The 288,358-nt window shown below is 42.6% G+C and overlaps 5 protein-coding genes and 2 long non-coding RNA genes across 13 annotated transcripts; 5 read left to right on the top strand and 2 right to left on the bottom strand.

Annotated features, from left to right (window-relative positions):
- Positions 1–11,605: 11,605 nt before the first annotated feature.
- taf2 (TAF2 RNA polymerase II, TATA box binding protein (TBP)-associated factor) lies at positions 11,606–46,818 on the top strand. Of its 2 annotated transcripts, XR_002426775.2 has the most exons (28): positions 12,029–12,078; positions 12,238–12,292; positions 13,004–13,164; positions 14,759–14,877; positions 15,049–15,190; positions 15,336–15,567; positions 16,310–16,494; positions 16,584–16,697; positions 22,499–22,598; positions 23,768–23,853; positions 24,532–24,667; positions 24,762–24,916; positions 25,273–25,387; positions 26,179–26,288; positions 26,383–26,448; positions 26,536–26,662; positions 27,670–27,795; positions 32,435–32,575; positions 32,703–32,813; positions 34,525–34,718; positions 34,979–35,118; positions 36,941–37,010; positions 38,721–38,830; positions 44,155–44,384; positions 44,621–44,785; positions 45,909–46,011; positions 46,103–46,465; positions 46,528–46,818. XR_002426775.2 is itself a non-coding variant. In XM_021308277.2 (27 exons), the coding sequence occupies exons 1-27, from the start codon at positions 12,029–12,031 to the stop codon at positions 46,399–46,401; spliced, it is 3,642 nt and encodes a 1,213-aa protein (XP_021163952.2). In that variant the 5' UTR covers positions 11,606–12,028; the 3' UTR covers positions 46,402–46,818. The 2 variants fall into 2 exon arrangements, 1 of the variants encoding a protein (XP_021163952.2); XM_021308277.2 differs by having other exon boundaries at positions 11,606–12,078; positions 46,103–46,818.
- Positions 46,819–49,801: 2,983 nt separating this feature from the next.
- On the top strand, positions 49,802–89,866 carry enpp2 (ectonucleotide pyrophosphatase/phosphodiesterase 2). Of its 2 annotated transcripts, none has more exons than XM_036128913.1 (25): positions 49,802–49,895; positions 50,163–50,268; positions 60,290–60,445; positions 62,013–62,138; positions 64,466–64,526; positions 64,634–64,731; positions 66,000–66,079; positions 66,228–66,347; positions 66,872–66,927; positions 69,709–69,774; positions 71,610–71,682; positions 71,773–71,881; positions 73,138–73,263; positions 74,812–74,843; positions 74,983–75,110; positions 76,715–76,790; positions 77,041–77,128; positions 77,985–78,154; positions 80,003–80,048; positions 81,173–81,312; positions 81,532–81,667; positions 83,822–83,899; positions 84,008–84,140; positions 87,396–87,549; positions 88,651–89,866. In XM_036128913.1, the coding sequence occupies exons 1-25, from the start codon at positions 49,878–49,880 to the stop codon at positions 88,819–88,821; spliced, it is 2,547 nt and encodes an 848-aa protein (XP_035984806.1). In that variant the 5' UTR covers positions 49,802–49,877; the 3' UTR covers positions 88,822–89,866. The 2 variants fall into 2 exon arrangements, with proteins under 2 accessions (XP_035984806.1, XP_035984802.1); XM_036128909.1 differs by having other exon boundaries at positions 79,913–80,048.
- A 10,167-nt stretch (positions 89,867–100,033) lies between these two features.
- Positions 100,034–121,305, top strand: nod1 (nucleotide-binding oligomerization domain containing 1). 5 transcript variants are annotated; one of them, XM_021308282.2, is made up of 13 exons: positions 100,034–100,101; positions 100,327–100,450; positions 101,896–102,090; positions 102,182–102,356; positions 106,987–108,799; positions 111,770–111,853; positions 117,929–118,012; positions 118,112–118,195; positions 118,301–118,384; positions 118,471–118,554; positions 119,014–119,097; positions 119,230–119,313; positions 121,096–121,305. In XM_021308282.2, exons 3-13 carry the CDS (start codon positions 101,914–101,916, stop codon positions 121,166–121,168), a joined length of 2,826 nt encoding a protein of 941 aa, XP_021163957.2. In that variant the 5' UTR covers positions 100,034–100,101; positions 100,327–100,450; positions 101,896–101,913; the 3' UTR covers positions 121,169–121,305. The 5 variants fall into 5 exon arrangements, with proteins under 5 accessions (XP_021163957.2, XP_021163959.2, XP_012737335.2 ...); XM_012881881.3 differs by lacking the exon at positions 100,034–100,101 and having other exon boundaries at positions 100,254–100,450; XM_021308283.2 differs by lacking the exons at positions 100,034–100,101; positions 100,327–100,450 and having other exon boundaries at positions 101,967–102,090; positions 102,258–102,356.
- A 3,971-nt stretch (positions 121,306–125,276) lies between these two features.
- On the bottom strand, positions 125,277–161,934 carry znrf2b (zinc and ring finger 2b). Its single transcript, XM_012881880.3, has 5 exons — positions 161,030–161,934; positions 144,361–144,456; positions 134,042–134,147; positions 133,729–133,802; positions 125,277–132,393 (listed from the first exon to the last, which is right to left on the bottom strand). The coding sequence occupies exons 1-4, from the start codon at positions 161,448–161,450 to the stop codon at positions 133,745–133,747; spliced, it is 681 nt and encodes a 226-aa protein (XP_012737334.2). The 5' UTR covers positions 161,451–161,934; the 3' UTR covers positions 125,277–132,393; positions 133,729–133,744.
- An 8,236-nt stretch (positions 161,935–170,170) lies between these two features.
- LOC118557733 lies at positions 170,171–170,796 on the top strand. The gene is made up of 2 exons (XR_004927966.1): positions 170,171–170,628; positions 170,708–170,796. It is a non-coding gene; the product is annotated as an uncharacterized LOC118557733 (long non-coding RNA).
- Positions 170,797–252,898: 82,102 nt separating this feature from the next.
- On the bottom strand, positions 252,899–254,329 carry LOC118557438 (probable E3 ubiquitin-protein ligase IRF2BPL). Its single transcript, XM_036127460.1, has 5 exons — positions 253,925–254,329; positions 253,665–253,753; positions 253,465–253,574; positions 253,013–253,123; positions 252,899–252,918 (listed from the first exon to the last, which is right to left on the bottom strand). The coding sequence occupies exons 1-5, from the start codon at positions 254,327–254,329 to the stop codon at positions 252,899–252,901; spliced, it is 735 nt and encodes a 244-aa protein (XP_035983353.1).
- Positions 254,330–271,763: 17,434 nt separating this feature from the next.
- On the top strand, positions 271,764–272,441 carry LOC118557732. The gene is made up of 4 exons (XR_004927965.1): positions 271,764–271,842; positions 271,986–272,048; positions 272,129–272,212; positions 272,311–272,441. It is a non-coding gene; the product is annotated as an uncharacterized LOC118557732 (long non-coding RNA).
- Positions 272,442–288,358: the final 15,917 nt, after the last annotated feature.

Raw genomic sequence — 288,358 nt, 5'->3', positions numbered from 1 at the left:
AGCTGGGTTAGTGGATATTCAGAGTAATTTCTGGGGTAAATTCCAAGCAGAGTTTTTACTGTTAACTCTGAGTTTTTTCCTATATTTTTTTGTCAACTAAACAGAAACAAAACGCAAACAAAACTGACCTACAGACAAAGAACAGAGGCTAAATGGGAGGAATAACTTAAACTTTCCACATGAGGGAGACACAGCACAACAGAGGAACAACAAACCAAAAATATAAACACAAAAACTAACAAACAAATAAAGCAATATCATCCTTAATATTCACAAATAAGTGAATATTAAAATTAAATAACTAAAGTCAACTTCAACAAATAAAGTTCCTTCCCCTCAGTCTTTTGGAATAGCCTGCAGCTTATTTGTATTTGCAGAATCTTAAAAAAAGAACAAGTGTAAGTAAACCATTCAGACAGATATTAACTAAAGTGTGCACCCATTAGAAAATATATGTGTAAATAAAATAACTTGATCTTAATTTATGTAAAGTGTAATCTGGAACCAATAAATGTAAATTATGAAAACAATACTAACACTTTGTGGTGGTGGTGGGGGTGGTGGTAGAAGCATCCACCACACCCTCTTACCTGTGGCCTGGGCCTGACGCTCTCAGTTCTGAACAATTTATTTGTGCTGCTCTTTGTTTTTATGCCAACAGCAGCTTTTTAATGGTGTAGGAGACCCAGAAAAGCTTTCAGAAGCATAGTCAGAGACACACAAGATTAATGAAAGAACTGCACAGAATGAAAGCAATAGTTTATTCTACATCAAATTTGGAGAATTCCAGCTCCAATTTCCAATTCATATATTTTAGTTTCCATAAATATACCCCCCCCCTCACACACACACACACACACACACACACACACACACACACACACACACACACACACACACACACACACACACACACACACCAACACCGTTAGGGCTAAGGCACATTACTTCACTTAAATAACACCACCTTTACTGTAGCTTAAAATAGAAATATAGTCAATATGATTAATATAAAGTTAAGTTGGCACAAATTATACATCTACAAGAAAATCAATTTTAACTAATTTTTAGAAGGATGGATGAAGCTAAAATCTGGCAAAAAGATGAATGAACATATCAGTTATTTCAATAACTCACACCAACCCATCATTAATTGCAAATGTTGACATAGACATTAATGCTTTAGTTGAGTACGACTAAACATAAGAAAAACATATGACGTAACCTTACTTGAGTAAACAATTTTTTGCTAAAGCAAGAGCCTTGTTTCTTTTTGTTAGTTATGGTTTAATATTCTCCCTATGCCTTCATTAAAGATTTCTAATTCCACTCACGGAAAATGCGCACTTCGATGCATTTTATTTCCTGCCGTTGCCATGGTGAATCGTGTTATCTACATTCCGTCGATGAGGGCTTCTTTCGCACTTCACTCAGGGTGGATAGGAGGCTGAGTGATATCACCTGTTCTGAAACCGGAAACGCCGAGTATGACAGAGTGAGGTTGAACTACTGAGGGTAGCCGCTTTCCACTCAGAGTAGATGGCCGTTCTCTCTGAGACGGGCCCAGGTGTTGCTAATCAGATGGGTAGATGAGCAACAGCTGAGAGCAATGAAAGCAGAGAGCTGAGGGACAGGGAGGATGATTGACAGAGGCAGAATAGGGAGGAAATCCAGAAAGCTAACAGAAAATGATACAAAAATGATAATAGACTCAACTAGTAATACACAATCACTAATCTACAAAAGTGTAAATAAACAAACACTAAAGGATAATAAACTAAACAAAGCATGAGCCAGGAAACTAAACCAGTCCGAAATCAAAATATTTGGGGAATACGACATAAACATGCCATTTTCAACAAGTATTTGATTAAATGATTAAACACACTGTGTTGTTAGTATTAGGCAGGACAATTTTGAATTTGGTACATTGATGAATTTAAAAAGAAAAATCATACATACAAAGGTGTTATTAGCATTATCTTATAGTTATTATTGTTATCCAGGTGGGAAAAAGTGCTGCTGTTGTTTTTTTAAAATGTACATCAGTATTACTGAGCGCTAAAGTGCAAATAGTGTTACGTTTGCAATTATTTGGATGAGGGCTTCAGTTTGGTTACTCTCATTGGCTTAGACCTTGGAACCCTGTGGTGCGATGTCGGAGCCTTGCTCGGTGATGTCACGGTAGTCAGTGACGCTGTGATGTCAGCCACTGTGACATCATAACAAAGCATCTTTGTGACATCACAAGATTAGAACATGGAACTCACTATATAAGAGCAGATGCACAAAACTATATTTGTTTATGGGACTGTTTTGAATAGGTTAGACTTTTATTGCAACACAAGCGTCTCTGTGACATCTGAGCTCCACTCAGGACATTACTGAAGGAGAATCTGAGGATTGTATTCATCATAGCCTGTTACTTTGAGACAGGTAAGTTTTGTTTCTTTGTTAGCTTCCACTGACAGATCATGAGTTCTTCTGCCTGCTGGTTAAAAAGATGCTGGGCAAATTTGAAGCTTAAATGCTCCTTTTCATCTAAAAATCCTGAAGACACATCGAGTCCTATCAGAAACCAGGAGATGGCGGAGGCTAATTTGCCATGTCCAGATGTTGAGGTCCATCCAGAGAAGAGTGTTCCTATTTCCAGAGATGAGTTGATCCGGTTAAAAGATGGAATTTGTGATGCATTTTGTAATACCTTCATGTGTGAGAAAAACTATTCAGTCAGAAAATGCACTCAGAGGAAGGTTTCCTCTGACACGATGGTGTCTAAAATAAAGAACACAGATACTCGTTCTTTTTCACCTGAAATACTGGAGGAACTACTTGAGGAAATAATCGAACAATACTTCACGAACGTAAGATGGTATTACTTTGATGGTATGAGAACAATACCCACTACTCCTAGCACTGAAGAAGCAAGGCAGTCAAGACAGCAAGCATGTGGAGTGTGTCAGAGAGTGCATTATCCTCAGTGCGTTAAATATAACCTTTTACGAGCCATTCCTTGGAGCAGAACTCAGTTGTGTGAGTTTGGAAGAGAACTTGTGGACACAATGTACAACCAATTGATGTATTACAAGATCTATGAAATATCTGGAAATTTAAAAAGAAGATGTTTTTCGGACTCTAATGCCAATCAGATACAGGCAATTAAGCAGAAAGTTGAAGCCAGAGATCCACGCTTTTTTCCCAGCACTTTCTATCCGATGTCTGACAGAATGGCCACTGAATTCTTTGAGACGCAAAAGAAAAGGAAACACTGTTACAGAACGTTCAATTATTACATGGAGGTTGACATTTCAACAGACCTAACTTCTTCAAGCAGTGAATCAAGGATTTCAGAAGGCAACGGAGTTTATTGTTTCTCCGACAGAGCTACAGCTGACAAAGACTTCTTCCCAGGTTGCCCAAATATTCCATCATGTATTTGCCCTGGATGCTCCCACGGAAATGGGATTTCAAACACATCTAGCAACTTAAATAACAGACTCTTTGTTACTCTTGTATTTGTAAAACTAATACAGGCTATTAATGAAAACAATCCGACACCACTGGACTTCGAAGAATCTGTAGAGATCATCGAACATTTAAAAGAAAGGACACTGAAAGAAATCTGTGTCTGTAATTTATGCTCAAATAAGACTGTTGAACATTTGCATAAACATTTACTCGAAGACCTCTATAAGGAATTCGGGTCTGTGCAGTTATTAGTAGATGCAATTGTGTCAAAGCAACCAGCTTTTGAGCTGGCAGCTCTCCGGTTTCTAAAGAATCGCCTACGTAGGTTAAATTCCCAATCAAAAACACTACACACCATTAAACAGTTATTTTCATCTGTTGGTAAAGTTATTGCCAAGCCTTTTGCTGCGTGTGTTAAAAGTAGTTGCAAAACGTCAGAGTAAATCAAAAATGTGTAAAAATGTTATGTGTACAGCGACAATAGACATATAAAAATCACAAAGTAGTTTGCAATAAACTGATATAAAAACCCAAGGCACATCAGTATAGTAAAAAAGTAACATAAATGAATGAAACAGTCCAAATGGATAGTTCCAGGACCTCAGGGTCACTGAACAAAAGGCTCTGTCTCAGCCCAGTATAATCTACCATTAGTATTTTCTTATCTAGGATGGACCCTAGGACCACAGGGTCCATTCTAGATAAGTTTTGCTAACATATGTGTATAGATCATTACATTTATCTAGACTTGATGAAAGAAAAGCAAAAATAATTATTTACCCCTCAGGGTGTGACACAATGCACCTTAGTTTGCCAATGTTTAACAACAGTAGGAAAAGAACAGAGAATAATATGTGCATGACATGTTTCCTGCACATATTATTCTGGTGCTTCTTATCATTTACCTAAATAATACTGTAGAAAGTCCTCACACTACATGTGGCAGAGCAGTAGAGTGGGTGTTCCAATTATGGAGAACCTTTGGTCGCCTGACCTAGCTAACTTAATTTCTAGTCCGGATCCCTTTGCTTCACGTCTTCCCCTTATCTTCATGCATGTCTTCTGTCTTAATATTGATAATCAACGGCAGTAGTGTTGCCATATATATTTTAATGGGGATCATGGTCATTGCAGAAGTACAAGGTGTCAGGATCCCCAGGGGTGTGATTATTTATGTATGCTCCCTGCAATCTGTTCTTAATAATGATATTCTGAAATCTGCTGGATCCAGTTTATATAGCTTATGTTCTCATTATTTTACTAGTTTACTGTTAGATTTATTTAGCTTATATTCCTTTATTTTTGTAGTTTTGTTCCTTCTTAGTTTAGTTAGATTCTTCACATGCCTGGTCCATTATCTTATTCTCTGTTAGGTTCTGTTATTCTCTGCACCTGCCAGTTCATCGCCTGGATCATGTTTCTATGTCATTCCTGTAAGACTTGTTTTTTAAATAAAGTTCATCTACCCATCATGCTCCTCCCTTGCTAGTACACTGTAAAGTTGCTTTCACACTTTTTCCTATATTGCCATGTATGCTGCCATTTTGAAAAAAAAAACACATGGGCCTAGCAGGGAGTAAATTAGAAAGATTTTATAAAACTCAGGTCATCACACCTTGGGATTTACGAACTGTGTCACTTTGGATGTGCCCTTCTGGGCAAATCTTGTGTACATTGGAGCTCAGTGGTGTGGAATTCATAGAGTTCCGCCACATCATCACTGGGTAATTTTTTGTGATGTCACCATTTCATTCTGTTGCTTTTTTATAATAAAGTGACCATCTGGGAGTGAAATGCCCATGCTCTCTGAGAGTCCCAAAGTGGTCAGATAATTATTTAATAAATAAATTAAACAGCATTCTCTGCTTGTGAGTCAATTATCTGCGTAGCATGCTGTAAGTTTCAGTGATGTTTTTATTGTTATGTTGGCTAAAATTAGACATACGATTCATAGTTGCATTTTTTTCTGTAGCAGTGATGCCATTGTATGGTAGATACAATCTGTAACAGCTGTGGCACTGATGTGGTGGACGTTTGTGACACGTCAGAAACAACTCAGTTGTAAGCATCTCCTCGGTGCTTTCAAACCCTGGCATGCCCAGTGACACCTGCTGCACCTCCAGCACCACTTGCTACATTACACTGGACCTTCTAGTGGTGTCCAGCAGTGTGTGACCTGAAGCACTCATCAGATTGGGACACGCAATTAGGATGAGCTTAATGGAACAAGACAGCAGAGGACAATGAAAGAATCAAGCTACAGCAATAATTTATTTTTGATTACTTAGTTTAGATACAACTGATTTTGCCCAATTACATGAAAAGGACAAAAATCTTGGATTTTTTTAAAGAGCTGTATAGTATGTTTTATTTCAGAGTAGGGCTCCTGCTAAGGAAGAACTGAGAGACATGTACATCTTTTAAAAACGAAAGTAGAACAAGAAGGCTGGTCAGAAACCAGCAGTAGTCGTGTGCTTCTGTTGTTTTCTGACCAGTTCTCAGCTTCAACTGCAGCTGATAACGCCAGCGGAGCAACAGCGCTCCAGAAACAAACAGCAGGTGTGGCGTTTAAAAACCAACCAAATTTATGAAGTACAAATTGGTTGAAAAACTGCACTTAAGGCCTCAGATAAGCAGATCCCACACAGCCACACAAACAGCTGCTAGCTGAGATCTGCACAAGGAAGTGTTGAGAAAGGCGTGTCCTTTTCTGGAGGAGCCTGTTTGTTGGAGCGAAATTATCCACATAAATCTCTGTTGGGAGAGGCTGATCAGACCACAATTAAATGTCTGATCATTCCTGGATTAACACATTTTCAACCGTTACCGTTTATCCCCGCTGTCAGTTATTTATTTCAATATTCTTAGAACATCATATCTCTTTTCTAACATAACAAGGGGACGCTCTCAGTTCTGAACAATTTCTTTGTGCTGCGCTTCGTTTTTATGCCAACAGCAGCTTTGTAATAACGTAGGAGACGCAGAAAATCTTTCAGAGGCAACTGTATGTCGCGCTGTCAGGAATGTTACTGTTGCACTCAGCTATAGATGAGTTTAATGGCGTTCCATAGTCAGAGTCCCATAAGATTAATAAAAGAACCACACAGAATGAAAGCAATAATTATTCTGTATCAAATTTTGGCACTCCCAGCTCTAATTTTCCACTCATATATTTTAGTTATATGGGGCCCAAACTCACCCTGTATGCAGGAGGTGTGTCCTGCATACAGGGTGTGTGTGTGTGTGTGTGTGTGTGTGTGTGTATATATATATATATATATATATATATATATATATATATATATATATATATATATATATATATATATATATATATATATAGGACCTGTACATTTTCATTGAATCCTGCTGTCACCATAATCCTCACAAGTACCTTTCTGCTCATTGGTCATGCAGAAATAACCTCCATTGTGACAGATGCATCCGCAGTGGATAATCAATTAAAATAAAGTGTTTTTATAACAACAGTTGTTTAAGCTGATCTTTATTTTGTGCACTCCTTATTTAAAGGAGCAATAAGTAATAACGACATTTAGTGACAGGTACAACAGCCTGCCAGTGTCAACAATCTAAAATGCCGTTTCTAAATGGTTTGTTGTTGTTGTTGTGAAACCCCACTGATTGTTTTACTTACACAGGATAGGTATTTGCTCTTGTATTCTGTTCTATTTCTGGTCCACTTCTCTTACTGACTTTCAAGTTAGCAGGCTGCTGCTCTTTTGCCAACATAAAATACCAAATGCAGCGATCTGTTTTGGGAACCCTGGTAACTCTCATATGATTGGCTCAGGAACTACAAAGTAAACATGGGCTACACACTGAGCTGAAGTCGTTCCGGTGCCTCTAGGTTTGAATGGAGAAAAACTTGTCAAAGACATTGATAATGGAGAGGACCAATCGTTTATAGGGAATGTTACTTCAATCCTGGGTGACAAATGACAGTGATTTTGGTTAATTTTGCAGTAAATTATGTACTAATCATCATTCTAAATAGTAAACATGCTCAACTCTAAGGAATAAATTACAACATAATGAACAAAACAAAGGGCTGCTCACTGGTGCAGTTGGTAACAATGTCATTGGTTCTAATGGCAACCTGAGGTCTTTGTGCCTGGAGTTTGCACGTTCTCCCTACCACAGTTCAATAACATGGCAATTAACCTGGTTGGTTAAATTGCCCTTAGGTGTGTGTGTGTGTGTGTGTGTGTGTGTGTGTGTGTGTGTGTGTGTGTGTGTGTGTGTGTGTGTGTGTTGCCTGTGATGGAGTCACTGTCTAAAGTGTACTCCGCCTCTTTCACACTGACTGCTGCACCAGCTGTCATTGGAGATTTCTAAATAATTTTACAAGGTGTTTCTTCTTATCTTCCAGAAAAACCAGTAAGAGGATGTAAACTTCAAAAACTTTTTTAAAATTGGAGCAGATGCTGCTTATTACATGAACTACTAAGCAACATAAATTAAATACCGATTTGATTTAGAAAAAAATCATCCATTTTTAAAAACAACAAGTTAATTTGTTAACTTGGGTTCAGGAGCTAGACGACACCCACACCGCACCTCCAATTTCCCTAACAGCCTATTTATACCCTGTTCACCCATCCATCTCAGTCTGTTACGTTTCGTCAACTGTCAGACTCGTGACTTTCGCTTCATTTCGACTCACCATGGAAGGCATATTGTCTATTCTGCTCAACCCTTATGACTCCGTCTACTGTGGAAAATTATCCTCCTGTAACAAAACCAGCTCCAAGCCGTAAAGGCCTGCGCTCCATGATTTTTGACCTCAAACTCAGTCTCACAGCATATCGCCTTCAGTTCAATATACATCTGAGGTACATCCCTCTCCTCCAACTACAGTCCCATGGTTGTAGAATACTTAGAGGTGTTAGGTGACCGATTCGTTGTCCCGGGCCGCATCAAGGTCCAGGAGTCTCTTATCCAAGCAACATCAATAGATCCATGTCACAGCATGGTGTCCTTCCGCCTCCGGCTTCTAGACCTTCACTCAGACCCACAAGTCCCCCTAGAGGGAACCAGGTCGTATCACTCCCTGTGCCTGCATCCTCTGTTTGAACTTTCCCAGCTCAGATGTTTTTTTCATCCCCGTCTCGACAAGCTTCACAAAGTTCCCATACACATTCATCCCTTCATCCCTCCATCCCCTTCTCTACTCTACCTCCTTCTGGCTTTCAGTCTAGTTTGGTTCCTGATTCTTTTGAGAGTACAAATCACCATAAATTCAGCTCAGCCAAATGCTCCAGGACTTCCTACACCATTTCCTTCTGATCTTTTCTTCCCCTCTTCCCTCCCTCATTCTCAAATGTATGTTATTTTGGCAATAACAATCTCTCCATAACAGTTCCTACTGTCCAGCCCTCCTCATCAGTTCAATATCCTTCTCCCATTTCACCCACACTATACCAAAAAATTCTAAATGGTAATTGTGTAGATTTAGCCCTATTACTTCAGCCATTAGCCTTAGTCAGCCTGGGGAGTCACATACAAGTCTGGGATTTATGCAGTTAGCCAATCCATTAGGTCCTTGTACCAAAGACCTCACTTCCGCCGAATTTGCTCTGGCATTCTCACTGCTCATATGCTCAGTCTATCCAGATCACGGGTCCAAATCAGACGTTTATCTCTCCACTTTTCTTGACATGGCTCCCCAGTTCTGAGGCATCAGAGGCTTCTATCAGTATCACATTCGTTTCGCTAACCAGGCAGCAGGCTGCTTATAACAGTTCAATCAGGGGACATACTGGGGTTCACTTGATTCTGAATAGTACTTGCATTTTTGCAGCTTGCACATTTTATTTCTTACAGTCTCTGCGGTGTTCCATCCCATCCAGCCCCTGCATGTACATCTATCATCCCTCTCCGCTCTCGTTCTTCATCTTGCACTAATTCAGTCTCTGATCAACGGTCCCCCCACTGCCTCACTCCCTCCCATAATTCCCTCAGTTTATATCCCAATAAAGGTGTCGGAATAAAACAGGGCCGTTCCATGCTGTACCAAGGATGCAGGATGAATGATTTCAAAGATCTTGGCTGTTCAGTTTCCAGCTTCAGATTGCTGCACACCTGTTCCTCTGTGGCCCACGCCAGGAATTCCTGCCCCCACAATCCTACTTCCACAACAGATTGGCTAAGAAGCCATCTTTCCACTCCAGTAAAGGTGAACACTCTCATTTCCACACTTAAACATTAGCCTGATAAAGATTTATTTTTTCTTGGTAACAGGTTCACTCATGGTTTTCACCCGGGCATAGACATCCTTCCAGACTCCACCTATCACTGTCACAATTTTCAGTATGCTCTATCTGATCCTGACTCAGTTGACTCTCTCTCTCTTATACAAGTACATTATATTTAACTTTGTCTTGAAAAGTATACCAATACATTTTTTAAATATGTATACCACATGGAATTCAACACATTATTTTCTGCAAATATACACATTTTAGCGAAACCTCACTGTTTTTTCTTAGATTTTTTTACTTCTCTTCTGAAAACTACACTTGAAGCTCTTCACTGTGTGTGTGCCCTCTTGTGGCTTGATAGAGTAGTACATTATGACAAATGCAACCACCTGGAGGAAGCTTGAACTTTTAAGGACAAGTTTAACTCATGTTGAAAGAAGCATGTGGTGGAGGGAAGTAAAACATGTAGTCCTCCTCGCACATGCCAAGTCTCAGGAGTTTAAAAGTAAGAGTTACACTATACACAGATTTTTTTTACTGCACGCAAGAGTAGCTTGTCATGAAGCCACTTCATGTTGCTTGGAGTTGGAGAAGGAAGGTCCCGTGCCATGCAAAGGCCGACAACTTGGCCCTGCTCTTCATCTGGCAGTTCAGAATTCTCTGCCAACTTAACATAAGAGGGTAAGGAACGCAGAACAAAGGAAATATGGGGAGAAGGAAAAACAAGGTATTGCTGCTGCCCAGCTAAAAAGAAGCAAAGCAAAACAAAAAACACAGAATTGAACTAAACAAAGAGGAGAGCCTTCCATCGGATAATAACTTTTTATTATCCAATGGAAGGTTTTGAAACCAATCAATGTGATTGTTTCCCAAATATCCAAATTGGGACAGTCTTCAATCATGACTGTGGCAGTGTCTAGGGAACCTCCAAGCAGAACATGTGTGACGGATGGGCTCAGATGGTACAAAAGAAATACTTTGTTGTATGTTATTTAACAAAGAGACAAAAGGTATTACAATTTAATAAATGTATTGATTAATATATTTTATATTTTAATAAAGAAACGAGTTGGATTGTTCACTTAAATTTATTTCTCCCTCACATGTACAATTCTGAGCAATCACTGCACACCAACAATAATTTCTACATATTTTTGCGTGCTTTGCGTGCACATATATTTTTTTTAATTGTCTGGAAAAGTGTTCTTTAAAATTTCCAGGTCATTCCAGTGTCTTATAACTACCCTACCCTGCTTGTAAATAGGGCTGGAGCTTAAGAGCCTAGAAAAACTATTGTTTTGCACAGCTTCTTACACATGTTGGTACTCTGTAACTCCATGGTACTTAATTTGGCACTGTGATTCAGCCTTAATTTGCGAAATACAGCAATAACAAATCAATAAACATAAAACTATGGTCCATCTGTTGGGTTTCTGCAATGTTCTCACCAAGTTAAAAACTCATCTTCAGAGCCTATCTCAGCCCAAATTTGTGGTATGCACCGTGTGATCTACTTTCAGTAGTTATCGCGGGTTATTGCGTCCGTAAACTGCAGAAAATACAGGCAAAGTTGCTGTCTCTGCGTTTACTCCCGTCTGGCTCCTATGCCAGCCTTGATTAGGAGAGACCCATCCAATATGGCGTCGCCGCAAGATGTGCTCCAGCACGTAATGCGGCGTTTACGTAAACGTTGTCTATGCTCGATGTCTGTGTGTCTGTGCACTACGCTACTACTAGGGAGGCTCCGCCCACATATGACGTAGTTTTAAACGTTCCTGTTTTTATTCACATGTTTTTAAAAGTAGCAATATTAATAATGATGTGATAATCTTTATGCAAATCTATCCCATAGTTGACATGGCAATAAGTTCGACGGGTTGGTTAAAAAAAATATATGTTTGGTAGTGATTTTTATTTATTTATTTATTTTTTACGCGGCAGGTCAAAGGCTACAAACAAAATGGCGGAACACCGACGAGCTGCAGCTACAGCGCTGTGAGGCTCTACTTTAACGTCGCGGGGTCTCCTCGCTGCAGGAGCGGCTGAACGACTCTGTCGTCCTTTTGCCCCGGCACGGAGCTAAACGCGCCTCTCGGCTGTTTTCTGGAGAAGTACTTCCGCGGAGGACTTTACGCGCGTCTCCGGCGGAACACAGACCGAGGGGAGCCCACAGCCGGGCGGCAAGCAGCTGCAGACCTGGCCGGAGCAGATCCGTTGCTAGTTGGAGCTCTACCTAACCCAGAGGGTCTCCGTGAGGTCCAGAGGGTCTCCTGCTGCGCTCCGCGAGGAGGAACGTCCCGGATGCATGAGCCGAAACCTCCCAGCAACAAGCAGCAAAGATGAACAAGAAGAAGGATAAGGGCTTCGAGAGCCCCCGGCCTTTTAAATTATAAGTATTTCTCTGTCGTTTGTAAGAAAGCACTAGAACCTAATTTAACAGCTGGAGCAGAGATGGGTGTTTTGAAACAGACAGAGACGGTGGCATTTAGCGCGTGTTTACTCTGTTTGTAGCAACAGCCGCAGGTTAATTTCCCTCTGTTGCTTTTACGACCCACCAGGTGGTGTGCATCAACAACATCAATTTCCAGAGGAAGTCCGTCATCGTGAGTACTGCTGATCTATCTCTGTGGGACTTTACATCCTCCTGGGTCTGAAAAGGGATGGCAGGGTGGACACACACACACACACACACACACATGGATGATCTCCTCTAAAGGGAGATCATCCATAAACTCACAGTGAGCTGATGTGTTCTACCAATCTGGACGTTTAAGACTCAAAAATGTGCCATTTCTGGTTTAACCAGATGACGACACTTTGATGGAGATCTCTCTTCCAACGGTGACCTGGCTAGGAGGTCATCAGCACACATCAGGATAATTACATTACTGTTAGATTATACAAAGCACATTTCCAAACAGCCATCCATCCATTTTCTGACCCGCTTATTCCCTCATGGGGTCGCGGGGGTTGCTGGTGCGTATCTCCAGCGTTCCATTTCCAAACAATGCATTGAAATAGTCAGTAGTTGTGTTAATATAATCAAGAACCTGACCCAGTTTAGCAGTTCCAGAGAACAGAAGCGGACATCACCGTATCCGTGACGCAGACAGGCAGTGATTGATGGATTCTTGTTGTCGAGCTGTGAAGGTGGAAAGGAAGTCATCCAGCGGGAGCTCCCTCCTGATAATCGTTTCTCCTTAGAGCTCTCTGTGGGACGGGATCAGTGGACCTCGGGTCATTTGTCTGTCTCTGGTGGTCACAGTGACCGTGGGTCTGAGCTCTGCTTCCTCCTCCTGTGCTCTCTGCTGCAGGGCTACGTGGAGCTGACCATTTTCCCCACCGTGGTCAACCTGAACAGGATCAAGCTGAACAGCAAACAGTGCCGCATCTACAGGGTCCGCGTCAACGAGCTCGAAGCCCCTTTCATCTACAATGACCCCACCCTGGAGGTGTGCCACAACGAGTCCAAGCAGTAAGTACAGTTGGGGGAGGGGGGGTCACAGAAGGGGCGTACAGCCGCGACGGAAGTGAGAGCTGCCGAGTCCACGGGTGGAAATAACCACGGCAGCGCGGGAGGACGCACGCCTAGCTGCTGCTATCACGCCTAGCTGCCAGAATCCAGGAGCGCTTTGAAAGAAGAGCAGCAGGAAGTGCCTTGACTAGCGTAGCTTGTGGTTTCTCATGATGCTCATTTGATACCGCGATTGGCTAAAACCAACCTTTGGTAGGCGGGACCATGTCCAAGAATCGATCTACTTATAATGTTGTTTGCACTTAAGACTGTAGAGGCTAAGAAGCGCATCGCTACAACTATCATCACAGTATTAATAAGGACGTTAACTCACACCAATCAACTCTGAGGTCACATCTGAGCGATTGGCAGGTCAAGTTTAGGCTTCAGTGAACACCAACATTCATACTGTATTCCCAGCACTATTCCAGTTTTTTCCCTCTTGGAATCATATTCTTTGCGTTTATTTTTACTTGATCTTGGACCATTCTTCATCGTTTTCATTACTTTGCTGGGAGATGCTAATAGCCGTTAGCCACTTCCTTGTTTATCCCCTGCTGCACATGCGCAGCGACGTACTTCTATTATTATAAATATACACAAAGGGCTTTATTTACAAACAAATTGAACAAATTGAGTGTAAAACGGCAAAATAACAACTGATGCACCGGCAGGACGTGATAATCTTTCATTAAAACGTTGCATGCAACCAGAGTGAGTTATTGACGTATAAATGAAGGAAATGTCAAATAACGTGGCTATGCACCTTTAAAGTTATTTCCTACAAGGTTCTCCTAGTCGGTAAGAAAATTTGCCAGTTTGGCTTCAATAACTACTATTTATCTGCAGTTGCAGAGTTATTACGGTTCCATAGGGGTCATAACCCGTTACGTAATATATATAAAACTGTAGTTTCTGCTCGGAGCCTTTATTTTATATTTAATTTGTAGAAACGTGACTAACAGGGTGGCTGTCTGTTCTCTGGTTCTAAAGCAGAAATGAAGGCAGTGTCTGGTCTGTGGCCCAGGAACAGCTGCTGATCAGGGCCCAGAATAGATTTTTGGGCGGACTTCTTGGTGTGTTGTTTTGTTTTTGCTATTATTGAGACGGGGCATTTATCTAAGGATGGGGCTAAATGTTTGAAAAACGCAGTGAGGAGCTGTGAATGTGGCTTTCTGCGGCTAAAGCACGGTGGAGGAGCTGTAGTAATGCAGGAGTTCTTTACAGGGGAACACTCAGCTCCCACTATTTCAATCCTGTATGAATGAATTTACCCCTGTGTGGTTTAAGACCAAAATAAATTAAAACTTAAAAAGTTTTAATTTGTACCATGACTCCACCGTGTGAAAGGAGGGGTTGACATAAATAATTTAAAGCCTCCAAATAAGAAGCTTGATGCTCTTAATCAGGGATTCCAGCCTCTGCGTTCTGATCTGTAAAGGCCGTTTGTGTGTTTAGCGACGGGCTCCTGCAGACATCTGCCAGCGGATCTGAGCTGGAAATGTTTGGACGGCTTTCTAATGGCGGTGAAATGGTTGGATTTGTGTGTGAACAGGCGGAACCTGAACTATTTCTCCAGCGCCTACACAGCAGCTGTAAGCGCCGTGGACCCTGACGCCGGGAACGGAGAGCTGGTCATCAAAGTTCCCTCTGAGCTCTGGAAACAAGGAGACGGTGAGATGATGTTCAGCAGGACTCACTAGCTGAGCTTTAGTATGAAAATGTACATTTTTACACAGAAAAAGGATAAAAGTGACGCTCAGATCAAAGCAGTTGGCCTTCATCACATTGTTGCCAACATGATGCAGGTGGTTTTCATAAAAAGGTGTCTGTGTTTGTGTCCAGATCTGAAGGTGTTAAAGGTTTACATTGAGTTTTCCTTGGACCAGCCCAAAGGGGGTCTCCACTTTGTTGTTCCTGATGTGGAGGGCAGCATGGCAGAGAGGGGCGCCCACGTGTTCTCCTTCGGATACCAGAACTCCACAAGGTGAGACGTCAGTGCAACGTCCTGATGGTGTGGAACCGCTTCAGTGTTAACAGATTCTTCCCACGCCTTAGAAGCAGGAATCATGGGAAATATTCCATTTCGCAGCATCGTGTCATTTCATTCCCTGAGTGGCCTCCCTCCCCAGGTTCTGGTTCCCCTGTGTGGACTCCTATTCGGAGCTGTGTACCTGGAAGCTGGAGTTTACTGTGGACGCGTCGATGGTGGCCGTGTCCTGTGGGGACCTGGTGGAGACCATCTACACCCACGACATGAGGAAGAAGACCTTCCACTACGTGCTTCCCATCCCCACTGCCGCTCCCAACATCTCCCTGTCCGTGGGGCCCTTTGAGATCCTGGTAGACCCCTACATGCACGAGGTAACCAGAGAACCAATGCCCCCCGTTTCTCCCTGCACAGCTGGTTTAAAACCTCTGTCAACAATCTGAAACCTTCACACGATTTCTGTTTACCCGCTCACATAAACCTCTAGAGCCCTTTTTTTCTGGCTGTATTGGGCTGCATGTCTGAGCCCCAGAAAGCTCAAGGCCATTGCAGCTCCCCCTTCCCTCCAACTTTACCAAACCCAGGGCTGGGTCCGCCGTCATTGTTAAAGCTGAAATCCTGGATGCCTGCAGGCTTCTCTGTTAAACAGTTTAACAAACCATGAAGAATGATGTCGGCTATAATTATTAGAGATGCTTGTGTTGACCAGCCTCACCTGGCCCCTGTTCTCCTCATCAGTATAGCAATTATTAAAGTAAAACCTTTAAACATAAAATCTTTTCCTGGATTCATTCATCAAGTTCATGTCAGATGTCATTTTCTCCAGTAAAACTCTACAATACCACACAAATAAAAAGAACTAATGGTAACTGGCACTATGCAGGATGCTGCAGGGGTACCGCTGTCTGCCGGCCTGTTTCTCTTCCTCTGATACAGGGCCGGACCACTCTGCTCCTCACTGCTAGATCTGGATGAATAGTGTCTGTAATGTCCTCTAACGGCCACTAGATGTCTCTAGACAGCAGTGGTCAGTCTTTAACACAGAGCTGTGCAGGTTTAGCGCCGTTTAATGACGTCTCCTGTACTGACGCCCTCAGCTGTGCTCCTGTCCTGCAGGTGACCCATTTCTGCTTGCCGCAGCTGCTCCCTCTGCTCAAGCACTCCATGTCCTACCTCCACGAAATCTTCGAGTTCTACGAGGAGATCCTGACGTGCCGCTACCCGTACGCCTGTTTTAAGACCGTGTTCGTGGACGAGGCCTACGTTCAGGTGTCGTCCTACGCCTCCATGAGCATCTTCAGGTTGGCGTAGACACAGCAGCGTTGTTCGCAGGGACATGTCCACGTCTCGGACCCAGGGTGAAACGTCCCCCGTCTCCTTTCTGTTTCAGTACCAACCTGCTCCACAGCCCGATGATCATAGACCAGACCCCGCAGACCCGCCGCTGTCTGGCTCAGGCCCTGGCCCAGCAGTTCTTCGGCTGTTTTATCTCCAGAATGTCATGGTGAGACGTGCTTTTGTGTTTGCGTCGCGAAGACAAAACCTCAGACTAAACGGTCCCGATTCAGGAGCCATTACAGAATACCCTCACAGCCATTTGTCATGTTTGCGTTTCCCTTCTTCTCACACCAAGCCCACCACCGTGACTGGGCACCAGACCACCCCTCCAAAGGTTGTTGGTTGTGAGCCTTCAGGGCTTTAAAGGGAGAAGCTAGTTGGACTCTGTGATAAACCCTAGCCCACATGTCGGTGTAATGGAACAGAGCTGTCAGCATGTCCTAGCTGAGTCCTGCAGTGAGATGTAAACAGCTTTCAGCAGAGGTTGGCGGTCTTTTTGAACAGCGTGGTACCATTTAGCCCACAGCGCACTGAATGGCTGCTGATGAGAGATTAGCAGCAGTCCTCAGAACAAGCAATCAGAATGTGTCCCAGCCCCGTCGTTCATGGATGATGAATTGATGTTACTGTTGGGCAGCCGTCTAATTCACACGGGCTGGTTTGTTCAGCAACACACCCGGTGCTGTGAAGAATCCAAATGGCTGAATTACTTCATCATCATGTCACCTGAGCTCTGAGAAGCCTTCTCATTAGCTAATCATTTCAATTCACTTTATTTCTGTAGCTCCACTTCACCATACGAGTTGTCCCATGGTACCTTTTAAAAAAGGGAAATCAATCCAGTCATGCCGACTGATGCCAAGACGGTTACATGCCTTCCTGATGATATCAGTCAATGCAGTCAAGTTCAGCTTATGATTCTGGGTCCCCCCCCAGAAAACTGGCTGAGCTTTGTAGTAGCTGCAGTAATGGACCGGGTGTGGTGTGCGTGGAGCAGCAGTGGTTTGTGGTTCTGTTGCCCCCCCTGTAAGTAACTCAGTGGGGGAAATCCTGTACGTAGGGTACAAATTAAGACTAAAGGCTTTTTCACATGCAACACCGTTCCTACAATGGAAATCAGTCCTTTTATTTGACCAGATACCCTTATATGAGGTGAAAACATGGTCCACTAAAACCTTTGTTAAACAAATATGCTTCACCTGATTCAGTCCAGATTTGCTGCAGTTCTAGTCAAGGTGTGGATCCACAGACTGAGGGTTCTCCTATTCTTTCAAAATGTTTTTGTGGCGTTTTGCAATGTTTATTTTTGAAAAACATTAGTCGAGGCGCAAAGATTTTTATTAATTTTTTTTCTTTGTTGAATCACTTATAAATCAGACATAATGACCTTTGCAATAGTGCTTCCACTGAAAGAATATTCTTTTTAAAGCTTTACCTTCACACAGATGTTTTGAAGTTTTCATTTACACTTTATAGCTGTGGAGCTGTACTTGTCTTATATCAGGTATGTCATTTCAGGTAGAAATTGCTCCTAAACCCCTCTGGGCTTAAATATAATTCATCTTCTCCTTTAGATAATGCCAAGGAGGGATAGAAAAAATGGACTGAAAGTATAGATTATTGATCTGATAGAGAATAAAGGAGAATAAAGTAGTGAAATCAAAATATTTTTCACTGTTGTTATTTTCTTTTGCCGCTCTTAGCCAAGCTAGAAACTAGATTGCCACTCCGTACCGTTCCACATGTAGTAGGAGCGCCATCTTTTCCTCCTCATTCATCCTCCTGGATGCTGTCTGACCTCTAAACAAACGGCACATGTGGGGCCTTCTTTGTGGAAGAAGTGTGTTCAGCAGGCTGCTGTCATGCAGAGAAAGATCTCGCTAAGGCGTGAGGACTTTTAACAAAGCGTGGCACCGCTGTTAGCAATTTAGCAGAGCGGGGGGCTCAGTGGGGCCCATAACAGAAAACAGGCAGGACTCATTACCCTGTCAGACACAAAGAAAAGCAAAACAGCTCTTTACCACACCCGTCTGCATTAATTGACGAATGGAGGAGATGCTTGTTGGCTTGAAGGTCTTCACACGCTTCTCTGTGTCCATGAACAAACTCACACGCAGACGCTGGCTGTCAGTATTTTTGGCTCAGTTGACGCTTTGTTCCTCTTGGAGACATGCAGTGTTCACTAAAGCTTCAAAGGGGGCAATAACATGCTGTCACGTTTGTAACCTGTCCCCTCCAGTGGTCTCACACTCCAGTCCTCCAGGGTCGGTGTCCTGCAGCTTTTAGATGCATCTCTGGCCCTCCACGCCTGAATCAAATGGCTTAGCGGCCCCACAAGCGGGTAGTCAAGCTCCGCATAGCTCTGCTGATGTTGGAGTCGGGTCTGATGAAGCAGCGACGCAGCTAAACGTTGCGGGAAACCAACGCTGGAGTTCCAAGACTGGAGTTTAACACCACTGAGCTTCTCAAAACAAAAATGAAGTTGTTTCTCATCATCCAGCTGTTCCAAGAAAATGACAGTGTCAGCATTTTTGTTTTTGAAAACTCCATTTTCTGCATAAACTGTAAAAAAATTGTTAACAGAGCTAATGTTTCTAAGAGCTCACTTCACACTCTCGCTACGTGGAGCGGACCAGCCTCTGCCACAGAGGCAGATCCTGTAGCTATCAGGCTCCTCTACTGTGGAACCAACTCCCACTTCCACAGGACCTGGCACCTCAAGAACCACCAGCACACCTGCATTCGGGGACGAAGTGCTCTGTTAGGAACATACGGGGTAATCAGAGCTCTGATATATGATGGAGCTTGATTATTAAGGGCTTAGAAGAACAATTTTAGATTATATTCTTGATTTAACAGGAAACTAAAGAAGGGAAGCTAAAATTGGAGAAATATGATCCCTCTTGTTGATTTTCATCAGAACTGAATGCTTCAAACTGCATTTTGTGGACTTCCTGATGGTAAAGAATTACAATAGTCCAGCCTTGAAGTAACAAATGTATGGACTAGTTTTTCAGCGTCAGTCCTGGACAGAATGTTTCTAATTTTGGCAATATTCCGGAGGTGAAAAGGGAAAGGTCTCTGGCACTGTTATTTTTTGGAGATCGCAGGCTGAAAAGTTTGGGAACCCCTAAACTAGGAGAAATGTTTTTGTTTCTGCTTTGTCTCTCTGTAGAATAGTTTGTTTTCTAGTAATGTAGGTCTCCTAAACAGAAACTTCAGGGAGAAAAAACAAGTGAATTTTGTTTTTAAGTGTTTTGACTTTCCTAAACCTAAAACTAAAAATTTGAGGGCATGAGACTAAAATAAGGAAAGCATGACCCAGTTGTACTCTCAGCCAAGGAGGGTAAATCTTTTTTTTTTTTTTTTTTTTCATGTACTCATATGTGCGCAGACAGCATCGGCTCCACTACTAAAAGGCAGCCAAGGTTCAGCGCAGCATGAGGCCATGAAACCACCAAGGTTGAAGCAACCTATTGTGCCTCTTTTTAACAGGCTAGTAAATCTGTGATGATACAATTATTGGAGCAGTGTGTGTGTATTGTGCCAAGGATCACCCCCAAAACACCCAAGGGGTAAAACATCTGACCAAAATGATGAGGCAGCTCAAGTTTGACCTTCATTGGTTTTGAGGAGTTGTCTGACATTGGAAAGCTCTAAGCTGTGTGGGCTGAAAGGAGATGGAAATGACAAAGTAGGTCTTGTGGAAACCCAACGTTTTGAAGGTGTTCTTGTTCACATCATCACATCACAGCACATTGCCTCATAGACCCTGCTGGACTGCCAACGTGAGGTCATTTGTTGGCACTTAGCTTAAAGAGGAAGCCAATTAGCTTACAAAAATGACCAGATGTGTTCCAGGCGTGTCAGAGGATCCACTGACTGTGTGGTCATATGGTGATTTACAATCAGTGTTGGGCCAGTTGGTCTTTTAAAAGAACTAATTCAAAATTCAGTTTCGCCTGGTTAAAATGAATGAATTCATGCTTAAAGTTCACCATCTAAACGCTCTGAGCTCCAAGAGGAACTACTGGTTCCTTTATGTCATTTTGCCTGTAACACAGATAGCCATAGATAGATGGCTACAGACAGTGGTGATCACAGTCGTGCTAATCCGAAAAAGGATCATTGCGGAGCTAGCTTTTTGTTCCTTGAATTATCAATCACGTGATGTTTAGAAACTGTTTGCGGATCGGTTAGCATCCACTTTATTGGGTTTTGATACGCGTAAGTACGGTAACGTTCACGTTCTGTCCGTGCACATCCCCACAGACTTCTCCACAACAGTAGCAGTCACGGTTCCCCAACACATCCATAACAAACACAAACATGTTGCTACTCAGCAATGAAGAAACCAGATTTTATATGTGCTTTTTAATAAAAAATATATTGCACATTATTAGAATATTGATATTATTGACGTGTAATAAATCATGACTTTTTGGGTTACTTATTGTTGTAACGTTTGCAGGGTTTCCCCCAGAAAAGAGGGTAAACCTGTCGGTAGGTGTCGTGTTGAGGTGCAGGAGATGCTCGCAGAATTGTGTCATGTCTTGTGGGGGGGGGGGGGGGGGGTAGACTTGGAATGGGGAAGTGTGAGGAGCTTTGTGTGATGCAACTCGAAGGAGGGGCGCTGCCCATTAAGCAGAGACCGTAGTGTGCGCAGAGCTAATAACTGCTTGCGCTAGCTTATTTTGACTGGGAGGTATTCTCCTGGACGGGAACTTTAAAGACCTTTTTATGTTGCTCCGAAACACCGAGGCATTACATTTTTTTTTTTTAAATAGTCTGGCAGGAGGGGAGTAAAGTCTGGCGACCTGCCAGGCTTAAGATACGGTGGGGGAAACCCTGTGTTTGTTAAAGAGTCAGATAACTGAGGGGAAAAGGGACCTCCGGAAAGGCTCAGCACTGTGTTCCAGGCTTCCAGCAACTGTTGCCACATCTGCTTTTTCATTTATAATGTTTACAAGGTAGAAGTAATAGAGCTGCTTGTTTGTTTTCTCGCAAGAACTGGCAACACTGGCTTCCAACACACACTCGTTTTTCTTTTTATATAAAGCTGTCTGGGCACAGAGAGATAGAATATTCTTCTCAATGCTTCCACTACCGTGTAAAAGATCAAAATTAAACATAATTTTTCCTGAACAGGGTTCTCACCAGCAGATTTCAGCGTAACGGACCGTTTACGCTGTCAGCTGTCAAAATTCCGCTCATCTAATTAACAGCCCATTGGCTAACACCTGGAGTCCCTTTACACAGGGTTTCCCCCGCTGACCCATTCACTCACATTTGCCCAAATCGTTGCACTTCCACTGGCAGTAGCACACAGATACGTCTCCTCCCTGCAGCCGTACACCTGGTCCAAATAAAGAGCTGCTGTCGGAAGTTTTAAAGGCCGCTAAAATGTGGCGAACAGAAGAAAACATGCAACCATCCTCATCGAGAAGATAAACCCCAAACCCTTTACGGACAAACTTTCCCTGACAGACAAGAAAAAGGAAATGCTGAAAGGTGCTTCATGCTAAGCTAGCGGTATGACACAGATGCTTGAGATGCATCAGGCGATTTTACATGATCCTGTAAACCGACTGCTACCCGTCTGATTGGCTTGAACACCAAATAACTTGAATGGTCGTTTTTTCCTGCTGATGACTATTTGCACACCCTTTAACTTTAAGTGACTGCTATCTGTGTTTTTTGACTTGAACATTTAAATCTTTGCCGATGCTAAGGACTATATGCACTCTTTTAGCTTCTCAGAGTGTTGTTGGTGTATTCAACTTGAACATTATGTCTTTTTTTGTGCCTGTGTGTTATGTCTGAGCCGGTGTCTCAGCAAAATTTCATTATGGTTGCATAATGACAATACAGATTTGATTCTTTACTCTTGATGAAATGAACCTTGATGACATTCAGCTGTATTAGTGTCCCATGTGAGACTAATGTCCCGTGCTTCTACTCCTGCAGGGCTGATGAGTGGGTGCTGAAGGGCATCTCTGGCTACATCTATGGCCTCTACCTGAAGAAGACGTTTGGCGTAAATGAATACCGCCACTGGATTAAAGAGGTAGGTGTTGTGCTTTTAGCTGCTCCTGCTGAATTTTATTAAGAGCCACAGTCATAGGTAACAAACAACCCCTTTCTGATTCAATAGCATATAACCAGCTTTAACACCAGTAACTCTCATTTGGTTTCTCTATAGCTTTAAGTCTATGCGGAGGAATTGCAGCCCACTCTTCTTCACAGCTTTGCTTAATTTCTTTGAGGTTTGCAGTCTTTCATTTCTGCATGGCTCTCCTAAGGTCTGAAGTGCAGCTGAAGTCTGAACTTTGACTAGGTCATTCTGTCACTTGTTTTGTAGATTGGTTGCTAGTCATCTGTGAAAGCGTCTTCTTTTGTCTGTTAACTCCTCTCAGTCCTTAGATCAGTTTAAGTCCAGACTGAAAATGTATCTCCTTTTAACTGAAATGAAATTGCAATGGAGTATATCTTGGTTGTTACTTTTTTATACTTTTATTGATATTGTATTGCTAATTTTATTACTAATTTATTTTATTTTCTATTTTATACTTATTCTTATCTGTGATATCAATAACTATTTGTGAAGCACTTTGGTCTGTTAAGGTTGTTTTTAAATGTGCTATATAAATAATTTTTCTTTATTTTTATTAATCTTTCACCGCTGTGTGTGACAGTTGCTACGAGGTGTTTCTGCTCATATGCTATATTTGGATCCAGCCAGGCATTGTGTCGTTATGGCCAGACCTCTGTGCTTTTGTGTTGTCCGTCCAAAGGACATTTTTCCAGAAGTCTTCTAGTTTAACTTGCTGCCATAATCTGCTCAGCGTGAAGAAATGTATTCACTCTGATCTTTCTCAAAATGCTAACTGGGGCCTTTAGACAGCAAGGCTCCAAATGTCTCTAAACGTTGAAGACTTGATTTAATGTGATGTAATCGGGTATACATAAATGATGCTGCCGAACCTTTTGGACCTTTATGCTGACTGATATCTTTGTCTAGTGTGATCCTCCTGATCCTTTAGAACCTCTCTGCACCTTAGCTTTATGTGGAAACCTTAACGAATACAAAAACACATGCTACCTTGCTAAGTTCAAGTCTTTCTGATGGACTTGAAGAAATGTAAATAATGTAGAACAATGAAAGAAATATAGTCAAATTGTGATTATTCTATTTTATTATGTCATGTAAATGTACTTTCCTGTGTTGTTTGTCAGGAGCTGGACAGGATTGTGGAGTATGAACTGAAGATGGGAGGTGTTCTGTTGCACCCCACCTTCAGTGGAGGCAAAGAAAAGGACAAGTAAGGGCTTCATTTGCTCTGGTTGTATCAGTTACAACCAGAGCAAAGATAAATGTTCCTGAACATTTATCTCCAGAATTTAACTTCCTGGAACCTGTAATCCACCCAGTGTGTGCTGCTCCATTGCAGGGACCATAAGTCTGGCCACTTCTGATGCAGAGCGGCCGTAGTGCTGCTTGTTCTGGGGACACAGATCTCCACCCACCAAAACAGCATGGGATTTAAAAAGTCACATTTTTGCTGTTGAGTGGCTGATAAATTTGTCAGTAGTGCAGTCAGATTATTTTTCTGGTAAATTATTAACATGAATCTGGAACAACGTTGATCACTTTAATCTGTGTCTCAGAACATACAATCCAAGTCTGTAATGGGTGGTTCACTATGTTCAGCCTTTTAAAAGGCTGAAAATATGCAACATGCAGGAAGTGTTAGGTCAGTCTGCGCAAAGTTGTCAACCTTTTCTTGTGAAAAGGCTAAATATTGTGAAGGACCCCTAAAAGAAAGGGCTCTGGGTTTGTTGTTTGCAAACAAAGATCTAGAGCTTGTCGCTGTTTGATTTAAAGTTAACAGAAAATCTGACCTGCAAAGGAGTACAGGAGGTCCTGAAAAGGTTCCCACAGTGGAACCCCCTGTAATGTCACGGTTTCCTAAAGCGCTGACCCAGCTTTTCTCTTTCAGTCCCACCCCCCACCTTCACTTCTCCATCAAACACCCCCACACCCTGTCCTGGGAGTACTTCAAGATGTTCCAGTGTAAGGCTCACCTGGTTATGAGGCTGATTGAAAACAGAATCAGCATGGAGTTCATGCTACAGGTCTGGCACCATCAAGGCTTCCTTTTTTTGTCATAATTTACAAAGTAAACCTGTGTTTTCCCATCTTAAGTCTCAGTTTTTCTCCGTCCTCTAGGTTTTTAACAAACTCCTAAGCCTGGCCAGTACAGCTTCGTCACAAAAGTACCAGAGCCACATGTGGAGCCAGATGCTCCTGTCAACTCACGCCTTCCTCAAATCCATCTCCAATGTCTCTGGCAAGGACATCGGCCCTCTGATAAAGCAGTGGGTGTATCCTTGATCCTGCGCTGATTCAAGCGGGTTATAAACCTATTCCTTTTGTCATGGCAAATAACAATCAGGACATGTTGCAACTGAAAAACATACCTTCTTTGGTAGGTTCAAAGCAAAAGTCCTCCTGTTGCATTACTCCTCATAGAATCAAGAATCTGTTATTGTCACTCCTTATAGGCCCAAGCGTGCAAAATAGTCTTTAGGGTCTGTTAAAGTCTGATTTACTGTGTTGCATGAATTAATCACTTTGTAATAATACAACAAAGGGATTTCTTTCATTTCAGAAAACATTCCCCAGATTATGTGAGTTGGTGCCACTGCACATGTGTTGAGCCTTAACTCTTCATGTGCAGAGATCAGAGCGGGGTGGTGAAATTCTTTGGCAGCTTTGCTTTCAACAGGAAGAGAAATGTGCTGGAGCTGGAGATCCGCCAGGACTACACATCCTCTGGAACTCAGAAATATGTGGTGAGCTTTAGAAGGCAGCCGACCCGCGCAGTCTGCAGGACATGGACACGTTCTACACAGCCGCGTTAAAATCACTTTTGGTTTTGATGACCATGTGAATATGACAAACCCATCCAAGCGCTGAGTAAATGCTTAGAAGAAACTAATTCACGGATGTGCCAGAATTTTCTCCAATTGAATAAAAACAAAACTGAAGTAATAATTTTCAGACCGATTGACGAGCGACCGAATGTTAGCACACAGCTTCAGTCGCTTCAGCTAGGAACCACCGATCAGGCCCAGAATCTGGGTGTAGTGATGGACTCAGACCTAAACCTTCAAAAGCATCTAAAGACAGTTATTAAGCTGGCCTTCAATCATCTGAAGAACATTTCCAGGATTAAAGGAAAATGTCTCAGCAGGATCTGGAAAAACTAAGACATAAAAGTGCTGAAAAGCCTGAGTTCTTTTAAATTTAGGTTAGAAACTTATTAATTTAAAGTTACCTTTAAATGTTAATGTTGAAGTTTATAGTCCAACTTGTCTTATACTGTATCTGACCTGCTGCTACTATTTCACTGCAATGTGCTTTCCTCTGCAATGTTTTCCCTCTCCCTGTAATGCTTTATTCCTCTTTTTGTTTTTTGTACAGCACTTTGAATTGTCTTATTACTGAAAAGTGCTTTATAAATAAACTTGTCTTGATCTGTGTGCTGTAACGTGGGTTTACGTTGTTGAAATGCACTTGGCTCCTGCAAAGACACTGAAGTCAAAATCAGTTTAAATGTCAAGTCTTGTGTATTTTTGTGCAGGGACCCATCAAGGTGACGGTCCAGGAGCTGGATGGCTCCTTCAACCACACGCTGCAGATAGAGGAGAACAGTCTGAAACATGACATCCCCTGCCATTCAAAGAGCAGAAGGTAAGCTACGCTAAAGCTTACTACACTATTTCTTTTGGGAAACATGTGCGCGTTTGAGCTGTTTGCTGACGATTCTTAATTTTCTGCTTACCAGAAACAAGAAGAAGAAGATTCCTCTGATGAATGGAGAGGAGGTTGACATGGATTTGTCTGCTATGGAGTAAGAGCTTCAGCTTGTGTAAAATAGTTTCCTGTTAAAGGATTAGCCTGGCCTTACATTTTCCTCTTCACACGGAATGCTCTGCAGTGCCGACTCTCCTCTCCTGTGGATCCGGATCGACCCAGACATGTCCATTCTGAGGAAAGTGGAGTTTGAGCAGGCTGACTTCATGTGGCAGTATCAGCTGCGCTATGAGAGGGACGTGGTTGCACAGGTAGGCCCAGGAGTTGTCTGCTTCCAGAAGGATCTGCTTGACTTGGGCTACGTTCACACAGCAGGGAAATCCGGCCCAAATCTGATCTTTTGGCCCTTAAGCGACACATATCCGTCTTTTTCATGGCAATGTGAATGGCCCAAATCCCATCTTTTCTAAATTCTAAATCGGATAACTATCTGATATTTTTCAAAGTGTCCGCAGTCTGAACAGTCATGTTGCATTCATCTGCTTTTTACGTCGCTGTCCTGGCTCCCACTACACATCCACTCAGACCTCTACAGACAAATGGTCAATTTTAATAGATGTGCCTTTTTTCTTATCTTTCTTCATCTTATTATGTAGTCTAAATATTCTCAGCTGTCATTGCTCAACATCTTCATAATAACACAGAGATGCCGGTGTCCATTGTTACAGTTTTTTTAAACAAAGCTTTATTGAACACTTACAGTAACAATTACGTCCACCACTACACAGTGTGCTGCTGTGCGATGTCTACTTTCTCCTTTTGTTATCTGTGCATGATATCAACGCTAGATGACAACAAAAAAGTAGATTCCAGCTGAAGAAGTCACTAGTTAGGAGCCCCACTTCCTAACTGGTATTCTTTGGCTAAAATCAGTTTGAGGAGAGTTTGTCCCACTCCTCACTGTCACCCCACAGCAACTCTGAGACGTTCACACTTTCGGTCGCATTTAATAGTATTAACAGCCACCTCAAAAAACATCCAATTTCATCAAAAAAATCAGAAGTGCGCATCAAGACCTGCGGTGTGAACGTAGGCTAAGTCTCAAACATGGACCGTGTTTTAATGCAGATGTCAGGTTTTTTTTAGTCATTGTTTTGTAGCGTTAGGTCACCTTTTGTACGACAATGAACGATTGTTGGTTGGTTCTCTTAACTACAGAACGCTGTCAAACATCTGAGCAGTCCATACAGCTTTTTACAATCTTTGTTTCCTAAATGATGACTATTTAGATGGATACCTCCCCTTTTATGTTTTGTAGGAGGAAGCCATCACAGCACTGGAAAAATTTCCAACTCCTGCCTCCAGATTGGCTCTGACTGACATCCTGGAGCAAGAGCAATGTTTCTACAAAGTCCGCATGCAGGCCTGCTTCTGCTTAGCCAAGGTGTGTCTCTATTTACTTAAGAGAAGTTCAGAAAAACTTGCCGATTGTTGTATTGTAATGATACCAGTAAGGCATTGCCTTCAGCCTCTAATGTGGAATCCAATTACAATCGATTACATTTAATATCCTCTGACCTGAGCACATGTCCTTTCACCCGCCTGTGTGTGACGTACAGGAAACTTTTCCAGTAACATGTTCCAAATGCAGCAGGAGAAAGCGAGTGAAATAAAAGAATTGGGTCTCAACTAATCATAAACTAAATATAATAAACAAATTAGATAGCAGTAAAATGTATGTGTTCATGGTGTCTGCTGGGTGTGGTGGTGGTTGAAGTCAGCCATGGTGGAGAGTTGCCTCTCTGGTAAACCTCCATCATGCGCCACTAAACCGTAAGAGACCAGGATTGTTTGGTTCACCCAAGGAGATTACATACTTCTGAATATTAAAGGGGGGAAAACTGAAATAATGCAAGTAATCAAGCAGTAATAATTGCTACTCCCCGGTTTTCCTTTAAAATGACAGCATTTGGATAATCAGCTATTCCTCTCCACATTTGCTGTTCACTACATACAATTTAAAGCAATCCAAATCTGTCAGAGAATTAAAGTGTGCCATACTTCCGTTTGTGGTGAGCCCCGGTGACTCATGATGGATAAAGGAAAACATTAACATCCTAATGAGAGAAGGTTGAAGATTGAGAACAAGGAGGTTCAGTTTGTAGCTTCAGCATCCAGCACTCACTTCTTGCACATTCTCACTTTTAAATGTTTCTGTAAAGAAGATTTTAACTAAACATTTCTTTCCAGTAATATTATGGAAGAGGCTAGAATAGAAGAAAAACCTTATATTCTCCACCAGTGGGGGGGCCCCCCATAAGTTTAACTCTTTGTGCACTGAATAATCCCATTCTCTGGCTGCAGGAAGGTCTTTTTTTTCTCTGGTTTCTGTCTTGGATTTCCATCCTTCAGGTTCCACCTGAACCAATATTTTCACAGCATGATAAACTAACTGAGCGGAGGTTCAAATGGCTGAACTGGACGTCTTTCGCTAAACCCCAACAGGCTCCATCGTAATGGGCTTAAACTGGTGCACACACAAGTTTAACCTGCAAGCTCAACATACTCTGACATACACATAAACACATGTACTCTCAAGCCTTCACCCAGGCTCACCACAAAGTAAAGTATGGGCCTCTCTCATGAGCTTGGCTGCTCTCTGATTAGTTTGGATCACTGTGAGTTGTGTGTAATGAGCAGAAAATGTGGAGAGGAACAAACGATTAGCCAAAAGCTGACATATTAAAAAGCAACTACAACAAAAGACTGCATGATGAAAGAGCACAAGAAACACGGCCGTGTTCATGAATCCGATCACACAGGAAAGCGATCCGGTGCTGTCGCCTCTCTTTATTTTTCTAACAAAAAAAATACCATCCTGTGTCAGTGACCCTTGGCCCCATATTAGCACATTAACATAAATTCCCCAATATCCTGTTGGCGCAGCCACTGGGCTTCATACCCGTGCAAACCTCATGTACTGTTTACTTTGTGGGCCAGTTCTCACCAGAGAAATCATAACGCACAGAAAGCCCATTGTTGCACAAGCTACAGGATTCTTCATCTATGGTTTCTGTGGCACACTATAGCCCTGGGGCCGGACCGGGACAAAAAACGGCCCTGCCATTATGGACCAGAATGGCTCACCGCATTCAGTAAGGCACACCTGTTCGGTGTTTTCAGTCTCTTGAACGATACCAACTGTGCTACTCTTTCTAAGAGCATACCTTAAACCATGTCATGACTTGCCAGGAATCAGTGAGAGTGGACACATTAACTACTACCAAAAAATGGCATTTATTAACACTATGTACACCTCTTGTCATAGCCTATGGTTGTGACAGCAGCCCGGCCTATACTAGACTCCCATTCACTTTGGGTGCCACTGCCAAAACTCCCGTCACCACCACCACCGCCGTCATCATCCACGGGAGCTGATGAAGGAAACAAACATTTCTGGAATTTAGGCATATTTGGCAGCATTGGCTTAAAAAGCAAGTTTTGTTTTTTTTTCTCCGCATATAGGGCAGTACTTTACCTTTTCCCACAAGCTTAGCACCCCGAGTTCAACTGTTTCGCTTTCCTTAGTTTTAGCCAAAATGAGAAGCCAAGCATGTCTCTGAACACTAAGTTTTGAGAGCAATAAAAATTAATTATAAACTTGATAAGGAAAAATGCCCAATTTGTGAAATATACCCAGAACTCCAGAACTCCTTTAACAAAAAGGTCAATCTGGCTTTACTTAAATCCAGAACGTATATTTGCAAAAGCAATCTACAACAAAAGCAAAAATTGGACACTAACCAGTTTTCTTTTTTAAAGCGGCACCGTGTAAGTTTTGACCCAATTATTAGCTTACTGAGTTTTCAGATCATTATACAGCACTTGGTGAGTATGGATGCTCAGAGCAGGCTGCCCTTCTCAAAAACTCGCTTAAAGGTACGGATACAGCTCTGATTGGTCATGTGACCTAGAGCGCCGCATAGTGGCAGTCTGAGCTCCCCTTAAACACGAGCGCTAACCTCGCATGCTTCTACTTCTCTCATCCTCGAGTCAAAGTTTGTCATGGCCATGGTTAATTTTACAAAACAGTGAATATAGTTTACAAACCTACATGTCAGCTCTTATTCCTGTTGAAGTGAATGTGGCCTTGTCTTTACAAGTAACCCGATGGCTTCTCAATCTGCTGGTCCTAAGTGGTCTGCTATCAGATTCCAAAACATGGAGAGAGACTGTTTAATTTTGTGACAGGGCATTGTTGCCAGTGGCCTTCCGCCGCATTAAACCTAAAAGCTACAGGTCTAATACCCCCCTAGTGGCAAAAAGTTGCCTAGTACAGCTTTAAATACAACATTGTTTTTTACAGGACATGTGTAATAACCTGTGGATCCATTTTCACACTTACACTAGCCGGTGAATATAAATGATGACCCCAAACCAAAATCAGCACAGCTCACTGGTAAACACAAATTAGCATTTGCTTATTATTCCCCACGTTGCGAGCTTGGTCAGCGTTCTGGAGCGGTACAAAGTGTTACCTCTAGTTAGCTAAAATTAAACATTACTCACCTCTGCTCCGGAATAGTGCCTATATACTTTACTTGTGGAACACATTTTTACATAGTACCTTTTCAAAGAAGCTATACCGACAAAAAATTAGGAGCCCTCCTGGGCAGCCTTTAAACAGCAAAGGCAAACATGAGAAAAATCCTGCCTGATACCCTGCCTGTATTCATAAGGTCAATGAAAAGCTTTCACAAGTATAATACATTTCTCTCCATCTCATAATCCTTATGGGCAACATCACGTTTATCCTAAATCTTACTGCACACTGAGCCAAAGAGGAGGCGTTTTGTGATTTGTCATTTTTGATGAATGTGTAATTATTTTTGTATGTTTGTGGACTAAAAGAACTCAGACTTTAACTTAGGCCTGAAGTACTTTAGAAGTGTTCTTCTCTTACTACAATTTTGCTTTGTAATAAAAACAAAAATCCAGAATGTAATATGCAAATGAAATGAAATGCATTTTTTTGTTTATGACCATTTTCACTACAGAGACAGCTGCACGGTATTGGTAAGTCAACCAGAAAGGGCTGAGCTATCAACATTGTGATCTTAGAACATTTTAGCTGCAGATATGTCCTTGTTATTCAAAAAATAATTTCAGTCTTTGCTAATTTGCATTTTCTCCTTTATTTCTATTACTTATAAAATAAGCTTAAGTAATTATGTGAAAAATCAGCAGATTGTCAATTTTTTATCCAATTACTCGATTAGTCGTCAGAATAATCGGTTACTAAAATACTCGTTTATGACAGCCTGCTATAGACCCTTTTCCACCAAAAGGTCTGGGTATTTAAAGTTTTGGGTTACTTTTTTACCTTGGTGATGGGATTCGTGGGTATTTATTTTTTTCGCTTTCTGTTGGCTACAAAAAATTCATTTAAATCAGCCTCATAATTAACAAGGTGGTTTTGAAGAAAACTGCAGTACACCTCCACTCCAGCGGGTGGTGGTAATTAAAAACCATAGGCCATAGAAGCGAAGAAGAAGCTCAAATCCCACAATTTTTCACAAAACAAAATGGAGAATACACCATTGGTTTAAGTCCTCTTCCTTTGGTCAGTTATAAAAAATAAATATAAATCTTAAATATCAATATGGTGAGTGAGCAAGGGTCCACTAATCATCGTTGCTCAGCACATAACCCCACCCCTCAACAATCCTTGGGTAATCTGGAAGTCCTGCCTCAAGACCAGGATCTATTATTAAATGAAGTTTGGACCCTGGAAATTGACATAACTCAGGTAAAATTGTGTCGAATCCCACTGGAGGACTTTCAAAATCCCCTGTAATGGTGGAAAGTCCCTGCAATGGAAATGGAGTTAATATTCTTCAGAAATCAAAGTGTTTCAGCTTTGATTTATTCTGTTTCAGGTTTTTGTCCCTAGTTTTCTGCAGGAGCCAGGACATGTCTCCTCTCCCTGAGTCGCTGTGATCCAGCAGGTGGAGCACAGTGAACAGCCGAGCAGCATTCAACAACTGAATGAATCCAACTGACTAGTGTCTTTCTAACTGCAGATTGCCAATGCCATGGTGAGCACGTGGCAGGGTCCACCAGCCATGAAGTCGCTCTACACCAGAATGTTTTGCTGTAAGAGCTGCCCCAACATCGTCAGGACGAACAACTTCATCAACTTCCAGAGCTACTTCCTGCAGAAGGTACAAACTGTGCTCAAACTTTGCTGTTTTAGTTCTGACCCTGATTAATCCATCCTTTATTGATTCTGTTTCTCCATTTACTTCCAAGACTTCTAACAGTCTCTGTATTTTCTGTTGTTCGTGTCAGACGATGCCGGTTGCCATGGCTTTACTCAGAGATGTACAGAACCTCTGTCCCAAAGACGTCCTCAACTTTATACTTGACCTAATCAAGTATAACGACAACCGGAAAAACAAAGTAAGCAGACAGTACATGCTTTATGACAGAGGAAATATCTGTTTATAGTTGTTTTCTGTTCTTCAAAATTTCATTTGACCTACTTTTCACCTTTTACAAACTAAATACAAAGTTGCACACAACTTTGCAGTGGAAGCAAATTGATACATGGTTCTTAAAACAGTTTAAAGTCTAAAAAGTAAAAACAATCGACAGAGAGCCAGTAGGTAACCAGGGTCCATCAGTGTCATTTAATCAGATTAAAACTACAGCTCTGTTCTTAGTTCTGCTTCTGGCCTCAGAGGCTTGTTAGAGAACATTAGGCATCAGCCGACATCATGAAGACCAAAGAACCTAGCAGACGGGTAAGGGAGAAAGTTCTGATTTAATTTAAAGCAAACAAGAAACAATCTCTTAAACAGCGTTCAATCTACCCTTCCATCCATCAGTCGTCTGGCACTGTAGCAAACGTACCAAAGCACTTCTATTCGGCCAAAGAGCCGGGCAAAAAGAGCGTTCTTCTGAGTTACCATGGTTACTGTATTATAACTTTTTTCTCTTCACTATCGAACAGTGGCAAGAAAAATACATGGTATAAAAAGCCTTAACAATCCAATTCAGTTTATGTATAAATGGCCAGTTCACAAAAAATACAATTAAATACAAATACTATACAAGCCTATAGCAGCATAACTATAGAGGTAGCTCAGGGTAACAGGAGCCACTCTAAATATAAGCTTTGTCAAAGAGGAAAGTTTTAAGATTAGTTTTAAAAGTAGACGGGGTGTCTGCCTCACAGACCAAAACTGGGAGTTGGTTCCACAGGAGAGGAGCCTGATAGCTAAAGGATCTGCCTCCCATTCTACTTTTAGAGACTCTAGGAACCACCAGCAGACCTGTTGTTAACTGCAGTTAACAACATTTTGTAGTTTAATAGTAAAAAAGCCAGAAGTCCTTTTTGCATTTGGCCACATTGTATGTTGGGGACAAAGCAAATGCGTGGAAAACATGCAAAACATTATGTGGGGAGAAAAACTAACACTGCATACCAACCTGAGAACACAATGCCACCAAGAAAGAATGCCTCCCCAAAGCATAATGCTTCAGTATAAACAGGAGTGCATCATCTTTTCATCAGGGTAAGACAATCTTGCAAGAAAACCTATTAGAAGCTACAGAGACTTGAGACTGGAGTGAAGGGTTACATCCACAACTCAGGAAGGACGATCTGTCCACAGGTTGGCTATTAGCAATGCACGGCACTTACCTGTGTTTAATGAAGAGGGTCACGAACAAACCTGTTGTTGAAAGAAAACCAGAAGATTTCCTCCTTGGAGTTTTGCATCAGTCATAGCTGACATGGAGAAGAAAGTTGTCTGATCAAAAAAGGCTAAAACTAAATATTTTGTTCTACATGCAAGGCTCTGTAGAAACCCTCATCCTCTCCACATTTTTAAGTTAAAAACCGAAAAAGAAAATCCTTTTTTTGTTGGGAAACCTCCAGTGCCAGACCTCAGCCATACCGAAGCATTGCAGCAGGCTCTCTAACTCATGCATATCATACACTGGTTGGATTTAGTTTATTCAAAGTAATGCGGGAGCCAGTGTGAGGGAGCAACATCAGCTTTCATTTTACATAAACCACCACTATAAATTGTAGCCTGTTGAGTAAGGGAAAACAAAGCATTTCCTGATCCCCATTTCTTCGCCCACCTTCTTTTCCTGTCTCCAGTTTTCAGATAACTACTACCGTGCAGATCTGATCAAGGCCCTGACCAACTCCCTCACTCCGGCCATCAGCATCAACAACGAGGTGCGAACAGTGGACAACTTAAATCCTGATGTGCGTCTCATCCTGGAGGAGATCACGCGCTTCCTGAACATGGAGAAGCTGCTGCCGAGTTTCAGGAACACCATCACTGTTAGGTACAGAGTGGAGATAGTCTGTGTTAGCATTGTTCTCAGAAAGATTTGTGCTTTCTCCTGGCAACTATTCCTCTCAGTTTTACAGGACAGAGTGCAAATTGTTTTCTAGTAAAGTCTAGTGAAAGGGAGAAATTGGAAATGGCTTTATCTGATTACCAGAGAGGTGATTGGACTGTACCTGGCCTAAACCTCAGCGGTCGGTTTGAACAGAGCAATAAACCTGAAACTCTGGTGCAGTCATTGATCTGATGTCTCCCCAGTTGCCTGAGAGCTATTCGCCAGCTCCAGAAGAACGGACATATTCCCAGTGACCCGTCACTCTTCAGGGCCTATGCTGAGTACGGCCAGTTTGTAGACGTTCGTGTTTCTGCACTGGAAGCTCTGGTCGACTACACAAGAGGTATGGAGCCATGTCACCAGTTCTTAGCATTTTTCTGCAACTTGATACAGAGCTCCACAATCTAAAGCATATCACCAGCATCTTCATTAGCTACACCTTGGCACTACCGGTTGGACCCTGTTTGGCCTTGAGATCTAACCAAATTCTCCCGTAATGTGTGAGAAACATTTCTCCAAGAGATCCACTTTGACGTTATAGCATCACACAGCTTCACATCACATGATGTAACTCTCCCATTCCACTACATCCCTGATGTGTTGTTATGATTAGATCTGGAGACTGTGAATAATGCCCAGGCAGGATGCGACCTTTAAATGATGCTGAGCCGGTACTGAAACAAATCCCCACACCATGACACCACCACCAGTCTGACCTGTTGCTCTGAGGCAGGATGGAGCCATCCTTTCATGTTCTGTCTCCTGTTCTCAGCTAACATGACTAGGACCCTGTGTGGTCTTCTGCTGTAGCCCAGCTGTGTCAAGGTTCCTCATGTTGAGCATTCAGGGATGATCTTCTACATCACTGTTTGGAACAAGTGGTTCTTTAAGCTACTGTTGCCCTTTAATCACCTGGAACCAGTCTAATAATTATCCTCTAACATCAACCAGGCATTTCCTTCACACACCTGCCCCTTAATGGGTGTTTTCTGTTTTTCAGACATTCTCTGTAAACCTGAGAGATGATTCTGTGAAAAGCCCAGCAGATCAGCGGGTTCTAAAATTCTCAGACCAGCCAGTCTGGTACCAACAATTACCTGATGCTCATCTAGATGTCTGATGTGTAGTGGGCTGCATCTAGGTCACTGGCTGAATCGCTATATTTGTGTTAAAGGTATATAGCCACATGATTATAAAAAAGACCAAAAACCATTTGATCATGATAAAATAAGGTTATATACACCAAGCCTCCATCTTGATAGTGTTTTGATGGACCTTTTTGAGCCGAAAAATAATTTGCTCTCAGCCGTGATCAAACAAATATAAACAGATGTGGTGACATCTAGCGACAGTATTGCAGAACTATCATAATGCAGGTTTGCTTCATTTATAAATCACTTGTAAATAATGTTGGATCAAGCCTGACCCTCTGCAATGCCTTGCGGAAAAGCAGCAGCTCAGTGTGATTGAAGACCACCCGTTTTAATTAAATAATGCGATCTACAGCAACTTTAAGAGCCTCATATCAGAACATTTACTCTGAGCCTCGGCAGGTTTAGCGACCGTTTCAGTGAACACCGGCGGTCGTACTGTATTCCCAGCAACGTTCCAGTCTTTTCCCTCTTAGAATCATATATTTCTTTGCATTTTTTTCATTGGATCTTGGACCATTTTTCATTGTTTCGCTGGGAGATGCTAATAGCTGTTAGCTGCTTCCTTGTTTTAACCCCTGCTGCACATGTGGAGCGTTGAACTTCCTCTCTTATTAAAAACAAAAGGCTTTATTTACTAACAAATTGAGCGAAAACATCTTTAATGGGCAACTGAACAGGTGTACCTAATAAAGTGGCTGGTGAATGTCTGTCTGTATAAACTTGACACTCGTCAGTTATAAACAGCTTGGTAGATCAGGTAAATGTTCTAGACAAGCACTACTTCAGCAGATTTTGACTCAAGTCAAAGGAAAAATTACAGTGCAGTAAAATTACTCCTAGAAAAGTTACTCTAGTAAATGTAAGTAGTTTCTACCCATCTGGGCTCACAAATTAACACGTTGTCTTTTTTTGGAACAAGTTCAGTCTAACATGTCCCACCGTTTGTACTGTTCAGTTTTCTGTCTGTTGTGCCTAAATGGTTCTTTTTCTTTTTTTCTTGGGTTGCTGTAGTTGAAAAGAGCTCCACAGACCTGCAGTGGCTGCTTGACATGGTCCAGAGTGACCCGATTCACTACGTCAGGTCAGTACACAGCGCACACAGTTTCAGAGACCACACGATGCCACATGTGACCTTCATAAGAGTAAAAATTAGCGTTTTTTAAGGATCTATAGTGTCAATGTGATAAATACCCGTGTAGTGAATGAGATCACATGATGAATGGGAATTAAAAATCCTACTTTCACAAACCTTAATTTCTGGAGATTATTTTATTCAGGGAACACATTTTGCCTCAAAGAAACCAGAGGAATATAATATGAAAATATATACGTTCAAAGGATCACAATAAAACAACTTTCTTTGTAAATGTATATGATCTAGTCACTAAAATAATCAATAAAGTAATAGTGATCATGCTAATATAAAAAAAAACACTTAATCTAACAAGTTGTTAAGAGCATTCAGATTTTCTCTAGATGATAGAAATCTAACTTTAACTCAAATCTCAGTCTTGATTTGGATTTTTTAAGTACCTGACTTAACTTTGAGGGAAGGTTGGAAGAGTTGATGAGAGAAAACTCTTCCGGATGATGTCTAGCTGGCAGGAGTTAGCCGTACCACTGGATAGGTACCTCCAGGTAGGTCAAGCATTTTTTACTTTCTCAGGACCAGCTTGGGCTTCTGCCCCAAGTTCTGTCAGCTCTTGGCTGAAAATGCTCATCAGCCCTAGCTCACACAGGGTCTGTCTGCAGCAGCTACTGTGAGGTTCCCATGCTGTTGTATGGACGGCCTTCTCTAAAAAATCTGAAAAATGCTGAAATATTAAAGATTATGCCAAATGAAACCATGCAGCCACGTTGATCATGGCTTGCTTAGATTGATTTGGTGCAGCCTCTCGGTTCTGTGTGTTGGCTGGTCAGTCCATAACTGTCGTCCATCTCTGGATCTTTGCACGATCTCTTCCTCTGCCTAAGCTCTCTGATCGAGAGAAGTGAGACAGCTGTTACCATGTCTTCTCAGAGGTAGAGACGTTATCTGTTGGGTTGGGGCAGCATGCTGTGGGTCTGAGACCTGCAGCAACAACAGATACAGCTTCAAAGTTCACCATTAACTCTAAAAAGTATGAAAATGTTGGAAACATTTTATCATAACTTCAAAGTCAGATCCTTCAGATCATTTCAGGAACATCTACTGTGCAATTAAAAGATGATTTAGTTCAGTTGAATGTCACCTGAAGGCATTTTCAACTCTCTATGTCAGAATGAGAGCTGGGCGATATAGATAAAATAGAAATCCTATTGATATTTATCAACAAATTCAAAGCATATATTTTCAGTGTAGCCTTGGTAATTTTATGCTGTTGCTTAGCAACATATTTTTTTAAATACAGAACACAAACACTGAATTCAAACTCGACCCTTTATTTAGTTTTTAAAAAGGAAAAAAAAGGGATAGTGCTCTTTGTACTCTTTGAAGGGGGCGGAGCTTGGTGACGGAGCATTCCTGGGTTTGCGTTTGTGATTGGTTGGGTGGATGCAATGACTGTGATATATATATATATATATATATATATATATATATATATATATATATATAAAATCTCATGAATCATGACGTGTGAATGAATAAGTATGTTCAAAGTCAGGTTTCTTTGTGTTTTGTAAAGCTGCATCTGTCAGTTAACTATTATTCACAACTTAATGACCTTCCGTCACTTTGTCATCAATATCTCCAGATGCGAAGGACAGTTGACGGACTAACACACAGGCTCTTGTTTTCTTCTCCAACTAGACATAAGGTTCTGGGCATGCTCTGTAAGAACCCGCCATTCACCAAGACGGCAGACTCAGGTCTATGTAATGAAGCTCTGGTCGATCAGCTCTGGAAACTCATGAACTCAGGTGAGACAAACACACCTTCAGGATCAGAGACACACAGGAGAACTTTATTAAGGAAGATAGTAAAGAGTGAGTTACTACATGGGGCAAAAGCAAGACAAACCATAGTTGATCTTCGGGGACGAGGTTTAACCTTCAGTTAGCACGCATAGTTAACTTTGTTTTACCAGATTATTGTACCCTTTCAAAGTGGACCAGCCATAGCTTCTTGTCATCTTGGTGTGACCTGGGCAGCCCATCTGAGGCACTGAGCGACGTCGTCACACAGTTGGTGAATAGGTGTGACATAGTGTCAGCATCTCTTTACAGCACTTTGAATCGTCTTGTTGTGCTGCATAAATAAACTCACCTTGCTTTTAGGATAATCGGCACTGCTGCTATCATTGATGTCAGCACCTGTCTTCTATGGATGTGGACAATTTGTTGCCTTGTGAAAAAAACTGAGATGTCTTTGTGGCCGCATCACTGAAATGTTTGATGAAAAGACTTCAGACCACTTCATGCAAACTGTGATGCAGAAATAGACTCAGTTACTAGAGTCCATGTGTTCTTCAACCACAGCTATAAATGTTCTGCAGGCTGTCACTGCACTCTTTCTTGTGCCGTATTTTCAGAACCTGACTAAATGTGACACAATAAAAGCCTGCACAGCTACCTCCACATGTGTAATCTAATAGTAACGATAATGATCAGTTGGGTTTGGACCAGTGCTCTTTGGCTTCTCTTCCTCTAATAAAACAAATTAGAAACCAGCTTCTCCCTCCACTCTTTGGATAGAGAATGTGACCACAGCAGGCTGATTCAACCACACATAGAGTAAATAGCACTTGTAGGGATCAGTTACTGCATGCTCAGTTTCTTTACTAAAAGAATTGCTTAAACTCTGCATGTAGCAGAACTAAGAAACCATTTCATTCACATGCTGCCTGGGCCAGAATGTGTACGAAGCAGCCTTTCATCAGGAAAGACAAACTGCAAACAAATGTTTTGTGTTGTCTTTATATAGAAGAGGGTACGGTTAAGGAGTTTATGGTGATATTGTCTTTAATTTCAGAGCATAGTTCCCCTCCAGAAGGACACAGTCTAATCTTAACAGGCTCATTCACTCGTTAAGAAATCTTCTCACGGTCTCCTCTACATTGTTTTTTAAGATAGTATAGTACACTCAGGATCGTTTTCAGAAAGGGAACCTGCACAAATACGGCACTAAGAGTTGTTTTAAACATGCCAAACACACAGGGGGCAGTGTAGTGCGAAGCTAAAACCCGTCAGGCAGTCAGAATCCTTCAAAACAATGGTGACGTTAAACAACATTGAGTCTAAACAGGTGACCTCCAAGCGCTCTTTCTCTGTTGCACCTCACCGTATCGGAGCAGCTGGGCTTGGAAAAACAAACAATCAAAAAGCGTCTGGACCAGTTTTCCCAGATATCCGGCTTTTTTTGTCGGTTGTTTGACTCTTTATTTGTGAGAGAATAAATTGTCAAACATCTGCCTTTTTCTTTTCTCCCTCCCCTTCCCCCATGTTGTTGTAATCTTCCTTCAACAGATCCAAGGGCAGCGCCTTGTGAACAATATTGTCCTTGGCTGCATGGCATCAGTGAACCGTCTCCCCCCTGAAATGTTTGTGATGTTTATGTAATGGTGATGGTACTGAAACAGCAATTTCCCCTGGGATTAATAAAGTATGTTTAATAATCTACATTCTGATTCTGACATGCGGACTAGGCCTTAGATCTCCCAGTTTTTATGTTTGCACATTGCATTGCAGCTTTAGAACCTTTGAGGAACCCCATTGGAGTGGTAAAGCAGATTACACATCTTTCTCTAAGGGTTAGGTTTATATAATGTGAAACATCTCTAAAAAATGTTTCCCTAATTCTACAGAAATACAAAGCCTTCTCTTGGGGAAAAAAATTAAAAATAAAGAAGTAGAATAACCTGGCTACTTAAGTGTGCACGTCCTTAAACTGATACTTTGTTAAACCACATTTTAATCTTGTTACAGCATTAAAGGGGCCTAGTCACGTACTATGGCTTGTGTTCACCCTGACGTTGCTTACGTAGCGTTTTTGAGCCTGAAAATAACATTGCTCCTGACGCGATGAGCAGACGTAAACATTGTGTCATCTGCCAGCAGTACCGCGGATCTATCAGAAAGCTCACCTCCTTCAGCCATCGTAGAACCTTAGCTCCACGGGGGGAGGCGTTGTGATACTCTGGTTGCACACGACCTGAGGGATTTGATCTCCACTTTCTCTCTGACCAGACATTAAAAACCCCGCCTATACCACAGGAACGGTATGGCAAAGATTTTCAAACTGTGACTTTTTCATAATGCACTATGCCATGAAACCGGTAACCGGTCCTTGTCTAGTTGTACTCATGATTTGGTGATTTAAAAAATCCTCCACCTTAAAAGACCGATGCGTAGCAAAACCACCAGTGTCGTCCTGGTCACTCTTCATGTTTCAACGTGTCACTTTCCCTTGTCCTGACCACACCCCCACTTAACTCCCAACGCCATCCCGCACTTAGCACAGCCCTTCAGGGTCTCTTGGAAACACCCACTTTGGTTGTGTTTTTCAAAACGTGCCTGGGTCCGGGGTTATGCTTTTACAACGGGGGAGTAGCACTTTAAGCTAACTAGATGCATACTTGAAAGGTTTTCTTCAGAAACATGGACTGTTTTAAGTTGTGCTAATGAAGTACTGTATTTTTCGGGCTATAAGGAGCACTTAAAACCCTTAAATCTTCTCAAAAATTGATGGTGCACCTTATCTATGATTACCATTGTGCTTACTGACTGGTTTTATGTGGTACAATGCACTCAGAAATCTGTTAAAATGTGTAAGTATGACTTTTGTAGGCAACAAAGGGGCTCAGATCAATGGATATTTGGGGCATTACGGTACACTGTGTCACTACCTGATCGGCCCCCTGAGCTGTCTACAAGACTGCCTGACTGGAATGTCGAAACTAGAAGTGCATTTATGTAAGGCAGCCCGTGCCCGGAGTACATGCTAGCAGCAATAAACCTAGTAAGTTAATTCAATATAAAAGTTTTGTTTTATATTGTTTATTTTGGCCTTATTTGGCAGTGTCGTCCAACTACTCCTCCCGACAGAGACGGATAGCTCTCCCTTTCAGGAGAGAGCGGTGTACATGGAGAGGAATATTTAATGCGCTTTATATAATCCGGTGCGGTTTACGGTCCGAAAAATATGGTACATTGGTTGGGGGAATTAAAAGGTAAATTGTGAGTGATCTAAATAATTTTTTATCCCTGCTCACGGCTGGTGGAAAGTATGGCTGCAGTGTTAGCTACATCGTTACGCCGTGATCGTCGCTGATGTCGGGAGGGTTTAAATCGGGACGATGTGCGGGCGGTGTAACCCAAAGATTGATTTAAAGATGCTGATGAAACTTGGCGCACCCAGGAACCTGCAGAGATGCCGTGACACACACCAAACACTGCCACCCACTTAGAAAGTGGTGTAATTCTGTCAGACCTTCAGTAGTTCTGCACATCCTCCTGTTTGGTGTTTAGCGGTTTCATTAAGGACACATGATATAATGGGGCCTGCTGTTCCCTCTGGGTTCCCTTCACTTATAGCTGGGCTCTTGTCAGACATCTCTTGTTCTGCGTGGTTACAGCAGCCTCCAAATAACAGGGCTCACATTAAATAGGCTTCCTGCCTCCATGTGCCGTTACTGTATGCTGTGTTCTGTCACTCAGAGCTACAGCCTGCTCTCTGGTCCAGATCTTCACACACAAACTTCTTCCGCCTATTGTGTCCTCAGGTTTCATTATTTCTTTTCTTCCAGGGAGGCCTGTGTACCTTTCAGCTAGCTAACCAGCCTATCCAGTGGTAGCGTGCCAATCCAAACACCCACCACCTCAAAAGCTAAATACAAGTATATGTTCACAGTTTCAGTTTCCTTCCAACCCCTGACTTCTTGTTGCTGCATCTGATTTCATGCCCTGATTTACAAGCAGAGGAGGATGGACCGAGTTATTTATGATGATTACTTGCAGTGGACTGCTGCTCGGAGGCCAGCTTAGCGTGGGTAGCTGCACCGCTCTGCTGCCAGTTTAAATACGTAGTGACCATTGTGGTGAGTTTAAATAGTGTGTAATGAGAGCGTGCTGGTTGTTCTGCCCCCCCGGTGTATTAAACACACACCCACAGGATGATGTTTCCCCCGGCTGAAGGTCAGAACTGTGAGCACAGTTAGTTGGAAGCTGGTGATTTATTGCCACCATCGTCTGAAGCCTCAGTCTGTCCCTCGTCGTTCGCCGTCTGGCCGTTTGGGTCTTCAGCTTTTACTCCAACGCCGACTAATCCAATGACTCTGAACATGGTCCAGTTAGTTCTGCCGTCACAGAGGACCCATTTAGTTCTCCATTGTCTCGCTGGGACTGTTTAATAATTGTGTGGTCATCATTAAATACTGTACAAAAACACTGGTGTCTGTGGGCTGCCCTGTGATAGATTTTCCAGATGGATGCACAGCTAGCTGACCTGAAGTTGTAACCTGATGCAGGCTTCAGGGCTGTATTCAGAGGCGATATTTTGACATGTTTTTTATTTTATTCTTACGAACTGAGGATGCGCCGCAGCAAAGCGGCCCATTTAACCTGGATACTCAGAAACGTGAAGAAATTATGTCCAGTTTTTCAGCTTCAACGGCCAGGAATGTAAAAAAATCAATTTTTTTCTGATAAGTAAAGGCACCGTGTGTAAGCACTTTGTGCCAGCAACACTTTACCGTCTAGATGCTGTAATTGAGTAAAGAGGACCTAAAGCAACTTTCGGTATGAATATTTAAAATAGCATTTTCTAGGATTTGTCAGGACATCTGTGTTGTTGATCCGGGCTGCAGGAGAGCGAGGCTGTCAGCAGATAACAGGAAGGCTCCGCTGCAGCTTTCAGCCTCTGTGATGGACAAGTGTGGATTTGCAAACATGCATGTTTAGAAATCGGACTGTTGAGGAGGACGTCAGTGTTTTCCATCCAGAGACTGCTTGGTTTAATAATGCTAACCAACTAATCGTTAATATTAGTATTACAGCTGTTGCTCTCTGTTACACAGCGGGATGTTTCCTCTTGTCCTTTTATAAACAATGGCATCTGAGAGGCTAGAGAACAATACTATAAAGACTGTTCTTATAGCTTCTTATATTCAGTTTATTTAAAGAGCGATCAGAATCGGGTCAAAGTGTCACTAAATGAGTTATTTTACTGTCAGATAAAGCAGGGGTGCATTTCTGGACTCCCGCTCACACCCAGACCTCTCTGCCTCTCCACCCGCTCCTCCTCTCAGGTACCGCCCACGACTGGCGCCTGCGCTGCGACGCCGTCAACCTCTACTACACGCTGTTCGGCCTGACCAGGCCGTCATGCCTGCCGCTGCCCGAGCTGGGCCTGGTGCTCAACCTGAAGGAGAAGAAGGCTGTCCTCAACCCCACCATCAAGCCCGAGCTGGGCGTCAGCGTCGTCATGGACACGCCGGCCAGTATAGGCATCCACGGCGTCGGGATGAGCTACGCAGCTGTGAGTAGCCGCCCGGCAGAGAAAATCAGTTAAAAAGCAGCAAAGTTCTTTATGATGTCATAAATAATGTTATATAAAATCTCCCAGAAGTCAGTCTGGTGCTGTCTTTGCAGCGTGACTGACATTACATCTGTGTTGTGTCCTACGCACATACTGAAGTGAACACACGTCAATGAATACAATATAAAGGCTAATGAACTTGCTGGCGCTGAGGTTTGTGTGTTTATGTCTGTCAGGTGGATGAAGAACCGGACCCTGTCTCGTTGGGGGTGTGTGGTGTGGGCCAACCCCCTCAGGGCCTCAAGAGGAAGGCTGAGACCCCTTTGGGTTCCCCCCCGGAGCCAGGCCAGATCCTGCAGCACCAGGATGACGACGGGAGAGCGGGCCGCTACAAGATCAGGGTTAGACACCGCTCACATGTGTCAGGGCAGAGCTCCTGCCAGCTGCCAACCAAAACATCCCTGCACAACATCCACCGCGTTCTAGTTGGATAAGAAGATCGTCTGGCTGTTCTTCAGTTCCTCTTTGATCAGGATTTCCTTACAGAAACATGCTCCAAGGAAAGATAGAACCCACCTTTTAGTCCAGACAACATTTCTGGTCAGGTTTAAATCTGTTGATCTGTTTATTTAAGTCAAACACAGCTGGCATTAAATACGTACATCATTGTGGCTTGAAGGACACCTTCAAAGCACAAAAAGTGAATTATTTGCATTCATAACTAAACGGTAACTCCAGCACTCTAGCTGGATCACAGGGATGCAAAGACATGTTGGGGTTTTTTTTGCATGCAAATAAATCAATAGTTATAACTTTAACTTTGGCCAAAATGTTAGTAGTGGTAGTAGTAGCTGGGGTTTGGCCTTGTAAATCTTCTCCAGACACTTCTCTTTGCTTCACAATGTTTAATATTAGAATATTTATTATAATATTTCTGGATGCAGCAATCTGTAAACCGCCAGCTTCTCTAGCAATGAGCCTTGTGGCTTTCCTTCCTTGTCAAAGGTGTCAGTGACTGTGGGCAGGCAGACATTTCTGTTAAAATGATCTAATTTCATTTCTGAACAAATACACTTTGGGTTTTATTTGACTTTAAGCCGTGATGACCTAGATTAATAGAAATAAATAGATCACAGTGGATTTCTTGCCTCTGTAGAACGTTTGAGTTTAAAATGGATTTAATGAAGTGAATTTTGAATATCTTAAATTTAGATTTCCTTTCCACACTACTGCCTAGTTTTTATTGGTGTGGTGACAGCTAATCATTTTAATGGTGATCTTAGCTTAGAGCAGTAATGTGTGTAAGTTCATTTTAAGCTGCTGATGGATAAAAGCCGCCCTATGAAGCTAAAGGAAGAGGACCATAATTAAATTGGTGAAACACAGCTAAAGGCAGGGAGTGTGCTCCATCCTACCATCTCTCTGCTTCAGCACGTCCTGATGGCTTACTATCTAACAACGTGTTACATCCTCCATCCCACGATGGACACACGTGACGGCTGATGTTGTTCCTCTCTGTTGCAGTTCAACACCATGGAAGAAGAAGACATCGATATGGAGACTGTCCACGACAGTCAGGCCTTCATTCACCATCACCTCAACCTGCTGGACAGGCCGTCCACACCAGGTAGGGAGCGTTTGTCATCTTTAGCATCATGACCACAGCAGCGCTTCCTCTGCTGTGCTCTGATGACGCCTTTTACTCCTCGTCTGCTCAGGTAAAGAGCCGCCGCTGGTGGAGCAGCCCCTGCTGTCCATGCCCGCCACTCCTCTGCCCCCCTTCTCCAAGGAGACCGCCTCCCTGTCTTCCAAGCACGGAGGGGACCACGGCCACCACCACCACCATCACCACCACGAGCACAAGAAGAAGAAGAAAAAGCACAAGCACAAACACAAGCATAAGCACAAGCATGAAAGCAAGGACAAGGAGAAGGACCGAGACAGGGACAACTCGTACGCCTACAGCAACAGCCCGGCCAGCGGCAGGTCTCTGCGCTCGCCCTCGCTCTCCGACTGAACACCGGGAGGACGTTTGGCTTCCAGCCGCGGCTTGTTCACACATGCCGTCTGCAACATCTGCGGGACAGGCGCAGCCATCGGTCCCACGGAGGGCGGAGACCCGTCTGTGTCCACATGCGGCTCCGCCTGTTTTCTTCTTCAGTCCTCAGCAGTGTCATCTGACTCCACTGCATCCTTCAGCAGAACCCGATCAAACGGAACCCAACTGAGGCTGACGTGTCAAAAAGTGAACCCTTCAAACATCCCTGCACACACACACACACACACACACACACACACACACACACACACGCTGCAGCCTGCCAGCCTTAGCTGACCTCATAATCTCTTCCTCTCCAAACAAAGTGACCACTCTGGTGACCCTCAGCCCACACCTGAGTGAGCGGCTCCTGAGGTTAAGCAGAGCCATGAGTGTGGCGTGAGTGTGGCGTCCCTGGACCGGGCCTGTGGGGGTCTTGGTCCTCCTGCAGAGAACACACACTGACTGCACCGTGCAGCTGAAACACACGTGCTGCCACCGCCTTTGTTCACACGCCTCGGCTTTCCTGCTGTCGTCGCTGATTTAAGAGGCTCTTGTGTTTTACGCAGAACGAGGTCCAGATCCTCCGCGGGTCGGGCCTCCTCCGGTCCTGTTTCCCAGCTTTGATGATGTGCTTTTAACAGGCAGATCAATCAGCGCTTTTCTTTCTGGTATTTGCAGCGACGACAAAGGCTTTCTAAAAAGTCAAAGGCTCTCCCAGAGATGGGCACCAGCGGCCTTCTATAAAGCAAAGCCCCTTGATTGAGCTTCACTGTGGTCCTGGTGGTGTGTTGATGGTCAGCTGGTAGAAAACCATCATCTGCTGAAGGCAGGAGTTAGCATGAGGAACTGGAGCTGAAACACCAGACATGGGGCTGATGTCAAACTGTAAAACCCATGTTTGGAATTTATTTCTCAGATTTTGGCTTTGATTGTTCCTACTTACGGTTACGGTTCAAAACTGTTGTAATTGAAATAAAAAATCCTTTTTGTATTCTTAGAAGACTCGATGCAAAGATGTTCTACTTTTTTAATTGCTCTATGATGGACGTCAGAGAATCTTCCATTCATCGGCTCTGACTGATGAATGAAAAACAACTTTTTATTAAAAGCATCAGAGCAAACGAGTCCCTCTTTTTTCAGTCAGACACGTCACACATTCTTTGATTCACTGTTTTGAGTCAAGTAATCAGATCAAGGTTCAGGACACATGCTTTATGCAAAGATGGGGATCAATTCTAATTTCCTGTTGGATTTTCCATCTTTTGTGATGGAACGTGTTCCTACTCGGTACCAAGATCTGCTGTAAAATGGAACCAGCCTCGCCGTTCGCTTGTCATGGATAACAGACGTGTACGTAAAACAGCATACTGTGTATCGTTATCAGGATCCTTCCATTGGCTAAAATGTTTCAGCTCGTTAATAAGCCCAAACGTCCTTAAACAGCCATGTTGGAAGGCACAGAAAAGATGGGAATCCGTTTCACAACGGTCTAATTATTCCCGTAAAGAAAAATTTGAGGAGATGGCTGAAGCTACCACTACTACTATATGAACATTAATAAAAACTGGAAGGGAATAATGGTTCTTATCAATAATGAAAGTGAGACATCTGTTTAGCCATAAAACCACTGATCAGTGAGGGTAAACAGAGAAAAGGCTGCAGTTTGCTGCGGGAGCAGAAAGATTGGACTCTGAGTCCAGTTTGTCTACGTTCCAGAGTGATAAACAGCATCCTTATGAGAGATACTTTAGTCTCAACCTAATTATTTCACATCAAACTTATTACCAGACAACGGTAACCTGAGTCTTTAACAAAGCTCTCCAAACCAACCTAGCTCTGTGTGGAAATATAATTGTCCAACTTGTTAATTAACCACATTTGTGTTGTTTTATGTCACCACAGATTACTGTCGGTCCTGTAGTCAGTAAATCTCTTTACTAGAACCTGTGCGACAACATGAAGTAAGCTGAACGATCTCAGACTGCAACACATCATGTCTCGATCTAAAGACGTTGGAGAGCAAATTAGAAACAAAGCTTTTAACAACTCTGTCTGGAAAGGGTTACAAAGTCATTTCTAAGTCTATGGGACTCCAGAGAACCATTCTCCCCAACTGGAGAAAACATGGAACAATGTAATAGTCTAAACTGACGAGGCAGGATTTTAAATCTGGTGTTAAACTGACAGCTTTAAAAACGTCAGTGTGATGGCCCGGGGGTGCTTTGCCTCTGGTTCTCTGACCACTTGCTGTGAATGGTGGAACTACAGCTTCTTCTCTTTAGCCCAAAGACCTGAAGCAGAAGGTTGGACCATCACTGTAAGACCTCGCTTGGGTTCTGCAGGACGATGATCCAAATCAACCAGCAAGTCCACCTTTGAATGGTTTTAGAGTGGCCTAGTTAAAGTCATGATTTAAATCTGAAGCAGATGGTGTGAAATGACCTTGAAAAGGCCTTTTATGCTGGAAAATTTCTCCACATCCCTGGATTGAAACATGTCTGCACCCCAGAGCAGGCCAACATTCATCCACAGTGAGGAAACAGGCTCGTGGCCTAAACAACCAGTTATTGGGTGTGATTACTTTTTTCACACTATTGGTGGAACAGATTTTTCACACAATCATTTAAAATGGCATCTCATATTCACTCAGGTAGTCTTTGTGTAAATGTGAGGAAGTCTGAATCCAAGATGTTATTGCACATGGTGACTCTGGAGGAGGTGCACAGCTCAGGTGAGAGTCTGCTAACAGGACCGCCATTAGCCATGTGCTCCACACATCTGTTTTTTTTTTTTTTTTTTTTTTTTACCTAAGGGTGGCAGGAAAACAGCCACTGTTGAAAGCAGGCCAAGTCATTCCCCTCAGCAAACACGGAGGGAGGTTCTCTGCTCAGATGGAACCATAGCAGCACTGTTTGCTCTTACTGCAGAACACTTTCTGGAGGCAAAGTAACGCAGAGCACTTCGTCCCGACGCTGAAACACAGTGGTGGCTGCGTCATGCTGTCAGGGTGCCTTTCTCCAGCAGGGACGCAGGTCAGAGGAGATGAGGGGATGGATGGAGTTATCCTTGAAGAAAACCCAGTAAGGTTCGCCTTCCAGCAGAACAGCGACCCAACAGCCACAGCTCAACTGGACTGGGTTTGGCTCCGTTGTGTTGCTCTGCCTCATCAAACCCTAATAAAACATGAAGTCTGTGGCTTCTTGTGACGGAATGTGAAAACCTTCCAAGGATGTGTGCCTTTTTTTTTTCTGCGTGGCACGATACTATAATGGCTGTGGCCCGCTCGGAGCGGCCCCGGGCAGGGGGCCCCTCCTCCGCACCAATAGGATTCCGGTCCGCTCCTTTAGCCCCTCCCTCCCGTTCTGTTTAAGCGCCCTCCTCCCCGGTGGTCTTCAGCTCCTGAAGTCTGTCGGAGCCTCAGCCGCGGACTGCTGTCAGGCCGACGGGGAAGCATGCTGCTGCAGAAACTGGTAGGTAGGAGCAGTCTGCGCCTCTGGGTGTCCGGCGCGCCGCCTGCGCTCGCGCACGGCTCTGCGTCAGTCGCATGTAGCGGCTGCTTGCTGCTCGCAGCGGGTGGTCCGCACCGTGGGGACCGGAGCGCAGGAGCAGCAGTCAGCTCGCATGTTGCTTTGCAGTCAGGAGATACGCTGACCTCTTAGACGGCTCTGCCTACAATTGTTTCACGTGGATGAAGCGTGAGAAATGTTGTAACGCCGGCCTGGTTGCTGTCCCCTCAGTGTGTGTGGATGCTGTCCGTCCTGTGTAGCTCTGACCTGTGTTGGGGCTTTGTCTTCGGCCGGCCCAAACGCTCCGGAGAGGACGGGACTTCAGCCAGGACAGAGAGTGAGTACACGGTGACCTTTGCCTTGAAACGAACATCTGAAGCAGCACGGCTACAATGTGGCTCCTCTGCCTGGAGCACTCCATGCGTCTGTAAACACGGGAACCTCCTCTGGCACCGTGTCTGTCATTTCAGAGGTTTCCTGCCTGCTGGTAATGAGTTGCATGTGGCTGTGGGCTCCCATCCCCTCTCATCCACGTATTTTCATTTAGAGCCACAAGGCTTTGAAAAAGTAGCCTCATTTTTTATGTTCCAGATCATCAAACAGATGTTAATCTCAAAGTAAATACAAAGAGCTGTTTTCAAATGATTGAATTTCTAAAAGGAAAACATCAACCATGCTGCTGTGCTCGTTCAGGACCTGGACAACTCACCAGAACTAATCAAACAATGAAGCTTTTAGAGTGGCCTAGTCAAAGCCCAGTCTTTAATCGCATCCAGATGCTTTGCCATGACCTTTAACAAGCTGTTCATGCTCAAAAACCCTCCAGTGTAGCCACATTAAAAATGTTATCTAAATCAAAACATGATGTCAGTATGACCAACTAGGAAAAAGAAAAAAATCTTTAAAGGGCCAAATTGTTTTTTGTTACAGTTCTCTATGTAACTGAGCATCTTTAATAAAAAGCACTCAGAGATCATTGAAGAAATGGTCTAAATAGCGAGTGTGCAACTGGTTCAGCATCTAATAGGAGTGCATCTAGAACAGGCACCAGAGTGAAAGGGTGGTGACATCATGAGCAGAGTCACACTGCCATCAGGCAGTCGCCAAAGCCTCCAACAGTGAGACCAAAGATGGAGTGGAGGTCAGCAGACACAAAGGATGCTTCCTCATTCGTCACACAGCATAACCTGCCATGCCTCATGCTTCTGATTTACACGTCATACTGTGGTTGACCCCCCTCACATATGCAGCGGGAGCCCGCTGTGACAGCTGAACGCACATCGTGCCTGTTAATCCTGAGATACAACTGGTGCAAAGCCACAACTCGGCCCACATGGATGGATGTAATCATGCGGTTGTACCTTTGTATGTGTGGGTGTTGGTATATGTACAGTATATATGCTGGCATGTACACATGTATGGTCAGAAGAGGAGGCTCAGGTTGTCTGAAGTTAAAGGTGTCACTAAGGGGGAGGCACCCCACCAGTTCAGGAAGCAGCTACCAGAGTCTGCTTACACGTAGAGGTCCACAGCAGCGCAGGGTGAATAACGCCCCGAGACACTGCTGTGACCCTGGGGCCGAAACCCAAGGGGCAGCGGGACCTACCGTCCACTGCTGCCCCCAAACCCACAGGATCCAGACAATGCCACGCCCCCCAGCGGACCACCGTGGGAGGGCTGGTCATTCTGCCCTCTGCATCTATGAGGCGTCCTTTATCTCTGCTCCCTTTGACTGACGATGAGGCAGCACTGATGTCTCCTCCTTCCACTCATCCTCCCACCTCCAGCAACGCCCACTGGTCCATACACCAGGGGGCGCTGCAACGCAGGACAAATCCCAGTGTCCTGTCAGCCTTAAATCCATTTCTGTCATTATGATCAGCTCTTACCGTTAGTAATGTGTTCAAATGAGTAGGTCGTATCTTGAGTGTAGAGCGTTTCTTAAGTCCCCACAACAATAAGTGAGCAATTAGTTCTACAGTTTGACAGATTTTATTCAATTTTTACATGTTGTTTTTATTTTTGTCTAGAAATACATAAAAAAATCTGCCTTTAATCATATTTCTGCTGGTTTCAGCTAGAAGCTGATGACACAGAATGAAAATGTGGCTCTAGCTAGCTGGAGAGGCTCCCTGCTGTGTATCGCCTTATTGCAAAGTTTTTCTTGATAGCTATAAAAGATCCAAATGGGAGTCTATAATCATTCATGTGTGACAGAGTAATGTGAATGATACCAGGGGTGGAGGATTAGTCCTGCTCTTGCTTTATCTTAATGATAGAAATTAAGTTTCTGGTTTGAAACAACATCCTGAGCAGAGCACAGAGGCAGGGCAGGGCAGGCCGAGCAGGGCATGCTGGGATATGATGTTCTGAGGGCAGGCTGAGATTGGCCTGCTGGGATATAATGGGTCACATGTGAGATACATATGGTATCTGACATGTGTTCCTGAAGAGCTGAGCAGCAGAAATCCTGCACCAAGCGAAAACAACCTGCAGAAAGCTGCAGCTTCGTTCAGCTCTGTGGCTCGGCTCAATTTCAACATGAACCTGTGCTTCAAATGGAGATCTGCTCTTGTTTTCTCTGTGTTATTTTCTGTTAAGATGAGGAAGAAAAATGTTCTGTCGCATTGTCTACATGGGGCCAACATTGATTTTGGGATCTTTATTTAATAAATTCATGTGAGTAAAATCGAAGCTGGTTATGATCCCCGACATTAAAAAAAAGCGTTGTTTTCTGAATGTTGGATGGGTGAATGAAATAAGGATTGAAACATTTTAAATAACCATATTTTCTATTGTTCTGGAATATTTATTTGTTTAAAGAATGAATCCATATTGAAATCTTTATTACCTGCAGTGCTGGAGTGGTTGCATGCTGTGCTCTTGGTAATCTTTGAAATATCTCCTCTAAGATTACTCAGCTTGTTTTAATCTCCAGATCCATCTCTGCACGCATGCTCAGATTCCCTGCTGAGCACCTGCTGGTCCACATTCAGGACAATTATCTGCTCCTCCTGAACAGAACCATGTTCAGAACAAGTTTCCTGACACCCTGCTACACGCAGCCGCTCAGAGAACCAGACATCCCTGCACGTTCAGACGTTCTTCTCCGATCTGTAGTAGTCCAGTGGAGTAAAACAAAGACAACAGAAACTTCCAGGTACCATGAGGTCAGGCCAGATGATTGGACCTACAAGCACACCTTCTGGCCAATGGCTTTGCGGGGGAAAACAACACGACCAATGGGCCCCAAATGTGTCCTTAGAGAATGTTGCTGCCCGTCTGCAGGACCTAACGGGTCTACCTAAAGGAAGGTAACCCCAGATACAAGCAATATATCACCTCCTGAGAGGGAGTCCTGTCCCAGAGCTGAGTCAATCCATCCATCTTCCTCACAGACCTCAGCTACCATGACAACCATGGCTGTTTGTTAAGATCAGTTCTGAACGCTCCGTGCAACATGCGGTCAGAGCGGACCTGCCGCCTCGGAGAAATCTCTCCTACACACTTGGCTGGCTTTTGGATGTGAAGAGTGTGCCAGTGGAAATGAAGCGAGGGAGCGAAGCACGGTGGGGAGTTCCCAGCAGATCTCTGCAAACAAGGCCAAGCTGTGATTGGACGCCTCGCGTTGCCTTACAGAGAGAGTGTGTCTGATGCTGCTCTGCCTGCAGTCAGAATAAGGAGAGCATTGGCGCTCATTCTCCACCCCTTCTTCCTCAGACGCTGTCCTCTCTCATACCAGACAGACTTTAACCAAATACAGGAGCTCTTGTTTTGATCGCAGCTCCAGAAGGTCCAGGTTCGTATGGGGGAAAAACTGATTTGGTTCCTGCAGTTCCCAACTAAACACATCGTTCACCGTCATACTCAGCTCTAATTTCTATTTAAACACTCAATATACATTTCTATGCTTCAGTAGTGGTCTGCTGCACCAAACACGCATAACGCTGTGAAAAAGCATTGACCTGCACATGGATGTCTTTTTACATGTTTCAGATCATCAGATTGATTTTAATGTTATATACTAGTTAAGAAAATGTAAGATTGTTTTTACATGATGATTTTGTTTAATCGGGGGAACGCTATCTAGACCTACATGGAATTCTGGGAAAAGGGAATTGCACAATTGTTAAACCATTTCTAAATGTGATTAACTACGTTTTTTGGGAAGAAGAGCTCATTATCACTAACGCACACATAGGCCAACCCTGTAGAGTCAATACATTGTAATGATCAGAGGCAGGGGACCCAGAATTCAGCCAGACCAGCAGAGGTTTCTTTAAAACGAAGGATTTTAATAACAGAAATCAAAAAACAAAGACAAAATCCAAAAAAACCTGTTGTAACAAAAATGGCAGAAAAACAGTTGTGCAGGCAGGGCAGGGCAGGAACAGACAGAACAGGATGGCTCAGGTAACTGGAGACAAAGGGGGTCAAAAATCCAAACGCAACTCAAAAACAGAATCTTGCAGAAGGAGACTCACCCATACTCAACAAGACAACCTGGCACTGATGGCTGGTCTCAGCAGTTTATATGGAGGAGGAAGCAGGTGAAGCCGGTGAGAGGTGATTGCAGCAGGGGTGGAGTTAGGCAGGTGTGCAGAGTAAGTAATTAGACCAGACATCAGTGCTGAGGCTCAAAACAAGAACAGATCAAAAATTCAAAACCTAAACTAAGAAGCATCTGAAGACATAACTAAAACAGTAAGCACGAACCTAAACAAGAATCCAAACCAGACAGAACTCAAAACAGCCAGATAATAAAAGACAGGAAAGAGAAGGAAAACTAAAACTAACAAATCATAACAGAACTCAGAATATTACATACATCCCATAAATACAACCTGTCTGACAACATGAAGTAGGCTAGAAGATCCCAGGTAACAAAGAAAGTCACAAACAGATGAGACACAAAATCAGCAGCATGTCTGGAAAGGGTTACGCAGACATTTCTAAGGCTTTGGGACTCCAGAGAACCAAAGTGAGGACCATTGATCCACAGAGAGAACACATGGAACGATAGAGAACCTTCTGAGGAGTGGCCAACCTACAAGAAATACTCCAAGAGCTCATTGGCAACTGCTTCAGGTCACAGCAGAAGCCAGACCAACCTCTGAAGCTCCGCAGACCTCACTACCCGGCCTGCGGCAGCTATGCTGCTTCAAAGATGACATGTTGGAATTTATAGAACCACGAGTTCTGCTCTCCCACAGGAAAATCGCTTAGTGATCGCTTAGTGACCTTGTGTTCAGGCTCACTTGGGGTCTGCAGCAGGACGGTGACCCAAAGCAGCCAACAAGTCCACCTCATGGTTTGAGACCTGAAAAGAAGGTTTTAAAGTGACCTAGTCCAAGTCCTGTTTTAAATCCTTAGGAGATGCTGTAGGACAACCTTTATCAGGCTGTTCCTGCTCTAAAATCCTCCAATCTGACTGAGTTAAAACAATTCTGCAAAGCGGAGCGGGTCAGAACTCCACACAGGGATTCCAAAGACTCTTTGCCAGTTAGAATGAATGCTTCATAGCAGCTGTAGCTGCAAAGAGTGGAACAAATATCTTGACTGGTTGGTTTGGAAAGATTCTTTTCCCTTAATAATGGTAATCATTATTTGAAATATGCATTTTATATTTACTAAGGTTATCTTTGTCTGGTAATAACATTAGTTTGATATCCTGAAAGTTTTTAATGTGGCAAAAGCAGAAGAAATGTGTAAGGCTGTAAATACTAACACACAATGATGCTGTTTCCAGTCACATTGTTTTCTGTGTATGAATGATTGAGTTGTCCCAAGTTAGAGGGGAATGGTCTCTTCTGACATGGTTGCAGATGTTTAAATGCATGTTTTATTTCCAAAGATACTCTGCATTGCCTTTTAAAGCTCAAAATGTCAAACTTTCTTAAATGCTCTTTCATGACTTCCTCAGTGAAATGCTCCTGTTCCTAAGTTCAGAAGTCTGTGAGTAGCGAGTCCTGCTGCCGACAGAGCTTTGGTAGTTTCCTTTTATATCTTCATGTAGAAAAGTAAAAGTAAAAACTGAGTTGTGCAGCGTAAGCTCATCCATCACAAGAAGGTGTTCTAAATCCAGCTCCTACCATAAAACTAACCAATTAGTCCCACTATATACTAGTCCTGTCATTTCTTATTTTCTATCAGACACATTTTTCTACAGAAATGACATTTTTAAATGTTCCAGAATGACAACATCCTTATTTCCATAGAATCTCATCTCAGTGATCTTATTTACATCAGTTTGCTTCTCTGTATTCCAAAAAAAACCTGTTATCATAAAGCTGCTGTCAGCTGTTGTTGGCAGAGAGCAGAAATAATCAAATAAAGAAAATAAAACTTGGACAGAAATGCATGACATTAAAACTTTAGCTGCTGTCACATCCAGGTCCAGTAAGGTTAGGCTTTTACGTGACTGACGTGCTGCTTAGATTTCAGCTGATAAAACATCCAAACTTAACGCTGGATGATATCTGACTGGTTCCTGGTATTCAGACCCAGACATATGTTTTCCTCATTACTTTATTGCTGTTTTTGGGGAGCAGCTTTTGATAGATTTTTAGTTTGAATTTAAACTAAAATCCGGCTTAAAACTGTAGGTTTTTTAGCAGCTTTGCCCTCAAAACTCACCTTTAGGTCTTCATGTATAAACTGTGCTGCAGTGGTTCCATTGACAGTTTAGAGAGTGTGCTACAATGAATGCATAAAATGTTGATAGGTTTATTGTTAGGGGCTGGACTCCATCAGCCAAGGAACCTCCTTGTTTGCTTCAAAGGTGTCCTCTAGTCTCCTCTGACACCTTGGACCGTACGTCCACATGAGATCCGCTAATGCTGATCTGGGATCAGCCGCTCAGCTCTGGAGCTGCAGAGAGCTTGTCAGGGACCTGGGGCCTGTTTCAGAAAGGAGGTTAAGTGAAAACTCTGAGTATGTTAACTCTGAAATTAGGGAAACTCTTGGTTTTCTGTTTCAGAAAGGGAGGTAAGTTAAACCTGAGAAAACAGAGTAAGTCAAGCCCATTTCTGAAAGAAGGGTAACTTATACTCAGAGTCAGTTACCATGGCAGTTTACTCTGTGAACCTAACCTGGTGGGGAGCAGGGTTTCTTCAGAAAACCCAGAGTTTATTTTGGTCTTCTCCCCTTTTTTAAAGAGGAAGTGGTGTTTAAACACCTCATTGATTTTTTGGGGACATATTAATTGTGCACATTTCAGTCACGCAGAGCGCATCAAAGGGAATGAAATGGCATGTCCTTTTATGGATGATCCTGTTGACGAAGAGGCTGTATTACTTCGTAGGGAGTTGCATTTACGTCGGGAAAGGATTTTGAGGCCCAGAGTGGATTTTTTGTCATATCCCTATCCTGTCACAGCAATTTATATGGTGTTCTTCATTTGCTAAAAAAAAAGAAAACAGAAAAAAGATTTTAAAATAGTTTCAATACTTCCTAGAATTCACCTGTGACCACACACTTACCTCTAGCTTTAGTTTCAGAATGTCGATTTCCAGATCTGCCTTTTGGATCTGGCGGTCCAAGTATACAAGTTCTTTGCTGTTTTTTTTCTATCTTTTTAATAAGAAGAAGTCTATATAACTCCTTAACTGGTAACTGAAAATACATTAGATTAGAGTTACATCATGAATGTAGTCTAAAATTCAGAATGAAACTGTGACATTTACTGTAAATCACTGAACTGTGTCCATCTGTGCACCAGAAGTTGATGGACCTTCCTCCTGCTGTTCTTCCATAACTCTGGGGGGTAGAGATAAGAATGACCATTTATAGATAAAACTTGGATTCTATAGGCTACTCCACATATAAATGTGAATGTGTAGATTGTTTGATGTGTAGACATATAATATTAAATTTACCTCTGTAGGCCTGTCTGTGGCAGCAGAAACGGTTTCTTCATCCCCATCATCCTGTGAAGATGAGTATTTCATAGAGTACACTTTATAATACTATTTATCATAATTGATGGTGTATGGAGTAGGCTACTGACAACTGTATGGGGTACTGTTGGGACAGGAGGCTCCAAGAGGCAGATATTACCATCCAAATCTGTTGGGACCAACAAAAAACCCAACCCAAAGTAATATAAATGGAAATATCACATTTAGTCTATATAAAAAAATAACACTGTAGGTAGACCTCTTACATTTTATGAAGGCACCTAAATCTTCTGGAGTGACTGGCTCTGATAAAGTCCCTCCAGGAATTCCCTCAGCCATTGGCCTTCCAGCATTTAGGCTCAGGGCCATCTCTTCTGCATTTGTCAGGGGTGGTGGTGCAGGTCCTCCCCCTGTTTTATGAGCCTCTGCCTTCTTTCTGTTGGCTGAGTAGAAGTCAAATGAGAATGAACATTTAGACATATGTCAAAAATGCTGCTGCACTGCTAGACACTGAATGCCATTTAGTCATTTAATATGTCAAATGTTTGTAAAGCCAGGTAGCTACTCTACTCGTATGATGTGCTCAAGGCTTGCCTGCTTGAAATATGTTTTTATATTTCATTTTCAGCTGCTGCCATGTTCTTTTGATGCCTGCAGGATTGCACCTATCCATGAAAATTAAATTAGGTTTAATAAAATACTGTTCTTCCAGTTTCACCTCTGATATTATAACAGTTGGGTAAGTTACTCTAAAATAGTTCTTAATTACTAACTACAAATTTTATCTTCAACAAGTCTAATTAGATTAATGTAATAATTACTGTCTCTAGAAAGTATTGGTCTACTTACTAATTTGTTTTACTTACTTATTAATTACTTTCTAAATCCCAAATCAACCTCAACCACTTGAACAATACAAGAAACTGCACTTCTAATGCTTTCAAATAAACAATATTCAATTGCATGAATTAATCTTAAATTGACCAAAGTGTGTAACTAGAGGGAGAAAGTTAAATTAAAAATATACCTTTTAAAATTTGATATTAAATCCACTATTGTTTTATAGTCTTTAATTTAATTACAGTATTTAGATGACTTAGTAACTTAATTCATTACACCCAACACTGTATAAAAGTAAGTAAAATGTAAACTTACGCATTGACTTGAGCAGCTATTTTCACCCAAGCTAACTCTCTCTCCTTCGCCACTGCAGCCGTGTTGCTTTTTTTTTTTTTAAATACATGTTCAAATTCTGCATTTGCTTGCATTAGGACATCCAGTTCTGCTGGTGAGAAATATGCACACCTTTTTTTGTCTGATGCTGTTGCCATGGTGACTCGTAATATCTGCGCTCCATTGATAATGGCTTTTTATAGTTGTGGTGCATGCGCTTAACTCAGAGTCAGCCAACTCAGAGTTGATTGAACTAACTCATTTCAGCTGTTCTGAAACCCAAAACTCAAGAGTTTCCCATCTCAGGCTAAGTCAACTCAAAGTTCAAGTTTTAACTTAGAGTTGGTTGAACCTCCTTATTGAAACAGGCCCCTGATCTAGCTCCTGTGGCTTTTTATATATAACCTACAGGGAACCTGCAGAGCCTCAGGAAAAAATATGGGTTCTCTTTGAGGATTATTATTCAGCATTTTTATTACTGAGAAGAAAGATGTCAAATCTCAACTATGACGAGCAACATTTGCAGTGTTGTAACATTTAAAGCTATACAACCTCATGAATAAAAGCAATTGTGGCATTTTTAATAATAATAATAATAATAATAATAATAATAATAATAATAATAATAATAATAATAATAATAAAAAGATACATTTTGTCATGAGTCACAACTAGTCTGGGGCGGCTGCTTCAACCTCTATGGCAGCTTGAATATGCTGAGGTGTGTATTTTAAGAAGGATGTATTTCAGGTTTAATACACCATCAAATTATTACATATGCAGGTGCCCTGTATTACAGTGGCTGAGGAAGGACAGGAATGATTCTCAAAAGCAGCAGCCATGACCCAATGAAAGCAAGACTTTAGATAATTGTGCACTCTGCAGACTCTCTGTCTGCACTGATGAAGTTTCCCTGACCTCAGCATGGAGACTGGTTGGGGCAGCTCTAGCTGTTCCCTCTGATCTGATTCATTCTGACCATACACATTTGACCGTTCAGGTGTCATATAATTCGACTGTTGTTTAGAGAATTGAATCTTAATCTCTAGATCAGTCACCGTGGATAAAAAATGGGACAATGTCATCAGATCAAATGTTGCCAAACCCACCCTGAAACAGTAAAATACTGTAAAATGTACACGCTTCATCCTAACATAAACTACCATATGGAATAGAGGCATCAAAAGCATTGCAGTTCCTCTTGTTTACGTCCATGTAAGACATGGATGACCAAGACTGCTTGAGGTTAAAATAGTCTTCCTGAAGCCCTTTTTCTCCTGTCCTCAGCTCGCTCTGGGACCCAGTACGTGCCGACCTCTGGCTCCTGCAGGAACAGGTGTTTTGAGCTGGTGGAGCTGGAGCCCCCAAACTGCCGCTGTGACAACCTGTGTAAGACCTACAACAGCTGCTGCTCCGACTTTAACCAGCTCTGCCTCCGAACAGGTACTGCAGCACTAGCATGCCTTCACGCTAACCAGTCACATCCCCATGCAGTCTCAGCTGGGGCTTATGGAGTTCTTTGGTTCAGATTTGGGACCATACTAACCGCCTGATATTTAAAGTTACTAGCAAGTGGAGTTTTAGGCCAACTGTGGCTGAATAGCAAAAGGAGCTGCCTTCCAATCAGAAAGTGTTGGGTTTGATTCATGTCTCCTCCACTGCCACGTGTTGGTGTGCCATTGGGCAAGGCACACCTTATTCAAATCACCATTAAACTCAGTCAGTCCATTCCCTGCACGGCCTCCTCAGCATGTCATCATGTGATGCCGAAGCCTGTTCATCACCCGTTCATTTAGCTCTGGCGTAGGGGTGGAAAGTGATTCAATAGCAATATATATCAATTGATAAGCATGTGGTGTGGTAGAGAAAAAGGTCAATAAAAAGTTCAGTAGAAGAACACTTTTCCTTCCTTTTGTATTCTAGCCTATCATGTAGGTTAATATTACAGTCACTACGTCCTCCCAACCAATCAGAAATGCAGACCCAGGAACGCTCCGTCACCAAGCTCCGCCCCCTTCAAAGAGTTCAGCAAGCCAGAGAAAACATGCAAACTCTTAACAGAAGGATCCTGGCTGGGATTTGAACCCAGAACCTTCTGGCTGCCAGGTCACACTACTAACCAGGGCACTATGCAGCCCTCCATGCAGTGTATGTGGGAATAGTCTGTTGGCATCTCAGCATTCAGTGGAGCTGATCATTAAAGTCATTACCCGTTTTTTTACGACCGCCTTTCTTTGTTCAGCCGCGTTTCATCCTGACCTTTCAGTACGCCACAGTTTTATGACTTGCATAAAAACCGGAGGCCTTTTTGTTTCCTCAATGCTCCCTTTGATGTTGAATTCACAGCATTTCTGATCTGACCTTTGACCTGGCTTTCATATAGCAGGCCTTGATTACTGAGAGAGCGTCACTGATCTGATCTGGCAGGGCACACAGTTATAACAACAAATAAAACGCTTTAAGAGAGCAGCATTGGGTCAACAGAGATATAATCTACGGATACATTTTAACATGAAAGAATTATTCATTACAGAAATGACAGAACGCTATGGAGCCCATCGTCCAGCTTTCTAGCTGGGAGAGCGTGCTCCACTTAATGATGCTGAAACAGGTCTGCTGATTTTTCTCCCCCTCTCTCTGCTGTGTCAACACTCCCCCCCCCGCTACTTCCAGCGCTGGTGGTCTGATTTTATGCTCTCTCTCGCAACCTGGTGGTCTTTGGCTCACCGCTGGTTTGCCACTTTAATCCTGCATGTGCCTTAGAGCCATGATGTAATTTTCCCTGACTGTGTCACATCCCGAATGAAACCCCTGTTTACAGGGAAAACTCTTTAAAACACAGAAGCCAGAGTCACCGCAGACCTCAGGCTGCCTGCCGCCATCCCAGCCAGATGCTCAAAGTGATGCTGGGCTCTCCGCTCTAATCTCTAAGATTAGTTGTAACTGAGTTAGCAGTATTCTCTTCAGATGTGACGATGTTATTGTTTTTTTTCTTTCCTCGTCCCCACAGAGGGAGGCTATGAATGCAGCAAGGATCGATGTGGCGAGATGAGAAACGAACAGCACGCCTGCCACTGCTCCGATGACTGCCTGGCCAGAGGAGACTGCTGTACTAACTACAAGAAACTGTGTAGAGGTGTGCAACTTCCAAGATCTCTGGGAGGTTTTTGTTTTTGTTATTAATAATACCCTAAATACAGAAAGTGGGTCTCAGATGATGATTTAACTTTTTAAGAGAAAACTACCCAAAACAACCTGGTCCTTTGAGGAAGAGCAAAAGGCCGCACTACTGGTTGTTCCACCCTTGGATAATGAGTCTTTTATTTCATTAGGGGGGAATTTTCACCCACTCTGCCTTGCAGAATTGTTTTATTTCAGCTTGATGGGAGGACTTTGCAGCATTAACAGCCTGTTTAAAGTCATCTAACAGAATCTTCAATCCTTTGTTTTTACTATTCAGAAGTGGACTTGCTTGTTTCCTTTGGATCATTGCCCAGCTGCAAAGCCCAAATGTGTTTTGAACTTAATAATAATCATATTAATGTCTTATTTCAACTTTTGTACATTCCAATTAAATGTGTTCTCTGCATTTAACCCATCCTTTTAGCGAGCAGTGGGCTGCCACTCTGCAGCATCCAGGGAGCACTCTGGGGCGAAGGGTCTTGCTCAGGGTCAAGAAGTTTTTCTGTTCTTGCAATGTTTTCACAGAGGAGTGTAGCTGTGTAAAACTCAAAACATCTGCTCGGTTTCTCTAGATATCGCAAAACAGTGCTCAGACGTTTTTGGGGATGTCCATTCCCACTGCGCTTACAAACAGCTCTCCTCGCCAGCTGTCAGCTGACCGGGCTGTCCAGAAAAAGCATGACGCTGGCGCCCCGTTTTCAAACTCCCGCCGGCTTACACCGCTGAGTGGAAATTAAAGACAGATATGTTTCAGTCAGGAGAGATTTAATTGTTTCATTTGTCACTGAGCAAAGCAGTTTGCTGAGATAAAACTTAAGCTTCAAAACAGGACAGTTTGGCTTTACTTTAATATATATTGCAGGAGAGCTGGAGAGTAAATCTGAAAATGAATAATTAGCTGATAACGGTACAATTGCTGGAGCTCCTTAAGGATTAAATAAACAGAAATCAACACAAAGGAAAAGATTGGGCTGCATTTTATGGTTTCACAGCCCTGTGCTTCACACTATCATGGTTGGTAGGTCACAGAAGTTATATTGAGTAAGGGCAGGAAAGCTGGCGTTGCCTTATTACCACCACCCGCTGGACTGGAGGTGTAGTGCAGTTTCCTTCATAGCTTCACCATAAGTGATTTGACTGATTCAAATAATTTTTCTGCGACCTGCATAAAAATACCTGAGATTAATTTTATCAAGGTAAAAAGTATGCCAGGAATTTAAATCACGGGATCTTTGGTGGAAATTCTACATTTATTGATTCTACAGGATTGTCAGTGGTTAGGCCTGGGATTGGCTGCTGAAACTGAACTCAGCTTTGCAAAAATGCTGGTAATCACAATTAATTCAGCATTTAGCAACAGGGAATTTACTTTTAAGGACTGTATGTCCAGATTCAGATAACCTGTTCTCTTAAAGAAAGGGAAACAAGTTTTATTCTTTGAATTTCTGAACCAAAACAAATCTACCTATGGGTAGAAATAACGAGGCAACGCCTCTGGGTTCGTGTGGTGGGCTCTGGTTGGCTGGGCTCGTTCGGTTCATATTGGCCCCATCTCCGGGTGGATGGGTTTGTGGGTAATCTGGGTTGAGATCGGGGTGGGGGTTAGGGCCAGAGTATGGACCGGATAGGTCTCCCCCATCTCGATGAAGGGGTTCACCTCCCGGGTCTGCAGGCTGGATACCCTTCTGGTGCCAGTACCTGGATCTAGGAGTATAGGTTATGTGAAGTGAGTGAGAGTGTGTGTACAGCATTCTGGGTCTCTGGGCCCATTGCTGGATCTGCTCCAGGCTCATCCGCAGGCTCATTACCGCAGCTCCCGGGGGCTTTGGCACTGTGGCTGTTGGGTGGGGGGGGGGGGGGGGGGGGGGGGGTTCCTGGGGCTCCTCTCTGCTCTTCCCTTGGATGGGGAGGCAGCTCTCACTGTGTTGGTCCCTCTTGGGCCCCTTTGTTCTGGGGGTCCTTTCAGGTGTCTGGGGTCCTGGTTTCCCCAGTGTCTGCCTTGGTGCTCTGGGGGCTGGGTCTTTGGCTCCTCACAATCACTATTGAGCATTTTTCTTATGTATAAACCTTACATACACATATACAAGCACACGCTCACAAACACTTACAGGTGCTTGGATTCGCTTACAGATTCACTTCTATACTGAAAACCCCTATTATTAGCTTTAGCTGTCACTTTATACATCTCGTATTAAATAACTCTATGTATTCTTCAGCGGTGGTATCAAGGTGTTGGTTGTTTGTAGCAGCATTGTTCACCTCCTTATTGTATTCCTTCAGGAGACACTTCATGGTTGCAGGATGAATGTGAGGAAATCAAGACCCCAGAGTGTCCTGCTGGGTATGTTTTCATCGTTGAAACCCCTTGCACTATCGAAGAGGGAAACAACGTTAAAGTAGCCTGACAAAGTTTTGGTGTTCACGTTCCCTCTTTGGTTGCACATGCAGGTTCGTGCGTCCACCGCTCATCATACTGTCGGTGGATGGGTTCAGAGCTTCTTACGTGAAGAGAGGGAACACCGTCATACCCAACATCGAAAAGCTTCGTAAGCTGGCCTGCTCTTTATCAGCTTGATTTAGCATCTTCAAAATGAAATATACATCACAGAAACTAATACATGCCTCCATATTATAAAGTTAACACATTAATACCAGCACAACCCCATCCCTCTAAGCTAGGGTGACCAAACGTCCGTATTTCCCGGGACATGTCTGTATTTCACGTCCTGTCCCAGGCGTCCCGGTTTTTTTTTAGAAAGTGAGGAAATGTCCTGTTTTTTAAATTACCTTCATTGGACCATTAAATTGACAGGCACTAGGGCACTGCGCACGGCGCTGCGTGTGACGTAATCCCTGAGCCGCGTCAGTGCGGGCAGCCCTGTTCTTAATCAGAAGATAGATAGCGTGGCTGTCAGTACGCCAACAACATGCCGAAGCGCAAATGTATGTTTACCGACGATTTATAAAAGAGTTTCCCCGCTTTCAGACCGGGTCGAGACAAATGGGAGGCCTTTATTGTGCTATTCATTCATTACAGGAAATGTTAAGCATTTTTTAATAAATACATTTTGAATAAAATTATCATTTGTTATTGGAGTTATTGCTGTTGACTTTTACTGAAAAGCATTTTTAATAAACCAACTGTAAATATCATGCTATTGTAGGATTACGTAGGCCTATGTTAAGTGAGTGCATGCCACAGACATCTATATGCATGGGAACAGAGATTCCTCCACCCCCCCCCCCTCTTTCCAAGATGTCCTGGTTTTCCCAAATGAAAATATGGTCACCCTACTCTAAGCGGAGTTAATTTGGGTCTGCATGCAGTTTTAGAACCAGATCCATTTGTTCCAAATTCAATAAAACTGGTCCCTAAGAGTGTTAAACATAAATGTTCCCTTTTCCATTGTGAATACCTCCAGAATCTCTTGCATGACAGTCTTCAGTCGTAGACGATGTTGAATCAAACCATTTTCTCCTTCTTGCTCTCTTGCTTGCAGTTAGTAAGAACTTCATATCCCCCTTCTGTCTTTGATTCATACATTCCCAGAATAGGTGATAATGAGCAGCTTCTCTTAATCTGCAGATCCTGATAAGCACAGCACCAAAGCATCATTGTGTTGTTGGTGGTTAGTTAATGAAAGAGCTGCTGGCGGCAGCCTGAAGGCAGGCCACCTTTGAGAAGAAGGGCGTTTTGCCCTCTGAACGATCATTCTCCTGTAAACTTTATGTTTTGTACATTGTGTTAAATCAGTGGCTGATTGTTTATTTATCAAGGAATAAATTAGCGAATGAAATACATGTTGTTCTTTAGGGACATGTGGAACCCATGCTCCTTACATGAGGCCTGTTTACCCTTCTAAAACGTTCCCAAACCTCTACTCCATAGCAACAGTAAGTATAAATTCTGTGTGTCTCTATAAATGTTAACATCTGCAGGGTGTGCCAACACACTCATATTAATAGTTAGTTGTTGTTTTTATCCACAAACAAACAAAACAGAACTAAAATGACTCTAGGATGACCAATCTTTTCATTTTAGGGTCTCTATCCGGAGTCTCACGGCATTGTTGGAAACTCCATGTATGACCCAACGTTTGATGCAACATTTAACCTGAGAAGCAGAGAAAAACTGAACCATCGCTGGTGGGGAGGACAGCCAGTAAGTCCCTGCAGAGTTGGAACCCTTTTCTTTTGGGCCAGCTGAGTCAGCAGGGGTACTCGATACAGATACGGACAAATACGCTGGCACCGTGGGGGAAAATGTATGATAGTAGATGGCGCACATCAGTGCCGTTCTGTTCCTGGGACTGTCCTGCTCCCTGGCCCTGATGGTAACATCACCCAACAACAATCCAGGCCCCGTCCAGCCGAGGCCCAGTGGCTGAAAGAAATAAGCCTCATTGGTTGATAATTAGAAGCTACTGGTGAATCTAAAATTGTAAATTAGATTTATTTTAAAGGTATTGTCAGAGGTAATAATACTCGTGACAAACTGTTAAAGTGGATTTTTCAAAGCAAAACGATTGACACAGATTTAAAAGTGAAATGTGGATCTGAAAGAATTAATGATTTAAAGATCATGGTCTCTGGCCTCTGCTTAATACTCATATATATATAGTTGAAAGAACATAAGATGCACATTAAATACTTTAAAAATAATTAACCAAGTTTTCTTTTGTTCAGATCTGGATCACAGCCCTCAGACAGGGGCTGAAAGCTGCCAGCTTCTTCTGGCCCGTGTAAGTTTGTACTTAACACTTGGTGAAGAATTTTGAGCAACCCTCTGACCCGTTTGTGCTGTAACACTGGGTTCTGATTGATCCAGTGAATATACACAGGTTCTGGTCATACAATTAGAATATAATGAAAATGTAATTTTTTTTTCAGTAATTCCATTCAAAAAGTGAAACTTGTATTCATTTAATATACACATACCGATATGTGTTGTGCTTATTTCTGTTCATTTAAATAATTATAACCGACAACTAATGAAAACCACAAATTCAGTATCTCATAAAATCTGAATATTACTTAAGATCAATATCAATATGTGCTTCTGTGCTTTTTTGTCTCTCTTGTTGTGTCTCTGCTCTGTCGTCTCTAACCCGCAGTTGGTCGAGGCAGATGACCGTTCATACTGAGCCCGGTTTTGCTGGAGTGTTTCCTCCCTGTTAAAAGGGATTTTTTCTTCCCACTGTCGCTCCATGCTTGCTCAGTATGAAGGATTGCAGCAAAGCCATGGACAATGCAGACGACTCTCCCTGTAGCTCTACGCTTCTCCAGGAGTGAATGCTGCTTGTCGAGACTTGGGTTTCCTTAGATAGGGAACTTTTTGACCAATCTGTATAATCTGACTGAATTTGACTTTGGAAAATGCCTTGAGATGACATGTTTCATGAATTGGCACTATATAAATAACATTTAATTGAACTGAAATGCAAAAAGAATTTCCAGAAATATTGGCCAACTGAAAGTATGAGCGTGTTCAGCACTCAGTACTCAGTCAGGACTCTTTCTCCCTGGATTACTGCAGCAGTGCGGTGTGGCATGAAGTCCATCAGTGTGTGGTGCTGCTCAGGTCTGATGAGAGCTCAGGTTGCTCTGATGGTGGCCTTAGGCTCTTCAGCTTTACTGGATGGTTCTTCGCTTTGACCAATTGAATTGAATTCAATTGTATTTATATAGCTCCAGTTCATGAAACATGTCATCTCAAGGCACTTTCCAAAGTCAAAGACCAGGAGTGATCCAACAGATCTGTTTATTTATCAGATTCTGTCATTGAGAATTTTTACTGGAAGGTTTCTACACCCTGGTATAGATTTTATATTAAAATGACAAAATGACACCGACGTCTTACCTGTTGGTTCACATTTTAACAGTGGTAGAAATCCTTGGCTTTTGTTTATCATTGCTGGAAACACACAATAATTACTAATAAGCCACTCAGGTGTTCCAACAGTGCGATGACCCAAAACATTCATAAAAAAATTAAAGTATGCTGACATTGAGCCTCTGGAATAAGCCCAATCTCAACCCTACATCAAATGTGCTGGGCTAAAAAAACGTCTCCATACCAGGAAGCCAACCAGTTTATGAGAACTCTAACATTTCTGCTAAGAATAGTCTTCAAATATCCAGAAATCCAACCAGATATTTATCTTTTCTAATATTCAGCCAAAATAATGCCTTTTTGATGAATACAAAAAACATAAGGTCTGATGGTTGGCAGCTGGGGATTGAATGAGAGCCAGGAGCCTGGCTGGAGCCCCCGTCACTTCACAGAGGCAGCTTTGGCCTGAACTGCAGAATGCTCCAAGTTAGCGCTGTGTTAAAAACCTTCAGACTCTTTGGAAATTTAACAGGAAACAGTTTGGAATTTAAGGATTCAATAAGTAAGCCGAGCCTGGGAGCAAAACCCATAACCCTTTACGTTACACGGCAAGGATGCAGGCACAGCTGCTCATTCAAAGACTTAATGGTGATGATGTTAGTGAAAGACGTTTAATCAAATGGGTGTACAGGGTAAAAATCTAAAAATTCTGTATAATGAATTACAAATCAAATAATAAACCAGATAAATGTAAACGATCAGGGTAACAATAAGAATCAGAATTTTAAAAAAAGATTGAAGTTGAGATAAAAACAACACACCAAACAAGCAAAATGCAACATACTGAACACAGGCTGAAACACTGGACAGGCCTTAAGTGACTGGGTGTTTATTTTTTGGCTTGAAAACATCATGGGAGTGTGTGTGTCTAATGTCTGGGTAATGATTGTTCCATTATGTTGGTGCACAAGAGGAAAAATCCGCTCATCATTCTGAACCATCTGAAGACATTGCTGGCTCTTCCTTGGCAAATCTGAAAAAGGAACATCGCAATAATCTGGCTATGAAGAGATAAAGTCAAGAAAAGGATTTCAGCATCTTCAAAAGCTTAGATTTGTTGGATCTTAGCGATGTTCCTGAGGTAGAAGAAGATGTTTTCCAGTGAACTTTATGTATATGTCAAATGAAAGGCATTGGCTGAAAGTTACACTGCGAGTTTTGACCCTGTCACAGCTGTGAATCACACGGCTGTCGTGAGAGAGTGAAATTACCACACAGATTTTTAAGTTTTATTTTTATTTAGATATATCAAGAACCAACATTTCCAATTTGTCTGCATTAAGTATGCAGTTTCTGAAAGCCAACACCTTATAGCTATCACACCAACCTCAAGTTAAAATGTTTCAGACACATTCTGCAATATAATAGACATGTGCAACTGTCAACAATCCAATTAAAGCAAAAGTAACCCTAAATAATTGCTGAAGACGCATCATAGTAACTCTGGGCTGACCAAAATGTGCTGTTTTTATAAACTGAGATTATGTTTCCACTTTTTTCCTGCAAAGCTGAACATGATATAGAAAAAGTGTTGTGTTTGTCATGAATGTTACTCTCCTAGCTTCAGAATAATAGATGAATGTTGGGCTTTAAGCAGTGGAACCTCTTTCTGTTTGTCTGTGGGCTGTAGGGCCATTCCTTTGGAGAGGAGGATACTGACCTTGTTGCAGTGGCTCCATCTCCATGAATCAGAGAGGTGAACACACTTACATTTCTTGTCTCTGTCACATATGCTGCGTCTTCCTTTCTCTTACACAATCCGAGTATAATTAGTCCCAGATGTTTAGCAGAGGGCCGCTGGAACACAATGGAGTCTGATGTTCTCTGTAGTCTATCCCTCCAACCTTGAATAAAATGTTTGGCCCCTCAGACGGTGTCTCTGGGCATTGTTTTCCTGCTAGTCTGTGTCAGCAGGAACTTCCATCCTTATTGTTCGTACTGACACTTCCAAATATACACTGCTGTGAAAAAACATCACTCCCTAAAGCTAAAAGTGGCTTTAAGGAGTCAGTTCTAAATTAATTTCAGTCAGACAAATTCTAAAGTTCATTAGAAACTAGTTTACATTTGTTTCATTTATCATCGTTTTATCCTGCCTTATTTTATGGCTGAATGCCAATAACCGCTGCTCTCATTTACAGATTTAAATAAGGGAAAAGCATCTATTTAGGATATGCTTGTATCTGTGGTCACTTTCTATCCTCTTGTTACCATCAAGTCAGCTCTGAGTTTTTCCCTTTAAACTGTTACACAGGTCAGTAATCCCCATTGAAGAACAGCCAAGAATGAAAAGTGTTTAATTGGTCTAATGTAACATTCTTCTAAATATGTTTTAGTTGTAAGCAGAAAAACAACATAATCTGTCCTATGTCCCTCTGTGTGTATTTCATCTACATAATATTTCACTTTATAGTGAAATAAATGAACATGCCAATAATATTCTAATTATTGAAAAATGACTACAAATAATTTTGGTCACGAGGGAGATAAGCCACCATAAGCCATAGGGGTTGTGATTTATTTGAAGCACATTAGCTGACAGTCTCCATTCCTGTAAATGAATTACACCTCGGTTGTCCTCTCCCTTCCTCACCTACAGGATGGCTGGAGAGTGGAGCTCAGAGCTGCAGCTTCTCTGCACGTCTGCTCCACCTCCTGTACAAAAGCATGAAATCCCTCAGTAACCTGAAAGTTTTAAGAGTCGGGGTTTTTACCCATGAAGCGAAGCTGAAAGTGGCAGAGTCACGTTAAAGGGAGGCGAGACGCACAGACCTGAATGGCCAACAGGTCCTGATTAGGCTGGACTGGGTCTCTGCTGAAGAGCAGAACTCATGGTTCCTCTGGTTGTTTCTCACATGTTCTTGAATTTTTTTCCATCAGACCATGCCTTGTGGCTCTTTGAGATCTCCCAGCCTGCTTCATGTTGGTTCTATTTAAGTGTTTTATTGAATCTTTAGATTTGGCAGGAATCATGTCAGGGCTATGGTCAGTGAAATTGAACAACACGTGTGGTTAATCACAATCATTTCAGCATTTAATAATGTGGTCAATTGCTTCTTCACATAGGGCCAGGTTAAACTGGAGAACTTTTACATTCAAAATAAAGGAGATCATCATTTGAAAACAGCTTTTTGCATTTAATCCGTTCATCTTAGTCTAACACTAAAATTGGTTTGATGATCGGAAGCGCTCAATTGTGGAAAAAAAGGGCAAATCGTTTTTACAGCCATGTAAAGTCCTTTGTGTAAGAGCACAGTTAATATAGTCAGATTTTAGTTACAAGAAAAAAAGACAAGATACAGAATAGATCAAAATAAGCCATGTTTTAGAAAGTTAGACAGTTCAGCTAGTTTGTTTTTCAGACAGCTGAAGGAATGTTCTCCTGCAGCGGTTTAGCTGCTTTTTGTTTCTGGGCTGAAACACCTTCAGTGATTAGCTCAGGATTGGATGCACTCCTTAGCCAATGGTATTAAATGTGTTTAGGACACCTCAGATCCAGCTAACAGCCATCTAACCTGTATTCTGTTCCAGGCCCTACGTTTACGCCATGCACTCTGAGCAACCAGACACTTACGGGCACAAAGTGGGCCCAATGAGCACAGATGTGAGTACGCTGTTCCTGCGGGTGGAGATGTTTATCCCAACATATCCTGAGCCTATCTGGACACTCATGGCTCCCTTTGTGCGTTTCCAGCTTAATCATCCTCTGAGGGCGATCGATCGGATTGTGGGCCAGCTGATGGACGGGCTCAAGCAGATGAAACTGCACCGATGTGTCAACATCATCCTGGTGGGGGACCACGGTACAGACAGAAAGCATGCTGACAGCCTCAGCCCTCATGTCAGCGACAGATCACACACTCTGATTGTTCATCTCCGTATTTATGCCTCTATGATGAGCTGAAGAGCGTCTGATGGGATCAGCTGAGGAACTGCTAACTGTACAGTCAAGGCCAGAGTCCCAGCAGTGACTCAGATGTTGTTGGAGGTGTTTTTTGAACAACCGATAGTCCAATATACTCGGCATGGTTATGGTGGCCACATTCTGCTGATAAGAGTTTGCTATCAAGACACGGTTTATCAAATGAAGCAGAGTTTGTGAGGGGTTCCCCTCCTTGTTTGAGGTAGTCCCCAGAGTACCAGGAATAGGATCTAGTTCTTCATTTTAAGTAAACATGTCCTTATTTGTATTTCCTGAACCTCCACTTCTTCTCAGCACCACACATTTTCTCCTATATTCTGGCAGTTTCTCCACCTTCTTCTGGGCCTTCTCTACTGTGCTGTTCTGCCCCACTGCCAACTGCTGATTAGCTGGAAGATGTCATTGTTCTTGGACTGTGATGTACTTTGATCTGACCAGAAGTCCGTCAGAGCCTTTAACTCGTCCTTCCTCCCCATGAGACTGGGAGCGCTCTCCTCTGCCAGGCCTGCTACACATCCCCTTGTTTTGGGGGGGGGGGGGTGTACCCACAATGCTTTACGTGTTAGTCTGCTTCCTGCATGTGGTTCACTTGAAGTGGAACCTACAGACCTATATTTTAAGGCAGACCAGAGTTCGCTTCTTTGAGCTGCACCAGAATCCGACTGCACCTTCAAACATTCCAGACAAAGTGGACTATGTGGACAAACGAGCCAGAATTGGAATCAGCCGGGTTGCTCTAAAACCATCTTTACAAACTTTATTTTTGGAAATAAGGATTTCCCACATGAACTAAACATTTTGGCCTTTGAAACTCATCAGTTCCCCGTTGCATGAGACGAGAAAGATGTTGATTCCAGAAAAGAAAGTGTTGCCATCTTTAAACTCGGCCATGGCTGGGGGATGTTCGGGGTTGATGACAAGCTATGATTGGTGGAAGAATATTGGGTGTGCACCATTGGTCAGGCCATGGGAGAATCTGCCTGTCGGTGAATCAGCTGCATAGCATGAACTCCAGGCTGAGCGTTAGCCTGCAGAACTTTCCAGAAACGGACCACGACAACCCATTCCGATAAAAGTTTTATTTCTGTGTCCATCAGAGTTTCACACCAGCTTCCTCGTCCCTCTGTGCTGTTTCAGGTATGGAAGAAGCTCACTGTGATCGCACAGAGTTCCTCAGTAACTACTTGACCACTGTTGATGACATCATCCTCATTCCTGGGTCTCTTGGCAGAATCCGCTCCAGATATCCCAACAACCCCAAATGTGAGTAAAAAGACAACATGCTCTCTGTGTTTCCCTTCTCTCAGCTTTAAAGGCATAAAAGGCACAACCAAGAACTTCTGTAAATAATTGATAAATAATGGAGCTTTTCCACAGTTTTTTTATCATATTGACTTACAATCTATGTTAAATTCCCTAAAACTCTGCTGCTGCTTAAACCACTCTGTGGTAAAAAAAAAAAAAAAACATCTCGTGCCCTCTGAATTCTCCCTCAGATAAAATGCATCGCTGCAAGGAGCCGAGGAGACTAAAACACTGCGTTTACAAACAGGCTCACTTATTGGTGAATGGTTATAACGACTCCTACCCACATAGCCGTCACTCTGTCAGGAGGGTTGGATTTGTTACTGTATGTCAGATAATAAAATCCCCCAATAAACTCAAAGACTAGAGGAAATGGTCCTGATCTGATCCTGGACTTATATCCAGGCACCATTTGATTTGTCTCCTTCCATTTATCCCAGCAGTTTGGATCTTAGAAGAACATCAGGCTGCATTTAAACGGATAGTAGCAGTATTTTCAAACCCTTAGAAACCACCCGGAGGGGGAAGGCTAATAGCTGGTCAAATGAACCCCAATCAAGCCCAATATTGCCAGAAATAAAGAATGTGCAAACAAGGCAATGCAAAGACAAGGGGAATGACATAATGGAGGACCTGACAATTGGTGTGAGTGAACTGGCTGAATAAATAGGAAAGTCAGGTGAAGTAATTAGTGCAGATACAAGATATAAGGGCTGGTGGTAGGCTCTCTCTCCCTCAGGTAGGCTGAGGGAGAGAGAGCAACGAGGTGTCAGGAGACACGGAGGAAAACACAGAACCTAACAAGGATTAAGCTGGATATGGGAAATAAACTTACTAGCTAAACCAAAGGCAGGCTGGAAAATAAGGATCTAGCTGGAACAAAGGCAAGGCAAGTTTATTTGTATAGCACATTTCAGTAACAAGACAACTCAAAGGGGACCGACTAAATAATAAAGAGCAGAATATAAATGGCAGGAAGGGACTGAACCTCCCAACTAATGAATAATACTAAAGAGGTGAAAACCTAAACAAACTGCACCATCCCCAGGAACCTGAAGATAATCAAAGACCACGGGATCGTGACACTTGGTTTTGAAAGCTGTTCCTCTTAATGAAGGAAATCATCCTTTGAAAATTGCTTTCTGTATTTAATCCCTTTATATTTATCTTTGATATTAAATGAAATGACCCTGAAGTGTCATAAAAAAGAATAACAGAATAAATCTGTAAGGGTGTTGGTGTAAATACGTTTTCACAGCCCTGTAAGTTGACTCCATTTTCCACTGATTTTCCCACAGTATAGCATCTTTTTTTCTAGGGGGGGGGGAACAATTACTGATTTCAGTTAAGCTTCACTGAAATCCCAAATGCTCCTCTAAGGCCTTTTTACAACATGTTGGAGTTCAAGACGTTTAGGATGAGAGGATGTAAAAATGAAAGCAGCATTTGAAACAAGCTCTGCTCATCTCAACAATCTGTAATCACTGTTGTTTTTCTTTTTTTCAGACGACCCCAAAGCTGTCGTTGCAAATCTAACGGTGAGTAAAATGTTTGTTCAGATATTAGAGACTCAAATCAGAACATGTGAATTCATTAAGAATTTTTTTTCCCCTCCATTTTTTGCTTCCACATGCTGGAACATGATACCGCGTGCTGAATGATTTCTTCAATCCAAAGTGTAAGAAGGCCGAGCAGCACTTTAAGCCGTACCTGAAACAGCACCTGCCTAAGAGACTGCACTACGCCAACAATCGGCGCATTGAAGACATTCACCTGCTGGTGGAGAGGAAGTGGCATGTTGGCAGGTATGGTTGGCAGACCGCCTGCAGGTGCTCGGGGTTTTTACGTTCACTAGAACAACGGTCCTGAAGAAGCGTTCTACAGGACCTACTGGGAGGTTTTGACCTGGGAGAAAACCGCCAGATCAAAATGATCCTGAAACATAAATGTTTTGTAGGAAAGGGACGTGTAGATCATTGTAGATCCAAAACTTAAAAGGTTCTGCGTGTTTGCTTCACATTAAAGAGTTTTGCTAAGTGTTATTGGCTTGATCAAAAAGAGAAAAGAAATCACTGTAAAAGCTGTTGTCTGTTCCCAGCAATAAGAGCAGGATTTGGGTCACTCTTCCTGGGTGGAAGGGTGCTTGCTGTGTTCAGCCAAATGTAAGACATGGATTGAAAGCAGATTTGAGAGCAAGTTCTGCTTCTGAGTAAAAGTCACTGGAAAGATCTGGTCCTATTTGCTGTGGAACTAAATAGAAAGTTCAGAGTTATTAAAATACAAATAAATAGAAGATTTCAACTCACCGATAATAATGATAATTATCTTCACGGGCTGCAGAATATCATCACTTCCGGGCCGTAGTTTGGACAACCCTGACCAACTGGGTCTGTTGGCTGGTTTGTTTCTGTGAGGCAAAGAAGAATCACAAAATGTTCATCAGTTTTTCATTACACAACCTGCTACTTAAAGAAAACTACACTGTTATTGCTGCCTTCCACACATGAATACATGGAGTGATGGAAAGCTCCGTGATCTGCTGACTGAGTCAAACATGTAAAGGGATGCAGCTGTTGGGATGGCACATGTGATTTGGCTCCTGATAGTGGCCTGTGAAAGGGTACCACAGTGATTTAGTATACCTTACACAGCCAGCCCAGCAGCTAATTTTGTGTCTGTGTCAGAACCAGCTTCCACTGCCCCGGCACGCTGTTTTTGGTTGTTGACATTCTGTCTGTTGGTCTCCTTCACTGAGACCTGAGCAGCTAGATGAAAGGCATCTTTATGGTTTCTGTGCAGCTCCCCTCAACAGACCGGCTAACCGTTGGCACCAGGGCTGTGGCTAGAGTTAGACCATTGATCCCACACACACACACACACACACACACACACACACACACACACACACACACACACACACACACACACACACACACACACAACCACGGTTTTTGGTGGCTTCAGTCACACCAATGCTTAAGCTGACATGTATTAGGATGTTTAACTGGAAGCAATTAATACATTTAGAATATATTTCTTTAGATGAAGACAGCAGCTTAACTTGTATTATACGACATTTTCTACCAGTGTCTATACAAGGTAAACAATCTGTAAAAAGGCGAAAGTATCTGGCTGAATATTAAGAATAATTAGCCAAGAGCTTGTATATCTGCTAGTGGAGTTCTTACTTAGAGACCTGACTTGTACAGATCTGCACACACGACAGTTAAATGTGTTAAAAACATTATGCATGTTCCTGAATTCCTAATGTGTTTGAATCAAGTAACGATTGAAGGGCTGTGTGTTATACTTGCATTACACTTCACTAGAACTTCAGGCAGAACCTGTCAGGAATTTGAAGCCACAGTAAAGACAACTTGATGCCGATCTTGTCCACCTTTGACTACAGGAAAGTCCCTGAGGGGAGGAGACACTGTGGCTTCTCAGGAGACCATGGATATGACAACAAGATCAACAGTATGCAGGTGTTTTACGTCTTACATCCACTACATTGTGCTAGAACAATGCTAAAAAGCTAATAAACCATGTTAGCATATTTGTTACAAATGATTCTAAATAAGTTTATGTTTGTACCTAAGATCTCTGAGCTCACACTGCTGTAGGAAACATTTTGTTTAAAAATATTATAAAACCTATTGGTGCTCAAAGTATTAGAAAAGCAGGAAAGTTTTTATTCATTTATTGTCAGTGACTGGTCTCAACTTTCTATTTCAGACTATTTTCTTGGGCTATGGACCTACATTTAAATTCAAGACCAAAGTTCCAGCCTTTGAAAACATTGAGCTATACAACATCATGTGTGGTAAGGCCTGCTTTTGGATCGGTCTCCATTCCAGTGCGAATGCATGTGTTTGTTCTGAAATAATCCTGCAACTGGAAGGGTTGATTCAGACAAATGGTCTCGTACATCACAGTCACATGAAAACGTCCTCATTAATGGTTCAGCTTGGATGGAATTATCATGTGTGCAGCACCGTTAGGAGCATGAACGTCTAAAGGAGACAACGGAGGGAACAGGGCATGACGAGCTGAGTGATAACAGGCAGTTCCCAGACCATCTGACAGTCAACAGTCGGTTAAACCAGGGAGCGGACTGTACCATACACAGCGGATGCAACATATTACACAACCTGGCATGTTCCAGGCAACAGAATTTTTTCTATTCAATTCAATTTTATTTATATAGCACCAATTCATGAAACATGTCATCTCAAGTCACTTTCCAAAGTAAAATTCAATCAGATTATGCACATTGGATCAGATTATACAGATTGGTATAACGTTTCCTATATAAGGAAACCCAGTGGATTACATCAAGTCTTGGCAAGCAGCATTCACTCCTCCTGAAAGACCATAGAGACACAGTGGACAGTCGTCTGCATTGTCCATGGCTTTGCAGCAATCCCTCATACTGACCAAGCATGAAGCGACAGTGGAGAGAAAAACTCCCCTTTAACAGAGAGGAAAACCTCCAGCAGAACCGGGCTCAGTGTGAACGGTCATCTCCCTCGACCCACTGGGGTTAGAGAAGACAGAGCAGAGACAGAATAAGATGGTTTAAATTGAACCACCATGTATATCTGGTTTACCACCTTCGTGTTTAACGGCCTCTGTCAGTGTTAATGAGCGGTTTTCCCTCTGATTTATCCCAATCTCAGATCTCCTGGGTCTAAAACCTGCTCCCAACAATGGAACCCATGGCAGTCTGAACCACCTGCTGAGAAACCCACCCTTCAGGCCCACCATGCCAGAGGAGGTGTCCAGGCCAACAGCCTCCAATCTCGTTCCTATGGCAACAGAGGACTTGGGCTGCAGCTGCGATGAAAAGGTCAGTCCCAGTAGAGTGCTATCAGTTTTTAGCTTTGCTGATTTCTCCAGGCACAGTGGAGGACAGGTTCAGCAGACTAAAAGGCAACAACCATTGTTCAACAAACAGCGTGATCAAATCATGAGTACAGCACCAACAGTGACGGATTTTTAATCTGAATGCCGTTTGCTTTGGGTTCCTGCTTTTCTACAAAGCAAATACAGAAGAAAGGTCTGCACACCCTGTTAACACGCCTGCTGGTTGTGAAATATGAGAACATGGTAAATCATTTCCAAACTCTTTCCACCTTTCATTTGACCGGCACTCTGTAAACTTCAACTGCGAAACAAACCTGTCTGTTTTGGAAGAAGAAAAAAAAAAAAAAAGCTGAAAAAACCTATTCCAATAACAGTGCACAGCCTTAAATTAATACTTTTTCATCTCATCTTGACTGGGTTTTGGCATTTAGTCTTCTTGACTTAACATCTGCCATCAGCTGCAGTGAATCTAACCTGCCTCAAATGAATGTTGGCCATCCACAATAGACTTTCTGAGCATTTTCTCAGCTTCTTCATTTAGTTAGTTAAAGCCATAGTTTATTATGCCGTCAGATCATCTTATTGTACAAATGTATCAGTCAGAGGGAGGGTAGGGGGAAATTCCTGTAGAAAGAAAGTGATTGGACAAAAATATGAGAATAATGGGATGTTCTAATTAAACTTGTTTGGGACTGGACCCATGCAGCTACGGTCTTCAGTTAGCACGATTTCACCTGCTGATGTTATTTAGAATCAGGCTAATGCTAGCCTGTGTTGTGTTCTCTGTTGTGACAGGACTCATGAGAATTCGGCTCGCAACATATTTCAGTTCTTTCCCAGTCGATCATGTTTTGAAAGAACAAACAGAAAATTGTTTTCTCTGCCTCATAAATGTAGCACGGTAAGCGTATTGAAATTCAGCGACTAGGTCGACTGTCCTGGGATGATATACGAGCCCAGAACCAAACCCAAACAGACCAAAGCTGCAGAAATTCTCTTTCATTTAGGGGGCGAAAAACACCAATATTTTTGGGGAACACTGAGATTTATTTTCTTGATAAAATAATGTGCTGGCCTATAGCACAGATCTGCTGTGAGCTTTGAAACAGAGCCACACAGCTCGCTGAGAGAAGGCCGTCTGTCACTGACCGCATTCCTACAGCAAGGAACTGCAGTTTTATCAGAAATTCTAGTCCAGAACATTAAAAAAAGTCCTAATTGGGATCCTAAGTGATATCTGTGATCAGGGCATCCCAACACATATACGGGACATTTAAACCAGCAATAATCCCCAGTGACTGTACAAAGGTTACATTAAAACACATTTCAATTTTAATGTTCTAAATAGTATTTACTTTTTAAACAATTTACTACTTACTGATTTGTAAAACCAATCACCTGCTTGGGCCTGCATCCTCCACAAGCCTTTATATCTGACATGTTTACAATATTCAGTAATGAGTTGCTTTGTGTCTTCATGTAAATCTGAAATAAGCTTGCTGCCTGTTTGCCTTCTGCAGCAGAGCTGCAGTCAGTTCACCTTCAGTTCAGACTGTTTAGCTGCAAACAAACAAACACACACTCTGCCATTTCATATCCACTTTTGCATATGAAATCTATTTTCCATTCCAGTGGTTTGGACTGTGGTGAACGAGACTCAGTTCTGCACTGTTTCACTGTGTTTCTGATTCCCATGTAGATCTCTGGCAAGAGACTGTTTCAATCTCCGATCTTTTTGCAGTTGCGTGTAAAAAGTAGGGGCCAGAGGGGTTTGAAAGTGACCCTTGTACGAGGCTATAACCTGGAGTCACTCTGGCTCTGTCTCTTACAGAACAAAGTGGAGGACCTAAACCGACGATTGAGGCAAGCTATTGATGGTCAGTTTGTCATGATGTTGCTGAAAATGCTAAAAATAATAAAAACAAATCTTCAGGCTGAGATTTAAAGAAACAGTTTGTTAAAAATATTAACTCGCTCCTTGAAACCTGTAACACTGAAACAACAGGCTTTGATGCATTTTATTAGGATTTTATGTCACAGACCAACTCAAAGTAGAACATACTGTACCAGCAAAGTGGAAGGAAAATTATGGATGATTTGACATTTATTTTTTTTGCTTTCCAAATAAAGGTCTGAAAAGTGGGGCCTGACGCTGTTTAGTTGATACTTTGTGGAACCCCTTTGGCTGCAGGTCTCTCTGGGTTTGTCTCTACCAGCTTTGAACATCTTCAGCCTGAAGTTTTGACCATTCTTCTTAACAAGCTGCTCAAGTTCAGTCTGTTTGGATTCAGAGCATCTTTGCAGAGGTGTTCAAGTCTTTCCTGGGATTTTCAATGGAATTTAGGTCTGGACTTTGACTAGGCCATTCCAACACATGAATCTGCTTTGATCTAACCCATTCCATTGCGGCTCTGGCTGTATGTTTAGGCTCACTGCCCTGCATGATGGTGAGCCTCCATGCCATCCTCAGGTCTTCTGCAGCCTAAACCCAGGATTGTCCTGGATCTACTCCAAGCAGCTTCCCTGTTCCTGCTAAAGAACAGGCAGTATTATCCTGTGGGGAACAGGCCTCCCCACAGGATAATACCGCCACCACCATGGTTCACCATGGGTGTGATCAGGGTGCTGTATCCCTACCACACAGGTGGGTTTTGTTTTTGTCTGATATGGCTTATGGCCAACTGTCGTCCACAGAGACCAGATTTGTAGCGTGTGAAAAAACTCTATTTAATTTTCCGTCCACTTTGCAGTAATGTGTTGTTTTTTGCTGGTTTGTGAAATCAAATCTCCCTAAGACACATGGAGTTTTGTTTACGTATATACCTGCATTTCGCTTTTGACGCATAAAGTGCAAAGTCTGCTCACAGAGCCAGATGTTCGTCTCAGTTGGACTGCTGTCTGCAGGATTTCAGCCTCCTCGCTGCAGTCTGACTCATCCAAACGGGCCTTGTTACATGGCAGCCTCTCTGGGTCGTGTCCCTCTGTGTGCTCTGTCCCTCAGACAACAGGAACCTGCCATACGGTCGACCGGCTGTCCTCTTCCGGGCCAAATACACCATCCTCCACCAGAGTGACTACATCAGCAGCTACAGTGAAACTCTCTTCATGCCCCTCTGGACGTCCTTCACGGTCAGCCGACAGGTACTGCCCAGTCTGAGCCTGGACTGAGCTAAGACGCCTTCTGGATGTTCACTCTACTTAGACATAGGTCCAAGCAAATTAAAGGGCTATTTTTTGTTTTGTTTTTTTGCTTCTTCCACCCCCTAGTGGTAAAAGGAAAATATGAGGTTTATTCTTAAATCTAAGCCTTACATTAAAAGCAGATGTCTGAGCTGTGTCCTCTTTCATTTGGTCTTCCAGGTAGAGTTGTCCCCTCTGCCTGAATCTCTGTCTAACTGTGTCAGGCCAGATGCCAGAGTCCCACCAGCCTTCAGCCAGTCCTGTTCCAACTACCGGGCAGAGAAACACGTCACGTATGCCTTCCTGTACCCGCCGCGTAAGTGGACCCCTGCGCCCATTTTCTCCACTCAACCTCTGGAGGCGCATCTACACAATGCCTCGCTAAAGTACTCACACGCCCTTGAGACAGTTTCACATTTAGTCATGTCGCATTCAGGCGTTTCAGTTTCTCTTTTGAAGTGATAGAGGGGTATAAAGTGATGAATAACTGGGATGTTAGGAACATTTTACTCAATTTATATGCAGCCCCCCTTTCTCTGATAAATACAAATAGCAGAGAAATAAAAAGGAAAGAATTAACAAATAAATGAATAGGAAATTGATGTTTGGCTTTTGTAAGTCATCAAAAAACTAAAAAGGGTCCCTTAGGTTTTTGGTGTTTATTTGCAGCTGAGTAAAGGACAAAGATCACCTCATTAAATACAAGCTGCTCTTTTTAAATGATGATTTAATTCATTAAATCTTAATAGTCCAAACCAGCCTGGCTGGCGTAATTACTAAAAAAGTAATCACGCCCTAAACTCAAAAACTGGTTATTGATTCCTTGGCATGCGCAGCTGCTACAGAATCACGTGTTCATGATAACTGATAATGAGTCTTTAACACACTGTAAAAGAATTTGGGCCCATTCTGGATTATTTTAATTCAGCTACATTTGAAAGTTTTCCAGCACAGCATCTCAATCAGAATAAAGTCCAGACTTTGACTAGGCCACTCTGAAAACATTAATGTTGTAGTTGTCATTTTTGCGCCATTAAGAGGACTTGCTGGTATCCTTTGGGCTAATGTCCTGCTGCAGAACCCAAGTGAGTTTGCTCCAGGTCACCGGTTGGGCTTACTCCTTCAGATTCTTCTGCTCAAGAGCAGAGTTCATGGTTCCCTGGAATGCAACAGGATCATCCAGTTTCTGATGCAGCAAAAATGCCCCAAACCATCACAGCACCCCCACCACCATGTGTGTTGACATTATGTTTATGTTCTCATATGCTGTGTTTGCCATGATTTGATGTTCTTTAGGAGAACCCAGACAAAGAACAAGGATGGAAGGCACATGATGAAATAAATTGAATGAAAACCTTGAACATGGGGAACATGCATAGCAGGAACAATGAAGCAACTGGGTGTTAAACAAAACGCCTACTTTACCACGTTTCCATGTGTTCTCTGGTTCTCGTGGTTCTCCCTGTGGTTCTCTGGAACCCCAAAGCCGTAGAAATGGCTTTGTGACCATTTCCAGACTGATGGACATCACTGACTTCTCATCTGTTCTTGAATGTCTGCAGATTGGGGCATGATGGGTTACTTTCTGAGATGAGTTAGCCTTCTTCTGTCATGATTTGGTGAGGCACGCACCAACATGTAGATGAAGATGAAAGTATTTAATGGTAGATAATAAACCCACAGGCAGGGGAACAGCATGGGCAACAGACAGGACAAACTGGTTAAGAACTGGGAGGAGGGGGAGTGAGACAGCAAGACAACCAGGTGGATCAGAGGATGATAATAAGACAGGCGAGGGAGACGGAGAACAATAGAGAGAGCTGTAAGGGAGGAAGCACAGGAATCTAACAGTAGCCAGATACAGTGTACACCCAACAAACATTAAATGGTAAATGCCTTGTACTTGGATAGCGCTTTAGCAAGTCCAACGACCCCAAAACACTTTACACTACAGTTATTTACACCCTGACGGTGGTGAGCTTTGTTAGTAGCCATAGCTGCTCTGGGACAGACTGACAGAAGCGAGGCTGCCATACATCAGGGCCACCGGGCCCTCTGACCCACCTAACTGCTGCGCCACCGTCACCCCTCTATTAAAGGATAAATAACTAAAGACATGATCCAAAAATGACAAAATCAAGACATACCCACCCAAGGATCATGACAACTTCATGTTGTCTGACAATTTCTAAGTGATGTACTGATTCTAAAAGGTTTGTGTGTTTCAGACTATTTAGTAGCTCGTTTAACAAGGGGTCTAGTTATTTTTTTCTTTAGGACCAGACTGGTATTGATAGCCTCTCCAATCATAAATCAAACTGGAAAACAGCATTTTGTGTATCCTCAGGATCCAGCTTTAAAGCAGAACCAGGGTGGAATTATTAGCAGTATTCTGTCCATTAATCCGTCTACATGGCTGGAAGGATCACCTTGTACTGGATCCGTTGGAATGATTTGTGTGTTTTCACAGAGCTGTCTTCAAACCTGGAGAAAAAATATGAAGCTGTCCTCATCACCAACACCGTGCCTATGTATCCTGCATTTAAGAGTGAGTTATCCCCTGATGAAGTCCTGTTTTTTGTCTTGTTGGGCTCAGACGCTTTACTCCTTGTTTCTCATTGTTTCCACCCTTCTCTCTGCCAACGCTCCCGCTCAGGAATATGGACCTACTTTCAGAGAGCACTGGTGAAGAAATATGCCACTGAGAGGAACGGGGTGAACGTTCTCGTTGGACCCATATTTGACTACAACTATGACGGAGTCAGAGACTCGGCTGAGACAATCAGAGAGTAGGAACATTCATTGTCTTCTTTGTGAAATGTCAGAATGCCGTTGCATTCGCTACTGTACAAAAGTCTTCAGTCGTCTCCTATTTCCCTAAATGTTCCTTCTTAGGAGCCTGACCTTCTTGTCTTCTTTTCTTAGCTTGGACCTTAGTTCTTGGTTCTCTAATTTTGTCTTCAATACCTGCCGATTATCTGGCGTGAACCTGCGCTGTTTTAAGTTGAATACATGCAGCGTGGATTAATGCTATATTAATCTAGGTTGACATAAATCAGTCTCATACTCTAACAACTCTACAGTTAAAATCAATAAGAATTAATCTAAAGTGTGAATTCTCTCCATCCCACTTAAAACATATCTAAAATTAAAAGGATTTGCAAAGGCTAAACAATCCTACTTCTGCTGCTACAAATAATAAGGGACATTTAGAAATGATAAATGACCATGCAGAACTGTATTCTATCAATGGACGGAGCTCTAGCAGTTGACCTTACCCTTGGGGTTTATTGAAACCGCTTTGTACCAATCCTGATCTAGCTCCAGTGGAAAGTCAGGAAGTCCAGTTCAGTATTCAGAGCCAGTGGCGCCTGGTATTAGGATGCAACAACAGTCAGAGATTACAACACATAAAACTCCACTTCACTTGCCTGCTACTGGATTTTTAAGTCTGGCCATTCAGATCCAAGTTCCACAATGTGCTTTTTCCCTCCAGAATAAGCCTTAAAAAAGTTTTAAAAAGACCCAATTGTATTTTGTTGCCGCCATTCTTTCCTGTCTTGTAGTCTGAATCCTCCACTTGCATCATGGGTGAGTGACATTCGCCTCTGCATCTGAGCAGCAGAGGTAGATAAATCTGGCTTCAGAAAGAAAAAGCCCTGCCTGGTTGTCATATATCCTGTTCACTTAACCAGGCAATTTGACTTTTTACTCTCTGAACCTGGATTCCCCACCTCTGCTGAGCTGCCGGAGCTGTGGCTTTGATTGACACGTATCATGAGTTAATCTGATCGGATGAAGAAGTGCTGATTGGTTACAGGCAAAGAAAGCATCACCCCGTGTCTTTAGGTGACCAATTAGAGACCGGCACAGATTCAGATGGAAGCCAAAAGGCAACACAGATACACATGCACACTCATCTGTCTGGTGTCCCTCAGCAATGAAACACTACAGTTACGATAAGATGAAGACAATAAGCCGCAGTGGAAGGAGTGAGCGTAGGGCTTATCAGATGGTTTTACAAAAATGAAGAAAGTGTGTATTTACAGACTGAGAAGGGTTTTTTTTGGGGGGAGGGGTCGCAAGATGAAGACTTCCTCCAGGGCTTGAGGTTCTCTGAGCTGCGACACATCAAGAAACGCAGGCATGCACCCAGCTGTACACTATCTCTACAGCTGTTGAGCATGCTGGGGTTCCTGACTACAGATGGACCCAGGAGACCGATTGGGACCACGCGAGTCCAGCCTGATCTGAGACATGCCTGCTGTGTGTTTGTCAGCCAGATTTATGACATTCCTACGAGATGGAGCTGAACAGGCCAGCAGTGAAGCAGGGAGAACTTTTCGTGATGTAACGGAAGCGATCAGCTCTGGGATCAGAGGCTCCTTGGTGGCTCCTATGTGGCCAAAAACAATAACAGTGTGTAGATCCGTACGTCTGATTAACACGTCTGATTATACACATGAAATACCTAGTCTGTGCTTACACGGCTGCTGCAGGAATGTCTCCAACTCACATCATATTGAATTCTGCTTCCTGTGAGAAGACCTGATAGCGGACCCTACAGCCAGGAGAGTCACATGTGCAGGGCTCATTTAGAACTTTACGCATGTTGTTAGTCACATACCTACTGACTGTGAACACAGCGGTACTCAGCAGGGGTTTGGTAGAGTGCTCAGAAACTCTAGTTTATTCAGTAAAAACATGAAAGGCCTCAGCTGACCTATACAGAAGAACTCAGGCGTCAAAGATGAGATGATGTCTTCGCTGCTTGCCTTGTTGCCACTGATTCTGTGCGTCTTATAGGTTCCACACCCAACCACGCTGGTTTGGTGTGAATTAATCTGGTCGGGTCCCCTCATCGCAGAGATGGTTAAAAGCTTTTGCACATCACCAGCAGTTATTTCAGAGACTGAGAGAATGAAAATGCTTCTTGCCAACAGAAACTTTTTCCTCCTGCGATGGAGCGTCTAGTAATGCGTGCCCAGTTGACTGATCAGATTTCATCAGGAAAAACTGTTCTTCCTACCGACAGAGCTTCATTGTTGGCCTGTTTCGTTTTGGGCATTTGATAAAGCTGGCTGACTTCCACATAGCTTCCTCCCACACAGCCGTTCCCGATCCGTCTGTCTGCCCCCTCACAACTGGCCGTGTCTTTGGGAACCCCAGCAGGGCCAACAGCTGGATGGACGCGGCCAGTGCCTCGCTCAGAGACGGATGGAGGCTCTGAGCCCAGTTCTGACAGGACTGTCTGTAAAGCAGCTGATGGGCCATCACTAACTAACCCGCAGTGAGATGATGAACTACAACAATCTCTCTCTTCTGGTGCTGATGGTCACATGGGAATGGAATGATAGGTCTGGTACTTCATGGTGACAAGATGTGGGAATAACTGTCAGTCTCAAGTAAAGGAAACGTTTCGGCTACGTTCCTTCCCTCAGGTCCTGTATCAGGTCTTTGGTGTTTTTGTTTCTTTCTTAGGATTTTTAGATATGGTATTGAGGTTCCTAGGACTTACCTGTTCCTGGACTTGTCTGCGTTTCCCACTTTTAACCAGACTCTGCACAATATGTTGCCACGGTCAGGCAGAAGGAAGAGAATGAGATGAGTTCTGCTGAAAGGCAAAGAAACTGTGAAAGACCTTCAGAAAGCCTAAGAACTGTTAAACCAGAGCTTTCTGAAAGAATATTAATAATGTGGCTCCTTGGCAGAAAAGTGTACAGGAACCATTAGTAGGTTAGAGGCATTTCACAACACTCGAATGGTGCTTATTCTTAAATTAAAATAAAACGTTGGTGGATTTTTGTAACTTCAACTTCAGTATAAGGTCTGGCCACATCTCTCATCTGCTGGTTTATAAATTGTAGATTAGTTATTAAAGAACATTTTTATTTGGGCATAACTTTTTTCAATTGTTCCTCATAACAAACTGTTCATGTCAGATTAGAGTTGATTCTTTATTAATGATGTTTATTAGAATGACTTAGTGAATAAGAACCAGTAGACTCTTTCCAGACTAAAAGGAGAGATGAAATCTTTTACAGGTATGTGAGTGGCACCACCCCCGTCCCATCTCATTACTTTGTGGTCCTGACCAGCTGCTTAGACTTCACACAGACTGCAGACTCGTGCAGCGGTCCACTCAGCAGTGCTGCGTTCATCCTGCCACACCGACCCAACAATGATGAGACCTGCAATGTAAGGAGCATTACATCACGGGTCTCTGTTGGAAATGAGAACTCGTCCCCTGTATTAATAAAGGTTTAGCAATAATTAAAAACAGGACTTTTTTAAGTTAACTTCTGCTGTGCCTTGCAAAAGCATTCTTACCTTCTGATTTTTAAAAGTCTGGTAACCAGAAATGAAAAGTGCATTGTAGAGAAACTCAGTGTGGCGTTCATTTTTATTCAGACCCTCCAGATCCAAAACTTTACAGAGACTTCTTTCTCTGCAGTTCCAGTTGTCTTAAAGTTTTTCTCTGCTGGCTGAGCACATCTATAGACTGACCTTTTTGCCCATGCTTCTTTGCAAAATACCTCAAGCTCAGTCAGATTGGATGGAAAACATCAATGACCTTAAATTTTCTCTCCAGAAATCAATAAGTAGAGTTAGGTCCATTAGGTCTGCTGGAGAAAAGCATCCCCACAGCACGCTGCTGCTACCACCAGCAGGGCTTCAGAGTTTAGTTTTAGTCTCACATTATTTCACACGTTTGCTGTTTCCCCTACATGGGTTGTGGGGAACTACAAACATGACTTTTGGTGGGTTTTTGTCAATGTTGGCTTTCTTTTTGCCACCTTTCCGTTAAGGTTAGATTTGAAAACTGCCCATATAAAATGTGTCATGTGGACAGAGCCCACATGAGCTGCGGACAGCTCCGCTCATGTTTGCAGCTTTGTGCCGGATCCTATCCATTTTCAGACGATAGACTGAACAGTGGTCTGTGAAATTATAAAGGCCATTTCTAAACTGTACTGGTTGCCCTGGATTTTATCTAGAGGTATCACACTAAAGGGGACTGAATAAAAATGTACACCATACTCCTCAGATTTTGATATTAAAGAAAAGAAATGGTGCGGTGAACCGTTTTGCAAAATGCTGCAACGAACACGAGGCCTTTGCTCATCCAGCAATGCTTGTTTTAAAAGATTAGATACAAATTGCGGCATATCTTTCTACTTTTCATACTTTTTTTTTACTTAAATAAGACACAAGCTGTATTTTAGTCCACCTAGTTGGTGTGGGAGCAGCAGACATGAGAGCCCTTGCTGACTTGGTGTGTCTGACCTACTCCCACAGAGCTCTGAGGATGAGTCTCACTGGGTGGAGGACCTGATGAAGATGCACACAGCTCGGGTCAGAGACGTAGAGATCCTCACAGGCCTGGACCTGTACCGAAGAACCAGCCGCAGCTACACGGAAATCCTCTCCTTGAAAACATATATGCACACCTATGAGAGTGAGATCTGACCTCAGCGGACTCTGTTTCTCCACCTGTGGTGAATGGATGTGGCGTCATGGAGACATTCGGTCCCCTGTGTCAGACTGGGCAGCACCAGCGGCTCTCATCACGTGCATTCATCTCCATCTGTTTCATACTGCTTTAACACCACTGACCTTCCTGCTGGGATACATGCTAAGAAAATGTTTTCATCCCTCATCTGACCTTCCTTTTCAGTTCATGTACTGGTAGTCTTGCCAGTCAGTGCCCTTAAAGATTTCCTAGAGTTGCTGACAGCTTTGCAGAAATACAATTTTTAATCCTCTTGGCACCTTATGACAAATGGCCTACCCTACTCCAAAAGGACAGCTTTTTCTTTTCTTTTTCTTTCATAAGCTACAAAGATCACTAAATATATCACAATTTAACAAACATAAGAGTCATATTTTTATACAAAAAATGCTTCCTAAACGGCTGTTAGGTAATGCCATAACATTCAAAATGTAGTTTAAGGCCGTTGCCTCAAAACGTTGTGGCCCTTGCATCACATGAACTGGAGATGGTGTCCAGAGATTTCTCTCTGCAGCACCACCAGGTTTGGATTCATTGCTTCAGATCATTAAACAAATGTTAATATGATTTAAAGCCAAAACAAGGATGTGGGTGTGTGAGCGCACACACGCATAAGGGCAAAAATTTTCCCTAGATCTGTTCCTGCTGCAGAGATCTACCAGTTTATCAGGCTATCACATTCCCACAGGTCAACATGTACTCCCTCTGGCTGGAGATTATCCATTAACATCATCTGTATGCCACGCTCTATAAGGAAGCCCTTGTGTTTTAATGTGTAATGATGTATCTGTGTTTGAGTGTTACAGAGGCTGTAATAGCTATAACATGTCGCTCTGTGGATGTCTGACTTGTATGTGTGTATGTTGTGACTTTGTTTTGTGCACAGTTCCATTTATATTGATTATAATGAATGTGTTTTATCAGAAAAACACCACCTGTGAAGGCAGTCTATTTATGTGTTATGCACATGTTTCCTCAGAAATAAACAAGTGTTTTCAGGAACATGTCTGCTTTCTACAGCATTGCGTAACACAGAGCTTGAGACGGAACAACGCAGCTTAACTAGCACTCCACCTCACGTGGGATCGATTTAGCCGACACCGCCAAAATACCATGACTCTTGAAAAGCATTCAAAATCCAGGAAGTCCTCTAGGCTGTGGGGCAGGGGAAAATGCTACGTAGCCAAGTCATATGACCTGGTTCCTCTGTCAGCTGCAAACAGGATGAGAGTTACTTAACACTGGGTGGTGCCAAATTCTGACCTTTTGACTAAATGCACATGAAAAAAATGCTAACCTTTCTTACTTGCCTTATCTATGCCCTGCATCATCCCCTCCACAAGTTAAAATATGCCTCAGTCTAATTTTGATTCTGGTCGTTCCGGTCAAACGTCCCTTATCAGTTTTTTGTCCTCCAGCATTCATATGTTAGGCTGAAGTTTGCGTCTCCACGTCTAAGTTGCCAGAGGCATGACTTTGAATGACACATATTATTAATTTATCTGATTGGATGAAGTACGACCCAAAAAGTGTTTATTGGTCACGGTAGGGTTGTTCCCAAGGAGAATCTTAACGTAACCTATTAGAGAACAGCATGAGGTCACAGGGAGGCCAAAATGTTACAAAGATACATAGATACTCATTTGTCTGGCATCCCTTGGCTTTAAAATTAGGAGACATAGATAATAAAAACAAAAAAATGGAAAAGGAATGTTGAAATATCAGAAGTCAGACACATTTTATGAGAGCAGATGTGATAATTAGTTTGTATTTAGTTATTCATGTTAAAGGAACTACAACTGATTTCATTTTTGTCTGGTTAAGAAAAATGCTTTTTCATTTAATGAATCATGAGTTAAAAGACATAATTTAAGGCTAACAAATGACTAATTGATTGCGCATTTAAGTGAGCCCAGGCTTTTTTAGAGGGAATAAACAGCCAACTGGGAAAACCTTTGGATGACTTTTCTCTGCCAATCGCACAGCGAAGGTACAAAGCCGTTGCTAAGCAACAGCTTCCCCAGCCCATGCACAACAGGGTATGTTAAAAAAAAACAGGCAAACAAACAGCTAATCCCCAGAGCAAGTGAAACCTCCCAGCATCTGAGAAGGTTAGTGGCATTTATTCAATGTGTTCGATTCAATGAAATTTTGTTTATATAGCACCAGTTTACAGCACATGTCATCTCAAGGCACTTTACAAAGTCAAATTTAATCAAATCATACAGATTGGTCAAAAGATCTTCTATCTAGGAAACCCAGTTGATTGCATCAAGTCTCTCCAAGCAGGATTCATTCCTCCTGAGAGAGCGTAGAGCCACAGTGGACAGTCGTCTGCATTGTTGATGGCTTTGCAGCAATCCCTCATACTGAGCATGCATGAAGCAACAGTGGAGAGGAAAACTCCCCTTTAACAGGAAGGAAAACCTCCAGCAGAACCAGAACCAGGCTCAGTGTGAACGTTCATCTGCCTTGACCAATAGGGTGTGTCACCCTCACTGAGTTATTCCTTGCTACTAAATTTTATTTTCTGCTCTGCAGAGATCCTGATACAGTCATTTCCTGTTCCAACTACACCAGTTTATTGAGAATAAAACTTTTAAAACATTTACTCATTGTGTTGGTCTAATTATTGTGTCTCCAGATTCTGAGGGTTAATTACACATTCATTTGTTCACCATTGAGTCAGCATATGGTTTCTTCACACTGCAATCTTCTGTAACCTATTGTCCGCACACTTCTCTCTTGTTGCATCCGCTCTCGCAACCTCCAGCATTTTCTCCACCTTTGAGGTTAATGATGCCTCCGGGTCACTCTCCTCCACACTGAGCTTTTGTTTGAATAGTCTGTGCCATAAATGCACTAAACCTTTTAAGGTCTCCCAGGTCAACCTTTGAATGAAACCCTCCTGTTACTGTGCACCAACCTCAGATCTGCAGAAAAGAGATGGTGTAAATCAAAAGATGCTGAAGATCTATTCAAATTCCAGGAATAACCGTCACCCATCTCTGCCACTGATGCAAAAAGGCTTTCTATTAAAGAGTTGTAACACTGACATCCAGAAACTGTTTTCCACCTTCAATCTACTTAACCTTCCGCTTTTGCCACCTACCAATCTGATGAGAGACTCCTTTGCCACAATTTTACTGACAAAATTGAAGATCTAAGCATACAGTTTTCCAAACAGTCCACACCAGAACTGTCCCTAATCATGAGCGTTACTAACTCAGCATGTAGAAGTCCAACTGCGTCACTTACTTAATTTACCCCTCTTACTGAGAACAGTGACCAAATCTCTCACATGTAGCCATCCTACAATATGCCTGGTGGACCATGATTCTACTAATCGACTTCAGTTCATAGTTCCCACTGTAACAGCAACAGACCACACATGTGAGTAATGCTTTACTGACACCTGCGACCACACTCAAAGATGCTCTGGTAACGCTGCAACTCAAACAACCCCCCCCCCCCCCACCTTTAACTCAAGTGGAGAACTATTGGCTGGTCTATCTCTACTCCTGATTCTATTTAAAACAATTTGAAAGGGTGGTCTTCCAGCAGGTCACAGAATGCCTCTCACAAAACAACCTTCTTAACCAAAACCAAAATCTGAATTCAAAAGTGGCTCAGTTGGCTGTGACGAGTTAAAAGACACCAAAGTGACAACCCAGCTGAGCTTATTGGTTATATTTTGGAGGGCGGGGGCTAACTCCAGCGTTCACTGGGCGAGAGGCGGGGTACACTGTGGACAAGTTGCCGTTCTCTCACAGGGCAACACAGAGACACGCAGGACAAACAACCATGCATGCACACTCTCCCACTTAAGGCATTTTAGAGACACAAAGAACAGTCATATTAACAGCAGTGAAGCACATATTCAAAGAGAAGTATGGCCAGAAGAAATTTTGACATTAGGGATGTCTTACCCACAGTCCAGAGTTAAATCTCCAAGATAATCTGTATGGCCCCTGTAACAAGGGGTGTGTCCTCCCTATCTGACAGTTTTGAAAGGCCGTTTTAAGGCAGAATGGGAAAGTATTACCAAGTCCAGACGTAGTATGCTGAATGACTCCCACCAAACAGGATTGAGTGCTGGATTTAAGCAGAAAAGTGCTTCGGCATAAGGTTGTAGCTACATCTGTATACAACCACATTTGCATTAGACAACGTAGCCCCCTTGAAAAAGAAGTTGATTATTCACAAAACGCTGGCTCCCTGGTTTAATTTAGAGCTGTGTTTTTTGAAGCACAATGTTAGGAAATTGGAGAGAAAATGGCGCTCTACACATCAAGAGGAATCCTACCTAATCTGAAAAAAACTGTACTGTTGTATAAAAAGACACTTCGTAGAGTTAGAGCAGCATATTTTTCATCATTAATAGAGGAAAATAAAAATGATCATAGGTTTCTCTTTAGTACAGTTGCCAAACTCACTCAGAGTCACAGCTCTGTTGATCCATTCATTCCCACAGCTCTCAGCAGTAATGACTTATGGGATTCTTCATAAATAAAACAAATTTTATTAAAAACAAAATCATTGGTATCCTCCCAAACATGATTACCTCATCCTCAGTAAGTGAGGCAGTGTTAGAGGTATCATTACAACCTGATCAGTGTTTGAACTGTTTAGATGCAGTAGAGCTTTCTGAGTTAGCTAAAATTTTAGCTTCATCTAAACCTTCAATTTGTAAGTTAGGCCCAATCCCAAACAAGTTATTTAAATAAATTCTCTTTCATTAATGCCCCCATCTTAGTAATTAGATATGCACCACAGACTTTTAAAGTAGCTGTTATTAAACCTTTACTTAAGGAACCCTCTCTTGATCAAGATGACTTAACAAATTACATACCTATATCTTATCTTCTTTTCCTATCTAAAATTGTTAGAAAGTAGTTGCTAATCAAGTATGTGAACATTTACAAAGTAATGACCAAGTTGAAGAGTTTCAATCAGGCTTCAGAGCTCATCATAGCACCGAAACAGCTCTTGTGAAGGTCACTAATGATATTCTCATGGCCTCAAATAATGGACTTGTGTCCAAAACCCTTGATGTTATTTTTGGACATGTCATTTAAATCCCATATAAAACAGGTTTTCAGGGTTTCCTTTTTTCACCTGCGGTGCTTCAGGGGTGATGCTGAAAAACTAGTCCATGCATTTGTTACTTCAAGGCTGGACTATTGTAATTCTTTACTATCAGGAAGTTCACAAAATGCAGTTCAAAGCCTTCAGCTGATCCAAAATGCTGCAGCAAGAGTTCTAATGAAAATCAACAAGAGGGATCATATTTCTCCAATTTTAGCTTCTCTTCATTGGCTTCCTGTTAAATCATGAATAGAATTTAAAATTCTTCTTCTAACGTATAAAGCCCTTCATAATCAAGCTCCATCATATATCAGAGCTCTGATTACCCCGTATGTTCCTAACAGAGCACTTCGCTCTCAGACTGCAGATCTGCTGGTGGTTCCTAGAGTCTCTAAAAGTAGAATGGGAGGCAGATCCTTTAGCTATCAGGCTCCTCTCCTGTGGAACCAACTCCCAGTTTTGGTCCGTGAGGCAGACACCCTGTCTACTTTTAAGACTAATCTTAAAACTTTCCTTTATGACAAAGCTTATAGTTAGCTCCGCCTCTCTGCCTGCTCGGACGATTTTTTTTCTCTGCTCCCTGCTTGCTTGCATTTTCCTGCCTTTTACTTTTTATCTTCTTTTTATCTCTTTGCCAAAACCACGGAAAGTTGGATTTAGTTATTTTTATTTATTTTCTTTTTATTTATTTTTGATTTTGATTTTGCAAAGATGCCTACCTTCACCACAGTGGACCTTGACACGCTTCTACAGAAGATCGCTGTTATAGAACAGAAGATATGCCGACTCGAACTGAATTATGATGTAAACAGCGCATATGGAAATGTAACAACCCTGCCTGCGACTCCAAACGGCAACCACCAGCCCAGCAACTCACTGAACAAACAGATCCCTGAGGAAAATGAGAATCCCTGGGCCACTCTGGGTGCAAGACCAAAGGATAAACGAACCCCACGCCTAGACAAAGAAATCTGGCCGAGACTACAGAGAGATGTCCCAGGGCAAGTGAAACAACAGCGGGCTGTTCCCACAACAAATTATGGGAGTAAACCTGCTGGAAATGCTGGAATTCCTTTACGAAACAGATTCGCTCCGCTCCAAAATGTGACCCAGGAGAATCATGGCAACATTCAGAGGTACGTCAACGACTTTCGCTCTAATACATCAGAGAAAAGACATGCCACGGGGCCAGGGACCCTGATTTTATGCAGTGGGTCTGTATGTGGGATTAAACATTTCTGTAACAAACACACAGAGGTGTTGATTTATAACGATTCGAACTATGGCCTGGTGTCTGATTTATTAGACATCCTTCCAAGGATCTTGAAAGAACGCCTGACCTTGGAAAAACTCATAATACAAGCTGAAGCCCTGGGCGACATCACCCGGATAAGAAAATCAGAAGTATTGAAAGAGGATTACATTCGTCTGTTGAACTTAGTTCGTGGCAAAAATGTCAAGGTGCTTCTCAGCGGCCCTCTTCCGCCCGTTAATTGTGGAGACAAGATTTTTTCCAGAATTCTGATGCTAAACAAATGGCTGGAAAAAACATGCAAACAAACAACTGTAACCTTCATAGACAACTTTAACATATTTTCGGAAAGAAGACATCTGTTCAACAGAGATTGTTTCTCTCTAAATAGGTCAGGTGCAAAACGGCTGATTTCAAACATCTTCTATTCTGTGAACCATGCTCCATCAGCTTTGTTCCAAAACAAAGTACATCCAGTGCCAAAACAAATGATAAGCCCAGTGCAGCCCAAACAAGCCAAGATAAAGACGGCCAGAAAGATGACACAGAAAGAGGCGTCGTCAGAGCTACAGAAGGATTCATCCCAGATCTCAGCAGGACAAAGAGAGGACCAAGAACCGCCATCGTCACGAACACCGGTCCAGACTACACCCGCCTCGCCTTCCTCTCCACAAAGCCCAGAAGTTCCTTTTCTGGATTTTTCTCATAACATGAACAAAGTCCTTAAGATTGGTCTACAGTTGACATCCTCTCCACATATTAATTCTGAAAACCGCAGTTCTGTGACTAAATCAGCATCTTCCAAAGGACGCAGAGGTCCAGATCCTCCTCCTCCTCTACATATCACAGAACATGCCTGTCCAGAAGACCTTCGGATAACTTCCTTGTGATATACAGTGGGCCCTGGCAGTACGTTTATCAGTCAAGACCGCTTCCAGCATAAGCCTGGGCCTCCTGACGGAGAACATGGAGTATCTGTTATGATACGTGGCAGAAATAAGAAAAGCAAAAGGAAAACAGACAGGAATAATCAGTCGTACTTAAAAGTCATAAACTGTCAGATGCAACCTGCCACAAAGACACCATCAACCACCAAATCATATAAACTGGGTTTATTAAACATTAGATCTCTGTCAGGAAAATCCCTTTTAATGAATGACTTCATTATTGACAATAATCTTGATGTTATGTTTTTAACAGAAACATGGCTGCATGAATTTAGTGAAGCAGCTATACTGATGGAGTCGACACTTCCAAACTACAATTTTCTTTGTGAGAGCAGACAGCAAAGGAAAGGTGGAGGAGTAGCAACATTGTTTAATGATTCACTAAAGTGTAAAAAGGTGTTTTTGGGAAAATTCGACTCTTTTGAACATTTGGCTCTCCAGGTAAAGGGCCCGGTACGAACTATGCTTCTGAATGTTTACAGGCCTCCTAAGTCCACATCAAATTTTTTTAATGATTTTAGTGACCTGCTGTCTGTGATATGTGTTGATTATGACTGTTTAATTATTGTGGGAGACTTCAACTTTCACGTTGACAACCCTGAAGACAGAAGAACTGTGTGACACACTTAGAAACTTTGGTTTAACTCAACATGTTAAACAGCCAACACACAAACAGGGACATATTTTAGACTTAATCATCACTAAAGGTCTAAACATTTCACAGGTCAATGTAACTGATGTTGCCCTATCTGATCACTTTTCTGTTACCTTTGAAAGCATCATTACCAGTGACTCATTTAGCCAAAGGGACATCGTAAGAAAACGCACCTTTAAGGACAATGCCACAGAAAATCTTATTCAAGCTTACTCTGCTACTTCAACCTTGGGCTGCAACTCAGTAGATGAGCTAGTAGATAACTTTCAGTCTAAAGTCTCAGACATCATAGACTGCAATGCTCCAGTTAAAGTGAAGGTTTTTTTCCAGGAAGAAATAATCTCCTTGGAGAAATGCTCCATCAGTTAGAAGTGAAAAAAGGGAATGCCGGAAAACTGAACGCAGGTGGAGAAAGAACAGACTCCAGGTTCACTATGACATCTATAAAGAGAGACTTTACAGATATAACTTACAATTGAAAAATGCAAGAGAATCTTTCTTCTCTGAGATCATCAAGAAAAACATTAATAATGCTCGTGTCTTATTTTCCACAGTCGACAGGCTAACAAATCCTCCTGTGTCCGTGGCTTCTGAACTCCACTCCACCAGGGCCTGCAATGAATTTGCTAACTTCTTTACTGAGAAAATCCTAAAAATTACAGGATCAGTTTGTTCATCCACACCAGCTCTAGAACCAATGCCATATTCAGCAGGGACTTATCCTGACAAAACGTCGCCAATTCAGCCAAATAAACTCTAAAAGCTTAGAGCAGATCATTCAGCAGCTAAGTTCCTCTTCATGCTGTCTTGATGTTCTACCCACAGCTTTCTTTAAAAAAGTTTTACCTGTCATAGCGTCTGATTTGACTCAGATAATAAACATGTCCCTTCAGTCAGGTGTTTTCCCCCAGTCCCTAAAAACAGCAATTATCAAACCACTGCTGAAAAAGAACAATTTAGACAAACTTCTACTCCAGAACTACAGGCCCATCTCAAACCTCCCCTTTATCAGTAAGATTATTGAAAAAGCTGTATTTCAACAATTAAACACCTTCTTAACAACGACCAGCCGCTTTGACGTTTTCCAGTCAGGTTTCCTCACCACAGTACAGAGACAGCCCTTATCAAGATGTTTAATGACATCCATATAAATACAGACTGTGGAAGAACCACCATGCTGGTACTATTGGACCTCAGTGCAGCATTTGATACTGTCGATCACTCCATCCTGTTAGAACGCCTGGAGAACTGGGTCGGCCTTTCTGGTACAGCTCTCAACTGGTTTAAATCCTACTTAAAGGACAGGGACTTTTTTGTATCAGTAGGTAACTTTACATCAGAAATGACAAAAATCACATGTGGGGTTCCCCAAGGGTCCATTCTGGGTCCCCTCCTCTTCAATATCTACATGCTCCCTCTAGCCCAGATAATAAAAAATAACAACATCAGCTACCATAACTATGCAGACGACACACAGCTCTACATCACCATGTCACCAGGTGACTATGAACCAGTTCAAGCACTGAGTAAATGCCTAGAAGAAATCAATGCCTGGATGTGTCAAAATTTTCTCCAATTGAATAAAAACAAAACTGAAGTAATAATATTTGGACCAATAGAGGAGAGATCAAAAGTTAGCACACAGCTTCAGTCGCTTCAGCTAAAAACCACTAGTCAGGCCCGAAATCTGGGAGTAGTGCTTTTGAACCTCCAAAAGCATCTAAAGACAGTTACAAGGTCGGCTTTCTATCACCTGAAGAACATTTCTAGGATTAAAGGACTAATGTCTCAGCAGGATCTGGAAAAACTAATCCATGCGTTTATTTTTAGTCGAATAGATTACTGCAACGGTGTTTTCACAGGTCTGCCTAAAAAGTGGATCAGACAGCTGCAGCTGATCCAGAACGCTGCTGCCCGCGTCCTCACTAAGACTAAGAAAGTAGAGCACATAACACCAGTTCTAAAGTCCTTACACTGGCTCCCTGTATCTCAGAGAATAGACTTTAAAATACTTCTGTTAGTCTATAAATCCTTAAATGGCTTAGCACCTAAATACATCACAGACTTGTTATCAGCGTATAAACCCTCCAGACCACTAAGGTCTTCTGGCTCCAGCCTTCTCTGCATACCTAGAACCAGAACTAAACAAGGAGAAGCAGCATTTAGTTCCTATGCTCCACTTATCTGGAACAAACTTCCAGAAAATTGTAAAGGTGCGGAAAGCCTGAGTTCCTTTAAATCAAGATTAAAAACACATTTGTTTAGGATTGCCTTCAACTGTTCTAGTTATCTGAATCACCACTTTTTTGTTCTATTTTCTATCTACATTTTATTCCTACTTGCTTTTATTCTATTTTATTTTGCTATATTTTAATCATGTAAAGCACTTTGCATTGTCCTTGTACTGAATTGTGCTATATAAATAAATTTGCCTTGCCTTGCCTTAGAGTGGTTTAGGTTACCCTGAGCTACCTCTTTAGCTATGCTGATATGGGTTTAGGCTTATGGAGGACATCAGGGTCTATTTTCCTCACTCTGCTGAGTTCTCCTACTGTTCTCCAATTTACATTGTTTGCTGTTATTTCAGCTTTTAACTTTTTGTTCTCTGTCTTTTTCCCCCTTCATAGTAGGTACACCTGGTCTGACGTTCTGTTAGCTGTGACATTATCCAGGGGTGATAGATCATCCACTATTACTATATAACATAGAGAGGATTCCTGGATCAATGTGTGCTTCTGTGCTTTAGTGTCTCTGCTCTGTCTTCTCTAACCCTCAGTTTTATCGAGGCAGATGACCGTTCATACTGTGTCTGGTTCTACTGGAGGTTTTCCTCCCTGTTAAAGGGGATTTTTCCTCTCCACTGTCACTTCATGCATGCTCAGTATGAGGGATTGCTGAAAAGCCATCAACAATGCAGACGACTGTCAACTGTAGCTCTACGCTCTCTCAGGAGGAGTGAATGCTGCTTGTCAAGGCTTGATGCAATCTGCTGGGTTTCCTAGATAGGAGACTTTTTTGACGAATCTGTATGATTTGAGTGAATTTGATTTTGTAAAGTGCCTCGAGAAGACATGTGTTTTGAATTGATGCTATATAAATAGAATTTAATTGAAAAAAATCGAATAGAATCATTACATCTCAAATGGTCCAACTTCTGACATCAGTTTGTTGCAGTGTTGTGGTTAAATGTTCTGCAACGGTTGATCAGGTGTCAGTTCTCCAAACGCACCATTTTATCCTGCTGGGACAATGTGCGCTGGAGGAAACGGGACAGAAGGGCGAAGCCAAATTCCAGGTAATATAGGTTTGGGTTTAAGCAAGTTATTTTGAGCAGAAATTTCAGAAGAAATGGGCTTTGGAGGGCTGGAACCCGTTACGCTCTTTCACGTGTCGGAGGGTCCCTGAACGCCTCGCGGGTCGATTGTGACATGACGCAGTTTTGCTGAACGCTTTCACTTCCTCAGCTGAAAGCCAGCTGGGTGCTGCAGCAGAAGCCGACCCGCTTGTTTTTCATTTACAGCATGACGGCAGCACAGGCAGACCGGACCGGACCGCAGTGAGTTCGGCTGTTATCGGGGCTAAAAGCGGTCCGGAGAAGAAAGAGCAGCAGCAGCAGCAGCGGGTGTTGGCGTGGCTCCTTCAGGGTAACTTTCAGCTCTTCTCTGTTTACACCCGACTGACTGGATCAGAACTCAGTCGGGTTTTACTCAGCTTTTTGCTTTTTGGGGAAAAATCGTCTTTTGTTACTGTTTTGGTCCACATGAGATGACTTTACTCTTAACATTAATGTTAACACCAGCAATATGTGTGAGATGACTTCCCAGTGAAGCCTAAAGGGAAAGTAGCTGAAAACTGATCAGGCACAACATTATGACCACTAGCAGGCAAGCTGAAAGCCTGATCATCTCTAGTTTAAACAAGCCCGCCTCTGAATGGCTTCAGAGAAGTGGCCTAGTCAAAGTTTGGACGTAAATCACCTTCAAATAATTTGACATAAAGTCGAACCTCCAGTGTGACCGTGTTAAAATAACTGTTTGATGATCTGAAACATTTAAATGTGACAAAAAGAAGAAGAAAAAATAAAACTGATGAATCTATAAGGGGGGGACTTTCCACAGCACTGTCCGTGGGTCTTATTTTAATCATGGCTGTATGTTCCTAACACATCTGCATTCTTTCCTAGTTTTCTAATGATGAGTTGAGCTATGATGTGGATAATAATTTGTTATTAGTGAAGAAAAAAAATTATTTGATAATATTTTTATAATTATTATTTAGTCATGCTGGGAAAACGCCCAACATTTTTGGGTTCAGTTGATGTTAATTTTCATCAGACGTTTTAGTTGTAGGCGTATGACTTTGGTTAGAAGTTTTGGTTTCATTGAAGTTTAGCCATTTGAAGTCAGTTTCAGTTTCAGTAACTTGACTGTAAATATTTGTAAATTTAGTCAGTCAGATAGTAAACTCGGAAAGGAATGCTGTGTCGGCGCTTCTTGCATATTTGTTACTTGTTGATGAAATAACTCTTGGTGAATGGAACCCATTAAAATATTTTGCAGTAGACAGACACACACTGGCCTGTGGGATTATAAGCAACTTCATCTGTCTTGTTTCTTTTTGATACAGTATTTCAGGATGTGCATGGTACATAGTATACTCACAACTAAATAAAAACTGTTATTATTGTGCAACAATATGAAACTCCAAATTAGCATTCTCTGTCATGACTTTCAAGAAAAAGAACAGAATGTTTCAGATGAAACGTTCAATGCGTTCAAAGAAAAATACTCCTAATATAATGACAGAATTTAAAAAGAGTATAATTAATAAACTCTAAATAACAATTTCTAACCTGTTAGAAACAACATTGTAGTGATCAAAGTAATAAACTTTACAAATAATAGCCAGACTAAAGCAATCAGTTTCTATAAAGGCAAATCAGTGCTTTATTTTTACGTTTTTAAAATTCAGATTTTCTTTGTAACACTCAACTTCTAATCCGCTGCCAATATCATACAAAGTCAGTTGTGTTGGCGTACTGGGCAAAACAAAACCAAAACAAGGTTTCTGCTCCCTTTCTGTTCCACAGAGAGGACAGACTGTGAGAATGGGCCGGGTGGAGGAAGCCAGAGTCTCGTGCCTTAACCTCCTCACGCGCCACAGAGAGCTGCTGGTGTCCACGCTCAGGAGCATTCAGTGTCTCCTGGATAACCTGCTGGCAAGTGGCTTCTTCTGTGAGGAAGATGTGGAGATTGTTCAGCGAACTGTGACCAAAGCAAATCAGGTTGGATGTCCTGCCTGGGTCCAGGTTTTTCCATTGTTCTAAAAACACACAGAATAACCTCTTTTTTTTTTTTTTTTGGTTCATTTTCCAGGTGCGCAAAATCCTTGAGCTGATTCAATGCAAAGGAGAGGAAGCCTGCGAATACTTTCTTTTTATTTTGTATAAAGTACGTGATGCGTATATAGACCTGCAGCCATGGCTAAAAGAGATCGATTACAAGCCCAGCAGAGACATAGGAGAGATGAAAGTGGTGAACACCGACCCAAGTAAGTGTTACACACACGCTGATGATGCTATGTGAAGTATTTCCCTTTATTCTGCTGTCTACCTGGAGTATGTCTGCATCACTAAGGATTCATGCAGGTGTGATGATCAGCTAATGTAGACCAGCTGTGAGAATAACTGAAACAGAGCTAATAGAAACCACTCAGCAAATAGATTCCATAGATGAATGCCACAACAAGAAAGTTAAACCAAAGCAACAAACAACACCAGTACCAACCAGGCCACACTTCCAAACCTCTGAGATCGTCAGAAAACTAAATTAAAGCTGCAAGCAGCGCCTGGAGGCCCCCTCTATAGTGGGATGTTTGTGCCACTGTTATTGAGAGCAAAGGAGGCGTTTCAAGAACAGAACTTCAAAAGAAAATACGTTTGAGAATGTAATCTGTAAAAAGTTATGCAATTGGCATAACTCAGTCTCTAAGTGAAAATGAAACCTGGAAAAACTGTGAAATTGCAAAAGTGTTTGCATACACATTATAAATTACTCTCAAAACCTTTTTTTTTTTTAAACTTTATTTTTTACATTTAACACGTCATTTGCTTGCAATATTAAATATCACTCTATACACACCTCATCGCCTCCAGCGAGTTTGTCACCACTAGGACCGTAAATCCAGTCCAATCCAACCTATTTATAAAGCACTTTTAAATTTCTCAAAGGACCAATGTGCTGTACAGTGAAACAACATAACACCATTACACACACTCAAAAAAACGATACAAGCATAAAAGACAAAATTAAAATCAGAACTATAAAATCTATAATAAAATAAAAATAATTTAAAGTAATGTATCACAGACTAAAATCAACATCTCACACAGTTTAGAAAGCCAAGGAAAAGAGATGAGTTTTCAAGAGCGATTTAAAATCAGACAAAGAATTAGACAATTTAATTTGCAATGGAAGGTCATTCCACATTTTGGGAGCTGCCACAGAGAAAGCACGTTCCCCCCTAAGCTGCCGTTTAGCTTTTGGCTCCTCTAGAAGCAGCTGATTGGCTAACCTGAGTGAACGGGAGGGTGCATGAAGGTACAGCAACTCAGAAAGATAAGATGGACAAGACCATGTAGAGACTTAAAAACAAATAAAAGAATTTTAAAATGAATCCTGAAATGCACAGGCAGGTGTAATGAGGCTAAAATGGGGGTAATGGGCTCATATTTACGAGTGCCAGATAAAAGACGTGCCGCAGCGTTTTGCACTCTGGAGTTGAGCAATGTTGGAGGCACTAACCGCCAAATAAAGTGTGTTACCGTAATCCAGCCGGGTAGTGATAAAGGCATGGATTACTGTCTCTAAAAGATCTCTGGAGAGAATGGGCTTTATTTTGGCCAACTGCCTTAACTGAAAGAAACTTTCAGTCAGCCAGGCTTAGACTTAAACTTAGACATCTTTATTTGTCATTTAGTATGTACAGAGTGCATACAGAACGAAATTTCGTTGCATACAGCTTGTAAATTACAGTATAAATTGAAATGTAAACAATGCAGGAGAAAGAGAACAGTGTGCGATCACGGTGTACGGGAGAATATTTAAAACCATTTGTATGTGCAGAAATGATGGTGCAAAAATGCATATTAGAAACTACAAGTTCGGCAGCATTTGTGATGCTAGATAAAGATGCAGTGATGCTCAGGAGTCCTCCCACTTTGGCTGAGTTCCTCCCACACACTTTGGGCCTTGTCTTAGCATCCGGCTTCTCTGGATCAAAGCTGATGATTTTTGTGTGTCTTCTGGTCATAAGCCTGTAACATCACGTTGTTCAGCTGCTGTGTTAAACCTCGCACTCCTACGCGGCCACAATCCATCCATTTCTGTGCAGTTTTCAGCTCTGTTCAGTCAGAAATGTGTGATTTTGCCCCATGTTCCACTCTAGCTGCCAACCTGTGTTAGAGGCAGTAGTGTCATGTAAAACCCGGCAGCATAAGGTTAAAGATGAACGTTGGCTGAACCACACCAACAACAACACTAGAATGGGTGGACGTGTTGAAAAGCTGAATAAAAGAGGAAGAAGAAGTAACATGATGTTTTATACAAAACTGTTGATTCTGTTCCAAACACTCCTCCCAACGGTTATATTGAGTCTTTCCCCAAGGCATGTCGGCCATATTTGAATTTCTTTGTGGAAAAGGTGAATAATGTCAGGGCTCTTATATCCCCCTCTGCCTCTGAGCCTTTAGCCTCTGTCCCTCGCTCTGCTGCTTTCTCCCAGGGTTAGCCTGTGTCTCTGTCTTTCCCGTATGGGATGGTTGATCATCTGAAGCCCTCAGGTTCCCCTGCTGACGCTCCACTTCCACCTGGAGTGGAAGTCGGGCACAGTGTTTGTGTTGTGGCCTCAGGTACAGTTCCTAAAATGTTTAAACAGGCAGCAGTGCAACCTCTGATCAAAAATATTGTTTTGATGTGCTCAGGGAGCACATAGAATGGGGAGATGACTGCTGTATGGCAGGCTAAGAACACATTAAAAAGCATAGATGGAGTCTATTGGAGTCAGCGGGGGAAGCTGGCTCCCTGGGAGGGCATCCATCACGCTGCCATGGGGGAGTGGGGAGAATTACCCGGCCCCGCTGTCTTGTAACGTCCTTGGCCCTTTTATTGTACAACTTAAACACTTACATTTATAACATTCTCACAACACACATAACAAAAAAGCATAGATGGTGCTAAGTTTTTTAAACTTTTGATTGAAAGTAAGACTGAGGTGATGATTTATAGTCTGAATGTCACTGGGTCTTCTTCTTGTCTAGATGTGAGGTGTCTGGCACATTACAGAAAGCCTATTGTCCCAAACATTGCTTTTAAAATGGATAGTTATTTTAAACTGGGCAAATGGGCCAAATAAGAAGCATCTGGTCAAAAGATGACTTCAAAACAACTAAGAGTAGGTAAGTCATCCTTATCATGCTTTCAGTTGGAGCATGGCTTTAAGTGGAACACAGAGGAAAGAGTATATTACTCCCATTTTTCTTCTTAGCATCACACAAACAAGGACATGTTTTAGACTGGATCATCTCTAAGGGTCTAAACATTTCCGAGATCAGTATAACTGATGTTGCCCTATCTGACCACCTTTCTGGTACCTTTAACAGCATCATTTCCAATGACTCAGCCAGCCAAAGAGACATCATAAGAAAACTCTTCTTTAAGGACAATGCTACTGAAACCTTTAACTGTATTTACTCTTCTACTTCCACTTTGTCCTGTAACTCTGTAGATTAACTAGTAGTTATGCCATGGTCTGGGTGAATCCTCGATTCTGATTGGCTGCAGGGTGTCTGTTAAAGTGTTATAGAACACCTACAAAAAAGTTCTGGTCAAACAGCCCTAATGTTCAAAAATATTGCGCTGGCTCAGACGTTAGCTGGTAACGGCTAGACAGTTGATGCTGGTTACCTTGGCAACATGTCATGAGAGATGCCAAATATATGGCACATGTAGAACCAGATTTGCACAGAGGTCATTGAGAGTAAAGGAACACTATACCTGCCCAATTAAAACCCTCACAGACCTCCAACAGTTCAACAACAAAGCAAAACAATGGCTCAAATCTACTCAAACCTGTGAACATAAGAGCAACTTTTACACAATTTCTGTATATAGTCTGTATTACGTGTTCTGCATGTTTTTCATGTTTGTATTTTACTGCTTGTATTTGTGTTGTCTTCAGGACCTGGTCTGCAAATGAGCTATTAGCTAGATGACCAATGAACATGGCATCGGTTGCACTTGAATTTGTAACGATGTTTTTGTTCTGTCCCTATCAAATAAACGTATTAATGATAAAAAACATTGTTCTCTCTAGTGAAAAATTGACGATTTTAACAGTGAAAAAAACATTAAAGTATTAATAATTGATTTATTATAATCTTCTTTGGTATGTGACCATGGTATAAGACGGACAGTTGCTTCCGTAAAGTCCTGATTTCTGATAACGGACAGCTCGTCGGGCGTTATCCCTTACATAACTTTCAGTCTAAAGTTTCAGACATCATTGACTGCATTGCTCCAATTAAATTGTTGGTTGTTTCTGGGAAGAAAAACTCTCAGTGGAGAAATGCTCCAGCAGTTAGAAGTGAAAAAAGGGAGTGTTGAAAAGCTGAACGCAGGGGGAGAAAGACTAGACTCTAGATTCACTATGACATCTATAGAGAGAGACTTTACAGATATAATCTACAGCTGAAAAGTGCAAGGGAATCTTTCTACTCTGAGAACATCAACAAAATGATCAATAATTTTCCTGCCTTATTGGCCACAGTCAACAGCTTAACAAACCCTCCACAGCACAGAGACCACCCTTGTCAAGGTGTTTAATTTTCAGCCGTTTCTCATATTTATCTACAGCTGTTTGTTAAAAATATGACTGTGATACATTTGCGATAAAGTTTTGATTCAGAGATATCTTTTTTATAGCTCCTTTTATGAAAGTAAAAACATATGAGGATGAATATTGTATAGCAGCATTAAGCCTAAAAATATTGAGATATCAGTTTTCGTCTATATCGCCCAGCCCTAGTTTCAATAACACGTCTACGTCTTGCTTGGATTAAATATGTTTTTTTTTTTTCTCAAACAGCCAGCAGAGACTTAAAGAATGTGCTTTTCCTTTTAAGTCAGCAGGTACAGTGAGAAGCAGCGACATGAGATGAGCCGAGACAGCAGTTTCATCATGTCTTATGGCCAGCAAGATGAGACCCGCTTGGAAGAACTTTACACCGACACCGTGATGGAGCTCCTCAACGACTGTAATGAAAGTCTTGGCTTTGTAGAGAGTCTGGACCAGCTACTGGGAGAGGACGGGGTTTTTAATCCCCAAGGTGAAATCATCTATGTGATGGGGGATGCTGGTGTTGGGAAGTCCATCCTTCTGCAAAAGCTCCAGAACCTCTGGTCCAAAAAGGAGCTGCAGACAGATACCATCTTCTTTTTTAAGTTTCGCTGTAGGATGTTCAGCATCTTCAAGGAAGCAGAGCAGATGTCCCTCAGGGACCTTTTATTCAAATACAACTGTTACCCAGATCATGATCCAGATAACGAAGTGTTTGATTACATCCTGCGATTCCCTGAGAAGGTGGTGTTTACCTTTGATGGCTACGATGAGATTCAGGAGGACATAGACCTGACCAATGTTCCTGAAGTCGTGTCCCCAGAAGACAAGGCAAACTCCCTGCAGCTGCTCCTCAGCCTGCTCTGTGGAAAGCTACTCAAGGGCTCCAAAAAAATACTGACCACCCGAACTGGGATTGAAATGCAAAGCCGAGTCATCAGGAAGAAAGTCGTTTTGCGCGGATTTTCTCCAGACCACCTAAAGACGTACATCAATCTGCACTTCAAGGAGCAGGAGCACCGGGACCTGGTGTCGGTCCAGCTGGATGCCAGCCCCCACCTCTGTGGCCTGTGCTCCACCCCACTGTTCTGCTGGATCGTATTCAAAAGCTTTAGACACCTGCATACGATGCACGATGTTTTCCATCTGCCTGAAACCAGCATCACCCTAACAGACATATTTCTGCTGCTGTCTGAGGTCTTCCTCAGCCGTTTGGTCGCCCCTGCCTCTTCTTTGCTGAAGAAGAGCGTCCGCTGCACCTCGGAGACCTTCAGAGTGGGGCTCAGGCCCCTCGCCGGCTTTGCTAAGCTGGCTTTGCAAGGTTTGGTGAGAGGCAGTTTTCTGTGCAGCCGTGAGGAGCTCAGTGAGTGTGGTCTAACGGAGGAGGACCTGGCCCTGGGTTTCCTCAGACCCGTCAGCGACTTTGATGCCGGCGAAGCCCCCGCTACCTTTGAGTTCATCCACATCACCCTGCAGTCGTTCTTGGCTGCGTTTGCTCTGGTGTTGGACGAGCAGGTTCCTGGCAGCTCCATCCTCCGGTTTTTCACAGAATGCAGCAGGAGGAGAGAACCGTGTTGTCTCCCTCTAGCTTTCTGTATCAGCAGCTCTGTAAAGCCCAGCGAGAAGAAGCCATTTGCAACAAACGAGCACCTGCAGTTCACAAATCTCTTCCTGTGCGGACTGCTGTCAAAGACCCAAGCACGTCTCATGGGGCAGCTAGTTTCCCCGGTTTTACTAAAGAAAAAACGAGCCTTGCTGAAGGCTTACTTGTCTACTTCTGTTAAGGTTCACCTGGAGGGCTTACCCCAACATACTGCTGATGAAGGCAAGAAGGTCCACGTGTTGCCCCACTTCCTTTGGATTCTACGATGCATCTTTGAGACAGGGAGCAAGGACATTGCTGAAATGACAGCAAAAGGCATCACAGCGAGCTTCATCAAGCTCGGCTACTGTAACGTGTACTCGGGCGACTGCACGGCCATAAACTTTGTGCTGCAGCACCGTCAGAAGCTCCTGGGACTCGACATGGACAACAACAACATCAGCGATTATGGGGTGAAGCAGCTCCAGCCTTCGTTTTGCAAGATGACAGTTGTGAGGTACAAAGAATGTTTCGTCTTTCTTTCTGCGTTTCTAAGGATTAATAATAATAATAATAATAATAATAATAATAATAATAATAATAATAATAATACATTTTATTTCAAGCGCCTTTCAAAACACTCAAGGTCACTGTACATGTAAAAACAATAAATGGTAAAAGCAATGTCGTCATAATTAAAAGAAACAACACAAACTACACACAGGAAAGTAATATAAAATCATAATGAAAAGGCAATCTTGAACATGTGGGTTTTGAGTTTTGAACATTTGAACAAGGGTAAAGACTCTGTATTGCAGATGTCAGGGGGGGAGAGAATTCCAGAGTGTGGGCGCAGAACGAGAAAAAGCTCTGTCCCCATGGTGCTAAGACGGGCTGAAGGAACAACTAAGTGAGTGGTAGAAGAAGATCTAAGTATGCGGGAGGGAGTAAAAATTTGAAGTAAATCAGAGAGATATGGAGGGGAGAGATTGTGAATAACTTTAAAAGTAACTAGGAGGATTTTGAACTGAATTCTGAACTTCACAGGTAGCCAGTGGAGCTGCTGCAGGACTGGGCTGATGTGATGAAAAGAGGGGGTTCTAGAAATGATGCGAGCTGCTGAGTTTTGCACTGTGTGAAGCTTGTGAATGGATTTTTGAGGAAGACCGAAAAGAAGAGAATTACAGTAATCGATGCGGGAAGTGACCAGACTATGAACAAGAGTGCAGGTGGAGCTAGGGGAGAGAGAGGGGTGGAGACGATTGATATTGCATAAGTGAAAGTAAGCAGAACGGGTAAGGTTGTTAATGTGAGAGGAGAAGGACAAGGTGCTATCAAAGATGACACCCAGACTCTTGACCTGAGGTGAGGGGGAGATTATGGAGTTGTCATAAGAAAGGGAGAAACTGTCAGCTTTGGATAAAGTAGATTTTGTTCCCACTAGGAGGATTTCTGTCTTCTCATTATTTCATTTAAGAAAGTTGTAGGTGAACCAGGATTTTATTTCGGTTAAGCAGGAGATTAATGAAGGAGGTGGGAGTGAAGACTTTGGTTTACAAGAAAGATAGAGCTGGCTGTCATCTGCATAACAGTGCAAATTGATGTTAAATTTCCTAAAGATATTGCCAAGGGGGAGAATGTATTATATTAAATAAATCACAATAAAAAAATCCCAGTCCAAAGGTAAACAAGGAGAGCCTAAGTAGACTGGTACACAGTGTGTGTACCCCTCCTGTTTTAATATGCAGTACCTCAGCCCCCCCCCCCCCCAAACACCTGCTTCTCTCAACTTTCTCATGAACGTCTGGCATCTGACTTCAAAGTTCTTTGTTGCATCTGATTAAATCACATTCTATTGCCCATGCAGTTCCATGTAAGGCTGGGTTTAAGTTACCCGCACAACCACAATCATAAATGAACTCAGGTTTCGCTTCTGCTGCTGATCTTTCATTCTTTGTTGAGGTGCTAGGCTAACGCTAGCTTGCGTTCTCTCTGTTTTGACAGGACTCCTCAATAATTCGGCCCATGGCACATTGTTGTGTCGTTTCCGATAATTGCGTGCTGATTAAAAACGTACCGCACCATTGTTTTCCTTTTTTCATAAATGTGCCGTTTCACTGTGAAGATCCTGATTTTTATGACTACCGTTTCAGCTGCTCTTTGCGGTGTGGTTACCTGTTAACCCACAGAGGCAGCTGAGTGCTGGTGGAGTAGACCTGTGGTTGACTGCTGAAGCCAAGACACTTTCTGTTACTGGGAACGTTCTTCTATGTCTGGTGTGGGGAAAATATGGGAAATCCCAGTTTCATTAGCTCAAGCTCGGCCTGCAATGAGCTGGGCACACAAGACCAGACACGCAACACAGCAAATAGGCTGATGCTGTGCTGCTAATCCTTATCTCACACAGGAAGAGTTTTCCACCTTGTGTCTGTTGTCACTATTTTGAAGTCAGTACTTTACCGTTTTGGTCTCTACTGGGTTTAAACTGTTACGCTGTTTTGAATATACACATTAGTACACATCCCACACTAGTATACTCCTGTGGGCTCTCTCCCTCTTGAACATTGCACAGCCTGTGTCAGAGTAACCACAATGACACCACAATTATAAGCAGTTCACTGGGGCTCTCTTCTCACCTCCGCTATGGAAATACCCTGTGTTTTACTGCCAACTTTGGCCAAAAAGTCTGAAAACCAAAGCAACAGAAACTACCTGAAAGTCCCTTAAATGTCCCCCAAAATGTTTGCTATAAAAAAAAAAAAAATCATAATCTACAACCAACAGAACAAGCTATTGTGTAAAGAACATATTTGGAGCAAACCAGAACATCCTGGTGATTGAACTCAAATCTCCTTTTTTAAGATCATTGACAAACTGCAGATGGTCAGCAGTGTTTTTTTTTTTGTTTGTTTTTTTTGCCTCTTTTAGTGTTTGGTGTGGTTTGGCGTCACTGCTCTGTCTCCACACACATCACAGTCGTTTAGAGGTAACCCACCAGTGGAAACATTAACCTCATATGTGAGGTGCAAGGGTTTTAGCTGCTCTGACAGCATCAGTTCCAAACAGGGAGTGATCCTAAACAGTCCCGTTTCTAATCAGCACCATAGTCTAAAAAATGAACAGTAATAATATGCTAGCCCACGGGTGTCCAGCTCCACTCCTCCAGGGCTGTGTCCTGCAACTTTTAGATGTGTCTCTGCTTCAATGAAGGTGATACAAAGAATCAAGTCAGTAGGAGAGTTCTTCAGAACTTGATGGCATGCTAACAAGGTCATCCCCTCTTTGATTCTATTGTGTTGCACCAGAGACACGTCTTAACACCGTAGGACGTGAATTGGGCCCTCTTGTGCTAGTCTTAGCTATTAGCCATGTGACTGTATAGACAATCTTTAAGAGTAAACTTTTTACGGGTTGCATTTTCTCTGCTAGTCTCCAGTCACAGATATTAAGCCTTTCTCATTTAATGCTTGCTCATTTCTTTCTTCAGATTGTGTGTCAATAATCTCTCAGACAGCAGTATTGAGGTTCTGGCCGAAGAACTTTGCAAACACAAGGTTGTGAAGGTTTTGGGGTGAGTAAGCATGAGTATGCATCAGCTGTTCTGATATGAATCAGTGGTTAACCACAGAGCCTTGGAAAAAAAAAGTATTAACACACACTGAACTCTTTCCCATTTCATCCTGGTCCATCCAGAGATTATATTAGGTTTTATCAGTATTTCTGTGATAGAATAGAACAGAAATCTCCTTTATTGTTCCTCGGTGGGGAAACTCTGGTGTACCAGCAGCAAAGTGCCAGAGAAATGGAAGCATGCAGATACACATAAAGATAAAATATAATAATATATTAAAAACATTAAATAGGATACTGTAAATTCTATTTACAGCAACAGGAAATACTGTTCAGTTTGTAAAATAGTACACTTAAAGGTATACTATGCAACCGGGGTTGATTTTCCAGCGAGGCTCCCCCAAGAGGGCGAAAGTAAAAGTGCACTGTCGTAAAGATGCTCAGCTGTTCTGGTTCCTCCATCAAGCCAGGCGCGGTTGTTTTGAGCTTAGCAGACAGGCGAACGCAACGAAAAGTGGAAAAAACGGCAGTACAAACAATGAATAACACAGTGAAGGTATGAACATCAAGCTTCTTGCAGCGCTGTGTTGGCGAGGCGGTCGCCGCCGCCTCGCCAAGCCGCGACCGCCGCCGCCTCGCCAGTTTTATTATTATTATTATTATTATTATTATTTTTTATGTTGGCGAGACGCTACCGCCACCGCCTCTCCAAGCCGCAGCCGCCGCCGCCGCGGTAGCGTCTCGCCAACATAAAAAAAGATTATAATAATAATAATAATAATAATAATAAAACTCGATATGCTTGCATGTTTATTTGACCGGCTGAGCGGAGCGGAGCGGAGCGGGGGGGGAGAGACAAACTTTGCACCGCTGACCGGCTGAGCGGAGCGGCGCGCATATCGAGTTAGTTTTATTTTTTTATTATTATTTTTTTGGAATGTCGGCGAGGCGGTAGCGTGAGGGAAACCCTACAATGTTACTTACAATCGCATCAGCAGAAACGCGAGGTCCGCGTCAGCCTTGCAGCCTTCTATGTTCACCCGTGTACGACTCCTCTCTCTGTCCAGAACCCTTTTCCTCTTTCTTGCCTGCTCCAACATGGGCTTTCGCTGTTTTCTCGCTGGTTCCGCCATGATAACTGCACAAATATCGCCACTGCGCTACCAACGAGCACACCTTTCACTGCGGGCGTGTAGCAGTTCTCGCCGTAAAGCAAGACCGACTCTCGTGATGCACACGAGACTTCTGAGCCTGTGACTGCGGGCCGACTGCTCCTGCAATTGCAAGTGCGGTATTTCCCCCACAGACCACCAGGGCGGCCGAGAAAACCTTAGTTCAACCTGAAATGACTCATTTAATCATCCAAAACGGTATGGAACATATTAATTAACTGAAAAATGTTGCATAGTATGCCTTTAAAGAAATGTGGAACTGAGTAGATTAAATTAAATGTTCAAACAGTTCATTTCTATTTGTAGATAAAAAATATTGAGTTGCAGTTTGTTGGGAGCATTTATAATTATAACGCCCAACAGCTGCTGGGAGAAAGGACCAGCAGCTGCAATGATGAATAAAACAAAGCCGTGCATAAAAATAATACCTAGTGTTTATATTCATTCCCCTTTACCCTGACAGCCCTAACTAAAATCCAGTCCCACTGACTGCTTTCAGAAGTCAGTAAAAATGTTTCCTCTTAGTTTCTGTATAAATGCAGCTCGTCTTTGAAGGACTCAGAGGTTTGTTACATAACAATGGAGAAAGTTGTAGATAAATTTAAAGCCGGGTGAGATTCTAAATCAATATCCAAGGTTTAAACATCTCCCTGAGCTCTAATCAGTCTATCGTCTGAACATGGAGAGAGGATGGACCACCTGCAGACCTGTGAAGACATGGATGTCCACCTAAACTGACAGGCTGGGCAAGAAGAGCATTACACAGGGCTCACACTGACTACGGTGTGGGTTACGGTTCCGATCCAGTTCCAGTTTGCCACAAACCCCCGCACACGCTGGTCCTAGGGAATCAATGGCCAGCTGTGACTCCGGCTGCAGGAAACGGCACTCGTGAGAACAGAAGCTCAGTAGCCATTGCGGCATCCCTTTGAACTTCCTTCTTGCAAAATGTTTTGCAGCGCCGCACGGTGTCAGTAACCGTACTGCACATGGCTGATCTGAGTGAACACATTGATTTTTTATTATTTGGGTTCCTTGCAGTGCCGCAACCGGATCTGCACCGTATTCAGTGTGAGCTCAGCATTAATCAGAGAAGCAGCCAAGAGGCCAATGGTAACTCTGGAGGAGCTGCAGAAATCCACAGCTCACGCTACATACTCCACAAGAACCAAGGATCTTCTTGTTATTGGGGTGATAAGAACATGAAACTAGTTTGTTTTGGCTCCGTCTATTCATACTCCATGAGAAGCTCAGCTGCCGAAGTCCGCACATATCACTGAAGATCAATTAAGTGCAGGCAAGGGAGGGGGTCCCAGAGAGAGAGAAGAGCACAGCAAGGGAGCAGAAGTGGCATGTTCGACTACTCAAACCACCAGAGTTGAACTGTGTGACTACAATGTTAAGCTCAACAAAGCCTGGGCCAAGAGAACAAAATGATGTTCTCCACTGCAGTAGTGAAAAAAAAAGTGTCTGTTTTTGGGGAGTATGTATGCTGAGTCACAGTATGTACAGCAAATACTGCGTGCAGCCATTTTGGAAGTGTGACATCAACTGTTTCTTCTCTTGTTTAATACATTTCCACTGGGAATGCTGAGTACTGCGCCCCTGTGTTTCTGGAGAATTCTGTGTTTTCTACTTCTACGTGTGGTGGGATGTAGTACGCCTGGCGTAAGAGCACAACGCTGCCCTGTAGGAGAATAGTGTAGGAGAATAGTGGCACTTCGGAGGAAAAGTATAAATGCTGCAGACATGTCCACACGTCTCATTTCAGCGTGGAACATACGTGCGACAAACATAAATCAGCCTTTAGTCATGCACTGCACAGATCTGACCTATGGAAGAGTAGCGAGAAGAATATCTGCTTGCAGTTTCTCACAAGTCATGCAGGGAAGGCAGCAAAAACGTGAAATGAGGTCGGATGAGATCAAAATGTAACTTTTTGGCCCACAAATTCTGGTGGCTCGCACTTAAGCAACCTGTAGCGCTGCTGTTTTCAAGCCCATGGAGGCCCATCCTCCTAGGCGCATTCTCAGTCAGATGCAAATCAGTTAACCACCCGTCACTGTTCTGAGTCATTAAAAGCTATTGCTTGGTGTGAGTGGAGTACTTGGTCTCCTAAATCATGATGAGACTGCAGGTGTAATCTCTTTGGAATGTGTTGGAGGTCCGAGCTGTAAACACTGAGGAGTTGGAAGATTAATCCTCCCCTCTGTTTAGTAATGTTTTTTTTCTTTTTACCAAGATGGCTTCTTTCACCCCTCTTTTGAACCATCTGTTCTCCCTGTCCAAAATCTGGATATATTTGTCATCAAAAGAGTGTCCTTTGTTCCTGTGGAGCAAGTGGACTGCTGAATCTTGCCTCCTGAGCTGTGTCATGAGTTTTTGTAGTTGTTGTTTGGTTTCTCTGATGTAGGATAAACAGTCCTCGCTGGATCGGACCGCATATTCAACGCCCCTCAGCTGTGGTTTGGGTGTTCTGTCTTTGGAACGAATCAGTTTTTGTCTGAGTGTTAATAGGTTTGAATTTCACTGATATGTTCTGAGAAACTCCTGACACATGGAATGACAAGGTTTTTGTATCTGTATGTTTTCTCCTCGGTGACAGACGCAGTGTTGTTGTTTTTTCTGCTGGTATTTCTGGCCAACTTGACAAACCCATGCCTGAATTGATTTACTGGCGTGTTCTCTTTGTTTTTCTTCTGTAGCAGAGGGAATGTTGTCTGCCCGATAACTCAGGGTACTGAGTTCTGAGTAACCCAGAGCTCTGTAGAATACATTGGGATGGTTTAGAGACAAGCAGACGAATGTGTTGGAGTGGTCTAGTCCAGGGGTCTGCAACCTGTGGCTCTTTGGACCTTATACAGTGGTTCTTAATAACTTTGGCTACAAATTATGTTTTATCATGGTATTTAAATGTAATAATAATAATAATATATGCAGGTTTTAGCAGTTTTTTTTTTACTTGAAATAATTGCTTTTAATTTTCACAACAGAATTATACTAAAAGTTCCAGTAATATTTAATTTTAAATCAATATTTTTTTCATTATCTTGGAAACTATGATTTTTTTTTTTTTTACATAATTATCCACAAATATCAACATCCCATCCATCCTCTTTTTTTAAACCTCAAAATAGACATAAAAGGGTGTTTCTTTAACGATGACAACGTATTTTCTACAGTAGAGCTTGTCTTTTTTCAAAAGGCCAGGCAACATTTGTGGCTCTGAACAACTTTAATTCAAGTGGACTGTAGGCAAAATGGCTCTTTATACTGTAAAGGTTGCAGGCCCCTAGTCTAATCACAGTGTAGATCTAAATCAAACTGAGAATCGTTGGCAAGACTTGAAAACAGATGTTCACAGATGCTCTCCATCCAGTCTGACTGAGACTGAACTGTTTTACTAAGAAGAATTGGCAAAACTTCAGTCTGTAGATGTTCAAAGCTAGCAGAGAGATCCCCAAAAGAATAGCAGCCAAAAGTACTTCTACAGAGTACTAAGTGGGTGAATATATATTTCCACCACAGTTTTCAGATTTATATTTGCAAAAAAAAAAATATTAAAACCCCCAAATTCTGCTTCTACTATTCTATGGATTGCATATAAAATCACAATAAAATATACTATAGTGATTGGTTATGTGACAAAATGTGAACAAAATTCAAAGGGGTGTGAAGACCTTTGTAAACTGTAAACATACCAATTTTCATACAAATGAAGCTACTTTGACAAGAATCAGGTAATTATAGCAAGACAGCCATGTTGAAGCAATTTGGAAAATTCAATTCAATGTTATTTATATAGCGCCAATTCATGAAACATGTCATCTCAAGGCACTTTACAAAGTCAAGTTCAATCATATTATACAGATTGGGTCAGATTATACAGATTGGTCAAAAATGTCCTATATAAGGAAACCAGTTGATTGCTTCAAAGTCCCAACAAGCAGCATTCACTCCTGGGGAAGCGTAGAGCCACAGGAAGAGTCATCTGCATTGTACATGGCTTTGCAGAAATCCCTCATACTGAGCAAGCATGAAGCGACAGTGGGAAGAAAAACTCCCCATTAGCGGGAAGGAAAAACCTCCGGCAGAACTGGACTCAGTATGAACGGTCATCTGCCTCGACCGACTGGGGTTACAGAAGACAGAGCAGAGACACAATAAGAGAGACAAAAAAGCACAGAAGCACACATTGATCCAGTAATCTGTTCTACATTAGATGGTAGTAGCGGGTGAGCCGTCTTCTCTGGATGATGTCACAGCTAACAGAACAAAATATGTCAGATATGACTATGGAGACACATGTTGGGGTATTTGGTTCACCTGTGGAGTGTCTTTGTGGCGTCACACAATTTATTGAGAACTCTGGGAGAATTGAGTCAGTATCCTTATTTTCTTTGAAGAGAAGACATGGAAATTTGAATTTGTGCACAATGGGAATATATATATTTTCCAGGACAAGACTAAATAAAAGTAAATCAGTTTCCAATGTGACCATGTATGAATTGTTCCTACTGGGGCTAAAAATCACATGGATCACTACTGTTACAGCAATATTATCCATAATAATAATTTTATTATAGGGATTTTGATACACCAGAATAGCTGTAGAATAACTACCTGTTCTCCACAGGTGGATATATTTTCTAACTGCCTCACTTATTGTTCTTATTTGGAAGGAGAAAAGTAGAGAAGCCTTCTTTGGTCCAGCTGTTAAATGGTGTGCAGTAACAGGTGTGGGAGGGGCAACGCTGTGTTATTCTATGCTCCACAAATCCAGAGAACTTTTTCTATAGAAAGCTTTTACGTTTTTCAAAGCTTCGTTTATCTTGATTCCTGTAGCTCTGCCTGGAGAAAACGTCTGACCAACAAGTTCAAGCAGATCTGCTCTCTATCCTCAGGCTTTACAACAACAACATCACTGATGCTGGAGCCCAACTGGTCGCTCAGATAATCGAGGAATGCCCTCAGCTAAAAGTTGTCAAGTATGTTGTGCACCCGAAGGCTCTAAAATGACTGTCACATGACTGTAATAACAGGTATTATCTGGTGTTTAATGCTGTGATTAACAAAACTGGGTTCAGGATTGGTAAAAACAGGATCACGAGTATCGGTGGAAGGTATTTGGCCAACGCAGTGAAGAAGAGCGCTTCCATATTTGATGTGGGGTGAGTTTTAAAGAAAGGCTGTTTAACTGGGCTGAACTTTAGACAGCCGACTTCATTAGGAGACAATGGGTTCGATTCTCAGGTGACACGGATGTTGTCTTCCAGGATGTGGGGAAACCGCATTGGTGATGAGGGAGCACAAGCATTTGCTGAAGCCTTGAGGAGCCACCCAAGTCTCACCAACCTCAGGTAGCAGGACAGAAAAAGCAGACTAATCATTGAAAGCCTGGTTCAAACAAACTGATGTGTGCTATTTGGTTTCTTCTGTGCTCCAGTCTGTCAGCCAATGGCATCACATCGGAGGGAGGGAAGTGCCTGGCAGAAGCACTGAAGGAGAATAGTGTCCTGAGGATTTTCTGGTAGGAAGGGTTTTTGGTTTACGCTAAAACACGAGACTGTTTCAAAGATGAAACTTTTCCTGTTTAGAGATGGGCCAGGAGGCCTACTAACCTGACCCACTTACACCAGTTCTATCAGGAGGAATGGACCAAGTTTACAGCAAACTGTTATGGGGAAGCTTGAGGAAGGAAACCCACAATGTTTGAGGAAAAAAACATCTCCTGAAATAAATGAAAATAGTTTTGTTAATCCTAACTGACCTAAAACAGGAAATGTTTTATCTGATTTAATGTCAGACAGCGAGCGACAAAAGGATTGGGTTCCTTTTTATGCAGTTTCTGTAAATATGTGGTTTCCATGGTAACCACACATGAAGCTCCAGCATAGGTAAAAGCACACGAGGCTAGGCCAGCGGTAAAATAAATTGTTTCTGGGTGTCTACATGTTTTCTTGAGCTGCACCTGCTTGTGCTCCTGCAGGTTGGTGCAGAATGAGATGACGGATGATGCAGCTCCACACTGGGCCAGTTTAGTTCAAGCAGACACGGGGCTGAGCCACCTTTGGTGAGAAAAGCAGTCATGCATGAGTGCTGTTGTAATTACACTGCAATTACTCAGCAGATGTCACCAGGACCGGACCTGTGCTGTTGCTGCTGGCCTGGCATTGATTGTGAGAACGTGTTTCTTTTTCTGCAGGTTAATCAGCAACAGGTTTACCGCTGCTGGGATCCAGCACTTTGCTGAAGCTCTGGCTTTCAACACGAAGCTCAAGGAGATCTGGTGAGATTTCACTGTGACACAGCAGCATTTACATCATGGCCTGCATCAGTTGTGCCAAGGGACTGTTGGGGAGTGTTCTTGGTGTTAACGCATCTCTCGAACTGCTATGTTACTGAACAAAGAGAGTGTATGAACTACATAGATCCATTACAGTGTGAGATCACGAGCACCTGTTCGACCCATCAGCTGGAGAAATGTGTGTTCATAAAAACAAATTGTTTTTTAAAATACGTTCTATAAATAAAATGGATTTGGATAAAAAAAAAACTAAGGTGGGCAGGCATTGGCAGTTTCAATGGAGCAACTAAACTTTGCAACATGCAGCGCTCAATTCCTCTTTTTTTCTTTGACTTCGATACAAGGTTGCGTTTGACTCTGGCTGTTTCCTTGAAATCCTTTTGGTGCTGTGTTTTTCTGTTACTCCACTTTCATCATCTGTTGGCCTTAAGCGTTCTGTATTGTTAGGCCCGAGCAGCAGAGCACTGTGAAGGCCTATTGCAATTCAAATCTTCTTCTCCCTTGAAATGAAGTGGGTTTTTGGAGACCCTGAAAACATCTAAAAGGCACAAAGCTTTGTACAAAAATCAGCCCAGAGTGAAATCTTTGTTTTTCAACAAAATGGACAAGGGGCGTGGCCATATAGCTCTACAGCGCCCCCTTAACTCAACCAGAGGTATAATGTAGACATTTATGTATTGGTACACCGAAAGAAGCCTTCAAGACAAAAAAAAAAGTCTCTTGATAGTGTTTGTCCTAAGACAATCACAAAGTTACCCATATTGGGTCAAAGGCGCTCTGTTGAGTTTTTTACATTTTACACTTTGACAAACTCCTCGGCATTTTGAGGTATCAGCTTCCAATTTGGTCAGTGTCCCGTTATTGCTTGGGGGATTAAAGGTTCTCAAATGGAGAGTTTTTAAACATGTCTAGGTAGCGTGAACAGGCCTCAAACTTTTCCCTCCTTCACACATTTAAATGCTGTACATAGAAACATAGAAATGCAAAATTATACCAATCTTGATGTGATTGATTCATAGCGGGTGCCCGACGATATTATGTGGTCACATGCTGACATCTGTAAGCCCTCTTTTACTCTCATGACCTAATCCGCTGGAAACTCCTACAGGTTTTAGTTAGACTTCAAAATGAATCATTATAGTCTAAAGGGATTGCAAATGAAAAGTTAGCAAAAGCTTCTTGCCACATTAAACCACGTGGGAGTGGCCACACCTCAAAATCAAAGTCGTATCATTTACCACATACGAGGTTGGGACTGTACAGAACATCCAACCCAGTCTCAGCTATGCTATGCTGCAGTTCCAGTGACAATGCAGACGACTGTCCACTGTGGCTCTACGATCCTTCAGGAGGAGTGAATGTGGCCTGGAGAGACTTGATGCAACCTGCTGGGTTTCCTTAGATAGGAAACTTTTTAATCAATCTGTATAATATGATTGAATTTGACTTTGCAAAGTGTCTAGAGAAGACATGTTTCATGAATTGGCGCTATATAAATAACATTGAATTGAGTTGAATTGAATGTTTGCTGACATCACTTTAGCTCAAAGCCACAAATCTGAATCTTGAATATTTTTTTTGTATACAGCCATACATTGTTGAAGTACTTTAGTGATCTCATCTCAAATAAATGTGAAGAGTTTTTCAATTCAGCACTAAATTCAAGTGGCAGCAGTCCAATCAGCAATGGGTAGGGTTTGGATCAGGAAACCTGGTCTCTCTTATGTGTTTGAATTATGTGTCTGATGGTTTGTGTTTCCACAGTGTAAAAGGAAACCAGCTCTCTAAAGAGGAACAGCAACAGTTTGAGTTAGAGAAACGGCTCCGGTTCCACTGAAAGGACCGGCATGCTCTCCCTGGATCCAAAATATGAAAACGTTTACTGCTGCAGCGCATCAGCCAACACAATATCCCATCTCTGCACGGGTTAGGTTGGAAAACTACAGCGTGGATAGATTGGGACTGCAGCAACAGGTGTTTACAGAAGCAAGCAGGATTCTGAACCGAATGTTTTGGGATCAAGATGTCTGTACATTATTCCTGATCAGCTACTCGATGGTTAGGGATGCAAAGTGAGGGGTGCCATAAGGGATATTAATCTGATTTTATTTAAACAGGAATTCTTTTCAGCTGGAAGCGATTTTATGAATATTAATTGTTCTTGATATGGACTTAGAGTAACAAGTATCTACTCACCAACTAGAAGAGATTTACTTCAAAATAACACATTGAATAAATCCAACAGACCAATGTCTTAAAGAACTCAAATGATTTGGGGAAATTATGTATCTTCTGTAAAACACTTATTTTTTTTATTCGTTTTTATTTCTATTTTGGAGGGGGGGGGGGGGGTCTTGAAAGATGTTACATATTAGATATTATACTTATTTATTATGTTTGAAAAGTGTTTTTATTCCTAAATGTAAGTGGTCCTTAACAAGAACCAAAAATGTGTCAGTTCAAGGCTGAACTGAAAATCTACCTCAAAACTCTGAAAAAGTTCCCAACACCCGTTTAACTGAAACACCTTCCAGTTGAAATGCATTTAACTGAAATAAATGTCTCACTTGTTTGTAGAGCGAGAGCTTATCACCGGTCTGTTTTCAAGGTTTGCAGTATACTAAGAAGAGATGCACCAATCCAATACCCAGATCGGATATCGGCTCCGATATTGACAAATTAGCTGGATCAGATATTGGATGATTGAAGCTGATCCAGCGTTCTGATCCAGTCATTTCTTCTTTTATTAATACCATACACAGAACACAGTTACGGCGATCTAGTCACTTCTATCCTATGTTTGCAACGCCGGTTGCGCAGAGTATGCACAGCAGCTAGTGATGAGCAAACACAGAGCAACATGGAGCAAGTGCCGGACTGAGCCAAGTCTGCTATTTGGAAACATTTCAAACTTGATATGCCAACAACTCCGCAATGTTGCGAGGGCGGTGATAAGGTTGGAAAATTCAACATCACAAACCTAAATAAGCACATCCAAAAGCACCGTGCTAAAGAACATGCAGAACTTTTTTTAAACAATGTTCAAGCCTGATAACTTCACTCACATGGCAAGGTATACGGTTTATTCATTCAACAGTAGTATTGGCCCGGTATCGGCCAATATGCTTAACCCAGGTATTGATTAGATCAGAAAAAACTGGATTGGTGCATCTCTAATACTGAAAGAGTTTAGTTTTACACATCTCTATGTCAGCTCATTCTGGTTGATCTCCTTGGTGGCACCCCAAAAAAAACAAAGTGTTAGCCTTAGCTTAGCGATTTTCTTTGTCAAAATTGCTTTTACATAATGTTGCCCAGTCGAAATCGGTCCATCTGCTGTGCTGGAAATTCTCTGGAATTACAGTTTTTCTTTGGACTTTATCTTTCAGGTTTCATGTGAGGGGAATTGAGCTGTGATTTTCATGTCGTGTCTGAGTTTTACATAAAAATAGGAAGTGCTTCTAATAAAAAAAACACGAAACATGCCGTCTTCCCTAAGGAATATACTATTGGTTTGGCAAATATACATTTACTGTTAACAGAAATCATTTCCCTTCAATGATACTTGAGTTGCTGCTGGTTTTTAATAAACATGTTGCAATAACCTGGTTCCATAATTACTCCTACCTTTAAACTAAAACTTTGTTGAAATATACTGCTCAAGAAAATAAAGCCAACACTTAACACAATGCAACTTTAAGTGTTGGCTTTATTTTTTGAGCAGTATATATTAGGATCAGTTCACAGCTTTCACGTCTTCAGCCTGTTAACATCCCACATCTTGACTCAGTAATACTTGGTCCCTCCACCTTGTAAATGTTTTCAGAATCCCAGATAGCGAGGGCATCTCTGGTTATCGTTTCAGATGGTTTCCAACCATCCTCACGTTTAAGCAAAGTTTGCATTATCAAATTGGTTACTTGATAACTTCAGGAAGATCATTATCATTGTATAGTTTCTGTCACACTGAATAGTACACATTTCTTTGCCACTCTACCAATCAAGTATTTAATTGTCATTTTATATACAATAAAATGCATTGAAATGAGTCTGCGTTGGTTTTTTTAACGTGAGTTTTACTAGAGTTGTGATTATGGTCCTACGAAATAGAATTAGGGAGCTCCCCATAGATTTGAGAGAGGCCTAAATATTCAACAGTAGACGAAAAACCTGTCACATGCGGATAATATTTGTAGAAGAAATGTTTATCACCATCTTGTTTTCGACTCATATGTAATGGTGTGTGTGTGTGTGCATTTGTAGATATATTGTATCACCTTATTTCGTGTAAGGAAAGGTTTTTTTTTTATCTTTGCATTTGCACTTTTGCTAGTATTTTAATTTTGTTGGAAAGCACATTGTTGCTTTGTGCATGAAATGTGCAGTATAAATCAACTTGACTCTTGATTTGGTGACTGAAGCTGTGGCACACTGGTTGTTGGTGATTTGAATTGGTGGAGGGTGTCAGCTTTTTCTAAAGTCTACAATCAACTCTTCAGTTTTGGCAGTGCTTGGAGACACATTGTTTCTGATCCACCTCTGTTCATCCACATCCTTCATCATCATTACTGATGAGACCTGCTATTCCTTCCATCACTGATGTTAATGAGCAGGTTATTGTGGTATTTGGTAGTGCAGTTGTTAGCAAAAAGCGGAACACTGAGCAAACATCCTTGCGGTGCTCCTTTGTTCAGTTTGATGCCATATGTCATGTTCTTGTGCCAACTTATTGACGAAAAGCTGTTGGTCTGTCAGGAAGCCCAGTATGCAGAGAGAGAGAGTGCTGTGTTAAGTGTGAGCAGATAAAGCTTCACTCTCAGCTGGTGTTTGAGGATTGTCTTACAGACCGACTAGACTGTTATTTTAGGGGTTGCAGGCTGAGAAGTTTGGGAACCCCTGTCCTAGACCATCAGTCTTCAGTTCCAGCCCAGTCCTAATGACCTGATTATTTGATTCGGATGTGTTGAAGCAGAGAAACACATAATGTTGCAGAACACCGTACCTCGAGGACTGGAGATGAAGTCTCCTGTTGGTTCACCTGAGTAAGCAGACAAACAACTGTCAGGATCCCCTGCAGTTTGCTTATCGCCGTGGAGTTGGAGATTCCATCATACACCTGCTTCAACAAACCTACTGTCATTTAGACAAGACAGACAGCACTGTGAGGATCATGTTCTTTGATTTCTTCTGTGCATTTAACACAATCCAGCCCAATTTGCTTTGAAACTCCAGAAGACTCAACCAGAGGCCTAAACAATCGCCTGGATCAGAGACCACCAGACAAACAGACCACAGTTTGCCAGACTGAAAGGTTGTTTATCTAACCAGGTGGTCAGCACCACTGGGTACTAAACGCTCACCTTTAATTTTCACTGTGTACTCCTCAGACTTCCAATACAAGACAGACTCCTGTCATCTGCAGAAATACTCAGGTGACTCTGCAGTCGTTGGATGCATCAGATATAGACAGGAAGCTGAGTACAGGGAGCTGGTGGACCGCTATGTCGCATGGTGTGGGAGCAATCATCTCATTTCTGAATGTGAATAAATAAAACAAGGATTCTTCATAAAACGAAGAACATTATGGACAATCATAGAGAACGTTTTACCAGCTGGAAATAAGACCCTGAACGTGCCAGCTTTGGAAGGGGTGTAGTCTAACCCTGAATGTTTAAGTATGGATTGCAGTTATTGTATGTTTATGTTTATACAATTGAATTAAATCAATAAAGCGTCTTTAAGTGTGTTTCGTCTCTCTGCTTGTGAACAGCTGAAAAAAAATCATTAAACTTGACTGTGCTGTTTGGTAGAAAGCAGCTGATGCTGGCTGTTCCCAGGAACGCCAGAGAGGGGAAACTGATGCAGAACAGCTCACTCCAAAAGCAGCTTCATAAATGTGCTGTGGAGGGTTGACATAATGAAAAAACACAAAGGGAAACATGAAATATCATCAGCACATCTATTAAGGCCTGTTGGACATTTTTGCTTCAATTCACACACAGAAATTAATAAAAAAAAAAACAGCCAGAGTAAAAACTGCTAAGAAAACTCATCAGATATGGAACAAAAAGATCAGTAGTAGGGTTGTCACATTACAGAGAGACATGATGGTACACATGGATCTTTGAGCTGTTCGGAGAGTGGAAGAGTAATCCCAGCACTGCAGGGAGGAGCTACGGCTCCACCGTGTGGTGGTAGCGTGTATTACATGGCTCTGCCATTCAGCGTCACATTCAGTTTTTACATGTTGAGTGTATGAAAAAGCAGCAGCCCTGGTTATCACACAGTGGATCCCAAAACTTTAAAGTTCACTCCATTTCTTCCCCAAATACCTTTGTCACACACACAAACATGTTTATGTACATAGTGAGGACCATGACTTGACTTCTATTCATCTTCAAGCCTTTCTATGGCCTAACCTTTGCAGGTTTATACCGGACCGGTACCAGAACCTAAACATAAATGACACCATAGTGCTAAAATTAACCCCTAACCCAGAATAAAAGTGAGGACCGACAAAAGGTCCTCACTTTACTAGTAAACTTAGCAATGTTCTGGCTTAGCTGCAAGTACAAGAGCACACACACACACCACACACACACACACACATTCTTGTTTTAAATACCTACCCAGGACTGTGCCCTGACTTCCATTCATTTTCAAGCCTCTCTATGGCCTAGCCCTGACCTTAAACCTAATCTTTATGGGTATATACCTAATCCTAACCTAACTGACATCTTAGTCCTAAACCTGACCCTTAGCCCCAGAAAACGTGAGGAACCAAAGAAATGTCCTCACTCCACATCTCTACATCAAAGTCCTTACTTTGCTAGTAAAACTGTCAGCCACAATCACACATACACACAGAAAGAGATTTTGGGCTCGGACAGGTCCACAGAAGGTCCTGTTACAGTCAAAGTGACTCCAGAACTTTACATCTGGCTTCATAAATCTGAACTAAACAACTGATATTTAGAAGCAGACTGGGAAAGGGAAAATAGTAACTTAACACGTTGGATTTATGCTTCAGGGTTGCCAGGGTAAAGACCTGAACTAGTTCCTTTTTCTCACAACCTGTTCCTCTTCTGCTTCCTGTTGTGAAGACAAACTGGGATCAGTTTTATTTCAGTTACACTGACATTACTTTTCAGGTAGTCTGTCTCCTGCACATAAAAAAGAACCTGGGAAAAACTACTTTTAAAAATGTTACTTTAAATTGTGCCGCCACTCCTAAAATTTGTAATAAAAAAATTAAAAAAAAAAACGTTTAAAGGAACGTGAATGGAGGAGCCTTTTATAGGCTAACCTTAGTCTAACAGTAATTCTCTGTCCAGAATCAAGTGTTTCCATGTCATCATCCTTTCCCAATGAATTCATCACCTCCTATGCTGAAGTCTCATAGAAGATATTTTTGTCCTAGGTTCAAAAAGAATGTTTTTAGTGAAAAACTCTAAAACTATCACATTATGCAAAAGTTACTTGAGCCAAAACTTGAACTTTTTGTATTTTGCCAACCAACAACACAAATGTTCAAAGCTAATACATAAATTGCTCCCCCTTGTTTCCCTTTAACGTATTATCCTGTTAAATTAGACTTTTTCTGAACAACATTTTGAGGGAGAGAAAGACGGAAACTTTGCCTGAGTGTTGGTTAAGGCTAACAGTGGCTAACTTAGCAGCTTAGCACTGTTGTCTACACACCTCAGGAATTGGAACTTGGATCTGGAAATGACACTGCTGACAACTTAACCTGGTACCGGTTCTGAGTAGGAAACCCAGTGGGATTAACCAATATTTCTTAGCAACCAGACTAACTACAATTAGTAATGCAGTCTGGAAACAGGGCATTGCTAAAAGCTCAGCATGTTACTGAACACAGCTATCATCAGTCCTTTTCATTAGTCGGGAGTCTGCGATCCAAAGCTATGGAACAGATAAATTAAATATTATGTCCTGGATTTAAACTTGTGCCAGTGTGTGTGTGTGTGTGTGTGTGTGTGTGTTTTAAATTTGAAAAAGAAAAGAAAAAAAACTGAGCGGGGCAAATCCATTTTGAACATTTAGAATAACAGCATTCTAGCGTCAGTCAACGGACCAATGAGTGTTTTCTGCCGATCAGCTCCAGGGTGACAGAACAGGTTCTAGAGTTGGCACTAAGTCCTGGAACAATTAGAAGTCTACGTCAAGCTAAGCTACCAGTAAGAATCCCCCACAAAGACCCACTGCTGATAGAACATTACGGGGTGAATATGTTACTTTCCCAGAAAACACATGACCTGACCTAAAGAGAATCAAAACTAATGAAGCTGGGATTTATCTCTGTGTTTTGGGGTCAAGCAAACTGCCTAAACCTCCTCAAACCAGAGTTCACAGTACAGTGAAGCACGGCTGCTCAGGATCATGATATGGGCTGGTCTCTCATACTGAGCTATGTTCTAAGGTAAAGTACACACCTTTTGGCTAGGGATGCTGCTGCACTATCATGCATATTCTATTATCAAGCTTTATGTAGAAAGGCTGTTTTTTTCCCCCACACTGTTAAATCATTTTCATTGTGCAATATTTAATATTTACTCTGGCATTTACTTTTATCTTCTACTCTTGGTGTTTCTAAGAGCTAATTTTAGATTAGACTGGTTTGTCCTTTTATTCTTCTTTTCATTGCTCATAATTGTAACTGTCTGTTTGCCACTGCCACACCCAAATTTCCCCAATGCGGGACAATAAAGGAATTTTTATACCATGTGAGGATTTTCTTATATCCCAGGAATCATACGTGGGTTTAAATCCTTGAAGAGGTCATGTTGCCTTATACTGAAGAGGAAGCGCCCTGAAACAATAATTCTGTGAGAACCAATAATTCTCACTTTGAAGGATCGGGATAGGAGTTAAACCGGACTGCGGCTCATACCAGCACAAGCAGATGGGCACGTGTTGTTTCACATGCAGGGTTCTACCGCTGCAAATGTGCTTCTGTGTTAAAGATTTCCATAAAAGCCTTACATTAACTGGCAGGAGTTAGAGGAAAAGAAAGAGGAACAAAACGGGGGAAGTCCCTCATTGTTGCAGCAGCAGCAGCACATGGTGTTATTGGTGATGAAAAAGCAGCTTTTGAAATTATTTCTGACAAAGTTTAGAAACATGTTTTTTTTTTCCTGTAGCAAAATGCTCTTTGTGGAAGCGGGCAGTAAATTATGTACTGGAGTCACAGATAAGACAAAGATGGTAGGGGAAGAAATGGAGGACAACACTCCAAACAGTTCTGGAGCTTTGGGATCAACTGGTTCCCTGCATCTCTCCTCGAGGAGCTCCTGCTCCCAGATTCAAGACCAGTTCATCCATCAGATCAGGAGCCGACTGATCTTCAGACAACCTACGCTCCTCCAGGCTGGCTCTGGGCGGCCGCTCCTGCCTTTCCAGTCTGTCTCCTGTTTTGCAGCCAGGTTTACTCAGATGAAGGACTCTGACTTAAGTCCAGTGAGCCAGAACCCCAATCAGTCAACAGCAGCCAGCAGGCACGGTTTAGTACAACAGTCTGATCCAGTTAATAGAAAAGAGTTCATCATTTTAGCGTGGATGTCTGTGCTTATAACTGTGCAGCCCTACAAGATGTGATGTGGACGCTAGTTTATCTGCAGCTACAGCAGCTCAGCCAGGAGCTTCTCTACCAGATACAGTCAGAGTCACCAGAGTTCCAGTGTGTAACAATTACCAAAAACCTACACATGACTGAACACCTGCATGTAGACAATGGGTCGGCAGCTCATTAAAGTCGTGTTCCAATCAGCAACTAATCTTCCCAAACACATTGGGTTTTATTAGGGGCGTCACCAGAACGTATTTACATCCTTTCACTTTCCAGATTTTCCTGCAGGCTTTCTCTAAACCAAAAATAATCAATATAAAATAGCCGATAATGAGCATGTAAAAATACAATTTTACATTTTCGTACATGTATAAAAAAAGTACACGTTTTCACATTTTCACGTAATTTGTACATATGTTTTCACACCCATAAGGTGAGATTTAGTTGAAGCACCTTTGGCTTGGATTAAATCAATAAGTATTTCCCTTTGTAGTCCCTCAGAGGGCCAATCTGTCTGTTTAACCCATCCCTTAGGGAGCAGTGTGCTGCCGACACTGAGTGGCACACGGGGAACAAGCTGTGGTCAAGGGTCTTGCTCAGGAACCCAGAGTGAGTTTTGAACCGGCAACCTTTGCCACCTCTCCATGCTACAAACACCCACAGTGGCTCTAGGCCACCACTCCCACAGTATCTACAGCATTTCTGGTAGCCAGAACCAGGGATGGTCCAGATGGCTCCAAACTTCTTCTGTTTCAGAGTTTTGGAGAACACAGAGCTGTTGGAACCTTCAGGCTGCTGAAATATTTTTTCTGTTCTTCTCATCCTAGCAAAGGCTGTGAATGCTTAATTGAATAGTACAAGGACTGTGAGCGTTTTGTTTTTACCAGCATGCAGAAGTAACGTGTTGCCTCTATCACAAGGTGCCGGTAATGTTCCAATTTGTTTTCAAGCTCCAATGAAGCAGCAGAACAACACATTGACTTGAGAAGATCTAGTAGGGTTAAGTATAATCTGTGCATGCTCTGAAGCTGCTCCTCTGCTTTGTCAGGAAGTAGCATGCAAGGCAACATCACAGCACAAACTTAACGTTCAGGAAATAGCCTCAACTAGACTTTTCGGTGGAGGAAGAGCTTCTGGGTATGTCCTCCTCCATCATTTTGTAACTTATTTTAAACCTGGAAAAGATTATCTCGCACCAATGGCCTTCCACCTAGGTTGTTTCATTTATTTCTCATTCTAGTTCAATATTTTCATGAATACTGGACATAAATGTGCCTAAGAATCCTTAAACCTAATGTAATATCTGATTTCATTAATTGCACATTATCTCAAAACTTTGCATTACACAATTCCCATTTTATTTTGGTTCTGATCCCCTTTCAGGCCCGTTGACTCAAATATGACAGATTATAAACCCTGATAAAACAAATGACCTCACTGTCCTCCTGCTGGTAGATATTATTTATTGGGAAATGACTTTAAATGGCCAGTAGTCAGAGCATGTGAGGACGATTCTCCTGGGGTGGGGGGTATAAGCGACCCCTGGTTGGTACAACACCCAGCAGGATGTCAGTCAGACTAAACTACCTGAGAAGGAAGCTGCAGCCCCGCCCTGTCTGGTGAAAACAGGAGGGAGGGGGCTTTAGATGGATGGCACATGTCTTACAGCTGGGGCCTGTCAGTCACCACTAGATGTCAGTAATTGTTGCACACTGTTCCTTAAAGAGGTGGACCAAACAAAACACAAAGAAGGAAAGTATTGAAGACATAAAAAGATAAAAAAAAAAAAAAAAGCCATGGTCCTCTGAAATTTTGGACGATTCCTCCCGTCATGTCGGCTCTTCTTGTGCCAGCATGTGAACAGCGCCAGAGAGACACATCATCCCCGTGGCAACTTTGAATCACAGCAGTCTGGTAAGCGTGGACATGAGTCTGAAACGTATTCCCTTTGAGCGTTAACGGTGGAGCAGTGTGACACAACGGCCACAGAATCAGTCCGTCTGGTTCATTTGGATCTTTTCAAGCTTCTCTTTTTCAATGTCTTAGTATTTACCAAGTGATCTGTTTTTTTTTTTTTTATAAAATTAAAATAAAAGTTCATTTTTTTATTTTCTGTAAGTACTTTGTTCCCTACAGAGTTGTGGGAGTCAGGATTCTGCTATGAATGAAGGAGATTATACAGTAAGTTCAGCATCTCTAACCAGATCTACGCCTGTTTAGGTCAAAATGACATTTTTACATGGCGAATAGTTTCCTGGTGTGTGTGGTACAGTAATAGAAAACAGAAGCCTGCAGAGACGCGGAGCAGCACTGTAAGCAAATTTGTTCTTTTTGTGCTCACTAAATATAAGCCATAGTGCACTGCAGCACAGTGGCGCAGGCCTCATGCTATAGGGATGTTTCTCTGATAACGGTGTCCGACCCATTTCTCACATAATCATCAGTTTGAACATATCAAGTTATTATAACGTCTACTAAAACAGTGAGCGATCTGCTTAGTGATGCTGATTCTGAGACGTGACCAGTACTGCAGAGGAACCAACGGTCCTGACTGGGATACCGGTTCACAGGTGACCGGCGTAGGTCCGCTCCGCGCTGGAAACACACGTTCAGTGATTCACAGCGCAGAGAAATCTTCATAGGCATTTTTTCAGGGTTCCCTCTGCTATTTTTTTTTTTTTAACACAGCTGTATTTTAAAACGTCTGTAAACCAACATAACAGTTAAGCCTGGTGTGAAGGTAGAGAAGTGCCGTTGTAAAAATATCACATGACAAAGAATGAAGTCTAACAAGGAGGTGAGCTTTTTGCTTTTATCCAGCTGGCACCGACAGACTGCAGCAGCTCGAGGCCGGCAACTGTGGCACCCAGCTTTGCACCTGGAGAGCCCTGCTTCATGGTTTAGGATTAAAAAGCACTGATGAGATGCGCAACGGACGGTATTCACAGTTGATTGGCACCGCGAGGAGCTGCCGACGCAGACAGGCCGTCTCTGGCTTGTTCCTACTTTGATGGCAGTTATGGTGAGATGCTCCTGCAGCTGCAGCTGCCTCCACCGATAGCCTCTGTCCCACCTTGCTTCCTGCAGAGCATCGCTGCAACAAGGCACTGAAAGAAATCAACGCTGACAGAGGAGGTGTCAGAAGGGAGGCGAAGTTAGAGCGAGCCGTGCCCCGTAGAGCTGACCCAACACAACAGCACCCTCTGAGAACACCTCCCCGCGTCCTGATGCAACTGTGAGGTGCAGATGTGTCCATTCACTTGGAGACTCGGCAGAAATGTGCAACTCAAACATAAAAAAAAAACAAAGTTTATATCCCTGAAGGTTCCTCCAAAGAGATTTGGCATACTGTAGTTCTACAACATTGGGTTGGCTGCTTGGGAGGGGGCGGGACGGGTTAGCTGATCACAGTGTTCACAGGGTCCAGCTGTCCTCTGGGTTCCATGCTTCATTCTGTAGACCCCTCTCAGAGTGGACTACCCATGATCCAATGATGCAAAGAAACAAAAAAAGACAACAAGTTAGAAGCGGCACACTGACGTCCTCAAGATGAACAATTCAGGTGAAACCTTTTAAAGGTCGATTCCACTGCAGGAACCTTTTCCACAAATCGGAGGTTTGTTTCCACTATAGGAACGTTTTTCCCCCCGGAATTTATTTTACTAGCCTACCTTCTTATTTACCCTGACAGTGGAGTGCAAAACCGGACTGAGTGGTCCTGAATTTGTGACCAATTCAGCGTTTACACTGCGAAACTGAAATATGATCACTTCAAAGCCAGAGGCCGATGGCGACACTAACAGAGGTAAATTAGAGTCTGAGAAACATTTCCCACAGAAGCATTAGCCCCACAGACACAGCAGCAGGAACGGCTCTGGTACACTGCAAAAACTGATGTAAAAATAAGTAAAATGTTCTTAAAATTAGTGTTTTTGTCCTAGATTTGAGCTGGGAAATTAGACTATTTGCCAATGGAATGAGTATTTTGACTCCTAAAATAAGATAATTAGACATACTTCACTTGAAATAAGATGATGGAGATAAATTGTTCCTATTTTATGTGCAAAAATCTTATTCTATTGGCAGATCATCTTATTTACGTGCTCAAATCAAGGAAAAAGACACAAATTTTAAGAAAATGTTACTTATTTTTAGTTCCGTTTTTGCAGTGTAGGGACAGCAAACTTTTTCATTCACCAGGAACTGTGAGAGCACCGACCTTTTTAAATCGGTGGAATTCACTCGTATCAACATCTGCTTAAAGCCATCTGAGGCCAAAATAGCATTTTAGGGTTTAAAACTTTTTGATTTCTGAGACACAGATAAAAACCCAATGGCTCATTAACAGATTTCAGATAAAAAAAAAAATCAAGGTGCTGCTGCACTGTGGGTGCACCTGTAAACCACATCTGCCTCTGAAGTGATTATTTCAGATTTACAGACTAAACACTGAAATCACTTTTCATGGCGTATTGTAGTGACCCTATTAAAGCTACAAAGTCTTGTAAACTATAACTGGATCACCAGCTTTAGTTTTATTAGTGAAAATCACAGCTTTTATCTTGCTGACTCAGCAGGTGAACAGCAGCCAATCCTGTTGCGGTGGGAGGAGCTACTGCTCAGTGCTCATACCGGACTCCACAGAGGAAACGCTCACAAAAAACACCAGTATAAGGGAAAGTTGTGGTGAAAAAATCTCCAGGGGAGAAAACAGTCAGAAAGCTATAGTCAAAGACGCGTGTTAAGATCAATGTTCAGTCAGTGGACGAAGAAGGAACGTGTTACCCCAGCCTTACGGGGAGAAATGTTACCTGTGCAAAGGAAGCTTTAATCTGACGGATGCTCCGGGCAGGATCTGTTCACCTCAAACCACTCATCAATACAGCTGGAAGACAATCAGAGAGAACACAGCATGAGCGTTCACTCAGAACACGCGTGCCACCGAGTCTGGGAAAGAAGCGTTCTGTGAGTTGTGCTTGGAGGATTCTGCACCATCAGGATGTGAACTTTTACGTTTTCAGATGTGTAATAAAGCAGAATATGTTGACTGTAATCACATCAGAAGTGTGGCAACTTTCATCTTAACATGGAGGACTAAAGTCAAACTTCTCATAGGGCTCCTACCCTTTATGATAGATGCAGAGGCAGGGCAGGCGGGCGATGGTGTCTCCCTGCTGCAGCTCCTCCAGGCAGATTGCACATTCTCCCGCATCCTTAGAAAGGACGTCCTCTGGAGGCCAACACACACATAAGAGCACGGCCATGAGATAGAACGGAGATAAACACCGCTGATTTCAAGTGTAGAGCAGCTTATTTCACATTAAAGACAAAGCATTATAAACCAATCAAAATAAATATTGGAAGGAAAAAGATGGGACCTCTAAGCTTTTTATTGACAATGGTTCATCCTGCTATTTACAGACAGCTGTGTGTAAAGCCTCATAAGCATTGCAGCATAAAGAGCCCATATTTACCACTAACTTTGCCCTGATTGAGTTCTGTATTGTGTGTTTTGCATGTGCAGTGAGTGAGGCGGTAGCTACCCCTAATGCACAGAAGATGCATCCTGTTTGCTGCTTGCAGAATGGAGCAGGTTTCCTGATTAGCTGCAAAGCATTTTCACCCGCACCACATCTGAGACAATTAAATAGGTCTTTAGTTGGGGTGTTAAAATTATGGATCTCTCGATATAATACTAGAAAAATGATTAGAACTTATTTAGCCTCAAAATCGATATAAGCTGACTTGTTCACATTTACCCAAATCACACTTCTTCTGACCGCAGCACTACATTAACAGAGGCACTCAGCCTGCAGCCGCTCATCTCAACAATGATCTGCTGATATATTAGCAGTTTAAGCTGCTAATAAGTCGAGTACAACCAGAAAAACACATGTGACCCTCTTTATCGAAAGGACAAACACAGATGTGATGTCCGGAGAAACTTCCCCTACAAGGCAGACGGACGAGAAAAATTGACAAAATGCTAAATGATGCTATATGCTAAGCTAACGCTGCAAGCTAACGCTACGAAGCTGACATTTGAGAGCAACTTTAAAAGATCAGCAAAGCACCTGTAACTGCAACAGTGAAGCAGTAAACCTTCTGAAAGACATAAGCTAACAATATCTGTTCAAATATTAGCATCACACATCGACCAATGACAGGGTTCTGTCTGAGGTTGCAAACTCAGCACCTCCAGGATATGGGGCAGCTTCAAGGTGGCAAAATATTAACCAGAAATAACAATGTCGTCAAAAAAGGTTGACAGGATATCGGTATCAAGCTTGAAAAGTTTGTATTGTGACAACAACCCTAATATTTATTAGTATGAAAAAAAAGCTAAATTAAGCATATACAGTAAAGATAGAACACCATAGAACATTAGTGGGGTATGTATACCACTTTGGCTGCATTAAAACCAGAGGTTTGAGATTAATCTGCTCCGACACGGTACAAAAGGTTAGAACTATTTTTGTGAGAAGAGGTTTGCAACAATTTAAGGCAATCTTTTTTACCAAATAAAGGAACAGTATCTTAAATTTGGCTTCTTCTGCATTCCTGTTTACAAGATAAGAACAACCGCGCACCCATGTTGTCATGGTGACGTGGCTGACAGCACTCTAAACCATTCCTTCACATTTAAAATGATGACATGTTCTTAGGAAAAACACATTTTACTACATCCTAAATGGTGGATTATCTGTTGCTGCAGGATGGTTACTCAGTGTCGACAAAACAGAATTAAGGGTTTGGCCCTCGTCATCGGTAAAACTATTACTGGAAATAATCGGAAGTAGGGCAGGATGATATAGAAAGAAAGCGTCTCAGTAAAATAAAAATCATGTCGATCGATATATATATAATTATCAACAAATTCAAAACATGTATTTAAAGTGCAGCCCTGACCATTTTATGCTGTTGCTTAGCGACTTATTTTTAGATACAGAACACACAAACAATGAATTTAAACTTAGTCCTTTATTCAACCAAAACTGCAAGTTTTTAAAAAAGAAAAAAGAACACATGCTCTGTGAATTCTTTGAAGGGGGCGGAGCTTGGTGACAGAGCGTTCATGGGTCTACGTTTGTGATTGGTTGTGAGGATGTAATATATAATATTACCTTACATGGCTTTCAATGTCATTTTACTGAAAAGGCTTATATAAATAAACTTACCTTACCTTAGAATGCAAAAGGAAGGAGAACCTTTGTTCTATTCAACTTTTTATGGGCCCTTTTTATTCCTATCATTGATATACATCTATCGATCGATATACTGTTATTGATTTATCATCTAGCCTTAATCTGCAGCGGGATGTTTATTTATTTACAGCCATCACATTCAAAATAGTTCAATGCATTTATTATGGCCAATACTCCACAGTAACCTGCATGTTGCCTGCTGCTATTTATGTATGCGTTAGCTGGCCCCACATGCTGGTACTTCCCAAAGGTCAGTGAATGCCTCACAGATAAACCAGGATGGTTTAAAATGTTCTCTATATGTGTTCAATACTGCCGCTTTGAAGGCCACGAGTAACTTCCCCTGCTGCTAAACCCTGTTTCGTGTCAGCGTAGTAACCATTTATATGTGTGTGTGTGTGTGTGTGTGTGTGTGTGTGTGTGTGTGTGTGTGTGTGTGTGTGTGTGTGTGTGTGTGTGTGTGTGTGTGTGTTTCTATGAGTGAACCCCTCCCACTATGAATAGCACTGGTCTGGCTCTTAAGTGGAAGTCAGCATGTGCCCCATTAAACCCATCACCTGCAGCAAAACACAGAGTCATTAGGGCTGATCTTATGTAACCGTGGATTAACCCACATAGGTCTGCAGAAGCTTGTTATTATGGGCTGGAACACACGGCATCAAGCTCAGCTGAGGGCAAAAACATCTTTAGAGCACAGACAATCTGCCGTGCATGGACGAAGCTGTGGGTAGCCACAGAACCCAAGCAAAGTGAAACCAAATCTTTCTTTATTTGCTTATCATGGTCACAACAGAACAGGGTTAATGTCTTTAAAAAAAGGAAAACAGCTGTATATTTAATCAATAAACTGTATTCTACAGTGCTCAACATTTTAGCAGCAATAAACCAGTGAATACATACTACAGTCTGGCAATACCAAGCACACCCCGTGGATTTGGTTACATGAACATCAGGAGGAGAGATCTACCCTAAAATAGCAGGACTTCTGGCAGGTTGCTGCTCTGACACATAAAGGTGTGTTAACTTAACTTATAGTGTTCAGTAAAGTTTTGTTAAAAAAAAAAAATTCAAAAAAATGAAAGAAAGAAAAATGCAGATACAAACCGGCGTCTCTCCTTGTTATTATTAGAAAGCTGTTGCGCAATGGGAGCCGACAATGTTAAGACCACATCATAGAAACATGAAGTAAGGTAAGAAAAAAGCAGCACAGCTATTAACAATGGTCTTTTATGGAGCGCTAACTGCTACTACTGTGTGTAGATGTGCAGTGAGAGGCAGGAGAGTAATGTGAAAGACGGATAAAATGCGACATGGCCGTTCAGAATGCGGACACTTTCAAAAATACCCGATAAATATCTGAATTAGTACTGCATATGGAAGCGGCACAAATCGGATATTTTGGGTGGTGTAAAGATTGGAATTAGGCCATTCACAATGCTGAGAAAAAAATACATATATGGGTCGCATATGGGTAAAAAAGATCGGATTTGGGTGGCATTTCCCTGCAGTGTGAACGTAAAGAGCTCTGGTAACACGCAACTTCATCATGAATTGAGGTCTTGCACCTTGATGTGATAAAAGTCAGTCTTTACTTTGCCAGTGCAACTGTTTCTACAAAAACTTGTCGGAGAAACTCTATGAGTTACACCAGCATTTGATTTCCCTCTGGGATTAATAAAGTATCTTGGAATGCGGTACCGCGCACGTGACGTCACCGTCTCAAGAGCAACGCCCCTTTTGCCGCTTAGGTAGGGCATACAGGAGAGAACGCACGGATAACCCAGCTATTACAAGCGCAACAGAACCAGCGATATGACCGACTTTACAGCCGTTAAACTTTCCCAAGACGATGTCCCAGGCACACGGATTACTGGTCGCACTGTCGAAGAACACACCAACCTTCAGCTCAAACGATGGCTTGAGGTTCGAGGGCTTAAAAAGACTGGAAAACTGGCCGAGTTGATGAACGGTAAGCTTTGTTTTTTTTTCCTGCGCGGCCGTCATGGCAGCGTCGGCCGTTTTTTTTTTTTGTTGTTGTTTGCAATCACCGTCCAGGAATGGGTATATGTTTAATGTTTGTCTCATTTGAAATGTTTTTGAGTAAGCTATCCTGGTAGCAGGCTATCATGTTAGCGCCTGCTACCATGATAGCCTATATGCTATCATGGTAGCAGGCGCTACTTTATTAACATGTCGGCCACCAAAATACTCTTACCTTGACTTGATGTCGCTGGAATTGGGTCAGGATGTTATTCGGTTGGGCCCTTTCCTCCGACAAAATGCTTGCTACATATGTACTTGAATTTGGTAACTTTTTCCGGGTTGAACTGTTGTGTAGGCCGACCGCCCCGGTCCCAGCGCACACATTTCTCCTTGGCAGTCTTGAAGAAAACATCCTTCATATGCGACCGATCAGCGTAACTCGAGTCGCTGTTGCACGTTCCATAGCAACAATGTTTAAAAACCATGGTCTTAGATTTGGAAAAAGCAGTCGTTTACCGAGTAGAACCTAGGCTAACGCACGTCTCTTTTACAGCAAAACAACAGCGGCTTTCCGGAGTTTGCCCCACTGCGTACCACGTGATGTGACGTCATCGTGACGTTGTGTTTCTAAAAAATAGCTCGCGCGCGGTACCGCATTGAATTGAATTAGCATCTGAATGATCGTGAGAAAATGTCCTTATTTTGGACCAACACAGCCTGCTGTGAAAGAGTCAAATAGAAGAACACTGTCCCCAGTTGAGCACAGAGGTGGAAGTATTATGTTTTTCTGCTAAGAATACAGGAACTTCTTAGCTGCAGACTTTCCTTGTTATTCAAAAAAGATTGACATTATTTGCTAATTAGCATTTTTTCCCTTTATTTCTGTTACTCATAAAATGAGCTTAAGTAATTATGTGAAAAATCTGCACAATCTGTCGAGTAATTTATACAATTACTCGATCACTCGAAATCTGCTGATTCTGCACTTTTGTCAGTTTCTGTTAGTTTTGAACACCTTAGTGATCCACACTGACTGCTGACAGCAAAAAGTCGGGACGGTGTCCAGAGGGCAACAACCTGGCTGTGAAAAGTAATCATCCCCTAAACCCAATAACTGGTTGTTACCTTGTTGACAGGAAACGCTGCTATCACCCGTTTGTGATGCCTGGTAATGAGTCATTTTCATCAAGGAAGTTTGGCCCACTCCGCTTTGCAGAACTGATTTTAGTTCAGATTAAGCCAGTGCAAAGATGCAAGAGTGTAGTATGTTGATGTTTTCTGGTCCCCGTTAAAAGACGAGCTGCCGTATTTTGGACTAACTGCAGACAGGAGAGAGCTCGTTGGCTAATGCCTGAATAAAGTGCATTGTAGTAGTCCAGACGGCTAGAAATAAAAGAGAGTAAAACCTGCTCATAGAGGTTAAAAGATAAAAACGGTTTTACCTTAGATAAAAGACGGAGATGATAAAAAACACGATTTTAAAACACTATTTATTTGTTCGTTCAACTTCGTTAAAATCGCTATCTATGCTGACACCAAGGCTGGTTACTTTGGAACGCACAAAATGCTTGAAAGGTCCCAAGTCCGAGATGGCACTGAATGCTGGAATGAGAAAGACCTCAGTGAAGCCAGCTGGATTTACTGCTGAAAGACCATCAAATTCGGCTGCTAGGGACTTGCCATGAAGACGGACCAGTAGAGACTTGAAGGCTGACACAAATGTCACAGTCAGCCTGACACAAAAACAATCTCCGGGTTATTGAATCCGGCGCCCGATGCTGGCCATGGAGGCTGGCTTAACTCAAACTCTCCTGGATGTTATGCAAACAAGACGCTGGAGCCCCGCCCGGACCTGCTCATGATACCTGTGAACTCAAACAGTGCCCTACTAAACAGCTGACAACACACCACCTAAGACTGTGGCTGTTAAGACTATGGGGGGTTACTGGACAGTCATGGACCCATACCGATGCACGCATGTCCACACATACACGAACAGGGTGATAAATAAAAAACAACTGTGCCTCACTGCATTTGCTGTGCCCGTTTTATTTTTTACCGCCTGGGACAGGAACCTAGGGTGGATGGGTGTGTATGCGCTGCTCACTTGGCAGACTGGACTTTGAAGCACCACCCACCCACCTGAAAACCCTCCCACTGCTTATGATGTTATCTACATGTTTGCTTTTTTTTGTGCTGAGGGTTTCTTGCATTTCTCATAGTGTCAGAGAGACAGTGTGAGTAATGCACCTTTTACCCCCTCAACCATCCTAATGTATTCCTTTCTCTACTCTGCAAGAAGGCGGCGCCTGGCAAGGGCGCGGCTACAGTCTCCCATCTCCCCATGTCTGTCTTTCTCTTGATGGGCTGTACTGAAACGAAATTTCCCCCACGGGGGACAAATAAAGCAATTCAATTCAATTACAAGAAATCTGGATTCTTCCTTTCATTTTGTCCAATCACTGTTGGGATGTTTCAGTGGTGAAATAGCTGAGCCTCCAGCAGATGGTGGGACGTTTCCCCCTGAAGCGGTTCCAGTGCTGGACTGGTACTAGAGCCTACAAGGCAAGGCACTAGTTCTTTATTGTTCCCTCCGAGTCATATTCTGACTCTGGCCCTTAAAAAAACAGCACTGACCCAGCACCAGTTGAACCAAAGCATAGAACCATCTAGTCAGGAACAAGGGGCAGGCTCATGGAGATCAGCAGCCAAGCAAAATGTTGTGGGTGCCTTGTTTTAAACTCTACAGTTTTGGTTTGGGTCAGTCAACTACAGACACAGCAAAACCACAGCGCTTCAATTAGAATAAGATATCTTCTCCGCATCAGATTAAGAGAAGCTGACTGTCAGTCAGAGTTTATGTAGGTCAGCGCGCCGCTTACAGCTGATTATTTCCCCTGAATCCATAAACATTATTTCCAACCCAGTTTAATACTGTGGGTCCGTTAGTATTTCCAGGTGGTGTTAAGAACTCTTGCTCCAGAAACGGGGTTTAAGTCCACCTTTTGAAACAGTTGGTGCAGATCAGAGATCAGCTGACCAGGACGTGAAGCGCTCACAAGCACCGGTTGTTTAAAACAGTGTTAATAAACCAAGCTGTGGGTGTGAGAGCCTCCATCTGCAGGGAGACGGGGATAAATGTTTGCTTAAAGTATCTCCATCCACTGTGTTCCTCCACAAACACACAATAAAACAGGGAGGCTCAAACGATGGCTGAATGAGACGGTTGTAATGAGGCTCCATCTGATTTGGTTTTCGACTTTTAGACAAGCGAAGCGGTTGTTTCACAGAGCCAGTTAAGAAGCGGCTGTATGACCAGCACAGGTTAAGACCTGCTGACAGAGAACAGCTCGGTGTCGGCCACCTCCAGGCTGTTTCCTCTCCTACAACATAGATGGCTGCCCCTTCTTCTACTGAGGCTCAACGTATGCCATATTATCTCCTTCCTTGTCCTTCATGCAGAAGCAAGCGAACAACACCGCGTTGATCATATGACTGAGTGACAGGAAGACAGGGAGGAATCTGTGTCAGCTGAACAGGAAGCCCGTTTTTTTCAAACAGGAATTCAACTTGGCCCTGAGAGCTCAAAGAGAAGTACAGTGGAAATGTCTGAGCTTAACTATCACCAGTCTCTGCCACCATCACCGCTGCATTAAGTCTCATTTCAACACCTCCAAGACTATTTATTTCTACATAACTTCTCTCCAGTGGTATTTCCTCTATAGGCAGAAAAGCCTCTCCCACTTATTCAAACTGCAACTCATCAGAGCAGGAAGTTGGTGTTCAACATTTACAAATTTGTGTTGAACTAACGGCGAAGGAGCAAACCAAAGGCCTGGGAGAAAAACAGTAATGAGAATAGCCTGCAGGGCACATTAACAACGGTGCTGCACTTCTTAAACACTTCTACCAAACGGTGAGAGACGCGAGGAGAAGCTGCCCTCAGGCAACCGCAGCATTAGGCTCTACTTTGGGAAACATTACAGGCAGATTACACAAGATTTCACAGGGAAGCAGACTGGAAAAGGAGCTTGTTGTTACATAAGCAGAGAGCTGGGAGCGCTTCAATTTCTCACAGACTTGGTCACTTTTGGAACATTACAACCTTTTGGTAGGGGAAGCATCTTATTAGCTGATACATTATGTTCATCTGTCCCTATTAACTGTTTTTTTTGCTCTTGTTTCAGTGAAACGACTACTGGTATAAACTACACCAGTATCCACTGATATAATGCTGGTGGCAGCTTGAAGGTGAACTGACGTAGGGGACTGTATACACTAATACACTTCTCGCCAAAAGTTTGGCAAGCAAAATGAAATTTGAGTCCAGTTGTGAAATGTTCTCACTATTAAATCAGAATCTGATTTAATAATATCATCATCATCATTGTATGAAATATTCCAATCAACTGTTAGAGGGATTATAACTAAATGGATTTGACTGGAAACCAGAACAACTCTGTCATGAAGTGGTCGGCCACCTAAAATCCTGATTATGAACAGATGCTGAATCACAGGATGAGCAGAGGTCACCAACTTTCTGCTGAGTCAACATCTACAGACTCAAGAAGAGTTTATGGAGAGCTTCATGGAATGGGTTTCTATGGCTGAGCATCTGCATCCAAGCCTTACATCACCAGGGACAAAGCCAAGCATCAGATGCAGTGATGGACAGCAGGAGGCCACTGGACTCTAGAGCGGTGGAGAAACGTTCTCTGGAGCGATGAGCTTCTGACTGACAAACCAGGAGATGAGTCTGGCTTTGGTAGAACTTCTCACTGTACAGTGTCAGACGTAAAGTTTGGTGGAGGGACCATTACGGTGCTGGGTTGTTTTCAGGAGTTAGGTTCGGCCTAATGCCACTGAAAGGAACTCTCTATGCAGCATGCAAACACACTTTATAAGCTGAATTTCTCCTCCCTGTATCCCCATCACTGCTCACCAGCACACAAAGCAACATTCATGAAGACATGGAGAAGGCCGTTGGTGTAGAAGACCCTGAATTATCTCATCCTAACAGAACATCTGTGGGATGAACTAGAATGAAGACAATGAGCCAGACCTTCCTGTCCAACATCAATGTCTGACCTCACACATGATGTCATGGAGGAATAGTCCCAGCTTCCCATAAACACACTCCTAAACCCTGTGAAGCCCAGTTGTGGCTGTAAAGAGGGAGCAGACACCCTATTAAACTCCATGGAATAAGAACGGGATGTCACTGAAGTTCATGTCTATACGAGAGCAGATGATCTGATATGTTTTGTAATATGGTGTATATGATATGCAAACTGTGATACTTTTTTTTTTAACTTTACACTTAATTTAGGACTCTTGCTAATCTCTCATTGAAACATCTTTTGACTAGATTTATTCAGCAGTGGCCAGGTGACATAAATGCATACTAAAAGGCAAAGTGAGTAAAATGGTGCAAGAAAAAGTATTTTTATTCATTGAATTAGGGGTGGGTAATGTCATGATATTAGACTGTGAAGAATTAAAATGTGTAGACAGTCTGCCAAAACACAGAACGTGTGGTGTTGGTCTATGAAGCACATGCTATACACTGCAGTTCTGTGCTCTTCACCAATTTCCATTTTCCTCCTTTTCCTTCAACTTGAAAACTATACCCGTGTTGCCAGGATGAAGTGCTCAACAGTTTTAATGATTAGCACTTTATTAGTGCAGTACTGTGATAAAATTAGTTAAAAATAACATTTTAAAAAAGTTCTGCATTTTTTGTTCATCTTAATTTCTAACACATGGTCTCTGATGAGTCAAAGTAGACGTGAGGAGGTAGTAGGGCAAAGACATTTCAATCATCAAAGGGCACCAAGTCTTACATGTAGCTGATCCTTGGACTTTCTACCTGCATGAAGTTTCAAAGCTGCTTTATCCTCAGTGCATGCAGAGGGAAGTTACTTTAGCAGGTCGGTCTCCCAGCTGCTACTAGCAGGGGTCTGATTATTAAATTATAAGCAGGAGCAATTTTTCAAAATGATATTTATGTTTAAAAACATTTAATATTTGAGTTAATAAAGCTTTATATATATATATATATATATATATATATATATATATATATATATATATATATATATATATATATATATATATATATATATATATATATACATACAGTATGTTTTTTTTTCTTTGTTTTTTGTCGGTGTGTAGAACTGCTGATCTAATAATAGTCAAATACAGTTGAAGGAGTTTTCCAAACTGAAGTTAAAAAGGAAGTCTGTTTCTTACCATTATACGTGACTCGTGGTTTGGTTAGACATAAAACCAGGTGAAGATCCATCTCATCAGAGGAAACATACTTGGAGCACACTGGGCACTTGAAGCCTGACAAAGTGAAGAAAACAGAGCAATAATGAATAAGATGTGGGGTTTGGAGTAATAAAATACCTAAAAACCAGAATAAGAAGTAAACAGCAAAATATGACAGGTCTTCCAGTGTATTTTAATTAAGTATTTCTACATTTGCTTTAGTTTTCACGCCTAACTTTGCCACGTGACTTCAGGTAATGGTGAATAACAATCTCCAGACAGATCTTTACTGATAACTGTTGATGTTAGCGGTAACCCTTTTGCTTATTGAGCCTCGGACTCATTGACCTAACTCACTTTCCGTTTCATCTCATCCCAACTTACAGGCAAAACCTAAAAACTTCCCAGCCTGTGGTGGGGACTGTTGAGTCAATCAGATGTTACAGGCTTGGAATGTTTATCCACCAACCTGAATACATGTACTGACACTATGCATCAGTTGAAGGGACTGACCATGGTTTTCAACAGTAAACCATGGTCTTCTTCACATCTGAGGAAGCTGTGTCAGTCCCCAAGAAACGAGCCGCCACAGGGTTACATTTTTATGGAGCTGTAGCCCTGAGGTCTGTGGCCGTGCCATCCTTTCAGCGTCTGGTGCCGAAGCATCTGACGGAGTTTGTTTACTGGCCAACTATGTCAGCAGATGACGAAGTGAACTTGGGGCAACACTTTATCCTGCGCCACCTCATCATACACCATGATCCAGCTCAGCCTTCAACACCATCGAGCCAATCACTCACCCGGCTCACAGTGCAACTCTACACCTGTCAGTGGATCACCAGCCTCCTGACTGACCGACAGCAGCAGGTCAGGCTGGGGAGGCATGATCTCCCACTCAAGAACCATCGTCACTGGCGTAAGGAGTGACAGCTTTCAGTTCTCAGGAGAAAACCACATTAATAAGTTGGAACCTAATCAGAAAGAGTCTTGTGAACCGGGGTCACCCAACGTGTATATCGCCTTACACTCAGAGAAGGCACGCTAGCGTTGGCAAAGTTCACAGTGGTGGGTAAGGCACATGCAAGCAGTGATGAACCTTAGAGGAAAATGGTACAGAGGAGTCAAGGACTGCAAGCAACTGGTTGAGGCACACAAATACACAACACCGCAATAATCGGTTACAGGTAAAAAGTAGCAGGTATCAGAATCTTCCGAGCTCTAAGGGAAAAACATGACTTGTTGCAGTGACAGAACCCTAGCTTCACCATTCGTCTAGATATACATTTTTAATATGAACTCTGAAAGAAAGCTCTGCATCAATAGTTATTCCCAGGTACTTGTAAATTATTAACTAGTTCGAGTGTTTTACCTTGTGTTTTCTGAAGGAACAAATTAATTTGAAAAAAATAAATTATATTGGATTTTTCTGCATTTAACACCAATTTCAATATCTCCAGGCAAATCTGCACTGAATCTGAGGCTGAGTGCAAAAATTCTAATGCTTGTGCAATTGAGTGAGAACAGCAATAAATGATGGAATCATCTGCATAGAAATGATAACATACATTGGATAAGTTTGCACACAAATCAATAATGTAAACTGTAAACAGAATCGTACCCAAAGACTGAGCCCTGAGGTACACATTATTTGTGAATTCAAGGAAGCTGGAACTAACTGGACACTCTGTCCTACATGCCAAATAATGTGTGAACCAAGAAACGGCTAGTTAGGAAAAAACATTTTTGAAAACATCTAACAAGAGAATCTGATTCACAGTGTCAAATATCTTGGACAGATCAATTAAAAAAGCAGCACAGAAACTTTTTGAATCTAATGCCTTGATCAAGTCATTTTAAACCTTTAAGGCAGCAGTAGCAGTGCTATGCTGCTTTCTAAAACCTGACTGAAGACAATTTAAAATGTTTATTTCTAAAAATTCCTTCAGTTGATCGCAGACCAGTTTTTCAAAGCTTTTAGCCAAGACGCACAATTTTGAGATAGGTCTGTGATTATTCACCAATGAGGGTTTGCCTCCTTTTAACAATGGAAGAACAAAAGCAGTCTTCCAGAACTTAGGAACTTTATTTGTGCTGAGGCATAAATTACAAATATGAGTTATCGGCTCAGCAACTGAGTCAATAGGAAGCTTTAGACAAAACGGATCCAAACTGTCAGGATCAGCTTTAAATGTTTTGAAGCATTTTAATGTCTTTCCCAGATAGTTGTTGGATGAATTATGGAATTTTCAGAAGGAGAATGTATCCCATCTGGTCCCAGATGAACAGTCAATTCCTCACCAATGATCCCGATATAAAGGCATATACAGAACAGGTGTGCATCAAAAGTGACACACATACTTCAAAGGAATGGAAAGTACAGAGGTTGCTCAATATCCACAGAAGTTCCTCACGTTTAGACCCATATGACAGGGCTTTGAACATGTTAACACGCCCGGTAGGCTAATAGACCGTACGAAAGCAGCTTTAAAATGATTCACTTTAAATAAGGTTAAAATAATGGCACTGAGTGACACTGATTTAACGCTGGTGCCAAAACCACTGCACTGTTTACATGTTGTGCATAACATTTAGTGTCTGCTTGCACAGGAGCGACCGCAGTGTTTGCATGGATGCAGTAAGGAAAGGTTCTGGGAGATCCTGCTGAAGCAACCAGCATGTTCAAATCTCCTGTTCCAATCTGGTTAAAACCAACTCTGGGTTTCTCTCTGCGTCCGAATTACACTGTAAATCTGAACTGGACATGAGATTTGTCGAGCTCCGCAGACATTAACATGTCCGGTATAGCAGATTTAACTTCTGAGTGTCACAGGGTGCCACACACCATCAGACTCTGTGTGCATTGTGTACAGGGCTTCCAGAAAATCTGCCGACCCGCTGAGATACTGATGGACTGAATAGATTAGCGCTGCCAAAAGCAGGCTCTCCGCAGCTTGTCTGACCTATCTAGGTAAATCACATCAAGCGCAGACATGCACAGCACCATCTAACAAGATTTGCCAGCCATCTGCTAACAATCAGGGATGTCCTGAACACTGTAGATGTGTTTATTTGACAGTTAGCCGAGGTTGAACTGTAGCCCCGCATCACTTCTCCAGGCTTTCTGAGCAGTGAGAGCTGAAGCGTCCTCTGCCAGGCTGCCATGACTCATCCACTAAGCTGAATGGGATAGTCTCCCAGGAAAGAGAGCTGCGGAGCTTCCTCATGCGTGTCCATCAGAGGTCATACCTGCTGTTGGAGCCAGTGCATTTGTCCTTCACAAACTCACACACAGGCAGGAATACACATGACTGACGGTTGCAATTCATTAAACTGATACTGATATGGTCAATATGTGTTTCAAGACCGCCTTATAAATTTCAGTCTTTACCCTTCATAGGCTAAATTCATGACTTGTGTGAGCTTTTCAGCCCTTAAAGTATTTAAACATTTTATGTTTTATACAATGTTGTTAAAAGTGATAAAAGGGGTAATTTTTCCATCTCATAACAGTATATGGTAGATTTATCGTACTTAAAAATATCTTCGCCTAGTGAAAAACCAACAAAGACATGCCACTTTGAAGGGCTTTTGATTTCAAGGACATAGAAAAAAACTTAACAATAAGCATAAATAACATTTTAAAAGTTGTGGATTCAAAACATGTATTTCAAAAGATTCAATGGCACAAAATACAGAACAGACACAGTTTGCTCTATTCAATTTAAAAGATGTATGAAAGGGTTAGAAAGGCCAGACTTTTGCATCAAGACAGTCAAAGTCACGCAAAGATAAAATCCAAACAACCAAAGAAATGATCAAGTGACACAGGAAACGTTTTTTTTTCTACATTTTCCCATTATATCTACAATATGCTAATAAAATGATCTGTCCTAAACTGCACAATACTTGGAATAGTTCTGCTGGCAAACCAATCCTACTTTCCCCTTTTTTAACTATTAGCTGTAATATCGTGTCATCAGGTCTGCAGAGAAGGTGATTGGCTGCAATCTTCCATCTCTCCAGGACCTGTACGCCTGCAGGACTCTGAGGCGTGCAGGAAGATTGTGGCTGATCCCTCGCACACCAGTCACAGACTATTTAAGTCACTTCCCTCTGGCAGGAGGCTGCAGTCCATCAGGACCACAACCTCACGCCACAAGAACAGTTTTTTTCCCCATCCACTACCAGCCTTTTCAACAAGGCCCAGAGCTGCCGTGAATCTGGACACTGTCTCTCTCCCCCGTTCAGGACTTACAAGCTTCAGCGTTACATTAATGCACAGTCTACTGTGTATATAGCTCTCAACACCAAGTCAAATTCCTTGTAAGTGCAAACCTACTTGGCAATAAACTTGATTCTGATTCTGATATCGTGTTTAATAAAAAGAAAAGTAGTTTTCCATTCATAAAAAAACTGTTTTGTGTGTCCTGGGTGTCTGAAACTATGGTGGACGAGAGTTGGAATGTGGAGAGAACATTAAACCAAGAGTTTCCGACTCAGTTCCATCTTTACCATGATGGTAAATGGACTGACTTTATGACTTTTCTAGTCCCACTGACCACGCAAAGCGCTTTACACCAGAGGCACGTTCACCCAACCACAGTCACCAACCTGCACACATTCAGAGCCACACACTGAACCCACAACCTACTGAATGGCTTAGCACCTAAACACGTCACAGACTTGTTATCAGTGTATCAACCCTCCAGACCACTCAGGTCTTCTGGCTCCAGCCTGCTCTGCAGAACCAGAACCAGAACTAAACAAGGAGAAGCAGCATTTAGTTCCTATGATCCACTGATCTGGAACAAAGAAAACTGTAAAGGTGCTGAAAGCCTGTAGTCCAACTGTTTTTAATATTTGCTTTTAGTTTCCATTTCCCCATGTTTTATTTTGTTTAAACTTTTCTACATTTTGTTCTAACTTTTTATTGTTTTTATTTTCCTGTTTTAATCATGTAAAGCACTTTGTGTTGTCCTCATACTGAACTGTGCTAATACAAATAAATGTGCCTGACCTTCATTCTGAGGAAGAGACTGGCCCAGACCTGGAGGGAGAGTTTTTCCTGAGACATCAGTCATGGCATCAGATTCTGAGGACCTTCAGTCTGCGCTGGAGCCTGTGGTGACCCGAGCCCCCGGTGGGACCACCTTACGGCTCGGCTGCAGACGCCTGCAGCGGAGACTGGAGATTATGCTATGGACATGATCTAGCTATGAGGCAGCTTTTATGGGATACATGAATGAAGTAATTAGGCCTATGGGGTTTACAGTGATCTAACTGGGACATTTTTATTTCATATTTAGGAAGCATGATGACTGAACATGAAAAACTCTAAGCTGAATAAAAAGTGCAGTTTTCCCCCTATCAGCGTTTTCAAACTTCACAGTTACAAAGACTTTCACCTGCTTCTGACTTCTCCCCATTTAATCTGCTGCTTGGAGAGCATCCCAGGGCTGTGTCTTTATTACCCACAGTCCTTTACTCAGCCTGCTGCAGCTCCTGAATCAGCACATCCTGCACTTCATGCTATTAAGCAGGATTTATGAATTACTATGGTATTGATCAGTGAACTGATCATCCATACGGCACGGCAGGCCTTCATTTTATACGTCAGGGAGCCACACACAGGCATAAACACCCATCAGCCTCAGCGGGAGCTCAACGACTCCCAATCCCTCCTGTATTAACTGGAGTTTTCCACAAGGGTAGGCAGAATCTCAGGGTGAGGGGTAGCAGGAGCAGGTCATCATTCCAGGCCGAGTAAATCACCTCGTTTCTCTGCAGTCGGCCACGTGTGCCTGCAGTTTGGAAAAGCCAGAGCTGACTACACCTCGTGTCGCTAAAGGATTTAGGAAACCATCAGTCTAGTTAAAGAGCGTTAATGTCAAAATCAAACGAGTCTAACGACTTTTCAACAAAACTGCTTTTATTAGAAAAAATTACACCTTTCAAATTATTATTGTTTGCATTTTACAACATTGACTAAAACAACTAAATTGATGGAGTTCTCTTTTTTTTCCTTTTAAACAAGGTTCTGTGCAGTTATCTGTAATAGTTCCCACACCGGTGGTAGAAAGGAGTCCAGTCACTGTGAACTTGTTGGAGATGTCAATAAATCCCAAGAGTGATGGAAGCCATCAGCTAGTCAAAGGTACACTGCATGTTTTAGCGCATCTCAGCAGTTTAACATAAATCCAAGGGCAAAATGTTAATTTCAGTGGAACATAAATCTATGTTAGAGAATGTCTATTATTATGCAATTCAGAGTTAGGTTTGGTGTTGTGGTTTGTTCAGTTGAACAATGTCTGAGCTTTTATGTGATCTTAGTTGATTCTGAGTTACTCTTCCTCATAAGCTGATATGGTAACACTACAATAAGGCTCCTCTTATAGATTGCCAATAGTTTATATATGTGTTATCAACTAATCTGCAAACACTTATAACACATTCATAAGTGTTTATTATGCATTTTTTGAGGGCAAGCAAGAGACAAAACTGACCGGTTTGTGCTTACAAGCTAATAACTGTTTGTTTAATATAAGTAACTCTATAGTGGAACAGATTACTCTCACTATTTGGCAAGAAACAGGTCAATTTTGTCTCTTGCTCTCCCTTAATTAATGCGTAATAAACACTTATGAATGAGTTATAAAATGTTACAGATTGATTAATAACATATCTATAAATTATTTACTAGCCATTTAAGGGGAGCCTTATTGTAAAATGGTACCGCTGATTATTTCTGCACAGAACATAATTTCTAAATACCTAAATTAACTCATTAAGCCTGCAGATCTTGTCATATTGTGAATTATTTCAAAGCAGGAGTTTAGAATTTTTACTCTTCTGCTGAGGTGGGTTTTATGGTGGGTTTACATCTGAACTGAAGATTGTGAGGCAACAAAGCAGAGTTGTACAGCAGACAGTTGGTATTAGAGCAGAGGATCATTAATGTATAATTCACATCACTGGCACCTGCACTCCAGGGGGCGGTGTGAAGGAGGAAGTGGAATTCAACAAATTACGTGGGGGTTAGGTGACAATGCTCTCGGCTGCATGGAAAAGGCTTATCTAATTGACCGTGGCTCAGCTGTCTACCTACGTCAGGCTTCTTGTCTCCCCTCAGTAAATATTAGCATTGTACACAAGCAGCACTTTGAGACCAAAATACACGTCTGGGTTAACGGAAAAGCACATTCCAAAAAACACTGATGTTTTCCGTCGTAGCATTCCTGTGCTGTAAATTTCTCATAATAAGGTCTCAGAGCGTCGGGTTGGTGAGTTTTGCATAGCCTCCTTACAAAACCGGTCTGTCAGAAACTTGCAAATGACCAGAACCCGTCTGAGCTGCTTCTGGTTGCTCCTAAATCATAAACCATCCCAGACATATCCTGTCCATGGGACCTTTCAAAACTCAAGCTGGCATCGCAGAACCAAAGGCGTCGTGAAGTGTGCTTGGAACAGAGCACAGAGCAGAAGTGCGACTCTGGAGAGCTATTAGAGGCAACATTTGGATGTATCTCTGGTCCAACACACCTCAATCAAACGGATAAATGTTCTGATCAGCATTTAGTCATTGAGCTATCTAGAGGCCTGGGAACAGGCGGGTGTTCTGATTCAGGTGTGTTAGAGACTGGATGCAGCTAAAAGCTGCAGGATGGTAGCGCCTGAGGACTGGACATGGGGCAGTCCAGGTAGAGCGTTGTACGTGTGTGTGCTGGACATCTCTCTTTCTAAGGGCGAGAAACACATCAGAGGTGCGTGTGATATCTGCGGTATGGTTCTGTTTTTGGTAAATGGCTTGTACAGCGCTTTAAGTATTCCGACGACCCCAAAGCGCTTTACACTGCAGTCAGTCATTCACCCACTCACACACACATTCACACCCTGTCGGTGCGGAGCTATAGTAGCCACAGTTGCCCTGGGGCACACTGACAGGCATTTTTGCATTAAATCCCCGAACCAACTGGTCCAGGAGTCACTTGAGACACAAAGCTAACACCGGTACTAAAGTCCTCCAGGTCCCACCTTGACTTTTGGCTACATGTGGTGTAGAGGAGCCTCCCCTCTCCCAACTGTTCCTGCTCTTTGTCAGTTAGCATAATGAAGGAAGGCAATTCTTTAAATTTTTTATTTTACTCTATACAACAGTCAGCTTATTGGGAATATTTTCAGTTGTGAAAACTTGAACACAAACACCGGCTTTCCAAATCAGACGTTCCAAATAAAACGTCCTGTGACACTGAGCTTATTGCTTCACTATTGGCCTCTCAGGCTCCCATCGTTAGTTAAAATATCACTCTAATCTCTATATTTGCCGCTAAACATGAATCTCAGCCTCACACATTTATACATGACCTTGATTGACAGATCAGTACATTTAATATTTTAAACAGACTAAGAATCTAGTAATTTGTAGGGGTGTAACAATACATCGATCCACATCGACATATCGATTAAATTATTAACAATTCAAATCACATCAATGAAAACATCGATCGATATCGTCATTTTTAAGATTCACCTTCATTTTGAAATTGGCAAGGCAAGAGACTAGCCTGAACAGGTGATCTATTATATCAATATTTTAAAATTAGAAGAATGTTCTTTTAGATTTAAAAGCTTGCTTAGAAATAAAATGGTCAAATCCTACTAGGGTTGTTTTGTGAGGTAATAAGTGTTAGAAGGGCAGATGATATTGCATCATATTGATTACATCGATCAAAAACTGTAACAGACTTTGTTATATCGGCAAACATCGTATTGTCATCTTAACAAATCAATATAACATTGTATTGGGATTAAAGCTAGTGATTTACATCCCTAGTAATTTGTGAAGATTAGAAAATAAAGCAATGAGGGAAAACAGAATTTTTTTTTTTTTTAAAAAACCTCCACAATATCTTGAAATAGAGGTATTTTTGTAAATGCTAATCAAACAACTTGGAACCCAAACTATTAAGTATTTACAGTTCTATTTTATTTTCCAATAATATTTAACAATTTTAAAAAAATAATATGATGAGCGCAAAGCTTGTATTTTTCTATTAGAGGTTTAATCTCTAAAGCTCTGGACATAAAAACTATTTTTTTTTTTTAAAGGGTACAAAACATTTCAGCATTGATCCAAACAGCCTCATCAGCTGGAAGTGCAAACAGTTGGTATTGGTTTGGCATGTAACACACAATGTAGGAGGTCACATGACTACCGGGAGTTGTAGTTTTTGCCAGAGAAAGGTGTTCCAGCAGCTGAAGGTGGTACTCCCTCCCCTATTTATGGAGCACTGTGGTGATTTCTACAGCTACTAGGAATCATCTTCAAGACAAGTGATGTTCTAAAGTTCTGAGCCCAGCAACATTATGAATAACAACATGAAACCTAATTTTTCCATCCGTTTTAACTTTTGCTGACTGGACATGTTTTAGGCCTGCTGCGTGTATTTTAATAAAAGCCCACCACATTATTTTAATGCCTGTCTCGGTTCCTCCTTCTTTTCCTCTTTGGTTGTCAACATCATCTCCACTGTGTTGCAACGTCTAAATCAACCCAGTTTCAGTTCCAGTGGATGGCGACAGTCAAGCATAAGGTACTGGTCGCTGTGGATCGGTTTCTGGTAATCTACAACCTGGACCTCTCTTTCTTCCTTCACCCATGATCAAAGAAGGAAGGATGGTATTCCCTCATTTCTTCCCCGGTGAATGTAATGTTTTATGCACTGAATTAATGTGGCTATAAAGGCAGAGACTTTGCTGCTTTTCATTTTCACACATGTCATCGTCATGGCTGGGAGGAACTCCTTTAAAGCTGCAGTAGGTAACTTTTGTATAAATATATTTTATTATTATTTATCAGGCTATGCAGAGCATAATAATGTTAGAGGTTGACGTGACGTATGGCTGTAAGAAACAGGAAGTAGAGGTTGCAAACTAGCATGGCCCACACATCTAAAAAAAACAAAAACAAAGGAGAAATATTTCAGGAATATGTTGCTAGCGGACAAGTTGTCATTTTTCTTTCGTGTCAATTATTACTGCCGATGTTACCTGCAGTCCAAACACGTTGAGAAAGAATGCGATTCTATGCACGTTATAGGAATATGCAGGAGGATTGAGATGTCATGTGAGACAAATGTTGGCTACGCCTGAACTTATTCGGCAAATGTGTTCCCATCTCCAGTTTTACGCTATAACTAGTTTTCGTAAAATCAAAAAAGACCTTAAAAACTTTGAAAAAGTTATTTCGAATTTTGTTGTTTACATCTTTTTCAAAATATTTCCAAATGTGGATAAAAATGTTGCTGGAAACATGGCTACTGTCTCTACAGCCGTTGCTGTGGCACATATAATAAAGAGGATGTGACATCATACAAAAAAAAAGGGTGTCTTCTGTCTTCAATGAAAGTCCAAGGTCAACAAACCTCTTTGTATGTGATGGTCAGTGTTATCAACCAGTGGAGCCAATATGCCTGTCAGGTGTTTCAGAATGCCAGACCATGTTTTCACTACAGGAAAACTTGGGTGTCAGTGGATAATTCTTCTTGTGTATTTTTGGTATTCATATAGGCAGGTTATGGCTTCTCCAGGGTACAGGTGATGCTAAAGGCTGTCACTTAACATGATGATAATCCACTAATCATTTTTCCTCAGCATTTAGCAATGTAATGCATCTACCCTCATCAGCTGGCAGGATGGTGATAGTCTGATTTATAAAACCATGCGCACACACACTAGCATGCCATTTTCTTCATGTTCAGCCCTCCACACACCTAGGTTCACCCATAAATGGTCAATGCAAAGCACCTCATGAATGGCGATCTTTATTAAAACTGGGTCAGCTTATTTTTGTTTTTCCATGGTGAAATGGCAATCACAGAGAAAAAAACTCAGATAACGTGAAACAATTTCACAAAGGAGTTCATTAAATGTGTAAATCAGAGGTAAAAGCACAGATCTTGTCCACATTAAAAGAATTAAAAGTGAAGTTGATTGCAGTTTTAAGTCGGAGGAAAGCCTCACAGAGCTGCACGCCATGTTGGAATTCCTCTGAGGCAGTGAGATCAGGAGGAAAAGGAGTTTTCCCTCCAACGATGAAGAATCCCCACAAGCTTTTGGCGTCCTGTCCATGCAGGGATGGAGCCAGATAAAGGCCCTTAGAAGCAGATACTAGGAAGGCTGGTTAAGTAGCAACAAGCTTATCTCATCAGGACAGATTTCAGCTAACCAATAGTGACTCCATCATAGATCATCACTCAGCAGCTTGCTCTTAACAGGCCTCACACTGACCTGAAGGGCACTTCTCCAGCAGGATGGAGCCGATTTCCGTTCTGTTGTCGCACATGGACAGTGACTGCAACAGCTGAAGCTCAACAGAACAGCGTTAGCTTCGATCGCACTAAGAAACTTAAAAGAATAACATGAACTTAAAACAAATCAGGCACTCCTTCGCCTCCTCACAGGTTTCCAGGGTTTCACTGCCTAGCCCAGTCTGGAGAAAGCAGAGATGGTTCCTTCTGCCAACAGAGGCAGCAGAGCAGGAACAACACTGGTCCTTCCTTAAGTAGCCCACTGTGGGAAAAGGACACCTGGACAGCATTCTGCGCTCAACAGTACCAAAAATGATTCAACACAGGAAAAAAGATGCTCCCCAAGCCAATGACTCCTTTTCTGTACGCAGGTTACCGAGGCCGCGTGGCGCTGCAGAAACTTTCGCAAGGTTTTGATTTTTGCCAGACCCAGCAGCGGTTCCGGATCAAGCTCCCAAATTTCATGAGCCAAACAGAAAAAGTCGGACGCCAGACGAGAGGAGAGAGTTTGGCTGAATTTCAGAATAAAATCACCCCACCACCAACTTACGCTAACTTGATAAGTGTAAACAAAACGGCAAACCAGAAACACGAGGAAACAGAGGGGAAAAACTGGAGCGTGAAATAGGATATTTATGCGCACAGATAACCAGTTTTACCCTAGAAAACAAAAACCGTGGCTGTTTTTTATCATTTATGAGGAACAGCAGCAGAAAGGACCACGGAACCTCTGTTCTCGCATCGGGAGCCGCAGCTGGCCGCTGTTTCCATAGCAGCAGCATGAGTGGGGCTTTATGGCAAACCCGAACTGGATCAGGACTGTAACCCACACCGCTCAGTGTGAGCCCGGCGTACGGCCATTGCTGATTTCTTTACGCCTTCACATTGTGTCAACACACAGCTAAACGATCAACAAACTGCCAAATCCTACAGAGGCGCCGACACCTTCAAGTGACACAACAAAATCATGTGATAAGCAGCCTCTTGATCTGCTTACCTGAATTCCTCTGGAAGCAGCAAAGTTAGTCTTTGCGCAGCGTCTCGTCTTTTTGTTTGTTTGTTGAAAAAGTGACAGCATACGCCGTGTTATTCATTATCTAAGGTAAAACACGTTTCTTTACAATGTCCAAATACTTAGAGGTATATGTCATTATAGACAACTTCATTAGAAAGGACGTTTTTAGATGCTACTACATTTAAATACAGTGGAGTGGTCTGATTGGACAGAAAACAATCAGAACTGCAGGCATGTTTACCACATGAGTGCACATCACTGATTTAGTCATAAAGCCTTTAATGGAAGACAGAAACCTAGCAAGTCATGTTAATTATTGAGCTCAGATTTATTGAGTAAGGCTTATATCAGCAACCTGAGTGCAAAACCTTCAATGTGTTCAGTCTGCGGATAATATAAATAACTCCAAATACTAAAGGAAAAAAAAAAGTATGAAAAGCAGTACTTAAGAGGATAAAGCTAAGTTTGTTCTGGTATGAAAAGGTATGGAAGAACCTGTGTTTGAACGTTTGTCCACCCAAATATGCAGGAAATCCTAACATGCGGTCTGTGGGTTTTCAGATCAAGGGTCACACTCACAGCTGAAGCCAGAGTTCAACTGACTCACTGATCTGGGGATAAAAAAAAAACATGTTGGTATCACTGAATGTGAAGTGCACCAAATCAATAGAACCACCGCAGAACAACACTGAGATCAGAAAAAAAAAAGGCTCCATCTGGTTTTCACAGACAGGGGGACGTGCAACACTAGAACATTACCCTGGTAGGAAGGTAGTACTTTTTGGAGGGACCCTGAACTAAATGTGGAGCTTTGTACTGGGAGGATGTTCTCCCTGGTTAAGTTTTGTGTCAGTCATCTCCCAGTATACACTCCACTGCTGTCCATACTTTCTGTTAACTTGAAGTGACAAAGCATGAGTTCTGTACTTGCATTCATAAAAACCAGCCGATCTTCATGGAAATGGTTCAAAGGAAGCCGTAATCTCCACAGAGATGGAGAGCAACACTCTCAAAGTTAGAATATTTGACAGCATTTATGTTCTGGGACACAGATTAAAGCGATCGCTGCTGCCCAGAACGGTCAATCATTCATAATATTCAGTTTGCATGTAGCTAACTTGCCACAGCAGCTACAGCGTGTCTGCAGTTATTCCTCCATAAGACACACCTCACAGACGTTAATTATCAAAGATCTAAGGATTATTACAAACTTCTCCTTCTCTACAAGTGATTTGAATTGAGTTTCAGCTCTTCATCGTTTGAATTTGTATTAAACGATGGCTTTAGGTAGCTGACTGTAATGTTCACAAGATATTTATCCGTCGTATACGTCACTGTCCTGGCTCCCAGTACACATCCACACAGACTTCTCTAAGCATTAGCATTCACAGCTCCATAAAAATAAAACCAATGTCAATAGCTGTGCTGTTTTCTTCTTACCGTTCTTCTTGTTATGACGCTGTCGGCTCACACTGCTCAAAAACAGAGATGGTGGTATTATTGTTTTTTTTATTTAAACAGTGCGCTGCTGTGTGACCCTAAACCTTTAATTAGCAGCATCATGGAGCTTTCTAGGTTTGTTACTGGCACTGCATGAGGTGGAAGGAGAATGGAGGCGCTGGAGCTGCCGCTGGAGTGGATTCCCGGCTCGCACCGTTTTGTCTAACTGCTTCGGTGTAAAACTTAAAAGTTTAAAAGTAAATTATCCTGAACTAAAACAGTGATCAGTCTGGGCAGACTTAGACTCTCCGGTCTAAAACTTACTGGACCAATTACGGCACAAGAGGTGGGAGTTTATGATGTTTCACTTTTTACCCATAATGCAGCAGTGCTTTTCTGTAACAGAGGCAATTCTAGCGACGCAAAAGACGCGATTGTGACGCGATCAAGGTGAAGCCAGAGCGACACGACACCTGCGATGGACGCGAAGTGGCATTTGCTGGAGTTGAAAAAGCTGAACAACCAACCAGGAACCTGGAAGTGGCTGTGATGTGATGTGTGTCTCTCTGAGAGCGGGGCAGCCTAGCGGTGCGGGGGGGGGGTTACTTTCACTTTCACTCACTGAAAGTCGCGTGTCAACGTTGGTTTTTAAATAATGGTTGAGCCACTTAAAGCCGGTATAAAACTCCTTTCCCACTGTCTAAAAACCCAAGTCTGATCTCCAGCTGGCCACCTATCACCACTGCATGAGTGTGCGTTGCCATGAAGTGTCATGTATGCGCATAAAAACAATCACTACGCATACAGTGTCTAACTTTGCAGAAAGTAATATTCAGCGGTGGTCAGTCTTTTTTCTCCTCCTCCTCCTCACAACCAGAGGCTCCTTTCTCGCTGTGACACATTCATTAAGTTTAATTTTAAGTCGCAGCGCTATTTGAAGCAAGGCGGTGTCAGAGCAAGCTTGGCTACATGCATTCTGTGTGTGAGTGTGTGTGTGTTTGAAGTGAACAAACAATTGTTTATTTTTTATTGTTATATTTTAAATGTTCTACATTGTTAGCTATTCATTGTTAATATTTTGTGTTTTTTTTTTTTTTATTTAATGAGGTTTGCCCAAGTTAGAAGCCTTTTCTTTTCTTTCCCATACATGCCTGACATGTGAAATGAGATTTTCTCCATTTACTGCAGTTGCCTCTATAGCAGGGGTGTCCAAACGTTTCGGTACATGGGACAAAATTGTTAAGTCGAAGAAACTCAAGGGACAGAATATGAACAACATTTTTTTAAACCAAAAAATAAATAAAAAAAAATTGGTTAATTTTTTACCTGGTCTACAAAATATGATCATTTTAAATAAATAAGTAAGATTTTTTTGTAGGAAATTAATGTGTAAATTATTGTAGATCCAAAATTTCAAAAAAGGGTTTTGCTCATTTGCTGTATTCATCCAGTTTGCAAATTATTTTGAATAATTTAATTTGGCTCTTTAACAAAAATAAACTGAATTATAGAAATATAAGAAATACTATGTATTTTAGCATTCAGTTTTTATCTTATACTCTGCAACTGTGATTTCTGTACAGCACTTTGGTCAACCCCGGTTGTTTTAAATGTGCTTTATAAATAAAGTTTGAGTTGAGTTGAAGAACAGCGTTTGGGTCGGGTGTTCTTTGAAAACACTTGCTGTAATTAGCCAGTTTTATTAATTTAATTTAAAGCAGATTTTAATGCACCAAAGTCTGCATTTGAATAATGAAATATCATTGGATAGATGTTACTATGAAATTAAAGACAATGTCAAAAGTGTTTTTATTAAAAAGATGAATATGTTGTACTTAACATTTTCAATTGTAGGATTTTAACTTTTCTGTAATTATTTTGCCCTAATTACAAACTAAAATCTTCCATCTGCATCAGCCAACTGTGCTGGTGGTCCAAATCTTTCACTTTGGACATTTTCGGCTACAGGCTTCATTAGTCAGCTCACCTGGTTACTTTGTTGAGTCTCCGTCATCCTAACTTCAATATTTACAGCTGTTTTATCTCATGACATGACACCTCTGAACTAAAGAGCTGTGCAGTCGCAGCAGCAGATGCTTTTCCTTTTCTCCCATGCACAACACTGGTGTGATTTCAACATCTGGCCAGAGGGGGGGAAACTTTTGCAAAAACTCTGGAACTATGCTTATTTTAATTAATGTTTCTTTTTGGTTTAAACTGACACTTGTGTAACATTTGTTAGCATTGTGTATTTTTTTCTCTTGTAAATGGAAGAAAAAGCCCACATCAGCTTCAAAAATCGGCCCCACGTATCGGGTATCGGTTTGCCTGATGTCAAAATAATGGGTATGGTATCGGCCTTAGAAAGCCTGCATCGGTTGATCTCTAATTATCATTATCTAGGAACATATAACTTACTTAATTCATAAACTAATGCTTCATGGCTACTTTCAAACCAGCCAACCGTTTCTCTGCAAATGATTAAAGGGGAATAACATCTGACACACACGTTTATAGGCAGCGGAGTTATCGGAGAGTGGAAGCAGGCACAGCTGTCCAGAACCAGAACTCTTTCAGATCAGACTTTCTGTAATCCTAATAAAGTGGTTAGAAACTGAAGAAGAACCCTAATGTGTTCATCTTATGGCGCTCAGGAAATTAGAAGTAGAATTAAAGTGAGGACATGCTTTTGCATTTGCCTAATCACACAGAACCGGACGGAACAGAACTCAGATAAGAAGAACCCGGATGAACCTGTAGAAGCCCCGCTGCGTAAAATGAGTAGCGGGACACTTGTTGGTCCTCCTCCTCTGCGGACATGTAAATCAAATTCCCCCTGACCTGTAAACAGAGCCCAGTTCACACCGAGCAGATCCGTGCCCCTTACCTCCGAACAGGTGAGGCGACAGGTGTGCGGGTAAGGATCCAATCACCAGCCGGGGACCCTCTTGCCCTCTTCGGTCCCTGACGGCCGCCTCTTCCGGGCTGCTGCCGCCGGACTCCGGTGAGCTGTAGACTCCGCCGCTGCTCGGAATACTGATGCCGGACTGGGCTCTGGCCACGGAACCCCCGGAGCCCCCCGCGGACCTGGCCCGGGCTCCGGGTGGCTGACCGGAGCTGGACGCGGCTCCGGAGGCTCTGGAAGCGCCGTGTGCGCGGTACCGCACCCCCGCTCCCGCTGCGCTGGTCCCGCCGCCGCCGCTGCTGCCGCTGCTGGAGGTGGCGGACGGCAGGTCCGATCCGGAGTAGGCTCTGGTCCGTCCGTTAGCGGCCGAGTTAGCGGAGGGGCTGCTCTGCTTTGCCCCCATGTTCACCTCCGCTCCTTGGCTCGGTTATTTAAAGAGGCCGTTCTACGAGCCGCAGCGGGACAGTGCGCCAGATTTCCGCCCGGGACAGGTGGCTGCTCCGAACTAACGCGCCGGAGGAAATCAAAAGAAACAAACTGACCGCTGCCACGATCCCATCAGCCAGGGAGAAGTTCCATCAGCCATCCGTGCCTCCAGCTGGAGATGCGTGGGAAAGTTTAGACGCCGTGACCATTGTTGCTCTCGTGCTGCGGGTCCCCCAGGTCCCCCTCCTGGACTGAGCCGCCGGGCTGCGGCCGAGCGCTCCTCACTGTCCGCCGCAGCAGCGCACCTGAGCGGCCGGCTGCCGGCAGCGCGCCGCCCGGCCGCACATTGCTGCCCCGGAGGAAACGATGGAGGAGAAAGTCTGAAGCCGACCGTTCCTTAGCGGCACCGAGGAGGCTCGTGCTAACAACAAAGCTCGACGTGCTCACGTCAGCTTCCGCCCGGACGCTTCAAAATAAAGTCAATGTGACGTAAAGCGGTTAGGCGCAGGAGACACGGAAGCAATCTGATAGAATAGCAGGGCAGCATCCGAAATGTTCTAATTCTAGCTCCTCTTCCTAGCTCCTCTTCCTAGCTCCTTTTCCTAGCTCCTCTTCCTAGCTCCTTTTCCTAGTTCCTCTTCATAGCTCCTTTCTTGAAGTCAACAGTAAGAACTCTATGGGAGGAAAGGAGCTTCGGACTCCTCAGAGGCAGTTCCAGACCAAGTTTAGCAGGGAGGCCAGTGGGGCCCAGGGCTGGACTGGGTCAAAGATTGGCCCCTGGCATTTTACGCAGGGACTGGCCCACCAGGTATTGATGGAAGGACAATAAAGCCTATAAATGGAAACAAACTTTCTTGTGACACTGCTTGCACACTGTCATTTGGTCTATATTTACAGGTCTAATAAACCTACACCATCCTCCCAGTCCCATTATTACATAAAGGACAAAACCCAAAAGCCTGCTTGGTCGGACTAAAAACCTTATATATTGTTAATATTATATAGTTGAAAAGTGTGGCAATGTTGAAACATTCCGGTTGTTAGAAACCATGACCTCAGCCTTAACCTCTCACTTTCTCTCCTATAAAAGACAATGAGAGGTTAAGGCAGGAAGAAAACAGCGTATATAGCTCAGTTTATATATACAAAATACTTCATTCTCATTTTTATTCCACTAGTGCATTAAGACCTGTTAACATGCAATATTCTGTCTCCTGTCTCATACACTGCTCTACTGAAAAAAATAATGTATCAAATGCAATCTTTTTAGCTTTACTGTTTTCAAGTGGCTCCATACCATACCCATGCCATGCCATAGTTATGGCCTCAAGATCGAGAAATTAGAGAAGGGCTTTAAGAACATTTTACCAAAACATATTTTAAATTGAACAGTAACATGCTCACAAAAAAGAAGATAACTAATGTCCACAAGGGTTTGCTAATTAATGTTGTGGGGGAAAATAATGAGATAAAAAGAAAATCTGCCCAGAATAAAGTGGATATTTATGTATAAAAGGTGAAAATATTAATTTAGTTTCTTTAATTTTAATGTAACTTTAATGTTCATGAGCATCACATCTTCTGACAAATTCAAATTTGATTAAATCTAAATTATATCTGTGTAGAAGGTTAACGATGAATAATAGCCTAATCATTTAGTTTTAGATGAACATTTTTGTTCTGTTGCGTTTTGACTGTTTCTGAGTTTAAAAGGCCCGCACAGAACACTTATATCGATTAAAAAACTGAACTATTTAACCACCTAACTAATAAAGAAATGTTACTGAAACACTAAGATCAAGTATAACATCATAGAAACTAAATAGTTAAACAGTCTTCATGTAACCAAGAATTAGCAAGCATAATGAAAATAAGATGTTGTTAAAATCATATGTAAATGCTGCAGAAGTTAACATTACTTTATACATAATGAAATAATGTATGATTTGTATGCATTGCCTGGATCCACACTATCCATCCATCCATTTTCTGACCCGCTTAATCCCTCATGGGGTCGCGGGTGCCCATCTCCAGCGTTCACCGGGCGAGAGGCGGGGTAAAACCTGGACAGGTTGCCAGTCTGTCTCAAGGCAACAGCGCTACCCACTGCGCCACTGTGCAGCCCCTGGGTCCACACTACGTACATCTAATTCTACCACAAACATAGTAATCAGAGGCAGACACATATTGAACGAGGTGAATGCCCGATTCAACGTTTCAGAGAATAAAGACATTAGATTAAAAATATATTTATCATTTATTAATTCAGTTTTGTAATTCAGGGTGGAATCATCGGCAGCTTTGCATTATAAATTTGCAATCTGAGCAGGTCTCCTCTCTGCTCTCTTTGCTCTGACTGCATGAAGGGCTTTCAAGGCAAGGCAGCTGCTTGTGCCTGTGAGACAGCGCTGAGGGAATAGAGGCCAAACACACATCACTGCTTTGACGTGAAGCTGCTAAATCCCCGAAAACACAATGAAAAGTCGCTAGATTTGTTTCTAGTCGCTTTTTGTCTTCTCTGGTTTTCCTTCACTACCGAGAGCAGCAGCCAGTAGCCACCAGTAGTTTCATTCACTAGCAGCTTCGCAGGGAGACAGACAGAAGTCGGAGGTGTTGATTTTTCAAAATAAAGTATTTGAACATTTCATGGTATATTTAAATTCATTTTAAACTCGGATTATGATTATAATAAATTCCCAAATGTATAGTATGGTATATCACAAGCTTTACATTGTTTTAAAAATTTTTTTATTCATTCTGAAGGTGTGGTTGATTTTATTTTGGCGTGGCGGTGCGCCATGAAACCCTGTAATTTGATAATTTCACTAAGAATTTTCTTTCTTTAAATAAGCACGCACTTCTACCGTTATTCCTTTTTGAATTCAATCCAGTATTAAGACCAGAGCCCCTGGAGTTACAACTCCTGCAGCTGCTTCGGATGCTGCTGCTGAAGTTGACGCCCATCATAGCCTCCAACATTCGCCTGGGTAGTTTTACACATTTGGCGGCATCAGCCTGAATGGCTTGCCTCTTAACTTTATATAACTTTTACTTTTCATTTCCCCCTCTCTCCATGTCTTCTCCGTTCTCCCCTCTCTGTGTTGATTGAGTAATTGACAGCTGTGGCCCGAGAGGGAAGGGGCATCAGCCCTCGGCTGCTGTAATTGGTCCATCCCAGAATCCATCATGGCTGTTGGGCCAATCTAAGAGTTTTGTGTACCAATAAGCATCATAAAAAAAACTGTTAAAAAAAAAAAAAAAAGGTCAGTCCAGCAGTGGAGGGGCCAGTGTTTTTTCATGGGGGCACAGAACTAAAAACATGGCAATATTTCATCATTGGATACATTAAGGGAGCCAGTTTCAGAATCCTGATCTTGAAGATGAAAACTGTGATCCTCACGTTTTGGCTAAAGCTAAAGGTGAAATGCCTTAATTTTAAAAATCATTGTTAAAGCTGTAATGGTAAAAAAAAATATATAAATTTGTCCAAGGAACAAATCAGTTAGGGTTTCTGTGCCAGTGCATATCATTATAAGAAATTAATTTAGTATAATGTCCCCAGAACAGGGGCCTGGATAAGTTCTACAGGGGCACTGGACCCGTTGGCCCTTGCTCATGGGACTGCTGTACTGATTTCGGACAGCTTTTAACTCATACTTTTAACTCATACAACAGAAACGCACGTGGAGGATTCTAGTCAAAGCCGGGCCAACAGCCCACCAAAGATTAACCACAAAGTGCACGCTTGCTTCTCTGTGGACATTTTCATTCATTTCCGTGAGATGGGCTGTGCCTAAACGCCATGTCACATAAAGGATTGTGGGATCCCTTATAGCTCCCAGTAAGGATCATAAGGTTCCTAAAGGAGCTATGAGAGGAAGCATACAGACTCCTTTTCCTATCTCCTCTACTCACTGCACTACTGGCGCAGCACGTATCATACGACCACTAACACACTTCCGATTTGGCTGAAGAGTCCTCACCCAAAAGACATTTTAGAATGCAGATACAGGTTTTTGGTTGCAAAACTATGAGACCGTGATAAATCATCCCACAACTGACTTCACCTTTAATTTCACATTTATTCTGTATTATTCATTTAAAACCCATCAATCCCATAGAGGGATATATGGGAAATAATAAAATGTTCGGTATTTTACTTCAACTTAAAATATAGATATAGCCATATGATTAATATAATGTGAGGTTGGCACAAATATACACCTGCAAGAAAATCATTGTCAACTAGATTTTGGAAGGGTGGGTGGATGCAAATTTTGGCAAAAAGATGAATGACAATATCAGTAATTTCAATAACTCGCATCATCCCATCATTAATTTCAAATGTTGATTAAAGCCAATCAATGACTTATTACTGGACCTTATTAAACTGTATTTTCATACTTCATCTTGATTTGGTGCGATGTACTATTTATATCTGTCGGATTGCACCTAGACACGTAATCAATGTGTGAGAATACAGCTTTAATTCCATTAAATAACACTCATCTCACTCATGCAATGAGTTTTTCAGCAATTCTCTGCCACTGACTCCCAGGATTGTTTCTTTTTGTTCATTATGGTTCAATATTCTCCATACAGCATTATCAAATATTTCTAATTCCACTTGCGGGAAAGGCACACTTCCAAGCTTCTAATTTCCTACCATTGTCATGGTGAATCGTGTTATCTGCGTTCCAATAATGAGGACTTCTTTCATACTTGTGCTCGTGCTTAACTCAGGATTGATAGGACGCTGAGTTTAGTTACCTGACTGATATCAACTGTTGTGAAACCAAAAACACTGGGTATGACAGCGTGGGTAGAACTACTTAGAGTAGAGCTTTCTACTCAGGGTAGATCGGTCATTGTTTCTCAAATGGGGGCCCAGGTGTCGCCTTTTCCTCAGGATGTCCTACTTTTGCTGTGATCAGACTCATTTTCTGGGCCGGATTGTACACACATCCATCATTCAAGCATTCATTTCTCTGTTTTGAAATACCTGTCCTCTTGCAGATATCTTCTTAGTAAACATCCACAAAGGGGCTCAATCTCCGTTTCCCATCTTACTTCATTCTATCAAGGAAGTCAAATGTCTAGCAAATGTGATGTCATCCCATAAAACTGTTTATTGTTATAATGAGAAAGTTTATAAGATGCAGCTACATTGTTGAGAGGAAGCATACAGACTCCTTTTCCTACCTCCTCTACTCACTGCACTATTGGGACGGCACGTATCATGCGACCACTAACACACTTCCGATTTGGCTGAAGAGTCCTCACCAAAAAGACATTTTAGAATGCAGATACAGGTTTTTGGTTGCAAAACTATGAGACTGTGATAAATCATCCCACAACTGACTTCACCTTTAATTTCACATTTATTCTGTAATATTCATTTGAAACCCATCAATCCCATAGAGGGATATATGGGAAATAATAAAATGTTCGGTATTTTACTTCAACTTAAAATATAGATATAGCCATATGATTAATATAATGTGAGGTTGGCACAAATATACACCTGCAAGAAAATCATTGTCAACTAGATTTTGGAAGGGTGGGTGGATGCAAATTTTGGCAAAAAGATGAATGACAATATCAGTAGTTTCAATAACTCGCATCATCCCATCATTATTTCGGGTAATCACCGTGAACTGATCAGTTTTTATGTTTTTCCCATTAAATGGGCCCCCATAGTTTTGGGACATCCTTGGTTACTGGATCACAACCCTCGTCTCAATTGGGCCGAGCGACGGGTAGAATCCTGGTCTCTCTCCTGTCACTCCCGCTGTTTGCGTTCAGCTGTCCCGTCTAACTCATTGGCGGAGGACCCCGCAGTTAGTGATGGCCCAGTTGACTTAAACTTGGTCCCAAGGGAGTACCACAACTTACAACAGGTGTTTAGTAAAAGCAGGGCGGAATCTCTGCCGCCACATCGTCCCTACGACTGCGCCATAGACCTGCTCCCTGGCGCCCCGTTACCTGCTAGCCGTCTTTATAACATCTCCCGGGCTGAACGAGAGGCGCTGGAGAAATACATTAATGAATCTCTCTCGTCCGGCCTGATCCGTCCGTCCTCCTCCCCGCTGGGAGCTGGCTTTTTCTTTGTGGGGAAAAAAGATGGCACTCTGCGCCCGTGTATTGACTATCGGGGGCTTAATCAGATAACGGTCAAAAATAAGTATCCTCTCCCACTGCTGTCCTCCGCTCTCGAGCCGGTTCAACACGCCATGGTTTTTTCAAAACTCGACCTCCGTAACGCTTACCATTTGGTGCGGATCCGCCGGGGGGATGAGTGGAAGACGGCATTTAAGACCCCCCTGGGTCATTTTGAATACCGTGTGATGCCGTTCGGCCTGTGCAATGCCCCGTCGGTCTTCCAGGCCCTGGTGAACGATGTCCTTCGGGACTTCTTAAACATTTTTGTGTTCGTCTACTTGGACGACATATTAATTTATTCCCGAGACCTCGCTGAACACACCCAACATGTCCGACTTGTCCTTCAGCGCCTTCTGGAGAACCGCCTTTTTGTTAAAGCAGAAAAATGCGAATTTCACAAGCCATCCGTTTCTTTTCTGGGCCTCATTTTAGAAGGTGGGCAGGTCCGGTCGGATCCAGAAAAGATCAGGGCCGTCCTCGAGTGGCCGGTACCCGAAACAAGAAAGCAGTTGCAACGCTTTCTGGGATTTGCAAACTTTTACCGCCGTTTCATAAGAGGCTACAGCCAAATCGCCGCTCCCCTGCATGCTCTCACGTCACCCAAGACTCTGTTCCTATGGAATCCTGCTGCTAACTCGGCCTTTCAGACCCTGAAAGAGAGATTTTCCCGAGCTCCCGTCCTCATGCATCCAGACCCCCAGAGGCAGTTCATAGTGGAGATTGATGCTTCAGACACCGGTGTAGGTGCCGTCCTTTCGCAGCAGTCCAGCAGTGATCAAAAGCTACATCCTTGCGCCTTTTTTTCCCGTCGTCTCACCCCAGCCGAACGGAATTATGATGTGGGTGATCGTGAGCTCCTAGCCATAAAACTCGCTTTAGAGGAGTGGCGGCATTGGTTAGAGGGATCCGAGCAGCCCATCATCATCTGGACTGATCACAAAAACTTAGCCTACCTGCAATCCGCCAAACGTCTCAACCCTCGACAAGCTCGCTGGTCGCTTTTTTTTTCTCGCTTCAATCTGACGATCACCTACCGCCCAGGCTCAAAGAATCTGAAACCGGACGCTCTTTCCCGTCTCCACGCCCCACAAGACTCTGGTGCTGAACCAGCCTCCATCTTACCACCCACCTGCACTGTCGGCGCCCTCCACTGGAAGATCGAAGAGGAGATTTCCCGCGCCCTGCGCTCGGAACCGGACCCTGGAAATGGCCCACCTGGTCGCATGTTCATCCCGTCCTCCGTCCGACCCCGCGTACTCCAGTGGGCCCACACCGCCAAGTTCTCTGGCCATCCCGGAGTTCACCGGACTCTCTCCTTCCTCTCGCGACGCTTCTGGTGGCCCTCCATGTCCAGTGACGTCCGGGAGTATGTGCGCTCATGTTCTGTGTGCGCCCTGAATAAGACCACCAACAGACCGCCCGCGGGCCTTTTGCAACCGCTGCCTGTCCCCGAACGCCCCTGGTCCCACGTGGCCCTGGATTTCATAACTGGCCTCCCGGCTTCCCAGGGCATGACGGTCATTCTCGCTGTCATAGACCGTTTTTCTAAAGCTTGCCACTTGGTTCCCCTCCGAAAGCTCCCGTCAGCCCTCCAGACGGCCCAGCTCCTGGTTGGGCATGTCTTTCGTCTGCATGGCATCCCGACAGAGATCTTGTCTGACCGTGGTCCTCAATTCACCTCGCGGGTGTGGAAGGAGTTCGCCTCGGCCCTAGGGGCCAAATACACCCTCACCTCCGGATACCACCCGCAAACCAACGGTCAAACAGAACGCCTCAACCAGGAGCTGGAATCCACACTCCGTTGCCTGACCTCCAATAACCCCTCCGACTGGAGTAAGTTTCTTCCCTGGGTCGAATACGCCCACAATTCACACACCTCCACCGCCACAGGTTTGTCGCCTTTCGAAGTTTCCCTTGGCTACCAACCTCCACTCCTCCCCTCTGACCAACAACGAGTCGCTGTCCCCTCCGTCCAGCATCACTTACACCGCTGCCGGCAGTTCTGGTCCCAAACCACTCGGGCCCTGCATAGGACGGCTGAGCAGAGTAAACGCTTTGCTGACCGGAGACGAGACCCTGCCCCCCTTTACCGCCCTGGCCAACGAGTTTGGCTTTCCACCCAGCACCTTCCCTCCGCTTGCCGTAAGCTGGCTCCCCGCTACTCTGGACCCTTCGAGATTATCTCTGTCATCAGTCCCACCGCTGTCCGCCTCCGCCTCCCTCCAAATTCCCAGACCCACCCCACTTTCCATGTCTCTCACATCAAACCCGTATTCTCCAGTACCCTGTGCCCTCCCGCCCAGCCCCCTCCAGCCTCTCAGGACTACCAGGGCCGCCGGATTCGGAGAATCGTGGACTCCCGTCGACGGGGCAGGGGCCATCAGTACCTTGTCGACTGGGAGGGCCGCGACCCCGGAGACCGGTCATGGCTGCCCAGCTCCGCCATCCCAGATCAGTCCCTGATTGAGGACTTCAACGCCTCACGCCCCTCCACGTCCTCGGGGTCGCCGGGTGGCGACCATTGAGGGGGGGGGGGGTGGTGTCAGGGCTCAGCAGACTGCACTGTGTTTTCCCCGGCCAGCGCAGTCTTTTTCCCTCTCCCCTCCTGGCAGGTGATTCGAGTTGACTGGTGGGCGGAGACACACACCTGCGGCTCGTTCAGCGGCGCGCGGCGGCGCTATAAGAACTGCGCTCAGACAGCCGAGAGATGCCAGATTGTTAACCTAAAGTGGTCTGCCTCCGCCTTGGGTCCCGTCCCAAGTGGCTCTCCCAAGCCTTGACGTCGTCAGTCAGGTCTCCCGTAAATTGATCTTCTGGAACCCGCTCCTCCATCTGGTTCTCTTGGCTGTCAACGGATCACCTTCACGCCGCTGCTGCTCGGATCCCTCTCCGCTCCGCCGGACCGCCCACCTGCCTCTCATTCATCTGCGGGAGGCTGCCTCTGTGCCCGTCTTTCCACGCCACTCCCCCCGGCTCAGTTCCTGCGCTACGCGGTAAGCCCTCCCACCTCTCCGTAAAGACGTTTAGGCGTGAGAGTTGTCCGACGTCTAACGTTCTGCCTCTTTTCCGCAGATTTCACTCGCTTCCTCCATACCGTCCCCTCAAACAATCCACGTTGATGCTCCTTGTCTTGCACGTTTAACAATAAACTTCTAAACCTGCTTCTGTCTCCAAGTGATCTCTGCATGTGGGCCAAACACATTAAAAAATCATGACAAAATAAAAAATGTTTCTTGATACATTTTTCTTCCTTAACAAATAATTCATGTGTTGATCAATCAAAGCACTCCTGCCCATGTGATTAGCAAAAAACATTACCCAGAATCTAAAACAAAAATACTTATACTACAGCTTGCAGAGGAGCTCTATGCCTCATTCATTTTCATCAAACACCTAATTTTAGTGTAATTGTGCAAAAAACAAAATATGTTGTAGAATAGATTGTCAAGGTTTCTAATTAACAGATTCTAATAAAATATTGAATAAACATATGCATGGTGTTGTGCTCTATCATTTCCCCTAGATTTGAATGTATTGTATAAATCTGTTAACTATTTTTAAATACATCATTGTACATGTGTCTTACAAGTGTCTCCACTTTTTTGAGATGAGTTGGGTTTTGGAGAGGCACGATTAAGGCTTTTTCTTGGGCCAGCTCTAACTGCTGATTGGCTTGGGAACTAATCCCTGTTTCACCTAAATAGAAGATGCTTAGATAGTTATCTACTGCAGGTAAGGTATTCTTCTCTCATAAACAAACCCCTCTTCAAGAAAATCTCTTCTGTCTATTTAAGTCACAGTCAGTTTACAGCTTTCCAAACAAATACATTAGCAGTACTTTTTCTATTGAGTGGCAGAAGTCACGCTCTTATTTTGACATGCAGAGGGATTGTATCATGTAGAATAGTGTATATTTCTGTATGCTTGATAGTTCAAGTGCTCATGATGTAAGCACCATAAGGTCTATAACAGGCAGCAGTCTGTGCATAAACTCTTTTCAGCTGTGTTTTAGTAGCTATCCACCTGAAGCTTATAGTTCTTCTGCCAGACTGCGCTGTTACTAAAACAGTCATTTTTAAGTTCATCTTGAACACTGCTGTCGTCAGTATTTACAGGTCTAACTGACCCAACCTCGATATTTATGCTTCATTTTCAAACTCAAACCTTGTCATGTAGGATGTCAGTGAATAGCTAAAGAAAGTATATCAGTAGCAGCAGATTATCTGTTGTGAAAAAAAAAGGTTTTAAAAACAATTTGTCTCCATGACTGAAATAGAAAGCTTAAAAATTAGCTGAAAATCCATTTCACCCCACTTTGTTTATGAAGTACCAAAACACAACTAACAGCCATGGTAAGACACTATAATAAAGCAAACAGGCCCAATACACACACTATAAAATCTATTCAGTTCATTTCAGTTACAACAATCAGTCATATCCTCATTCAGCTCAAAAATCCAATTAAATCCCTTTAAAAGGCAATTCCAGACAATCAGGTTTGGACTGTTTAGTAAAACTTCTTCTGTCTGGAAACCAGCAGATTACACCGAATCTTAACTCGAGCAGTGTTCCCATTGTTTCCTGTCTTGTCATGCGCATTTGTGTTTTATAAAATGTGTTAAATGAGGAAGATCGAATCTCAGATATTCCACCAGTCCTTTAATTAAGCAGCTTAGCTGTTCTAAAAGCATCAGTATCAGCACATCTCTGACAGCCTGGTGGGAATATCTAAAAAATAAATATGTCTTTATTTCTCCCATAAACACTCATTTGGAGCAACCCAGTCATCTTGCCACATAGAAGGGTTCTTAACTTTTCAACATTGAACAATAAAGGATTAAATCATTTAGAGGACATATTTGATGGAAAAGATTTTGCACCCTTTAATGTTTTAGAAGATTCATATGGCAATGATGAAAATAAATTATTTAAATATTAGTAACTACAATCTACTATCCAGTCCACATTTGAGATTAAACCAGTAAACATAGCCCTCCCTTTAGCAATAACTAGCATCCTTAAACTTTGACTACCCAAAGTTACTGTTAAACTTTACATACAACTTTCAGAAATAGAGTTAACAATCTCATTTCATATCAGTAAATGGGACAATGATTTATCTGCTGGTATTGATCATAACTATTGAAGTATACTTAGTACAAAAACTTTTACAAGACAAAAAATGCCAACTTTCAGTTCATACAATACTACACAGTATCATACAATACTACACAGTGCAGGGCAAAGGATGTTCTAAATGGGGTTTTTATTCACCAACACATGTCCAAACTCCATGGAAGGTTTACCCGATGACTCTAGTCTGCAGTCTACAGAGTCTCACATTTCAGAAACAATCTTATTTTGTCTTTCCTGGCTGATTTCCCAACAATAATTTTTTATTAAGATACAGGCACACTTCTCTGCCGATTGACTTGCAAGTTACCAAAGAGCCACGTTTCCTTAAGGGCAATGTAAGATATCAGTTCCTGTACTCCTCTAAGGAGTCCATCTCTGGTCCTCCTCATGTGTTCTTTGTGGTTTCTGATATAAAGTTACCAACTGACACAAGAAATCCTTGTCCTTTAAGTTGGATTTTTGGAACCAGTCAAGCTCTGTATCAGAAAAGTCAACCCCGTAGATACATCTGGCCTGGCGTTCTGTTTAGCTGTGACACTATCATGCACAGGAGCGTTGGCTGGGCTACTGCTACCAACACCTTCATGTTCTCCTTCTATAGATAATCCACTTGGTCCAATCTTTTGGATGGATCAGTTTTTTTAGCCCTGTCTCTCTCCTTGACATAGCTATTGGCTGAGCCTTTACTGTGGCTAACTGTAAGTGCTGTCTTTCATCCTGTAGATTTGAAAACTGACTGAGTGCTTATGTGCCTAGCTGTGTTTCTCTCCTTGCTACTACTGTCATTAACTTTTTATGTTCTTTAACATGGAAAGTACTTTTCCTTTCCACTGTTGCTGGGAGCATGCTCTGAATGAGTGCCTGCAGCAAAGTCAACAATATAATGCAAGTAACTGTCCTCTGTTGCCACTTGGTCATCCAGGAAGAGTGAATGCTGCAAGTCAATGACTCGATGTAATCTGCTGGATTTCCTTAGATAGAAAACTTTTTAACCTTTTTTTTATTTTATTTTATTTTATTTTTTTTTACTTTTTTAGCAATAAACTGAACTTCATTGCATTTTTGGATAACTAGGACAGATTTGGAATTGATGACTTGCAAACTCTGTAGGACTGGATTGAATTTACTTTTTTTGTAAAGTGTCTTAATATGATGTGTGTAGAACTGGTCCTACATAAATCAAATCAAACTGAAAAAATGGATAAATGGGTCTTTGTCTGCAGCAACTGTTGCTCTCTGTTGTAGTGAAGAAAGAGCTGAGCCAAAATGCGAGGCTCTCAATTTACCTGTCCATCTATGTTCTAACCGTCACCTATGGTGATGACATATGAATCTTGATTTAAAGAATGATATCCTAGGAATAATTAGCCTAATTGAGCTTGAATCAGACTTAGAAGTAGGATTAGGAGATTCATCATTCAGGAAGGGGGAGCTTGAACTACATCGGGTGCTTCTCTGCATCAGTAGTCAGTTGAGGTGGTTCAGATATTGATCAGAAGGCCCCCATGGTACCTCCCTTTGAAGATTTGCCTGGCATGTCCAACTGGGTAGAGACTCCTGGGAAGACCCAGACATAGCTGGAAGGACTATTTATCCCCACCATGCTCTAATAAATCTCACTGGGGAAGGTCCCTGCCCATACTGGTAGGGGTTAGGACACCTGGCATACAATGCAATAGCAAAATGTTTAAACACATATTTTTATCCAAACACATAAAAATGTTCCTGCTCATTTATATCTGTTTTGTGGTACAAGAAAAACATGTAAGATAAATCCTAAAAGGGATTAAAACAAGGATAAAACTTTGTCATCCACTGGGACTAAAAACTAACAGTCATATGTCATTGATAAATTCAGACAGATGTCATGCGTTAAAATGACTTTTTATTAAAGTCTTAGCACTTTCAGAATTATAGCTCAGTTCTTCTGCTTGATCTTTTCTTCTCATCCACTGCTCAGATGAAAGAGAAGCAGTACATTTAATATGATGAGCAACAGACGAGAGAGACAGGAAAGAGGTTGGCATGTGAAACATCATGAGGTTTGTTACCTGGCCCAAGGCTGATTATTCTGCCTGCTTTCTGGTTTCACTTCATTTTACTTGTAAATCTAATCAGAATAACAGAGAAACCATTGTGTTATTTATCTCAGGGATCAGGTCAGACGTTTGGTCACTCCTGTTCCTTCTGAACCAGCATGTTAGTCTGAGCATGCTTTCCATTTACTCGTTATGGTTTACTGGTTGTTATATAATTTGGGTTTTAGTCTCTCAGCAGTGTCAAGAAACACATGGTCCTCACACACTGCTTTTAACTTCTTCAAGCTTCTCAGTAGAAAAAGTAAAAGGATCTAAATGAGTGCATTTTCGGTGATATGTTAACACCTAAGCAACTGGGTAACTACACCCCTATTCCCTTTGAAGGGGGTGTAAAAAGTAAACAAAGTGCCCAAGAGCCTGCAGTGCTCTATCTCAGTGGGCACAGGTTCTCTCCCTAACAATCCCACCACAGCAGGGGCCCGGACAGAAATCCCCTGGGAGAAGGATAAATAGTTGTGGGTGATGGACAGGGACAAACCAATATACCTGGAGGAACATATATAGATCCCGGGCCCACCACGTATTGGAAAAACACACAGAAATTCAGCTGAACTGTCTTCTTAGCACAGCGAAGCTGTACAAAGAAGGACGAGCTACCATGCACTGGCTGGGTTATAGGCTCAGCGTGTGATTCGATCTGTGGGCAGCCCCAACAACTGACATCTGAGCTGCGGAGCGGTGCAGGTCGTCATGTTATGATGGCATAACACCAGACTCCAGTGTTAACATGGATGGTGTAAATTTGATCAGAGCCAACAGAATGAGAAACAGTGGTAAGAAGCAAGGAGGGCATGTTCGTTGATAACAGATCTCTTACAGTTACAATTAAAGAGACACTTTGCACTAAGGATATTGAGCTTATAGCTGTGGGGCTCAGGCCGTATATGATTGCTAGAGAGTTTTCGCAAACGATTTCGATAGCAGCTTATGTTCTCCTGCCTGCAAACCCTGAAGCAGCCTGTGATATCATCCACGCTATTGTGAGCAGAATGCAAACAAAACATCGTCAGGCTCTCTTTCTGATCTCAGGGGACTTTACCCATACATTCTTGTCCTCCACCCTCCTTACTTTTAAACAGCATCTTACCTGCAAAACTAGAAACAAAATACTGGACTCAATGTATGTAAATTGCAAAGAGGCATGCAGGTCGTCACCCCTCCCCTGGGCTGCTCAGATCACAATTTAGTTTATCTTCAGCCTGTGTAGAAACCTCTTGTGCATAGGGAGCCAGTTTTGACACACACAGTAAGAAAATGGTCAGAAGAGGTTGAAGAAGCCCCGTGAGACTGCTTCAGCTCCACTGTGGGATGAGCTACACTGTAACAAATTGCTGTAAAAACTACAGCATGAGAATACAGCCATGAGGCTGGGTTTTGAAAATACAGCTCTTAGCTGTAAACAGAAATGCTTCTGGAAAGAATATCGAATTTGATTGGACCGTTGGATCACGTGCATAGCTGTACTGTAAAATTTAAATGTACAGCTGCATTGTGGGATATTTACCGGCTGGAGACCAATGTTCGCGGGAGGAACAAGGACTTTCTCTGGGTGAGTACTTTTTGCAGTTTTGTGTCGATTAAAGGACAAATAAATGTTATGTGATGATACTGAGCTTCTCACACATTTATGGCGTTGTTTGCTAAAGTTATCCTCGGTCATTTCTAAGCTAGCATCATGTGCAGCACAACTGCTTTTTAGTTCCGTTTTGACATTTATTTTTTGCCAAAAATATGCCGATACTTAGATATTTAGCTGAAATTTATATTTATAATGTTATCGGGGTTAATACGTCACTTTCTGTCTGATACGTTCGTGACAACCGCAAACTGGCATATTCTGTGCCTACCTCTGGCACACTGCGTCTGAGACGACATTAAAAGGTTTTTTAAGTGACCTTCATCCAGACAGCTGCATGTTAGTTTCTGCTTTATTTGGTTAAACTTTTTTTTGTAATCACTGATTCCTAAAATAATTTGCATTTTTACATTTATGTTCAGGCAACTACCCAAATAGTATTTGATGATGGCGGACTGGATTCATCCTCGTGCTGCCGTTACTCTTAAATAATGTAGTTGCTTGTGTGACCTCCACTAATGAAAAACTATTGCATCTTGCTGTACTTAACATTCAATCTAAAAAAATATATAATATTCTGTGTGCCCATCCCACATCTAATTCGTTGTTAGAGTAAGCATCTCACTCGGATGGTTTGATGTTAGAGCTTAGGCTGCCCTGCTGTAAGTATATCATAAATCAAAAAATAATTGTTTTATCTTGTGTTCTTGAATTTAATAACCAGTTACTGCTACTTTACTTGAGTTTAAGGTGTGTGACAAAAAAATATCGTTTGTTGTTAGACCTTTGATAACGGCTGAAGAGTTTTCTTCAGCTGGAGAAAAAAACAAAAAACTGATTGGCGCTTTTTTTTCATCGGGCGGGAGCCTCAACTGTGCTTTTTTTTGCTACACTTTACTAGTAGTTTAACAATTGAATAAACATATCTAAAATGATCCAATAGGTTTGTTTTTTTAGGTTGTGGCAGTATGAGAAAATCTGAATTATTTTTAACTCTGGAACTCTCCTTATTGACTTTTTTAGGACTAAACCAACAACTGAACACAACAAAAATATATGATCAGCTGATGAAGAGGTTGGGATCATGGTGGCCAAGCTTCTCCTCGTACATTTCTGAGATCAGAATGGGCTTTTGCTTTATGTAGATGTAAGTATACAAAGGTCAGATGTGCCATTAATATACAATTTTGTCTAACCTTGTTGTGATGTTTTTTACAGGTGTGCTACAGCTGCAGATCTTGAAGGAACACACAATCTGCCGCCTAGTCCACGACTCATTGCCCTTGGTAAGTAGCATATGCACAATATACTTTTTAGTGTGTTTGTATTTTCCATTCTTCTGTCTATAGACACATCGATGGAAGCTCCAGAGAGAGATTGACATCTTCTGTATCTGCTTAGCCCTACATCTATAGACAGAGGGGTGGGAAATGCAACGTGGACAGAGACAGAAGATGTGCCTGAGGAGTAGCAGACACGTCTATATGTCACTGATATAGGGATGTATCTGCCATCCCTCTGTCTGCTGTCCCTAGAAATATCTCTATAGACAGTGGACACATAGGCAGAGGGATGGCACATCAGCTGTTTCTGTTGCTCCTGTCTGTGCAATTCTGAATAGTCTGAATATTATTAAATGTACTGGTAACACATAAAAATAGGAAACTGCAGAAACAAAGTACCTGAACTGTAAATTAAAATGAAAGATGTCAGTGAAGATTTTTTTGTTTTTTCAGGAGACACCAACACACTTCATCAGTGGATGGTAAGCACTGAGCCTGAAGTTGTTTGTGAGGGCACACAACCTGAGTTCCAGGCTGGTCTCGCTGTACTTTTTGCAGTGTTTTATGTTTTTAACCTTGAGTATCCAGAGGAGGCAACATGCACACTAAGTTTATCCAAAGGTGAGAACAAATTCACTAATCCTTTAAAATTATTTGGTATTTCTCATGCATTTTATCTAAAAACGAAATATGTAAGAATGAAGAAATGGGTCTTTGGAACACTGATCTATGTATCCCTCGTCTGTTTTTAGACGATTCGTGGGCCTCAATCCAGAAAGGGGAACAAAAGCTGCAAGAGGAAAAGTAAAATCCAAAACAACAGAACGGCTGGTGCAAAGGAAACAGGCAGCGGTGAACCCACATGTCTCCACTTTGCTTTGCAAGCTGATGGACTATCAGAGGAACTTCTAAAAAGGTAAACTTACACATCTACACACAATCTGTTTTCTCAATCTGTCCTCCTGGTCATGTCATGGACAGGAGGACAGATTGAGAAAAAACAACACTTTCTGTGTTTCTCTGTCCCTCTCTCTCTGAGAGCCTCTGGCCCTGTTTTTATTTCTGTCTCTGACTGTCTTTATCCCAGTTGGTCTGTCTCTCTCTTTCTCTGTCCCTGTTTGTCTGTGTGTCTCTCTCTATCTGACGTGGTATGTCTCTCTCTTTGTCTCTGTCTCCATTTCTCTCTTTATCTGCATCTGTCTCTCTGTATCTGCCTCCCCCTCATCTTTGTCTCGCTTTTTCCTTTCTCTCCTTCTCTTTCTGTCTCTATGTTTCTCCCTTTCTCTCTCTCTCTCTCTCTCTCTCTCTCTCTCTCTCTGTGAGTGATGGCGTGTGAGTGAGGAGCTAAGAGTGATTTGCTGGTTTGTTTCAACTTTTCGTAGTTTTTGAGAAAACTATTTCTTTTTTTTCCCCGCTGTGTGTGTTTGTAAGTTGTTACTTTATTATTTTCTGTTGAAAGGGCTGTTTCTTTTTATGTGGTTGTGAGTGTGTGTGTGTGCGTGTGTGGGGAATTGTTTGTGAGGGCAGCGTGCTCTGGGGCACAATGCCGGTGATGGAGGCTGTACCTGCGGAGTTTGAGAAGCTGACTCGCAGACATGCGATCAAGCTTTTCCCCGCGGTGCAGTGCTCGGTGGAGGAGGCCGGGCTGGCTGTGGGAGAGGTGGTTGGGTGTGACTGTGTGAGGTCTGCCTCACGCATGAACGGGGCCATTGTTATGTTTTTAGACAGCACGGCTAAGGTTGGTGAGGTGGTGGAGAGGGGAGTGGTGATCAAAGATACCTTCACTCCCGTCTCCCCTCTCGTTAACCCAGCCACAAAGATAATGATTTCTAACGCCCCCCCGTTCATTAAAAATGAATTGCTGGGGAAGGAGCTATCTAGATATGGACAACTTGTGTCGCCGATTACGATGGTTTCTTTGGGGTGTAAATCTCCTAAACTGAAACATGTTGTGTGTCATAGAAGACAGGTGTACATGATCCTGAAGGAGAGAAAGACTGATCTGAGCCTGTCTTTCTCGTTTAAAATTGATAGATTTAATTATGTGGTTTACATTTCCTCAGAAACAATGAAATGTTTTGGTTGTGGGGCGGAGGGGCACCTGATCCGCTCCTGCCCGGAAGGTGGCGGAGCGCGGCGGGCGGCTCCGGGGGGGGATCCGCCCGGTGCTGCTGCGGTAGCTCCGGGGGGGGGATCCGCCCGGTGCTGCTGCGGTGGCTCCGGGGGGGGATCCGCCCGGTGCTGCTGCGGTAGCTGCGGGGGGGGATCCGCCCGGTGCTGCTGCGGTAGCTCCGGTGGGAGATCCGCCCGGTGCTGCTGCGGTAGCTCCGGGGGGGGGGATCCGCCCGCGGATGCAGCTCCTGCCCCGGTAACCGTGTGGGGCACCCCAGTGGCTGCCGGGAGGCCGGGTTCTCCTGCTCCGGTGGGGCCGCCCGTCGCGGATGATCCTCCCGCGGCGCCGGTCCCTGTGGTTGCGGGGGACCCGGTTCCGGTAGTATGTGCCGAGGCAAAAAGTGAAGCCATGACAGGCGAGCAGAGTGACATGTTTCAAGAAATTATGGAGGAGGATATGTCTGATGACGATCTCCTCAAAATGTCTCAGAAAAGAAAACATTTTGAAGCAGGAAAAAAGAACAGTAAAACAAAGAAAATAAGTGTCCGGATGTCCACAGAGTCAGAGAGTGACTTTCCCCTGACTCAGGAGGACTCTCAGTGTAGATATTCTCCTGAGAAAATAAAAAGTTTCCTAGAACAGACTAAAGGCTCCAGGCTGCCTAACGTAGGGGATTTCTTCCCAGACCTTCAGCTGTTTATCAGGTCAGCCAGGCCTCTCACCAGGAAGAGCAGTGGGGAGGAGGTTTTAACAGATCAGGAAATATACAGACTGAAAAAACTCTTACTGAAGGTAAAAGCTCAAATCGTCAACGATGAAGATGAGTTTTAGATGTTTTCTACCTTTTACTGCTCCTCTTACTGTTATTCTTTTTTTATCCATGTGTGACTTCAATATCAGTACCTTAAACCTGAACGGGGCCAGGTCTGATCTTAAAAGAGCTGCTCTTTTTAAACTGATGGAGACAAAAAGAATCGATGTCATGTTTGTTCAGGAAACTCACAGCACTACAGACAATGAAAGTGACTGGAAAAGGGCTTTTAAAGGGGAGGTGGTTTTAAGTCACAGGTCCAGTCTGAGTGGAGGAGTGGGGATTTTATTTGCTCAGGGTTTTGTACCTTTTTCTATTACTGCTGATGAAGTCGTTCCAGGTTCTTTATTGAAAGTTAAAGCTGTCTTTGAAAATGTGGAACTTGTGTTTTTAAATGTCTATTCTCCCACTAATGCGGTGGACAGGGTAGCTTTTTTAAACAATCTAAGCGACTGTGTCAAGAACTGTGAGGATGATGGTTTTATGTTTTTGGGGGGTGATTTTAACTGCACAGAAAATCCAACCCTAGACAGGAACCATCCTGAACCACATCCTCCTTCATCTCACACACTCAGACAGCTGATGGGGAACCATGAGCTGAGTGATGTGTGGAGGGTTTTTAACAGTCAGCAGAGACAGTACACCTGGAGCCACAGCAGGGAGGGGGTTCTATCTCTGGCCAGACTGGACCGCTTTTATTGTTTTAAACACCACTTGAATATTTTTAAGAGGTGTTTTATTCAGCCTGTGGGTTGTAGTGACCATTTTTTGGTCTCTTGTCGTGTTTTTATCAAAAACACCCGTTTAAAGAGCGCTTATTGGCATTTTAACACGGGCCTTTTAAATGACCAGGCTTTTAGAACTGCTTTTAAGCTTTTTTGGGAATCCCACAGAGAGAGCAGGCCTGCCTTTACCAACATACAACAGTGGTGGGATTTTGGTAAAACACAGATAAAACAGCTCTGCCAGCAGTTCACTCGCGGTGTCACTACAAACTTAACTCGGTCCATGAAAGATCTGGAGACGCAGGTGGTGGAGCTGCAGGCTTTAGCAGACTCTACAGCAAATCGAGGGCTATTAGATTCCCTCAAGTCAAAAAAATCGGCCATAGCCAACCTGTTGGGCGTCTCAGCACAGGGGGCGCTGGTCAGGTCTAGGTTTATGAATATTACACAGATGGACGCCCCATCGCGCTTCTTCTTTGGGCTGGAGCGGAAAAATGGACAAAGGAAAACCATCCATTCTTTACGAACTGGTAGCGGCTCCGAAGTCTCAGACTCATCTGAGATCAGGAAGTGTGCTGCCGAGTTTTATGGAGACCTGTATAAGAGTGAGTGGACCCATGATCCAGATGTGCACAGCAGCTTCCTCAGCGGTCTCCCTCAGGTCAGTGAGGCTGACAACAGCAAGCTGGCAGCAGAGGTGACGCTGCAGGAGCTCCACACTGCCACCATGAGCCTGCAGAGCGGCAGAGCTCCAGGTATGGACGGCCTTCCTGCTGACTTTTACAAGTCTTTCTGGTCTATAATAGGACCAGATTTACTAGAGGTGATCAGTGAAGGCCTAAAGACCGGCAGACTGCCCCTGAGCTGCAGGAGGGCGGCGATAACCCTGCTGCCTAAAAAGGGAGACCTGCAGGAGCTGAAGAACTGGAGGCCGGTCTCATTGCTGTGCACGGATTATAAGATCCTGTCCAAAGCTCTGGCCCTTAGACTAAGGGAGGTGATGGCGTCCATCATCCACCCTGACCAGACCTACTGTGTGCCCGGCAGGTTCATCAGTGACAACGTCACTTTAATTCGAGACATTTTGGAGCTCTCCAGTTCATTGGGCATAGAGGTTGGTCTGATTTCAATAGACCAAGAAAAGGCTTTTGACCGGGTTGAACACCAGTACTTGTGGCAGACTCTCGCTGCTTTTGGGTTCAACCATGGTTTCATAGCCATGGTCCGAGCTCTCTATAGTGACATTGCGAGTGTTCTGAAAATTAACGGTGGGCTGAGTGCACCATTTGGGATCCAGAGAGGGGTAAGGCAGGGCTGCTCTCTCTCTGGGATGCTATATTCGGTAGCCATCGAGCCTCTGCTCCACAAACTTAGAGCTACACTTACAGGTGTGGTTTTCCCCCAGTGTCCCGTGTCTTTTAAACTGTCTGTGTACGCTGATGATCTCGTTGTTTTAGTTAATTCACAACGAGATATTGACATTTTAGCTGACACTGTGAAGGATTTTGGTTTTATCTCATCTGCCAGAGTGAACTGGGGTAAAAGCGAGGCTCTGATGGCGGGAGGGGAGCTGGGGGGCTGGCTCAGGCTGCCCGGTGGCCTACAGTGGAAAAAAGGAGGTTTCAAATATCTTGGAGTCTTTCTGGGGGATGAGAACTACACAAATAAAAACTGGGACCTTGTCCTGGAGCAGGTCAAAGGTCGGCTGGGGAAGTGGAGGTGGCTACTCCCAAAAATGTCCTACAGAGGCCGAACCTTAATAGCCAATAACCTGGTCTCATCCTCTTTGTGGCACCGGCTGGCTTGTGTTGATCCTCCAGTTACTCTCCTGTCAAAAGTTCAGTCAGTTTTAGTTGATTTCATTTGGGACAAGTTGCACTGGGTCCCACAGGGTGTCCTGTTTTTACCTAAAGAGGAGGGGGGGCAGGGCCTGGTCCATCTGGCCAGCAGGGGCGCAGCTTTCCGCCTCCAGTTTATCCAGAGACTACTGACCGGACCAAAGGATACTCTGTGGAGACCCTTGTCCCGCTGCATTCTGCAGGGTTTTAAAGGCCTGGGTCAGGATTTTAATTTGTTTTTAATGAACGTACCGAACATGAGCACATCTACTCTGCCTGCTTTTTATAAAAGTGTTTTTAGAGTGTGGAACCTGCTGAGGAAAGAGAGGAGGGGGCAGGTGGACTCCCTGTACTGGATCCTCCAGGAGCCGGTCCTTTGGGGGACCCGTCTGGACCTTCCCAGTTGGGCAGGTCAGAGTCTGTCTACAAGACTGCAGACTGCGGGGATTGTTACTCTGGGGCAGGTGGTGGCGCTGACTGGACCCCGGATGGACGATCCCTCTGGACTCGCTGCCCGGCTGGGACTGACGTCAGTGAGGGTCACACAGAAACTCACAGAACACTGGAAACAGAGACTCACAGGACACGAACGCCTGCTTCTAAACTCCGCTTCCAATCAAACAGTGACTGATGACCATCCTTTTCCTGCCATTTCCCTGGCACCGGATTTTAAAGACTGCTCTGGGATTTTAATGGAATATACACACCTCGCACCACTGGATGGTACCACAGGAAAAACATTTTACCGAATATTGGTGAAAGCAATTAACCAGAAAAAACTAGACAAGAGACCTGACACGCCATGGAGGAGATATCTGCAGCTGGCTCCTGCAGTCAGACCTGAGTGGAGGTCCTTCTACAAACCTCCACTCTCTAAAAGACATGCAGACATCCATTGGAGAGTCCTCCATGGGGTTATTGCAGTGAACTCTTTTGTGTCCACTATAAACCCAGCAGTAGAAGGCAAGTGTCCCTACTGCGAAAAAAGAGAAACCGTGTTTCACTGTTTTTATGAGTGTCTTCGTCTTTTACCCTTGTTTCTGTTTTTACAATCTGTTTTCACCAAATGTGGAGAGGTTTTTACCAAGCAGTTATTTATTCTAGGTTTTAAATACACACGCCAGCACAAGAACAAGTGCCAGCTTTTAAACTTTGTTTTAGGGCAGGCCAAGATGGCGGTGTATTTTAGCCGGAGGAGGAAGGTGGAGGATGGTTTTACTGTTGAACCTGTCACTGTGTGTACAAATATGATGAAGTCCAGACTCCTTATTGATTTTAATTATTACAAAGCAGCAGGAGATCTGGACTCATTCCAGCAGGTTTGGTGTTTTAATCAGGTGTTATGTTGGGTGGAAAACCACACACTGCAGTTTGGAGATGTGCTCATGTGAATTAAGTATTTATTTATTCATTTATTTATTTACTCTGAGGAGTAAGGTTGTATAAATATGTCATGATCAAATGATTGTTTGGAAATGAACGGAAAATAAAGTTGTTTTAAAAATCAAAATCTCTCTCTCCCTCTCTTACTGTTTATGTGTCCCCCTCTCTTTCTCTGTGTCTGTCACTCCATCTTCTTTGTCTCTTTTTCCCTGTCTCTCCTTCTCTGTCGATCACTGTCTCTCCCATTCTGTTTCCCTCTGCCTGTCTGTGTCTCGCTCTCTCTGTCTTTCTCTTTGTCTCCATCTTTCTCTGTGTCTTTATCTTTGTCTCCATCTTTCTCTGTGTCTTTATCTCTCTCTTTCAGTCTCTCTCTCTCTGTGTCTTTGTCTGTCTGTCTCTCTCTTTCTGTCATTCCCTCTTCTTTGTCTCTCCGTCTATGTCTCAGTGTCTGTCTTTTTCTGTTTCCCCCTGTCTTTCTGACTCTGGGACTTTGTCTTTTTCCTTGTCTGTCCATTTCTAACAGAAGGACAGGGAGACAGCTAAAATTAGGGAAGGTCAGAGAAGGATTGTCCGTCCTCTAAATCTGTCCTTCTCATCCTGTCTTTCTTTAACTGACATAAATGCAGTTAAATTTAATGAAGATGTCATGTGTTAAAACATTTTTCCTTTCATCATCTTCTAGCAACTCATGGATGGTTTTTGGTTCAGGAACAAGCCCTACTTGGGAGTTGTTTGTGTGTTCAGTAAGTTTTAACCTCCAATTTTAAAGTTTGACAGTGGTGGATCCATTTCTTCCTTTATAAGGACAAGGACATTTAGAATTTTGACTGAAGGTTTTACGTAAAAGACTTTTAAAACCTTGCTCTTGTGCCTTTGTTTGATAGACAGTTTGAAAGTTTTCACTCTTAGGAACTTTTATTGTGAAGGCAATAGTATAAGGTGTATGCAACATAATATCAACATGAGGGTTATGCAATTATGAATTGTAATGTTTTAAGATGAGTTCTTGTCAGAAGCAAATGGTGCTGTTGTAAGACATGTTTTTTGTTATGCTGCATTTTGTTGGTTTTAAATTGACAATAAAATAAAGTCATTTTAAATGTTTTTGATGGGTTAAAACTGAAAGGAGAAAAACTTGACAAAGACATTGTTGATGGAGAGGACAGATTGTTTATAGGGAATGTTACTTCCATCCTGGTTGTCCACTGTGGCTCTACGCTCTTTCAGGAGGAGTGAATGCTGCTTGGAGAGACTTGATGCAACCTGCTGGGTTTCCTTAGGAAACTTTCTGACCAACCTCTCTGTATGATTTGATTAAATTTTACTTTGTAAAGTGTCTTGAGATGGCATGTGTTGTGAAATGGCACTATATAAATAAAATTTAATTGAACTGAAATGAGAATGATTTTTTACAATGAATATCTTACTTATAGCCCCTTTAATGAAAAGAAAACAGAGTTTAACTGTAAAACTGAAAAAAATACAGTAAAACTAATAAAATTACAGTAAATGTATCATAAAATTACAGTAAAAGTGATAAAATCACAGTAAAACTGTAATAGAATTACAGTAAATTTGTCCAAAAATTACAGTAAAACTGTAATAGAATTACAATATATTCATCATAAAATTACAGTTAAACCGTAATAATATTACAGTAAATTATCACAAAATTACTGTGATAGAATTACAGTAAAACTGTAAATAAAATTACAGTATCCTGACTGTAAATTTTACAGTAACCGGCTGGCAACCGTGCTGCCAGTAATTTACTGTAAATTCTGCAGTGTTTTTTATTTTTTTTTACAGTTTATGCAATCTTCATGAGTAGGACATAGATAAAATACCAGAATGCATCACTGACTGCATCAACTTCTGTGTAGACGCTACTGTAACCCTTATGAAAGTTAGGCACTTCTCCAACAGCAAGCCCTGGATAAACCCTGAGGTAAAAGCTTTGCTAAAGGAAACAGTGAGGGCTTTCAGGTTGGAAAATAAATAAAGAACTGAGATATGTACAGAGAAAATTAAGGAGGAAAATCAGAGGAGGAAATTAGAACTAAGAAAATGGAGGTGCACCTGCAAGACAACATCAGTGATGTTTATAAAAAGCTAAAAACAATTTTGGCTCACAAACCGAATGAAGTCTGTAGGTGACTTGAGATAGGTGAATAAGCCGAATCAGCACTTTCTTAGGTTTGACTAGCCTGCCCCACTGACTCAGTTTAACATGCTGCAACCACCCTCCTCCTGGACATCTGTCTGTTCTTTTACCCAGAACTGGGCATCTTTTGGCTCTCAGCTATCAACCACCCCCTCTGCTACAGATGACTCCACAAAAGAGCCCCCCTCCTCCACCCTGTCCTTCTCAATGTTCTAGTAAATAACATTCTGTGAAAGGTCAAAGTGGGGAAGCCTGAAGGTCCAGAGGGCATCAGCTCCATGCTCCTGAGGTCCTGTGCAGATGAGGTGTGGGACATCATGGGGCACACCTTCAACATCAGTCTGAAGCAGGGAAGAGTACCACAGCTGTGGAAATCCTAATGTGTAGTACCTAACGTGGATTGTAGTGCCTAAGACCACACCCCTCAAAGACCTCAACAGCTAAAGGCTGGTAGTACTAACATCACACCTGATGAAGATCCTCGAGAGGCTGATCCTCAACCATCCTTACCCCCTGGTGGTCTTCACTTAATTCCCTGAAGTTTGCCAACCAGCCTGGCATCGGGGTCATCTACCTGCTACACCAGATCATGTTCTTTTATTTCTCCAGTGCTTTCAACACCATCCAACCATGACTCCTGAGGGACAAGCTGGAGTGGTAAGAAGTGGACAACCACCTGTTTAATCTTGCCTGCAAGTTGAATTATCACTGTATTTGTGCATTTACAAATACACAAGATTCTATCTGGTCCCACTCCCGCTTAAACCACTCAGGACTCAAACAAAAATGGTTCGGGCCAATCACATTGCAGTGTTATGGTTTAAGGTGGCATTATTTCTGTTCATCCTCTACACTGCAGTCTTCTCCATCAGCTCACCAGGCTGTAACCTGCAGAACTTGTCAAAAGACTCTGCCACAGTCGGTCTTGTTACAGATGAGGACAACTCAGAGTACAGACAGTATAGATAGAGAACTTTGTAGACTGGTGCCAGCAGAACCACCTTATGTTAAATGCAGGGAAAACAAAGGAGATTGTGGTGGATTTTTGGAAACGCAGACCCACCTACCTCACACAGATGAACATCCATTGAACTGATGTTAAGATAGTGGACTCTTCTAAGTACCTGGGTGTTCACCTGAACATTAACCTGTACTGGACTCATAATACTGATGCTCTTTACAGGAAAGGTCAGAGAAGACTCCACTTTCTGAGGTCTTTTGGAATGCAGGGGTTGCTCCTGAAGGCCTTCTTTAACTCTGTGGTAGCATCAGTCATCTTCTATGGTGAGGTTTGTTGGAGCAGCAGCTTATCTGTAGGTGAGAGAAGGGGCTGGATAAACTCATTAGGAGGGCCAGCTCTGTTGTGGGATGCCCTCTGGACCCAGTGCAGGTGGTAGGAGACAAAAGGACATTAAGAAATGTAATACAATTGATGGACAACGTCTCCCACCCCATGCATGAAGCTGTTGCAGAGCTGGAGAGCTCTTTTAGTGACAGACTGCTGCATCCCAGATGCTCAAGGGAGAGCTTCCACAGGTTGTTCCTTTCAGCTGCTCTTACACTTTATACTCTCTGTGGCTCACAACAGACTCAATAACTGTTTAAAAACATGCAAGTGGTTACACAGGTTCTGATCTGATCATGAATCGCTTACATTGTCTCTCAGATGTTAAGGTACAGTCTTGCACACGCCTTAGCTACTCCTATATGCTGTTGTACTATCATGCATATTGCATATTATCTCACATTGCTCTGTAAATAGGTTGGTGCTTTTCCATTGTTTTTTAACTGTTTAACTTGAATATTTCATATGATCAATAATCGTGAAATATTTACTCTATTTTTTATTTTTGGCCTGTTTGATAAGCTCATCTTCTGTTGTTTTAGAACTAACTTTAGATTATTTTAGCTTGCTTTTTTATTACTATAAATTGTGTGCAACTCTGTGTTTTGGCACTGTCATGCCCAAATATTCCCATTGTTGTAAAATAAAGGAACTTGTTATCTTCTTATCTTATCTTCTTGACCAGGCCATTCCAACACTTTTACATGTTTCCCCTTACACCATAAGAGTGTTTCTTTAGCAGGAACATTTGGGTCATTGTTCTGCTGGAAGGTGAACCTCCGTCCCAGTTTCAAATCATGGGCAGACTGACAGGTCCTGCTCCAGAACATCCCTGTATTTAGCACAATCCATCTTTCCCTTGACATGGACCAGTTTTGCAGCCTCTGCTGTTGAACAACATCCCCACAGTGTGATGTGTTCTTGGGGTGATGGGATGTGTTGGGTTTGCACAAGACATGGTGTTTTACTTGGTGGCAAAAGTTCAATTGGAGTCTCATCTGACTAGAGCAGATCTCTCCTTACATTTGGGGAGTCACCCATGTGCCTTTTGGCAAACTCAAAACATGCATTTTTATTTTTAATACTAAGTAATGGCCTTTTTATTGCCACTCTTCCATGAAGCCTAGCTCTATGGAGTGTACAGCTTATTGTGGTACTATCAACAGATCCTCCAGTCTCTGCTGTGGAGCTCTGCAGCTCCTTCAGGATGACCTTTGGTCTCTGTGCTGCCTGATAAATGCCCTCCTAGCCCGGCAGGTTTATAGTGGTACCATGTGTTTTTCATCTGGAGATGATGGATCTGATGGTGCTCAGGGGTAACATCAGATCTGGACATTTTTTATAACCCCACCCTGACTTGTACTTCTCAACAACCTTGTCCCTGACTTGTTTGGAAAGCTCCTTGGTCTTCATGGTGTGATGCCTCTTGCTTAGTGGTGCTGTAGCCTCTGTGTTTCTGCTGACAGATCACAGGACACTTAAATGGAACACATGTAGACTTCATTTAATTAATCATGGGACTTTTGAAGGTAATTGGTTGTAACTGAACTGGGGTGGATACATTTACACCTGCCAGTTTTCAGCTTTTTATTTTTTATTATCTTTTTATAATATTTTTCTCATTTCACCACCTTAGACCTTTGTGCAAAGATCATCAAATAAAAATAACATAAAAAAATCCAGATCTATTAAATCAAAAAACATCACGGTTTAATACCATTTTCTTTTTCAGAGATGTAAAGCCCCTTAACAAACAATATATACTATATTATATCACATATGATGCAATGTGAACAAACACATTTCAGGTGTTCTATTTAGATTCCCTTATTTTATTGATTTAAATTGATTTGATTGTTTTACCTGTTCGTGTAATTGGTCGGAACAAATTGACCCTTCCTGGTTTTTACTTTTACTTTTTATTCACATTTTACTTGGTTACTAGGTGTATGTCTGGTACTCACTTGATGTTTATTTTGTACATAGTGTGTGTGTGTGTGTGTGTGTGTGTGTGTGTGTGTGTGTGTGTGTGTGTGTGTGTGTGTGTGTGTGTGAGATGTAGTTTTATTACTTTTATTTATTGCACCTTATATGAGAGGTACTCCTAATTACATTGTACTGTTTAACTGTATGTTGAGAAAAAGTAATTCATTCATTCAATTATTAATTTAAATTACAGGTCGGAATGTAGTAAAATAGGTAGAAAGCCAAGAAGGGTAAATACTTTTTGCAAGTCACTTTTTGCAAGGCACTTGCCTTTTCAGTAATTGAAAAGGGCACTTGGATTTAAATTAAATCCAAAACTGCTGGTAAATTCTTTGTCTAAGTAGCCATCTTAATCACCATTATTCCTTGTGTAAATAGAGACCCAGGATTTCTAAAGAAAGGAGAAGGATGAGTGGAGTGCATTTCATCGTTCCTCTAGATCTGAGAGCCGTCATTTGGCTAACATAGTTCACACTATTACAAGAAACTGTTTAGAATCTCCCTCCTCGTCAGCAACGGATCATAACAGAAGCGGGACTTTATGTTGCATCACACAACAGCACCGTGTTACATCAGTTCTACATCATAAATCCTTTGCTTGTGTCTCTGCTTTGACTGAGCTCAACTAAATATCGAAAAATAAAGTGACGGTTCTGGGTTTGGAGATTGCTTGTGCTGTTGTTTCCAAGATTCGTGTTGTTTAGCCAAAGGAATCATATAGAATCCTACTACACAGACTGATGTTTTTAAGAATTTATTGCTTTTAATTCTGATGATTTTCTACTTAAAACCAATGAAAACCAATGAAAATAATTTTTTTATTGGTAATATTTAGGATTACAATAAAACATTGGGCCAATAAAAAACATTTTTAATGCAGTTTAATAGAAATCATGTTTAATACCTGCTTAAAGGTGTTTTTTTTCTCAAAAGGTGCTGTTAACCTGACAAAAGAGCCTCATGGGAACAAACATTCTCATTTATTGAATATGACTGGATACTGCTGGTGACCAGCCAGTACACCTAACACACTGAGAATACGGATTTTAGGATACAGCTAGAGCTGAGATGAAATCTATATATACCTTATTCTTGTTGACTCATCTTTAGACAAAAGCAGAAGTACTATATGAGTACTGACCAAAAAATGTGTCTGGCAAAACAGTATACCCAGTGAACACGTTACAGCCAGGAGCTTCCATAATATGTTTTATAGGGGCTCAATGTGATAGACCAACACAAAGTTGTGAATAACTGTACATTGGAAGAAAAACCATCCCATGGTATCTCTGGCTGTGTGTTGTCCTGTTGGATGGAAAACCTCCACCCCAGGCTCAGGTCTTCTGTAGCCTTTAACAGGTTTTCTTTCTCTCCACCAGCTCCAAAAAGCCTCATTGTCCCTGCAGAACTAAAGCATACACACAGCATGGTATTGCCGCCACCATGTTTCATAGTGGGGATGATGATATGCAATGTTAATCTCCCCCCTCCCACCCCCCGAAGTTGTCATGTAAAGCCCGACATGCTGCTTAATTTGAGACTTAGACCACCCTGCGCCTCACTGTTTGGACTGCTACAACAGCTGCATGACTTCATTGGTGTTGCCACCACTTATATCCTCTAATTTATTTTCAGCACCTACATTCTCCTGGCAGGGCACAAATTACTGTCATCCAACAAGAGTAGAGAGGTTTCCCAATGTTTCCTATTGAGATGCAGTGTTACTGACCTACCACCAGATGGCAGCATTGCTCGAGAAAAGCGATGAGTCCTGTCAGTCAAACTGCTGCCGTAAAGCTTCCCTTAGAGCACGGAGGGAATGTTTATCATTATCGGTTTGCTTTTAAAAAAATCTAAATGGAGTTGAACCTTCCTCTAACCTTTGTATTACCCATTTTCTTTTCATGTAATGATTCAGCCCCCTTGTAAATGGTCTTTTTTTGTTGTTTTTAGCTTCTATCTTCTCACAGTGGCTTTGTAATATACTTACAGCATCTGCATATCAGTAGTAATAAAGGCTGCTGTATCTGTTTACACGTTTTATGTAAAAAGAGAAAACCTGTTTTCTGTGGTACGCAACCACACTTTAGTTGTTCCTGTTTACCAATTTCAGCTCAAGATCTAGAGTTATGGATGTTAAACCAGGTGTCCTCTTTTACTAAAACCCTAATTAAAACCACTACCATGGGCGAATTGCTGGAAACAGTGGAATTCCATACACATATACTAAAAAAAAAAACGCTAACCGCAACTTAACCAACATATCTGAAAAAGGCTAAAGTGAAGCATAACAGAATGTCATGTCAAAGGAAAAATCAAGTTATTAAATCAAAGAGAGCTTCAAAAGCAAAGATAAGAAGAATTTAAGAGGCAGACGGGGCAGAAATGCATCTATCAATCACTACTGTCCATCAGTGATCACGAGGGCCGACATCAAAGCTGCCTGTAAGCCTTTGAATCTCAGTAGGAGAGCAATGGTTCTCCAAATAAACTCCCTCCCACACATTCAAAGGTCCAAGTGAAGCAATCAGGACCGTCAAGATTTTATATATATATATATATATATATATATATATATATATATATATATATATACTGAATCCAGAAAAAAAACATTTGCAACCAGGAGTCCAGAAAAAAAAAAAAAACATTTGCACTGGGACAAAGAATTGGCCAGGGCATTTTAAACAGAAACTGAGAAACTGGCCAACCAGGTATTGACAGAAAGACATTGAAGCCTATAAATACAAACACGTTTTTTTGACAGTGCTTACACACTGTCAAATTAGTGTATATTCACTTGTCTAATAAAGTTAAACCTACACCATCCTCTCAGTCCCATTATTGTATAAAGGACATAAATGAAAAGGCTGCTTGGTCTAGTTAACCTCCTGAACAATCTACTAAAATAAAATGTAATAAAATCCTGAAATATGGACAGAGAGGAATAGAGGCAGGGCATGATCACTGAATATTAAAATGTGTAAATAACAGATTGTGAGTGATTGATATTTTCATAGGCAATGTACTCATCACATCAATAAAAAGTTACTCTAAACCTCCACAGCAGCAACATTCAGTGCAGCAACTGATATTTTATCAAATATGGAAACCTTTAAGAAGTGAAAGGAGACAGACAGAGAACAGTGAGAAAGAATGACACTTGATGGACTTACTCAGATGATCACAGTACTGGCACCTATAAAAAAATAGTTGGATAATGTATTTTATATGGTGTGGAGTGCCCCCTAGGGGCCTGATTTAAGATACAGGCCTTCTGAATACGGGGTCAACAACCTTTTTGAAACTGAGAGCTACTTCATTGGTGTTGTGTCATACAAAGGGCTACCAGTACTGACCTTTGAACTAGAAAAATCAGAGTTCACCTTAACTTTAAGTAAACAAAATAAAATTTTCATGCTTTGCTACAGATACTCCTTGTTAAATCTATATACAAGTGTGATTAAGCAAGAAGGGAATAAAACAAAGTTTTAGATGCAGCTCACTGGTGGATTGTGCCTTTTTTAGGGTCACCAACATGGGTCACATCACATCATGTTGGTGACCCCTGTTCTGAATCATTCACCCCCTGTTGTTTGGTCCGTACCTGCAGTCAGTAGTATGATGAATACTATTAAACTCCTAGAAAAGGACAAAAGTTAATGTAATTGAAATTTGTCTTTAATATTAATGGCTTGATATTATTTTGCAATACGAGGTTCATAGCTAGTGAAATGTTGACTGCAGGTACGAGTTGAGCTAAAAACCTTTTATATTGTTGTTAATATTATAGTTAAAAAAGTGTGGCAATGTTGAAACAGTCTAGTTGTTAGAAACCACTGTTATATGTTATAAATTGAGACATATATGGTATACATTTTAAAAGAGATTCTGGGTAATCTTCAGAAGTACAGCTTTAATGCATTAAAACAGAAAATGATAATATTTACATTTTTGTATATAATATTTAACAACCTAACTACTAAAGACAAGTTACTGAAGCACTACTAAGATCACTATCACTAGAAGCTATAACATCTTAGAAACTAAATAGTTAAATAGCCTTAATGTAACTACTGACTGTGTTAAGGATTATCAAACACAACGAAAATAAACTACACTAAATCTGACCCAGGTAGACTACATTTTATCACTGCTTACCTGAAGTCCAGATTTACCCACCCTTGCTCTGGCAGCAGCCGCAGGTCTCTCCTCCTGTAGCCTTTCCTCTCTTCCACCTGCAGGCGTTTCACCATTTCTTGCAACCCGTGTTATTCTGGGACTCTAACAATGAGCCAACGTTACATGTCAAATTGCATATTATTGTTTTGAAAATGCATTAACAGAAAACACTTAACACATCAACTGGTATTTCCTTTTTGTTTGGTTGGAGTTTGTGTTTGTTTTCTGGGGGGGGGGGGATTAAAGGGTGATAATGGCCAGAGTGGATTTTTCTATTGATACAGGTCTTCAAGTAGTTTCATGGGTCAGTTTGTATTAGTTTATAAATGTATTGTTTTGTTTGCTCTTTATCTAGAGTAAATTTTATTGTATTTTCCATTTTCATTTGATGCAACCCTAATAATATTATTTCCCAATTTAGGTTCATTTGTATTTAAGCTGTTTGTCATTTGTTGTTCATTGTTGGGTGTTGGTGGTCCTGTTTGGTTATGCTGCTGGCTTCAAAATAATAATGAATAAAACAAACAACAAGACGCTTCCACAAATGCCCCTTCTTGCTTTTTTTTTACTTCCGTTTGAGTCCTACTTTCATGGCCACTCGACCAGTTGGACAAGCACGTGACAGACTCCACCAGAACACAGAGCCCCTCTAGTCCGCAGACCCGATATGCAATCTACGCTACTCTCTTGATGTGCATGAGGTCATATTCACTCTGCATGAACAGCGTTTTTGAACTATACTAAGTCTTAGTCGCAGCTGACCCAAGTCGGCTGGGTTTTAAAAGCCCAACTATTTACTTTACAACAGTAAATTAAAATAAGCTTTAGTTTGCAAATTTTAATTAAACAATCTCGATCATTGGCCTAAAAGCAAATTAAGGCGCGGCCGCATGTACTTTACTGTTATTCCTTTTTGAATTAAACTTAGTATTATAAATGATCAGAGCTCCTGGAGTTGCAGAATATGACGTGTCGCAGAAAACAGTGTAACACCTGGTGGCCGGAGGCCAGCCACCTCTGCCATGGACACTGGATGCTTCTGCTGAAGTTGAGCTCCATCATAGCCACCAACAAACGACTGTGCTATGTTCACACGTTGAGCAGCATCTGCCTGAAGGGCTTGCCTCTTTTTAACTCAATTGTTTCAGGGACTCAATTTCGATTTTTGCTACTCTCTCTGTTGTTCTCCGTTCTCCCCTCTCTGCGGTGATTGAGTGATTGACAGCAGTGACCCAGAGGGGGAGGGGGGCATCAACCATTGGCTGCTGTAATTGGTCCTGCCCAGACTATTTGGCCAATCTAACAGTTATGTGTACCAATGAGCATCATAACAAGGGAAAAAAAAAAAAAAAAAAGACCTGGTCCAAAATAACCACTGGCCCACCGGACAAGTACCTGGTATACCAGATGGCCAGTCCAGCGGTCATGAAACAATTGTCGAACCTCTTCTGTCTGGTCATTCGTAAGCCTGAATGCTTCTCCGTAGTAGGCAGCACTGTGAAAGTCTGCACATCAGTAGCCCCGTCACACTGTTCAGTATCAGCATCAACTTAAATGAAAAAGGAACATATCTCCTTAACATCTAACACTGCAGCACACAGAATTTGATCACCAGCAAAGAAATTTAAAGCAACGTTACCAAGAAACAAATCCTGTCGCTATATCGAGCTCTTTTTGTGTACAGTAACACTATTACATAAAGGGGGTAAAAACACAGCTAAAGTTCTTTAATCCAACAATAAAACAGAGCATGCAGACAGTAAGGTTATTTTAGAAGCCATATACAGTAAAACTGATTCTGAAGTTACACTAATATATTTAATGTTAACAATGGATCTATTTACAGCATACAGTTTCAGTTTAAATTTGATTGTGATTAACCTTTGTTTAAAGTTCACTAACTGGCTTTAAAGCAGCTCTCTCTAATGAAAACTCACTTCTGCTCATGTTTCACATAATAACACAAGATTACACAAATGACCACTTTCTGACCCCAGTAATACACCCCGCCACGTGTTCTGACTCTGACCATCTGCATTCCACACAAACCTGAAAGAAAAATGCTCCTAATTAATTGGCTGACACATTTTCCAGTCTATCTCCTGAACAATTTAGAGGGACATGTCAATCAGACGGATTAGGCTTGCCTTTCTGTTAGCCCTCTGCTGACAGTAGAAAATTATTAAAACGAGAGATTATATGACAGCAAATGTTGCCAAATCATGTAGATGTTATTAAGCTTTCATCGTGGACTGGATTTAAAGATCAAAAATGCTTATTAACTTAGCTTTTTGTGGCTTTTTGCCTATCAACACTTCAAATGAGTCAGATATCAGAGCATTTTCTCACAGCCTACTGAATAAGATACTTTAATTCTGCAGTGGGAACACCCTTTCTGCGCTGGAGGTAAAGACACCGATCCAGACACATTTACTGAGGTATTTGTATTGATCAAGGTAGACCTTCACCTAATATGAACTTCGACTGCACCCTGAAAGGACTTACAGCACTTTAACCATGGTACAGAGCCTACAGCTAGCTGATGGCTGACTGAAGCTTCAATGAATAGACCGCAAACCACAGTTTTTTTCCACAACTCTAGCTCTAGGCATCGGTAAAATGTTTCTGATTGTTATACTAGTTCTACCTGAATAGCGGACCATGAAATGTTCAGAGAAGAAACAAAACATTCAAAGTCTCTATCATCCAACCTACACATAAAAGACTTCTACAACACTGTGTTAATGACACAATGTAGGCAACTGCCCACTGTGGCTACATGTTCATCCAGGAGGAGTGAATGCTGCAAGTAAATGACTTGATGGAATCTGCTGGGTTTTCTTAGAGAGAAAACCTTTAACCTATCCGTCCGGAGGACTTGATAGAAATGACTTTTTAAAGTGCCTCGCGGTAACGTGTTGTGGATTGGTGCTACATAAATAAACTGAATTGAATTGAACATTAGTGTTATCTATCTCAAGAAGAAAGTGAATATGTTTGCTATAATGTGAATAACAAATGAATAAGAAAACCCAACTCCCCACACACAGGCCTGATTACTGTCAAAACAGAAGAATTTACTTAAGTCTTAGAATGATTGAATTAAGGATAATTGTCAAGACCAACCACGAGAGGGCTTTGGGGTACTTAAGGGAGCAATAAGTAAGATATTCACTGTAAAATCAACCTAAATCATTGTCATTTGTCACCTGAAATAACATTCCCTATAAACCATTGGTTCTTTCTATTATGTCTTAGTCAAGTTTTTCTCCTTTCAAACCTTGAGGTACGGTCCCGAATTCTTCGGTGCAGTGTGTAGCCCGTGTTTACTTCCTGGTTAGTGAGTCAATCATATGAGTTCCCAGGGTTCCCAAAACAGAGCGCAGCATCTGGTATTTTATCTTGGCAAAAGATAACATGGAAGCCAGTGGCCGCACAGTGGACAGTGGGTAGCACTGTTACCATGCAGCAAGAAGGTCCTGGGTTTAATTCCTACCCTTGCCCTGGGTCTTTCTGCATGGAGTTTGCATGTTCTCCCTGTGCATGCGTGGGTTCTCTCCAGGTACTCACAGTCCAAAAACATGACTGTTAGGTTCTCTAAAATTCTCCTTAGGTGTGAGTGTGTGTGAGAATGGTTGTTTGTCCTGTGTGTCTCTGTGTTGCCCTGAGATAGACTGGCAACCTGTCCAAGGTGTACCCCGCCTCTCACCCACTGACAGCTGGAGATAGGCACCAGCAACCCCTCGTGTTAGAAAATGGATGGAGTTTCACAGCAGCAATGGACCATTGAGAAATGGCTGTTCCGATTTGTAACACTGACACTAGGTGTCAGTATTCATTTTTGCTCCTTTAAGACAAAGCCAGGTGACCCACAGAGAGCATAGGGATTTTCACAAGAAAACATCCAAATTTATTTTTACTAATGCTGTATTAGTGCTGACTTAAGAGACCACATATTATGGCAGTTAATAAAGAGGTATTTTCCAGAATAGAGCAAAGATCCGCTTAACAGAATGTATCACAGACAACATCAATTTCTGTGTGGACTCTACTGTGCTCCTTATGAAAGTTAGTTGCATCTGCAACAGCAAGCCCTGGACAGAGTCTGAGATAAAAGCTTTGCTAAAGGAGAAGGCGCCCCCCCCCCCCCAACTCAGTCTAACATGCTGCAAGCCCCCTTATCCTGGATAACTCCCTATTCCTTTGCCCAGAACTGCACATTTTTCGATTCTCAACTATCATTCACCCCCTCCACTTCAGATGACTCCATGAACGAGCCCTCCTCCCCTACTGTGTATTTCTCAACACTCCAGGTAAGGAACATTCTCCATAAGACCAAGTGTGAAAGGCTGGGGGTCCAGATGGCAAAAATGACAGCTGTTTGTCATTTTGAAACAAAAAATATCTGTAAATGCACCGTATTGTGTGATGGCATAATGCTTCTACACTGCGACCTACTGCTTACTGTTCTTTGCTTCTATACCATTATTTATCATTGAAAATGTAGCCCCCTGCACTGTTAGTGGCCTTTATTGAATCAGGCTTGTCCCATGGAGATCAAAATATCTCTTGTTCAAGAGAGACCTGGCCAAGACTGGCAGCATACAGAGAGTCAATTACAACACATAGTCACAATAAACATAAAGTTACAATAAAACATATGCAAATGACTCAAGTGAAACAATTGCACTTAAACATAATGGGATTTATCATGGTCTTAAATACATTCAAATATACTAGTGTTCTAATTTTAAGCTGTTGGACCCATTTACATTTTGATTTACTCAGTTCTTTTACATAGGAATATGTTATGTGTGTTTGCAATTCTAATATTATATAATCTAATAATATTCTATTTATTTATTGGTTGTGCTATGTTCTTACCTGTACTGTCTGACCACATAGATTTGCCAATGGAGGGTGTGAGGGTTTATAATTTCAAATTAACAGCGCTTTGTCTATTCAAAGTAAATTGCTGAATATCTAGATACATGACCCAGATAGCCAATAACTTCTGTTACAGACACAAAACAAACATTCAAATGTCTTTTTATTTTCTTCTCTGCGTTTTCTCTTTGTGCGAGTGTTGTATTGTAGAATGAGCAGATTCATTGCTCTTTGTACTCACAACATGCCAAGTACCCTCTTTTGTCCATCATCTCTTCACAAAACAGCCACATATCTTCGTTGTTGTAAAACAAAAACTTAAAAGACTCCAGAATCGATTCTTGCTCCTCCTCATTTGGATCCATGTTGTCATCAAACAGCTTTGCCATTTCCTGCACAGCCTCCTCAGATTGTGTGCTGTTCATGTTTAAAACCTCAGGCATCTCACTCACAGCTGCTTTTTTGCAGTGATTCACTAAATGTGTCAGCTTTTTTGTCTGAGCATGAAAGGTCATCTCAGAAAATTTCACAACCTCATGGAGGTGATGGCGATCAAGCCTACCTCCTCTTCAGTTGCCTTCTCCTGCACAACTGGAGCAGCAATTTGCTCATACTTTATCTGCTTCTCTTCAGCCTAAATAATTAATACTTTGGATTAAATACAAGCAAACATCCAAATGTTAGTTGTCAACCTATTCTGAAGAGGCGACTGTCATGGCACCCTGTCAAGCCTCCAAGTGTCTTGACATGTCTGGTCTTTTCAATAGAGTTTTGCTGCACACAGGAAAATGATAGTGTCCCTGATTTCTGCCGTTCAACCCACATGTGCAGATAATTTTATCTAGAATAAAATAATTTAAAAAAGTCTTAGTTAGGGACCAATGAGAATTAAGTAAGAACACACGATAAATACTGTTTATATTCTCTTTCTGGGTGCGAGTGCCCCCGCACGCACACACACACACACACACACACACACACACACACACACACACACACACACACACACACACACACACACACACACACACACACACACACACACACACACACACACACCATATCAGCAACATTCTAAAGTTTTCCACTTTTCACTTAACTTTTTATTTAATGCTGTTGATGTGGCTCACATAACACATATATTTTGACTTGTAGAGCAGAGAATCTGTCACTAAACTTTTTCTTTTTTTGAAAATGACTGCCTAGTACTGTACATCATAAACAAAATCTCAGCAAGACACACAGAAAAGTGAGGTATAAAGTTGTTCCTCACTGCAACTTACATTCCCTTGATTTTACTATTTTCCCTTTTACTAGTCAAACCACAACCTAACAGAAGTTATAGTAGCATTGATATGTAGCATACATATGAGCTCAAACACTCAGACAAATACATTATGCTTACCTTTAAATAAAATGACACATTTCCTATGTGCCTCTAAGTGGCTCTGCAGCTTGGACAACTTTGTGGGTTTAAATCTTAGGCACAGAGGACAGTGAAATTGGTCACAGTATGATGTGCAGTGCTCAACTTTGGGGTTAGTGCCGGGAGTTACGATTGAAATATGCATCTGTAAGAGACAAATAGCGTTGTAATAAGTAAAAGAAAATTACACTAAAATGATATGATATAACTCAGGTTTCTCAGTCTATAAGTAGGGAAATGGTGCATTTACGTGAGCACCGTCAATATGACAACAATACTAAAAACTACCCAAAAGTCCCAAACCTGATTCTTTAAAATGAATATCACTTAACAGGGCAACATATAGTGTGCAATGTAACGTTCTGGTGAATAAAGGCCGTTTCTTATTACAGAAGTTGTTGTGACTTAACTTTTACTCTTCTTGTCGTCTCCACACAAATATTCAAAAGCTTCAAATAAACCTGCGGTCCTGACAGTGCAGGAGATATCACAGTGCAGGTCTGCAATGACGGGTCCTGACAGTGCAGGTCTGTAGCCAGACCCCTCTCCAATAAACTGCCTAAACCTCTCACTGTTGTCTGCAGTTGTTCATTGCATAAGGCTTTCGCATCCAGACATCATGAGACTGTCAGTATGCTCATGTACATCTCCATAAACAGAGCAGTCCAAAATATTCACCAGTTGCTGTTGACCTAAACACACCCTTGCCAAAAAACAAAAAAAACCAGAAACTAATACATATGTGATTTGCCTCACATAATGAATTAAGCAAAGACGTCTCTGATCACATTATCTACAGAGGCAATGTTTCAGTATGACAGCAGGGCTGAGACAAATTTTTAGTTTCTGCTAAATTTGATGGCAGTTCAGTAACGTTTGAAAACAATAAGAACACCTGCTAAACTCAACACAACATGTGCATGTGTGCCTTATGTCAGGGATCTTTAGATGAAAAGTGAGCAAGGCTTTCCTGTGACAGATCCAGGGAAGGCACAAAATCTGCCAAATGTACCCAGTCTAATTTACATTCATGGATGGCATAGTATTAGCATAGTAATAGAAAAAAGTGCTAAGAACTAACAGGAGATATTTGGCAGCTGATACTCAGGGCCCAATTACAAGCGTTCGTAGGCATTCTCCTTTACTCCGGGGCTTTCTCATCTCACAGCCCCGTGCTCTGTTCAGCAGTGCACAGTGGGCCTATCTTCAAACTGTCAGCCTGCTTAGAGCTCCAGAATGCTCTGTGTGTGTGTGAGGGTGCATTTAAAAACAGACCAGCTTTGCACTAATGAGGACAGGGACAGAGACAGCAAGAATCGTCTATGGTGCCTCTCCTCTGCAGCTCGGCTGGCAGGATGGAGAACATAAATAAGCTCTCCATATTCTGATAAGACACCAGGCTGGAGACCTGGAAGGCAATCCAAAGGAGCTGAAACACAAACTTGGCCTGGAATGAAAAGCTGGACCTCAATGAAGTTCAACTGCTCATTTATTTGGACAGTTTCACAAACCCCGTTACTAACTGACCTTGAAGAAGGTCTGTGTTTGGAGCAACAGTCCAACCTATTAATTGACATTCTTAAATGGAAGAGTAGGAAAATGAAAATGAAATGATATGAAATAATGGAATGCTAGAACTATTAAGGGTTGTCTTTACATACTTCAAAAACATGCATTTTAGGATAATTGACTTCTCTACCTCACCCTTAGAAATACATGTATTTTTTTTCTTTTTTGGGGAAATTATGAGAAGTCATTATGAGAAGTTATACATTTATGAGAATAAAGTTGTATTTTTCTAAGAACTCTTACAAAAAAGTGCAGTCTTCCTCCTGTTTTAAAAGGAGGACTGTGGAGTATCTTGTAAAAGGTATACTTTGGTACTGGTTTCACAAACAAGGAAATATAATATATTTTTTTAGCACATCAGTATCAAACATCTCACAACCCCCAAGAGGTGTCTCGCGACCTCCTGGGGGGTCCCGACACCCACTTTGTAATCTCCTGGTATAGCAAACAGGTGGATAGATTGTTTTTAATTGTATAAAACACAATACAACAAATAGTATTCTGAAAATACTATATTTTATGTATTGCATTGTTTATTACATGCTTATATAGGTGTTATATATTATGATTAGTTAAATTTACCCGAATATCAAATTTTAGTCCAAAGATACATTACAGCTAGGAGTGCATATGAATAGGATGATGATGATGACTGAGCCTGCAATGTAGCTGAAAAGAGGAATAAGTCTTTGCTCTGGGGCTGCATCCCAAAGGGTCTTATTGGCAAGGACTCTTCAGCCAAAGCGGAGGTGCATCAGCGTTCACTATGTTTAGTGCTGTCCGAATATTGCCGTCAGTAAAGAAGGAGGAAAGAAATGGAGCTTGTAACAAGCTACGTTTGAGCTTGTTATGTCCCTTACCGGCGCTAAGGACACAATCCTTTATCTAGAGAGAGGAGTACTTTGTAATCCTCTCTCTAATTCTCTGATTAGAGAGAGGTTGTTGAATTCTCTGATTCAACAACCTTGGAACTCTACTCGCTACTAAACCAAACATGCAAAATATATGTTTAAATAAAAGTCAAAAATGGATTAAAATGAGACGTAGCAAATCTTAGTTCAACTCACAGTTGTTTAAACATCACATTCAAGACGTCGGCATTTAACGTAGCAGCATTGACGGACAAAACAGCTTTGAGAATCCCACTGGACGCTTTAATGTTTTCCAACAAGTTAGTCCAGCTTAGCTAGCTACCGTTTAGCTATGTTACACCCTTCCAAGATGGCGACTATGACGACACGTGACCCTAATGCGTCAAATTGCGTAATGCGTAAGGAGAGGTCTTAATGACGTAATCACGCTCACGCTAATGTGGGGTGGTACCTCGCTCAGATAGGGAGCGGCTTGGCTGAGGAAAAAAGAAAAATTACAAATAGAAGTATTTATTTTTTAGGAAAGTAGCGGCAAACCAAAAAGAAATTTTAAATGTACAGAAAAGCCCTGTTTAAGACAATATGAATATAACCAAGTATATGTAGCACTATTGCGACGATGAATGGACGATATGATGGTGCAGATAGTACATAAAATAAATAGAAACTTAAGGTATTTTGTTTAATGAAAACATTACAAAGTTTATCATTCAGCAGAAAAAAATCAAAACATAACTTTTTGTGGTTTTAATATGCCAAAATATATATTTTATTGGTCCATCAGTACTTTAAACTTGTACATTTTAACACCAGTTTTTGAGTTAAATAGCAATAATAAACTTCTTACTCATATTCCACCTTTGAAAAAGACTTTGTAAGCATGCAAATGTAAAATTGTTGTTACTAGATACTTTAAAGTGACACATCTTCTAGAACTTCTAATTTTACTTCACAATATGCATTCAGTTACTATCTTTATACGTTTCTTTTTCATTGTAAGCCTATTAGTGCAAGATAATCCAAGTTGGTGTTTTGTTTCAACATCTTTCATTTGATGTTAGAATCACAGTGTGTTAGAAGATCCTAGAATCCTAGAATCATCCAACAAAAAAGAAAGATAGATTTGAAAAATAAAACACTAAACTTCAGGCATATTGTCCAGCATGAAGTACATATTTTCAACATAATAAAAGAACCTTTGGTCTTTCCCTAGTGAGTAGCGATTGCTGAAATGATTAGGAACAGATGATATGTTATACTGGGCCTCAGTCACACATATGTTTATAATTAGGTGGGAGACGAAGGTCCGGCCGCGGTCAGCTTGTGGGGAAGGAAATCATGAGTTCATGATCTTTAAGGGATTAAAATTGTTTTCTCCAGAGCAGTGTGTAAGTGTGTGTGTCAGAGAGACACAGAGAGAAAGAGAAAGAGAGGGCGAAAGAGAGAGAGAGAAGGGACATCCCATTTGTTTCAAGATCAGAGCAGTGCTTTACTTTCCTGAGGTCTATCAGGCCATGTTTATAACCGGGCCTACAAGTTCTGCAGTTCTACTTTCCACTGTAAGGCTATTGTTCTGATGAGAATACGTTTTTTATGATTTCCTACATTGTAAAAAATGTAACAAAGACCTACAAACTTAAATAACATTGTTATAAACCAGAGAGACCCAGTATTCAAACCAAACAAGTGAGGATAATGAAAAGGCTTTAATAAAGCTCAAAAATAGATCAAACAGGGATAAGCAGGTTCGGTGGTCAAATAACAGTCCAGGGTCCATACATAAAATGGCAGTGCAATACAGGCAGGAACACAGACAGGGATCAGGCAAGCTCAGATAATCCAAAGTCAGAATCAGGTCAGCAAAACGAGTAAGCAGTCAGACAGGGCAGGAAAAACCGGTTCAGGGATCAGGCTGGCTCAGAAGTCAAAAAGGCAGATTGGGTCAATATTCACAGGACTACCAGAAAAGAACACTGGATAAGACTCACCAAAAGCCTCGAATTGACCTGGCAGATTGCAGGGGGCAGAAGCAGGTATAAGTAGGGGAGTGAGCAGGTGAATGGAGTGAAACTAATTACCAGAATGGGTGGAGATAATCAGGGGAAGGGAAGTGACTGGAAGTAAACTGAAGCTGTTTGGATGGTGACTGGAGAAGAGGAGTGACGGGGTGGTGACTAAGAGGTGAGCTGGCAGATAGAAGGCAGGTGAGCTGAGTTTAATGATTAAAGGCTGGATACAGAGAAGTGATCTGAGCAGGCCAAGTGAATTAACATAAACAAAATCAAAACCCAAACCAAAACTAAGACAGACCCTAAAACAGAAATAAAACCTGAGGCAGGGGAGTGAACTAAGTGATCAAAATTAACAAACAGCCAAAACAAAGCCCAGATCCTGACAAACATATGTGGAATTACTTTGTTGTCTTGTTTTGTTGTTGCCTACTCTTTCCTTACTCTAATATCTCAGTTTGATCTGGGAATCACGTAAAATTGTCTTCAAAGGAGTTTTCACATTTGTTGGGCCCTAGTTGGTCAGAGCATTTGGACAACATCGCAGTTGAGTTTACTGTTAAGCCTAAGATAATTCATAACTCTGACAAACTGTAATTTGGGTTTAAAGTAATCTTTGGGTATGAACATTTTTCTTCTGACTAGAAGTAATCTTAACATCTTGGAGTGACCTAGAAACAGATTTGATATGTGGTGGGAGATAACAATATGGGGTAATGGTACGTAGGACTGATTTCTGATAATTGTAGCAAACAATTATTTGACCGTGTCAAGAATCAAGAATCTATATTGTGACTATGTGTTACCATAGTAATTTTTTTAATGAGACAGAAGCTGGTTCTGGATGCACACCTAATACACACCTAGAACACACAGACACAATAAAACATAACACTTCCACACACCTTTTTTAAAAAATTAAATCAGTTAATTGCACTGACAAACATGCTTCCTGAGAAGCTTAAAGCATGCAAATAGTCTTTAGGGTCTGACAAGACTCGTGTCCAAGGTCAAAAAGTCTGATAGTAGTCTCTTTGTGAACAACTTATATTACTGTGTTATTGTACCTGAACGTTCCATCGATTATACACTCATGCCCACAGTAATACTGTGCAATCATTTAAAACCTTGATTTAAGGCCCACACCAGAACTGTGCAATCTGCATGGATCGATGTCCAGCCAGATATTCAGAGAAACTAGGAATTACCAGTAATGTGTTTGTGTTACATGTAACAGAACGCAATTTTCTCTGCAGGGAGTGATAGCCTTTAGAGCTTTTGGAAAATAAGCTGTTTTTGAGTCTATCAGTTTTTGGTGTAGTGTTTATCTGCAAAGACATAAACATTCAGGTGCCTCAAGTCATTGAGACACCCGATCAAAGCGGCTCAAAAAGTGTATTGCCCGATTGGGTGGGATCAGTGGCAATGTGTCTGGCTCCTTTCTGGACTCCTGCAACAGAAACCGTGTCCAGATCTTGTAGACAGTATCCCCATGTGCTGTCTTCACCACCCATGATAAATCCTTCCTCTCCTGCACTGTGCAGCTCACATATCACACTGTTACATTGAGACACAAAATACTTCTGATTGTAGCTCTGTAAAAGGTTTTTAATAGCTTAGTGGAAAGTCCAGTCCATCTCAGTTTCCTGAGGAAGAAGAGTCATTGTTAGGCCTTCATCAGGTGGGAGGTGTTCACAGTCCAGGAGAGGTCGGAGGAGATGTGAATGCCCAGGACCTTTAGAGAGGAGCGTGTTCAGTCTTCCTGGACCTCCTGTAGTCCACTATGACCCCCTTGGTCTTGCTGGTGTTCAGAATGAGGTTGTTCCTGGAGCACCACTGTGTCAGATTGCGGACATTCTCTCTTTAGTTTTTCTCATAGTGGTTTTTGGAAATGAGACACACCCCAGTGGTGTCATCTGCAAACTTCACCATCATGTTTATAGGGTGGAAAGCAGAGCAGTCATGGGTGAAGAGAGTGAAGAGAGCAGGGCTGAGGATACAGCGCTGTGGCATTCCAGTGTTAAGGATCAGTGCTGCAGATGTGAGTTTTGCTATCCTCACCATCTGGCGCGTGTTGGTAAGGCAAGGCGAGACAAGTTTATTTTTATAGCACTTTTCAATAACAAGGCGATTACAGCTGTAGGAAAAACATTACAGACATAAGAAAAACAAAGGAATAAGCTAAATAAATCCTTGACTAGACTTATTTCATACATTAGCAAACATACATAAAGACAATTGTTTCTATTAATAACAAGAAATAAGTATATTAATTTCCAAAGTTACAAACAGAATAACTTATTTTGTTTCATTGTTTCACTGGAATGAGCTTCATCACTAAAAATTATAGCTTAATTGTTTATATTCATAACGCTAAAGCTTGAGGTCTCTGGTTTGACCTTTCTGACAGTACAGCTAAAACAGAAAGCAGCATAGTAAGGGAAGAGAGCACAGTAGACGTGGCATGCGTGTGTGCCTGTATGTTTTAGTGTAATCACGTTTGTGTGTGTGTGTGTGCACGTGTGTGTGTTTGTCTGTGAACTGTCCTAGTTAGCTCTTGCTGCCATATACCATGTTTACACTACCACTTTTTAACCGTACCGAGACCAGTCCGAGCTCGGTAACTGAGATAACTATCGAGTGTAAATGAGACGCATACTGAACTGCCCCCTGCCGGACACAACCGGAACGCGCTAAATCTAAACCAGTTCAATAGGTGGGTTCGGCTTGGTTTTTCAGTAACCAAGGGAGATGTTTGTAACTCGTCTGGACACATGGTGTTTTAGAACAAAAGGCTAACAGAGGTAGCTCACGCTAGCCTTAATGCTATTAGCCTCGCTAACATCCGGTCCCGGACATTTCAAAAAGGGTTTGTTTTAAAGCACAAAGCTTAATTGTTCGGCTCCCATCCTTCGATAGTGCTATGATCCTTATCCATAGCTCTCAACTCTCACGCAATGATCGTGTGACACACGCATTTCACTAACTTCACACGCTCACACCCAACACATGGCATTTCACACGCAAACATGGCATTTCTCACGCATAAAAATCACAAAGCCCATCTGGGCTGCGGACGACAAAACTCCGCCTTCTGCTGAGCTGTTTCGGCTTCTTTCACAGCTTGTGGCCATCAGTAATTCCTGCTGCAGTTCGTGTTAACAGAGCAGCAGGAAGAGTGATCAGAGTTATGAATAATTTTAGTCTTAACCAGTGGTGAAAGTGAGCCGGTGTTATGCTCAAAAGTGCATGCCTGTCGAGATATGCATCCCCTGTCGCGGGAGCGCGCCTCGCCCTGTACAAATGAATATCGACGGAAAACGAATTAAAATACGACCAACGGAGCGACTTGTTCTTATATTAATTATATAAAAACGTTTAAATGTACTTCTAGTGTGAAAAAAACTGTGTGTATTTGGCAGATTCGTTTACAAAAGTACGGGTGTTACGAACAACATTAAATCCAAAGTTTTTATCCGAGGTACGGCTGATTTATTTGTTGTGGTCTCTTGTCATTCACACACAACAATAAACCGTGAGAGCCGACGTGAGTTTTGAAACTGAAAAGCTTTTTCTTAAGCGGAAGATCAAACGTGCAGACACAGCGTTCATAGACCATTGGGATGCATTTGTGAGTGTCAGAAAGCTATGGTGCATTCAGGAGCATGGGACATTTCAAACTTACAAGGAAAGAGGCAGAAAACGGAATAGAACTTAACTCATACAATAATCTATTTATCCAGAAACAGTGTGGGCTTTCTTACAATACTGAATGCTCTATAATTGTATTTCTGTTATGTTTTGATTCTGCACATCTGCAAGCTTTTTAGTCTGAAAAATCTATAATATTACAGCAGCAAATTATCAAAGTTTTCAAAAGCCTGTTTAAAAGTTCCAAATGGGGCTTCAGATCATAGAGCGACAATTGCGCTGTCATTGTTTTACAGGGCAGAATTTGCATTTGCTGACCCTTGTCCTTTAATTACAGATGGATATACAGGAATACAGTCATACAAGTGTCAACTCCTCTGAGATAGCAGGGGATGCATTTTTTGGCTATGGGGCTGCCAAAAAACGCATCCCCCTATGTTTTTAATCTAAAAATTCTCCCACACACCTGAAATTCACACTAGTAGTTCAGAACACATGTGTAAACACATAGAAAATGTTACATCAACTACAAGTGTATATTTCTATGAAACAGCAGGGGATGCGTTTTTTGGCAATGGGCTGGTTATAAACTGTAACAGTCTAGAAGTGCATTGAGCTGAAAAGAGGGAGACATCAGCAGCTGGATCGTGCATAAAGACACAGCAGGAACCTCTGTGTGCTTCAGTGTTGCTGCTGAGGGGAAAATGTTGACCATAAAGACTTGATGAAACTCAGACAGATTCACCAATCAGGTTATAGATCTACAATGATATACAAACCCATAGATGAATATGTAACAGTGTAATAATTCGGTGAATAACTTAAAACTACTTAATTTTTTTCAGTATTATTTGAACAATTGTGTGTTTTTTATGTTTTAATCCATTAACTGAACAATAAGGTATTAATACGTCTCTTTCTCTTTTTAACAAAAGTAATACATGTCTACTTCAATGTCTGGTGGAATAAAAGTGAGATGGAGTTGACTCCACCGGCTCTTCCAGGGTCCAGTTAGCCCCGCCCCAAACAAGCCCCGCCCCCAAAATTTGCATAATTTCACTCTTAACTTTTGATAAAAGTTGAGAGGTCTGCTTATCCCTGCATTAATATCGAATATTAATGTTGGTGTAAAGGCAATTTTGATAACTTTATGTTGTAACCTATTAGCCACCGATTTGCTACAGCGACCCCAGTCGCCCGGAGGGAGAATCGCTTTAACAAACTCGGTCATAAGGGTTTAAATGATTTTACTGGGCAAATCAGTCTTCAGAATGTTATTTACTTAAAATAATGTTTTGTTTAACTTAGGGTTTACATTGTGAATGGATTGAAACACATGCCAAATGTTTTTAACTCCATTCCATGTTTTTTTCCCCTTTTAATCAGATCTGCAGTGAACAAGAATTTACCGAATTATTCTGATTATGACCAACCACTTTTGTTTGTTTTTGCATGTAAATAGTTCCTTAGCTTAGCTTATTTTATCTTCTTTTTGCTTAGTAGTTTAGTAAAGTTTCACTAGGATTTGTTAATCCAAATATTGTGTTAATTCAGATAAACAGCATTACATGGTGATGTTCTCTGGATGTTCATTTTATTTCTATTAAATTGGACTTGAAAAGAAGTTGTCACTATTTTATTCTATGTGTGTGCAGGTTTTGCTGTTAAAAGATCGCTAGTGCTCGAATTCATCCCTTTCAATTATTGTCTTAATATCAGCTTAAGAGCTGATCATCACCAGACAATACTTAACAGACAGAGAGTTATTTAATAAACATTAAATAACTTTAAACAGCGTATAATTGCACAACAGGTAAGATACCCACATTATAAAATGAAGGTAATTAATGTCCACAAGAGTTTGCTGATGAATGTTGGGAAAAAGAACAAGATAAAAAGACAACTTAAGAATAAAGAGGATTCTGACCATTGATGTCACTGGAACTTCACAATCATTTGGCCGTGACATCTATTTAAACGTATTACACTTTGTGCTCTATTACACTATGTCCTAATTGTTGGAAATTTAAAATTCCAGACAGCTTAAGCAATGTTTTCTGACATTAATTTTACTGCATAGTGTTTAAGTGTTTCTCTAGCAAAGAGCTATTTCCAAGAGGTTTGTTTGGTCTTTGAGCAATAAAATACTTTTCAATGTCAGCATTAATGTATGTAACATGTAAGTGTTTGATCAAATGTGCATTTTCTGTCCTTTGCCTGCAACCACAGATGGAGGCAGGGCTATAAAAAGAGTAGTGGCTGTGTATGACAAATAAAATGGCAAATTACCTGAGCTCTTATTGTCTGTACTTACCGCATGCCTGTCACAAAAATATGTCACCAATTAAATAGATGTACAATAACAACATAAATTGACTGCTAAAACAATATACTGTTGAATTAATGCAACTGTGCTTTTAACAGTTTAAATAAACTGTTTTGAATAACATAACCACTGTCATGCCTTGTCAACAGTTTTGCCATAGTTTGTCCATGAAACTTGTGTATTCATAAACAAGACAAATCCCTTTTGTAAACTGCAAAACAGGAAAGTTAATTTGAGACTGGCATTTATTTCATACCAAATACTTAAGTTACAGCTCAGACTTTATGGAACTTTTGACCCAGATGAAAAGCCTCAAGAAGCAGTCCTCTGAACTATTCATACGTCATCATATGTTTGACAGGGAGCACTTTGGTCTTTGAACATGCAGATACAACTGGATAGCAAATGCTGTGAATTCCAAATTCGGCACTTCAATCATGGTTAAATTGGACTGCCACAACAAAGTCCTTCTTTTCAGATGAGAGTAAGGGTACATGACCTTGGCTTGTCAACCATTGCAGAAATGTTGAAGCTGTGACTGAACAAAAAACAATGAGAAGAAATTCAGTCATCGTCTGGCCCTTATTCCTCTATCGGGGATGCTGGTAAGCTGGTGTCCATCGCAGCTGCCATCAAGTAAAGGTAGGGTACACCCTATTTGTCACCAGAACATCACTGGCCACAGAGACACTCGTGTCCAGAGAAGCACCAGTACACACCCACACAATCCTATGCACAATTCTTAGCAGCACTACACAGAAACAGTGACAGAGGGGTCATATTTGGTCTTCAACTTTGACAGCAAGGATGAATGTTCGTTAACTTTGACAAAATAAGGATTTTACCGAACATTAAAAAATATGGACAACTTTGACCATCCTTTTCATGACACTGTCATACTTAAATAGAATGTCTTCAATAAGAGGCTTCTTCAAATTTGTTGTAATACAGACCACTATAGGAGATCTTTCCTGCCCACAGCTATCACCATCTACCCTAATTACTTATATGAGTTACATGTAATTTCCCTTTTGGATCAATAAAGTATCTCTAAAATTAACCTGAACATGTTTTGATTTTAAGAAGAAACCAAAGTACCTAGAGGAATCCCACTCAAGACAGGGAAAAAAGTGAAAATTCCACACAAAAATGATTGAAATGTATCCCATCCTTCTTGCTGTGAGGTGACAGTGCAAACCTATCCAGCCTCTGTGACCCCATGGATAAAAAAAAAAAAAAAGTTGTTAATACACTACAGCTACATCAAAACATATTCCTTGATGTGAATGTTGGTGTCTGAAGTTGTGCAAAATAACAAACAAGCGAAAAATTTACCTTCAAATTCATACAAGACGTTCACTAACTTCACTAACTTTCCCTTTTTACTTAGTTCAGGGGAAGTGGCAACCATACAAAGTATTTCATAATTTTACAATTTATGAAATGTGCAATTATAAACAAATTAAAACAAATTATTCATCTTGACTTACTTCAATAACTTGCCCTACTACAAACAGGGGCCTGCAGATCTCGGGGTACTGATTCAGCAGCTCAGCAAGGCCATACGGCCCTAAGCCTTCCTTAAGCTGATCCAACAATGGAAGCAACCTAAGCCCTCCATGAAGAGTGATGGCAATAAACAGCAATGATAGTAGAGACAAAACAGATCTTTGAAGCCTTTTGTTTACACAGTAAAACATGATTTACACACCATAAAACTTCTTTGGGGTATAGAAAAGTCTTCCAAGCATTTGAATACGTACCGGATTATCAGAATAAGGAAGCAAATTCCATGAAAGTTATGTAATCAATCCCTTGTGCGTGTTATTATCATCACACATGGGTTCCAATTGAAGACCAATAAATACCTGGAACCAATATGCCTTACAACAAGGTATATATATATATATATATATATATATATATATATATATATATATATATATATATATATATATATATATATAAACATGTTTTCTTTTCCTGTGGGATAACATTACACCCAGCCTTATTAGTATTACCTGATAACTGAGTGGTCATGCAGACAGCTCTGTCCCGAATATAGCAACAGCAAATACAATGGCAACAAGAAATCACTGCTGCTTCAGTCTCAGCCAGAGTGACTCTCAATATGGCCATGGTGACCATATGAAAGGAGTTTTTTTATTCCCTTTCCTAAAACCTGAAACAATGCTAGGAAATGCCATCTGTTATATGATCCATTCACATGGGTCTATCTAGCAACTGTATCTATACACAAACACTCGGAGGGGGATTGTTGGTTTTGGCAGGCAGACACGCAACAATCTAATAACACAAATCAAATATTATTTTCGTGAGACACCTGCAAATGACCACAGAGCCATTTACTTTCTGAGGACTGTTATTGAGGGATCAATCGCGATTAAACAAACGTGATTATCCATTAGCCAAACATCCTCGATCTGTTCAAACAACCCCATGTGTTAAATCTTCAGTTTTAACCCACAAACTGAACGATAATGTAACGACCCTCTCCTTTTCTCTGCTAACAAAAATAACACATCTTTATTTTCACATGTAGATGGTTGAAAAGGACACTGAGCGGACTGGATTGGATCTCCCTGCTGCATGGGCACTCCAGACACAACGGACACAGATTCCGGTGGTGATAACTCGGAGTACCAGCGTGGAGAATCCATGGAGCTGGTTACTGTTAGGTGGAACGTTTAGGTTTATATTTTTGTTCGGGAGAACACTGCAAATGGCTCGGCTGGGCCTAGCTCACATAATGCTGGAACTTGATAGCTACCACACTGCCCTACCATACTTCTAGTAAAAGAAAACCTTACCTTTCCACTAATACAGCTTTCTTTTCGGCAACTTTCAGGTCTCTACATTTCAACCAACATCTCAGATGTTGCATATTGAAATTAAGCTCTTGTGACATCCTCATCTTCCAAATAATTGGTGTTGCAAACTTTGCCATTTCCCAATTTGTAATTTGCTTGTTCGACCATCTTGGGAACTGGAGTTGATTTCTGTGGGGTTGAGCTTATGGGATTCATTTGAGAAATGCCCCATACAAAGAAGACAAAGGTTAATGTTCAGCTTTAATTCGATATCTGGCAATGTTTTGTTGGCTTGTTTTACCTGGGCTATACAATTTATTCTGTAGTGCCTTGTCATATTTTACTTATTCCATTGTCCAGTTTCCTAGTGTATAATTTTCATTTCAGAAGTCAACACTCTGATTTATTAAAAAAAAAAAGTATCCTAAGTAAAAATAGGGTTGTAGGTGCTGGCTTAAACTGGGTAACCCAGATGTGCTCAGATATGAAATGCTAATTAACACCTATTCTAAATAGTGTACCAACAAGTGGGCTGCCTTTATAGACAATGTTTTATTTTGTGGGTGTGATAAAAGCTTGGCCAAAGACTTTCTCCTGTTACTGAATTTTAAGTCTTCAAACATACATTCAAATTATTAACCCAGATGAATATAAACCCAATTACACTAAAAATAAATTTCCCTTGGTAACCACAGCACAGACATAAAGGCAAAAAACATTGCTGCAGTGGCGGTCAGTGTACTGCTGGCTCAGCAGAGATTACTGGTGGATTGGAGTCTCATTTGAGCATTTGTTTCCATTGCTGCAATTTCAACTTCAAACTGACCCAGTGGGTTGATAAATAGCAGCGAATACGTGCCAAACATGTAATAGGAACCATGCGTGTATGACTGATCCTTGCACAAACTGGGTTTTCTGCTTTTAAGGTCTGTGAGAACACTGCTGTACAAATAAATAATTGAATATCTTTGTTTTGTTTTTTTGTTTCAAACATGCAGTTAGTATTTAGATTGGAGAAATACTACCCAAATTTCTTCCACCTTGCAAAAGGAAAGGGTTTCTGAAATGAGCACTGCATGTGTTTGTGACATATTCATGGTTAAGGCTGTGCATTGTTGAGCAAAAACAGATGGAGAAAAACACAGGGGCCCCAATGGCAAGTAAGGTTGGTTTGTGTTGCAGCCCTGAGGGTCCGAAAACACACAAAGCCGAGCTGAAAGAGACACGGAATATGGAGATACACCCTCAGGGACGCAGTCTTTTGGCGTTGCTGGATTGTAGAGTTAGCAGATCATATTGCCATTTTCATGTGTTTTACTTTTAACTGTTTCCAAAGGAAAGCTGCTTTAACTGGATGTGCTGAACTCTCGGAGTCATGTCTGTTTAACTGAAGTGAAAAAAGGACAAATTGTCCTCTGAGAAAAATAACCCCTTCTATCCTACACTGTGTTAATAATCGTGCTACATCAGGAACCTATTTTAAAGGTTTACTCTGCATGTATACTTCTTGAAAATCTGTTATATTTGACAAGCTGTGAGAGCTGCCACAGGCTGTAATGAGCAGACATAGATATAAGGCCCTTGTCCTAAATCTACGGGGCAGCACATGTACAATCTTTTATTAATTATTATCTTTAATATATGTGTACACATACAAGGAATTTGACTCTGGATTGCACAGCTCCCACAATATGCTTACTTTTACAATAATACAACAAAACAATAATGCAGTAACTAACATCAAACACAGTCTGCAGTATAGATAACACATATGAACACACTATAAACAAGTGGACAGATTGAGACAATAATGCAATGGTGCAATGAGAAGAGTACAAAGGATGCAGAAGTAGATTATTATTAGCATTATTGTTATTATTATGTACATGTCGGAGGAGGGAGTGATGTACAGGTGCACATGGACATACAAACACATGTCCACAGTGTGATGAGTGCAGAGAATGTGATTGCTGTTATAAATTAGTATTATGTGTGGTGTTATGTACACTAGGTGTGTGGATTTGGTATACAGATGGTATACAGTTTATAAAATATGACAATATGAACATGAGGGAAAAAGTTTAAGCATTTTGTGGCCAGGCTGAGATGGATCTGCAGATCCTCCTGAAGTCCATGATCATCTCTACAGTTTTGAGCACGTTAAACTTCAGGTTGTTCTGGCTGCACCAGAGAGCCAGCTGATCAACCTCCCATCTGTAGGCTGACTCATCGCCATCCCAGATGAGGCTGATGACCGATGTATCATCAGCATACTCAGGGAGTTTGACAGATGGGTCTCCTGTGGTGTAGCCATTGGTGTAGAGGGAGACGAGCAGTGGGGAGAGCACATTCCCTGGGGGCACCAGTGTTAATAGTCCCAGTGCTGGATGTGAAGTTCCCCAACCTAACCTGCTGACTCCTGTTAATCAGAAAATTTGTGATTCACTAACAGGTGGGAGCTGGCACAGTGATCTGGGTGAGTTTGGCACTGAGGATGTGTGGAATGATGGTGTTAAACGTCGAGCTGAAGTTGAAGAACAGAATCCTTGCATATGTCCCTGGAGCGTTAAAGTGTTGATGAATATTAAAAAAAAAAGTATACCACTCCTTTTGAAAAATCAGTAAGCCCTGCCTACATTCCAAAGGGACAGGTACCCCGCCCCTTCTGGTTCACCCCTGGAAGTCCCGCCCCCAAGCCCCTGTGGCGTCACCCAGTTACCTATGACGTCACCACATGACCTTTGACCACGTGACCTACAACCGCATGACCTATGATTTATGACTTATGACTTGCGATCTATGAACTAAGATTAATGACATGTAAGCTAAGACCTGTGACATGGTATTTATGACTTATGTGACTTATGACCATCATAATGATGACCTGATGCTAGCGGCCATTTTGTGACAACGAACCCCTTATGTTTACCATATTACCGGCTTTAACCATCTAATGAACTATGACTACCTTAATGATAACCAGATGCATGAGCCTAGCAGCCATGTCAAGATAGTTAAAGTCTTCCTTATGTTTAGCACAATACAGTTTTTTTTTTTAACATCTAACCACCAAAGACCTTTGACCACTTTAATGATGACTAGATGTTAGCGGCCATCTTGAGACCACCTCCTTACTATGCAGCCTCCTAACCTTGTGGGTGGAGTTTCCAGCTTAAATACGGCTGGAAAAGTTGCGTAAAGTAAAACATTGTCACATCAAAAAATGGAAAACAAATTGGAGAAGTGGTCACTTGATCATCTGCAATAGTTCTGGATGAAGAACTAAGCTCACCTAGTGGCATTGAACTAGGCTTCGATTCCAGGGATGCAGCATGGGAAATCGCTATTATTTAACCCCAAGAAATGGAAAATGTTGGGGATAACCCAGGGACATCCCATCTATGAGAAAAACAGCAGCTTTGAGAACCTCAAACAATCAAGGAATCCTTTCAAGCGGAACATCTCTTCTATGTCAGACCCCAATCTCCATCTTCCAAGATTTGAGCCATACAACCAAAGCAGGAAACTGCAACACCTGTGGTAAAAAAATACAGGATGCTGGCTCCACCACATCTGATTTTATCCGCCACCTGAAACCCACTCAGAAAGGTTAGTCACTACGTAATATGAAAAGTTGATGTTAGCATCTATGCTACAAACAAGTTTTGCACCCTAGCAATGCAAACATAATTTTGTTACTACGTTAGCATCAGTCAAATGTAAACTCAGCTAGCTTGGTGTTTAGTAGATTTTTAAAGGAACTAGTTTTGGGCATTTTCTACATTCAGAGAAAAGGAAAAGAAGACTCTTTATTTTGTGCTTTAATTTTAACTTATTAACGGCTTACTAATTTGTGGGTCCATGCTCATTTTTGTACACATTTAAAACTATTAAACTGGAGAAGCCTACTTGCTATTCTAAATAAATATCCATGTTCACCTAGAGGTTTTCTGAATTCAGTAAAGGAAAACAAGTGGTAAGTGGAGAGGGACAGAGCACAATCCACTCCTTTCTGACTCACACAAAAGGAGTGCAAGTGTACCGCCATGGACATCCTAGACATAAGGCTATTACTGAAGCAATAATACAGGACCTTATCATTCCACTGAACCTCCCCTTGTCTTTCATTGACAAGCCCAGCTTTAAGAAATTTATGGTAGTGGAAGAGGAGAAATACTGCTTGCCAAATCGCAGCACAGTAACCAGGCATCTCAGGCATAAAATCCAAGTTAAAGAAGACAGACACTATTTCTGTGACTGTGGATATATGGACTGACAGGACCAATGCGTGACTTTTTAGATATAACATCCCACATTATGGAACTTGAAAAAAAAAACAGCCCAAGACTACAGTCAGTCCTTTTGAGTTGTGAACAATTCACAGGGTCACACACCGGAGAAAGAATAAGTGAGTAGTTTGAATAGGTATGTGACAAATTGTTGGATTTAGGGAACATTAAATAAATATCCTGGTGTGAGTAATATGTCAACTGACTCTTACAACATTTGCTTTATTTTACCACATTTTTAAACAACTTTAAAGTTGAATGTTTAACATTAAAGCACAAAAAGTGTACAAGTGAAAACATAGATACACTGAAACATTTCTAGTCTCAGACTAAGCTCTGAAAGAACGCAGCAACTGTCATAAGCATAAAGGTAAATTCAGAACCATGGCCTTGCCTTTTAGCTACTATCTGTAGACATAAATCTCAGTAAGATTTGTAAAAAAAGTGTAGTTTTTTTCTTTGAATGTTGCTGATCTAAGAAGCAAAGTTAGGGCAATGTGTTTGAATATACCCTGGAACCCCAAGCAGTAGAGACAACAGACTGTCGAGTAGAAAAACAATTGATACATAATTTCCAGCCACAGACCCTGTGGAGCAGGGGTTCCCAAACTTTTTTAGCTGGGCACCCCCTTCCGCGTTGCAGCCTGGTTGACGCAACCCCAAGAAAAAAAATAAAATAACTGGTAAAGCGAGAACTGGTGAAGCAGCACAGAGTAACAGTAACTCCAGCGCTCCATAAAGATGTTATTAAGCAGAGAAATCTTTCTGATTGTTTCACAGCGGTTACCTTCTGCAGGTAAACACGCCCAGGGCAACACACCACGGCTCCCCCAGCCCATTGTGTGGGCATAATCAAGAATTCGCCTCTATCACCACTGATCCCCCCCAGGAGCAGCGGCGTACGTGAAATGCGTGTCAGAGCTTGTTACCGGCTCAAAGTCATGGCACCATGAGCAGCAGCGCTGGTTGTAGGTGCTGCGCGATCCATAGAGAGACCGAGTCACTCAATTTAATCTCATAAATAAAACTTTCGGCCCAAGTTAAAGTTTTCCTCTGCTGACGTAAACGACGTAAAGTCAGGAGAGAGGAAGAGACATTTTCTGATTACCTGATTGGACCCATGAGCTGTTTACAAGACTGCCTGACTGTAATGTCAAAACTAGAAGTGCATTCATGTAAAGGCCCCCACATACTAGGGCATAGTTCACTCGTGCAGGGCTAAGTTTATACAACTACGTACGCGTACGCGATGTCACACTATAAACTGCTTAGCAGCAAGAAGTCTTTACATCAAACTGTTTCATAAGACTAAGAAAGTAGAGGACATAACCCCAGTTCTAAAGTCATTGCACTGGCTCCCTGTATCTCAGAGAATAGACTTTAAAATACTTCTGTTAGTCTATAAATCCCTGAATAGCTTAGCACCTAAATACATCACAGACTTGTTATTAGCGTATAAACCCTCCAGACCACTCAGGTCTTCTGGCTCCAGCCTACTCTGCATACCTAGAACCAGAACTAAACAAGGAGAAGCAGCATTTAGTTCCTATGATCCACTTATCTGGAACAAACTTCCAGAAAACTGTAAAAGTGCTGAGAGCCTGAGTTCCTTTAAATCAAGATTAAAAATACATCTGTTTAGGATTGCCCTTCGACTGTTCTAGTTAAACTGTTTTACTGAAACATCATTAGTTCAGCTTTGTAGTCCAACTGTTTTTAATGTTTGCTTTTAGTTTCTATTTTCCCATGTTCTATTTTGTTTCTACATTTTATTCCTACTTGCTTTTATTCTGTTTTTTTCCCACGAGAAATGCAGGCAATCTAATCTAAAAGTTACATTTATTTTGGCCTTATGTTAGAAAAAGGGCAGGGTAGTCCAACTACTCTGCCCTCTGACAGCAATGGATAGCTCTCCCGCTCAGGAGAAAGCTGTGGACGTGGAGGGGTGGAGTGATATTACACACTTGGGAAGAATATTTAATGCACCTTATAATCTGGTGCGCCTTATGTATGAATACAGAAACACATAGCTTTATAATCCGAAAAATACGGTATAAGAGTGGAGTATGAAATTTCAAGCAGCTGCTCATTGATTTATTCTCAGCCATGAATGCTTAGGTGAGCCTCTACAGGGAAGGGGTGGATTGGTGTCTTTGTCATAGTAGCACAACTGTTTGAAGAAGGGCAACAAGTTGGGTAGATGAAAATTATGTATTGCTTGTCATAATTTCTGCTTATAACTTTTTGTTCTCTCTTTTTTTTTCTTCCAGCCACTCCGGGCCGCTTGACTTTGCCTCGTCGGGGCCGTCCACCACGGCGACCGCCTCTGACTTTCCTGCTCGGCCGGAGCCGCAGACTGCGGAGTCCGGGCCGCTCATCTTTGCCTCGTCGGGGCCGTCCACCACGGCGCCCGCTTTTGACTTTTCTGTTCGGCCGGAGCCGCCGACCGCGGTCTCCGGGCCGTTTGACTTTGCCTCGTCGGGGCCGCCCTCCTCGAGGGTTTAGTCGGGCGATGCTGCTCCGCCGCCTGCCTCGTCCAGGGCGACCTCCACGAACACTTTTCTTTTTGCTTAGCAGCCGTTTTTGCCTGCGCCCTTAAGGCCAGTGCCTTCTGTTTATTTTGTTAAAGCTCGGCCTTAGTTTAGAGTTATTTAGTATTCCTCAGTTTGGAATTAGTTAGGGGGTTCTTCGTTTTCTTAGAGTTCTTAGTCTTTGTTTGCTTTTGTTTTCCCTGCTCTGTTTTAGGAATCTAGATTATGCCTTAGTTTTCTAGGTTTGCTTAGCCTTGTCAGTTTAGCTTTAGCTCTCTGGTTGTCACGTTAGTATACTTGTTCAAGTCCTAGTTTTTCTTGTTTTGCTTTTTGCTTCCTTAGTTTGTTTTGCTTCCTTAGTTTGTTTTTGGCCTCCTTGTTCCTCTGTCTTCTAGTATTTAGACTTCTCGGTTTCCCGGCGTGTTAGGACGCCCTCTGTTCTCGGTACCCCGGCGTGTTAGGACGCCCTCTGTTCTCGGTACCCCGGCGTGTTAGGACGCCCTCTGTTCTCGGTTCCCCGGCGTGTAAGTACGCCCTCTGTTCTTGTTCCTAGGCGTTTTAGATGTTCCTGCTTCCTTCACGTCCCGACGTTCTCTTCCCCAAGCCCCGGCGTTTCCCTCATGCCCCGGCGGGTTTCCCTTTGGCGTTAAGTACGCCTGTTCCTTCCCTTTGGCGTTAAGTACGCTTGTTCCTTCCCTTTGGCGTTAAGTACGCCCGTTCCTTCCCTTTGGCGTTAAGTACGCCCGTTCCTTCCCTCTGGCGCTGTCGTGCGCCCGTTCCTTCCCTCTGGCGCTGTCGTGCGCCCGTTTCTTGCCTCTGGCGCTGTCGTGCGCCCGTTTCTTGCCTCTGGCGCTGTCGTGCGCCCGTTCTTGCCTCTGGCGCTGTCGCGTGCCCATTATTCCCTCTGGCGTTAGCATGTCTGGATTTACCCTTTGACATTAGCGCGCCTACTCCTTCCCTCTGGCGTTAGTACGTCTGGCCTTGCCCGTTTTGCCTTGTGGCAATGTTCGCCCGTCTTGCCTGGTGGTGATGTTTGCCTGTCAGCGTCGGTTAGACGCCTTTTTGTTGGCCTTTCAGCATCCGCTAGACGTTCTTTGTTTTGCCTACCGGGGGTTGTTAGAAACCCCTTTTAGTCCGCTTTTATTTTTCCTTTGTTTCGGATCGCCCTGAGTGGGTAGTTTTTTGTTTGATTTTGGCCCACCATCCATACCACCCTCCACCCACCCTGCTTTGATCAGTTTGGTTTGACTCTAGCCCGCCATCCATACCACCCTCCACCCACCCTGGGTTGGTTGTTGTTTAGCTTGTTAGGCCGTCCGGAGACCGGCCTAAGGGGGGGGGGGGGGGGGGATGTCATGGTTTAGTTTTGATTCGGCTTTTGTTGCCATTGGTTTTTGGTTTTTCCACCTTGTTTTAGTATTAGTTAGGGTTTGACTTTATTTATTGTTTTTAGTTTCTCCTTCCCCTCACTTCAGCCTTCCCTTCCACTGCAGTTAGTCACACCTGCCAGCCACTAATTAGCCAGACTCACTTCACCTGCCAGCCTCCCTACTTAAGCCTCACTCTGCCTGTCACTCCTTTGCCGGTCCGTCATCGTTCTACACCCTCTCCATGCCAGTCCTCGTTTTTTGCTTTGAAAGATTTGATTTGCTTTCTCATTTAAGGTTAGTCCTGCCAATCTCTCTGAAAGACTTTGTTTATGTTGCTAGTTCTTGGTGAAGCTCTGCCTTTTGTCCTGGTGTCTCCTGAGAACTGCTAACCTGACTAGTCACTCTGAGAAGGCTCTGCCCAGTGCCAAGCCTCCCAGCTTCGTTTGGACTCTCTCTCTCCAGGCTGTCAGCTCCTGCCTTCATCTACACCCCTGTACCTGTGTGTTCCTGGATTACTGGTTACATCACCCACCATCCCATCAAACCTGTCAATAAAACTCCTCAACTTTAGTCCTGTGTGTGTGGTTCTGGGTTCATCAAAGACAAATCCTGACACTTCATAGTAGGTACATCTGGTCTGGCGTTCTGTTTTCTGAGACATCATCCAGGGAAGACAGATCACCCGCTATTACCATCTAATGTAGAACAGATTACTGGATCAATGTGTGCTTCTGTGCTTTTTGTCTCTCTTGTTGTGTCTCTGCTCTGTCTTCTGTAACCCCCAGTCGGTCGAGGCAGATGACCGTTCATACTGAGCCCGGTTCTGCTGGAGGTTTTTCCTTCCCGCTAATGGGGAGTTTTTCTTTCCACTGTCGCTTCATGCTTGCTCAGTATGAGGGATTGCTGCAAAGCCATGGACAATGCAGACAACTCTCCCTGTGGCTCTACGCTTCTCCAGGAGTGAATGCTGCTTGTCGGGACTTTGAAGCAATCAACTGGTTCCCTTATATAGGAAATTTTTGACCAATCTGTATAATCTGACCCAATCTGTATAATATGATTGAACTTGATTTTGTAAAGTGCCTTGAGATGACATGTTTCATGATTTGGCGCTATATAAATACAATTGAATTAAATTGAATTGAAAATGGATCAGTTTACATAGATTTTTATGCAAATGTGTATGTTTAAAAATATTCATTTTCAAGTAAGTATGTAAGACAGTTAATTAAAAAACACATTCCTAACTATATAGCCAGAGCCAACTATACTGGGATGAGTTTTGTCAGGTAAACACATAATCTGATAAATATTAGATTTTTTTTAAATTCAACATATAGTCTAAAAGTCTTAGGGTTTACAATCTTTAAATGAAGTTGTAAATTGTGACCCTGACTCCACTATAGCTTAACGAGTCCTCAGTAATTAGAAGGCATGCTTAGTGAACTGTGGTGCCGCAGCAATATTGTGCCGAGGACATTGCATGCAAAACACCACTAACCCCTTGTCTTGTCTCTCAATTCAGTTTGAATTTATTTATATAGCGCCAATTCACAACACATGTCATCTCAAGGCACTTTACAAGGTACTTTTCTTACTGTCCGAATACAGGATAACACTCTCATTATTGGTGCTTTGTTCTTTAGCGAGTGTGTGTGTGTGTGTGTGTGTGTGTGTGTGTGTGTGTGTGTGTGTGTGTGTGTAGGCCTGTGATTGAAAGAGACTGGGAGAAATTCCAGTGGTGAGGAAAAGGCTGAGGTCTGACTTCAAAGGTGTGTCAGGGCATGCGGTGCTCTACCAGCCTGGTGTAGATGCCAGCTCTGTATGGCCATGCAAATTTCATGACAAGTATCCTAGTACTGTGTTATCCAGCTTTAATCTTGCTGCTTGCACAATCACATCTTCACTTTTTAATGTCCTCACTCTTACAGATTTTTCCCAAACAGCCTCTCTAAGTCATTAAAGTGCATTTTATTCCTTTCCCATGTCTCATCCCCTCTGTGGCCATCCCATCAGTGTATTGTGTTTCTCCCAGCTTGCCAGCAGTAAAATCCAAGCCAAAGCCTCACCCCACCTCTTATTTCACCCTTCCTCTCCAGCTCTTTCTGCTCATTGGCCTTCTGTCTTCCACACCTTTGTGGCGCCTGCCTCCTCAGCTCTCTGAAGCCCGATTCACTCTCTGGGGCTGAGCTGTCAAGGTGAACTGAGCCCTTTAGCTGCTATTCTTTCTGCCTCAGAAAGGTTATTTCACATAGCTCTATTCTCAAGCTTTGACAAACTCATTATGTTTGTTATGTGCTGTGTTAACATTACAGGGCTAGATCAGAGGTCTGTTTCACGAAGCATTGTTAAAATCTCAGTCAAGTCCGTGACTCTGAATGGATCTAGTCTGCGGTTGGAAACTCTGAGATTTCAGTTTTACAACGGCTGGTGTGAGTTAGTTTAATCAACTCTCAGTAGGTTCACTTGGAGTCAAGCGTGTGCGTAACAACTATAAAGCCATCATCGATGGAGCCCTGATTTGACGACTCACCATGCCAACAAGTGAGTTGGAGGTCTGCCTATTTCACACCACTGGACCTACAGATTTTAATGCAGACATATGGTGAGTTGGAGCATGTTTTTTTTTTTTTTTTTTTTTCCTTTTTAAAACAGAGCATGTTTTTAAAACAGAGCAACAGTGCTACTGCTGCAAATGAGAGGGAGATGGTGTGGGAGAAGATTGCTGCTCAAGTTAATGTGTAAATTTATATGTAGTCTTTTGTAACCACAATAACATTACGGGGGGGAAACTAGTTTCCTGCTTGAATAGTAGCGTATTAATGTATTCTATTTAGATGAATGAATCTCATGGGGGAGAAGCACACATCAGCAGGTGAAGATGAAATATAAAAACGTTGTTCAAACAGGTAAGACTTGTGCATCATCTCATGGGGTACCTCCTTATTTTGATTCTGTTTTACATTACACAGTAAATACACTAAACAGTATATACCATGGCTGTTTGAGTGTGCAGTTGTTTTTTTTATAATACTGTTATCACACAGATCCATGTGATCTCACTGATATGAAGTTGTGTTAAATAAGGAAACTTAATTAAACTAACGCAGACTTTTTCCCAGCCAACAGAACGAAGGCAGATGCCCGTCAAATGGGTGGTAGTGCACCACCTCCACCACTAACGGAGGCAGAGGTGTTGGCCCTGAGCCAAGAAGTAGGATGGCCAGCCGCTGAGGGAATTCCTGGAGGGAGCTCAACCTGCAAGCCCACCTTTCAAGACACAAGTAGTTGGATGTTGGATGCCTTAGCCTATATGGAATGAAATATTAGACTACTTTGTTTCACTGTTTGTTGTTCCTTTTAACCTCAAAAATTTTAAAGGTACCTTTGTTTGGACAAATATGATAACAAAAATAGCTCATAAGAGTTTTTTTGCGATAACATGTTTAAGATTGGCTTATGTGTATTAGAACAAGTCACAGGAATATTCATACTCATACATATCCTCATGTTATATAAGAATTTAAACTAAGAGCTGATATCTAGCCATTTCCCATGGTTTCCTCGATAATAATCAAAATTGCTTAAATTCCACCATCAATAGCTGTAGCACAGTATTGTTAAAAACAACTTTTAGGTGGTTTTATTTTCTGTCATGCTTTAGTCTCATGATACACACAGTAGGAACCAATTGATGAACCAAAAAGAAATACATGAAATAAACGTGAAATAGAAGAAAACAAGTATGGTCAAATAATTTTTCCCATGTCCGTATCTACTTGTTTTTAGCATATTTATCCATCCATCCCTTTTCTGACCCGCTTAATCCCTCATGGGGTTGCGAGGGGTGCTGGTGCCTATCTCCAGTGCTCACTGGGCGAGAGGCGGGGTACACCCTGGACAGGTCACCAGTCTGTCGCAGGGCAACACAGAGAGAGACAATCATTCACGTACACACTCACACCTAAGGACAATTTTAGAGAAGCCAATTAACCTAACAGTCATGTTTTTGGACTGTGGGAGGAAGCCGGAGTACCCGGAGTGAACCCACGCATACACAAGGAGAACATGCAAACTCCATGCAGAAAGACCCAGGGTTGGATTTGAACCCAGAACCTTCTTGCTGCAAGGCAACAATGCTAGCCCTAGCATATTTATACAACTGTCATTTTCCTTTCAAGCCCCTTTTTTTCTTTTGTCCTAACAGGCGGCTCGGATGAGTTTATTCCTTGGAAATGAACAAGGTGGGGGTAAAAGCCGTTTCAAGGCCAGGCATACATCTCACTGCCCTGCACACTGTTATTCAGGTGTTCCGCATCTCCCATGTCATATAAAAATAGTACAATTTGCAAAAAAAACACAATGCGACACACAAAACCTGCTGGGATATGAGAGCATGACTCCAATGTGTAATGCTGGAAATGTAAGGACGGATAATGTCGTGGATGTATGTGATGGACTGTGAGGTAAAACGGTAAAGATAACTATGTGGATATGAAAGAACATCTACACGCGGTCTGATAACCACCTCCCAAGAATATTTGATTCTCTGCAAAATTAATTAATGCCGCTCTTTCGATGGATCATCGTCAAAAGGACATGCTATTTTTTATGTTTTTAACACCTAATGTGTCTAATAGACCTACTGACTGAATTATTTACTGTTCGCACAGAACTACGACAGAACTCTCCTTACTGAATCAGGAAACCCCTTCAGTGTCTTCATTTTGGATAAATATGGATCTGTTATGTCAAAATAGTTGTGTATGTATACAATTTCTACAATTGTATTTGTGTGTGTGCATGCATGTGTGTGTGTTTGTGTACACACCCACCCACACACACACACACACACACACACACACACACACACACACACACACACACACAGTGAGAACACAGTCACTCATACTGAGTGAGAATTTTCTTTACTAAATTTACTGGTGAAGTGAGGACTTTGATGTATAGTGAGGACTTTTTTTGTTTTTATTTAATTTATTGAGGATAAATAAATAATAGGAAAAATTTTAGATAATCATGAATAAAAATTTGAGAAATGTACAAAGAATATAGTACAGAGGACTTTTAATTTTAAAAATACACTCTAGAAAAGACAAGAGGTGAGAAAGTATTTCCTGCACTGTACATGATGATGTCAGTAGCCTAAATAGTCATATTATGGTTGCTTGTGTGATGCCTTTTCCTCTCTGACTTTTGATTGCTGAGTAGTTCTCACTTTCCAGGCTGGTGTGTAAAAACACAGACATGCGCAGAGAAAAAAAAAAGGGCATTGACCTGTGCTTCAAAGTCTTCCAGGGACCATTTTACCTTTCAACACTCCTTTGCTCTCCTCTCAGAGCCGTGCGGACAGAGGTGCTGCACCTTTCAGATTTTTCCAACGTTTTCTCCATTTCATGTTGGTCATTTTGCCAAATCCAACACCTTTATACAAGCGGGGAATCCCAGTAAAATGCTGACAGGTGAGTGCACATTATTATCAAATAGATGAAGCATTAAAATGAGCAGTATGGCGAATAAACAAGGCAAGCAAAGCTAAATAATGATGAGGATGTAAATAAGGCACATTCAAAGAAACGGTAATTCATTTAGCTAAGCTAGCTACCACAAGTCACACATTTCGTAATCCAGTTAACTTCTCTTCTCTGATTACTAGAGCGTATTCTTATTTTTTGTACTATCAACAAATCCCAACTCTTAAAAGACTATGTCACACCTAGTATCCAGTTCAACCCCAGCTCCTCACTAAGGGCGTAGTTCCTTTTTATGTATCCTGTCTGACAGTGCAGCATTAAGAATTGCTGTCTTAATACAAAAGAGAGTCAAGCATTACTACTTTCGCCATAGTGCTCCACTTGATTTATATGCAAAAAGCTTTATTCAATTTTATTCTAGGACTATTTTCAATGGACACAAAAACGAGAAGGTAGAAGAAAAGGAGAAGAGAAAAACACTAGACAACATGCTAAAATGGAGAACAGGTGAAAAAATAGAGAAGAAAAAGAGAGAGCAAAATAACATCATTGGAGTCTGCTTCTACACCTGCAAAGAGAGATATATATAAAAAGAACAGCAAAACCATCCGATGAAGTATTACAGGTACCAAACAACCAATGCCTTGATACCATCACTGAAAAACACACAGTATTATTTAATATGGGATGTATGAAGTGACAGCTAAAGCTATTGATATGGGTTTTCTGTATAGAAGTGAATTTTTAAGCACCTGAATCCAAGCATCTGTAGGTCTTGTGACAGTACACTTGTGTATGTAAGGTTTATCCATCCATCTTCTTCCGTTTTATCCAGAGTCAGGTCACGGGGGTAACAGCTTCAGTAGGGAGGCCCAGACGTCCCTCTCCCCAGCTACTTGGGCCAGCTCCTCCAGGGGGAATACCAAGGCGTTCCTAGGCCAGCCGAAAAACATAGTCCCTCCAGCGTGTCCTGGGTCTTCCCCTGGGCCTCCTCCCGGTGGGACATGCCCGGAACACCTCACCAGGGAGGCGTCCAGGAGGCATCCTGACCAGATGCCTGAGCCACATCAACTGGCTCCTCACGACGTGGAGGAGCAGCGGCTCTACTCTGACTCCTCCCCGGATGACTGAGCTCCTCACCCTATCTCTAAGGGAGAGCCTAGACACACTACGGAGAAAACTCATTTCAGCCGCTTACCCGGATCTCGTTCTTTCGGTCACAACCCAAAACTCGTGACCATAGATGAGGGTAGGAACGTAGATCGACCGGTAAATCGAGAGCTTCATCTTTTGGCTCAGCTCTCTCTTCTCCACAACGGATAGGTACAGCGCCCGCTTCACAGCAGATGCTGCACCAATCTGCCTGTCGATCTCCCGCTCCATCTTCCCCTCATTCGTGAACAAGACCCCAAGATACTTGAACTCCTCCACTAGGGGCAGCACATCCTCCCCAACCCAGAGGGGGCACTCTACCCTTTTCCGGTTCAAGACCATGGTCTTGGATTTGGAGGCACTGATTTACATCCTGGCCGCTTCGCACTCAGCTGTGAACCGCTCCAGTGAGAGCTGTAGATCACGCCCTGATGAAGCCAATCGGACCACATCATCCACGAATAGCAGAGACGCAATCCTAAGGCCACCAAATGGATCCCCTCAACACCTTGGCTGCGCCTAGAAATTCTGTCCATAAAAGTTATGAACAGAATCGGTGACAAAGGGCCACCTTGGCGGAGTCCAACTCTCACCGGAAACAAATCGGACTTACTGCTGGCAATGCGGACCAGACTCTGATACCGGTATCCATACAGAGACCTGACAGCCCTTACTAAAGGGCACGGTACTCCATACTCCCGGAGTACCCCCCACAGGATCCCTCGGGGGACACGGTCGAATGCCTTCTCCAGATCCACAAAGCACATATAGACTGGTTGGGCAAACTCCCATGCCTCCTCCAGGATCCTGCTGAGGGTGTAGAGCTGATCCAGTGTTCCACGGCCAGGACGAAAACCACACTGCTCTTCCTGAATCCGAGATTCGACTATCCGACGGACCCTCCTTTCCAGAACCCCAGAATAGACCTTACCAGGGAGGCTTAAGAGTGTGATTCCTCTGTAGTTGGAACACACCCCCTGGTCCCCCTTTTTAAATAGGGGGACCACCACCCCAGTCTGCCAATCCGGGGGAACAGCCCACAATGTCCACGTAATGCTGCAGAGCCGCGTTAACCAACACAGCCCCACAACATCCAGAGCCTTAAGGTACTCAGGGCGAATCTCATCCACCACCGAGGAGCTTTTATAACCACCTCGGCAACCTCAGCACCAGAGATGGGAGAACCCGACCCAGAGTCCTCAGGCTCTGCTACCGCAATGGAAGACGTGTAGTTGGGATTAAGGAGGTCTTCGAAGTATTCCGCCCACCGACGCACGACGTGCCGAGTCGAGGTCAGCAGCACACCACCCCCACTATAAACAGTGTTGGTACTGCACTGCTTCCCCCTCCTGAGATGCCAGGTAGTGGACCAGAATCGCTTCGAAGCCGTGTGGAAGTCTTTGTCCATGCCCGAGTTTTGAAGTGTATGTTCAAATGTTAAACTTGAACATACACTTTAAACCTTTCTTTTCGGTCCTTTAAATCTAGCTCCTTGGCACGCTTAAACCAGGCCGAATATGTCTATCCGTTCTGGGTCAGGCATCTGCTCTTTTACTTTGATATAAAGACAAAGAACCTCCTCCTCACAGTAACACCTCTCCAACCTAACAGTTCTCTCTCCTGCTCCACTGTCATGTACAAATTAAAGCTGGACCTCTCTTATCTGTGTCCTCTGATCTGACAGCTCTAACAAGTCAATTTGTTTCTGTCTTTTAATCAACAGAAATTACATTAAGAGCAGGTCCAGTTTGGTAAGTTTGGAGTAAACAGTGTGGTGCTACTATGTTGTTTTATAGGACATGTCATCACCATTTCTCTGCCTGGTACAGAAGGACTTTTTCGTTAAGGTCCAGAATTGCAAATTCTATAAAGACATCATTTTATTCCTCAGCATCATCATTGCTCCCAATAAGATCACTATTGATCCTGCCATGATTTCTGCAGTTCAGGATTGGACAACACCCACAGATTGCAAGCAACTCTAACGTTATAGAAAATGGATGTGCTGCTCTCAAGAGGAAGATGAGAGACACCAGACCTAAAGGCAGCTAACAGAACAATCTGGGGTTCGATAACACCTATGCAGGGCCACAGGCTGATCACCTCTATGACATGGAGCAGTGCTACAGTAATTCATGCAATAGCAGGCTAAACCAAGCACATACAAAATTGACATACTTTTCAGAAGCCTGACGTTTGTGTTTAAAACATCAGATTTTTATTGGTCTAATATTGGTCTATTATATTCTAATTTTCTGAGACAGTGAATTCTGAGCTTTCTTTACATGTAAACCATAATCCTCAAAATTACAAGAAATAAAAGCATGGGATATTTTACTGTAGGTGTAATGAATCTCTATAAAATAACCATTTCACTTTCCAAAAAAATATATGCCACTTTTACGCAATATTGAAATTTTTTTAGACTTACCTGTCTGCCTAGCTCAGTTTCTGTCCTTGATGAATCCAAGATGAGAAAGTGGCCAGTACTTTAGTGGATTCATTAGGCTTTAGTTGATTCATTAGACTTTTGGTCATTATGTTTTTACTTTTCTTTCACATAGAATGTACTCCTGCATCAATGCTTCTGTGTTCTTTTTGTGTCTCTGCCCTGTCTTCTCAACCTCCCAGTCTGTCATGGCAGATCGCAGTTCATGCCGAGCCTGGTTCTGTTGGAGGTTCCTTCTTGTTAAAAGGGAGTTTTCAGTTTTATTCACCACTGTCGCTACATGCATGCTCTGCATGAGGGATTGCTGGAGCGTCAACAACACAATACTAGTGACTGTCACCAAATGCTCATCCAAGGGGAAGGAATTGTGCAAGTTAATGACTCGATCAAAACTGATGGGTTTCCTTAGACAGTAAACCTTTTAACCAGTTTGAATAATAAATGTAACTTGACACTATTGTTTGATAACAAGGATCAAATAGAATAGATGCACTTGATTTTGTTTCTCTAAAGTGCTTTGAGACGATGTGTTGTGAATTAGCTCTATATGAATAATCTGAATTGAAACTAAATTTAACTAAGTCTCTTCAAACATTTCTTTTTTTCAATTTTTTTTCTAATTCACAGTGTGTTGGTTCCATGTGCCAACATCTCTTACTGCTGTAGTTTATCTGCTTTTTTAATATATACCCGACTTTTTCACCACTACTAACAAGAATCATTGCTTCAGACATGTGCTCCCCCCAGCATATCCCCTATTAAACCTCTATCTCACTTCTATCCACCAACCTCCACGTTTAGCCCTGGGGCTGGATATCTATAATTCATCTTTTATCTGGTGCACACAGTCCTGCTTGCCGTTCCATGCAGCCATTGCCCACTTCACAGGGCAAAGCCGCCTGCTGCCATTCGCTTGAACACAAATCTCATAGGGCACCCATATATTGATTGTAATCCAAGGTAAACAGCCTGTTTTGCATAATCAGGCATTTCACAAGCAAGATTTGAGGGAAATGAGGCAGCAGAACTCAGGCCTTAGTTTTTGGGGGATACGGCATGCCAAACTGGTAGCAACACAGCAGCTTCACAGCACAGCAATAGCAACAGGGGTCCTGGCCGCAAGATATCAAAGGAGAAAGTGCTTGCGTAACGGAGTTAAAGGTGGAACAAGTAAAAATCACAAAGCATGACTTTAATGTGTTGAACACTTAATGTGTTTTTCTAGCCTAGGACCCATGGATCTATCCATCAGAATCCTGTACCACCTGACATAGGACAAGAGGGAAAGTAGAACCTGAACACGTCTAAATTTCACCAAAACCAAATTTTCTAAATTCCTGATTTTAACAACCTGCAATCTTAGAGCAATATGTTAAGTTTTTAAACTACAGAAGTACAAGTTCCTTAAAAAAAGAGAAAAATGAGTGGGGAGGATTTTTTAAATTCTGTCCTGGATTTGAAAAGTATCCAGGACAGAAAGTATACAAGGGAAATGTATCAAAGCAAAGGTACAGTTGAAAAAAATTTGCTCTGTTCATTTTTGCACATCATGAAAAATACATTACAATAGTCTATCCTTGAAGCAACAAATGCATGGTCTAGTTCTGCATGGCCGTGCAACAGGCCATGAAAAAGGTGATCTGTTTAACGATAGCTCCAGTACGTTAGTACTGTAAAACAATTTAATTCAATCAAGAGCTAGTAAAAGACTCAGCAGTTCTTCCTGAAATTCTTTGATCTGAAGATTACAACTGATGCCTTGTCTCAATTTCCAAACAATACTTTTAAAGTCCAGTTTTTAAAGTAGAGAACTCAGTCACCTAGGCCTATAAGTCTTTAAGAGATGCTTTTAGTTGCCAGGATTTCTTTGGCTTCATTCATTGGCTTCAAAATGGGTAATTAGCATAACAAATAAAAAAATATCTGCTCTCCAAAAATAAAACCAAGTGGAAGCAGATAATATAATAGCACAATAAAATGGACCAAGCCGTGCACTGTGGTACTCCATAAACAAAATGTATAATTTACATCAGTGGTCTCCAACCTTTTTAAACCCAAAATCCCCGACCTCCACTTTGGTGGGAAGCAAGATCTACCTGTAGAGGCGTTGCAGGAAAAATAGCCCAGATTCTACTTCAAACTTGAAGCCTTTTATTCATGAATTAACTCATAAATCAATTGTTTTTGAATTACATAAAATGTTTTGGTCCAACGGGACAAATTAATGCAACAAGGAAAAAATTGTAAGTAGGATATCAAACTGGCCATAGCTTCACATCAACACATCAACTTCAATTAATCTCCACGCAAAAGCAAAGCAAAGTCATATCAAGTGTTATGCTTATCTTCTGAAGCTTCATTAAAGTTACATTAAAATCAACATTTTACCAAACAGAACTCTAATTTTAATACATTTCTCAATGCAACTATAGGTACAGCTTTATGTCCAACACAAAAAAAGGCATGGCCTATTTCCTTTTGTATGAGGTCACCATTTTGTTCATAGAAGACACACACAGTAGCAGTGAACATATTGCATGCAGTGTTATGCTTATTCACTCAAGCTTCATGCAAGTAACATAGCATCAGCATTTTAGGAATAAAATTTATTAAAATAGTGATTATTTTATCACAATACTGATTGTATTTAACAGAATTCTCAGTCAGTGTAAATGAGCTCAGTGTAGTTATTTACCATCTTTATGTGTAATTACTTTTCTCATTGACATCACAGGTTAAAACTGGCATGTTACTGACACAGGTTAGTGAGATGGCTGTGACTGAATGGTGTCTGTGAGTTCCTCGTGGTTTGGCTCATAGCTACTGACAGCTAGTCGGAGACAGTCTGTGAGGTGTTTGTCAGTAAGGCGGCTCCTGTATTTTGATTTCATTATTTTCATCTGTGAAAACGCCATTTCTCACATTGCTCACCCTGCCTATCCTGTATTACAATGCTTACCCTGCCATCACTAGTTACTCATCTAGTGCGTGTGTATAACACCAGCTTTATTGTTATCTTGTGAGGATAAGTGCTCACTCTGCCCTTTCTGGGAACTCATCAACTGTTTGCTCTGGTCACAACCTGGACTGCCTGTAACTTTGGTTTCTGCCAAGCCCTTTGGACTGCTCTCTCCAGCCTATTCATCTGTACTCATCATCACCCTGTCAGCCTGTTTCAAGTCATTATTCATCTAGTCATCTGCCTGTCACCATCATCTGGTCAGTGTGTCTCAGCCAGCTTCACCTAGTCATCTCCTGCCACCACCTTCACTCCCGCCAACAAACGTTTAAGAAAGATTTTCTCTGTGTCGGCTTGAAAATGGGGTTGTCCAGGTAGGTTCATTTCAATAGCTATTAAAACAACTCTATTTATATGCATTTTGATGAAATTTCTAGCGAGAAGTATGCATATTATTTTCAAAATATTTGTTCAGGGAATGTAGACAATATTTCATCTATTTGTTTCGCCTAAAATTTTACTGCATTAGATTTCAGTTTGACCCACTCTATTCATAGTGGTCTTAAATGTTAATGTTGTCGCTCTTTAGTTTTTCTGGACTTCCTCTGAGAAAAATCTTCTCCTTTTCCCCCCGCCTCGTTCAGTCACTGAAAAGCAGTGTGTTCATTCTAAACTTCTCTCAAGTAAGCTCAGTTTGACCCTACTCAAGAGCTGCAAACCAGACTGGCCATGAAAAACACTGCTCCTAAAACTCTCACAAGTGGGTGGAGCCAAGTGCTGCTCAGCCAAACCAAGTTGGTAGAACTGAGGGGCTAATAACGTTTTCTTGTTCCTAGTCCCATCTGACAACTCTCGGGCACCCTTCCCAACACTGCACTGCTACAATAGACTATCCACCAATCAACTTTGGCATCTTTGTTGCTATATTTAGCGACTTTTCAGACCCCTCAAGCGACTTTCTTCCAAAAAGCAACAAGTCTAGCAACCTTTTTCTGTGTTAATGGCACTAATTGTTCTGGAGTCACTGTGTTGAGGCAGCAACGAGAGCTGCTATGATCCGCTCAGCGCCTTCTCACAGACACGCCACAGCTGCTGCTACCTTGTCTTAAAAGCGTTGCATGCAGTGAGAGAAAAGAGCAGAAAGGAGATCCACGCCAAAATGAATCATGCATGCACAAAGGTACTGGTGATCCCACCTTGGACTACATAGTGGGAAATAAATCTGATATAAATATAGTTTTTAAAGTAGTTTTTTTTGTCTCTGAACAAGCTTCGTATTCCTACAGATGTGCTAAATGAAGTTTGGACATTTTGAGAAGTAGTTCCTTCTTCTAAAGATGCTCTAGCTGAATCTAGTTCTCTCATGACTATACGTACATCTTCTTTTCTCACACGAAGTCTGTGTTGCCTGCATTTGACATACATGCAATGATAACCATGAAGCTGTCCGTAAAACCGAAGTTCTCTTCTGACAAATTCCACCAGAACTGCAAGGTCAGAATCCTTGCGTCAACTGCGCCTCAAAGTGTATGTCCTAAAGGATTCTTCTTAAAGGAAACTAATTTGGCTTTTACTAATTAGCAAAAACGAGGTATTGCTTTCATAAATATATATTCTGGCAAAGTCCAATAACATCAAATCAAAAATGATGGTGCCATGCTACCTCACTATTTCTGATTTCAGCAGCCGAACGGGGCCAAACTTGTCAGCCATACTTGTTTTCCCTATCTGTCTTCTATATGAGGAGTAGAAAACAAGCAAAGAAGACTGTAGATCATTCTATTTGCTGTTTTCTGTTGAAAACTAATCCATATAACATACCTAACCCTAACATATCTAATCCATAGAACATAAACATATTCTTTGAGGAGGGCAAAAGCAACCAAGAAAAGAAAAAGAAGTAATAACAGGAGAAAACGAGATTCTATATCGGCATAGCTATTATTACCAGATGGAGATACTTCATGAGGGAGGGGCGAATTAATACAGATGCAGAGGTTGCAGGCTTTCTGCTGGACAGCAGGTAACTTAACTGAATATAACAGTGAAGTTTAATTTCGTTGTTATGTTAAAAACAGGGAATTGTGGTCCAGCAGCTACTCTGTCCTCCCAGCAGAGACAGCCTGTTTGTTCCTCTCTCTCTTCCTCTAGTATGTGTGTACGGGGAGAAGCGGAGGGACATCAGCCAGTTCACTGTCTGTAGTGCAGCAGCAAGACCAGGCCGCTTTACTCAAATTTGATTTCGCTTTTTAAGAACCCAAATAAGCAACTGCATGTTCAGAAACAAGCCCAAAAAACAGCGACTCAGAGAATTCACAAGCAACTTTAGAAAAAAAAAAACAGAACAAGCAGAATTGGCAAGAATGCCAAAATACATTTCACATAATGACTGTAGCTATTAGCAGTAGCTAATACAAGTAGGACATGCTAACATTGTCACATTTATGATACTCCGCGGGTTTAGTAGTAGTTATTATACGCTTAACGGTGAGGTTGCTTGTAATTGCAAATTAATATCAAATTAATTGTAATTAACGTCGAGATTACTAGTGTGAAAACCTTACAAACTGGGGCTTTAAACGTTTCTCACTGATCTGCCTTTTGGCTGGTACAGATTGAATGTCCTTATATTTAAGGCCAATTTTAAATTAAAACCCTGTGAACCTGGGTGTGTTGTCTGTTCCATTGTTGACTGTTATCAGGTTCTGCAGCTATCCCACAAAGTATTGTGAGATAATACTATATAATAATATATACTGTAAAATAATGTTTTACAAAGTGAACATTTGTATAGTTGGAATGACACCATCTAGACACAAACTGATGATATGAACACTCAAATAAAATTATGTGATGCTGGTTGTGTTCGCTGCTACTTTTATTGTCAAGTGTACATGAAGAATGTACATCAATGCTCAGAAACAAACATGAACACTGAAGACAACAATATACCCATCAAGGGCTATGCTGGCACGACATCAAGTCCAGACAAAAGAGTAAAATATAAAGACCTTTCCACATGTGTGTACTGCATAATCTTACATGTTCTGTCTAATAATTCCTAAAAGGATGGTGAGACATTTCTTAAAAAGCCAACAAAAGAAGTTTGGAAATGTCTTTGCTCCAGGTGCTCCCAAGGAGTGACCTTGGGTAAGCTTAATTGGTTTCTGCTGGTCTTCTTTGTAGCAAAGACTGGGTTTCTCTGAACTACAGCCAGATCTGTTTGTCATCCCAACCCCTTTAGTGAGTCTGTTTTCACCCTTCTGTTGCCTTGCAAAGGTCAGAAGGATTAACACATACCTTTCAACTTCACAGCAGTACAAGTCATGGCCTCTGTGCTATTTCCAGTGCCATGCATTGCTCCCATTGTCACAAAGAGCCCTTTGAGCACACACTGTGAGAACCAAACACTGCAAATAACTTGGAGAGCTAAGCATTGTTTTGTATAAAAGGTACATCACATATCAATCAATCAATCAATCAATCCTGTCTTTACTTTATAAAATGTTTTGAGTACAACTTCAGTAATACTGAGAATTGACCTAAATGGTAAATAAATAATCCAGTGTTGATGTAGAATTTTTATTTATTTATATATGAATAATTTGGTATCCTGAACAAAGACAAAAATTATCTTTACTCATGAGACTCATGTCACCATTTTAATTGCAATGTTTTTTGCTTAACATGCTTTGTTTCTCAAAGAAAGGTTTTGTGATTTTAAGATTAGAAAGCTTTACAGAAATGTATATATAGATTAAGTAGACTCATGGGAATATCACAGAAAAATGTTGAGTTGAATGAAAGGATTGTAAATCAAATGGAGATTATTTCTTACAAGTTGATTCACATCTCACACAGCTGCTTCACAAAAGGCTTAAAATTGCATGGTCATGTTAAAAATAATCCAGAATAAACTCTTTGAAATGTCTTGGCAAGGTCTTTCCAGGTATTGGCAGGATGTTGTTTTAAACATCTATACAACCTCCTTTGCATTAAGGTGATGGTCTACTGTCTTGATGGCAGTCTATCAGCTGCCAGTGTATAGTGGGACCTGCATTGTGGCAGAGTGCCCATGGCATGGGCCATTGGGCCATGTATTTTTGTAGTTTTTATTTTTTATTTTTTAAACTAAGATAGATATGGTATGTCAAGCTGGTGTGACTTGATCTACTAAGGCTAGTAGCTACATCTTAACTTTTCCAGTAAAGCATGCATGTGGTATTCCAAAGCGTTGTGCCAATGTGTTTGGAATATCTTGGGGAGGTGCTGATAAGAACCTACACACACACCATGTGTTATAGAATGTAGTGAGTGTGCAGGTTCTTATCAGCAATTGTCTTTTTAAAAATATAGGGGAGAGTGGTGGGTGCAGCTAATCACAAAGTTAGCTTCACAAACTCATGTTCTGCAAACGAAAATATTAGCTACATTACCGTTAAACCGATAATAAATAAGACAATTTGAGGAATCTAACGAATGTCATTTAGTCTGTGTCATACATCTTCAGACAAAAGATTCTGCGTGCATACATATGGCGGATGTCAAATGTGCACAGCGCGGCACTTTTAAATTACTTTTTTGACTTTTACACGACAGTGGAAGCATTTCAGAAGAATATTCTATCTCTCTGTGTCCATGCAGGTGCATTTGAGAGAGAAAAAAAACAGTGAGAGTATGGGTTGGAAGCCAGTGTAGCCAGTTCTTGCAAGAGAAACAATCAGTCAGCTCTATTACCTCTACCTTGTAAACAGTATAAACAAACAAGCCCAAAGTCACTTATAGTAAGTTGACATTGCAACTCTGCTGGAAGCCTCCCCCCCCCACTAATTACATGTTCAAATAGGAATCTCCACTTTGCAATATTACTAAAAAAGAGAAATAAAATAGTTAAATACAGGAGATCAACTTAACTTGTGCAAGGCAAAGGAAAATAAATACATAAATTAACAGGCATTTACATAAAACCAGTGGAAGCATACAAAATCAATCTCCAAAAGTATAAATACTAGTGATGTTACGTGATGTGCCGAGGCTTCGAGGCGTGTGTCGAGTAATGGAGGGGACGTTTCCGTAAAGCGCGTATCGAGGCTTGCTTCATTTAGGGGAGGAGCCGAAAACGATGACGTCCAAAGCCTCGCTGCCCGGCTGTACCACGTGACTGCTTCGGGAAGTGGCTCATGATTTTGCCAGATGACCGGTTCATTCAGAACCAGTCATGGCTGCATGCTGGATCATAAAACAGTTCTGATAACCAGATGCAGTTTAAAACGCCACTTGGTCTGTTTATAAGTTTCGTTTTTATTAATTCTTCATTTTTTAACTACATGCACCGTATTTCTGTGCCTCAGCGCTTGCTCCTCTCCCCCCTCCTTTCCCTCGGAGCAGGTGCTTTTATCACCGTTCACCATTCAAAACGTGAATCACTACGTTTAATATCCTCACATCGGTAGCAACGTGTGCCAGTTAAAGTCAATAGGAGAGTTAGTAGCTGTATTTCATGCTATTTTTTTTAACAACATAGATTCAGTGGCGCTTCGGTGGGCGTGCTGCCTCGCGCTTTAATTCAGGTGTGCACTTTTAAGGGTCATTTTAAAGAACTTGTAACATCAGGGGCTTCATCTCAGACCTGTCAGTACCCCTGTTCCCTTTATAGGAGCCCTTTACAATGTTTAGTTATGCATTTTCCCCGCAGCGCACGGGGGTAAAATCCGCCCACCGCACCGCCGCACTGACGAGAGCAATAGAGATTTGTCTGGTCAGCGCGGCGACTGACTGAGAAACCTGTGGCTGTGAAAGGTGTTGAGAATGTTATAAACTGTAACAGTCTAGAAGTGCATTCAGCTGAAAAGAGGGAGACATCAGCAGCTGGATCGTGCGTAAAGACGCAGCGTGAACCTCTGTGTGCTTCAGTGTTGCTGCTGAGGGGAAAATGTTGACCATAACCCCCCGCCCCCAAATTAAGCATAATCTCACTCTCAATTTTTTATCAAAGTTGAGAGGTCTGATTATTACACACCATGCCATATCACATGACACTACTATTTTGGGAATATTTACACACAGAGGATACATTCAAACAATATTTTATTATACACATATGTGTATACATAATTTATATATACAAATGATTTTGTCCTACACCTTTTGTGAAGTCATTCCCAAGAGCCATAATAGACAAAAAAATCAATGCATCACACATGTTAAGATACAGCTGGCTGTGATTATACACCTGGCCAATAGGTGGTGTCGTGTGCACATGAAGCTCCAAGAAATGAAACCTTTCTCGAACCAGTTGGCTCAAGTGGTTCAATGCCTCATGAGGCTTCATCTCACCATCACTAATAAATACATATAACATATGTAACACTGCTGGAAGCCTTTCTGGAGGTACCATTTCCTCTGTTCTTCCTCCTCCTTATCTGTGTTTTTAAGCAGCTGTCAAAAAACGTTTGGTGTGCATTACTGCCACCTATTGGTATGGAGTGTGGGGCAAAATGTCTACCTTATTTACTGTTTGTACTGCTGACAATCCTACTCTTTTTCATCACCCTTAGTTTTTTTTTATTCCATTCTAAAAGCATTACCTAGGTTTTTGTAAAATAATACAACCTGTTTCTAATTTGCTCGTTACTGCATTGTCCGTATCGCCCTTTTTGGCACCCTATCTGCTGTTTCGTTGCCCTCCACCTCAATGTGTTCTGGAACCCGTAGCAATGTTTCTATTAATCCCTTTATCTGTATTCTCAGTAATGACTGCTGTATTTCTAATCAAATGTCTGGTCTGCTTTCTGAATAGCTGTCCTGCAAACCGAGAAGTACTGAACTTGAATCTAGACAGGCTATTGTTGTTAAGGCTTTTATTTGCTCTATCCATTGTACTAATGAAAACAAAGCTAACTTTTCTCCTTTGTATACTGTCAACACGCCTGCTATTTGAAATTCAGGTAAAATACTGGCTCTAACAATCTTTCAGACTGATTTCTTAAGGAATTAATATAAATCTGAACATAATCATAATAGCTGTTTATATATTCCTGTACTGACACGGAACATCTTGTGAGTTCTTCAGCATGCCTGTGGCCTCGCATGTGATCTGTCTTGTCCAATCACAGATCAACATTTCAACACTGTAATTTTATAGTCTTAAAATGTTGTAATGTAATATAAATCAGGAGGCTTTCTTGTAAATTTAATATCTGCTGAAATTTTCCTCTGTATTATTTCATGTTTTATTCCCTATTTTGATTTAAAGACTCAAAAGATTACGAGGAATGTGACCCACCAGTTCAATTAAATCAAACAAAATAAAAATAAGTTACTTTGGTTTCAACTTTTGTAGTCATTTGCAGGGACAAATCATTATTAAAATATATGCATGAGGTCATGAAAGTTAACCACCAAGACCAGTGGTGACTAATTGATTTGCGTTTGTATTCTTCTCAGCAACTTCCTTTACAGTGATTCTGTCTCTTTTTAGCCACCTGTTTACTGGTTACCATTTACCAGTTATGTATCCACTATTTTCTATTCCAGTGCTGGTATTTTTTACTGTACATATTGTCATATTGTATAAATTATATACCAAATCCAAAACCAAATACAAACTCTCACATACATAACACTGCATATAATACTCATTTATACAAGCACTCTCATTCTCTGCACTCATCACACTGTTGACATGTGTATTTGTATGTGTTTGTGCACCTTTACATCACTTCCACCTCCGACATGTACATAATGTTAACAAAAATTTAAATATTTACTCCTGCATGCTTTGCACTCTGCTCATTGCACCATTGCATTGTTGTTTCAATCTACCCGCTTGTTTATAATGTGTTATGTGTTCTCTATACTGCAGAATATAGTTGATATTCATAATTGCATTTTTGTTTCTATGTATAAGTAATCACATTGTGAGTATTGTACAATCCAGAGTCAAATTCCTCATATATGTACACATACCTGCCAAATGAAGCTGATCCTGATTGTGATGTGAAGGCCTCCTAGACCTGAGGAGAGAGGGGGCATGGGGGCAATGCAGACAAAACAAAGTTCACATCAATTCCCAGCAGTTCCTGACAGCTTTTGGTGCTGAAAAATTCCCATCAACAGGCGTAAACCTCAAGTTCCACTGCAATTTTATGTACTGAAACCGGCCAAAATTATCCCTTTTTACCATTTGTTATTTTGTCACAGAATTCTTCTTTGTAGCAGGCAAAATGAACTGTGAAGATGCTGCTCTTAGGTTAATTTTCATAGAGGGGTTAGGTGTATACATTCATGATGAGCCAACTAGTCTTGAAGCTCCTAAGACCCTGGATGAGACTGTTGACCTTGCATGATTGACCAATGTGTCATGTTATCACATTGTCTCACCCCTTGTACCTTTAAACAGTTTCAGCTCCAAGGGTGTACAGCTCCCCATCACCTTCCTCCTTTAGACAAGCATGTGCTTATGCCAGCAGTTCTTCAACTGAGGAACTAATACAACCTATAAAGACCTCTGTGTCTATTGTGGGTCAGGCAACCATGGCTGCCCCAATGTCCCCTGCATCTGGGAAATGGCGAGGCCACCTGATGAGACAGCTAGGTTACAAACAGCTTGCAGTTTAGGCTCTACTGGATACAGGGGCAACCAAAAACATCTCCAATCAAGCTAGATTCACAACTAAATAACCCTGGATACATTTACCTCAACTATACTTACTTTGGCTGACACAACCCCCATATATTCTGGTCTCCAGCCAACATCTGTGGTGGATTCCCAGCTGCCCATATCTTTGTGTTGTTCCCAAGACCAGAAAGTGTCCAACGGAACCCCTGCTCCTGCAGTCCATTAGATCAGATTCCTCCATCTTAGCAGGATCTGTCTGATGTCTCTTAATACATATCAGGCCTCTACTCTATGCCTCTATTGCTCCAAAACATTGACTTCCTTACTGGAGTTACACTGCCCTGTGGTTTTCTCCGTCTCCTGAGAAAAATTGGCATTGGAGTATGGTTCTGGTGCCATACTCTACCAATATGATTGTGATGGGAATCCCCATCAATGCTGTTACTTTCAATTCAATTTTCAATTAAATTTTATTTATATAGCGCCGATTCATGAAACATGTCATCTCAAGGCACTTTACAAAGTCAAGTTCAATCATATTATACAGATTGGGTCAGATTATACAGATTGGTCAAAATGTCCTATATAAGGAAACCAGTTGATTGCTTCAAAGTCCCGACAAGCAGCATTCACTCCTGGTGAAGCGTAGAGCCACAGGGAGAGTCGTCTGCATTGTCCATGGCTTTGCAGCAATCCCTCATACTGAGCAAGCATGAAGCGACAGTGGAAAGAAAAACTCCCCATTAACGGGAAGGAAAAACCTCCAGCAGAACCAGGCTCAGTATGAACGGTCATCTGCCTCGACCGACTGGGGTTACAGAAGACAGAGCAGAGACACAACAAGAGAGACAAAAAGCACAGAAGCACACATTGATCCAGGAATCTGTTCTACATTAGATGGTAGTAGCGGGTGATCTGTAGCTATTCACCTCAGTTGCCAAAGTGCTTTCTTTGCCATTCTGGCTATATGTCCGGTTTATATGTAGCATTGATTCCTTTCTGAATCTCCTGTTAGTACTCACTGTGTTACTAAAGCAAACGGCTTGCTTCTTCCTACCTACCACCTGCTTGTTTGGGTCTAACTAGTATTCAACACATGTGCATCTTTCTCAGTAGTCTCACCCCATGCTGACCGTCATATGGACCATGAAATCATGAAACGGAATGGCTGAGAAAATCCAGCTGTAGAACTGAATAAAAAAGAAAAAAAAAAAGAAAGCCAAAAAAACTTACATACACACTAATATACCATAATGGCACCATGTTGATCTTTATCTCACCTAGTAATACATTCATACACTTATTAATTTATTGCATTAGATGACTAGGATCAATATGTTTTTGCTATACACTATGAGGAATCTTAGTTTGATCATGTGAAAAGTGATTAATGTAAGCCAACAATCCCTTTCAGTCCAGAGAATTGTTGGTTTGCACAGACAACCACCGCTTTTTAAACCTCTCATGTGTTGACTGATCTGTTAGACTGGGAAATGTGTTCTGCCACAGCAGCACGCACATGCTTGCGAAAAGAAATCTGCACGTCAAAATCTTGTGGAGTAGGCTATAAATTATGGATCAGAAGCTAACTCCCCAACAGTGATTGATTATTTTCCTACCATCATTATTTGGAGCCATAAGAACAATCTTGTGTGCATAGTCACACATTTACAACACATCCACCCATGTTCAACAGTGTTGTGTGTACAACACTGACTGACTTTGCACTAAGACCAGTAGCAGTTTTTTATTTTTATTTTTTTTTTTATTTTCGGAATGCCCAAACTTCCATCTCCAATCATAACAATCGTCAGCTTTTGAAAAAGTGTGGGCCCCCACATGATACTGGCCTCAACATGATGAAGTCCGGAGTGTGTTTTTTACTCACATATAATTGTTTTAAATCATCGTAGGAATTCCATTCTCAGACAAGAAAACCAAACTAACCTTTCCCCAGGGGAAAAGTAAAAACCTCCTAAAATTATGTTTTAACCATGATCACATTTTATGAGTTCAGTTTAACTAGTCACACCCAGACCTGATAACTGTCAAACCTGAAGAACATGTCTCACAACATGAAGTAGGCTACGAGGTCTCAAACAGCACCTTTGAAACATCAAACTTCTCTCTCTCCACCCTCACTTGCATCAGTTAAGAACAGACTTCACGAGACAATAATAAGAAACAATATTGGCAGAAATCTCATACTAACCCATGATATGTTGATCATCCCCATGAGTTTATGGGAAATATTGGTGACTGATGAAATAAAAGAGATATTTGGTACGTCTAGAGTAAAACTAACACAGTATTTTAGAAAAAGAACATCACACAACCATTAAAACGTAGTGGCGGTTGTGTGATTGTTTGGGCCTGCTTTGCTACTCCAGGACCTGGAAAACTTCATTTTCCTGTAATTGATGAAACCACATGTTCTGGAACATTCCACAGGAAAAAATTGTCAAAAGAACACCAACAAGACTACTTCTAAAAATATTGACCCCTCATAACCTCTCAAACGAAACCAATTAAACAATGAACGATCCTTTCTAAGCAAATGAATAGCAATATGGATTAATTACAAACACTTCAAATCCTGCCCAATCCCAACTACTCCTACTGTTGTCCATTAACATGAAGAAAGTATTGATACTTCATTTTCCTGTCCTGCCCATCCACTGTGATGGAAAGACTAGAAAAACAATTTAAGGTAGTATTTTGTTTTCTTTTTTGAGACACTGATACCCCTCTGTTATCAAGACATTTATTTACTGTTGTCAGCATGAGTTATCATCTTCTTTTGTGCCAGATGACCATAAGGCCTATGTACCTGGAGAAGTAGACAGTATATATAGAATTTGATCAGTTTGCTTGTGGTTTCCTGTCCTATAAATGTTAAGGTACCAACCACTGGGTCACCCTGATACTAATAAAGACCAATAAAGTGACTGCTTTGGGGCAAATTCCTTTTTTCTGTGACGGTGTTTATTTTAGGTTGGTGGATATTTCTTTTTTTTTTTTTCTTTGAGCTCTTTTTATTAGAGAATCATTTGATGTCCAAATGTGAACCTGTCAGAATGCAGCTATTGTAAGATTTTCCTCGTGTGAAAGACTCATAGCAAATCCAAACCATCTTCACCATACCAGTGCAATGATGCAAATTTGTTATTTATTTCGACAACTCAAGTGTTCCTGACAGTCGTAGCTATTCGTCTCTGTAAAATAAACACCCACACAGACAGACAGCAGGGACCTGTAATCACAGAAGACAGTGAAATGGCAGGGTTGCATTCTTCTTGCCCTGCCAAGCAGAGCAGCAGGAAAAATGTCTTAGATCACTGTTCTCTGACATGTTTAGCTGATCTGATAGGAATCCACTGATAAGGGGAAAAAAGATGCAGCTTGCCAAGAGGCCCAGCTAACAGTGTGAAACTACACAATCTGGGCAAGTTCATCACAAACAAAACAAGTGGCTATGTCATTCTTATAATAGCTCTGGATTTCTTTATGTTCTGATCAAAGGTTCTCTGCTGTACGCAACAGAAGAAACTTCCCACCTGTGTGACATACCGCCAAATGGCAGAGGATTGTGAAAGAGGGATTGCGAGTAGATGTATGTAGGTGCATGCAAAGTGTGTGTTTTGGTGAGGAGGTGGAGAGCAGGGTAGGGTTGGGAGTGTTGATGGGATGTGTCAGCACAGTAAGACATAGACAGGGAGACAAACCTGCCCAATGAGTTGTGGCTCCTTGGTGTCTCCCCTATCTAAATTCCAGCTAGCTTAGATTGTTATCAGATCTGCCACCATTACTCAGAAAGACAAGCAAAATGAAAAAACACACAAAATGGGTTTTCCATGGGAATGACCCAATATATTTAGCGGCTTTAGAATACCATGCCTTATAATCAAGTATTTATTAACAATTTGAAAAAGATGTATTTCTCCATTCCATTTTTCTATTTTACCTTTCTGTTTCTGAGTCCATTGAATTTGAAATAATCTTAACATAATGTCAAAAAACGTTTTTTAGCATGCGCATCAAGCACAGCACTGTAGCAACAGCAGTAATGCTCAACTTGTGAAAGGAAATATGGGCTCTCTTTGGCATTAAGAAAGTAATTCTGAGTGCCACACTGCCAGACAGGACACGTTAAAAAAGAAGAAGAAAAAAAGCAAAACTGGTATTTCACACTGAGGAGGATTTTAACCACAGTGATAATCTTTACCAGTGATTTACGATTTTTATAAAGACAACATTAATGTCTGGATGAGGTAACACAACGCCTCTGTTACTCTGACCAGGAAAATCTCAGTGGTGACTCATTCTAGACTGAACTGGAACAGGTTATTTTCAAGATAAGAAAGTTAGTGAAAGTTTCCAACCCTTCATCCATATTCTGGCTCTTATCTGATGTCGGGTCAACGGGCCCACTGTTACAGGAGGCAAACCCAGACATGCCTTTCCTCAGCGAATCCCCCAGCTTATACCAGGGTATTCAAGGTGTTCCCAGGCCAGATGGGATATATAGTTCTTCCAGAGAGTTTTGGATCTTACCCAGGGTCTCCTTCTAGTGGAATATGCCCAGAGAACCTCAAAATGGAGGTGCCCATGCGGCATCCTGATCAGATGTCCAGACCACCTCAACTGGCTCAGTTTTATGTGAAAAAACAGTGGCTCTACTTCAAGCTCCCACCAGATGACAGCTCCTCACCCTATGTTTGAGGCAGAGCCAGGCTACCCTCTGGAGGGAGTTTCTTTTGGCCACTTGAATCTGAAATGTTGTTCTTTCGGTCATGATCCATACCTCATGATCATAGGTGCGGGTCGGAACATAGTCAGACTGGTAAACTGAGAGCTTTCCTTTTTGGCTCAGCTTTTTTTGTACAACAACAGACCAGAGTGGCCCCCATATTACTGCAGACAAAGCCACACTCCATCTGTCAATCTCCTATTCCAAACTATTACTGGTGAACAAAACCCTAAGACTCTTAAACTCCTCTGCTTGTGGCAGAGACTGGCGTCAAACAGGAGGGGGCATGAAAGAGTGGACATGCCAGCCAAAGTAAATCACAGACATCGATCCTTGGGTTAAACCAACTCCAGGCCCAACTTTGGGGCCAGGGCCATTTTGATCTGTTCTTTAGGGTTCAGCTGACAGTAGCTCTTGGCTGGAACAATGGGGCTGATGAGTTTTCATCCAGTTTTAAGATCTGTGTACATTGAACATGAAATATTCAATCAGATTTTATTCAATCAGAATAAAATGTGATAAAGCTTTATGTATATATAATCAAGCGAACCACTATGGCAAAAGCAGCATAATGCTCCACTTGTGAAAGTAAAATCTGTTGGGCTCTCTTTGGCATTAATAAAACAATTCTTAAAGCTACACTGCCAGACAGGACAGGTAAAAAAAAAAAAAAATTCACGAGTTATTCTTAAGTTACACAAAGCACCATTAAGTCGACATTGATGTTCCCTATTTGCTTGCTCAGAAACTTTGATTCATTTGGAGAGGTATGAATGTACAGTCAAACTATCATGTGTACCAAAAAAAAAAACTAACTCAGATGCGCCACAAAACCCAGGCAAGGCAAATTTATTTGTATAGCACATCTCTGTTAAGGATGACGCTGGTGAACCTGATATTCAGCCGGACACAGAGTTACGTGTCTTTTTAAAAGGTTTATCGTGAGGGATAAAGAGTGACAGGTGAGGCAAACAAGGAGAACCAGACTTGAACAGATGAGTTATGGTAAATGGTGCAGGTAGGCAGGGATGAGCAGGAGACCAGAGGATGCAAGTAGAGAACGACCATGACAAGCGATGTGGACTGGGGAACCACCAGAACAGGGAGAACAATCAGCTGGGACTCATGGGGAGAGAGGCAGAACTGCAGCATGCAGACACAGGCAACTTCTGAAGAGGCTGCTTCAAAAGCAGGAACCAGACTACAGTGCAGGACATTGTGGGTATACACAACCAAAACAAATGCTTGTGGCAAGCGGTAATAATGCAATGGTAATACTAATATCTGTTACTCATATCTTGTAAATACATTGTGTTGTGCAATTATACACTGTTTAAAGTTATTTAATGTTTCATAAATAACTCTCTGTCTGTTCAGTATTGTCTGGTGATGATCAGCTCTTAAGCTGATATCAGGACAATGGTTGAAAGGGATGAATTTGAGTACTAGCGATCTTTTTAACAGCAAAACCTGCACACACATAGAATAAAGGAGTGACAACTTCTTTTCAAGTCCAAGAATTTAATAACAGAAATAAAATGAACATCCAGAAAATCACTATGCAATGCTGTTTATCTGAATTAACACAATGTTTCGATTAATAAATCCTCTCTACTAGGCTAGTGAAACTTAACTAAACTACTAAGCAAAATAATGATAAAAAGAAGCTAAGCTAAGGAACTAGTTACAAGCAAAAACAAACAAGACAAAACAAAAGTGATTGGTCATAATCAGAATACTTCAGTGAATCCTGGTTCAATCACTGCAGATCTGATTAACAGAAATATGGAATGGAGTTAAAATATTTGCCATGTATTTCAATCCATTCACAATGCAAAGCCCAAGTTAAACAAAACATTATTTGTTGAAATAATATTCTGAGGACCGGTTTGTCCTGTAAAATCATTTAAACCCTTACGACCGAGTTTGTTAATGCGATTCTCTGTCAGTGCGGACAGAGGAGGACCCAATAGCACAGTTTAGTCCAAAAGTTTAATAAGTATCTGGAGGTAGAAAGCAGGAATCTCGGTTCTGGATCACTGGTGGGAGTCAGAGTAACAAACAGGCAGACAGGTTACATATGCAAGGTTGCAGACGATCTGACAACTGTGGAGTGAAAAACTGGGTCTTATATACAAGAGGTGGTAATCAGAAAATGCAGAGCAGCTGGCAGGTTGACGGGAGCAGAGCAGAGACAGGTGCATGTCATCAGCCCAAGCAGAGAGCTCATGACAGAACCCCCCCCCCCCCAAGGGACGGCCCCAGAAGTCCCCAAAACGACATCACATAGGGTGGGCGGGGAGGGAGGCAGTGGAAGTTCAATACTCCTCTGAATGATCCGACTCTGTGGCCCCATCCTCCAAAAGGACCTGTGAGACGCCATCAGGGGCAAGGTCCCGATCAGAATCTGAGTCAGACACAGGGGCTGAGTTTGAGACGTGACGGGACCCCTTTGGACGACCTCTTTTGGCGGCATTTTGGTCCGGGTGCCGGCGGTGGAATTCAGTGATGAGAGTCCGGTCAATAATTCGACTGGCCGGAACCCAAGTTCTCTCCTGGGGTCCATAGCCCTCCCAGTCAACAAGATATTGAAGTCCTCTACCTCTCCGTCTGGACCGAAGCAGGCGTCGGACGGTGTACACCAACCCACCGTCAATGAGACGAGGAGGAGGAGGAGGAGTTGTAGCTGGAACTAGCGGGGTTACATGCACTGGTTTAACTCTCGAAACGTGGAAAGTCGGGTGTACCTTCATGGAAGCTGGTAACTGGAGCCGGACCGCTGTTGGACTGATGACCCTCTGGATAAGGAATGGGCCGAGGAACCGAGGGGCCAGTTTGCGTGACTCTACCCGCAGCGGGAGGTCCTTAGCTGACAACCACACCTTCTGGCCAACGCGGTAAGTGGGTGCCGGCGTCCTCCGACGATTAGCCCCAGTGGCATAGCTGGTGGCTGATTTTAATAGTGTAGCGCGGGCTTGAGACCAGATGCGGCGGCACCGGCGAACACAGGCGAGGGCAGACGGGCAAGACACTTCTCCTTCCTGGCTGGAAAACAGAGGGGGCTGGTATCCATATACACATTGGAAAGGAGACATACCTGTGGCAGAGCAGGTGAGAGCGTTATGGGCGTACTCTATCCATGTCAGTTGTTGTGCCCAAGCCTGGGGTTTACGGGATACCATGCATCGGAGCGCCTTCTCCAGCTCTTGGTTTGCCCGCTAGGACTGGCCGTTGGACTGGGGGTGGAAACCAGAGGTGAGGCTGGCCGTGGCCCCTAGAAGAAGGCAGAATTCTTTCCAGAATGTGGAAGTGAATTGGGGCCCTCTGTCTGAGACGACATCCCTGGGTAACCCGTGTAGGCGGAACACATGATCCATAACAACCCGGGCCGTCTCTCTGGCCGATGGCAGCTTTGGAAGAGGAATAAAATGTGCCATCTTACTGAACCGGTCAACCACAGTGAGAATGACAGTCATTCCATCCGATGGGGGCAGGCCTGTTACAAAGTCCAGTGAAATGTGGGACCAAGGTCGTGTGGGCACAGGCAGAGGCTGGAGTAGTCCAGCAGGTGGTTGGTTGGGGGACTTGTTCTGGTTGCAGGTGGGGCAAGCACGAACAAATTCCCTGACTCCCCTCTCAAGGAAGGCCACCAGAACCTCTGAGCAAGGAGATGGCAGGTGCGGGTTGAACCCGGGTGGCAAGCAAGGCGGGAGTTGTGTCCCCACTGTATGACCCGGGATCTTAAATTCTCTGGAACGAAGAGACGGCCATCAGGGCATGCGCTGGGGCCTGGTTGATCATGGAGGGCCTCTTGGACCTCTTTCTCCACATCCCAGGTCAGGGCTGCTACGATGCAGGAACCGGGCAGAATGGATGCAGGTTCCTGGGATGGGACGTCACCCTTCTGGAACTGACGGGAGAGAGCATCTGGTTTGGTGTTACGAGAACCCGGACGGTATGACAAGGTAAGGTTGAATCTGGTGAAAAACAAGGCCCAGCGGGATTGTCTGGGGTTAAGACGCTTGGCACTGCGGATGTATTCAAGGTTTTTGTGATCCGTCCAAACCAGGAATGGAACTGTGGACCCCTCCAGCCAGTGACGCCACTCCTCCAGGGCAAGCTTGACAGCCAGCAGCTCTCGATCCCCGACATCATAATTGCGCTCCGCGGGTGAAAGCCGGCGTGAAAAAAATGCGCAAGGGCGCAGCTTGTTGTCCTCCACTGCCCGTTGGGAGAGTATAGCCCCAATCCCCACATCCGAGGCATCCACCTCTATGACAAACTGCCGGTCTGTATCTGGCATCTGAAGGATGGGAGCAGTGGTGAAACGGGTTTTGAGGATTTGAAAAGCTTTGTTAGCCTCTGGGTTCCAAACAAAAGGGTGTTTGATGCTGGTCAAAGCAGTGAGGGGAGCGGCAACTGTGCTGTAGTTCCTGATGAATCTCCTGTAAAAATTGGCGAAGCCAAGAAACTGCTGCAACTTCTTCCTGTTTTCTGGAACTGGCCAGGAAGTGACCGCGGAAACCTTTGCGGGGTCCATCTGGATGTTTCCTTCTCCCACCACATAACCCAGGAATGACACAGTCCGAGCATGAAATTCGCATTTCTCTGCTTTGACATAGAGCGAGTTCTCCAGCAGGCGGCGGAGGACCAGCTGGACATGACGAATGTGTTCAGCCAGAGTCTTAGAAAAAATCAAGATGTCGTCCAGGTACACAAAAACAAATTTATTCAGCATGTCACGCAGCACATCATTCACTAGAGCCTGGAACACCCCTGGAGCGTTGGTGAGACCAAATGGCATAACCAGGTACTCATAGTGACCCGTATGAGTGTTGAATGCGGTTTTCCACTCGTCACCTTCTCGTATGCGCACTAAGTGGTAAGCATTTCTAAGGTCCAGTTTGGTGAAGATTGTGGATCCCTGGAGCAACTCAAAAGCAGAGGTTAGTAAAGGCAGAGGGTACCTGTTCTTCACCGTGATGTTGTTCAGACCTCGATAATCAATGCAGGGCCGAAGAGAACCATCCTTCTTCCCCACAAAGAAGAACCCGGCACCAGCAGGAGACGAAGACGGGCGGATGATCCCAGCTGTGAGGGAATCCCTGACATACTCCTCCATGGCCTTTCTTTCAGGGGAAGACAACGAATATAGGTGACCCTTGGGAGGAGCCGTACCTGGGAGGAGATCAATCGCACAGTCGTACGGACGATGTGGGGGCAGAGAAGTGGCTCTGGTCTTGTTGAACACTTCCCGGAGGCCATGGTAGCATTCTGGGACATTTGAAATGTCAGGAGTGGCGCTGGGAGGTACTGAGCTGGCAGGCAACGAGGCAGCACGCAGACAGGTCAGGTGGCAGTCATTTCCCCACTCCATGACCGTTCCGGAGACCCAGTCGAGGTAGGGATTGTGGAGACGGAGCCATGGATATCCCAGGATCAGGGGTTGGCTGGGAGACCTGAGCAGATGGAAGCGGATGGTCTCTTGGTGGTTGCCTGACAACAACATCAATATGGGAACAGTGATGTGGGTGACGATTCCGATCATATGACCTTCCAGGGTCCGGACTGGAATGGGGGCGGGCAACTGGTGGCTTTCTACGCCCAGCTGACGAGCTAGTTCAGTATCCATGATGTTTGCTTCGGCGCCAGAGTCCACCAGGGCTGCAAGAGTGCGGACAGTGTTAGACGTGTGAAGACCAACTTGGATCAGAAGTTTACGACTGACGGAGGACTGAAAGTTCATTGAGCTCACCCAGACTCCTCCTACATCTGGTGAGCTTTGGCTTTTACTGGACAGGTGGCGACTCGATGTCCATCTCCGCCACAGTAGAGGCACAGGTTGGACGTGATGCGTCGCTGGCGCTCAGTAAGTGTTAAAGAGGCACGGCCGATCTCCATCGGTTCAGACTGGTCTAGCTGGTTAGATCTTGTGGCAGAGGAAGATGGAAAAGCAGCTGAATCGCTCCATGCACTGGTGGACGGATTGTGGCGACCTCTCTCACGACGGCGGGCCTGGATCCTATGGTCGATGCGGACAGCCAGGGCAATGGCTTCGTCGAGGGTGGAGGGTTGATCGTGGGCAACCAGTTCATCCTTGATGTAGTCTGCCAGACTGTGAAGGAAGGCGTCCACCAATGCATCCCCATTCCAGGAGCTCCGACTCGCCACGGTTCTAAAATCAATTGAATGATCTGCCACTGACCTCCGCCCTTGGCGAATGCACATCAGGGTCCGTGATGCCTCAGTAGTTGTGGACTCCAAGTCGAAGACCTTGAGCATTTCTTCAGAAAACTGATTAAAGGTAGCACACGCAGGCGTCTGGCGCTCAAACTCTGCCGTTCCCCACAGTCGAGCTCGTCCCGTCAGGTGTGTAATCACATATCCGACTTTAGCCCCTTCAGTGGCAAAGGTTCTGGGTTGCAGGGAAAACTGGACACGACAGCTTGTCAGAAACGCTCGTACCTGAGTTGGATCGCCGTTGAACCGCTCTGGATTGCCAATCTTGGGTTCAGGAGCTTCAGCAGCAGCGGCCATGACCAGAACTGGTGATTCAGGAGCTGGACCAGATGATAAAGCAGCTGGAGCTTGGTCGACAGCCGGACTGGCTAAAGCTGGGCTGCTGGGTTGACTGGCTGGAACAGAGCTGGTGGACGCAGACGAGGGGTTTAGGTTGGTGAGAAGTTGAATTATCATTGCGAGTTGTTGTTGCTGCTGCTGAATTTGTTGCTGTTGCTGCTGGAACTGCTGTTGCTGTTGATGACCAATCTGAAGCATGGAGGCCATGTCGCCAGCCATGTGGTTCACCTCTCGCTCTGTTTGCTCCAGGCGTTGCATGGCAGTAGGTTGATCCGGTCCGTTGGTCTCCATGCTGGGTTGAACATGCGCTGGATCCATGTGTTTGGTCAGATCGTTCTGTCAGTGCGGACAGAGGAGGACCCAATAGCACAGTTTAGTCCAAAAGTTTAATAAGTATCTGGAGGTAGAAAGCAGGAATCTCGGTTCTGGATCACTGGTGGGAGTCAGAGTAACAAACAGGCAGACAGGTTACATATGCAAGGTTGCAGACGATCTGACAACTGTGGAGTGAAAAACTGGGTCTTATATACAAGAGGTGGTAATCAGAAAATGCAGAGCAGCTGGCAGGTTGACGGGAGCAGAGCAGAGACAGGTGCATGTCATCAGCCCAAGCAGAGAGCTCATGACATTCTCCCTCCGTGCGCATGGGGTCGCTGCAGCAACTCGGTGGCTAAGAGGTTACAACAGAAAGTTGCCAAAATTGCCTTGAAAACCGGCATTAATATACCACATTGATGTGGGAATAAGGCAGATAACACCATCGAAGGATGGCGGAGCAGAGCAATTACGCTTTATGCTTTAAAACAAACTCCTTTTGAAATGTCCGGGACCGGATGTTAGCAAGGCTATTATCCTGTTGGCTAGTGGATGCTCGACAGTGACGTGGTACCAAATGCTAGCAATGCTATATTGTTAGCCTTTTGTTCAAAACACCAGGTATACACGGTTTACAAGACATTTCCCAATAAACCTTTTTACTTCACCCTCAGCCCGCTGCCCAACCTGTTGATGCCTCATGTGTGAGTTTTGTCCACTTTGGCCATTCCAGGAAGAAGCATTGAAGGAGGAAGTGGTTGGCTAGCATTAGCGGGCTAGCGCTTGGCTCTGCTGCACCACATGGTCGGGTCGGAGGCCTGGTATCCTGGAGACAGTCTTTGCCACATTCTCTGACCGGTTGCAGTCCGATTTGAGAAGGGGTTTTTCCTCAGCATCCAGCCTTCAGCTCCATTGGGGTTCGCTTCCCTGTACAGGCTGAGGAAAAATACAAAGAGCTGTTTCGCATGCAGGATCTTTGCCCCTGCATCTGATTGTGAGGTTAGGACAGCAACTTAGCTCTGTATGTTGTTTGTCCGGATTCAGTCAGGTCCTCTGCTGAAGCAGGCAGTCGAATCTAGCAGTCCCTGGATCAAGCGTGGCTGGTCCAGGCAATCTCCTTCAACTGCTGGCTTGTGTGTCGTTGAGGGCCGACCAGGCCCTCATGGTCTGGCCTTCTTTGTTTGCTCTGAGAGAGCTGCCGTAAAGCTGAAGAAGTCTGCAGAAGAATGCTGAAGAGAAGAGAGCTGAAGAAGAGAGAGTCTGTGTCTGTGCTGTGACTTTTATCTCTAAGGAGGGGTCACAGCTGGCCTCCTGCTGGGAAAAAGGGCCCTCAGGAGGAGAGAGAGAGGGAGAGAGACCGTCCTTCCGGCCATGTCTGCAGCAGGACAGATTTCTTTTTGTCACCTCTTCCTTACTGTTCAGTAGTGATGGGTCGATGAGGCATCATGAAGCGTTTCGACACATTGCCAAACTGTATCGATACTGTGTCACTGAATACTGACACTTGCTGGACCTTAAAAATCCCTACAGGCAACCTGGTTGACAGAGTTAACTGACACTGATTTGATGACCAAGTATACACAATACAATTTAAATCATTGTATGTTGCATTGTATTATTTTATATTTTCATTTGAATTAAACTTATATATATATATATATATATATATATATATATATATATATATATATATATATATATATATATATATATATATTGTTTTTAGATACAGTCAATAAATAATTTGAACGAGGATGCTTGTGGACTGTTTTTTTATTTATTTATTTATTTTTACAACTTTTTTGCTGCCATGTCCTTTCAAACGACGCTCAGAACAAAGACGCACAGCGCAACCCGCCTAACCATAAATGCGTCTGCCCAACCCATCAATCAGTGGTGTGCTCCGATCAGCACCTGGCGCTCACAGAGCGAGACTGTGGTACACCATCACACCAGAGTTGCAAAATGGTTAAAAATTAACCATTATTAAACGTTATTTTGTTTACAGATCAGCTTGGATTTTATTTACTGCGCAGCATAGCTTTGCTGTGCGCACAGCTGTGTGTGAATGCACACGCGTGCAGCTTAGAGGGAACAGAAACAGTTTGGTGCGTCAGTCAGTTCGAAACAGTTCCTGTATCGGTCACGTGACTTTCCCGTGTCGATACGCGTATCGACACGGGTTTCGCTCTATGAGCTCGACACATGCGCCGACGCATCGGTGTTGCCGGACCCATCACTAGTGTTCAGGATCCAATCTGAGATCAACTATTCATCATGGCGATATTATGGCATAACAATTGCTTGACGTCTGTTTAAGTGGGACATCATTGCAGTGAAGTTGTATGCAAGCCTACTAGCGTGTTGCCGCCTCATAGAGAGCCGTCTCACCCATCTTGTGTAAACTACAACATTCTCTGTGGTCCTCTGCCTTGTCCCCCACTCAGACTGAGTACATTGTTGAATTGGATTCAGCAAGTATGAGTACCAGGAAAAACTTTGCTGAAGAGATATGATTTCAGTTTGCTTTTAAAGTTTACCATCTAAGTTCAATCGGAGGGCTAGGAAACATGCTGTAAAGTAGGCTAACCACCTAAACATTCTAATGTAATGTTTTCTATGATTCTCTGAATGGAGAGCATTCTAACTTGAGTACTATGCACAAACCACAGGAGTACTTTACTCCAGGAACTATTTTTTTTCCCTGAGATATAAAACATGTAAACAGGAAAGACTTGACAGACTGGTCTCATCTCCTACTCTTCATATGGCATGGTAGAGTGCTTCAACAAAGTAAGACTTCTTTACCATTTCCCCCTGCAACTCATTTAGTCCAACTAATTACAGGGCTGAATTTGAAGCATAGGGTTAAGCAAAACACTATAATTCTGGTCAGATTTAATTTTATTTCCTTCTCACATCACATTTACCACACACAACGCAGTGCCTAACCACCAGTGTGTGCACAGCCACTGCCCGTGATCTGTGGTTAAGCCACTGCAAACTATATCTTCAGTCTTGTCTGGCTAAACATGCAATCAGTGTTAGCTGCGCTTAATTCCTTTTTACCTCCTAAGAGAGGGAACAAACACGTAAATACAAAACATGTTTGACACTTGTCTGAAAGAAAACTGTTACAGCACCGTTACAGCACAACAAATGCAGTGAATGAAAATAAGTTTAAGGTGAAATTCAGATTTTTTTCTGACATCACAGAAAAGCAAGCTGCATATAGAAACTGGACAGTTCATATCGTTCTATTTTCCTGTGTAATGGCAGAGAAGGGTGAAGTAAGCATTCAGTTCATTGTTCTCAGTTTACTTGGATGCCTCGTCAAAAAACCCTGTTCAGCAGGTCAAAGAGGTCTCAGCAGCAACTCACAGGACACTTCACTAATAGCCTTTTGTCTACCAGCCCTCATGTTAATGGACCGGCTATGAAACAAGGTAAAACAAATCAATTAAAAAACATTTACACACATCTACAATATTTAAATTAACAATAAACAGTGCACTTAGAAGTATCAAAAAGTGCACTGTTTACTCCCCCCCCTAATCAATAAATGAACTCTTCCGGAACTAGGGCTGGACGATAATTCAATAACAATATATATCGATCGATAGACGTATATCGATGATAGAAAAAGGGGTCAATAAAAAAAATTAAACAGAATACCAGTTTCCCTTCCTTATGCATTTTAGCCATGTAGGTTAATATTACAGGCATTGCATCCTCCCAACCAATCACAAACCCAGACCCAGGAACCAAGCTCCGCCCCCTTCAAAGGGTTCAGAGAGTACGTGTGTCTTTTTCTTTTTTAAAAACTTGCAGTTTTGGTACAAAGTTGGTAGAATGAATGGTTGAGTTTTAATTCAGTGTTTGTGAGTACTGTATCTAAAAACATGTCGTTGAGCAACAACATAAAATGGCCAGGGCTTCACCTAAAAGGTATGTTTTGAATTTCTTGATAATTATCGATATCGTTTCAATATGATTTCTATTTTATTGATACGTTTTTTTCTATATCCTCCAGCCCTATCTGGAACCTTTAAAGTGGGATCAGTCCCCCTGGAAATCTTTCAGTCTAACTGCAGAGGAAGAGATAGGGGTAAATTAAATAGACAGCAAATGCTACAATATATTTTAAGACAGCAATCCTTTTCAACTGTTTTAAGATGACTTAAAGAATTACTTGTTGTCCATTTGTCTATTTTTTTCACAAGTCAGGCCTTCATCAGCTCAGAAGCTGTCAAAGCATAACCAAACACAGTAACAATTAAGAATTTAAATTTGCTTCTTATTGTATACTTATTTCCTTTAAAACAAAGCAAATATTCAAAATAAAGCAATAAATATTTCAAATATATTTCAATATAAGTAATGAAGGCCTTCATTTGAGGCTACCTGCAAGGTCTTTCTGTGTGGAAACAGACATGGAACAATAATACTCCTAGTCAGAAGTTGAGACCAAAGACACAAATGGCAAATAACATCACTGGCACTAAAAGAAGGGCTGCATCATGAAGGAAATGATGTAAAAGGACATTTGGATAGTTTATCAATAGGGGCCAAAAGGAGACAAAAAGAAAATTAGCCAACTTCCTCATCACTCTGCTTTTCTTTCAAACTGATGACAAATCTCTGGAATATTGTCAATGATAAGGCTGAAGTGATAGACATAGCCTTTGTAAATAAAAGAAGTCCATTGTGTGCTTCATTTATCATGAATATAGCACATGGACTCAATTGTGCAGATCAAGGCATCAAGAACTCCGACCACGATACAGACAAAACATCAGGCTTTGCTTCAGACAAAAAAGGAATGAAAATGTTTCAGAACTGACAAAGTCACTTTCTCATTTGGTATACCGGTAATATATAAAATGACCTGAGTAGCACAGTGTTTCACTTTATCACACCATACATGGCATGCAATTTTGGTTCATACTCAAACATAACCAACAGAAAATAAAGCAGTTTGGTGAGAAAATATAAAAAGAATATTGACAAACGGTCAATGTCCATGGAGCCAAATAATAAAAGGTAATCTGGCACCTCGGTGCTGTCTTCCACCCTTACATTGGATCTCACACCAGCATTCCTTCCTGCAGATAGTAGGTAAACTTCCTGTCGCTTCTTCAGGCTGGGTCCAGCTGAACACCATGCAGGAGCTAAGGCTTGACCCGACCCTCAGCCATCCTAAGGCTGGTCCTAAGAAGGCACCTGATCTTCCCTTTTTACAGTGTGGCACCCTGTTTTCTGTTGTGTCGCTGGATTGGGGTTGTCTAATTGCTGTTATTCAGTCGAATGAATTTTCCCCCTCCCATCCCTACGCATGGCCCTGTCTTAGAAATAGGGTGAGCAGTGACATCATCCAGTGGAAGATCATACTACAGTCACTGGTCCTTCACAGCAAAATAAGTCAGTTTAGGTGGTTTGAAAAGAGCAGAAGTCAACAGATCAATGGTTGTGAGGAATAAGAAGCTGGAAGGAATACTTCCCGAAGAGTTTATGAATGAGTAAAATGAGAGAAAACAGAAAAGCAGAAGACACAACCATTGTGGATCAGGATGTAGCAAAGATTATTATGGAAAAAGTAAGATAGGCAATGATAGGATGAAAGGGGGAATGACTGTTGGCCTGGATATACCTGTGGAAGTATAAAAGTGTTTAGGAGAGACAGCAGTAGAGTGTTTGACTGGGTTGTTCGATGAGGTCTTAGAGAGAGTGAGACAATGCCTCAGGAATGGAGGAGAAGAGTTCTGGTTTCAAATATCAAGAACAAGGGAGACGTGCAGAGATGTGGCAACTACAGAGGAATAACGTTGATGAGTCATACAATGAAGTTATGGGAAAAACTTGTTGAAACGACTGAGGTCAGAAGTGTGCATCTGAGAACCACATTGTGGTTTCATGCCAAGACAATTATGACAGATACAGTATTGGTTTTGATAATGTCTATAAATAAGTACAGAACAGGTCAGAGCAAGCTCCATTGTGTTTTTGTAGATTTGGAGAAAGTATATGACAGGGTGCCAAGAGAGGAAGACTGTATAGGCAGAGATGTATGTTAAAGTGGTGAAGGACATGTACAGGAGGTGTAAAACAGTGGTGAGGTGTGCTGTAGGCATGACAGCAGAGTTCAAGGTGGAAGTTGGATTGCATCAAGAATGGGCTCTGAGCGCCTCTTGCTTGCAGTGGGCATGGACATGTTGACAGATGAGGTTAGACAGGAAATTTCAAGGGCTATGATGTTTGCAAATGCCTGTGAACTTTGGAGAGAGCAAGGAAAGGGTGGAGGAAAATCAAGAGACATAGAAGTTTACCGTGGAAAGGGGCGGAATAAAGGTTAGCAGTAGCAATACGGAAGTGTGGATGGAGGGCAAAAGTGGTGTGGGGGAGCCGCGTTTGACAGGTTTTCCAAATATGGCTGTAGCCAATCAGAATGAAGTAAATTAAGTAGAGCTGCTTTTCATTACCACACCCAACCCTTTTATCGTGGAGGTTTGATGAAATTCTTTGGAGAATTTACATATGCGGCACATGTCAGCTACATGAAATGGTTTATACAGGGATATCATGGCACCTTTAAGAGCCACCCCGATAGTTGGGGAATGTCGGAAGGGGGAAACCGGGGCTATAATCTTGGTCTTTTTGGTGTTCAGGATGAGGTTATTCCTGGAGAACCACTGTGTCAAATTGTGGACCTTATCTTTGTAGTGGGTCTCATCATTGTTGGATATGAGACCCACCACAGTGGTGTCATCTGCAAACTTCACAACCATGTTTGTTGGGTGGATTGCAGAGCAGTCATGAGTGTCCTCCCACAAACGCCCTGAATTGATCTTCAGTGATATGTTATAGTGGAGTGGACTTCGAGCTTCTTGTGAAGTATTAATATGTTTTGCCATTTATGACGTGACAGACTGCAGCTCCCAGCATGCAACGCGGTCTATGGGAACAACCCCATGGGAACCTTATCTCATTGCCATGGAAATGACTATAAAAGGGTCCTGCACTCCCACTTCTTCCTTCTTCCCTGACAGCTTGCCAAACTGAGAAGACTCCAACAGCTGTTCCTCGCGCTGGGTTGTCCCCACGTGGCATGTGATTCGATTCCTCGCTGGTCTAAGCTTTGCTGAATCATCCTTTCCCCTGTATTTCTAAACAGGGAGGTTTAGACTTTAAAATTAACGTTAATTCCCTTTTTGATCCCACTGGAAGCCGCTATCTTCCAGGGAACTTCACAGACTCCACTTTTGTTTTGGCCAAACAGATCGTCGGAGAAGCGCCCAGAGAACACGGTGTCTCTGCTCCTCACGGTGAAGTGATCCGTGCCTACCCCCTGCTCCGGCTGAAAGCATCAATCTCCTTACCAGAGCAATCCGATGTAAAGGATTTCTTTTGTTCCTTTTTGTTATAAGGAACCACCTATAAGGATATATTTTGTGCCTGGGCAGAACCTATTAGGAAATAGTTTTAATGCTTAATTACTCCAAAAGGGAGTTTGTTTAACTGTGCTGAATATTTCTAATATTGTGTATGCATTAAGTGATTTTGCTGTGTTTGGTTTTGTTAATGATAAACTGGCTGCACCGACCAGCTGAACTAAGATTTTCTTCTCCTTCTCTTCATCTCTTTCCTTTGTCTACGTTTGGATTCCCGTATTTTTCTTTGAAGTCTTTTGTTCTGAATTGAGACCATCTTGTGATCAAAGTCCCGCCTCCAGTACTAGTCTAGTGTGTTAGATACGTCATCAGGACTACCTCCTTACACGTCGTACGCAAGGGGGCAGGTCCTATGCCGTCATAGTCACCATCTAGGGAGAGGGCACCAAGTAGCTTGAAGCGGTTAGCCTAGGTTGTCATGAAGTAACACCAGTTAGCTGCCGTTAGCCAGGTGTCACCAGTACTAGAAGGAGCTAGAAGCTAACCATGCATGGACATTGCTAGCAACTAGTTGTGCAAGAAGCGTTCCCCATCTGGCCTCAGGTCTGTTTCGATATTGTTTCGGTAGTTTTGCTACCTTAGAACTATTTAGCCCATGTCTTTTAATGTTGCTATGTCAAAGTGCTGACTTGTTTATTTTGATCTTGAATGTGATGTCAATCAGTCCTAAACAACGGTGAATTGATTTATGCATTGCTACCTCTCATTTAATCCATTTTGACTTGTTTTATTTTCATTTATTTCCTTTTGCATGTTCTTTTGAGTAGTGAGTAGTAGTAGAGTAATTGCTGTAACAGGGAATTATTAGTTTAGTCTAAGAGCTATTGAATTATCTCCTTTTGAGTAATAACTGAATAAACCGAGGCGTTTTCATTGGTTTGTGGTAAAGGAGTAGTGATTAAAACTCTAATTGCAATTATAATAGAGTTATCAACATTTGCTGGATAAGTCTAACCAGTCAACAACTGGTTAAATAACACGTTTCCAGTATAAATAAGTTCATAATTGCTAATTAATAAACTCATTGTTAGTGTTAATCATTACAGGCTCATAGCCCTTGGATCACAACCATTTGAATTAAATTTGTTATAGCTAACATTTGAATTTGAATGATATATTATCAAATTATAAATTAATAATAATATTCATAATCAAACAGGTTTCATGGCATAACAAATAAACAGAGCAAAAACAAAAAATTTCCTAGATTTTGCTGCTCCAACAACAATAATAATCCTCTTGCTTCTTGTGGCGTATGCAGCAAGCTTTAGCCTGGCTCAGAATAAGGTTCCAGTGCAGAGGGAGACATCCTGCCTTAATACCAGACAAATTTCACCCATCAGTACTCAATGATTATAGACCTGCTGCCCTGGCATCCCGCGTCATGACGGTCCTGGAGAGACTCCTGATTGCCAACCTAAGTAAGCAGACAATCCCCTTGATCAAGGGTTAATTGTACAAATAGGGATTCCTCATTGAATGAGGAACATTACACAAAACCATGAGCATCCTCTTCATTAGACTGTGATACAACAACAATAGCAAACGGCGTAACTCGGAAGCAACCAGACTTTTGCTCAGTTCTTTCTGAAAATGTAGTGACCTGAGCCTGAGAAAGGTGATCAGATGAGCGGGAATGTCCAGAGCAGAATCCAGGTGACACATAACCCAAATTGTGACACAGAGCCTTCTTCAGATCAGTTGTAAGACAGACTGCTGCAAGAAAATATTCCTGCCTACGGCATTCGCCATGTACACTAAGTCTGAAAAACATTGGATAATAGTATAGCAACATTTAATTTCCCTTTGATACAAGGCAGGATGGATCCCTTTCCCTTAATAAATTATTTTTGAATTGAACTGCCCTATGCCAAATAAGACAGAACAATCTTCAGATACCCATGAAGTAAATCGGATATGTAGGACTTAGAATTACGCAAATCCCTGCATTTAAATGTCAGAGAGAAAGACACTCTTTAAAAGTTCAGTGCCTTCAGATGTTTCTCTTTAATCAAGAGTGGCCAAGTCCAGTCCTGAAGAGTGCCTATCCTGTAACCCTCAGATGCATCAATTCCCCAACACACATAAAAAACACATAAGTGACTTGTTGCCAGATCTCTGCAGAGCTGAAAACCACAACACAGTTGATTTGTTTTAGGTGTGTTGGAAAAGTGTTGGAGAAGGAATGCATCTAAAGGTTTCAGGATTGTAGCTCTCCATGACTGGACTTGGAACACCCTGTCTTAAAGCTGCAGTAGGTAACTTTTGTATAAATTTAGTATCTTTTACATATTTGTTAAAACCGTTATTGTCCCGAAAGTAAAATATGAGACTCCCAGTGGTTCTTCTGCCATTTGCAGAAATAAACCACTCCCAGTCACGAACAAGCAATGAGAGCTAGGAGGAATGTCTGGCTCTGATTGGTTGTTAAAAGTATCAGTCACTGTGTACAAACTGAGCACTCATTTAAAGATGGTGGTTTTCAAAATAAATTAGAAAAAATGTTTTTACATATTTAATCTGATTTATTTCTTTGAAGAATGCAATAACATGACTCCTAGACTAAGGGAAAACGTCTTATTTTGGAATGTATCTTTAAGGGGTGGCATCAACAACTAACCCTATCTTCTGCATCTTCTTCCCTCACTACCTCCATGTCCTGTTTTGACTCTACCCACTTTAGTCTTCCTCTAGGCCTCTTGCCTGCCGATCCCAGCCTCAGTATCCTCCTACCAATGTACTTACTATCCCTCCTCTGTAGATGTCCAAACCATCTCCCTCAGGCCAGACTGAGGCTTGGCTATGGCTTTATCTCCAAAACACCTAAAATAAGATGTCAATATTCATCTATGCTACCTCCAACTTCTCCTGCCTCCTATTTCATCCTCAGCGCAACTATCTCTAAAGCATACAGCATCACTGGTCTGTCCATAGTCTTGTACACATTTCCTTTCATTTTCGCTGATACTCTTTTATTACAGGACACTCCTTATGATTTTCTTCTCCTGTTCTAACCACAGTAAAAAAAATAAGGGGCTAAGAGCTAAACTTTACTGCAGTCCCACTTCCACTTTGAACTCCTCTGTTACACCTATAGCACACCTCACCACTGACTTTCAGTTCTCATAAATGTCCATCACCACTCCAATAACTTCTCTGCTGCTCCAGACTTTCTCCTACAATACCACAGCTCATCTCTTGGGACTGTCATATGCTTTCTCTAAATCTACAAAAACACAAGGCCGCTCCCTCTTACCTTCTGTGTACTTGTTCATTAACACCCTCAAACCAAATATTGCATCTCTAGTACTTTTACTTGACATTAAACTATACTGCTGCTCACAGATGCTCACCCCTGACCTCAGTCCGCTACATATATATATATACATATACACATGTATATGTTTATATATATATATATATATATATATATATATATATATATATATATATATATATATATATATATATATATATATAGAGTCATGGGTACTTGTTGATGGCATTAAAATTATTTCTAAGAGCATTAAAAGGGCATTAAAAAGCATTAAATTAGACTTACTCATTCCTGTATAAACCCTTTGCACATTAAAAAAAAAATCCATCTACAGAAGAGTTACATTTTATTTATTTATATTTAAAATTTTATTTTACATGTTTGCTGATTAAAGACAGTCCTACTAGTTCCATGGTAATTGCTGCATAGTGACACAATCTCTGTTGCCTTGTAGATCTTGGCCCGCGTTTTTTCAGAGGGAAACCTCAAGTGAAATGACATGAAATGCTTCAACATCCAGCAAAATAATTTAGTGACAGTGAAATGTTTAATGAGCCATTATTTAGTCATTGGCTGAAGTGACATTTAACCGTGTGTGTTATGAGAAATGGAAATAAGTCCCAGCAAATATCTAAATAAATTAGGAGTATACAATTTTAATGAAACTTTGTAAAAAATAGATGATGCATACGTTAAGGTTCTTAGCATTGCTGTAGTAGCATTCTTAGTATTTTCTAGATTGTAAATGTGGGGTATCTATTAGGTCCCAAAAAGTGGAAGGAAAATAAAAAGCATAATCAGAAAGCGGATATTGAAAACACTTTAAAATAGGGCAAAAAAATGTGAAATTGAATTGATGGACTAGATCCATACCTGATCCTATGTAATTTATATCACCATATAAAACCTAGACCAAACTGAGTGATTGTTAAATCAACATAGGAAAACATGGTAAGGTAAGAGTTAAACTTTTTTCAAATTTAAAAATTAGCAAACTCTCCTTGCATCACACTTTTTGCTCAAACCTTGTAAATAATTTTTAAACTACATGGCATACAGTGTGCCTAATATGCTCAAATTTACAATTATAATCTTGATATTTATTTATTCATATGCCTGTGATGTTAGTTTTACTTTAATTGTAGGATCGTCACTGCAGCTCCCAGGGGCTTCTGCTCTGTGGCTGCTGGGGGATTTCCTGGGGCTGTCCTCTGGGATGTAACTATCCTTTTATCTGTCCTTGAGTCTCTGTGTTTTGGGGCCCTTTCGTACATCAGGGGTTCTGGTCTCCCCAGTGTCTGCATCGGCGCCCTGGGGATGGGTGTTTGACTCCTCACAAGCACTACTGAGCATTGTTCATATGGATAAACCTTACATATATAAGTTCACTCTCACAAACAGCCACAGGTGCTTGGATCCAGGTGCTTACAGATTCACTTCTATACAGATAAAACCTATAGTTAACTTTGGCTGTCACTAAATACATCTTATAATAAAAAATACTGCATATTTTTGATACGTTATCAAAGATGTTGGTTGTTTGTAACAAAACCTGTTGGTTTTGCTGTTCGTTTTATATCTCTTTCTGCAGATGTAGAAGCAGACTCCAATGATGTTATCTTGCACCCTCTTTTTCCTCTACTCTATTTGTGTCACCTTTTCTCCCTTTTAATTTGATTTCATACCTTTTTGTATTCCTTTCTTTTACCTTTCCATTTCTGTTTCCATTGAACTTGAAATAATCCCAAAATAATATCCAATAAAAATGTGTTGTATATATAGCCAGCAGAGCACTATAATAAACCAATAATGCTCCATTTTTGTAATATTCTGGGTTCTGTTTTGTTTTGTTTATTATTTTGATCAGTTAGTCCTCTCTCCTGCCTCAGATTCTGTTTCGGTTTTGGGGTTCTGTCTTGTCTGGATTCTTGTTGTTTTAGTTATCCTGTCTCTGTATTAGTTCTGGTTTTCCATCATGTGCTCTGTTTGTTTTAGCTTAATTTTCTATCTTGGGTTTGGTCCTTATGTAATTTTGGTTCTGTTTTCATCTAGCTTAGTTCCTGTCCCCTTCCACTGGTCCTGTCAGCCTTTCACTCACTCCCCTGCTTTGATTATTTCGACCTGCTGTATTGTAATTAGCTTCACTCTGTTTCACCTGCTCACTCCTCTATATAGTCCTGCCTGAGTTCTCAGTTCCCTGCCAGATCATTATTGAGCTTTTGGTGAGTTCTGTCCAGCATCTCGTTTGTAAGACTGTAGACTTAACCCAATTGCCACCTTTGTGTTTTCTGAGCCAGCCTGTGTTCCTGTCTGATTTTCCTGTTCCGGTTTCTGAACGCTTACCTTTGTTGACAAACCTTAGTCTATGTAGAGAGCCTTTGGATCCACCTAAGGTTTGTCCAAGTCCGCATCACCCGTATCTGTAATTCCTGCCTATTTTTGGATTGCCTTCTCTTGTACCGACTTTTGTATTCCTGTATGGCCTTTGAGACTGCCTGTTCCGGTTCTAATAAGTTCTGCTTATTAAAACCTGGTTTCTTCACATACCTCGTTGTTTTGGCTGAATTCTGGGTCCACCTTCATCTAATTCATTACAATTTTAAAGCAAATCTGTTGGGCTCTCTTTGGCATTAAGACAGCAATTCTTAGGGCTGCAAGACAGGACACGAATAAAGGAGAAGCCCGGTGAAAATACTTTAAATATAAAATTATTACATACTGTTCAATAAATGATAAGCTTTTTTAATTAAGAGTAATTTTCATTTGAAGGTCCTTTTATGGGGGCCGCCATCTTGGTGAAGAACAGTACCGCCACCTCCCAGTCTGTGACGTCACTGTGCGGTATCGGCTGTAGAGCAAGTCCCTATGCCCTATCTGTCCCCTTGTAAATAAATACCCTTTGTCATGCCAAAATATTTTCTTTAACCTCTTAAACAAAGATAGACATGATATTAAGCATTTAAATTTAAAGTAATACTAATTTTACATTTGAGAGACATAAAAAGACAGCAAATAAGCATTAAAGTACGGTTTATGGGTTGGGTTATAAGATGAGTATAAAACTCATCTTTAGAACCAATCTCTGCTTAAAATGGTGATCTGCACCGCCTAATCTACTTTCAGCAGTTATCATCAGTTATTGCAACCGTAAACTGCAGAAAAAACAGGCAGATCGGCTCTTTCTGAGTTTTCTCTCTGCTGCTGTCAGGAGGAGCCGCAGTGCATTATGAGGCCGAGGGATATTTCGGCGTCACTTAGTTTGACCTCAAACAATCGACTTCACTTTCAGAAACAAGCCCAAAAAAAAAAACTGCAACCCACAACTCATGAAATGTACAAGTGGCTTCCCAACAGTGAGCATTTTTTCTAAGTGTGTCATATCCCTCCGCCGCTCTGGTCGGTAAACAAATATTACCGCAAATTCTACATCATAAAAATTAAAAACCCTACCTAAAATCCTCGCTCTCATCTCATCTTGAAGACATTCTTCTTCCAAATGTTGGCTACATATCACGTGTTTTCTCTCTGGCCAGAAGCACGATGGAAAATTCTCTCTCTTCAAGTAGGTAATCCAACAAAAGAGCCCGGTGGATCATGAATTGGAAAGGTGAAAAAAAACGTTTTTTCCACTTTTACCCGATGTATTGGAACATCCAACTGCCATGCAAGCGGGCATAGTTGCTTCAGCAATAGCTCCCGCAAATTTCAATGGTGAAGTCCTCTGGTAATCCAAAAGAATTGTTGATGATCGCAGTTGTGTAGAACGGCTCCTATTGACTTTGCTTGGAAAGTGTGGAGAAATGCTCACGGCTCTCCGCTTTTCCACGTTACAGGATGTGATGTCAGGCGGCCATTACTGCCCAAAATATGGGCAGTAATGGCCGCCCCCATACACTGTGATCCAGACGTCAATTTATGTTTTTATTTTCTTATTGATTAAAGCTAAATTCATTAAATAACCACAAACGTATTAGTTTTAGGTATAGCTAAAGATCCCCTGATTTTTCCTTGTTGACCAGACTTCCCCTTTAAAAAAGGTTGTTGTATCTTGAATCATGTTGTGGTTTCTCATGGCACCTGCTGCTTAAGACATTTTCAACAGATACCATGATTGGCTAAAACAAACCTTTGGTAGGCGGGCACTAGGTGTCGCTTCTCCCAATTAACTCAGAAAGTTCTGCTGGATGTCCATCCTTTCCCCAAAAGGATTCAGTGGAAGGTCTCTGAATGCCACAGTTTACAACAGCTTAGAAACATATTTTTTTTTGTTAGAAAATATTTTTTGAGTATCTTCAGAAGCAGTGTGTCTGGTTATTACTGTGCTCTGTATGTGCTCCTGCAGAGTGCTTAGTCTATAGAACAGATGTCCACAGAAAGCATACTTCAAGGGTAAAGTCTTAGTGGTGGTCACACTGGAGCAGTTATGTTTCAGTTTAAAACAATTCATAACAAACCATAAAGTGAAATCTTAATTTGAGTACACATAATAAAGCTCATAGATTCCTCTGTTGGTTCTAAACAGTGGTGAATTAAGATCATATCAATTTCTATTTTCGTCTTTCAAACTGATGGTGTTGAAGTAGTAGAAATCCTGATTTAATCTTGTTTGACAAAACATGCACAGATAAGCATACAGGCATGACGATCTCAGAAAAATTATCTCAAAAAAAGAAATATGAGTTATGTTGGTGGCTGCATTCCTTGCTGGGCTCAGCACATCAGTTTATGTTAACACAGTTGACTGAAAGCTTCTGATCTCATATTAATGCAAGCTGAACCAATGTTATGTTGTGAGAACGTCACCTTTTCATTATCTAAAGGTAAAATTAATGTTTTTGTTTGGTAAGCTCACATCTTTTTGTTGTCTTACCTTAACTGCAGTGTTACTGATTTTTTTGGATTACAAAGGACTAATGCCAAGTCACAGAAAAGAAGCAATGGAACGGCTATTGTTTCACTTTGTTTTCAAGACTGAAGAGACTAAGGCATTGTGAGTCTTAAACCACCTATTAAAACAAAGGGGCTCTCCTCCACCTTTCCTTTGCTGTCTGCTCTCACAAAGGAAATTGTAGTTGGGAGGAGTTGACTCCATCAGTATAGCTGCTTCACTAAATTCATGCAGCCATGTTTCTGTTAAAAACATTACATCAAGATTATTGTCAATAATGAAGTCATTAATTAAAAGGGATTTTCCTGACAGAGATCTAATGTTTAATAAACCCAGTTTATATGAAAGGGGAGTTGTCCTCTTTATTGCCGCTAGATGCATGCTTGGTATGAGGGATTGCTGCAAAGTAAACAACAAAACAAGCAACTGTTCACTGTTGCTCCATGCTCATCCAGGAGGAGAGACAAAAGACAAATTTCTTCCATCCCCTGAAATACTTTGGAGCAAGCAAATAACGTCTTCTTTTGACTTATACTTCAGTGATAAACCATCCAGTTGAGAAACTTTACAAATCCTCCCACTAATAATAATAATAATATCATCATCATCATCATCATCATCATCATCATCATCATCATCATCATCATCATCATCATCATCATCATCATCATCGTCATCATCATCATCATCTTCTTCTTCTTCTCATTTTACAATGTGTATTTTTGAATCCTGTTTGTGTATATTGTATGTCTGTAAACAACAGTCCTATCATGCATGACAAATTTCAGACTTGATCTGACAATAAAGCTATATATTATTTTGCATGTTATTTTATCTGTAGGTGAGTTTGCTCGGAGATAAAGGACTGTAAGGCACTGTTCGGGTTTATCACTGCTCTCCACCTGGAGTGTCGGCCAGAACACTACTCAGGCCAGGATTTCAGTCAGGACTAGATGTTAGGAGGAGGTGCGGCCGGTGGAGAATGAAGACATGAGGCGGGATCCTTTTGACTGGTCTGTATTCCAGACTGTGTTACAGATTCCGGTCCAATTGAACATAAATTAACACAAGGTGCAGTGGTATTTCCGGGCAAATGCGTGTGTGTGTGTGTTTGTGTGTGTGTGTGTGTGTGTGTGTGTGTGTGTGGTTTCCTAAACAACAACAAGATAAGGAAAATAAGTCCAAGTATCCTACCATTACACATTACACCTTAGATAAGCTACGGAGGAAACAGTTAAACTCTAAACAAGCTCAACATTAATTCACTATTAATCAGCAAAGTACAAAAGGTTAGCTAACAGCCATGCCTCTGGGCTCTTAATTAGATGTGTAGGTTCGGCACAACGCTCTCCAATACACACACTTAGCAGCTAACTCAGGCTTATCAACAGGTGAAATGTTAATACTGTGAAAATGCCATTATGCAGAGAATGAACAAAATCGCAGGCGAAGAGTTTTGCCCAAGAAAAAAAAATCACAATTTAGATGAAATAAGATAGAAGCTCTTACTGGACAAATGAAACATTTTTTCATTGTTTTTTCATTTCTTTTGCTTGTTATTGGATGAGAATTGTCTATAACGCCACAATGTTCTTTAATTAGAATTGCTGAGAAAAACATGGTGAGGAAAACGTTAAAAAATCAATAAAAGGCTACACCATGTTCATGTAAAAAATTGATTTGATCTCAGTAAATACTCAGTAAGACTTTGGTTGTCTGGGATAAACAAAACAATTAGGAGCTGATGAGCCACAGCTGTAGCGCCTGCAGAGAGCTCTATTTAAGCCTCAGGTGCTGGTGGACCATTCAGTTGTGGCAGGAACTATGGGAGGGATTTGGCTTCTGGGTTTTTGTGCAGTTGCATTGTGGCTTAAAGGTTTGTGTAGTTTCTTTGTTTTAATTTTTTTGTGTATATTTAAAAAGTATGGGTGATTCAGTAGTTAATTTGTGATCCCGGAAGGTTGCCGCTATAGTTGTGAAAAGATGGTATGACAAACAAATGTGCTATTCAATTCACAGGATCTTGTTTACCGATTGATCATAATGGAGGAATACTTTATGAACCAAAAGGGACTGGAAACTGTAAGCTAAAAAAAGTGTTTGGATATGCAAATTGTTAAAAAAGCTTAGTCCTGGCTAAACTGACATTTTGTTTGTTTCAGCCTTGTCCCAAAATGAGATTCCTCTAAAGAGAGAAGTTGCTTTACTCCAGTCAATGGATTCCAGGTTGCTGGAACCTTCAAAAGGTAATTGTTAAATTCTGTTAAGCTTTTCATTACATGGACATTTATTATAATTAAGACTAAAAGGTATGTGAATATCTAACAATGATTTGTTCCTAAAGTGCAACTGGAAACCAGTGAAGTGGAATTGGACGTGTCAAGCGACGCCTCCCACAACGTGTCAAGCGACGCCTCCCACAACGTGTCAAGCGACGCCTCCCACAACGTGTCAAGCGACGCCTCCCACAACGTGTCAAGCGACGCCTCCCACAACGTGTCAAGCGACGCCTCCCACAACGTGTCAAGCGACGCCTCCCACAACGTGTCAAGCGACGCCTCCCACAACGTGTCAAGCGACGCCTCCCACAAACGTGTCAAGCGACGCCTCCCACAACGTGTCAAGCGACGCCTCCCACAACGTGTCAAGCGACGCCTCCCACAACGTGTCAAGCGACGCCTCCCACAACGTGTCAAGCGACGCCTCCCACAACGTGTCAAGCGACGCCTCCCACAACGTGTCAAGCGACGCCTCCCACAACGTGTCAAGCGACGCCTCCCACAACGTGTCAAGCGACGCCTCCCACAACGTGTCAAGCGACGCCTCCCACAACGTGTCAAGCGACGCCTCCCACAACGTGTCAAGCGACGCCTCCCACAACGTGTCAAGCGACGCCTCCCACAACGTGTCAAGCGACGCCTCCCACAACGTGTCAAGCGACGCCTCCCACAACGTGTCAAGCGACGCCTCCCACAACGTGTCAAGCGACGCCTCCCACAACGTGTCAAGCGACGCCTCCCACAACGGTCAAGCGACGCCTCCCACAACGTGTCAAGCGACGCCTCCCACAACGTGTCAAGCGACGCCTCCCACAACGTGTCAAGCGACGCCTCCCACAACGTGTCAAGCGACGCCTCCCACAACGTGTCAAGCGACGCCTCCCCACACGTGTCAAGCGACGCCTCCCACAACGTGTCAAGCGACGCCATCCCACAACGTGTCAAGCGACGCCTCCCACAACGTGTCAGCGACGCCTCCACAACGTTCAAGCGACGCCTCCCACAACGTGTCAAGCGACGCCTCCCACAACGTGTCAAGCGACGCCTCCCACAACGTGTCAAGCGACGCCTCCCACAACGTGTCAAGCGACGCCTCCCACAACGTGTCAAGCGACGCCTCCCACAACGTGTCAAGCGACGCCTCCCACAACGTGTCAAGCGACGCCTCCCACAACGTGTCAAGCGACGCCTCCACAACGTGTCAAGCGACGCCTCCCACAACGTGTCAAGCGACGCCTCCCACAACGTGTCAAGCGACGCCTCCCACAACGTGTCAAGCGACGCCATCCACAACGTGTCAAAGCGACGCCTCCCAACAACGTGTCAAGCGACGGACGCTCCCACAACGTGTCAAGCGACGCCTCCCACAACGTGTCAAGCGACGCCTCCCACAACGTGTCAAGCGACGCTCCCACAACGTGTCAAGCGACGCCTCCCACACGTGTCAAGCGACGCCTCCCACAACGTGTCAAGCGACGCCTCCCACAACGTGTCAAGCGACGCCTCCCACAACGTGTCAAGCGACGCCTCCCACAACGTGTCAAGCGACGCCTCCCACAACGTGTCAAGCGACGCCTCCCACAACGTGTCAAGCGACGCCTCCCACAAACGTGTCAAGCGACGCCTCCCACAACGTGTCAAGCGACGCCTCCCACAACGTGTCAAGCGACGCCTCCCACAACGTGTCAAGCGACGCCTCCCACAACGTGTCAAGCGACGCCTCCCACAACGTGTCAAGCGACGCCTCCCACAACGTGTCAAGCGACGCCTCCCACAACGTGTCAAGCGACGCCTCCCACAACGTGTCAAGCGACGCCTCCCACAACGTGTCAAGCGACGCCTCCCACAACGTGTCAAGCGACGCCTCCCACAAACGTGTCAAGCGACGCCTCCCACAACGTGTCAAGCGACGCCTCCCACAACGTGTCAAGCGACGCCTCCCACAACGTGTCAAGCGACGCCTCCCACAACGTGTCAAGCGACGCCTCCCACAACGTGTCAAGCGACGCCTCCCACAACGTGTCAAGCGACGCCTCCCACAACGTGTCAAGCGACGCCTCCCACAACGTGTCAAGCGACGCCTCCCACAACGTGTCAAGCGACGCCTCCCACAACGTGTCAAGCGACGCCTCCCACAACGTGTCAAGCGACGCCTCCCACAACGTGTCAAGCGACGCCTCCCACAACGTGTCAAGCGACGCCTCCCACAACGTGTCAAGCGACGCCTCCCACAACGTGTCAAGCGACGCCTCCCACAACGTGTCAAGCGACGCCTCCCACAACGTGTCAAGCGACGCCTCCCACAACGTGTCAAGCGACGCCTCCCACAACGTGTCAAGCGACGCCTCCCAAGCGACGCCTCCCACAACGTGTCAAGCGACGCCTCCCACAACGTGTCAAGCGACGCCTCCCACAACGTGTCAAGCGACGCCTCCCACAACGTGTCAAGCGACGCCTCCCACAACGTGTCAAGCGACGCCTCCCACAACGTGTCAAGCGACGCCTCCCACAACGTGTCAAGCGACGCCTCCCACAACGTGTCAAGCGACGCCTCCCACAACGTGTCAAGCGACGCCTCCCACAACGTGTCAAGCGACGCCTCCCACAACGTGTCAAGCGACGCCTCCCACAACGTGTCAGCGACGCCTCCCACAACGGTCAAGCGACGCCTCCCACAACGTGTCCAAGCGACGCCCTCCCACAACGTGTCAAGCGACGCCCCTCCCACAACGTGTCAAGCGACGCCTCCCACAACGTGTCAAGCGACGCCTCCCCACAACGTGTCAAGCGACGCCTCCCACAACGTGTCAAGCGACGCCTCCCACAACGTGTCAAGCGACGCCTCCCACAACGTGTCAAGCGACGCCTCCCACAACGTGTCAAGCGACGCCTCCCACAACGTGTCAAGCGACGCCTCCCACAACGTGTCAAGCGACGCCTCCCACAACGTGTCAAGCGACGCCTCCCACAACGTGTCAAGCGACGCCTCCCACAACGTGTCAAGCGACGCCTCCCACAACGTGTCAAGCGACGCCTCCCACAACGTGTCAAGCGACGCCTCCCACAACGTGTCAAGCGACGCCTCCCACAACGTGTCAAGCGACGCCTCCCACAACGTGTCAAGCGACGCCTCCCACAACGTGTCAAGCGACGCCTCCCACAACGTGTCAAGCGACGCCTCCCACAACGTGTCAAGCGACGCCTCCCACAACGTGTCAAGCGACGCCTCCCACAACGTGTCAAGCGACGCCTCCCACAACGTGTCAAGCGACGCCTCCCACAACGTGTCAAGCGACGCCTCCCACAACGTGTCAAGCGACGCCTCCCACAACGTGTCAAGCGACGCCTCCCACAACGTGTCAAGCGACGCCTCCCACAACGTGTCAAGCGACGCCTCCCACAACGTGTCAAGCGACGCCTCCCACAACGTGTCAAGCGACGCCTCCCACAACGTGTCAAGCGACGCCTCCCACAACGTGTCAAGCGACGCCTCCCACAACGTGTCACGCGACGCCTCCCACAACGTGTCAAGCGACGCCTCCCACAACGTGTCAAGCGACGCCTCCCACAACGTGTCAAGCGACGCCTCCCACAACGTGTCAAGCGACGCCTCCCACAACGTGTCAAGCGACGCCTCCCACAACGTGTCAAGCGACGCCTCCCACAACGTGTCAAGCGACGCCTCCCACAACGTGTCAAGCGACAAGTCAAGCTCCCACAACGTGTCAAGCGACGCCTCCCACAACGTGTCAAGCGACGCCTCCCACAACGTGTCAAGCGACGCCTCCCACAACGTGTCAAGCGACGCCTCCCACACGTGTCAAGCGACGCCTCCCACAACGTGTCAAGCGACGCCTCCCACAACGTGTCAAGCGACGCCTCCCACAACGTGTCAAGCGACGCCTCCCACAACGTGTCAAGCGACGCCTCCCACAACGTGTCAAGCGACGCCTCCCACAACGTGTCAAGCGACGCCTCCCACAACGTGTCAAGCGACGCCTCCCACAACGTGTCAAGCGACGCCTCCCACAACGTGTCAAGCGACGCCCTCCCACAACGTGTCAAGCGACGCCTCCCACAACGTGTCAAGCGACGCCTCCCACAACGTGTCAAGCGACGCCTCCCACAACGTGTCAAGCGACGCCTCCCACAACGTGTCAAGCGACGCCTCCCACAACGTGTCAAGCGACGCCTCCCACAACGTGTCAAGCGACGCCTCCCACAACGTGTCAAGCGACGCCTCCCACAACGTGTCAAGCGACGCCTCCCACAACGTGTCAAGCGACGCCTCCCACAACGTGTCAAGCGACGCCTCCCACAACGTGTCAAGCGACGCCTCCCACAACGTGTCAAGCGACGCCTCCCACAACGTGTCAAGCGACGCCTCCCACAACGTGTCAAGCGACGCCTCCCACAACGTGTCAAGCGACGCCTCCCACAACGTGTCAAGCGACGCCTCCCACACGTGTCAAGCGACGCCTCCCACAACGTGTCAAGCGACGCCTCCCACAACGTGTCAAGCGACGCCTCCCACAACGTGTCAAGCGACGCCTCCCACAACGTGTCAAGCGACGCCTCCCACAACGTGTCAAGCGACGCCTCCCACAACGTGTCAAGCGACGCCTCCCACAACGTGTCAAGCGACGCCTCCCACAACGTGTCAAGCGACGCCTCCCACAACGTGTCAAGCGACGCCTCCCACAACGTGTCAAGCGACGCCTCCCACAACGTGTCAAGCGACGCCTCCCACAACGTGTCAAGCGACGCCTCCCACAACGTGTCAAGCGACGCCTCCCACAACGTGTCAAGCGACGCCTCCCACAACGTGTCAAGCGACGCCTCCCACAACGTGTCAAGCGACGCCTCCCACAACGTGTCAAGCGACGCCTCCCACAACGTGTCAAGCGACGCCTCCCACAACGTGTCAAGCGACGCCTCCCACAACGTGTCAAGCGACGCCTCCCACAACGTGTCAAGCGACGCCTCCCCACAACGTGTCAAGCGACGCCTCCCACAACGTGTCAAGCGACGCCTCCCACAACGTGTCAAGCGACGCCTCCCACAACGTGTCAAGCGACGCCTCCCACAACGTGTCAAGCGACGCCTCCCACAACGTGTCAAGCGACGCCTCCCACAACGTGTCAAGCGACGCCTCCCACAACGTGTCAAGCGACGCCTCCCACAACGTGTCAAGCGACGCCTCCCACAACGTGTCAAGCGACGCCTCCCACAACGTGTCAAGCGACGCCTCCCACAACGTGTCAAGCGACGCCTCCCACAACGTGTCAAGCGACGCCTCCCACAAGTGTCAAGCGACGCCTCCCACAACGTGTCAAGCGACGCCTCCCACAACGTGTCAAGCGACGCCTCCCACAACGTGTCAAGCGACGCCTCCCACAACGTGTCAAGCGACGCCTCCCCACAACGTGTCAAGCGACGCCTCCCACAACGTGTCAAGCGACGCCTCCCACAAAGTGTCAAGCGACGCCTCCCACAACGTGTCAAGCGACGCCTCCCACAACGTGTCAAGCGACGCCTCCCACAACGTGTCAAGCGACGCCTCCCACAACGTGTCAAGCGACGCCTCCCACAACGTGTCAAGCGACGCCTCCCACAACGTGTCAAGCGACGCCTCCCACAACGTGTCAAGCGACGCCTCCCACAACGTGTCAAGCGACGCTCCCACAACGTGTCAAGCGACGCCTCCCACAACGTGTCAAGCGACGCCTCCCACAACGTGTCAAGCGACGCCTCCCACAACGTGTCAAGCGACGCCTCCCACAACGTGTCAAGCGACGCCTCCCACAACGTGTCAAGCGACGCCTCCCACAACGTGTCAAGCGACGCCTCCCACAACGTGTCAAGCGACGCCTCCCACAACGTGTCAAGCGACGCCTCCCACAACGTGTCAAGCGACGCCTCCCACAACGTGTCAAGCGACGCCTCCCACAACGTGTCAAGCGACGCCTCCCACAACGTGGTCAAGCGACGCCTCCCACAACGTGTCAAGCGACGCCTCCCACAACGTGTCAAGCGACGCCTCCCACAACGTGTCAAGCGACGCCTCCCACAACGTGTCAAGCGACGCCTCCCACAACGTGTCAAGCGACGCCTCCCACAACGTGTCAAGCGACGCCTCCCACAACGTGTCAAGCGACGCCTCCCACAACGTGTCAAGCGACGCCTCCCACAACGTGTCAAGCGACGCCTCCCACAACGTGTCAAGCGACGCCTCCCACAACGTGTCAAGCGACGCCTCCCACAACGTGTCAAGCGACGCCTCCCACAACGTGTCAAGCGACGCCTCCCACAACGTGTCAAGCGACGCCTCCCACAACGTGTCAAGCGACGCCTCCCACAACGTGTCAAGCGACGCCTCCCACAACGTGTCAAGCGACGCCTCCCACAACGTGTCAAGCGACGCCTCCCACAACGTGTCAAGCGACGCCTCCCACAACGTGTCAAGCGACGCCTCCCACAACGTGTCAAGCGACGCCTCCCACAACGTGTCAAGCGACGCCTCCCACAACGTGTCAAGCGACGCCTCCCACAACGTGTCAAGCGACGCCTCCCACAACGTGTCAAGCGACGCCTCCCACAACGTGTCAAGCGACGCCTCCCACAACGTGTCAAGCGACGCCTCCCACAACGTGTCAAGCGACGCCTCCCACAACGTGTCAAGCGACGCCTCCCACACGTGTCAAGCGACGCCTCCCACAACGTGTCAAGCGACGCCTCCCACAACGTGTCAAGCGACGCCTCCCACAACGTGTCAAGCGACGCCTCCCACAACGTGTCAAGCGACGCCTCCCACAACGTGTCAAGCGACGCCTCCCACCAAACGTGTAAGCGACGCTCCACAACGTGTCAAGCGACGCCTCCCACAACGTGTCAAGCGACGCCTCCCACAACGTGTCAAGCGACGCCTCCCACAACGTGTTCAAGCGACGCCTCCCACAACGTGTCAAGCGACGCCTCCCACAACGTGTCAAGCGACGCCTCCCACAACGTGTCAAGCGACGCCTCCCACAACGTGTCAAGCGACGCCTCCCACAACGTGTCAAGCGACGCCTCCCACAACGTGTCAAGCGACGCCTCCCACAACGTGTCAAGCGACGCCTCCCACAACGTGTCAAGCGACGCCTCCCACAACGTGTCAAGCGACGCCTCCCACAGGGCCCCAACGTGTCAAGCGACGCCTCCCACAACGTGTCAAGCGACGCCTCCCACAACGTGTCAAGCGACGCCTCCCACAACGTGTCAAGCGACGCCTCCCACAACGTTGTTCAAGCGACGCCTCCCCACAACGTGTCAAGCGACGCCTCCCACAACGTGTCAAGCGACGCCTCCCACAACGTGTCAAGCGACGCCTCCCACAACGTGTCAAGCGACGCCTCCCACAACGTGTCAAGCGACGCCTCCCACAACGTGTCAAGCGACGCCTCCCACAACGTGTCAAGCGACGCCTCCCACAACGTGTCAAGCGACGCCTCCCACAACGTGTCAAGCGACGGCCTCCCACAACGTGTCAAGCGACGCCTCCCACAACGTGTCAAGCGACGCCTCCCACAACGTGTCAAGCGACGCCTCCCACAACGTGTCAAGCGACGCCTCCCACAACGTGTCAAGCGACGCCTCCCACAACGTGTCAAGCGACGCCTCCCACAACGTGTCAAGCGACGCCTCCCACAACGTGTCAAGCGACGCCTCCCACAACGTGTCAAGCGACGCCTCCCACAACGTGTCAAGCGACGCCTCCCACAACGTGTCAAGCGACGCCTCCCACAACGTGTCAAGCGACGCCTCCCACAACGTGTCAAGCGACGCCTCCCACAACGTGTCAAGCGACGCCTCCCACAACGTGTCAAGCGACGCCTCCCACAACGTGTCAAGCGACGCCTCCCACAACGTCCTAGATTTGTACTCTTAAATAAAGGTTCCTTTAATTCATCTAAACTGTCTCAGATTACAATGGTTTTCTTCCCCCCCGGGACAGTCCAGAGGAAGGTTGGGTGGAGTGGTGTTTTCAAAAACCAGGGGTACCTATTGGAGTCAGCTGGGGAGCTGGCTTCTTGGGAGTGCATTAGGCTACTCAGTTCTTCCCTCCACATCCCCAGACACCTTCCTCTGTCTGCTCCATCTTGCTGCCACGCATGTAAGACCTTGGAGTGACGGGGCATTGCTGGGGAGAAGGTCCTGATGTCCCTGACCCCAATTTTATTCATCTTTGACACTTTTTTTTTTTTTTTTTTTTTTTTTTTTTTCATAACGTTCTCACACTTTTGTAGTGCTTTAATTGTGGAAGGGGTGGGGGCTGGGTGGTAAAACATATGGAGTGGGCTTATTGTGTAGGCCTCACCCCTGGTGGCACCCTCTGCCCACACTCGCATTTAGAGATTGAGGGTTCTGGGTAGATTACTTGGTGTGCCGCACTGGTACCGGCTACCTGCAGGAGGGGGGATGGACTGTGCGGGGGACCCCCTTTGGCATTCCCAGTTTTAAACACACTTGAGAACAACATGCAACATCTTGACATTTGAGCAGGGGGAGGCACTCTCAGGGTCTTTCTCACACCTTTGTTCAATTGCCGTCAGGGGCCTGAAAGAGGAGCGGTCCACCTGGTCCGGGGTCTTGGCTGGCGGTAGTCATTGGGTCCGGGTGATTGCCCAGGACTGGTGTTGGACCTTTTCTCTCCCCTGGAATATGTGTGGGAGGTAGCACTTCAGGGTTTGTCAGGGGTGGGCTCTGGTTGATTGGCCCATTCGGGTCATGCTGGCCCCATCTTCAGGTGGGTGGGCCCATGGGTCGTCTGATCTGGGGTTAGGACCGAAGCACGAACCCGGAAGGTTGGGTTGTGGTGGTGCCCCCCAGTCTTAATTTTAGGGTTCATCTACCGGGGCTGGGTACCCCTTTGGGGTGCCGTCGCCAGGACCCATGTATATAGGGTGTGTGTGGTAAGCAGGGATGTAACGATATCAAAATCTCACAGTACTATACAATTTTGATATTTATTGCGATATTGTGGAAAACCTCACAGTACTGTTAAATAGCTCACGATATTGTTTGTGATAATAGCAAAATACAGATTTTTTCTGCTTTTGCCAGTCAACATGCAATTTATTGTTGTATTTATGGATCATGACAACATAAAACGCTGATCAAATAGTGCTTTTAAAGTGCAAGTTGTAGTCAGGAACATCAATATTCTGTGCAATGTTCAAGTTATGAAGCAACCAGAACAATTGTAAACAATAGGGAATTCCCTTTAAGTGCAAACAAATATCAAGTTAAGTCAGGTTTAAATGTGCAAGGCAAATAAAAGCAGCCTTTTAAAACTGGTATTTAGGAACATAACTTAAACTTAAATAAAATAGTCAGTCAAAAAGCCTTTTAAAAAAACACTGACCTATCAGTTAGCTTATGTTCACGTTTTTTATCAGAAAGAAAAGATCTACATTTCAAGAAAAAAAGTCCTAAAACAGTCTGGCAAAAAGCCTTCTGAAAAACACTGAACTATCCTTTAGCTAATCAAGTTTTTCTTTAGAAAGATCAAAAGATCTACATTGCAAGGGAGAAGAAGAGACCTCTGGGCATTTACAATATCCCCTGCTGTTGAAAATACCCTTTCACTGGGCACCGAAGTAGCGGGTATACACAGGTAGGTCTTTGCTAATGAAGACAGAATAGGATACCGCCCTGCATTGTCTTTCCACCACTTAAGAGGGCAAGCAGACAGAGAAACTAATGCTTCTTTGCAGTAAGAGTCAATTTCTGCCTGAATGCCACCTGTGACTTGAATACTGCTAAAAGAAGAGTCAAGGAGGTCCTCAAGGGCATGCTTCTTAAGAGGAGGCACAAAGCTCACGCTGCTGTCATCCAGATCTGCTGGATGTGGGCTCCTGGGCAGCACATCTTGGTCCTAGTTCCTAAATGATAAAAAATACATTATATTACGATTTTGATAAAATTTTATTGTATTTCTCTCAATTTTGTCTATGTCACAGCATTAACACTTTTTTACCTGTTGTTGCATTTGTGATACTTTCAACTTTGATTTTTCAAAGACGTCCTGTCTCTCTCCACTGCCTAGATGTTACAAGGTTCGAAAGCGTGGATCCAAAGCACTGCTCTCCTGCATGAACTTTTCATCTTCTCCTTGGTATCTGTCAGTAAGATCCTTCAGAATGGCTGCCTTCATCTGAGCAATGGCATTTGAGTCGTGATTATCTGTGACCATGCTGTCTTGAATCATTTGTTTTAGTGGTGATATTGTTTGTTGCGACTAATCACAGAGGCCTTTTTTATTGGTGAAAGAATCTTCACAAGATCCTCTGCATTTGCAATGTCAGATGTGTCCAAAGTGTCAATTTCACGTGAAAAAAACTTGCTCCACGTCTGACTCTACCGAGGAGCCGGCTCACTGTGTTGACCTTTAAACCTGCTTGGGAGCTGAGGTTCAGTGTGTCCACAAAGCACCGTATGTGAGGGGACAGTTCGGCTTCCTTAACTGCTACTCGCATATTACTTGCATTGTCAGAAACAACAGCGATCCTTTTTCCAATCTTGTCCAGCCCCCACTCTTTGACTGCAGATTTAAGGACTTCGGCTATGTTTACGCCAGTGTGTGATTTGCTAAGCTGTGTAGTTTGTAAAACGTAACTGCATTTCCCATTCACTCGTCAAAACATGTTCCGTAATAGTGATGTAACTGTGAGTCGCTCTGGAAGTCCCCCCCTCAGTGGTAATAGCAATGCACTCAGACTGTTTAAGGTTCAACGTGAAACGTTCTTTTGTCTCATGGTAAAGAGCAGGGAACACAGTTTGACTAAAATGAGCCTGCGACGGCATTTGATACTTCGGATCAAGCTTGGCCACTAACCTTTTAAATCCTTTACCATCTACAGCAGAAAAGGGACATAATCACACGCTATGTATTCCACGATGTACCTCGTGATTTCTTGAGCCCTTGCGCTGTTGTGTGGCATAGTTGTTGAAAATGCCTCCTTCAGGGTTTTTTGACCGGACAGGACATTGTTTGTGAGAGAATCTGCAAACTTTTTCGGATAATGAGTTGTCAGATGACTTCGCATATTGCTTGTGTTTCCCGTGTTGTATCGCAGTTTACTGTGGCAGTGCTTGCATATAGCCCATTGTCTGTCCTCCACCACCTTCTCTCCCTTTGCGTTTTTTGACACAGCGAAACCAAAATGTTTCCAGACATCTGACTTAAAAGCTGCAGGGGCTGGCACAATCTCAACTTCGTGGTTGTTGTTTTCATCCTTACAAGTATCCCTGTCGGCCATGCTGGCTTGCTGTGAGCTTGTGTGGACAGCGTGCAATCCTTGGCTTAAGAACGGTTGGTATGACAACGCAGCGCAAATGATCATGATCTATGTAGTTAACAATGATTTGTTCCGCGGGACAGTGTTTATTCCTCTTGCTCTTTGACGGACACCTGTCCTTTTAATATTGTAACCCAACCACGACGATATCAAGACACGTTTACCACCGCGTTAGCGCGATAATTTCAATATCGTTACATCCCTAGTGGTAAGTGTGCATGAACTCCGTCCCTTTTTTTTTGTTTGTTTGTTTGCTTGTGGGGGCACGAGGGTGGGAACGAGTGGATGTGACTGTGTATGTAGTTTTCTGTTTGTTTATTTGTCAGGCACCTTTAATCTGGGGGTTCCTTTGGGCATCTGGGGTTTTGGTTCCGCTGGCGTCTGCCTCGGTGCTTTGGGGGGGGACGGGTCTTTGGCTCTTCACAACCACTAGAGCATTTCTCTCATGGATAAACCTTGCATACACAAGCGCACTCTCACACACACCTACAGGTGCTTGGATCCACGGACTTACAGACTCACTTCTATTCAGAAACCCCTATTATTATCTTCAGCTGTCACTTTATATGTGTGTCATTAATTATTACTGTATATTCTTCAGTGATAGCATCAAGGTGTTACTTGATTGTATATGTAATACTTCATCAGCTGGTTGTGATGTTCTTTTTACATGCAGGTGAAGAAGTAGACTGAGGATGTATCATTCTCTCCCTTTTCTCTCCTCTTTCTCTTTCACCGTTTCTCCTTTTTTTTTCTCTTCTACCTTCTTGTTTCAGTGTCCATATAACATGAAATATTGCCCTCATTAATTCTAATAAAGCTTCTTGCATGTATAAATCAAGCAGAGCACTATGGCAAATGCGGTAAGGCTCTGCTTGTGAAAGTAAAATCTGTTGGGCTCTTTTTGGCATTAAGACAACAATTTTTATTACCACATTGCCAGACAGGACACTTAAAGAGAAAAACATAGAATACCAGTGCCCCGTTTCAGAAAGCTGGGTTAGTGGATATTCAGAGTAATTTCTGGGGTAAATTCCTGCATACCCTTCTTCTTAGCTGAGATCTGCACAAAGACTTATTAGAAAAGGTGTGTCCTTTTCTGAAGGAACCTGAATGCTGGAGAGCAAATACTCCACATAAATCTGCCGGGAGAGGCTGATCAGACCATGATTAAATATCTAATTATTTCTGGATTTATATATTTTCAAGCATTACCGTTTTCCGCTGCTGTCAGTGATTTATTTTAATATTCTCAGCCGCACATTGGTTTTCTAACAAAACGAGGGGACACTCTCAGTTGTGAACAATTTCTTTGTGCTGCTCTTCATTTTTATGCCAACGGCAGCTTTTTAATAATGTAGGAGACGCAGAAAATCTTTCAGAGGCAGCTGTATGTCGCGCAGTCAGAAATGTTACTGTTGCACTGTTCCATAGTCAGAGACCCACAAGATTAATAAAAGAACTACACAGAAAACTACACAAAAGGCTGCCTAAAATTATAACTATAAGCATCTGCAGGTAAGAGGCATTTCACCTTGGGACGAACTGCGATCCCTGATTGGTCCGTTACTGATGAGCCTCCAAGACTGAATGACAGGTAGCGTCACATTAATTAAGCTATGAGTAGGATGGGGAGATGTGGAAGATACTGCCCCTTTAATGGCTGATGGTGGAGCTCCAAATGCTCTACCATCTTCCCCTGAGCCAACCAGGGATATTTCTGTTTTAAAATATTTGCTCTTAAATATTTTCTCTTACAGGTATATAGACATGCAATATGCTAATATAAAAAGACCAAAAATTACCTTTTTGAGCCACAAAATAATCCCCTCTCAGGCACGATCAAACAAATATAAACTGACGTAGCAATATCTACCGGCAGTATTGCAGAACTATAATAATGCCGTTTTGCTTAATTAATACATCAATTGTAAATAATGGTGGACGGAGCCTGACCCTCTGCAATGCCTCGCAGTAAAGCAGCTGCTTGGCGTGATCGAAGACCAAATGTTATTAATTAAATACACCAATCTATAAAAACTTTAAGAGCCTCATATCAGAACATGTACTCACGTCAATCAACTCTGCGGTCACATATGAGCCTCGGCAGGTTTGGCGTCCGCTTCAGTGAACACCAACGTTCATACTGCATTCCCAGTGACTTTCCAATCTTTTCCCTCTTAGAGTCATATTTTTTGTCCTTTCTACACTGGATATTGGACCATTCTTCATTGTTTTGCTGGGAGATGCTAATAGCAGTTAGCCGCTTCCAGTAATCTTGTAAATAAACATGACAGGTTTTATCTACTAACTAATTAAGCAAAAACAAAGCATAAAACAGCAAAATAACAACTAATACGCCAGCAGGGCGTGATAATCTTTCATAAAAACTCCGTATGACACCAAGGTGAGCTAATGACTTGGCTTTTGTGGTTTTATTTTTGTTTTTATGTATCTGGCCACTATTTTACTTATTTTATTGTGTTTCTGCTGTTTAAAACATTTTTACTTTCTTAAATTCTGTGTTTTGGTCAGCTGAGTTGTATTTTAAAGTGGTATAAAAATAAAGTTTAGTTGAATTAAGTTACTGCAGTGGGCAGCCAATTATAAAAAAAAATACAAAAATTAAATATATCCATTCCAAAATGTGTTTTTTTAATCCAGTTGTCATTAATGACAGAATTGCAGAACTTACAGGAATGCAGTTTATCCTGCATATCTGCCCATTGAGCGGAGTGTAACAAAATAATCCAGATGTCCTTCCTTCCTTCATCTAAGGATACACGGAAAAACAATTCTGGATGTGTCAATGTGTGCTGCAAAATAAAAAAGAACTGTGATAGAAACATTATGCACCTTTCTCTTTTCTTGGTGTTCTTTCTGTCTACCTGGGACTCTTTGTGCTCTGTTTTTCCCTTGTGAGAACGAAAGAGAACAAAGAAGCAGAACAAGCAAACAATTGAAAACACCAAGGTGTTCCTCAGGCTTACTTTAATCTTTTCAAGTGTGGATATAGGCTTCCGTTGTAGTTTGTTCTTATGCTTGTGAGATTTTAAACTCTTCACATTTTCTGTATGTTTATCTGTGATGTAAAACAATCATTTATCCACTAGAATGTAACAGTTTAAGAATGTGATTCAAAAGCATTGTGTCGACATTTGAGAGTACATTGCATGACTAATTCAGTACACCATTCACTGTACACCTTGCTGTTGTCCCATTTCACATATTTTACGTTATTTAATATTTATTAAATAACCCTTGGTCTGTTAGGTATTGTTCTGCAATACCTAACAAGTAGCTGATTGGCTGCAATCTTCCATCTCTCCAGGACCTGTAAGCCTCCAGGACTCTGAGGCGTGCAGGAAGATTGTGGCTGATCCCTCGCACACCAGTCACAAAATATTTCAGACACTTCTCTCTGGCAGGAGGCTGCGGTCCATCAGGACCAAAACCTCACGCCACAAGAACAGTTTTTTTCCCCATCTGCTACCAGCCTTATGAACAAGGCCAAGAGCCGCCCGTGACACTGGACACTGCCTCTCTCCTTCCCCCATTCAGGACCTACAAGCTACAGCAACATAGCATCTCCAGACCTTCTGAGTTACATTAACGCACAGTCTACTGTGTAGCTCTGTATATATATATATATATTTGACTTGGCAATAAACTTGATTCTGATTCAATGTGGAACTCTCTGTGAGACGTCATTCTCATTTCATCAGTCCATGAAACATTTGAAAAATTTGTCTCAATATATTTCTGTTTTTTAGGTTTTCAACCTAATCCTAGTCATTCTCTTCATGACTGAGGCTAAAACATGCTCAAACCTCTAAATTTGATCTTTGTGAGGCACCCCCCCCCCACACACACACACACACACACACACACGCATTCCTGTGAGGGCAGAGAAAAGCTGTGATTTATTTTCATTTATTTATACCAACAAGAGTCAACCAGGCGTAATATGGTAGGACCAGTGTAAAAGGGCCATTAGCGAAATCAATTGTGCGCTTTCCATCCTTTTTTCTGTATGAGTGGCAGGATACGACTACAGGTGCTCAGTCTGCCTTTTCTGTTTCAGTTTGATTCAAAGGTTAAAGGTTTATTCAAGTTGATGCTGATTGCTGCAGGAAGGAATGATCTCCTGTGGCAGTCTCTCTTACAGCGGGTCTGGAGAAGCCTTTGACTGAAGACACTCTGTATGACAGTATCGAGGATCCATAATCTTCTTCATTTTATGAAAAATCCTTCTTTGCACAGTCATCTCCGGAGATTCTGGAGGAGGCCCTAGAAGAGAATCAGCGCCCTTTATCAGCTTGTTGAGCTTTTTTGAGTAAATTTATCTGATGCTGCTACCCCAGCAGATGATGGCAGAGGAGGTCCCATTCTCCACAACAGACTTATAGAAGAGCTGCAGTATCTTGCTACAAACCCTGAAGAACCTAAGCTTCCTCAGGAAGTATGCTACGCCTCAACTTCACAATTCTGTCCCCAGTCCAGTCTGTTGTCTGTTGAATAAAGTTGAACCTATTCCTGTTTCTCCTGAAATCTACAGCCATATCCCTTGTTTTATTCACATTCAGGATGAGACGGTTGTTTCCACACCAGTTCAAACATCTCCCTGTACTCAGCTTCCTGTCCATCTCCCAGTGACTGCAGAGTCATCTGACTATTTCTGCAAATGACAAGAGTCTGTCCTGTATTGGAAGTCTTAAGTGTAAAACATGACAAGGAATGGTGAGCGTAGAGTCACTTGTGGTGCTCCTGT

Source organism: Fundulus heteroclitus, chromosome 3 (genome assembly GCF_011125445.2).
Source record: "Fundulus heteroclitus isolate FHET01 chromosome 3, MU-UCD_Fhet_4.1, whole genome shotgun sequence".
NCBI classification, from domain to species: domain Eukaryota; kingdom Metazoa; phylum Chordata; class Actinopteri; order Cyprinodontiformes; family Fundulidae; genus Fundulus; species Fundulus heteroclitus.
This window is presented reverse-complemented; position numbering and strand designations above follow the sequence as displayed.

Coding starts and splice junctions, on each gene's coding strand:
- znrf2b (XM_012881880.3), bottom strand. CDS start 161,450: ATGGGGGCAAAGCAGAGCAGCCCCTCCGCTAACTCGGCCGCTAACGGA. Junction 144,457..161,029: donor GTCGCCTCACCTGTTCGGAG/GTAAGGGGCACG, acceptor TCACTTTGTCAG/GCTTCAAGTGCCCAGTGTGC. Junction 133,803..134,041: donor CTCTGCATCTATCATAAAGG/GTAGGAGCCCTA, acceptor ATTGTCTTCCAG/CTGTATTGATGAGTGGTTTG.
- nod1 (XM_021308282.2), top strand. CDS start 101,914: ATGGGCCGGGTGGAGGAAGCCAGAGTCTCGTGCCTTAACCTCCTCACG. Junction 102,091..102,181: donor CTGTGACCAAAGCAAATCAG/GTTGGATGTCCT, acceptor TTCATTTTCCAG/GTGCGCAAAATCCTTGAGCT. Junction 118,555..119,013: donor AGTGTCCTGAGGATTTTCTG/GTAGGAAGGGTT, acceptor GTGCTCCTGCAG/GTTGGTGCAGAATGAGATGA.
- LOC118557438 (XM_036127460.1), bottom strand. CDS start 254,329: ATGGAGACCAACGGACCGGATCAACCTACTGCCATGCAACGCCTGGAG. Junction 253,754..253,924: donor TCAACGGCGATCCAACTCAG/GTACGAGCGTTT, acceptor ACCTTTAATCAG/TTTTCTGAAGAAATGCTCAA. Junction 253,124..253,464: donor TAGGATCCAGGCCCGCCGTC/GTGAGAGAGGTC, acceptor GCACTCTTGCAG/CCCTGGTGGACTCTGGCGCC.
- taf2 (XM_021308277.2), top strand. CDS start 12,029: ATGAACAAGAAGAAGGATAAGGGCTTCGAGAGCCCCCGGCCTTTTAAA. Junction 12,293..13,003: donor TCCAGAGGAAGTCCGTCATC/GTGAGTACTGCT, acceptor TCTCTGCTGCAG/GGCTACGTGGAGCTGACCAT. Junction 26,289..26,382: donor TGCCATTCAAAGAGCAGAAG/GTAAGCTACGCT, acceptor TCTGCTTACCAG/AAACAAGAAGAAGAAGATTC.
- enpp2 (XM_036128909.1), top strand. Junction 66,928..69,708: donor GCCAGCTTCTTCTGGCCCGT/GTAAGTTTGTAC, acceptor TGTGGGCTGTAG/GGCCATTCCTTTGGAGAGGA. Junction 71,882..73,137: donor CATCCTGGTGGGGGACCACG/GTACAGACAGAA, acceptor GTGCTGTTTCAG/GTATGGAAGAAGCTCACTGT.